This window comes from Bufo bufo, chromosome 8 (assembly GCF_905171765.1).
Source record: "Bufo bufo chromosome 8, aBufBuf1.1, whole genome shotgun sequence".
Taxonomy (NCBI): Eukaryota; Metazoa; Chordata; class Amphibia; order Anura; family Bufonidae; genus Bufo; species Bufo bufo.
Genome location: NC_053396.1, coordinates 20,853,668 through 21,086,544, shown reverse-complemented (window position 1 = coordinate 21,086,544; position 232,877 = coordinate 20,853,668). Strand labels below are relative to the sequence as shown.

General features: G+C 45.6%; 3 protein-coding genes across 7 annotated transcripts; 2 read left to right on the top strand and 1 right to left on the bottom strand.

Annotated features, from left to right (window-relative positions):
• The first annotated feature begins 27,517 nt into the window (after nucleotides 1–27,517).
• On the top strand, nucleotides 27,518–71,333 carry FOXP3 (forkhead box P3). 5 transcript variants are annotated; one of them, XM_040405914.1, is made up of 13 exons: nucleotides 27,518–27,614; nucleotides 28,002–28,097; nucleotides 49,760–49,904; nucleotides 50,619–50,717; nucleotides 54,765–54,936; nucleotides 56,112–56,250; nucleotides 59,904–59,993; nucleotides 60,387–60,474; nucleotides 63,936–64,010; nucleotides 64,100–64,256; nucleotides 69,042–69,118; nucleotides 69,401–69,502; nucleotides 71,106–71,333. In XM_040405914.1, the coding sequence occupies exons 3-13, from the start codon at nucleotides 49,779–49,781 to the stop codon at nucleotides 71,229–71,231; spliced, it is 1,251 nt and encodes a 416-aa protein (XP_040261848.1). In that variant the 5' UTR covers nucleotides 27,518–27,614; nucleotides 28,002–28,097; nucleotides 49,760–49,778; the 3' UTR covers nucleotides 71,232–71,333. The 5 variants fall into 5 exon arrangements, with proteins under 5 accessions (XP_040261848.1, XP_040261843.1, XP_040261845.1 ...); XM_040405909.1 differs by having other exon boundaries at nucleotides 50,616–50,717; XM_040405911.1 differs by lacking the exons at nucleotides 27,518–27,614; nucleotides 28,002–28,097 and adding an exon at nucleotides 29,094–29,181 and having other exon boundaries at nucleotides 50,616–50,717.
• Nucleotides 71,334–76,185: 4,852 nt separating this feature from the next.
• Nucleotides 76,186–105,779, bottom strand: CCDC22 (coiled-coil domain containing 22). Its single transcript, XM_040405262.1, has 17 exons — nucleotides 105,511–105,779; nucleotides 99,588–99,765; nucleotides 98,189–98,321; nucleotides 96,489–96,595; nucleotides 95,272–95,350; nucleotides 95,013–95,182; nucleotides 93,760–93,966; nucleotides 93,550–93,615; nucleotides 92,289–92,405; nucleotides 92,072–92,191; nucleotides 83,798–83,914; nucleotides 81,350–81,451; nucleotides 80,699–80,806; nucleotides 80,130–80,225; nucleotides 79,985–80,044; nucleotides 79,423–79,497; nucleotides 76,186–76,661 (listed from the first exon to the last, which is right to left on the bottom strand). The coding sequence occupies exons 1-17, from the start codon at nucleotides 105,558–105,560 to the stop codon at nucleotides 76,548–76,550; spliced, it is 1,899 nt and encodes a 632-aa protein (XP_040261196.1). The 5' UTR covers nucleotides 105,561–105,779; the 3' UTR covers nucleotides 76,186–76,547.
• Nucleotides 105,780–108,932: 3,153 nt separating this feature from the next.
• On the top strand, nucleotides 108,933–232,535 carry CACNA1F (calcium voltage-gated channel subunit alpha1 F). The gene is made up of 48 exons (XM_040405000.1): nucleotides 108,933–109,043; nucleotides 114,784–115,060; nucleotides 118,172–118,277; nucleotides 124,736–124,875; nucleotides 125,840–125,982; nucleotides 126,729–126,881; nucleotides 134,095–134,291; nucleotides 137,107–137,210; nucleotides 145,196–145,353; nucleotides 148,407–148,490; nucleotides 153,529–153,610; nucleotides 160,869–160,895; nucleotides 161,260–161,420; nucleotides 163,376–163,601; nucleotides 168,222–168,429; nucleotides 168,642–168,762; nucleotides 170,240–170,318; nucleotides 171,445–171,484; nucleotides 171,861–171,906; nucleotides 172,001–172,133; nucleotides 174,665–174,794; nucleotides 174,882–174,941; nucleotides 176,679–176,785; nucleotides 178,068–178,155; nucleotides 183,789–183,896; nucleotides 185,108–185,160; nucleotides 186,947–187,093; nucleotides 187,683–187,884; nucleotides 189,250–189,408; nucleotides 191,266–191,376; nucleotides 191,527–191,610; nucleotides 195,063–195,083; nucleotides 196,169–196,297; nucleotides 198,249–198,314; nucleotides 198,415–198,506; nucleotides 200,404–200,563; nucleotides 202,100–202,227; nucleotides 204,149–204,245; nucleotides 219,477–219,579; nucleotides 220,973–221,074; nucleotides 221,204–221,334; nucleotides 221,884–221,988; nucleotides 222,061–222,299; nucleotides 224,732–224,854; nucleotides 228,855–228,997; nucleotides 230,338–230,444; nucleotides 230,539–230,802; nucleotides 231,840–232,535. The coding sequence occupies exons 1-48, from the start codon at nucleotides 109,016–109,018 to the stop codon at nucleotides 232,125–232,127; spliced, it is 6,060 nt and encodes a 2,019-aa protein (XP_040260934.1). The 5' UTR covers nucleotides 108,933–109,015; the 3' UTR covers nucleotides 232,128–232,535.
• Nucleotides 232,536–232,877: the final 342 nt, after the last annotated feature.

Genomic DNA, 232,877 nt, shown 5'->3' with positions numbered 1-232,877 from the left:
TGCAGTTAGCATTTTACCAGTTATCGAAATACAATGATGACAAAGAAGCCTCATTTATGCTTGACTCATACGTACTGTTTGCTTCTTCCTTTAGCAGCAGTGTCATAACAAAGAGTGCAAGAACCAGGTTTGTTCACATATATTAGGTGGTAAAATGCTTAAAGGGGTGGTCCAGGGTAGGGTGGCACTCTTTAGAAATTGGTCAGAGTGGTATAAAAAAAAAAAAATCATACTTCACCAATCCTCTGTTGCCCATGCAGCCACCCGGGAAGAGCCAGAGTGGAGGATGGGAGTGGTAGTGGCTCTGGTTGTTACCATCATTTATAGTGGCTTTCCTCACACCTTTGCAGTGATAGGAGGGTGTACTGTTTCTTCTCCTGGGGCTCCTGCCTGATGGTAGTCGGGGTGCCCGTGATGTTAAGTGTTTGTATGGGTCCAAGGCAGGGCAAGTTAGTAACCAGGCCAGATGTGGCCGAATAGACATCTCTCTTTACTGAAGTGTAAAATAGGAGTTGTCGTACATCCAACAATAGCAAAATACAGTTCTTCCCAGAACTTCACAGCTTTTGGTAGAAGGTTACCTTACTGACTCCAGCCATGCAGACTCTCTAGTTCTCTGTTTCATTTTACTCCTTCTCTCCTTCTGTAGATCATGCAGAGATCGGTGAGCCTCTGTAGCTTTTTGGACCTAAGAAGAGGGAGCACAAGTCACAGCTTCATTTCTCTTCCAAACTCTCCCCATCACAACGTTACATCACAGTAATTACCTAACCGAAACGCTGTAGTGATGTCATAATAGTAACCTGATGGAAATACAGTAGTGATGTCGCAGTAGTTACCTGACGGAAACACAGTAATGATGTCACAGTAGTTACCTGACAGAAACACAGTAGTGTTGTCACAGTAGTTATCTGACGGAAACACAGTAGTGATGTCACAGTAGTTACCTGACAGAAACACAGTAGTGATGTCACAGTAGTTACCTGACGGAAACACAGTAGTGATGTCACAGTAGTTACCTGACAGAAACACAGTAGTGATGTCACAGTAGTTACCTGACAGAAACACAGTAGTGTTGTCAGAGTAGTTACCTGAAGGAAACACAGTAGTGATGTCACAGTAGTTACCTTATGGAGACACAGTAGCGATGTCACAGTAATTACCTGACAGAAACACAGTAGCGATGTCACAGTAGTTACCTGACGGAGACTCAGTAGTGATGTCACAGTAGTTACCAGACAGAAACATAGTAGTGATGTCACAGTAGTTAGGGTCTATTTCTGTGACTCAAAGCTCATTACATTTTCGTGATGATATAGGAGTTGGGCCTTGAGAATACCTTACTGACTCCAATGCTCAGCCATGCAGACTTTAAGTTCTCCAGTTCTCTGCTTAGTCTTACTCCTTCTCTCCTTCTGTATATCATGCAGAGATCGCTGAGTCTCTGTAGCTTTTTGGACCTAAGATGAGGGAGCACAAGTCAGCTTTCTTTCTCTTCCAAACTCTCCCTATCACGAGCCAGTCCACACCTAACCTCCTACAAGGAAGGTTGGCTCTACTACCTTAGTGGGCCCCAAAGATCCAGCAGAAAAAAAAAGCAATTTGAATGCCTTTGGAGCCAATCACTTGCCACAAGGGTCTATTTCTGTGATTCAACGCCATTTACATTTTCTTGATGATATAGGGGTTGGGCCTTGGCAATATTTTCCTCTGGTGGACCCTCGAAATTCCCAGTCAGACACTGACAAGGGGTATATATAGAGATGAGAGCCTAGTTCCTGTACACCCAAAGTTCCCATCTTCTGTAGATGTAAAGACCCTGGTTTGTGGAGCCCCTGCAAGACTCCACCACATGAGTAAACAGATCATGGGTCCAACTTGGGCCTTGGTGTCCCACCTTTATTTTTTCCATGCTTACTTGCTGATAATTTAAGCCACCTATATCGGTTTGGATCTGCTGTGAAGACGGCCAGGATATGCCGCCCCAATCTCCTAGGGGATTCTGGAGTTTGCAGCTGGAGTGTCCCAGGTTGCCCACATTCGCGATTAGCACATTTGCGTGGTGTAATCCCTTCAGTATGTGAGATGCTTGCAGGGTATTCCATTATCTGCTCTGCTTTGACACCTTCATGAATAAATCAGCGTTTAGCATATTCCTTACAAGTACTTGTAACCTTCACATCCCGGTGACGGTTTGCCCAAGACATTATCACATGATAAAGTGAGAATATCGTTACTAGCAAAAATGTGCGAGTCTGGTGCTTTCTGCAGCTTTAACTGGTAGCACTGGTGCGGTGTCCTTGTTTGATCTTTACAGTATGCTTAGCTGTGCTTGTCTTACCTGTTAATATCATTTTTAAAAGGAAATACACGTAATGTATAGTTAAAGGGGTTGGCTCATCTAGGACATTAACCAGCATCTTCCACTGCACAATGGATGGAGCTGCGCAGTTTATGCACTGACTTCCATCCTTGGGGGTGCAGGATTGGCCATCACTTGGAAAGTGATGGACAACCGCTTTAAGTTACTAGTCAGCTTACTTTACACCAGAGTATTGCGCCAAAATTCTGGTGCAATTTTGGCGCACAGTGCAGCATCTTAAAGTGGTTCTCCAGGAATGAAGAAAATAAAAATACTTAAATATGGCTTTATTATAAATAGATTCCTAAATACCTTTCATTAGTTATAATGGCTTGTTTTGTCTGGGAGCAATAATCAAAGGAAATAAAATGTCAGCCGTCCTATTAGTACACACAGAACCTGTCCTGATCACACAGGAGGACAAGTTACTTCACAACACTAAGGTAAAGGGCTGCCTCACCCTTCTCTCTGCTCTGCCTGTCAGGGATTATCATCCTGAATACAGATGATCTTAAGATGAATCTCTGTAGGAATGGAGGAGACATGAAGAACAGAGAGGAGGTGGGGGTGTGGATAATGAGCAGCAGCACTTGTATGAAGTCTCCATTACCACAGCCTGTCCTGTCCATCCTCTCTGTACTTCAGGTCTCTTCATGGACTCCATTCCCCAGAGATTCAGCTGAAGATCTTATCAACTGTGTTCAGGATCATAATCCATGACAAGCAGAGCAGAGAACAGGATGAGGCCACTCCCTAGCTCTCTGCTCTGAAGTAACTTGTCCTGCTGTGTGATTAGGACAGGTTTTGCGTGTACTAATAGGACGGTAGCCATTTTATTTCTCCTAATGATTTCTCCCCAGGCAAAAGGAGTCTGTCACGAGTTGGAGGTCCCAGGAGAGACCACCACGTCGTCAAGCAATAAACGGAAATCAGGTACAGAGACATAAGAGTTTATTGCACAAACAAAAATATGGAAGGCAGCACAGACAAAACATGAGCTCTATGTACCGTCAGCACAGTGGGAGAAAACCCCCACTGTGCCACTGTCTAGTAATACTCCAGAGGGGCGTGACTAAGCAACTCCTGGTTTTCACTAGGGCCTCAGAAGGTATGGTTAGGCTTTGCCGCAGGAAGTTGCCAGGGTCCACTCTGGAGCGTGAACTAGACAGTGACAGCAGGAGCGAATGGACAACAGGTACCAGAAGGTACCGACGGCACATAGGCATACATAACATACAGGCAAATACAAAACAGAGCAACTAATGATACAAGCAGGAGTTCACGCAAGGGAGCAGGAGTGGCAATGAGCAGAGAAGGACTTGCTCCACCAGTAGTAAACTGCATGGCCTTGTCATGCCACTCTGCTGCAAAGGCTTGCTGAACACAGACATCAGAATAAACACAAAGTAACTAAAACATAACTGGCAGAACAGATAACAGAAAGACAGGAAAGAAGACATCAAAGAGGACGGGAATGAACAAGTAGGGAAACCCACAGAGCACAGACAGACACGGATCCCATGGGTCAGCAGCATGGGAGAGAGAGTACAAACCAGGAGCAGGACAAGACAACACACACCAGGAGAGCTGACACAGAACTGAGGAAACCTCAGCCTTATATACAGGTTCCATGGGTGCAGCAGAGAGACCACACCCATGGAGCAGACAGAGGATTAACTCCTAATAGGAACACAGGGGAGTTAACACATACAGAACCACAAATGACACACAGGAACGGAGCTGCAGCGAGAGCAAAGACAGAAGGTCACAGCCAAAGGTAACGACTGTGACAGAGTCATTATAACTAATGAAAGATATTTGGGAATATACTGTATTTATAATAAAGTAATATTTAAGTATTTGCATTTTCTTAACTCCTGGAGAACCCCTTTAAGTCACGGCCCCATTCCAGCAGGCCACGCCTCTTGTCCGTTAAGCCACGCCCCTTGTCAGATAAGGCAAAAAAGTGTCTAGAACACTTAATAAATGTGGTGCAAGGCAGGTACCCCAGCTGTTGGCACACATTATGGTTCGCTTTGATTAGTAAATCTCCCCAGTGTCTCTCACCCTGGAGTACCCAGCACATTTGCAATGCTTCATTTGGCCTTTGGTGGCGCTGAAGATTTGCTGACATATTTCTCCACAGAAGTTCACAGTAATATGGTCCAAAATTTTATTCCATTGTCTCTTTTATCTATATGACCTTGGGTGGGAAATTTCTGAGGTAAAATAGATTGGTTTGGGTCAGCATTCCCCATGGTTTTCATGACAGATGTGACTTGAAGGTTTCTGACCACCATTCGCCCCTTTCTCTACTAAATACATTCATATAATAGTCCACCTGAGCTGAATGAGAGGTCATTTTTGCTGGTAACTGTCCTCCAAACATTGACAGACTTAATCTCTGTCTATGGCCGGTCATAAATATATTTCTGCTGGCTTTTCATTCTTAGTGGGGGGCTGAACGCTGAGCGACACATGTGTTTACCTAGTTTACACTTTTTTCCTTAGTGGCTATAATTATCTGCAAACACTGACATTTACCTAAGAAAATTCCTGGAATTCCCTGGATTCAAGGCCCCCAGCTGGTGTCTTAAAGGGAATGTGTCATCAGAAAATCATCTATTGTTTAAACCATGTGGGAGATTTATGAAACTGGTGTAAAGTAGAACTGGTTTAGTTGCCCGTAGCAACCAATCAGATTCCATCTTTCATTTTCCAAAGGGGCTGTCAAAAATGAAAGGTGGAATCTAATTGGTTGCAGCCAGCTCTGCTCTACGCCAGTTTGATAAATGACCCCACATAATTTTATGCTAAACATATTTCTTAAAGGGGTTTTCCAAGACTTTTTAACTGATGACCTAGCCTCTAGTCGGTGGGGGTCCAACATTCGGGACCTCTGCTGATCAGTTGTTTGAGAAGGCACCAGCGCTCGCAGTAGCACCACTGCCTTCTCACAGCTCACCAAGCACTGCGCCGTCCATTGTATAGTGGCCGTGTTTGGTATTGCAGCTCAGCCCCAATCACTTCAATCGGGCTGAGCCGCATCTAGGTCAGGTGACCGATGAACGTGATGTCACATGGCCTAGGGAAATCTGCGAGAAGGCCGCGGTACTACTGCGAGAGCTGCTTGCCTTTTCAACCATGGACCCCCACCATTCAGATACTGATGACCTATCCTGAGCATACGTCATCAGTATAAAAGTCTCAGAAAACCCCTTTAAAGGGGTTATCCCATGACTAATGTAAAAAATGAAAATTAGACATCATATAGTACATGACAACCTCTTTCTAACAAAGTTAGATTCAGCCCTGCACCTCACATGGATCCAGAGATCTCCCCATTCATTGCTCTGCTAGATTTATATCAAGCTGACAGCTCAAGGAGAGCATCTTTTCTGCTGCAGCTAAGGGGGCTTGTCTGTTCTCAACCTATCACAGCTCAGGAGGCAGGTGAAGGATGAAACTGAGCATGTGCGGCCATCTCAGTGAGCAGGACAAAGAAATAAGAACAAAACAAACTGCAGGTGGCACTATACAGATACATTTCATTGAATAACTCAGTGGCTATGCAAATTTTTTTATTACATGCAATTATAAAAGTGTTCAGATCGAATTGCTGGTGTCACGCTTCAGTGTGGGAGGGAAACACCACACTGAGCATAGGAAGGAAGGGGGGAACAGAGAATCAGGCCTGAGAACTAGGGAAGGAAAATGGACACCTCCTAGTGAAAACCATAACCAAAATCCTGACTGACTACCAGTACGAACAGACCCCAAAGGTAGGTGAGTTCATACCACAGGAATACCTATAGGACCCTGGTACTAATGGCAGGGACAAGACTACCTGTTCCTCCAAAAGGAAGGACAAACAGGAGTCTCCTTCAGGCCTAATACAAACAATAGGGAAATGCAACACACAGAATCCCAAAAAAATACAAAAGGGAAAGGAAAGACTTAACTTCAAAGGAGCAATGGAATCACCAGGAACTCAGCCAAGATCCAACCACAATCTATTCAACGGTCCAAACAGAAGCTATAAACCGCATAGCATTGTGGGAGAAGCAACTATAAATAGAGAAGGTTAAATGACCCTAATAGTCACACCTGGGGAAAGAAGGTGTGGCAAGCACCAGAAACAACACAAACGTCATTTGATCCAAACGGAAAACATGTCAGATCAAACCACGTGTTGCTAGTCTCGCCGATCTCCTGCTACCTGTCGTGGGAACGTCCGTGACAGCTGGTTTGAAAACTGTAGAATATTTTTTTTCGGGACAACCCCTTTAAAAAATTTGGTGACCTTTTTTTCATTTTCCACATTACTATCTATATTTAAAAGGACACCACCAAAATGCCCCTTAAAGGGCTTCTGTCACCCCACTAAAGTCTTTTTTTTTTTTGGGTTAGTTAAATTACTTATACTGCGATATATGAAAATATAATGCTCTTACTTACTTTGATTCAGCAGTTTCTTCTAAAAACGAACTTTTATAATATGTAAATTAGGTCTCTACCAGCAAGTAGGGCGGCTACTTGCTGGTAGCAGCTGCAGAAAACCGCCCCCTCGTCGTGTTGATTGACAGGGCCAGCCGGGATCTCCTCCTCCGGCCAGCCCTGTCAGCATTTCAAAAATCGCGCGCCTGTGTTCATTCGGCGCAGGCGCTCTGAGATGAGGAGGCTCGCCTCCTCAGCACTCCCTCAGTGCGCCTGCGCCGATGACGTCTTCTATTTCGGTGATGTCATCGGCGCAGGCGCACTGAGGGAGTTCTGAGGAGGCAAGCCTCCTCATCTCAGAGCGCCTGCGCCGAATGAACACAGGCGCGCGATTTTTGAAATGCCGACAGGGCTGGCCGGAGGAGGAGATCCCGGCTGGCCCTGTCAATCAACACGACGAGGGGGCGGTTTTCTGCAGCTGCTACCAGCAAGTAGCCGCCCTACTTGCTGGTAGAGACCTAATATACATATTATAAAAGTTCGTTTTTAGAAGAAACTGCTGAATCAAAGTAAGTAAGAGCATTATATTTTCATATATCACAGTATAAGTAATTTAACTAGCCCAAAAAAAATAATGACTTTAGTGGGGTGACAGAAGCCCTTTAAACCGCCCGCAGCACCTCGCAGCTAAAATCATCTGGTTTCTTATGATGTCTTTGGCTAAATCTTCGGATGGGCAAAATCGCAGGAAACCAACTTTTTTTCCGCTGCTGGCTGTATGCAATGGAGGAGGGTGAAATTAAGGGAGCAGAGGCCCTGACACTTGGAAGTCTAGCTTGCTGCGCCCCCTCCCTCCTGTTTGCGTTTGATTGACTACCTTTTTTTTCTTCATCCGAGACTCTTTAGAAGATCTCGTTTTCTGTGCCTCCGCAGTGAGATCTGTTGAAGCCAAGTAAATCACTGTGGGGCTCACTGCGCAGGTGCCGAAAACAAGATCGTGCAGCACAGGTGTGAGATCTCCTGGGGAGTCAAGCATGAAGGAAAAAAGACCATCAGTCAAACGCAAATTGGTGAGAAGGGGGCGCAGCAAGTTAGACTTCAAGCGTAAAGGACTAATTAACCAAATACATCATTAGAAGCCAGATGACTTCAGCTGTGAGGTACTGCGGGTAGTTTAGGGAGTATTTTGGTGGTGACAGGTTCCCTTTTTTAAAAAAAGAAAAAAAAGAAAACTGAAAATTCTTGTCATGCCCTGCTCAGGCAATGTGCGGAGGTCTGCCAGATTAGCAGCACGTGTCTAGCCTTTTGTTTTGTTTTGTTTTAGAGTCAAGCTAGATCTGCCTCCCTTCAGGTGCACTGGGTGGGGTCATTGGTTTCAGTTCAAATCACACCCACTCCCAGTGTTCCCTGCGGGTTATAGCTTCTGTCTGGCTCTGTGTTTGCAAGGAAGGAAGGATTGGCTTTTCCTGCTCAAAAGATACGTTGGTTTTTGTTCTCTTGTGGTTTGCTGTCCCTCCAGGTTCGGAGGGAGCAGGCTGCCTCTATTCCCCTTTCATCATCTTAGGGATTTTTAGGGTATTCTCAGCCCAGGCACGAGGACACGTTATTCCCACCTTAAGGGTCTGAACGTGGGCTTAGCAGTATAGGGAGAGCTGGTAGGGATTTATCAGGAGGTGACCTTGATCCCCAGCTTCTCGCCTAGAAACTTGTTTGTTTATTTATCTGTGTTTCTATATCCTGTCTGCTGTGACATTATAACCCGCCAATACTTTGACTGCCATTGCTCAGCGGTTTTGAGATGGAGTCACTTGATGCGCTAGTTGATCGCATGCAGGGATTATCCCTAGAGGTTGCGGGAGCCTAAAGTCGCGCTCCCTGATAGATTTGCAGGGGGTGTGGATGACTTTATCCGCTTTAAAGAATCATGCAAGTTGTATTTTCGGCTGCGTCCATCTTCATCTGGTGATGAAAGTCAGAGGGTTGGTATAATCATTTCTCTGCTAAAAGGGGACGCTCAATCCTGGGCCTTTTCTCTGCCGCCCGGTTCTCTGGCCCTCCGGTCGGTGGAAGAATTTTTTAAAGCCTTGGGATTAATATATGATGATCCAGATCGTGTCTCGATGGCGGAATCTAAATTGTGCAATTTATTACAAGGTAAACATACTGCAGAGGCTTATTGCGTTGAGTTTAGGAGATGGGCTACCGAGTCAGAGTGGAATGACCCCGTGTTACGTAGTCAGTTTTGTCAGGGGTTATCTTAGAGATTGAAAGATGCCCTTGCCTTTCATGAGTACCCAGATACATTGGAGAATGCAATGTCTTTTGCAGTATGGTTAGATAGACGTATTAGAGAGAGGTGTAAGGCTCCCTCCGCGCAAGGGATCCCTTCTGTGAGTGGTTTCGTCTCACCTGCTCCCCAGGGTGATATTACATGTAACTCTGGGGTAGGGGAGGAACCCATGCAGCTGGGTCAGGTATCTTTCCGTTCTGGTCGTAGAGACTTTAGGAGGCAGCATAAACTATGTTATTACTGTGGAAAAAGTGGTCATTTTATTTTTGCTTGTCCTTTCGTTAAACCGCATGTTGATGAGAAAGAATCACCAAGAGGTTTACTTAAAGAAAAAAAACATTCCTGACACTTGGTAGTGTGAATGGAGTGGTGGAGCAAGCAGGTATGCAAGCTATCTGTAGTACTCGTTTTCTCCTTCCAGCTATGGTGGCGCTAGACTCAAGAACATTTTTTGTTGAAGTATTCATTGACTGTGGTGCTGGGGTAAACCTTATTGATTTTCTTTTTCTTCAAAATCTGGGTCTAAGTACTTGCACTTTAGAAAGAGAGATTCCGGTTTTCGCAATTGATTCTTCCCCTCTTTCTCAAAGGAGTCTCACTCATATTGCTCATGGTATTCTGTTAAGGGTGGGTGATTCACATGTTGAGATTATGTCTTGTTTTGTCATGAAGGACTTACCCGCTCCTATAGTCTTAGGGTTACCGTGGTTGACAAAACATAACCCAATTATAGATTGGCAAGCAAGACAGATCATTGGTTGGAGTGAGTTTTGTTCAGATAATTGTCTTGGTACATCTATAGTAGTGTGTCTACTACGGCTCTACCTCTGTATCTCTCAGATTTTGCAGATGTCTTTTCGGAGGGTGGGGCTCAGAAATTGCCCCCTCATCGTGACTATGATTGTCCAGTTAATCTCATCCCAGGGGCTAAGTTGCCAAAGTCTCGGCTTTACAATCTTTCTCAACCTGAAAGAGAGGTCATGCGGAAGTATATTGCCGAGAGTTTGGCAAAAGGTCATATTAGGCCATCTAAGTCTCCAGTGGCAGTGGGTTTATTCTTTGTAAAGAAAAAGGATGGATCGCTGAGACCTTGTTTGGATTTCTGGGAATTGAACCGTATTACGGTTCGTGATCCGTATCCCCTTCCGTATCCCCTTCCCTTCCAGGTTTTGACTATCCTTCGGGAGAATAAATTATATGCCAAATTGGAGAAATGTGTGTTTTCTGTGCAGGAGCTTCCGTTTCTGGGATATCTGCTTTCTGACTCTGGTTTTCGTATGGACCCCGAAAAGGTCCGGGCGGTTCTGGAATGGGAGAATCAGAAAGCTCTGATGCAGTTTCTGGGGTTTACTAATTATTATAGAAAATTTATTTTGAACTATTCTACCATTGTAAAACCTCTGACCGATATGACTAAGAAGGGCGCCGACGTCTCTGTCTGGGCGGATGAGGCATTGCAGGCCTTTTGGACTATTAAAGAATGTCTTGCGGGGGGGGGGCGTGGCCAGCTGCCGTCATGGACGGTCGCATCTGAGAGCAGCTCCGTCTTCCACCAGCAATCCTGAGCCATCCTGAACCTACTGACTGTTGAATTTAACCTCAGTAAGAACATCTGAAGCCGCTGAAGAGACCTGACCTGGACCATGAGCCCCAGTAAAGCACAGATGGCGGTGGAGCGACTCAAGGAGTTCGCTAGGCAGGACTCCCAACATGGCGCTGCGGCCTCTTCACCATCCCGCGTGGCCAGCACAAGGAGTCAGTCCTCTCAGCAGCTCCCTTCTGACACAGAACCCGCACCGGAACTTACCCTGCAAGCCTCCCATCAACAACTGATGGCGGCCATTACTGGGTGCCAGGTCTCCCTGACCGGGAAGATAGAGGAGGTCAGGGTGGACTTGGGCCTACTACGGCATGACGTGCAACAGTTGCGGGAAAGGGTTAGACTTACCGAAACCAGAGTGTCTGACCTGGAGGATCTGACTACTCCCTTACCGGCGAGAATCGCCGCTGTGGAAGCCTCCGTGGAGCTGTACCGTCAGAAATGTGACGATTTGGAGAACCGTGCGCGCCGCAATAACGTGCGCATTATCGGCATGCTGGAGTGGGCGGAGGGTTCAGATCCAGCGGCCTTCCTGGAGGGGTGGTTCAAAGAGGTGTTCCCGAACGCTGTTTTCTCCTCTGCATACGCCGTTGAAAGAGCGCACCGCGTTCCGGCTAGGCCGCTTCCACCTGGTGCCCCACCGAGACCTCTGCTTGCCCGCATGCTAAATTGGCGCGACAGGGATCTTATCCTAGCGCAAGCCAGAATCGCACAGGCCATTTCGTTGGGCTCAGCGAATATATCTCTATACCCAGACTTTTCCGCTGACCTGCAGAAGAGGAGGGCCACCTTCGTCTCCATTAAAAGGCGCCTTCGCGAGATGAACCTCAAATACTCGATGGCGTATCCTGCGCGTCTGAGGATCGTAGATGGCAACAAATCGTTATTCTTCTCTACACCTGCTGAGGCGGAGAACTGGCTTTCCGGGAGACCCCGCCGCTCTCCTCCCAAGTGATTTTGAATGTGGACGAGGCTCTATTATTAACGGCAAGGGACTCAGGGTAGCCCCTGCAAGGTTTGCAATGTGACTGCCCTTTGCTCCCATTCCTCCATTTTATCTGTTTCCTAGCTTGGTAATGTATTACCTCATTTATATTTGGTCTCAGAGACGTTGAGGGTTAATCTCATATGCTGTTGATTAGATAGCGATCATACAGTCGGTAAGATATGATGCAAATGGTGGGAGCCCGCTACTCCACCTGCACTGGGTCTCCATCCCTATACACCGTGCAGGTCCCCCATTGCATGTGGCCACTTGCTACTATAGGCATATTTTATGTTTTACAGGTTCACCCGTTGTTTGGGTGGTTGAATATATGCCTTATGTTTTTCGCTTTTCCTGAAATGTATCACAGTTATTTTTTACGTGTTATAACCCATGTACATCATCTCTGCCATAGGGAGCCCCAGAAGCTGGGCTTTTATCCTCTTTTTATAACTGGTGCTCAATATGGCGGACATTAGAGTAATGTCTTGGAATGTCAGGGGGCTGGGCGGGCCTAGGAAGCGTATGGCTGTGTTTTCACATATCCGAAGCTATGCTCCCCATATCCTAGGGCTACAGGAAACGCATCTTACCACTGAAACCGGGGGGAGGGTAAAGAAACCCTGGGCTCAGTGGGTGGAGAGTGCGTATGGTAACTCTTATTCCAAAGGAGTGTCACTGTGGATTCATCGAGCGGTCAGATGGGAACCGCACCACACGAGTACTGACCCAGAGGGGAAATTTGTATTTGTCTATGCCCATCAGGACCTATATTGTTCCCATGCCGAGTATTCTCTTCAGTCATTCGAGTATTATCTGCAGGAAGTAACCTACCCACAGTTATCCGAGTCGGATAGGGAAATATTAGATGGGGAGATTACGCTGGAAGAAGTGAGTGAAGCGATCGCAGAGTTAAATATGGGAAAGGCCCCAGGGCCAGATGGGATACCATTGGAGGTATACTCTAAATACGTGGAGATTTTAGCACCGCAGCTCTTGAGCATGTACAAGGCGTCTCTAAATAGTGGTGCCCTTCTGGAGACACTGTATGAGGCTTCCATTGTAGTTTTATTGAAACCTGACAAAGATCCCTTAGAGTGCGGGTCATAACGGCCTATCTCGCTGTTAAACTTAGACTACAAAATTCTCACTAAATTGTTAGCAAATAGACTGAATAGGGTTATATCAACTATAATACATGACGACCAATCTGGGTTTATACCTGGCAGATCTACCTCTAGTAACATACGTAGGGCACAGGTTATTACCCAGTTGGGATGTGCGGACCGGAAATCGTGGGCTTTGGCTGCCTTAGACACCGCCAAGGCGTTTGATTCCGTTGAGTGGCCTTATTTAGTGCAGGTCCTGCAGTTTTTTGGCTTTGGTCCTGTGTTTATCAAATGGGTCAATATCCTATACAGATCCCCGACTGCGAACATAATGATGAATGGCTCCTTATCATCCACATTTAAACTGTACAAAGGTACCAGACAGGGGTGCCCCCTATCTCCCTTGCTGTTCGAAGTGGCCATTGAACATCTAGCATTGAGGATTCGCCAGGATGATGTTTATAAAGGTATTGCGTTGGGAAATAGAGAGGATAGGTTGGGACTATATGCTGATGACCTCATTTTGTACATGGATTCCGTGGAATGCACTTTACCTAGGGCGATAACCATTATTGAACAGTTTGGTGCGTTCTCCGGGCTATGTATAAATTGGGCCAAGTCGGCCATTATGCCTTTGTGGGCCTCGGACTGGCCATCGGTGTACCAGAATTTGCTGGTGGTGGACAGGTTTAAATATTTAGGAGTAATCATTACCAAAGTCCCAGGGTCCTCACACCTGCTGAACATTGATCCCCTGGTGTCATACTTTGTAGACAAGTTTAAATCTTGGAATACTTTACTGCTGTCCACCATGGGCCGCGTAAACTTAATCAAAATGGTTCTTCAGCCTAAAGCCTTGTACTTATTGGAACACGCTTGCGCACCTGTCCCACGCGCATTCTTTGATAGGTTACACTCCCTTATGGCAACATTTATATGGGGTAGGAATAGAAGGAAGTTGGCCATTAAATCTCTACAGAGGAGTTGGGATCAGGGTGGGGCGGCTCTGCCGGACTTACATTTATATTTTCTTGCTGGTCAGTTGCGGTATCTGGTGCCATGGGTGACCCGGGACGTGCTTCCTAACTCTGAATACTATCTGCGGGAATTTTTGCGGCTCCCCACCCTATGGCCTGTCCTCGAGGGCCGAACATCTGGCGCATCAGGTGTGGGGAGCTGCAAAGTTACAGCAATACAAAGATCTGCCGGAGGATATTCCATTGTGGAACAACCCATTGTTTCCGCATCTAATACAAAGTGATTGGGAGGTGGTATGGAAAGGATATGGTGTATGCTATCTGAGGGATCTGTATGAAAATGGTATTCTGTTCTCCTTCTCCCAACTGCAAACTAAAGTGGGTGTTCTGAGACCGCACTTTTTCAGGTACCTGCAATTGAGACATACCCTCCAAGCCCAGTTAAGGGATCTGAAAAGGCCTGTATCAGCTTATCCTCTGATAGGGGTCTTCAGGACACAAGGTCAGCGGGGATTGATATCCGCCATTTATACACATTTACTTAATCTTAAAATCTCAGCTTCTCTAATGGGTGCGGAACGTAAATGGAGAGGGAATATACCTACTTTGACGAATGAGGAATGGGGAGAAGCCCTGGAGGCTCCAGTGGCTGTATCTCCGTCTCTCAATAACAGATTGACACAGCTCTTCATTTTGAACAGGTGTTACTTAACCCCGACCAGGCTTTTCAAAATGGGTAGGAGGCCGCACACGGAGTGCCATAGGTGTTCACAATTAAATGCGGATTTTTGGCACTTAATGTGGGATTGTAGCTACATACAGTCGTTTTGGAGAGAGGTGGTGGCCGTAGTCTCCTCCCTGATTCCGGACTCACTGGCGGTTTGTCCCAAGTCTTGCCTTCTGGGTATTGTAGAAGACGAGTCACGCTCACGTTATACACTTACATTCATTAGGGAGGTTCTATTTATGGCCAGGAAAGCCATTGCCCTTAGATGGATGGCGGACAGACCTCCTACGGTTGGCCAGTGGAAAACCATGGTTAACAATATTATTCCCTTTGAGAGAATTATTTACTCTCGCAGGGGTTGTCCTCAGAAGTTCCAGAAGATATGGGGACCATGGTGTGCTTCTCCTATGACTGCTACGGCGGCCCACCTACACTCTGTGGCTTAATCAATATGCTCAGCCTGTTGCGCATTTTCAGAATCTATTGATGTGACTTAATTAATAAAGATAAATCACAATACACACTGTACTAAGTTGACTAAGGATGTTTATTAGCATGATGTACTAAGGATACTGGGTTTTGATTACTGCTTTCTGTAATGATACAGATTGTTCACTTTTTCATTACATTCTTTACAGTATTGTAAGATTTTGCATATTGTACTACCCTTTGAATGTACTGTTACATATCTTGCTTACTATTCTTCAATAAAGCGAGTTAAAAAAAAAAAAAGAATGTCTTGCGTCTGCTCCCATTCTGGTGCAGCCCGATGTGACTCAGCCATTCGTGGTGGAGGTTGATGCATCAGAGGTGGGGGTTGGAGCAGTGCTGTCTCAGGGTTCATCTCCTGGCAAATGGGTTCCGTGTGCTTTTTATTCCAAGAAGCTCTCGGTCGCCGAGAGGAATTATGATGTAGGAGATATAGAATTGCTGGCCATTAAATTGGCCTTTGAGGAATGGCATCACTGGTTGGAGGGGGCGTCTCACCCCGTTCCTGTATATACGGATCATAAGAATTTGGCTTACCTGCAATCTGCCAAGCGTCTGAACCCTAGACAGGCCAGATGGTCACTGTTTTTTACCAGGTTCAATTTTGTAGTTACTTTTCGCCCGGGGGTTAAAAACGTTAAGGCAGATGCGTTGTCTCGCAGTTTTCCTGGGGGATGTGATTCAGAGGATCCTGCTCCGATTTTGGCTGATGGGGTGGTGGTCTCCGCTCTGTATCCCGAATTGGAGATGGAGGTGTTGGGAGCCCAGGAGGGGGCTCCTCGTTCTTGTCCCCCAGGGAGGTTGTTTGTTCCTGACGGACTGAGATACAAGGTGTTCAAGGAACATCACGATACTGTCCTTGCTGGACATCCTGGTGGTAAGTCCACCTTAGATCTTGTGTCCCAGAGGTTCTGGTGGCCCGGGTTACGTAAGAGCGTTGAGGATTACGTGGCAGCCTGTGAAACCTGTGCACGGTCAAAGGTTGCTCATACTCGACCTGCTGGTTCACTTCTTCCTTTGTCTATTCCGTCTCGTCCTTGGACGCACTTGTCTATGGACTTTATTACGGATCTGCCGAGTTCCTCCGGGAAGACAGTAATTTTGGTGGTTGTTGACCGTTTTAGTAAAATGGCTCACTTTATATCGTTAGCTAGTTTGCCCAATGCCAAGACTCTTGCGCAGATTTTTGTGGATAATATCGTGAAATTGCATGGCATTCCTTCGGATGTGGTTTCTGATAGGGGCACACAGTTTATCTCCAGGTTTTGGAGGGCGTTCTGCTCTCGGCTTGGCATTCAACTTTCGTTCTCTTCGGCTTTTCATCCGCAGTCGAATGGGCAGACAGAGCGTACTAATCAAAACCTGGAGACCTACTTGAGGTGCTTTGTGGCTGAGAATCAGGAGGACTGGTCCTCATTCTTGTCCCTAGCAGAGTTTGCTTTGAATAACCGTAGGCAGGAGTCCACGAGTAAGTCGCCATTTTTTGGCACATACGGTTTTCATCCTCAGTTTGGTACCTTTTCTGGGACTAGTTCCTCTGGGATGCCAGAGGAGGAGAGATTTTCTTCTGCCTTGTCTTCTATCTGGCGGGGAATCTAAGTGATTTTGGAGAAGATGGGTGAGAGGTATAAGCGAATGGCTGTCAAGAGACGTATGACTGGTCCGGACCTGTGTGTGGGTGATATTAAACTGAGAGTACCAGTTTTCGCACTGGGCAGGAAGCTTTCAGCAGTCATCTCATTATCATCACAGACAGGATTACAATGACAAAGATCACCTACAGTGGGGAAAATAAGTATTTGAGACACTGGCGATTTTGCAAGTTTTCCCACCTACAAAGAATGGAGAGGTCTGTAATTTTTATTGTAGGTACACTTTAAGGCTACATGCACACGGCTGTTGTGTGTTTTGCGGTCCGCAAGTCGCGGATCCACAAAACACAGATGGCATCCATGTGCGTTCCACAATTTGCGGAACGGCACGGACAGCCTTTAATATAACTGCCTATTCTTGTCCGCAAAGTGCGGACAAGAATAGGACAGGTTATATTTTTTTGCGGACCACGGAACGGAGCAATGGATGCGGACAGCACAATGGCCGTGTGCATAAGGCCTAACTGTGAGAGACGGAATCTAAAAAAAATAATCCTGAAAATCACATTGTATGATTTTTAAATAATTAATTTGCATTTTATTGCATAAAATAAGTATTTGATCACCTACCAACCAGCAGGAATTCTGTCTCTCATAGACCTGTTAGGCCCCTTTCACACGAGCGAGTTTTCCGCGAGGGTGCAATGCGTGACGTTAACGCATAGCACCCGCACTGAATCCTGACCCATTCATTTCAATGGGTCTGTGTACATTAGTGTTGTTTTTCACGCATCAGTTCTGCGTTGCGTGAAAATCGCAGCATGTTCTATATTCTGCGTTTTTCACGCGGCCCTGGCCCCATAGAAGTGAATGGGGCTGCGTGAAAAACGCATTGCATCCGCAAGCAAGTGCGGGTGCGATGCGTTTTTCACTGATGGTTGCTAAGAGATGTTGTTTGTAAGGACCCTTTCAGACGGGCGAGATTTCTGCGCGGGTGCAATGCGTGAGGTGAACGCATTGCACCCGCACTGAATCCGGACCCATTCATTTCTATGGGGCTGTGCACATGAGCGGTGATTTTCACGCATCACTTGTGCGTTGCGTGTAAATCGCAGCATGCTCCTCTTTGTGCGTTTTTCATGTAACGCAGGCCCCATAGAAATGAATGAATTTTTACGCACGGTTGCTAGGTGATGATCGGGATGGGGACCCGATCATTATTATTTTCCCTTATAACATGGTTATAAGGGAAAATAATAGCATTCTGAATACAGAATGCATAGTAAAATAGGGCTGGAGGGGTTAAAAAAAAATAAAAAAAATATTTTAACTCCCCTTAATCCACTTGTTCGCGCAGCCGGCATCTCTTCTGTCTTCATCTGTGAGGAAAAGGAACTTTGATGACGTCACTATGCTCATCACATGGTCCATCACCATGCATGATGGGCTCCGATGTGTTCCTGACAAGAATATATTGGCAAAAGTCTCAGCTTTTAATATCTGCTTGTATGACTAGCTAGTATAGTCAGTGGCATATCCGTTTGGTGCATTTTTTTCAGTGATTTATATAATTATATTTTCATCCGCACAATGCTCCGTTTTGTGTAGGATGCCTTTGTGGTGCATGTGGACCGTGCCAGCATCCTCCATTGTAGCATTTTTTGCTGGGGATGGTCGTTTGCTGCGGTCCACATGCGGTGGGACTGCTCCCCCAATGAGAAACACGCTACAGTGTTTGGGGTTTGAGCAGCTCCCCCATATTTGCCACGATATTTCTGTGATTTTGTTTTATATGTATTAAATGTGCCTTTACCTGGCATTCAAACATTCTTTTGCACCTGTAACCTCCATCACACGGTCTGATATGGCTGTGGCTTAGTCACATTGCATTAGTTGTCCTGCTATGCGGTTGTGTGGAAGCTTGGCTGTGAGCTGGACTTCATCACCTTCAGACCTTGTTCACACCATGGTTAGCGTAGTGGTAGGACCCTTGCCATGCTGAGAGACCGTGACGTGGTACATGATGGGTTCCGATGTGTTCCTGACAGGAATATATTGGCAAAAGTCTCAGCTTTTAATATCTGCTTGTATGACTAGCTAGTATAGTCAGTGGCATATCCGTTTGGTGCATTTTTTTCAGTGATTTATACCATTGCTACTCTGCAGCTCCAGCTCGCTCGCCACTACGTCCTGATGCTCACAGTGTCAGAACGTAGTACGTGGAGACGCGCACTATGACCTGACGCTGTGCGCATCAGGTCACAGTGGAGAGCGTATCAGACCTGCAGAGTAGCAGGTGCCTGATCAGGAGCCCAGTGCCCAATCAGGAGAGGTAGGCGATTTCTTTAAATTATAGTACTGAGCATGGGGGTCTGATCTAAGCATGGGAGGTTCTGATCTGAGCATGGGGGTATCTTATCTGAGCAATGGGGGTCTGATCTGAGCATTGGGGGTCTGATCTGAGCATGGGAGTCTGGTCTGAGCATAGGGGGTCTAATCTGAGTATGGGGGGTCAGATTTGAGCCTGGGGGTTCAGATTTGAGCATAAGGGGGTCTGATCTGAGCATGGGAGTCTGGTCTGAGCACGGGGGGGGGTCTAATCTGAGTATGGGGGGTCAGATTTGAGCCTGGGGGTTCAGATTTGAGCATGGGGGGGCGATTATAGGATTCTGATCCGAGTTCCTCCATACGGATTAGGGTGTCCATGGCTGATATCCAGTGTATCCTCTGCAAGCTGTCTGTGGACCTCCATCTTCGTGGAATAATTTGTTGCATGGCTTGTACAAAAATTCGAAGGGCACCCCTCTTTACCATGAGGGGGCGTCCTGGATAGACAGATAGCAGGGCAACCAATGGCGAGGGCGACACATTAGAGTAGTATAGAGCATTGTGTAGGGCGAAGACATCTGCCCACAAAGAAGACACTCCTGGGCACTCCCACCATATGTGGAGCATAGTGCCCACTGCTGAGTTACACCGCCAGCATGTATCTGGGACGGATGGATAATAGCGGTGGACCCTCACTGGGGTTTTATACCATCTCAGAAGAATCTTGTAGTTAAGTTCCTGTAATCGACATGACACCGTGGATTTATGTGTGAACAGGAGTGCCCTGTTCCATTGATCATCGGATAGAGAAATGTTTAATTCCTTCTCCCATTCCGGTGCGAACTTAGCATTCGCAATTTGAGCCTTGAGAGGCCTGTCGCCAATCTCCCCAATGCCCAACAAGCCGTAGACTTAAGAGATGGCGTGTCCCGGGCCAGAGTCTGCAAGGCAGAGCTTCTCAAAGTCAGTCGGGGGGCCCGACAACTGTGATCCGGGGGCCAGAGTGCGGAGGAAATTGCGGAGCTGGAAGTAGAGAAACCACTGCCCTGGGGACCGTGGTATAATGTGCGGTAAATCAGCTACAGGATGTACACCAGAATCATTGAGGAGGTCTCGTATCTTAATCTGAGGCAAAGAAGTGGTGTGAAGGTGCGGGAGGCGTCTGACGGCCTCCGGAAGGGAGGGACAAGTGCTAAGGACCGTTAAAGGCCCATAAGCCGTGACTAATTTAAGTTTGGACGCAAATTTACCCCAGGAGTTAGCTAGCATATGGAGAAGGGACGGATTATTGGAATCTAGCATTTGTTTCTGGTGTGCTAGTGGCAACCAGAAGATCCCAGTCGCCAGGGAGGGATCCAAATCATGGACCATCTCCACCCATAACTTACTCTCCCGATGATGGAAAAGATCCAGGACGCAGTTTGCCATCGCTGCTCTATAGTAAGAATTAGAATTCGGTAAGCCCACTCCTCCCATGTTTTTGGGATGGGATAGGGTAGCATAACTAATCCTTGCTCGGAACCCAGCCCATATAAATTGTGAAGCCAGCCTGCAGAGCTGACCAAAAAATGTATGTGGGAGGGTACATGGAACCGTCTGGAACAAGTATAAGAGTTTAGGAAGGATATCCATTTTAAGGGCATTGATCCGTCCAAACCACGAGTTAGGGAGAGGGGACCACTTCTGTAGACTGGCTGTGAGAGAGCTGATGACGGGTTTGTAATTAAGTTTGTATAAGTGAGCTGGGTTGGCAGGAAGGCTAATTCCTAGGTGTTTTATGGAAAGAGTAGCCCATCGAAATGAGAACGCGTCTTTGATGCGGATGACCTCCCGCTGTGGAAGAGTAATATTCAGGATTTCAGACTTTTGCACATTCACCTTGAAGTTGCTAAGGCGGCCGAAGGTTTAAAATTCTCGAAGGACCGAGGGTAAGCCGACCCCTGGAGAGGACAAGTACAGGAGGGGGTCATCCGCAAACAAAGAGAGTTTATGTTCAGTTCGTCCTACTTGTATGCCTTTGATGGACTGGTTAGATCAGAGGGCGTTAGCCAAGGATTCCATACATAGGATGTACAGAAAGGGGGAGAGGGGACATCCCTGGCGGGTCCCATTTCGTATCTCAAACGGGCTAGAGAGCAATCCGTTAACCCGTTGTAATGACCGGCGTCACGCAAAGGGAGGGAAATGGGAAGGCCCTGTCCAAGGGAGAGGGAAAGGTGGTGACCCCTGACTCACCTTGAGGCTGGCACCTGACTGCCCTGACGTCCCTAGACGGGTTCCTCACCCGTACGCCGATCACGTGCCTAAACCCTGGCTTTCCCTAAGATGAGCCCTATGTAGTGAACCGGGCGGTGGGAACACTAGTCCGCACCACTAACACTAAAGGGAAACACCAAGGAGAGGACAGACAACACAGACAAAACATATAATCCCAGGTGGGCGACCACAGCAGACAACAAAAGCCCAACAGGGATCCGGAGGGTAACGTTCTGGAACAACAACCAGGGATCTCAGCTACACAGCTCCTGTGGGTCAGTATAGAAGTCCAGGCAGGAAGCTCTATATCTGGCAACCAGAGAAGTGAGAGATGGGAATATAAGGAGGTTGGGATTGCTGGACAAGAAACAGCTGAGGAGGAGAAGCTACGGATCCCTGAGTGAGCCAAAAAGGATTGCAAGGTAAACCCAGAAAGCTACCATTAAGAAACAGCACTGTCTATAGACATAGAGCGCGCAGCCACCCGCTGTGACTTCCTGACCCCGGGTATAATGGAGTCAGACGTGGCTCTTGACACCCTCGTGACACCCGTACCTGGTCTGAGGGGGAGGCATATAACGCCATAATCCTGCTTATCATTTTAGACCCCAGTCCTATGTGTCCCAACGTCCTGGACAGAAACTGCCAATTCACCCTATCAAATGCCTTCTCGGCATCGACTGAGAGAAGACACAGAGAGGTTCCAGACTGTCTTGCCTTGCTAATGATACCAATTGATTTCAAGGTGTTGTCCCGTGCCTCCCTACCGGGGACAAATCTAACCTGTTCCCTGTGTATACAGCCTCAGGGCTATCAATTTCGCGTACACCTTCAGATCTACGTTTAGCAAGGAGATCGGACGGTAATTGGCGCAGAGGGCGGGGTCCTTTCCTGGCTTAGAACCTAGAATATAGGAATTGCTATATATGTACAAACATAGGTTTTACTATGGGTCAGCTTTGGGATTGCTGAGAAGACAACTTGAGAGAGGACTCCTAATAAGTTATATACAAGGCCAAAAGGATAATATAAAACTAGAGCAAGAATACAGCACGCGAAGTTCATAGCAATAAAACACATAGCGGACACGACGAAAGCGCTCGTCAGGAAATATTTATTTATTTTACGTAAATGAAGCCTAAGATCAGGGCAAGTTCACTAGGAATTGTCATCTCAATAATTGGCACCTTTAGCCATTATTGACTTTGTGTATGTTTTTGACGGATTCATTGATATCATTAACCAGGCCACACTTGTGATACGTGAGGGTTAGGGTACTTTCACACTAGCGTTATTCTTTTCCGGCATTGATTTCCGTCCTAGGGGCTCAATACCGGAAAAGAACTGATCAGTTATATCCTAATGCATTCTGAATGAAGAGCAATCCGTTCAGGATGCATCAGGATGTCTTCAGTTCAGTCTTTTTGCCTTTTCAGGACGGAGATAATACCGCAGCATGCTGCAGTTTTATCTCCGTCCAAAATTCCGGAACACTTGACATTTTTGCCATTGAAATGCATTAAATGCCGGATCCTGCCCCAAATGTGTTCCGGCAAAACGGATCTGGCATTGCGGTCTGCTCATGCTCAGACCAAAAAAAATGGGAAAATAAATAAATGCCGGATCCGTTTTTCCGGATGACACCAGAGAGACGGATCCGGTATTTCAATGCATTTTTCATACGGACCAGGATCCTGATCCGTTTGACAAATGCCATCAGCTTGCATACGTTTTGACGGATTCGGAGACGGAACTGCCTGCCGGAATCCTCTGCCGCAAGTGTGAAAGTACCTTTATGCGTATTTTTAAAGGGGTTTTCCATTTTGTTTTGTAAATAATGAAGACAAAAAATGGAGACATTGAGGATCTTGATATTTCCCTGCACCTGTCCTGGAGGATGCGCTTAATTTATGACGAGGTGCACACCATCATCTTTTACGCCAATAAACTGGCATAAATGATGTCCGGCAGGTGACCCTACCCAGATCACACCCAAGAACAGTGTAAAAATGCAATTTGCGCAAAAAGTTTAAGAAGTCACATATCTGAGCCCCTTCCTTCCCTTCTTGATTGACAGGGCCAGGCACGATGACTATGCAGGAACCTTGTCCTGACAATCAAGAAAGAGATGGAGGGTCAGGCAGAAGAATCAAGAGAAAGAAGGGTGCACAGAGTGGCTTGGGCCCGCCCTTGGTGCACTTAACTGCTCATTTGCATATGGACTAAAAAGACTTTTTCTCCAGAATGAAGGAACAGATCGGATATAAATGAAAGATATCATTATATTCAGCTGAGCTAGCCCTACAAGGCGTTGCGCCTGGAGTAATAGTGGACCTCTTTAAAAGAAATTATTGGCTGGACAAACCCTTTAAAAATAAAATCATTGTCAGTATCTGCGATGCCAGGACTGTGAGTGACAGAAGCCCTAAAAGAGTATCGGCACTTCACAAAAAGCACTTAAAACGCTTCTTTTTTTGTGGAACCAGGGAGGGGGTACAGGTTCACCTCTCATGTCATGAAATGTCACAAGACTATGGTGGAATTCCCCTTTACCTTAGCTGATGGTACGTTTCACTGTATTTGTCTCGCTCTTGCTGATCCATATCATCTGACTAGCCACAAAAATACAAAAACAAAGTGTTGGGTGATGGGTAGGTGGTGGTTCAAGAACAACTCTCCAGACAACGGTTCCCACAAATGTTTGCAGGACCTCAGCGTTCACATAGAACTTCATCAAAAATGATGCCCCCAGCCAGAGTTTACAATGAAGACTTCTAATTTCTTAAATGTAGAAGTTTTTCCTCTTGGATGAGGATAATTGTAGACTAAAAAAATTGCATGTAAAGTCCACCCTTAGTTTTAGAAAACTTCATGTCATAGTAAGTGAGGGTCCAGGGATCGAGACCTCTAATAATTGGCAGAAGCTCTTAGCTCAGCCCTGTACCTTTTAATCTGTGATCGGGTCTATTCAGCTGATCCTAGGAGAGGTAGGGATAGCGGTATACGAGCTCCTTGAAAGTATATGTCTGTAGAATGCCCTGCTTGCATCTTCGAGGAGACCCATGCAAAGCAGATCACAACCGGAAAGGGCATCCAGGCAAGCACTTCCACTCTTTTGTTACAGTGATCTGTGGTGGTCTGGAAGACCTGAGAGTGGTGGTTGCAAATGCCAAGCTGCCATCTACAAAGATGTCTTAAAGATAGCAGTTGCCTACATTTGAAGCTGCAAGTCAGTTGCTGCAAGGCTGTGAACTATTAGGCCTCAAGCACATGACCGTATGTCTTTTGTGGCCCCCAAACTGTGCTTTGTGTGCATGTGCTTCCTGCACTTTCCCGTCCCGCACTGTTGTAAAAGTCCTCAAATTGGACAAGAATAGGACATGTTCTATTTTTTTTGGCGGGCCAGACATGCGGCAGATGGATGCGGACAGCACAAGGATAACATCCGTTGTGCTGTCTGTATTTTTTGCGGCTCCATGGAAATTAATGGGTCAAAAAATGCGGATCCGTCCTTGACTGAATATAGGGTCGTTTGCATGAGTCCTAAGTATCAGTCATGATATGATATATCAGGTCATGGTATAGCGGTAGTAATAAGTCAGAGCAAATGGACATGTTGTATTTTCTCTTGAAGACGTTTGCTCTAGTCATATAAATGGCTTTGCAACTGATAAGGCCACTTGGATGACTAGTAAAACATCTTCAAGAGAAAAGACAAGTCCAGGATGAACTAAGCAAAAAAAATTAAAAAAAAAGAATGCGGAGCCTCTGATGCCACCAGATGTAAGATAGCTAGCCTATATGTCAATGTTCGACCTTTTAAACAGGCCTTGAGGATACCTTAAATAATAGCTAATCCAGCATCTCATCTACAGACAGTATTATAGCTAAGCCAGCACCTCATCTGCAAACAGATGTTTCAGGGTGATTGCCCCTTATCAATGTACAGCAGGGAGAACTGCCATAACTGGTTATGACACAAGGCCTATTTAAAAGGTTATAAACCTACAAAACCTCTCTGTCTAAAGCCGAAAGTACTTCACTCCACCTGGGACAACACACAATGTCATAGCAAAAAAAACTGTGGGACCAATTATCAAAAAATGATACCAACTTTATTTCAATAGTATATATAAAATATGGAGAAAAAGGGCAAGATGGAAAAGGTTATACAGAGAAGCGAGGGGCAAAAACCTTATTGGACAGCCATGTTACTCCGCAGAACTGTGATAGCAGTCTCCGGATAAAAGGCTACACCCTGTGCCTCACAAAAAATGGTCAAAAAAATATTAAATAAATAAACAAGAGAAATTATAACAAAAGTAATAATAATATACACCACCCACCCCAATAAGGGATTATGGTGTAAAACTCTTGCTGCAAAATAAGCTATAGCCACCATTTCATATCAGGCACACAGTATAGGACCCAATATAACTATGTAAAAAATACGAAGTGGATGAGAAGTAACCAACGTCCAACCTCAGTATATAACATAGGTCTAGTATAGACAATGTGGCATATCGGTATAACCATGGACACATTATACAAGGGATGTACCTGAAGACATTGTCTGACCAAAAGGAGAAAAGCCCCAAGCGCAAGACCTCCATATACTATATACACACTATACACTATATATACACTATACTTTATATATACTATTGAAATAAAGTTGGCATAATTTTTGGATAATTGGTCCCACAGTTTTTTTTTTTGCTATGACTATTTGAAAGGTTAAGCATTGACTAGTGGGCTAGCTACCCTATATCTGGTGTCATCAGAGGCCCAGCTTTCTTTTCTTTTTGTAAAGAGAGTTAATTTGTATATTTTTTTACAAAGAGAAGCATTGCCTGGCTTATAAAAATTCTTACATCTACGGTCTCCATAAGGAGAAATAGTACCCCCATGAATACTAATGAACTGTTAATATTTACTGATGATATGACTTGTGTGTTCAAGACAGTGGACATTAAGTCGAAATCTTCTATTATAACAAAAGTGTGGGTCTTCAATAATTCACCCAGGTGGGCCCAAGCAATTTCATAAACTTATTAGCAAAGAGGTCTCTTTCAAGGAAGAGAACCATCTCACTAGGGCCACCTCTTAGAAGTGGCTCCCTAAGAGTCAAAATCCAACTTTCCAACAAGCCTTGGGATTTGACAAGGGAATATAACCAAGACAGATATCCAAGCTTGGCTTGGCGATATTCCCTTATCAAATCCCAAGGCTTGTTGGAAAGTCAGATTTTGCCTCATAGAAAGCCACGTCCAAGAGGTGGCCCTAGTGAGATGGTTCTCTTCCTTGGAGATACCTATTGGCATATTTGTTTCCCATAAGTCTCCATACCATGGAGAACATCCGGTAAGTCTTCATACAGGGCTGTTCTCTTTAAGGAGATTCAGCACCCTGCCTAATTCATAAGCCTATTAGGAAATACTGAGTTAATAGAAGGAGGTCCTCTATTAAAGGGAATCTGTCACCATGATCTTGGACTATTATCTACAGTAATACACGGAGTCCAGATTACTACTTTTTACTTTCCTACTGTCCCCCATTCCCCTGCTGTCAGTGTATAAAGCTGCACTGAATTACACTGTCGGGACTGCATGTGCGCATGAGTCCTTTCCATGTGCGCATGTGTATTTCAGCACAGCTTTGAGCACTGGCAGTAGGAGAACGGGGGGCAGTAGGAAAATAAAAAAGATGATCTGGCCGTATTACTAATGTATTACCTCGGGTAATAGTGCAGAATCATGGAGACAGATTCCCTTTAAGGATGGTCATCTCCTGGCCAGGATGAAGATCACTTGCAAAGAGTGTCTCTTATTATGGAGGACCTGTCCTGTCCTCTGTTACATACACAACCCATTGATCTTAATGGACATTGTGTAATGCTTAATTTCACCTGTGTGCCAGCTTTTCTCACAGATTAGAGCTGATTGATGGAGAACATTTTTTTTTAACCAACGTCTAGTCAAGGAACCCTTCAGACAGATAGGTATTGTCCAAAGTGGAGAACCCCATTACACAGTATGTAATTTTTTAAATCTTTGTAATATTCCATATAAGCTGGGATTGCATTCTAACTTTAACATGCAGTCGATAGAAATCACTTTTCGCAGAATCAGACTTTTTTTTAAACAAAAACACAGAAAAAAAAAAAGCAAATCTAGAGTTACGATTCTAGGTTCTCAGTGTGGATAAAGCAGAATCAGTGTCCCTCTGTCAGGCAGAATGGTTTGATATGACGTCAGTTCTTGGCTTCAAGATGAAAGGGCACTCTTGAGATAAAAGACCGAGCCTTTACCTGAAGGTCTGTAAGAGCCCAGATGAAGCCCAGAAGAAGCACCCTGTCCGCTTCAAGCAGCACACTCTCTACGAGCGAAGTCTCCGGCCAAGAAGCCAGGCACGGTGGACATTCAAGAATCGGAATGGGATTGCATGGCTCTAAATAAAGAGGTGAGGACACAGGAAGGAAAAGACAAAGCCGGGATTTAAGGAAATGTTTATTGTAAAGGAGACCTCTTCTGTCAGTGAGCTGCCTCAATAACATTCTTGTTGGTGGCTTAGAAGGACATCCGAAACAGGCCTGTGGGACAGCTGTGTCAGCCTTTTTAAAGCTCAGCACACAGTTGCTCTCGGAAGCCATCAGCATTGTGTATTTAACCTATTCATTGCCTAAAGGCCTAGAATTTTTGTGTCTATCCATCGAAATTTATGATTGAGAAGAGCCCAAAACTAGTTAATTCCAAAAACAATGAATATCCAACCAAACTAGCAATATCCTATCATATCTGTTGGATGTTTACTCCTATCCTTCCCATAATATCTCACTTTGTTTTCTAGAACAAGGATATTTTGGTGGTGAAAGAACCAACGCAATGCATATCAATGGTGGTCCATGCATCCAGACGGTGGTATGGTCCACCGAACTGGACATAAGTAAGTAGAACCACACATGACTTTATATTGTCCAGTACATGATACATTTCATAGTCCGGTCATAGAGTATGAGGCATCGTTCCGTTCTGTTCACCCTCAAAGAGACCCTCAAAAAGATTGGAAATTGACTTACTATACTCTTATATTACCATCGCTCATTTTTAGACTTTACTGTCTATAAATGAGTGGAGAACATTCCAGATACATCTCTCTTTGTACTCACTTTGTATTAACTTTTGGATTTTTTAAAATGACTAGGCTTGGGCTCCTTAGTGCTTGTTGAAGCCTGTCTGAAGTTCTAGCCCGGAAAGTTTAAAGAGATATTGAGAATAAATTATGTCTAATGAGTTATCACTCATCTTCATTTAACTTGCAAAGCATGCCACAAAGTTCTACCTCCCCCTGGTCCCCCAGGCTGGCACTGAGACAAAAACTATTTTTTGCTCTAAGAAGGATCTTGCCAAGATTGTCGTTCACATTCTGGATCACATTCTGTATGAAAATTTGAAGTTGTCTCCTCACCCAAGAACATAAAAGTTAATAAATCACCATAACAATAGTCTATCAATATCTTTAGGGACAGGTTAATGGACTTGATTTCTAACTCAACAATTTGCAGAAATCGTTACGGACCGGGGTCTACACACATGGAGTCTAAAGTTGACCTGGTGTTTGGCTAAAGCTGGATCAAGCTAACGTTCAAGTCTATAATGGGTTCTGAAAAGTGTAAAACCCAAAATAATCTAAGAAAAAAATAAAAATAATTAAGAGTATGTGAATAGACCCATCCATTGTAGGCTCTGCCTCGAAGTGATCATTCTCTTCCCTTGCGGTTACGTTGATATTTTTGTAACCTTTTCTTAACATGAACTATAGATTTCTTAAGAACATCAAGAAAAAAGAAAAAAAAACTCTCAAAATTGCAGTGAAGTCGGTTTTCATGTAAAATGCTAAAATGTCCAATTTCCGTGAGGTCAGAGGCACAGCCAATGATGGGGATGACACCGCGTTTCCTTGCGGTATAAGTAGGGACTGTTTTGGGCACTTTTTTCTAAATCATCTGACCGTCACCAGGAAGAAAGAGGTAAGGGATAAGGAGGGAGGGTGTGAATGTATACCGACTGATTGAGTTTTTATCTACCGTAAATATTTACATGATAATAATAATAATAAAATATGTTTAAATCTACCTTCAAAATGTTTATAATATTTTTTACAAGAAACACAGTATAGATAGTACGAATATTCCTCATAGTATTTTTAATATTATATTTTAAATGATTATTTATTTTTAATTATTTTATTTTTACTATAGCTTTGATTTTATTGTTCCTATAACTTGTACCCAGAGAGAGTTATGTGTAAAATATCCGCTTATGCTTTATTTTATTTTTAACTAATACATTTTCTTTTTTTCATCATTTTAAACTTTTGGATTAAAATAGACAGATGATAGATAGATAAATATGCATAGATAGATAGATAATGAGATCGATAGATAGATAGCTAGATAGATAGATAGATAATGAGATAGATAGATAGATAGATAGATAGATAGATAGATAATAGATAGATAGATAGATAGATAGATAGATAATAGATAGATAGATAGATAGATAGATAGATAGATAGATAATGAGATAGATAGATAGATAGATAGATAATGAGATAGATAGATAGATAGATAGATAGATAGATGGATAATGAGATAGATAGATAGATAGATAGATAGATAGAGGGATAGATAGATAGATAGATACGAGATAGATAGATAGATAGATAATGAGATAGATAGATAGATAGATAGATAATGAGATAGATAGATAGATAATGAGATAGATAGATAGATAGATAGATAGATAGATAGATAGATAGATAGATAGATAATGAGATAGATAGATAGATAATGAGATAGATAGATAGATAGATAGATAGATAAAAATAAACAATTCCTTGGGCCTCCTAAACAGTAAATCTGTCCTCTTACTGGGACTTTTCACTGCTTGAGAAAAGTCCCAGTAACACTATCTTTGATTTACTTTTCTGGAGGTACAAGGAATTTTTTATTTTTACTTTATTGGATGTTGGATCGCTTCCGCAGCCGCTGGCACACCACTACTATTCAACCGCTGTGCCGCTCACATCATTTGGAATTGTATAGATAGATAGATATAAACAGGGGCGTTGCTATAGCGGACCCCTCAGGAGGAATACTAAAAGATTTTATTGTCAGGGCCCCCTCAACAGTATTATACAATGACATTATATACAGTATATACGTGTAGACAACGGACAGAACGGCTGCCGGGTCTTGTCTGAGAGAGCAATCTTGACTGGAGTGGGGGTTGCACGTGAGTTGGGGGTTGTGAAGTAGTTGCTGGGAGGGGGGGAGGGGGCGTTCAAAACTTTTCTGTGGGGCCCAGTCAGTTGTAGTTACGCCACTGGATACAAATGTAGATAAATAGAATAATAAATAGATACAAATATAGATAGATAGATAATAGATATGAAAGAGATAGATAGATAGATAGATAGATAGATAGATAGATAGATAGATAGATAGATAGATGATAGATATAGATAGATAGATAGATAGATACGAGATATATAGATAGATAGATATGAGAGAGAGAGAGAGAGAGAGAGAGATAGATAGATAAATTGAAATGCTAAATGTTTTACTTGGACGTGCCAATAAAGCTTTATTGAATTGAATATAGATAGATAGAGATATGAGATAGATAGATAGATAGATAGATATGAGATAGATAGATAGATAGATAGATAGATAGATAGATATGAGATAGATATGAGATAGATAGATAGATAGATAGATAGATAATAGATAGATAGATAGATAGATAGATAGATAGATATGAGATAGATAGATATGAGATAGATAGATAGATAGATAGATAGATATGAGATAGATAGATAGATAGATAGATAGATAGATAGATAGATATGAGATAGATAGATAGATAGATAGATAGATAGATATGAGAGAGAGAGAGATAGATAATATATAGATATATAAATGGCAATGTTAAATGTTTTTCTTGGACGTGCCAATAAAGCTTTATTGAATTGAATTGAATATAGATAGAGATATGATAGATAAATATGAGATAGGTGATAGATAGATAGATAGATAGATAGATAGATAGATAGATAGATAGATAGATAGATAGAAGATAGATAGATAGAGATATGACATAGATAGATAGATAGATAGAGATATTCTAAAGGGAAAGTTTGTCACTTTTGCTCCGTTCTCAGCTCTTTTAACATCTCAGAAAGGCCGATGACACCATTAACCCCCCCGATCTAATAGCTTATGCGGGGGTCTCCCCCTTCACATGCCGGGCCTCCTCCATGGTAACCCCCCACCCCCACTTCATACAGAAAGACAAACACATCTGTCAGCCCATAAATTAGACTCAAATCAAAGAAATGCAGGAGAAGATTAATGGAGGCTTTCTTATTAATGGGCCTTAATCTAGTAAACATAGAGCGGCGATATTCAGGAGGGCGCAGGCGGTATGGAAATGAAGTCCCAATTCCCTTTCGGACGAATCAATCGGGGTCTCGGCCTCCCATCTTTGTCCAGGTTTGGTTTAATCTACTGGGGGTCCAGCTCCTTTATCCTGCAGCTGATCGGTATAATCTGGTGGGAGGCCGGATTCTTTCTTTTCATTCGGAGTCCCCCGGCCGTGCGGACAGATGACTCCTTTATTCTTCTTCGCCAAATCTGGTTAATCTTTAGGGAGGCGATTCATTATGGAGCTGATAATGCTGCACCTCCTGATGGGGTCCTGGTCGCCCTTCTCTTTCTCTCCCCGTCCATGTGACATGTTCTTTTTTTACTTGTGACATAAATGACTTGAATCGGGGATGAGTTAAATCCATTACAAATCGATGTTATGTAGCAGAGCCAAGTTTGTCTTATTGCATGATGATATACTAGAACATGAGCAGACTTGTCATCGTACCCATATGATGCAGTTTAATGTCAAATTCGGATCTGCTACATCTGAATGAGCCATATAATGAAGTGTAATGTCAAATTCAGCACTGCTACATCTGTATGACCCATATGATGCAGTTTAATGTCAAATTCGGATCTGCTACAGCTGTATGACCCATATGATGCGGTTTAATGTCAAATTTGGATCTGCTACCTCTGTATGATCGGCCTGGCGTTTGATAAAGTATTAGCACATGACTACAGTAGTACTTCTATAGTATAGTACATATTAAAATAGCTATAGGGATTGTCCTGTTACAGAGTGTCTGATCGGCAGCGGCCCCACTGCTGGGGCACCCACCAGACATGAAAATGGGGGCCGTGTTTCCCAGAATGAATGGACGCTCCATTCAGCTCTATGGGACTGCTACAGATAGCCAAGAGTTGAACGGACTGGCAGTGCACATGCGTGTCCGCCGCTCCATTCATACAGGGGAACACAGGCCCCATTCTCATAATCCGCTAGTACCCCTATTAATTTAATATTTACTGGTGTTTTTTTCCCCCAAAAATGTCCTTAAATTGCGCCGTTAAGTTAGACCATGAAAATCCAGTGTTGGACCCATCCGGTTGTGATATTCATTTTGCTACGAAAGCGCCTGTCGCTTTAAATGTGATTAATCCTTTGCGTTGGTTTGTTTCAAGATTGCGGGCAGTGACGTCTCCAGGAAAGTACCGTCTGCCGATTAATGCACATTGGCCTCCTTCGACGCAACCCGCAACTGGGTAAAAATGACCGCAGTGACGCCAGAGGCGGCAGCTAGGCAGATAAAGCTGCATTTGCTTTTCTAAGAAACAGACCCAAAACCACCTTTTTTTATTTTTTTATTGAGCCATATCCCGTAGATGGTCCACACCCATTACCAAGCAATGAGTGCTAACTACTCCGAAAATCTAAAACCGCAGACCTATCAGTCCCACATAGGTAATGGTGGTGGTGATACGGCGCCTGCTATCAGCTTCATGTACATTTATGTTCGATTTTTCTTCTTTTCGTTTACATTTATTTTATATTCTCAGTGTATTGTAGGCCTAATTTGTAGAAAAAACTTGTAAAGATATTTTTGATGACTTTTAGACCTGTCTAAAAACCTATAGTAAACAGTATATACACAGAATAGAAAAACAAATTCTAATGTGCTTACAGATACAGAAGAATAGCTTAAAAGGAATGCAGAAAAGGACCTGTTGTTTACATAATTTTTTTTTTAGTTAAACATATTTTTGGGTGATTTTTTTATGCTCAGTTTTTCTGTGTCACTATCTATATCTATAGGATAGGTCATCAATATTAAAAGCCTGGAAAACCCCTTTAAAATCTCTGTTGGACAGATTTCTATCCTAAAAAATTGAAAGTCAGGAAGCAGTGAGTTTGAAAATCATAATGATGTTATGGTAGCACTCTGGGGCTCACCCTTCTGTTGCTGCAAGGTTCCCGAGTCTTCTGCTGGGGTCTGTGGCTTCCTTTTCATGCAGGCCATGGCCTGAACCTGCTTACAATATGCCTCTGTGCTTAGGGGATGCATGGGTGTCCACGAGCATGCACACCCTGATCTGTTCCAGCCTATGGCTGTGGCTATTTAAAGCACCTTCCCCCATAGAAGGATGTCTGAGTTTTAGGTTATCTAGCTTTCTAGTTCCTAGTGAAGGTGCGTTGTTCAGTTTGTCTGCCCTTGTACCGATTTCTGCCTGTTTTCCGACTCTGACCCTCTGCTGCCTTACCTGACCTGTATTGACCCTTAGCTGCCTCTGACCTCGGACTAGTTTCACAGATTCGCACATACTCTGCCTGACCTGACCTGACCTCTGTCTGTATCCTGACTACAGGTATTGCCTAACTCCTCAGTGCTTCCCAGCCAACTACACTAGGGCTATTCCAAGAGGTGATGGTCTGGTGGCTCCCCTAGTCCAGATCCCTGTATATGGGTAAAAGGGTGAAAACCAAGGGATGGCCAAGATAACACCCTTAGGTCCAGCCCTAAGTCAGACCAGTTTCACACCCACTGCCCGTAACAAAAGACAGTCACACTGTATCTAGAAGCCTGGGGAGCACTATACACTATAAAGACACTGAACTAGTAGGGAATGCAGGGAAAGTAGAGCTCAGCTCTCAGCTTGCAGAATGGGAATGCAGCTCTGGATGAGAATGGGCTGTAATAAAAGCTGTAACTCTAAATGGTGCCTACAGGTAGATGCATCCCTTAGGCCAGATCATATTACAGGCTGGTAACACAGATGAGGGTCCCGGAATTCAGGAACTCACAGCATCATAAGTCCCTGTGATGTTGTGAATTCAGGTCAGTAGACCTGCGGACAATCCTCTGTAACATGGGATCACCAGTACTACCGTAATACAACCGTCCCTAAACTGGCCTCAGTAAGTAAAGCACTTAGCAGTATAGGATTTGATTGACTTATTAGTGGTAAATTGTTGTAGATTTATGGATTTCATTGGAAAACTGTATTAATTATTCATTCTTTTAATAAAGCCTGATGTTTGCACTGTGGCGAAGATCGCGGCTTTCATCTTGTAGGGCCTGGAAGACATCCTACTTCATAATAACCAGGCGGTAATAATACTAATTACTGATTGCACTGATAGGAGATGTTATTAGAGTGAGGGGATATTAGCAGAAAGCTCTTGTAATATTAATTTCAGGTAACTCTACAAATTGTCCTCAGCTGTTCTCTGCCGGCACAATTCCCTCATCACAGCTTTTTTCCATGTGTAATGAGACATATTTGCATTTTAATCTGTTAATGAACATACTTATTAATTAGGAGGCACCACACTCCAAATCTCACCCTGCTGACACTATGGGGGACTTCATGGAGTCACAGGCCCCCTGGTGTTAGAAGGGAAAACTGCTTCATGGTTCCTAACTGATTATCATCTATCTATCTCATATCTATCTCATATCTATCTATCTATCTATCTATCTATCTATCTATCTATCTATTATCTATCTATTATCTATTATCTATCTATTATCTATCTATTATCTATCTATTATCTATCTCATATCTATCTATTATCTATCTCATATCTATCATCTATCTATCTCATATCTATCTATCTATCTATCTATCTATTATCTATCTCATATCTATCTATTATCTATTATCTATCTCATATCTATCTATCTATTATCTATCTCATATCTATCTATCTATCTATTATCTATCTATCTATCTATTATCTATCTCATATCTGTCTATTATCTATCTCATATCTATCATCTATCTATCTCATATCTATCTATTATCTATCTATCTATTATCCATTATCTATCTATCTATCTATCTATCATCTATCTATCTATCTATTATCTATCTCATATCTATCTATTATCTATCTCATATCTATCATCTATCTATCTCATATCTATCTATTATCTATCTATCTATTATCCATTATCTATCTATCTATCTATCTATCTATTATCTATCTATCTATCTATTATCTATCTCATATCTATCTATTATCTATCTCATATCTATCATCTATCTATCTCATATCTATCTATTATCTATCTATCTATTATCCATTATCTATCTATCTATCTATCTATCTATCTATCTATCTATCTATCATCTATCTATCTATCTATCTATCTATCTATCTATCTATTATCTATCTCATATCTATCTATTATCTATTATCTATCTCATATCTATCATCTATCTATCTATCTATCTATCTATCTCATATTTATCTATCTATCTTATATCAATCTACCTATCGATCTATCTATTATCTATCTTTCTTACATCGATCTACCTATTATCTATCTATCTCTCTCATAACTATGTATTTATCTATCTAATATATATCTGTCTATATCTATCTATCTGTATCTATCTATGTTCTGTTTATCTATCTTAAATTTGTCTATTCATCTAATATCTATCTATCTATCTATCTATTTATTACATCTATCTCATATCTATCTATCTATCTATCTATCTATCTATCTATCTATCTATCTATCTATCTATCTATCTATCTATCTATCTTTCTATCTAATGTCTATTATCTATCTATCTAATGTCTATTATCTATCTATCTATCTATCTATCTATCTATCTATCTATCTATCTATCAGGTCCTGGTTCTTGACTGGGTACACTGTCCTTGGCTTCACTTGCACACTGCCCGCACCGTTCTCTCTTCCCTAGTAATTTACATACACATGGATGCTGTATTACATTGTCTTTTTATATATAATGCTAAAAAGGCAGTTTTAAGGGGAATCACCTATATATATATTTTTTTTATTTACAATTAAAGGGATCTTCCAGTGGTAGAAAATAGCTTTGCATGGGCTACAAATCGTTTTAAAAAAATAGCAGAGCTCACACTCACCTCTCTGATCCCTCTGACCTGTATAGAGGTCATTGTGCAGGGATGGGAAGAGGTAACATTGTGCAGGGATGGGAAGAGGTAAGCTCTGACATAATCTATAGCGAATGGCAGATCCTGTGTTACCTATATGTCTGCATGTTTGTCTGTCTGTCTATCTATCATCTTTCCTTGTTATCCTGCCAGTGATGATAATGAGATAACTGCTGAGAATGATCTCTACAGAACAGGAAGTGTCTTAAAATTACACTTGGTGCTGAGCATAAAAACTGCAGGATTTTAGGATTTTTTGTAAGTATAGATAGTGACGCAAATGTTTTTTTTTTTTTTTTTTTTAAAAGCATGAAAAATTATTAAAAATGTTTTACATAAAAAAACTATAGGTCATTTTCGGATGACACCTTCCTTTAACAGTGGTATGGTTCCCTTAAATTCCATGCTAGTTCCTCAGGATACAAAAAAAATCTAGTGACGGGTTTCCTTTAATATTATACATTCAATACATTTGCTACTCTTTTAGGGAATTGCACTATTAGCGACTTTCCCCAGAGTAATAATAATATATATATATATATATATATATATATATATATAAAAATTGAATAAAACTTCTTGGTTAAGACGTAAAAATGATCGAAAAACAGAAAAAAAAAAAACTGTTTTCAGGTAACTGAATAATGCAACAAGCTCAGATCTCATTAGAATAAAGAGCGAAAATCTTGCTTGGCAGAAGACGTGGTGATTTCCCAGGTACAGTCAGACGCTGGCAGGCTGGCGCACAGTGACATTGGGAGAGCAGGCTGGCTCGTCCCCGGCGTCTGACATATAACACGGGTATCTGATTTCGTGCTGTGTTTTGAAGTGCACTGCCTGTTGGTGGTTCGCCACAAGACCTGTACTCTCTGAGATGAGCAGCTTGGCACGCCATCAGTCGCACAGGGCAGAGGCAGACAACCCTTCGCTGCGTGCCTTGCTTTGAGCTGGTAATTCCATTCCAAAAAACAGGTGCAAACGCTGAACCCGCTCCAGACTGGCTTCAGCCAAAGGAAAACAAACAAGGCCCAGCAATACGGGACAGCTGTCCCTCTATCCTTTCCAACTAGAGGACACCACATAGACAAGAAGGTGGCAAAAAAATCCAAGGGTCTCGGCCTTCGTCCCTTCTTAGGGTCTCGTCACTTCCAAAATATTTTGAAGTCATAATATTAAAACTCAGAATAAGGGCTCATGCACACGACCATATGTATTTTGCGGTCCGCAAAAAACACGGATAATGTCCGTGTGCATTCCGTATTTTGCGGAACAGAACAGCCGGCCCCTGATAGAACAGTCCTATCCTTGTCCGTAATACGGACGATAATAGGACACATTCTTTTTTTTTTTCCGGAACATACGGAAACGGAATTCCCACGGAATAACTTCTGTTTTTTTTGCGGACCCATTGAAATGAATAGTTCCGCATACGGTCCGCCCAAAAAAAAACACAGAACGAACACGGAAAGAAAATACGTTCGTGTGCATGGGCCCTGGTCCATTCACACTTCTGCAAGTGTTTTGCGGGTTCGCAAATTGCGGATCTGCAAAACGCGGACACCGGCCATGTGATAGAAATGCCTATTCATGTCTTTTTTGTGGGGCCGCGGAACGGAACTACGGATGCGCACAGCGCACGTTGTGCTGTCCGCATCTTTTGCAGCCCCATTGAAATGAATGGGTTCCGCAAAATTGCGGAATGGATGCCGGCCCATTCATACGGACGTGTGAATGGACCCTAAGGGCTCATGCACACGACCGTATGTATTTTGTGGTCCGCAAAAAACACGGATTCACAAAAAAAAAAACGGATGACATCTGTGTGAGGTCTGTGTTGCATCCGTTTTTTCTGCGGATCCATTGCAACAATGCCTGTCCTTATCCGCAAAAAGGACAAGAATAGGACATACGGCACATTGACACGACCGTATGAATGGGTCTGCATCCGTTCCCCAATTTTGCGAAACGGTACGAACCCATTAATTTCAACGGGGCCACAAAAGATGCAAACGGCATACTTTTTTTTTGGGCGGAACGGACATACGGACACGTCATTTCCCTTTATTTTTTTTAAAAATGGCATGAAAATGTCACATTTTTGTGTGCCATTGCACAAAAATGTTGTGATTTTTTTTTTAATGCAGATTATGTTACTTTTTTACTTTTACGTTTTTTTGTTATCAGTGATTGGGGCACTGTGTCTTAAAGGGGTTATCCCATGACTAATGTAAAAAAATGAAAATCAGACATCATATAGAACATGACAATCTCTTTTTAACAAAGCTAGAACCAGCCCCGGACCTCACATGGATCCAGAGATCTCCCCATTCATTGCTCTGCTAGATATATATCAAGCCGACAGCTCAAGGGGAGTGTCTTTTCTGCTGCAGCTCAGGGGGTGTGTCCCCTCTCTCCCTATCACAGCTCAGGAGGCAGTTGAAGGATGGAACTGAGCATGTGCGGCCATCTCAGTGAGCCAAAGAAATGACATAAAAAAACAAACAATAGGTGGCGCTATACAGATACATTTCATTGAATAACTTAGTGGCTATGCTAAATTTTTAATTACATGCAATTACAAAAGTATTCAGATCCAGGTAATGGTTTGAAAACTGTAGAATATTTTTCATGGGACAACCCCTTTAATGATTGATCTTCCATAGAGGCAGACAGTACGGCCATTATGGGGCTTTAGCAGAAAGGGGGTCATCCCTGGTTGATTTTTATCCCATTTGATACTGATTGGAGAGAACCTGTGAAGCACTCAGACAGGAAGATGTGAGTGCCATAAAAGGAACATGGAAGCCCTTCTGTCCTGGGAGGCAAAACCTGACCTTATACTAGAGGCCATTTAAAAGGGAACCCGTGAGCAAAATTATCCTGCTCAAACCACATGCAACATGAAGCAGCAACAGGCTCCCTCATGATGAAGAACTATGAAGTCGGAGAAGCCGGAGAGGTGCCTTCCCTGGGCGGCATGAATCTGCCTTTTTTAATTTCTGCCTTGGAGCTGACACTCTTCTATTTGCTCCAATGCCTAAATGACGGTAAAGGTGGCCATACGTATTAGTCAACTGTCGGCTTCGTCTGCATGTTGATTTCACTTTTTGTTCTCAGGTGAGATAAGCCGCCTCTAGAGGACTTTGGCAGCCTGTTACTCCCCTCACCCCCTTGAAAACACTTGCATGCTTGGCCAAAACGAGTGTGCATGTGTATGGGGATTTTTATATGATCAACTAATAGGCCAACAGACCTGTCACCATAATAAATGTGTAAACAGTTTAAATGGGCTAAATAGTGCTGCTTCCCTGAGCAGGGCATAGTTTCTTTTATTTTTTATCTTGAGCTATGTCTCCCTAAACCTACGGTGCCTAATATGCAAATTTGAAGTGACCCACTTCACTTTTTTTTGCCTGGGGCAGTTTCTTCCCCAATCTGACGTTGTCCACTCATCACAGGCTGTGCCATAGTGGCTTGCTACAGCATGATCCCATGAGCCTCATCGCAGGCTGTGCCATAGTGGCCTGCTGCAGCATGATCCCATGAGCCTCATCGCAGGCAGTGCCAGAGTGGCCTGCTGTAGCATGATCCCATGAGCCTCATCACAGGCTGTGCCAGAGTGGCCTGCTGCAGCATGATCCCATGAGCCTCATCGCAGGCTGTGCCAGAGTGGCCTGCTGCAGCATGATCCCATGAGCCTCATCGCAGGCAGTGCCATAGTGGCCTGCTGTAGCATGATCCCATGAGCCTCATCGCAGGCAGTGCCATAGTGGCCTGCTGCAGCATGATCCCATGAGCCTCATCGCAGGCTGTGCCATAGTGGCCTGCTGCAGCATGATCCCAGGAGCCTCATCGCAGGCTGTGCCAGAGTGGCCTGCTGTAGCATGATCCCATGAGCCTCATCGCTGGCTGTGCCAGAGTGGCTTGCTGCAGCATGATCCCAGGAGCCTCATCGCAGGCTGTGCCAGAGTGGCCTGCTGTAGCATGATCCCATGAGCCTCATCACAGGCTGTGCCAGAGTGGCCTGCTGCAGCATGATCCCATGAGCCTCATCACAGGCTGTGCCAGAGTGGCCTGCTGCAGCATGATCCCATGAGCCTCATCGCAGGCAGTGCCATAGTGGCCTGCAGTAGCATGATCCCATGAGCCTCATCGCAGGCAGTGCCAGAGTGGCCTGCTGTAGCATGATCCCATGAGCCTCATCGCAGGCAGTGCCAGAGTGGCCTGCTATAGCATGATCCCATGAGCCTCATCGCAGGCTGTGCCAGAGTGGCCTGCTGCAGCATGATCCCATGAGCCTCATCGCAGGCAGTGCCATAGTGGCCTGCTGCAGCATATCCCATGAGCCTCATCGCAGGCAGTGCCATAGTGGCCTGCTGTAGCATGATCCCATGAGCCTCATCGCAGGCAGTGCCAGAGTGGCCTGCTGCAGCATGATCCCATGAGCCTCATCGCAGGCTGTGCCAGAGTGGCCTGCTGTAGCATGATCCCATGAGCCTCATCGCAGGCAGTGCCATAGTGGCCTGCTGCAGCATGATCCCATGAGCCTCATCGCAGGCTGTGCCAGAGTGGCCTGCTATAGCATGATCCCATGAGCCTCATCGCAGGCAGTGCCATAGTGGCCTGCTGCAGCATATCCCATGAGCCTCATCGCAGGCAGTGCCATAGTGGCCTGCTGCAGCATGATCCCATGAGCCTCATCGCAGGCTGTGCCAGAGTGGCCTGCTGTAGCATGATCCCATGAGCCTCATCGCAGGCTGTGCCATAGTGGCCTGCTGTAGCATGAACCCATGAGCCTCATCGCAGGCTGTGCCAGAGTGGCCTGCTGAAGCATGAACCCATGAGCCTCATCGCAGGCTGTGCCAGAGTGGCCTGCTGTAGCATGATCCCATGAGCCTCATCGCAGGCTGTGCCAGAGTGGCCTGCTGCAGCATGATCCCATGAGCCTCATCGCAGGCACTGCCATAGTGGCCTGCTGCAGCATGATCCCATGAGCCTCATCACAGGCACTGCCATAGTGGCCTGCTGCAGCATGATCCCATGAGCCTCATCGCAGGCTGTGCCAGAGTGGCCTGCTATAGCATGATCCCATGAGCCTCATCGCAGGCTGTGCCAGAGTGGCCTGCTGTAGCATGATCCCATGAGCCTCATCGCAGGCAGTGCCATAGTGGCCTGCTGCAGCATGATCCCATGAGCCTCATCGCAGGCTGTGCCAGAGTGGCCTGCTGTAGCATGATCCCATGAGCCTCATCGCAGGCTGTGCCATAGTGGCCTGCTGTAGCATGATCCCAAGAGCCTCATCGCAGGCTGTGCCAGAGTGGCCTGCTGCAGCATGAACCCATGAGCCTCATAGCAGGCTGTTCCAGAGTGGCCTGCTACAGCATGATCCCAGGAGCCTCATCGCAGGCTGTGCCAGAGTGGCCTGCTGTAGCATGAACCCATGAGCCTCATCGCAGGCTGTGCCAGAGTGGCCTGCTGTAGCATGATCCCATGAGCCTCATCGCAGGCTGTGCCAGTGTGGCCTGCTGCAGCATGATCCCATGAGCCTCATCGCAGGCTCTGCCAGAGTGGCCTGCTGTAGCATGATCCCATGAGCCTCATCGCAGGCTGTGCCATAGTGGCCTGCTGTAGCATGATCCCATGAGCCTCATCGCAGGCTGTGCCATAGTGGCCTGCTGTAGCATGATCCCATGAGCCTCATCGCAGGCTGTGCCATAGTGGCCTGCTGTAGCATGATCCCATGAGCCTCATCGCAGGCACTGCCATAGTGGCCTGCTGCAGCATGAACCCATGAGCCTCATCGCAGGCTGTGCCAGAGTGGCCTGCTGTAGCATGATCCCATGAGCCTCATCGCAGGCTGTGCCATAGTGGCCTGCTGTAGCATGATCCCATGAGCCTCATCGCAGGCTGTGCCATAGTGGCCTGCTGTAGCATGATCCCATGAGCCTCATCGCAGGCTGTGCCATAGTGGCCTGCTGTAGCATGATCCCATGAGCCTCATCGCAGGCTGTGCCAGAGTGGCCTGCTGTAGCATGATCCCAGGAGCCTCATCGCAGGCTGTGCCAGAGTGGCCTGCTGTAGCATGATCCCATGAGCCTCATCGCAGGCTGTGCCAGAGTGGCCTGCTGCAGCATGATCCCATGAGATATAGCAAATCTTCTGTGACCACGCTGTATACTAAATTCAACCAGGACATTTCTCAGTGGTAGCATCTCACTCCACTCTAAGTTAGAAAATGTACTGGCTGAAGACAGTATATAGCATATTGACACAAGATTTTCTACATCTTGCAAGATCATGCTGCAGCAGGCCATTTTCATGCTGTCCGCAATGATTTGGCCCTGTAAGTTTAGGAGGACATATCTCAAGAATGGCGGGTCACAGGCAGATAAATGAAACAATGCCATGTGCACAGAAGCCGCGCTATTTAGCCCATATGAGCCATTCACATTTTGTAATATGGTGACAGGTCCTTTTTAATAGCTAGTCAGCCAACCCTCCTATTTAGTGACCACATATGCGTATATGGTCCATTTCGAGGTCACTGCTTCTTTAAGAAACTTCGCCACCCAGATCCTATATACTTATGCACTAGACCCTTACTTGCAAACACACTCACACTTGTGTTATACAAGTGCTAGTGACTTCACAGCCAAGTCTTAAGCGCCTGGAACGAAGGAGAAGGCAGCACCCGGGGTCCTCAGAGTTAATTACCATTCCCTGTGTCATTGTTTTCTTTTGTACATATTTTCCATCTGCTTTGGAGCCTATAAATACGCGGTGCTTCAGATTTCTCTGGCTCGGAGGAGGTGGTTTGATATAATACACATTGTTTATTCAGTCAACATTGTGCAACCCATTGGTAGAGATTAAATAACCGAGGAATGATTGGAGAATGATGTAAACATGTATTTTTAGCCCCTTTTTTCATGCAGATCACAATACGCTGCATAACGAGGCTGAACCATTCCAAAAAGCTAATTACTGTTTGCAAGCTTCGCCGTAAAACGGGGTCAGGGAAATGAATGCAAAGCATTATGGCTAATGTCTGCCATCATAGTGTTGGCTGCTGTGTGATTTATGATGTTTTATGCTTTTGTATGTCGGCAAAGTGCGATTGGTTCGAAGCGCACAGTCTGACTTTGAAATCATTTTTTCCGAAAAAGGAATTGCTCAAATAGCAACTTCCTAACATACTGCACACCTGGCGGCCGGGAATATGTGATATAAAACGTACATATCACCATACATCAGGATATCCCCAGCCAGGGTCTGTCACCTCTTCGGACATATCTGTTTTAGTAAAGAATTGTATTCCAAATTAAATGACCATTCTGGAATGTCTATTCTTGTGGCTCTATGTTGTGCCATTCCTCTATTATTCCTACTAGAAAAGACTGTACAGGGACACCCCCCCCCCCCCCAAACTGGTAACACCCAGATGGACCTATATCCATAATTCCTACTAGAAGGTTATGCATAAAGGTCCATCTCGGTATTCACAGTTGGGGGAAGTGTCCCTGTGCAGTCTGACACTACCAGTGCTGCTAGTGGCAGGCTGTGCAGGGACACACCCCAACTGGTAACACCCAGATGGACCTTTATCCATAAAGTTCTAGTAGGAGTAATTCCTACTAGAAGGTTATGCATAAAGGTCCACCTGGGTGTTATTAGCTGGGGGGTGCCGCTGTACAGTCTGACACTACCAGTGCTGCTAGTGGCAGGCTGTGCAGGGACACACCCCAACTGGTAACACCCAGATGGACTGAACTCCCATAGAAATGAATAGAGCGGCCTCACTCATTTGCGACTGGCCGCTCTGTTCATTTCGGGGGCCAGAACAGGATACGTAGCCCCCATTCTCGTGATCGGTGGGGGTCAATAAATTGCACATCGGTGCACTAGGCAGCCAACTATTCCACCTACCCCCCCCCCCCCCCCCCCACCCAGCTATGATAATACTCAGATATAGGACTACTGATTGTAACATGGGGGAGATTTACTTAGGGTGCATTCGCACAACCCTATTTTCGGTCCGTATCTGATCCCCAATTTTTAGGGGATTGCACGCAGACCCATTCATTTCTATGGGAACACAAAAAGTGCAGACAGAACACAGATGTCACCCGTGTGCTCTTCGCATTTGTGTGGACTTTCTGTAAATTATAGAACATGCCCTATTCTTTTCCTTTTGCCGACCTGTCACCTCTCCTGACACGTCTGTTTTCGCAACTACTTGCATCCCCCATGTAATAAATCTGGAGCATCTATTCATATGATTCCACAATGTGCCATTCCTTTATTATTCCTGCTAGATGTTATGAATTAAACACTAGCAGTTCGCCATAAAGGTTGAGATGGGTGTTACCAGTTAGGGGGGGGGGGGGGTAGCAAGAATGCAGGATCACCCCTAACTGGTGACACCCATCTGGACCTTCATTGCAAACTGCTAGTTCATAAATTCTAGTAGGAATAATAAAGGAATGGCACAACATAGAATCATAAGAATAGATGTTCCAGAATTGTTATTCGATGGTTGATGCAAGTAGTTACTAAAACATATGTGTCAGGGGAGGCAACAGCAACTTTTTAATATTTTCCAGCTCCTATGTCACATCCTGGGGTCTATGTGGTCATGAAATCTTCTTCTTTTTGTATTGTTCTGTAGTTTATTCAGCGCAAAGTCTCGGCTATTATTATAATGTCTGGTCCACAGCTGCCATCTAGTGTCTGCATCGCACATTCTCCAAATCTCCTAGTGTCATTTATGGCTGACTACCTAGTCTCCGCGTATTAGGCGTACACGTTGTCAGGGTCCTTCTACATGGGCTGATATTCTGCCCGGTAATGAGTACCGATTGGCAATAATAGCATAAGGCTACATGCACACGACCGTATGTGTTTTGCGGTTCACAAATTGCAGATGCGGATCCATTGTAACAATGCCCAAAACGGACAAGAATAGGACATGTTCTATTTTTTTTGCGGGGCTACGGAAAGGACATACTGATGCGGACAGCACACAGTGCGCTGTCCGCATTTTTTGCGGAACCCATTGAAATGAATGGGTCCGCATCCTATCCGCAAAAAAAAAACGGAACTGACACGGAAACAAACAACGTTCGTGTGCATGTAGCCTAATGATAGATGTTCGTTACCAGCAATTAATGTTGGCACGAGGATGTATGATTGTTCATTCCCATACAGCTTTCATATATCAGCAGCACAAAGTTATGATGCCGCAACGCAAAGCTACGCCCCCTACAAATAAAGGGGCAGTAGTCAAGTAGAGGAGCTTCCAGAAAATAAAAGTAAGAAGAAATGTTTTCATATTTAACATTATCTTTTATTTTTATTGTAATAAATGACATTTTTAAATATTATTTTTTAATAAAAAAAATAATCTTACTCCATCAACTAATCGTACCTTCAGAAAATAAAAGTAAGAAGACACTTTTAATATCTAATATTTTTCAAATAATTTTTATTGTCATAAATTGCATTTTTTTATATTATTTTCTAATAAAATGCTTAGCAAAAAAAAAACTTACTCCAGCAAAATTAGTTTTTTCCAAAAATAAAAGTAAGAAGACATTTTTAATATCTAATATTTCTCAAATAATTTATTTTGTCATAAATTGCATTTTTTTTATATTATTTTCTAATAAAATGTTTAGCAGAAAAAAATAAAAATCTTACTCCAGCTAATAATGTTATTTCCGAAAATAAAAGTAAGAAGACATTTTTAATATCTAATATTTCTCAAATAATTTTTATTGTAATAAATTGCATTTTTTTATATTATTTTCTAATAAAATGTTTAGCAAAAAAAAATAAAAAATCTTATTCCAGCAAATAATCTTACCTGAAAATAAAAGTAAGAAGAAATTTTTAACAGCTAATATTTTTTTAAATATTTTTTTGCAATAAATTGCATAAAAAAAAAAAAAAATGTTTAGCAAAAAACAAACAAATTCTTACTCCAGCAAATCTGCCATTTTGCACTCCGCAGATCCGCAAAATACAGATACCGGCCGTGTGAATCCCACACTTTCCTAGGGCCCTATTCTAGAAATGCCTATTCTTGTCTGCAAAACGGCCCCTTAGAAATGAATGGGTCTGCGCGCGCAAAAAATGCGGACCAAAAATACGGTAGTGTGAATGAAGCCTAAGGGCTCATGCACACAAACATAGTTTTTTTTCCGTTTCCGTTCTGTTTTTTTACAGGTTCGTATGCGGAACCATTCACTTCAATGGGGCTTAAGAAAAAACTGAAATTTCTCTGTGTGCATTCCGTGTCCGTCTGTCCCTAAAAAAAATAGAACATGTCCTATTCTTGTCCATTTTGCGGACAAGGAGAGGCATGGTTACAATGGTTCCGAACAAAACGGACGTCACGTGGATCTCATCCGTTTTTTTTTTGCAGATCCGTGTTTTGCGGACCACAAAATACATACGGTCGTGTGCATGAGCCCTAACACTGAATATTCTCTGTCATTTCATATGGTTATAATCTGGATTTTCCAAGTATCTACATAAAATAAAAAATGTTTAAAAAAAAGTCCCGTCCAATGTCGGCAGTGACGTCCGACTACTCCTCCTTGTAAAGGTTACCGCGAGATGTAGAGAAGGGGCTTCTCATTCATGAAGAGCCGCAGGAGGGGAGGCCGCAGATGCAGACACTTCCCACGTTGGCTTCATTTCCTGTAAAAAACATCTCAGACGAGAGAAACCAACAGACGGCGTACTCAAAAACCAGGAGTACCCGTCACAACGGAAAACCGCTCTGTGGTGGGGGAGGGGAGTTTCCATTGGAAAGTGGCATGTTTAGATCTCTTTGTAGTAGAAGGCTCAGTTGTCTGGAGACAGGTGGCAATGTCCACAGCGGATGGGTAGGTCCTCCTGCCACACTGCAGTTGTGTGTCACATGGACTGAGAGGCATTCCTGTGTCAGTGAACTTCAAAACGCACCGTCCATGATAGGGGTGATAGTTCGTAAATTGAGCTGTGTCTGGTATTGCAGCTCAACCCCATGCATTTAAATGGAGATGAGCTGCAATACCAATAACTACCCATGGACAAGAGTGGCGCTCTTTCTAGAAAACAGAAAAGCAGACCGATCACAATTGTTTTGTTATGCTTTGTTAGACATAGTGCACATTGCGTCTGAGCTCTATATATATGGCGGGAAAGATCCCAGCCGGTATGTCAGAAGCGTCTACCGCCAACGGAAGGGTCAAACGCAGTGTACACAGCCGGTATGTCAGAAGCGCCTACCGCCAACGGAAGGGTCAAACGCAGTGTACACAGCCGCTATGTCAGAAGCGTCTACCACCGACGGAAGGGTCAAACACTGTGCGCACAGCCGGTATGTCAGAAGCGCCTACCACCGACGGAAGGGTCAAACGCAGTGTACACAGCCGGTATGTCAGAAGCGTCTACCGCCAACGGAAGGGTCAAACGCAGTGTACACAGCCGGTATGTCAGAAGCGCCTACCACCGACGGAAGGGTCAAACGCAGTGTACACAGCCGGTATGTCAGAAGCGCCTACCACCGACGGAAGGGTCAAACGCAGTGTACACAGCCGGTATGTCAGAAGCGTCTACCGCCAACGGAAGGGTCAAACGTTGTGTCCACAGCCGGTATGTCAGAAGCGTCTACCACCGACGGAAGGGTCAAACACTGTGTGCACAGCCGCTATGTCAGAAGTGTATACCTCCGACGGAAGAGACAACCGCTGTGTCCACAGCCTCTATGTCAGAAGCGTATACTTCCGACGGAAGGGTCAAACGTTATGTGCACAGCCGGTATGTCGGAAGTGTATACCCCTGACGGAGGGGTCCACCGCCTTGTGCACAGGCGGTATGTCAGAAGCGTATATCTCTCATGGAAGAGTCAAACACTGTGTGCACAGCCGCTATGTCAGAAGCGCCTACCTCTGACGGAAGGGTCAAACGTTATGTGCACAGCCGGTATGTCAGAAGCGCCTACCTCTGACGGAAGGGTCAAACGTTATGTGCACAGCCGGTATGTCACAAGTGTACACCTCCGACGGAAGAGTCAAATGCCTTGTGCACAGCCGGTATGTCAGAAGCGTCTACCACCGACGGAAGGGTCAAACACTGTGTCCACAGCCGGTATGTCAGAAGCGTATACCTCCGACGAAAGAGTCAACCGCCTTGTGCACAGACGGTATGTCAGAAGTGTATACCTCCGACGGAAGGGTCAACCGCTGTGTGCACAACCGGTATGTCAGAAGTGTATATCTCTGATGGAAGGGTCAAACGCTGTGTACACAGCCGGTATGTCAGAAGTGTATATCTCTGATGGAAGGGTCAAACGCTGTGTACATAGCCGGTATGTCAGAAGTGTATACCTCCAATGGAAGAGTCAAACGCAGTGTACACAGCCGGTATGTCAGAAGTGTATACCTCCGACGGAAGGGTCAAATGCCGTGTGCACAGCCTTTATGTCAGAAACGTATACCGCAGACGGAACGGTCAGATATGGTGTGCACTGAGCCTTACAAGCATTAGGCGTTTTATCTGCAGATTCTTCCAGTTGACGGGTTAAATTTGCACCTGACCAATCAGGTTTTCCTGCGAGTGTTTTTGCCAGCCACCTATTAGGACAGGGGTCAGCAGCAACCTTCTGTTGTGAAACTACAACTCCCAGCATGCTCCATTCATCTCTATGTGAGTTCTTAGATGAGCAGAGCAAGTGTGCATGCTGGGAGTTGTAGTTTCACAACAGCTGGCGTGCCGGAGGTTGCCCAAACCCTGTATTGGGGTCAGGAGTGGATCATAAAAGTATAAAGGACAGATACCACTTCCCTTTTTTGAATTCACTCCTGGTTTTGGCTTCCAAAACTGCATCCAAAAACCTGACCGTGTGACCGCGCCCATGTATACCATATCATACAACAGGCATACTAGGGCTACTATTCACACTTGCGGTAGCAGGGTCCGGAAGGCTGTCGTTTTTGTCCGTCCGCCTCTCTGCATTATAGTGAATGGGGCCGGAGCGGACTTCCGGCGGCATGGTGGGCTAGCGGACCCTGCTACCGCAAGTGTGAAAGTAGCCTTAGGTGGGAGTCTGGCAAGATCAATCAAGGCAATGTCCCCCCCCGGGTATAAAACCTCCAGAGCCACTTCCCTGGCACTCAGCACCCGACACTAATTTATTATGCCATATGCATATCATATCAGTAACTGGTTGTTGCATTAACCCTTTATTAGCAGCTAATTAAAGGCCCCGATGCCTAGCTCCCAAGACAAGACTGTGCAGACTTCATCTCTAGAGAGTGACCTTCAGCCTGATGGAAAAGGAAAGGGGCCGATCGGCCAATGGAATCGCAGGAACGCCGCCTCACAGCTACATCAGGTAACGACTTGTTAATAACAAAGCCTGTGATTAAGAGCTCATGCACACAAACGTATTTTGTTTCCGTCTCCGTTCCGTTTTTTTTTTTACGGCCCGTATTCAGTGGGTCCGCAAAAACAAAAAACGGAAATGACTCCGTGTGCATTCTGTATCCGTATATGTCCGCAAGTCGTTCCACAAATAAATAGAACATGTCCTATTGCAGTCCGTTTTGCCGACAAGGACAGACATTGTTACAATGGATCCACAAAAAACACGAATGCAATACGCGCTGTCCGTATTTTATGCGGATCCGTGTTTTGCAGACTGCAAAATACATACGGTCGTGTGCATGAGCCCTAAGGGCACGTGCACACGACCGTATGTATTTTGCGGTCCGCAAAAAACTGATCCGCAAAAATACGGATGACATCCGTGTGCATTCTGTATTTTGCGGAACAGAACAGCCGGCCCCTAATAGAACAGTACTATCCGTGTCCGTAATGCGGACAATAATAGGACATGTTCTACTTTTTTGTGGAGTGGACATACAGAAACGGAATGCACACGGAGTAACCTCCGTCTTTTTTTGCGGACCCATTGAAATGAATAGTTCCACAGATGGTCCACATTTTAAAAAACGGAACGGACACGTAAAGAAAATACATTTGTGTGCATGAGCCCTAAAGGCGAATAACCCTCAGCACTAATATAAATGTCTTCTGTTGGCAGCAGAGCCCTTATTTCATGGTGAGCCCTCCGGCCGCTCTCGGCTCCTCATCATACCTGCGGACTCTGCTACATGAAAACAAGCAAGCCGTGGTCATCCATCCGGTAAGTGCCAGAAAGGAAGCTAGAAAGCCACAAGGCCTGCGTCCACGTGTGCCAGAGCTGGAGAAGCTTCTCGTTCACTCTCATTTTTTTTGCCTGGCATAGGAGAATAATCACATGTATGATTTAAAGGGCAGCCCCAGCAGAACCAAATACCACAGTGCAGCACAAAATACCGCCCCAGCAGAACCAAATACCATAGACCAGCACAAAATACCGCCCCAGCAGAACCAAATACCATAGACCAGCACAAAATACTGCCCCAGCAGAACCAAATACCACAGTGCAGCACAAAATACCGCCCCAGCAGAACCAAATACCATAGACCAGCACAAAATACCGCCCCAGCAGAACCAAATACCATAGACCAGCACAAAATACTGCCCCAGCAGAACCAAATACCACAGTGCAGCACAAAATACCGCCCCAGCAGAACCAAATACCACAGTGCAGCACAAAATACCGCCCCAGCAGAACCAAATACCATAGACCAGCACAAAATACCGCCCCAGCAGAACCAAATACCATAGACCAGCACAATATACTGCCCCAGCAGAACCAAATACCACAGTGCAGCACAAAATACCGCCCCAGCAGAACCAAATACCATAGACCAGCACAAAATACCGCCCCAGCAGAACCAAATACCACAGTGCAGCACAAAATACCGCCCCAGCAGAACCAAATACCATAGACCAGCACAAAATACCGCCCCAGCAGAACCAAATACCATAGACCAGCACAAAATACCGCCCCAGCAGAACCAAATACCATAGACCAGCACAAAATACCGCCCCAGCAGAACCAAATACCACAGTGCAGCACAAAATACCGCCCCAGCAGAACCAAATACCACAGTGCAGCACAAAATACCGCCCCAGCAGAACCAAATACCACAGTGCAGCACAAAATACCACCCCAGCAGAAGCAAATACCACAGTGCAGCACAAAATACTGTCCCCGCAGAACCAAATACTACAGTGCAGCACAAAATACCCCCCCCCCCCCAGCAGAACCAAATACCATAGACCAGCACAAATTACTGCCCCAGCAGAACCAAATACCACAGGGCAGCACAAAATACCGCCACCCTGATGCAGTATTTAACTGTATCATCGTCCTGAGGATGGCAATACAGCAGAATTCAGCAGGCTTTATGTACCTGGGGTCCGAGAGGAGAGCTTGGATGTAGGGTCTATGGCCAGTTCTCTCCTGTATGAAGACGATGAGAGAGATAGTTGATGACTATTGAAGATGTATGGGCAGTAGGGCATCTTTAATGGGAGATTTTTGCACTTAACAGGGGCGTACATCATGATGAGGTTCCCAATTTGATGGGACACCTCACCATCTTAGTATGTTCCATAGTTTGAAGATTAGACACCCATAGTCATTCCTGACATTTTGCACCTCCTCTCCTGTTACTCAGCGGCCTCTCACCACTAAGAGGCCATGCTGGTTTCAGAAGATGAAATCTGAATCGTTTCTGCAGAATATCTACTGTAGATTTTACCATATGGATATGTTTAGTCTTATCATAGGTTTAGAGTTTAGACTGGCACTCTAATATCTGGGGTTCAGTTTATTCTTATCAGCAGTTCAGTATTTTAAAGGCTGAAAAAGGAAAGTTCCAATAGGATAATCCAGGTTTCATGGGTGTAGTACACCTTTAAAGATCAACAGCAATTAAAACATCAAATAAACATAAAATAATAAAACCCGTTCCCAACTTAAAAGGAAACGTTCAAGACAAACAGAGAAGTGGGTGGTATTCTCCCCTGATCATTATTATAACAATTATAGGATTGTGTCATGATTTGCTCGTCTTATTCCTGGAAAGAAATGATTGCCGTGTCTATAACTTCAAAGTCTTGGCTGTAACACCGTCGCTGAATCACGACCAACAAACACAGGAAGGTTCCTGATAATGGCCGTTTGGTGACCACAAACAGAGTCTATATATACCCAGAAACATCTGAAGCGTGGACAAACATTGAATAAACATAATCAAGACAGGAATAATGTAGAAGAGACAAGACGGCCGGAGGTTTCCATAGTCCTCACCACTTCTGGCCACCAGAACCAGCTAGAATGAGGTCCATTCTAGAGATAGGTGAAGAACCTTCTTCTACTGGTGGTCATAGGCAATCATCTGGTGAATAGTCGTTTTGCAGACACAGCCATGCACATTTTACTCCATATTGGTCATTACAGTTGTTCAGACTGGCCATATAGGTTCAATGAAACAGGGCAATGGGTGAAAGATCTTGTAAGATCTTGCATCCGACAAAAATATCAGACTTGGTCAACTTCTTTTCAGACAAGGGTGGTCTGTCATCGGTTGTTTCCAACTATCGTTCCTTGTTAAATTTTGTTATCCATATTATCAGAAATTGTCTGTTTTGGTGAACTTCAGACTAACGTGTATGGGTACATTATCAGACATTTTTGGTATTTTCTCAGAATTCCAACAACCATGCAATTGGAGCTCTATCTTTTTTTGTGGGGTGGACATAGGGAAGCGGACAACACACTTTGTGCTGTCCATGTCTTTTCTGGCCCCATTGAAAAGAATGGGTCTGCAGATGTGGACCGAAAATATGGTCGTGTGAATGGGCCCTAAGAGTCAATAGGTTATATAGCTCAGTCAAACATGGCTGAGATTAGAGTAACCTTCATATGCCATGATCGGGGGTGGGCGGAGTTCCAGAAACAGCCTAGTGGACTGTGCTTCCCGGGTTTTGTGGCTTCCATTCACTTCTGTGGGATTCACAGGAACAGCATACCACAGCTTGCTCGCCTGCTTCAGTTACTCTGCCCTGAGGATTAGCTAAGCCACGTTCAACTGAGATTGGAATAACCCTTTAATTTTCCTTTTGTTCTCGAATCTGTGCTTTGCAGTAGTTGCTAATTAGGGATTGTAGGCCGGGCTATATAACTTGGTTTCCCAGGATTTCCTTGCCAGTTATTGAGCTTTCAACATGGTTCCTGTGTTGTCCTAGTGTAAACTGGGAATTTCCTGTGATTTTTACCTTGGCTTTGCTAATGACCACTTCTTCTGGATATACACTCCACTGACTGATTCCTGGCACCCGACCCCTGGACTGTTTATTGGATTTGTCCTTTTGTACCTCTTGTCTCTGACTCCTGCATATGTCCTTTTACCTTCCGTACACCCTTCAGCTAATCCCTAAGTCGGTGATTACTTTGCAGACATATCCTTGGACTTAACAGCAGTTAAGTCCATCCTGCTTCGTGGTGGGAATCTAGTGAAAACCGGTTTAAAGGGGTATTCCAGGATTTTGATATTAATGCCAGGATAGGCCACCAATATCAGATCGGCTGGATCCAAAACCATGCACTCCCTGTTACCTTTTCAGTACTGCACTGGAAGTCCGCGCCTGAAAAACACAGCTCCATCCATTGTGCAATGACAGAGCTGTTAACTGCAGCATTGTTCCCCTGAAGTGAATGGGAACAGTGCTGCAGTAAAGCGCTCCATCCTATACACAATGGATGGAACTGTGTAGTTCTGCCACCAGAGCTACTTCTGAACAGCTGATCGGCAGGGTACAGGGTGTTGGACCACCACCAATCTGAGGATAGGCCATTGATACCATTGATATCAAAAACCTAGACAACCCCTTTAAGCCCTCGGACTCTACTAACTAGAGTTCCCTGTGTAAAGTATGATGACGGACTATTTAGTGGACAGGTATGATACACATGTTTTTGTGTTTGTATGTTACACATGTTGCCAGAAACCAGACTTCTCCTTGGATGCTTGGTGTGAATGGGGTGCACACAACCAGACATAGCCCATGAGCAAGAGTGTCGCTGTTTCTGAAAAAAAAAAAAACACCACCCGCCCCCTCACACACACCTTTGTACCACTGAAAGTGGTATCTTTACAAGATCAGCATACTATTTTTCATCCTATTGTTGCTTTAATCAAGACCTGATTTTACTAAACCTATAAAAGTCATAAAAACTTAAAAGCACAGGTTTTTGGAGGGTAGAACTACTGACTTACTGTAATTTTTCTCACAGATCACCAGAGACTCCTATTCTCAATCTCCAGCCCTACATCTGACATCATCTACTTCACCTTCATTACCGTCATCATCATTGCCATCACCATCATCATCATTACCAACCTCGCAGCCTTCAAGATATTTTCACGTAATGAACAAAGACAAACAGGTGCTCCCCGTGCCTCCAGGTAAATGTGGCATGGCTGGAACTATGATGTGAGGGGATGTACAACTCATAAAGTCAGGGGTTAGCCGGGTTAGGATCTGCGGGCAATAGCAGAATAACAGAAGCAGTAGAGATGAGATGCTGTAAGTGGAGCTCAACTTTGCTTCTCCAGTATCAAGGGGTGGACTGGCCACAGACACTACAGGGAAATTACCTGGTGGGACGAAACAAGCCCTCCTCACAGCCACTGGCTACTCGGCACACTAAACTGCACTGGCGGTGACAAGACAAGCCTATAAGCACTCCCTGGACTCCTAGAGAGCTACATCTTATATGCATATGCATCCTTAAGTTCTTGTGCTCCCACATGGTATGGCCGCTTTTGAGTCTCCACCACCATGGCGTCTGTGGCTAAACTCTCTCCTATGTTGGCCACAATCTTGGGCAATCTACATGGGTTGACACCTTCCCACTCTTACATATAATTTTCCACCTTACAAGGGACAGTGAAACCTGAAAACAAGAAGCTGCCAGGTAGACACGCAGGAAGAACATCTCCGATTGCTTACAATGTTATGGCCAATTTAACAAAATGAGAAGTAATAGGTCATCACCGGTGCACACTGAGATAAGATTAAATCGGTACAAATTCACATTCCAAGTTCCACATGGCACCATATTGTTTACATCAACTTTCCGTAGGGTGTTCGGTTTGGGTACCAGGTGAGTTCCTTGCTCTTGTGTAGTTCCATAAAGGTCTCGGAGCATCAAAATCAGTTGTCCTTTTCAGTCCACGTGGGGTTCTTTGGGGGAAAATCTCATGGTACCTATAGAAGCACACATGATTGTCAATGCCTGCTGGGAGTTGTAGTTTTGCAACATTTAGAAAGCCATGGGTTGGAGACCACTGAATTATAGGAATGGGTGGGATGTTCACTCTTCTGTAGATGAGGTCTGGGTTAGTTCCCCTTTAATGAACTTGAAGAATGATTTATGTGTAAAGCGGATTATACCCGAATGGCGGGGGTTTCATTAAGACAGAACATGATAAGCCCTCAGGTAAGTACGAATGGAATGGCAGATGAACTAAAATATGAAGAGGTACACACCTTAAATATGTGAATTCTTTGATCCTCCCTTGACTTTCACCAAGTCTAACCCTGACAACATGTACTCAATGTGATTATGCTGTCACAGGATTCAATCTTGCCAGTCTGGGCTGGGTCCAACATGAATCAGGTTTTGGAAAAGGCGAAGAAGATTCAGTTAACAAGAAAAGTAGAGCGTCCGCCTATGTCCAAAAGAAATCCTTCAATGATGGTCCGAACAAGGACAGGTCAGTAGTTGTATAAAAGAAAAGTGTGTATTTTCCTCTTATGGCTTGAACTATGATATGTTCTAGCAGTTTTCTGTCTCACATACATGAATTTAATAGCAACCCTAAAGCTGGCCGTACACATAAGTATCAGGTGGATTATGGGCAATCTGTGATCTATTGGATCTTTTCTGCAAATGATCTGATCATCAACCTTTTCGACAAGGCCCAAAAAATTCCAACCTGACGATTTCCTGTTCAGTAGACAACGGTGTGTCCATCACGAGTGATCATTCTCATATCATCTCCTTGTTGTCTGAAATAGTCAAAATCAGCCATTTTCATTTAGAGCTCTGAGGTTATGTTGGGGTTGTACTCTAATAGACTGTCCTACCATAAGGTAGTAGGAGTGCCTCCCACTTGTGTACTTGGGAGGCAAAAATTGACTGATTTTGAAAGCCAGACACTCCTGGGAACCATGGGTCAATCTATACCTCACTGCAGGCCAGCAGATGAGCAACCAAAGACAATTCTCTATACAGGGGTGCACCTAGCCTGAAACAGCGCCCTCCCCCCATGTCAATTTCCTAACCTAACCCTAGCCCTACTGTTAAAGACATACTTGGAAAACATTACATACAGAGCTACAAAACATACAGGGAAGTAACACAGCGCCACATACCTCTTACATCCAGTGACGTACCCTCTGATGTAGATGTTCTTTTTCTTTATCTTCTCCATTCAGACCAGACCACCATGATTATTTCTTTCAGCCTTGTGTCTGCAGAGTTTGACAACTACTTTTCCATCCTCCTCCCCACCTTCTGAACACCCCATCCTGACACCTCTAATATTGTGCCCATCGTGTTTCCCAATATTATACTGCAGATAATCCCCCTGAAAATACTATTACCACACAGATAGTTCCCCTTCAATAATTATTGGCACACAGTGCCCTAAAAAATAACTGTGCACAGAAAATAATGTTCCTCAAACTTATAGTGCCGTAAACAGTGTCCTCCAAAAATGATTGTGCTAAGCTGATACTGTGCCATGGTACCTGCCAAAAGACCCACCAATAGTAATAATTCTCTGCCAGAGTGGCAACAGTGCACCAAATAGTAGTAATGTCCCTCATTTTGCCCCAAGAATTAATAATGCCCCCATTAGTAATAATCCCCTATAATGTGTGCCTGTACAAACAATGAACCCTTATAAAGTTTGCCAGTAAAATAACCCCCCCTTGAAATGTGTGCCAGTACAAAAAATGCTCCCTTATGACGCGTGCCAGTATAAATAAAAAAAAAACTTTCAGTGCCCCATGTAGAACAAATGTCCCCATATTGGCCACCTTAGAATGTGCTCCCTTACAATGTATGCTAAGTACAAAAAAAGCCCCCTTATGTGCCAGTACAAAAAATCCCCCTTATAATGTGTGCCAATTGAAAAATGCTCCTTTTTACAGCCACAATGTCCCCATAGTGCTTTCTTCAATGGTCTTCAAGCAGTGAATAGACATTTAGAGAAGAGGAGGGGAAGCAGGAAAGGAGCCTGATAAGTGGAGAAGGAAGCATCTTCCTCTGATAAGATATATTACAATTTTTCTTGTGTTTGCTTATACTATTCATTGATGAAAAAATAAGAAACAGCATTTACTCTTTAATTCATCACCATTACTTGTACTGAAAAAAATGGAAAACCATCCTGCTGTCAGTGATGCAGTGCAAGACACAGACCTCTTCTAGTCTGTACCCTGAGCTCTATGCAGCCCGGCTCAGGAAGCGCGATGATGATGATGATACCAGCCTCTGATAGGCTACAGGAACTAGGACTAAAGCCTATTAGAGGAAATGGTGGGCCAGGGAGACACCGCTCCCGTGCCCCGTCACAGCATTCAACTGTATTGCTGTCCTGAGTACAGAGATGCCGTTGAATATGTAGTGCTCATTGCTCATGGCCCTTCCGCTGCCCCCCTTTTGCCCCTACCTAGTGCTGCCTGAGGCAATCGCCTCACCTCGCCTCATCAGCGGTGCACCCCTGTCTCCATAGCATCCAAAATGGCTAACTATTGAGTCCTGCCCCCAGTTCCAGAAATAAGAATGACTTTGGAGCAAAAACTGCTGCTCTATCAGGTGAAATATAAAAAGTGCACAGACTAAGGGTCCATTCAGACGTCTGTATGAATGGTCCGGATCCGTTCCACAATTATGTGGAACGGGTGTGGACCTATTCATTTTCAATAGGGCCGGAAAAGATGCATCCGCACTTCAGTTCCGCGTCCCCGAACTTCCGGTGCGCGGCTCCGCCAAAAAATAGAGCATGTCCTATTCTTGTCCACAGCTGCGGACAAGAATAGGAATTCTCTATATAGTGCTGGCGATGTGCGGTGTCCGTGTTTTGTGGACTGCAAAACACTACGGATGTCTGAATGGACCCTAAAGGTTTCTAAGGACTTCTGTTCACATTGAAATCCATATTGACATCCGCAATCATTCCACGTCCCATGAATGTTAGTGGGGTTTCCACAAAATGTTCTTGTTACTTGTTCCTGCAGATTCCACATGGGAAAGACACCAAACTAGCCCCTGACGGATTAGCCCCATTGAATGGGGGTAATCATCAAACCAATCCATTGCACATCAAATTGCATAGCCGTGGAATCTGAATGTCAGGCTCAGATTTCTGCCCCAAGTCCTGAAGTAAATACATGTCGGATTTGCAAATTGAGTGAGCATATCCTAAGAGAGCTGGAACACTTATAAGGACATGGAGATTTATTGACACTACTGGAAAGTTTAATGCGATTGAGATGAGATTCTGATGAGGCCATCAATGGCGAACAATAGCGTTATGTGATGAAAACAGGTTCTGCCCTGGTACTATTGATGACCACATCAGACTTGGAGAGCACCTACTGCCCTCATGCATAATGCGGAGACATACAGGACCAACACCAGGAGTTATGGTGTGGGGCTCCATTAGCTACCATGGTCATTCCCATCTGTATTAGCGGAGGGAACATTGACCAACCTTCAGTATGCCAAGGACATCATGGAACTGGTCCTACTGCCATTATGCATAGTTCGGAGATACACAGGACTAACACCAGTTGTCATGGTGTGGGGAGCCATTAGCCACCATGGTCGTTCCTATTTGTATTCATAGAGGGAACACGGACCAGCCTTTGGTATGTCCAGGACATTGTGGAACCAGTCCTACTGCCTTTTTTATTTTTTTTTATGTTAAGAGACATGGCTTTCCAACAAGATAACGTCTGTCCACGCACTGCCCCAGCTAAACAACTTACTCTCCAGGATCTCCAGCAGCTGCCCCGGCCAGCTCCATCACCAGATCTCTCCACCATGGAGAACATCTAGGACTGGATGGAGTGAAGGATCTCCCAGGCACCCTAAACCCAAAATAAAGGGGGCACCACCTTGGTTGTGTGATCATTGACCAGGCTCCACCAGCAATTTATACTTGAATCTTAGCTCAATCGCATGAAGGTTTCCAGGTATTGTTTTTTCACTCTCCGGTACTGTATTTTGCCACAGATTAAAATCTCATGCATGGATCTGTAGGATACTGGTGAAGAACTAGATGTGCTTGAAATTCTGTACCATGTTAACAAGCAGATAAGTTAGAAAGTCAACTATTTGTATTTTGCCTTAAAGCACTGAACTCCTCTATTCCATTCACTATGGTGGTGCCTGCAAGTTTCCACGGTGTGAGAAGACCTTCACAGATCACTGGCATTTTCTTAGGTACTGAAATTCGAAACCTATGTAAAGAGACTGCCATAGGCACCAGGACAAATTTACTATGTACATCTATTTACATCGTCTTAAACTATCTTTATTATTATCTTAAATTATCTAAATCATCACACACAGGTGTGGGGAAGTCATTGCCTTCATTAAAAGTCAACATACCGTGTATGTAGAGGATACCGCCATGCTGTTTGCATAATTAATGCCAATATAAAGTACACATCAATATAGCCATCACATAGTGCAAACAAATAATGCTTCTATATAGTGTACAAATAACAAGCTCATTTTAAAACAATCATATTAATAGCATTATTAGCCAGTGGGACCTGCAATTTAATGTGGGCTTTGTAGACCCCTTTACATTCTCTGCTAACATCTTCTCAGACATCTGTACAGTGACCATCACTTGGACAACACAAGCACAGTGCAATGCCTTCTCCAGGCGGAGGTGATTCACAGTCTACAGGAGCGGGTGAGATCCAATGTTTTCTATATTTCATGTGTACAGATAGCAACAATTACTTGATTTTTTTGCTTTATAAGATGCACCCGATGATAAGAAGCACCCCAGATTTTAGAGGAGGAAAAGAAGGAATTTTTTTTTTTCATCAGACCTCATATTAAATCCTAAGATCAGACCCCCATATCAAACCCTCAGATCAGACACCCATATCAGGACATGAGATCAGAACCCCATATTAGGACATCAGATTACACCCCCATCAAACCTCCATGTCAGACCCCCATCAGACCTCACATCAGACCCCCCATCAGATCTAAGATCAGACTTCCATTTCAGACCCCCATCATATCTCAGGTCAGACTTCCATGCCAGACCCCCACCAGACCTCAGATCAGAGATAAAATAAATACATTCACTTACCTCTCCTGCTCTGCCACTCCTCTCCAAGTCCAGAGGTCTCTGCAGCAGTCGTGCCCCCTTGTCTTCTCCAGGCAGCTTGATGCTGTACGAGGCCAGGACAGTGCAGCTCAGCCCCATGGAAGAAGATCAGGAAGGGTGAGTACTGGAAGCACTCCCTGCACCTACTTTATACTAGTGAACACTTCCATAATGGAAACGCTCAGTAGTATTGGCTTTATAAGACGCACTGCCATTCTTTCCCTTTTTGGGGGAAAAAAGTGTCTTATACAATGAAAAATACGATACCTGATACCTCTTCATGATGTTCATCTTCATTGCTGAAGATGATGGGAGTTGGAACTACAAACCGGATTCCAAAAAAGTTGGGACACTAAACAAATTGAGAATAAAAACTGAATGCAATGATGTGGAGATGGCAAATGTCAATATTTTATTTGTAATAGAACGTAGATGACAGATCAAACGTTTAATCCGAGTAAATGTATCATTTTAAAGGAAAAATACGTTGATTCCAATTTTCACGGTGTCAACAAACCCCAAAAAGTTGGAACAAGTAGCAATAAGAGGCTGGAAAAAGTAGATTTGAGCATAACGAAGAGCTGGAAGACCAATTAACACTAATTAGGTCAATTGGCAACATAATTGGGTATAAAAAGAGCTTCTCAGAGTGGCAGTGTCTCTCAGAAGCCAAGATGGGTAGAGGATCACCAATTCCCACAATGTTGCGCAGAAAGATAGTGGAGCAATATCAGAAAGGTGTTACCCAGCGAAAAATTGCAAAGACTTTGCATCTATCATCATCAACTGTGCATAACATCACCCGAAGATTCAGAGAATCTGGAACAATCTCTGTGCGTAAGGGTCAAGGCCGTAAAACCATACTGGATGCCCGTGATCTCCGGGCCCTTAAACGACACTGCACCACAAACAGGAATGCTACTGTAAAGGAAATCACAGAATGGGCTCAGGAATACTTCCAGAAACCATTGTCAGTGAACACAATCCACCGTGCCATCCGCCGCTGCCAGCTGAAACTCTACAGTGCAAAGAAGAAGCCATTTCTAAGCAAGATCCACAAGCTCAGGCGTTTTCACTGGGCCAGGGATCATTTAAAATGGAGTGTGGCAAAATGGAAGACTGTTCTGTGGTCAGACGAGTCACGATTCAAAGTTCTTTTTGGAAATCTGGGACGCCATGTCATCCGGACCAAAGAGGACAAGGACAACCCAAGTTGTTATCAATGCTCAGTTCAGAAGCCTGCATCTCTGATGGTATGGGGTTGCATGAGTCCGTGTGGCATGGGCAGCTTGCATGTCTGGAAAGGCACCATCAATGCAGAAAAATATATTCAGGTTCTAGAACAACATATGCTCCCATCCAGACGTCATCTCTTTCAGGGAAGACCCTGCATTTTTCAACAAGATAATGCCAGACCACATTCTGCATCAATCACAACATCATGGCTGCGTAGGAGAAGGATCCGGGCACTGAAATGGCCAGTCTGCAGTCCAGATCTTTCACCTATAGAGAACATTTGGCGCATCATAAAGAGGAAGGTGCAACAAAGAAGGCCCAAGACGAATGAACAGTTAGAGGCCTGTATTAGACAAGAATGGGAGAGCATTCCTATTTCTAAACTTGAGAAACTGGTCTCCTCGGTCCCCAGATGTCTGTTGAGTGTTGTAAGAAGAAGGGGAGATGCCACACAGTGGTGAAAATGGCCTTGTCCCAACTTTTTTGGGATTTGTTGACACCATGAAATTCTGATTCAACATATTTTTCCCTTAAAATGGTACATTTTCTCAGTTTAAACTTTTGTTCCGTGATTTATGTTCTATTCTGAATAAAATATTAGAAGTTGGCACCTCCACATCATTGCATTCAGTTTTTATTCACGATTTGTATAGTGTCCCAACTTTTTTGGAATCCGGTTTGTACATAGAAAAAGCTTATTATTCATTAAATGATTATTACCTATAGATATCAGTCATGTGAGGCCTCTGCATAATTTTTTACTGCATTTTATATTAAAAAAATGACAGGGAAAAAAATTACTTGGCCAGTATTTTTGTTGTTGGAAAGGATGGCAACCCTAGGACATGGTAAATCACATATCATCCCAACCAGGGGTGTAACTGTAATTCATGGGGCCCCATTGCAAAATAAGATGGGGACCCCACTACATAGTGTAAGAAAATTAAAACAGCAGCATAAGGTATGTATAATAGCACCCTATATTAGAAAACCCACATTATAGCAAAATGCCACCATAATGTTATTCCCAACTAAAAGGTACAATATTTTTGCACCTGACTGGGCCCCCCCAAGTTCTGGGCCCCATAGCAAGTGCTATGGCTATAGTTACACCCATGATAAGAACGTGGTATATCATCATGGGGTAAGTTACATGCAACATTTAAAGTAGCACTCCTGCAAAAAGGTTTATGCTCTGACCTGTTAGAAAGGTACACGATGTCAACTGCAGTGAATGTAATCTTCCTACCAGTGACTGTATTTGGGAGTTATAACCTCCCTTCAGATCCTCAGCTGTGTCATGTGACCAGCACTCTGATCTCCAACTGACACACAGCATAGGAAGTCAGTGACTTCTCTATTCATTCCTATGAGACGGACATTCAGGCTCCCATTGGAATAAATAGAGAAACTGGCATTCTGTGTTATTTGGAGATCAGTGCTGGTCACATGACACAGCTGAGGTTCAGAAGGGAGGTTATAACTCCCAAATACAGTCACTGGTAAGAAGATTACATTCACTAGAGTTTACATCATGTACCTTTCTAACAGGTCAGAGAATAAAAATGTGTCGGAGTGCTTCTTTAGGTGTTGGGAGATATAATAGCTTGCATAAACATAACAGTTCTGCTAGGTGGTACTGCCATTGCAACACTTACTATAAAGGATATGTTTTTTTGTGTAACAGCTTCAAGGCTGATTTCCACCCCTCTTACATGCCGTATATACGGTATAATATGGTGATACGATGTTTTTGAGTATCGTGTCAGGGGCTGACATCTTATGCTTCCTTACAGCTTGCCGTTGAGAAACAGAGACTTCTCGAGATGCAAAGCTTGATGACGGGAAAACTCAGCACAGTTCATGCGTCTGTAAGTGGACAAACTCCTTCCAGCGCCGCCTGATCTCTAGCGTCAGCGCTATGAAGTTTCACCGACAACTGTCCTGTAATCTTGTACAGAAGGCAAGAGAACGAGACCTACCCCTCCAACCATCCCAGCATGATGGCGTCTCCCCTGGGCCTGGAGTCTCTGTTCCACTGCAGAAGGATTTCTCTGACACCGTCCTGGCCTTAAGAAGACAGATCTGGGACGGCGCCAGCTTCAGTATATTCGAGAGTCGGTATTATTGTTTAGTATCTTTTTCTTTTTTTTTGCATTAATGCATTGTTTGTATTATGCCATAATGTTTTCTATTGGCATTTGCAGTGTTTGGTGAGCTTGCTTTTTAATAACAATTCTGGAGCATCTGTTCTTCTGACTCTATGATGTCCCATTCCTCAGTTATTTCTACTAGATGTTGTTGAATAAAGGTACACTTGGCTGTTACCAGTTGGGGGGGGGGGGGGGGGGGGGGGGGTGTCCCTGCACAGTCTGACACTATCCAACCAGTGCTATCAGAATCAGTCTGAGCAGGGACACAACTGGTAACACTGAGATGGACTTTCAGGTCAGTCATAAACTTCTAGTAAGAATAATAGAGGAATGGCAAAACATACAATTGATGTCTCAGAATTGTGATTACATGGGGAATGCAAGCAATAGCTCAAAGAGTCACATCAGGACAGGTGACAGGTCCTCTTTAGGTATCAGAGGTACAGTATAAGCCCATATAATTAACCAATAAAGCTGCCACATAGGGGTTGTCTCCTGTCATTCCAGAATATTACATTTGGCTAGTTATACTGCAATATGAGAGCATCATTATTCTGTTTTATTTATATTTTTATACAACTTTGGAATTTACATGTATTTTAAGTTCTTATCATATACCAGAGCAGCAGACCCCCTGTCTTCCCTGTAGAATGGTATGGTCCATTGATTAGTCCTAGACATGGCGTCAGTCATGTGACCCTCACACACATCATGTGAACCCTGTGAACAAGCTTATAGGACAGAAGACATGCGCCAGGTCACATGATTGACGCCATGTTTAGCCGTAGATTATTCGGGACACCATCCAGAAAAGTGACTAAAGTATTCCTACCTACATTCAGCAGCATCATGTCTGTCCGTCTGTATACAGGACACTGTCTTCTGTCTTCTCCCCACCTCCTTAGTGTGTGCATGTTTTTTTTTTTCCAACTAAACTTTACTGACATCATCTCCTAGAGACACACATTCTTGTGATAAATGCAAATGCAAAAAGACACAAAAACCCACCAAATAATAATCATTATTCCATCATTAGTCACTTAGCCCATAGACGTGTTGTGTATGTTGCCCCAGCACATGTCCTATGTTGTATAATTGAATACTAGCAGTCACATAGCTGACACCAGGTATAGTCAGCTAGTCCATAGACGTGTTGTGTATGTTGCCCCAGCACATGTCCTATGTTGTATAATTGAATACTAGCAGTCACATAGCTGACACCAGGTATAGTCAGCTAGTCCATAGACGTGTTGTGTATGTTGCCCCAGCACATGTCCTATGTTGTATAATTGAATACTAGCAGTCACATAGCTGACACCAGGTATAGTCAGCTAGTCCATAGACGTGTTGTGTATGTTGCCCCAGCACATGTCCTATGTTGTATAATTGAATACTAGCAGTCACATAGCTGACACCAGGTATAGTCAGCTAGCCCATAGACGTGTTATGTATGTTGCCCCAGCACATGTCCTATGTTGCATGCTGTCGGTCACATAACTGATGCCATGTTTAGTCAATTAGCCCACAGAAAGTTACCAACATGTGAAGACCAAATAGTGACGCATTTTCAGCTGCAGACTGTAATTCTCAAAACAAGCAGATACTTCCCCTTTAGAGCAAGTTAGCATAACCCCAACCCTCTTTTGGTCCAGTTTGTGATAGGGTCCCACAAAAAATAATCACTCATAGATGCACTGCACAGTACTAATAAGGTGTGTAACTATGGGGGTCAAGGGTGGTTGTAGCATCCAGGCCCTAGGTCCTTCTGTCCCCTGAGTGGAGATTAGTACTATTTAGACATATGATATTTGGGGCCCTGTTACAAATTTTGCATTGGGGGCCAAAGAGCTTCAAGTCACACCAACTGGCTTAGGTTTTTTCCCTTGTCACATCCTGAAGGCTTGTAACAGAGCTGGATCTTGACATAGGAAAGACCTTGACATCAGAAAGACCAGATCCCCTTACATCATGACAAATGGTCACATGATGCATGGGAATCCAGTCACAGTCGCGGCCAGTGATGGGCTGCGGCGATGTTAAACCGGATGTTTTCAGCAAGGGAGCTCAGCGGAGTGTCACAGGCCTGAAGTTGAAGGAGCGGGAAGTCGGAGACAGGAAGCAGGTAAGTAATCTTCTTTTCATAGGTCCGGCCAATTGCAGGATTTGCCAACCCCCCCCCCCCCCCCCCCCCCCCCCCTAATTCTTGCAAATAGGGATAGAGGAACTTAGGTGAAAAGTAGAAACTGTCCCTCCAAAATAGGGACACCTGAGAGGTCTTATACAGAAAATAGTGGTAGGCTATAGGCGGCTCATGTATACAACGTGCGGCAGAAAAAAATTAGGTCAGTATACCTTTAAAACCCATGAATCGGTCAATTAAAGAAGCCGACCATACTCTGTCTGACTAAAAGCTTAAGAGGGTTATCTGCTTGGAATGACAATGAGTTAACGCACTAATGGCGACGATCTATACTCAGCGTTACCCGGGCTCTGGCGAAGTAAACCGCGTGTGACTAACAAATAACAAGCCTTAGCTTCAGGGGCCTGAATGTAAATGGATTAGTCCTATGTAAGGCCCTTATTTGCATATGCTAATTGTAAGAGCGTTCACAAAACCTTTCGGACAAAAAGTGAATTTCTCTGCTCATAAAGACGGTCTATTATCAGGCGGAGATAGCTGCGCCAAGCGCTTGTTATCTGCATTTACATCATTATCGCTTTGTTTCCTCGGTAATTGGGAAGCGCGATAAGTTCCCGGATGTTATGGACCAAGAATACCTTATTATAAAGATGTGCCGGAATTGTTTGATTGGATTTGTGGATGTAATAGTGACTCTTATTAATCAGGAAATTTAATTAAGAAAAAAAAATACAACTACAGTACCTGTTTCTCTAAGAGAAGCCGAGGAACGTCCGGAGATCCTCAGGCTGGTAATTATAAGATAGAGCAAGTAACTGAAGACACCGAGATAAGAGACATAGGACAAGAGAAACTAGATATTGGGTTATAGTCCGACATTCGTAATCTTATCTTTGCTGGGTGTGATGAAGACCTGCATTCTTTGTATTGTTCGAAGATCTAAAAGTTGAGATAACGTCCGTAGGCTACAGTTGTCTTCTGTATTGAAGGAAGCGAAACATCCATTAAAAACTTCAACAGAGGAACAGCCTGCTGAAGTTCACTGTATCTGGCATTGCCGGGTAATGGCGTGCCCCACTGGATTCCCATTGACTACAAAGGGATGTGACGGGCTTTCGGCCGGACAAAAATTCCTGCATGCACAACTTTTTGTTCAGCCGAAAGCTGGTTTTCATGCCAGAAAGCAGCCAGATCACCTTTGGATCCCATTGTAGTCTGGTGGTGTGCAACCCTATCCGGCTATGAACTTCAGAAGGCTGTTCCTCTGCTGGAGTTCACAATGGATATTCCATTTCCTTCAATACAGAAGACAACTTTAGTATAAGAACGTTGTCTCAGCTTTTAGATCCTCCAACAATACATAGGATGCAGGTCCTTATCCCAAACGGAGGTGTGAACTTAGCCTAAAGGTGACACAGCTCTCGGATAAACGTTCATTAGGCTGACAGCTATCACTCCGAATTTCCTCATACATATGTCTGCTTGGCCAAGCAAGAATGTGTTCTCAGCAGAGAGAGGAGGAAGCCACCAGCAGAGAACACAATGATCGAAGCCCAACATGCCCAATCCTTGTCTCCTCTGACATCTGCTGTCCGAGGTAAGTAAGGAGGTCCCATTAGATGGTCTGCAGGTACAAATCGATGGGCATAGCCAATATATATCTAATGTATATGGCCAGCTTAACGTTGGCCATGGCTTGCCGGCTATCTGTTGTGTATGGGCTGTCCTAACTCTTCCCCGACATATGATCTTGGAGGAAAGAACGATTAGGGGAGTATCTAAAGGTGTTGGCCAACAGCTGTCCTCTTGATCACCCTCATACACACGCCTGCTCAGCCAAATAGAAAGAGGAGGTATCTGCTGCCAGAGAACATTTGGGAGGTCCCATCCCGTTAGATGGTCCACAGGTCCAAATTGCTGGGCTTGCTCAACATATATCTAATGTGTATGGCCAGCTTAACGTTGACCAAAACTCACCATCTGAATATCTGATGTGTCCCAACTCTCCCCCAACATATCATCTTGGTGGGGAAGAAGTATTGGACATGTTGAATTTTACATGTTCTTTTGGTCTCAGAGGAGATAAGCCACATTCAGAATACATATACCCTGTGAGAGGGTATATGGGGGGGGGGGGGGGGGTTGAGAGGAATATCTGTTGGCAGAACGATTAGGCTGAAAGCTATTCAAAGTGTATGGGCACCTTCAGGGACCATGCCAATGGCTGGTTAAAGGATCCGTGTGGTACAATTCTCTTCTTCCTCACTACTTCCTAGCTCCGTCGGTCTTGTGTATACCTTCATGTAGCCTCAGTAGCTGGATGAGAAGAGTGTTCCCAGATCCAGTAGGAAGAGGAGCTCTGAAGACTAAACTTTTGCTCTAACAGTTTTATTTTTAGGACAAATTCTTTACTGTAACTTTTTTACTAATGTTTTTGCCTATACAGTAAATTTTCTATAAGCCACTATCTGCCGGAGTCAGGGTTCCAAACCCATATTGACATCCCAAAGAGGGTCTACCCCCTTACCTTAACTGAACTGCCACTTCCCACCACTGACCTGACAATCTTGGTCTTGTCGGTCCACTCATTATTGTTACTATATTCACAGACATGACGACCTGCATTGAATATTACAAGACCAACAATGTGAGGCCGCCATTAACATACGCTTCCCTTATTCGATGGGTGAGTAAAGATATCTTTTTTACATTGTGCTTTAGAGCGACCCCAACATAGAGCACGGAGCTGTTGTGGGGCCCTTGGTGGGAGGGCACAACAAGGGGACTACTGTTCTGTATGGCATGACACCATCATAGCAGCTACCGGCAGTGATCGCTAGGGGCTCCACTGGGAAATTTAAAATACTGGGTTGTCAGTGTATGGATATGAGATCCCATGAGATATAAGGATCGGATTTGGTGACCTACTGGAGACAACTGCTAACAAAAAAAATATTGTGTCCTACAGGCAATTCTGGAGTCACCACAGAAGCAGCTGGCTTTAAATGAAATCTATCACTGGTTTACCAAAATGTTTGCTTTCTTCAGACTTAACAAGGTCACTTGGAAGGTAATGTAGCCCTAACATTGCTCTTATAACTGCCCTAGTAGGGTTTCGTGACATCATAGAAGAGGGCCACCACTGGAGAACCAAACCTTGGAGTGGAGAGGCAGCGATGTGCCGATTGACGATTACATGGTTGCCTATTGACATTTTGAAACATTTTCTATAAAAACCTTTAGAATATTTTTAAGACTAGATATTGGTGGACTGTTAGGCCAATGCCGGTGAGTCTGGCATACACATGCTCTTCACTTGGTAGGCTGAAGATGGGGTAAATAGCCACCTTGATGGGCATGGAGCTGGCCACACGTACACTATGCCATGACAGCCTCAATGTGGCCACCGACATCGGCCATCAGGTCACAGGCAACAAGGACGCACAATACCTATTGCTGTTCATACCAAAGGATTTTAGGTCGAGGGTCTTGTATGCTGCTTTGTCCAATGTAGGGAAGCAAGGGAGCAATAAAAATCTTAGGGCTGCCCATAAACGATGCGTCCAGGCAGAAGGGTCCACGTGTGCATCGCCGCCTTTGCCAGGCCATACCTGTATTTGCCGAGCTGAACCCAGCAATTAGTGGTGATCTAAATGCAGATCCTGCTGCTGGGGACGCATCATGTACAAGCAGCCTTAAAGGGGTTGTCTGAGATTTTAATATTGATGGTCTATTCCGGCTCCCGGAACCCCCACCGATCAGCTGTTTGAAAAGGTCAGAGCTCTCCAGTGAGTGTCAAGGCCTCTTCCTAGGCTAGTGGCATCACGTTCATTGTTTAAATGGTCCAGGCACAGCTCAGTCCCATTCAAGTGAATAGGGCTGACCTGCAATACCAAGCGCAGCCATTATCCAATTGAGGGCGATGTGCTTGGTTGGCAGGGTGTCAGACCCATGCCGATCTGAGGATAGTTCATCAATATTAAACACCTGGAAAACCCCTTTAAAGGGTTTGTCCGGGTTCAGAGCAGTGTGTTCGGTGACGTCACCGTCTCTGATGAGCGTGCTTTAGCGCTGCCCTAGCCGTTTTACTGGCTAGCGCAACGCTAAAGCCCGCCCATCAGTGCCGTGATGTCACCGGGCTTCCTGGCAGCCCCATGGAGAGCCCGGTACATCACCGGAACTCTTAAAAATGCCTTTGCCCTGCGCGATTTAGTGCAGAGCAAAGGAGAGCATCGGAGCATGAACTGCTCTGATGCTCAAGTCAGGGAGGCTGCCTGGGTGAATATGGAGGGATGTCTGGGTTCAGCTCTGAACCCGGACAACCCCTTTAATATGGGGATTAGATGGCACCGGGAATATGATCCCAAAAATGGCTGCTGTAACCAGAATGCCAACAAATGATTAGTAATGGGCAGCGACTTGCCAGCAGAGCGCGGGGCGTCATGTTCCTCATGTAAAGACACATTGCGGATGACATTCTGAGGATATATGGCTGCATCTCTGAGGTAAATGTGCCGGAATCTCTGACAGACATTTCACTGTGAAGACCTGACAAGAAATCTGTGGCTCGTCTGATGGGTCTACCAGAGCGGAGCCGTCAGACACTGCGGGGACAACATCAATTTGGCCATTAACTCAATTTCCATATTTTATGTATTTGTTTTTGCCCCCAGAATGCAGTGCGCCACAACCTGAGCCTCCACAAATGTTTTGTACGGGTGGAGAACATCAAGGGGGCCGTGTGGATGGTGGACGAGCTGGAGTTCCAGCGGAAGAAGGGAGTGCGGAGCTGTCGCTGACCGGTCCACCCTTCTAGGCCCGTACAGGGGACTCCTTGTATACAGGCAGTCCTCCCTCATATTAATTGTAACCCCCCCCCCCCCCCCGACAATAAAACCTGAATGCTCCTGTGTCGGCTCCCTTTAATTGCTTGTCTGTCCACATGATGTCGCTAATTATACGGCCTCCGTGTGAGATGACCGATGACATCACAATGAAATGATCACATGATGATGTCCTTTCAGTTGGAAAAATCAAGGCAAATAATCGCCGCCCCAGGAACACCCCGACATACCTACTTATGGGAGGGGTTTACACTAACCACCCCCATTTTCGGGCTGGGACAGTGCAAATTTGCAGTGACTGTGTCTGAAAATCAGGGACAGTCCCGGCAAATTCAGGACAGTCAACAAATATGTGCATTGTCCGATTTCATACCTCCCTCTTATTAAATGGGTTCTCCAAGAATGATTTAAAGGGGTTTTCTGTCAGGCTGCTCAGTCATGGTGGCATATCAGGCAGGCGGGACCTGTCCTAGAATGTGAGCAGGACTGGTTGCCACCATTTGAAGAGCTACCGAGGGGTGAGGAGGTCGCACTTCACATTACACTCTGGTATTTGCATATATTACACATTGGTGAGTGTTCCTGTCAGGCTGCTCAGCCATGATGGCATATCGTAGGCATGAGCCACCTGTCCAGGAATGTGAGCAGGACTGGTTCCTTCCACTTGCAGAGCTGCCAAGGGTGGGTGATTTGGCAGGGCCTCACTACACATTACACTCTGGCACTTGCATATACTGCACATTGGTGAGTGTTCCTGTCAGGCTGCCCAGGATCGCATCATTACCATCTAATATAGAGCAGTAGGTAATGAGGTCCCCTCACCCCCCTAGTCAGCTCTGCAAGTGGAGGCAACCAGTCCTGCTTGCATTCTAGGACAGGTAACCCCTTTAATAACCTTTTCTGGGCTTAAGCTGAAGTTTAAAGGGTACGGCCACAGGGGACAGCTGAGGATTTTCTGCAGCATTGACATGTCCCTTTTCCAAGGCCACGCTCCCTATATTATTGGGCACGACCCTCTCTCACGAGGCGTCACGTCCACTCCATGAAAGTTTAGATGGTGGGATCATGCCTTAGGCTCTATTAACATGGTCCGCATTAGTGCAAGAAAATAAAAAACTGCAGGTAGTTGCCCATTCCATATTAATTATTCCAATTTTTTATATTATAAAAAGCAGAAAGCTAAGTGGTTGCCAAGGGGAACCATTCAACTAATCCATTTGTGCTATTCCTAATGAGCTTCAGTTATCAACACATAAAAACTGTTGTTGACCATGGCAACCAATCAGAGCTTAGCTTTAATTTCTTAAACTGCTCTGGAAAAATAAAAGCTGCATTGTGATTGGTTGCTATGAGCTACACAGTCAGGATTTTCTATACTTTACACAATTTTGATAAATGAGGGCAAATGTAATCTTAAAGGGGTGTTTATAATTTGTGTAAGCTGCAACTTCCCTTTCAAAGGGGTTGTCCTACGAAAAATATTCTAATTTTTTTAAACCACTGCCTGGATCTGAAAACTTTTTTTAATCACATGTAATTAAAAATTTAGTATCGCCACTGAGTTATTTAACGAGATCCATTGGTATAGCGCCACCTGCTGTTTGTTCTTTTTCTAATTTCTCTTTCCACCTCAGTGAAGTGGACACACATGCTCAGTTCTATTCTTTAGGGACATACCACCTCAGAAAGGGCACGCCCCTTGAGCTGCCTGTTTGAAATAAAAACAGCAAAACGACTGGAGCAATGAATAGGGAGATCTCTGGATCCATGTGAGGTACAGGGCTGGTTCTAGCTTTGTTAGAAAAAGATGGTCATGTACTATATGATATCTGATTTTCCTTTTTTTTTTTTACCCCTTTAAGTAAAAATAAAATAAGCTAAGCGTGAGGTATGTGTACAGGTAGGTTGGATATGATGTGTTCACATCGCCACCTAGTGGTCATCACACCACAGTGACTGCACAGTGAATACACAGGTCTTTTGATTCTTTTATTAGGTCGGTTATTGACTTGCTGCTGTTTGCACAGTCGGGGTCCAATCTTTTTTTCTTTTTCTATAAGAAAAGGGAAGAATCACAAAAAAAAAACCAAAAACCACACACACCAAAAAAGAAAACCGCTGTCCAGTCAATAAAAAAAATTTTGCACTTGCGGAAATTTTTCTAAACCATAGATTCGAACTATTCGAACCCGAGAATGATTATTTATATGCATTCTCTGTTTTTCAAATTTTTGTATCATTTTTAGTTAGGGCTCTTTCACACTTGCGTTGTTTTCTTCCGGCATAGAGTTCCGACGTCGGGGCTCTATGCCGGAAGAATCCTGATTATCCCCATGCATTCTGAATGGAGAGAAATCCGTTCAGGATGCATCAGGATGAGTTCAGGACCGAAACGTTTTTTGGCCGGAGAAAATACCGCAGCATGCTGTGCTTTTTGCTCCGGCCAAAAATCCTGAACACTTGCCGCAAGGCCAGATCCGGAATTAATGTCCATTGAAAGGCATTGATCCGGATCCGGCCTTAAGCTAAACGTCGTTTCGGCGCATTACCGGATCCGACGTTTAGCTTTTTCTGAATGGTTACCATGGCTGCCGGGACGCTAAAGTCCTGTTTGCCATGGTAAAGTGTAGTGGGGAGCGGGGGAGCAGTATACTTACCGTCTGTGCGGCTCCCGGGCGCTTCAGAGTGACGTCAGGGCGCCCCACACGCATGGATCACGTCATCCATGCGCATGGGGCGCCCTGACGTCATTCTGGAGCGCCCCGGGAGCCGCACGGACTGTAAGTATACTGCTCCCCCGCTCCCCACTACTACTATGGCAACCAGGACTTTAATAGCGTCCTGGCTGCCATAGTAACACTGAACGCATTTTGAAGACGGATCCGTCTTCAAATGCTTTCAGTTCACTTGCGTTGTTACGGATCCGGCGGGCACCTTCCGGCAAATGGAGTACACGACGGATCCGGACAACGCAAGTGTGAAAGAGGCCTTACAAAAGGCCATATAAATATAAAAAAAATATATAAAAAATTAAAATTTGTAAAAAAAACAAAACAAAACATTAAAATATATTATATTATGGGATTTGATGTCAGTCCAGGTCCGTAATATTAAGAAGTTGTCTCATGAGGACCACCCCTGTCCATGTGTCAGAATGGAAAGCTGGGCAGTAAGAGCGGACACTGCACATCCATAAACCTACATTGTCCATGCAGCGGAAATTATATGCTTACATGGTAATAGCTCGGGGTTGGAGAAACTGTATCCGGTTTATTCTTGAAACAACCCCATAATATTTTTTCATGACATTTTTTTTTAAGTCTCTCTTATGGTTGTAGCACTAGGCAAGAGCTGGGAACAGCAGGTCAAACATACCTTTTCTAGAGCTTTTATTATCATGAGTAGTGAGAATATGAAGTTTTATTTTCCAGGTTCTGCTCCTCTGAAGTGCTCAATGAGGAGAGAACTTCACAGTGAAGCTCCGCCTCCTGGGCACTTGCAGGATCAAAACCTGTCAGAATAAAACTCCATCTGTGCACTACTCCTGATAATAAAAGCTCCACAAAACATTTGTCCTGTTCTCCCTAACTCCTTCCTAGTGCTGTCAATAGTTTAGCCTGGTCAAAACTGCTGACAGATTCCTTTTAACCCCTTAAGGACATCTGCTGTATATATGTATGGCGGATGACTGTATTTTAAAGATGGCACCTTGATCGGAGAGGGTGCCATAGCCGCTGAGTTTCTGCTATTTTACACACCATCCGTATTTTGCAGATCTGCGTTTTGCGAATTGCAAAGTACATATGATGGTGTGAATGTACCCTAAGGAAAGGGTTAAAGGTAACTCTGCTCTACATGAGGACACGGCTCGGAGAGGCATCATCATAGACATCTCTCTATATCCCTTCCCATAATAGCTTAGATCTACATGGAGTTATGATTTCATCTTCTATTTCTCGTTTCCCCCAGGCGAAAAAAGATGCCATTCCTACCCGACCAACACATTCTGCTGTCACCCTGGCATTCAGACATAAGGAGCAGCTGATCCCTATGATAAAATGGGTAAAGCAGCATTTACCATCAGCTGTTAAAGGGGTTATTCAAGACTAAAAATGCCCCCCATATGCCGGGCCCCTCACAATGAATATACTTACCTGGCCCCCCGCGCCGTTTCTGATTCCCGCACCGCCGCTGCTACTTCTCCGCGTGCGCGGATGAAAACATCCGGTGTCGGGGGGAGCAGCCAATGGCAAACAGGGATGGGAACGAGCCTCCCCAGCATCGCGGGTGACACTAGGGAGGCTCGTCCCTGTCCCCGTCTGCCATTGGCTGATTTCCCCTCCCCCGGATGTTTTTATCTGCGCACGGGGAGAAGCTGCAGCGGCGGTGCGGGGATCGGGAGCGGCGCTGGGAGCCAGGTAAGTATATTCACTTTGAGGGGACATTTTTATAGTCTTGGATAACCCCTTTAATCTCGCATGGCTGTCACTCACTATATGTTCTGTATCATATAGACCAGTTCTGCCTGACCTGTGGATCTCCAGCTGTTGTGAGACTACAACTCCCAGCATGCCCTGACAGCCTCAGTGTTTAGCTGTTATTATCAGGGGATGCTGGTGGTGCTATGCCCATATGGAGCACACTGTAAAAAAAAAAGAAAAAAAAAGTCAACAGTTTGCACAAGTCTACCGCACTGCTCAGTCTCAGAGGGGTGTTTCAGGCAGGGGCCCCGCTTTTTGACACCCCTATAACCTAAATGATAGGATACTTAGCCAGCAGGGATCTCCATACTCTTTTCAGGAGGTAAATGGTCAGGAGGTTCAAGTACTACTCCTCCAGCATCCATGCCTGATGCAACGTGGTCAATAATCTAGAATGCAAATTTAGAGAACGTGACGCCCACAAAATATCATCTTCAATTCGTCTTTATAGAAATGTTTTCATTTACAGATATGAATGTTACAAAATGAGGTTTCCTCCGTAAAAGAAAACTCATGTTTTACCTAGGATTCTCAAGAAAAATAAAATAAGGGAACGGATTAAGATCTCTCTGCATGTACGCGCCGCTTCAAGTTCTGCACACTTCACCGGGGAAGGGGGAAACTTCCAATAACTTGCTCGGGACTGCCCTCTGCAGACTCCGTTCTGAACAGCATTTCAAGCACAATAAAATGTGCAAAAATCGTTTAATAAGCTAGGTCCATTTTCATTACGGATGTGAATACGGTATTATGAGAAATGTGCAGGATCGTGAATAACCGTCAAGCTTCCCTAAGTCTCCCTCATGCGACCCAGCAGCAGGGCGTTCTCTTGTTTAATGGCCTTGTAATCTTCCAAAATCTTCTGCAGATTACTCAGAGTCTTCTTAGCCGCCTCCGTCTCTATCTGCAGAGAGAGAGGCAAGAAAGCAAGGTTATCTTATTATCTTATAGCCTAACCTATTAGTCAGGGCGGTCACCCAATATTACTGCACTGGTCTGGTAACTACAACTCACAGTATGCTCCCATCAAACATTGCACACACAAATAGGGCTCATTTCCAAATGGGGTGGAATTGGGAAAAAATGCAATTCCGTCAGTTTTATGGGTTTTGTTTTTTACTGCGCTTCCAATGTGGTGAAACTGACCTGTTACTCTCATCCATACCACATTTTATATCGTTTTTCTTGTGTTTTAACGGTTGAAAAAAATTTTTGGGGGGTTTTTCCATCGCCATATTCTGACCCCCATGACTTTTTTTTTTTTTATAGTTATGGCTACAGAGCTGTGTGGGGGCTTACTTTTTGCAGGGTGATCTGTAATTTTTATTGATACCATTTTGGGGTGTGTATGACTTTCTAATCACTTTTTATTACATTTTTGGGGGAAGTGAAGTGGCAAAAAAAAACGGTGAATCAGACATTGATTTTTTTTTTTTTACCAAATACGGGGGTTGTTACACAGCTACTGCATGTATATGAACATTAGCCAAAATTCTAAAAACACACATACAAAAGACACCCATAACAATCACCATGTTTGGAGGGAACTCTCAATGCAAGAGTGGCTTCCGAATATGCTTTATAAATTGTATTCTATATGTTGTATTTTTTGCTTTATAAGACGCACTTTTTTCCTCCAAAAGCGAATACTAATGGGCACTTTCACTAAGCAAGCACTCATTAGAATGCAGGAGGTGTGGGCAGCAGTGACTCACCGCTCCCTGGTCTTCATCTGGGCCCCACGCTGCAATGTATCCTGGCTGTGTACAGGGAGCGGTGAGTGCAGGAAGAGCGCAGCATCCAAAGCAGGAGAGGCAAGTTCAATTATTTATTTCCTGTCTGATCTGAGGTCTGATAAAGATTGGGGGTCTTATCTGAGGTCTGATAAAGATTGGGGGTCTTATCTGAGGTCTGATAAAGATTGGGGGTCTTATCTGAGGTCTGATAAAGATTGGGGGTCTTATCTGAGGTCTGATAAAGATTGGGGGTCTTATCTGAGGTCTGATAAAGATTGGGGGTCTTATCTGAGGTCTGATAAAGATTGGGGGTCTTATCTGAGGTCTGATAAAGATTGGGGGTCTTATCTGAGGTCTGATAAAGATTGGGGGTCTTATCTGAGGTCTGATAAAGATTGGGGGTCTTATCTGAGGTCTGATAAAGATTGGGGGTCTTATCTGAGGTCTGATAAAGATTGGGGGTCTTATCTGAGGTCTGATAAAGATTGGGGGTCTGATCTGAGGTCTGATAAAGATTGGGGGTCTGATCTGAGGTCTGATAAAGATTGGGGGTCTTATCTGAGGTCTGATAAAGATTGGGGGTCTTATCTGAGGTCTGATAAAGATTGGGGGTCTTATCTGAGGTCTGATAAAGATTGGGGGTCTTATCTGAGGTCTGATAAAGATTGGGGGGTCTTATCTGAGGTCTGATAAAGATTGGGGTTTTATCTGGGGTCTGATAAAGATTGGGGGTCTTATCTGAGGTCTGATAAAGATTGGGGGTCTTATCTGAGGTCTGATAAAGATTGGGGGTCTTATCTGAGGTCTGATAAAGATTGGGGGTCTTATCTGAGGTCTGATAAAGATTGGGGGTCTTATCTGAGGTCTGATAAAGATTGGGGGTCTTATCTGAGGTCTGATAAAGATTGGGGGTCTTATCTGAGGTCTGATAAAGATTGGGGGTCTTATCTGAGGTCTGATAAAGATTGGGGGTCTTATCTGAGGTCTGATAAAGATTGGGGGTCTTATCTGAGGTCTGATAAAGATTGGGGGTCTTATCTGAGGTCTGATAAAGATTGGGGGTCTTATCTGAGGTCTGATAAAGATTGGGGGGTCTTATCTGAGGTCTGATAAAGATTGGGGGTCTTATCTGAGGTCTGATAAAGATTGGGGGTCTTATCTGAGGTCTGATAAAGATTGGGGGTCTTATCTGAGGTCTGATAAAGATTGGGGGTCTTATCTGAGGTCTGATAAAGATTGGGGGTCTTATCTGAGGTCTGATAAAGATTGGGGGTCTTATCTGAGGTCTGATAAAGATTGGGGGTCTTATCTGAGGTCTGATAAAGATTGGGGGTCTTATCTGAGGTCTGATAAAGATTGGGGGTCTTATCTGAGGTCTGATAAAGATTGGGGGTCTTATCTGAGGTCTGATAAAGATTGGGGGTCTTATCTGAGGTCTGATAAAGATTGGGGGTCTTATCTGAGGTCTGATAAAGATTGGGGGTCTTATCTGAGGTCTGATAAAGATTGGGGGTCTTATCTGAGGTCTGATTCAGACTGGGGGGTCTGATCTGAGGTCTGATAAAGATTGAGGGTCTGATCTGAGGTCTGATTCAGATAGGGGGGGGTCTGATCTGAGGTCTGGTAAAGATTGGGGGTCTTATCTGAGGTCAGATTCAGACTAGGGGGTCTGATCTGAGGTCTGGTAAAGATTGAGGGTCTGATCTGGGGTCTGATCTGAGGTCTGGTAAAGACTGGGTGTCTGATGGAGATTGGTGGTCTGATCTGAGGTCTGATGAAAAAGATTTTTTCTGATTTTCCTCATCTAAAACTTTAGGTGCGTCTTATAAATCGATTGCATCTTATAAAGCAAAAAATACGATAAATGTGTGCTGTGCAGTAATGTGATATAATCCGCGTGGTCAAAATAGTAAATAGATTACAACTTACCTGCTCTTCTAAATCCCGGATCTCTCTCAGAATGGTCCCCGTGTCCTCGATGGTTTGTATTAGCTGACTACAATTCTAAAGATAATATGAAATAAAATATAAGAGCTAGATGCTGTATTTGTGGGGGGTTATCCGAATGGGACCCCCCCCCCCCGGTAGAGGACAAACACGGTAGAGGAGGGCTAACCAAAAACGTAGGAAATTCTGGAAAACCTTTTAGGCATCATCCCTTGAGTCACGGCATCAGCTTATATCCCTGTAACAGATTCTCTGCCATTATGCGCCATAATTCTGGCTTAATTTGCACAAAAAAAATTGAGTTTTTATTAATGTGTTTTAGACACTTTTTGCGCCTCGTCTGACAAAGGGACAGAGGCTTAGTGGGAAACAGCACAGTTTAAGATGCGCCAAACTCTTTGGCGCAAACTAAGCCAACAAATAAGTGGTAGAAAGACAAACAGGTGTCTATAGATACCCATCAAAGCAAATCTATTACCCATCATTAGCGCATCTAGGCTAAATATTAGACGGGTTTAGTCAATCTGCCCCATTTCGCTCATACCTCATGTAAGGCCGCCAGGTATTTGTAGACCTTTCTGACTGGTTCATCTTTCTTGGCATCCTGTGTGGGAAACATACAGAACAGGTCAGTGTGTGCGTCCCGATACACAGGGGCATGGACTGAAACGTGGGTAAGTGGGCTGCACCTTAAACACAAGCTCATCGGTCACCACAAACGTCCGGTCAACTTTTCCTGTCAGATTATTTATCTCCTTCTGCAGATCTTTAGTGTCTGAAAGGATCTGATTAAAGAAAAAAAAATAATATTATATATATATATATATATATATATATATATATATATATAAAAATTCCCCAAATAGCAACCAAAGTCAAGTTAAAGGGGCATTCCGGTTAGAGAAAGTAATCCAAAGTAACTATTAGATCGGTGGTGGTCCTACCACTATCCCCACCGATCATGGACCATAGAGCCCCTCTGAGATGGACGGAGCAGCTGGTCATTTCTATGGGAATGCTGGAGAAAGCCAAGCGCTGTACTCTGCTATTTCCAGTGCTCCCACAGAAATGGATGGAGCGGCGGCGCACACTTCCGAGGGGTACAGGGCCCTTGTGATTGGTGGGGGTCCCAGCAGTAGTTATCCCCGATCCTGTGGAGGTGGCCATCCAATGATGGCAGAAGTTTGTGATCAGTTATCAATGGCTGAATTAAGAATATTTCAAACGCTGAATATGTTGAGCCTTATTTTAACTTTACCTTGGTAATGTCTTCCTTTTGCTTCTTGATATTGCTTACAATCTCTAAGATTCGTTGGGTGTAGGCAGCTCGGGAGACATCCTTAGGCAGGGACTCGTACTCGGAAACCTACAAGGAATTACAGACAATAGACTTTATATAGAGAGACGTACAAGGTGTCAGTCATGACTGCTCCATGTCAGCAGTTTTGTCCCTATGACACTGGTTGACCTGTTACATGTGCTCTTGGCAGCTGAAGGCATCTGTGTTGGTCCCATGTTCATATGTGCCCGCATTGCTGAGAAACATGATGTTTTATTATATGCAAATGAGCCTCTAGGAGCAACGGGGGCGTCACCATTACACCTAGAGGTTCTGCTCTCTCTGCAACAGCAACGCCCCTGTTGCTCCTAGAGGCCGATTTGAATATATTAAAACATCATTTTTCTCAGCAATGCGGACACATAGGAACATGGGACCAACATAGATGCCTTTAGCTGCCAAGAGCACATGTCATAGGAACAAAACTGCAGACAGATGCCCATTAATGGTACTGCTAGGCATAGTTTGTGGCACTGATCAGAGCGGAATCTGCCTTTGTACAGTAAGTTCCAGTCGAGCAGCTGTTCATATACATCTACTGTATCACATCTCCAGATACATTCTCCTTACCAGCTGTTTGTATAGTTCCTCCTTGCGTCTGGCTTCGTCCGCTGCAGCTCGAATTTTGTCATACAAGTCTTTCACGTCTTTTGTCCAGCGCGAAGATTCATCCTTTTCGGAGAACAGAACATATAAAAAACATCAAATCAAACAAACTGAAGGAACATGGAATTCATGCTAATTGACATTGAGAACTCGCTTGAATATATCCCGCAGCAGCAGATCAGGGTACATAGGATAAAAGGAATATGCTGGAAACCCCTTTAAATTCATGAGAAACCCATTATACTGACTGTATACAAAACTAAACCTGAAGTGCAGAGTCATGTTCGTTAAAGAGGACCTTTCATCAGAATCAAGTATGTAAACTGAATATACATACATGGAGAGCGGCGCCCAGGGACCCCCCTGCACTTACTATTATCCCCGGGCGCCGCTCCGTTCTCCGGTGATAGCCTCCGGTAAAGTCATAGTTAGGCTCCACCCATTTGAGCCTGCAAGTGTCTCCTTCTCCTATGCTGTAGCGCTGACCAATCGCAGCGCTCAGCTCATAGCATTGCTAAGAGCTGAGCGCTGCGATTGGCCAGCGCTACAGCATAGGAGAAAGAGGCCGGCAGGCTCAAATGGGTGGAGCCTAACTATGACTTTACCGGAGGCTATCACCGGAGAACGGAGCGGCGCCCGGGGATAATAGTAAGTGCAGGGGGGTCCCTGGGCGCCGCTCTCCATGTATGTATATTCAGTTTACATACTTGATTCTGATGAAAGGTCCTCTTTAATGAATGTGGAGTGTCCAGATTATGCATGACCATTAAAGGGATTTTCTGAGAGTTAAATATTGGTAACATATCCTCAGGATAGGTCATCAATAGTGTTGAGCGAACTTCTGTTTTCAAGTTCGGCGTACAAGGTTCGGGTTATCTAAGAATTCCGTTAATGATTCCGCTACCATGGACTATAACTTATGGTCCGTGGTAGCAGAAGCCATAACGGAATTCTTAGATGGCCCGAACCTTGTACGCCGAACTTGAAAACAGAAGTTCGCTCATCCCTAACCATCAATATCTGGGGTCTGACTCTTGGCGCCCCAGATGATCAGCTGTTGGAAGAGGCTGCAGCACTTGGATGAGCACGGCAGCCTCCTCCTCGGCCTGTAACGTCACATCCATTGATCACATAACCTTTCTGCAGTTTGGTCTCATTCAAGTGATCGGCAAAGTACAGATGTCAGCCGTGTGCATCCCGCAACTTCTTTGTAGAAACGCCACCTTCTATATTATGCGGAACGGCCACACAGATGCAGACAGCTAGAGATGAGTGAAGTGAGCTTCGGATCCTAGATCTGTAGTCGCTTTGCTCAAAACTTCGCTTTAATGTTGTACGGATATCTGTCTCCATACAGCATTAAAATGTATGGGCTCAGGCGAGGCAAATTTTGCCTCGCGGGACTTAGGTGAACAACTTCGGGGTTTTATTTTTCAACGGGAAAACCATTTTGGATCCGAAGTCGGCTTCGGTACCAGTCGGTACCGAAGCCAACTTTGCATACCAGTTTTAAAATGGTTTTCCAGTTTTGGGTACTTTCACACTAGCGTTTTTCTTTTCCGGCACTTAGTTCAGTCCTAGGGGCTCAATACCGGAAAAGACCTGATCAGTTTTATCCCTATGCAATCTGAATGGAGAGTATTCCGTTCAGGATGTCTTCAGTTCAGTCACTGAACGGTGTTTTGGACGGAGGAAATACCGCAGCATGCTGCGGTATTATCTTCGTCCAAAATTCTGGATCAGTTGCCGGAATGCCGGATCTGGCATTAATTTACATTAAAAATATCGCATGCGCAGACCGGTAAAAATGTAAAAAAAATATATATAACAGATCCGTTTCTCCGGATGACGGATCCATTCTTGAAATGCATTTGTAAGACGGATCCGCATCCGTCTACAAATGCTGTCCGTTTGCATGAAGACTGCCGGATCCGGCTGGCAGTTCCGGCGACGGAACTGCTTGCCGGATCACTCTGCCGCAAGTGTGAAAGTAGTCTTAATAATCAAATGCCAAAGTTATTCACCTCGCCGAAGCCCATACATTTCAATGCTGTACGGAGACGAATCTCTGTACAACATTAAAACGAAGTCTTGACCAAAGTGACTTCGGATCCAGGATCCGAACCTCCAGGATCCGAACCTCGCTTCGCTCAACACTACAGACAGCACATGGAGGACATCAGTGTCTGCCCGAATTTTTCATGGCCCCGTAGAAAACGAATAGGTCTTTCTGCCATTCTCAAAAAATGCGGACTGGACGCGGATACAAATTACGGTCGGGTGCATATGGTGTTAAAGAGCTGGGAGTCAGAATCCCACTGATCAGATATTAATAATCTATCCTGAGGACAGGTCATCAATATTTCAATCTGGGAAATCTCCTTAAGTACCCACTACGCCAATGCCAAGTACCTCTTTTTCCTGCTGGAGTCTCCTCAACTCCCTGTATTCATCCAGCAGCCGAACACGATGAGACTCCCACTGTCCCACAAGGTTCTCCATCCGCTGGTTGCTGCTATCTACCATGGCCTGCAAATAGAAGAAGCCATTAGTGGTGTCATGGGTATCAGAGGAAGATATAATGTCGCACAGTAAGATAAATATCCAATACCTATTGCCGCTAATACACTTTGTACTTACATGGCATCCAAAATGTTCTACGGAGATGTGTAAGACAAGCATTCATCGACATAACCCATCTCCCGGTGGGCACGCATTAACACCATATTAACAGAATGCCTATTAACCTGCCCATATGTAGCATCCCTAGAGAAAACCTAAGCAAAGAAGGCCAAAAATACAGTAAAAAAATAAAAAATAAAAAAAAAATCCGACTCCGTACAGATCACAACCATCTGCATTCAAAAGAGAAGTGATTTAAGAGCGCCCATGGAGCGCCCGGGGGCTCATACATCTGGGGTTTATTCAGCGCCAGTCTGCTACTAATAAAACATGGGCAAGGGAGTCCATTGCCGCTGTCAATTACACAAGTCTCACAGGACTGGGCTGTATTCCTGTACAATACAATGTATGCTAAGAGGTTGGTGCTCTGGTTCAATGTATCAGCGACTGGTATGATATTAAAGCAGACCGTCGCCTTACAGTAAAAAAGGTGAATGGGGCGGGGCGTGCCCTGGTCGGGCATGTGAGCGGACGCAGCGCTGAGAGGCTCCCGTCCTGCTTCCCTATTATCCTACAGCATCCTAAGTCTGCAGCGTTACTATTCATCTATACGGACCCCGGGCGGCTTCCTCCGGTGCCAAAATGACACGTACAGACGAGAAGGAGAAAAAAAGAGAGGTCGGGCCTCCAGCAACTCCGAGGCAAGATGGCGCCGCGGCGGAGGTGCAGGCTGCAGAGGTCGTGGCCCGCCTGGGTAGATATGCACGTTCTTCATCTGTGCCCCCTCCGACCCCACCGGTCCACAATCCTATTCACCCCTTTAGGGGAGCCCACACCAGCCCCTACTGGAAGTGGTGTACAGGCCAACATGGCTTGCAAAATGGCGGCGCCGCAAGTAACGGGATATGCAGGGAGGCGCCCTACCATCTGAGGCACTAGCTACACACATGGAGTTGGAGAACGCTGCTGCTCCTGGAGATGAGCCCACTATCAAGGATATCCTTAACGCTGTGAAACATTGCAGCAGCTCACTACATAGTCTTAATGCCGATATGGGCAGCTTACAGGAAAATGTCTCCCTCATCAGACAAGACCTCAGGCAGGGAAGACAGAGTAAGCACTACTGAGGATCAGCTACCTCCAGTGAAGAGAGACCTCGGCAGAAATATTCATAATGTGTCTTTATTGATGTCCAAAACCGACGACCTAGAGAACGGGTCACGCGGAAATAATCTCGGGGTGATCGGGGTCCCTGAAAAGGCTGAGGGAACTGACCCAGTGGTGTTTTTTGAAGATTGTCTGACCCTTTAATTTGGCAAGGACTCTCTATCACGCGTGTTGGCCAATGAACAAGAACATAGGGTGCCATTCCGCGCGCCGCCGCCGCCGGGGGGCCCCCTCATCCAATTTTGATAAAGTTATTGCTCTTCAGGGACTGAGATAATATTCTCAAGAAAGCCAGAGATCACCCTGATCTCCTCATCAATGGAAATCAAATATGGATTTTTCTGCTGAGGTTCAGCGCAGAAGAGTGAAGTTTCAGGATGTGAAACGCCGTCTCCGGGACTTCAAAATATGTTTTTGATAGTTTTCTTTTACTATGCCGGCGCCTGGCTACGAGAAAGTTTTTTTCCCCTATGTGTATTTTTTAGGGTACATTTTATATGCAACGTATTTTTGGAAAAGGACTATGTTTATGATGTTTTTATGGGGTTGGGAATTGGGTGGGACGGGCACAGTAAGGTTTTGGGGGGGGGTTGGAGCACCAGAGTTCACAAGATATTTCTCCTGACATAACTTACTACCATGCAGACTATGGCTGATAAACTTAAAATAGTAGGATGTAATGTTAGAGGATTGGGAGAGGCAGCAGAACGTGCTGCGGTATTCTTGGCGCTGCAGCATTATCACCTGATCCTCATACTTCTTACGCAAACCATGGGTGGGCCACTCTTATCACGCTCTCCACCCATTCCAGGGGGGGCGAGTGATCTTGTGCGCAGATCTCTACCATTTCTATGTCCCTCGTCTTGTATAGATATGTGTGCCTGTTATTACTCCTCCTTTGTCCTAGTGGCGGTATATATCCCTCCCCCCCATAGTGGCGAAGTGCTGAAGGAGATCATGGCCTATGTTGAGGAGCTCCCTCCATGTCCCATTTTAATAGTAGGTGATTTTAATACTTGTCCATCTGCAAAGTTGGACAGGATAGGAGGGTCGGGGCGGATAGAGACACTAATTTTGCCAATGTACTACGAGAGCTGGATCTACATGACATCTGGCGAGTGAGGAATCCGGATAGACGCCGGTTCTCCTGTTTTTCTAGTTCTCACCATTCGCTTTCTAGAACCTGGCTATAGGATCCCCAGATATGTTATCTTTGGTGGTGGATGCTGCCGAGAAGTCTATCTGATCATTCCCCAACTGGGTGTAAGGAGACCTTTTGGAATGGGTACGTGCAGGCTTAAACCTTTTTGGCTGTAGCTGGTGGATTGGGGGGGGGGGGGGGGGGGGGGGGCCATCACGGAGGAGATCCGGGAATTCTTTATTAACAATACAGGATCGGCCCCTATGGGAGTAGCCGTCATGAAACAAGGTCCAGGGAAACTCAAAAACGGCTCCAGGATAAAGTCATGGAAACGGAAAGGAGATTTGTTGAACATGAGGCGTCGTTGGTGACGGCGCAGACAGACTTAAAGGAACATCTACTTCTTACCGCCGATAATAGACACTTTTTCCTTAAGCAAAAATACTTGGAGGCTGGGGAGAGATAGATACGGATATTCTGGCGGTACTCCATACATACTACAAAAATTTATATCAATCTAAGTCAGCAGCGGGCTCATAAAATATTGCAGACTACCTTGCCGGGATCAGTACCCCGCGGCTTTCAGTGGAACGTGCGGCCTACTTAGCTCAACCTATTTCATTGACCGAACTAGAGGTGGCACTTATATCATTCCCGGGTTGGATGGTTTACCGGCGGAGTTTTTTTTTAAACTATAGCACTGTATTACTGCCACAGTTGCTATCTGTATTTCATGACACCAATCAAAAAGGAGAACTACCCGCTTCTATGAAAGAGGCAATAATAGTTGTACTGCCAAAGCCTGGGAAGGACCCGACTCGCCCCAGAGTCGTATAGACCGATCTCCTTACTAACTTCTGATGTTAAGATACTGGCAATGGTCCTAGCGAATAGGTTACAAGCAGTCATCTCGACCATTATACATAGTGATCAAGCGGGTTTTATGCCTGATAAATCTACCTCGATTAACCTTAGACGGCGATTTCTTAATATTCAGAGGTGGTCGGAATCGGCAGGAGCTCGGGCCATATTATCCCTGGAGGCTGCCAAAGCCTTTGATAGTGTCGAATGGAAATATCTATGGGAGGTTCTGCGAGTCATGGGATTTGGGAACACCTATATATCTCGGGTCCAACTATTATATTGCGGTCCCAAAGCTAGGATCAGAGCTAATGGTGGTACATCAGAAGCCTTAGAGTTGGGAAGAGGTACACGTCAGGGATGCGGGCTGTCCCCCCCTTCTATTCGCCATTGCAATTGAGCCACTTGCATGCTTACTCCGATCTTCGGATAGAATTGTGGGATTCCCCATGGGAGCCAGAGAGGAACGCGTGTCCCTGTATGCAGACGACATGCTCATATATGTGGGAGATGTGGAAGGGTCGTTGGGCCCCATAATGTCCCTTATACAGGATTTTAGGGACAGGTCTGGTCTTCGTATAAATTGGGACAAGTCCGTTCTGTTTCCGTTAGACCCGGTCCCTGCTGGCCTCTCCCTCTCGTCCACCCAGCAGCAGGTTGCCCGCATAGCGGTCTCCTTGACAAGTTGATGGGACATCCTACACTTAGTTTGATACATAAGGTTTGGCATAGGTGTCGTGCCTTGCTGTCAATACGGGGCTTCACTCAGGTCACTCCTCAGTTATCTGAAATATTTCGCCTGGAAGGGTTCTCTCCTTGGGAACGGAAGGGTGTGAGGTTTTTGTATCAGCTGCAAAGAGATGGTGTGTAGTGTTGAGCAAACTTTGGGGTCTAAAGTTCGGGTTATCGAAGAATCATGTTATGGATTCTAAATTCCGTTACGGTCCGTGGTAGCAGAATCCATAACGCGATTCTTCGATAACCCGAACTTTAGACGCCGAACTTAAAACACAAGTTCGTTCAACACTAATGGTGTGTTTAAATCATTGCCCTCCCCGTAAAGCCTTTTTAAATTTTTGCCGTTACGACACGCATTCCATGCTCAGGCAAGGTCTGTGTCCCATTGTTACAACAGATTCTCACCAGCGACTCCTCGAGTGGACTAATATCATCCATATAGGAACTTGTTTGTGAAGTCCGTTAAACATGATTCCTTCGGCCTCTTTCACACGAGCGTGGTGTGTGAAGGCCCGATAAGATGCGGGTGCGTTGTGGTAAAATGCACGATTTTTCCACGCGAGTGCAAAGCGTTTTAATGCGTTTTGCACGCGCGTGAGAAAAATCGCCATGTTTGGTACCTAGACCCAAACCCGGACTTCATCACTGACGTTCAGGTTTGGGTTAGGTGTTGTGTAGATTTTATTATTTTCCCTTATAACATGGTTATAAGGGAAAATAATAGCATTCTTAATACAGAATGCAAAGTAAATTAGGGATGGAGGGGTTAAAAAAAAAAAAAAAAAATGTTAACTTACCTGCTCCATAGCTGCCGGTCTCTGTTCTATCTTCAGGACCTGGCAAAAGACCTGTGGTGACGTCACTGTGCTCATCACATGGTTCATCACCATGGTGAGGGACCATGTGATTGGACCATGTGATGTGACGTCACCACAGGTCCTTAGCCGGCAGCTCAACATTACAGAAGAAGACAGAGATCCACAACTACGCGATCAAGTGGACTCGGTGAGTTAATTTTTTTAATTTTTAACCCCTCCATCACTATTTTACTTTGCATTCTGTATTCAGAATGCTATTATTTTCCCTTATAACCATGTTATAAGAGAAAATAATACAGATCGGGTCCCCAGCCCGATCGTCACCTAGCAACCATGCGTGAAAATCGCACCGCATCCGCACTTGCATGCGATTTTCACGCGGCCCCATTCACTTCTATGGCGCCTGCGTTGCAAGAAAAACGCAGAATATAGAGCATGCTGCGATTTTCACGCAACGCACAAGTGATGCGTGAAAATCACAGCTCATGTGCACAGCCCCATAGAAATGAATGGGTCCGGATTCAGTGCGGGTGCAATGCGTTCACCTCACGTATTGCACCCGCGCGGAATACTCGCCCGTGTGAAAGGGGCCTTAGTGGTCAAACAAAAATGGGAAGGGGAGGTTGGTTCTATCTCAGATCGCAGTACTGGCACTGACACCTCAGTTATCACTGTGCGAGGGCCAGCGTATGTCCCAATTAGTTCTTATTCACCGGGTATATCGGACTCCATCCTTTCTGTTCAAGATCGGGGTTAGGAATGATGCCTCCTGCCCTGGATGTGGGGAGAGCCCTGCATCCCTGATACACATGTTCTGGGAGTGTACGGAGCTTAGGACTTTTTGGACAGGCGTGCTAACTTGTATTAAAGACGCATATCAAATTGTGGTCCCACCTGGTCCGAGGATGTTTGTGCTGGGAGTATTGGACATTAAAAACCGAAATTCACGCCTGGGGGTGCAGGGTCTGCTCTTCCAGGCCAGGAAATGAATAGCTAAATACTGTCTTAGACCCCAGCCCCCATCTAGGGCTGAATTTTTGAACAGAATGACCGAGATCCTTCGCTTGGAAAAAAAAAGTTCTACTAAAAGGCAGTGCTTAAGCCAAGTTTACCCAAATTCGGACAAATGGGTAGAGTATAGGACCATGGCGATATAGCTTGGCTTAGGGATCTTTTGGCTGTGTAGGAAGAAGTGGCCTCAAAGATATGTGAAATTTTGGAACAGGCATAGACGAGACCGGAAGTGGGATGGGGAATTGTGGTGGGCGACCCAGAGAGAAGGGGCTTAGTCAACAGTGTATCTTGGAAAGGATGGGTGTGGGGCTTATAGGGAGAGGTTGGCAGTATCTATCTCGGTGCTCTGACACATTATACCTATATTAGTGGTGCTGTGCCCGTCTCATCGCTGGGTGAGGGGTGGTTTATGTAATATTAATATGTACTACAGTTGAAGGGGTATTTCTCTGCATCATGTACTTTGCGTATTGAAAGTTGGATGCGATATATGTAGATGTCCTGATAATTTTCTAAATGTCCAATGGGAATGTATGTACCCGTTCATGTATCCTTTGATGTGCTGTTTTGTTTTTTCTTCTATATGTACATTGGGGAAAAACTGTCAAAAATTATCTGATTTAAAAAAAAAAAAAAAAGTGAATGGGACTGGACTTAAAGAGGACCTCTCACCGCTCCTGACATGTCTGTTTTAATAGCTTCATGTGTTCCCCATGTGACAATTCTGGAGCATCTATTCTTATGGTTCTATGTTGTGCCGTTCCTTTATTATTTCCACCAGATGTTATGAATGAATTGCTATTAGCCTTCAGTAAGGGTGCAGAGGGGAGGTAACCAGTTGGGGGGGGGGGGGGGGGGTGTCCCTGTACAATCTGACTTTATCCAATCAGTGCTGCCATTTTCAGTCTGTGCAGGTACAGAAGGTCTATATAGTATGGCTGCAGCAGTGGTGCCAGGGTATCAGTATACATGGGAGCAGTGGTAGTACCTGGATATCAGTATACATGAAGGAGGTAGTAGTGCCTGGATATCAGTACATATGGGTGCAACACGGTAGTGCCTGGGTAACAGTATACATGGGCACAACGGTAATACCTGGGTATCAGTAAACATGGGTGCACCAGTAGTGCCTGGGTATCAGTATACATGGGTGAAGTAGTAGTTCCTGTGTATCAGTATACATGGGTGAAGTAGTAGTGCCTGGGTATCAGTATACATGGGTGAAGTAGTAGTTCTTGGGTATCAGTATACATGGGTGAAGTAGTAGTGCCTGGGTATCAGTATACATGGGAGCAGTGGTAATACCTGGATATCAGTATACATGAAGGAGGTAGTAGTGCCTGGATATCAGTACATATGGGTGCAGCAATACCGCCTGGGTATCAGTATGCAGGGGCTCAGCAGTAGTGCCTGGATATCAGTACATATGGGTGCAGCGGTAGTACCCGAGTATCAGTATACATGGGTGCAGCGGTAGTACTCGAGTGTCAGTACACATGGGTGCAACTGTAGTGCCTGGGTAACAGTATACATGGATGCAGCAGTAGTGCCTGAGTATCGGTATACATGGGCGGAACGGTAGTACCTGGGTATCAGTATACATGGGCGCAACGGTAATACCTGGGTATCAGTATACATGGGCGCAACGGTAATACCTGGGTATCAGTAAACATGGGTGCACTAGTAGTGCCTGGGTATCAGTATACATGGGTGAAGTAGTAGTGCCTGGGTATCAGTATACATGGGTGAAGTAGTAGTGCCTGGGTATCAGTATACATGGGTGAAGTAGTAGTGCCTGGGTATCAGTATACATGGGTGAAGTAGTAGTGCCTGGGTATCAGTATACATGGGTGAAGTAGTAGTGCCTGGGTATCAGTATACATGGGTGAAGTAGTAGTGCCTGGGTATCAGTATACATGGGTGAAGTAGTAGTGCCTGGGTATCAGTATACATGGGTGAAGTAGTAGTGCCTGGGTATCAGTATACATGGGTGAAGTAGTAGTGCCTGGGTATCAGTATACATGGGTGAAGTAGTAGTGCCTGGGTATCAGTATACATGGGTGAAGTAGTAGTGCCTGGGTATCAGTATACATGGAGAAGGAGGTAGTAGTGCCTGGATATCAGTATACATGGAGGAGGTAGTAGTGCCTGGGTATCAGTAAACATGGAGGAGGTAGTACTTAGATATCAGTCAATACAAATGGTTGAAGGATAAACAAGGATAAATATGTTTTTCGGGTTCCGACAACAGATGAATTAGACTGCAGAGAGAACAGATCATTAGACTTTTCCATGCTTTTTTCGGATTATGCTCACTCATGTTACCTGTAACTTGGCGAGATTATTTTCCGCATCAGGCAGTAATTCTACGGCTTTCTTCTTCACTTTCATGGCGCTCTCTTGCTCATCACAGTGCTGCTGGAGTTTACCTGCCTCTTCCTCCACCTGCAAAGAACCTTGTTATTTCTTTGCTCAAGGCAAACGTTTTATTTCACGTGGCTTTAGGTCTCTTCTCTCAGTGAAGGGCGTACGCGATCCGTACCTGAGCGATGGTGAGATGAAGAAGCTTGGTGTTTTCAGCCAGGGCGTGGATATCCTGCTCTATCTGCTGTATCTGCTGCTGCAGAGAGGACAGTTCCTCCTGTTCTGCTTGTGCATCCTAGAACAGAAATAGGAGGAAAGTAAAGGAAACTGGAATATTGAAACGTCCCTAACCACCCATACCGCGGGTCTCTCTGTACTATTTGAACATCATTTTGCAGTAAATAGCAGTCTGCATGGTGGTTACAGAGCATTATGGAATTGCACTTTAAGCAACTGTCTATATTTGTGTTGGTTCAATAAAAGTGAATCTAATCTTTAAAACAAAAATTAAATATATCTGGAAGTAAATCATCGATGTCCTAACCTTAAGAGGGTTGGCCCATCTCATACATTAGGATATGCCCCCAGTATCTGATAGGTGGGAACAGAGCCTGCAAAGTGAAGGAGAGCCGACCGTGCGGCTTTTCTCCATTCATTCCTATGGGAATGCCGAAAATAGCTAAGAGCCGCGACGGGGACGAGCCTCCCTAGTGTCGCCCGCTAATTATCACAGGTGTTTCAGATTGATTTCAGTGATCCATAGAGCCCTGAGACACAAGACCATCCATGAGAGTAATTGAAAAACAAGAAGTTACATCTTTATGAAACTTAAAGGGGTCGTCTCATCATGGACAATGGGGGCATATCACTAGGATATGCCCCCATTGTCTTATAGGTGCGGGTCCCACCACTGGGACCCGCACCTATATCGAGAATGGAACCCCGCAAGGTGGTGGCTGGAGGACTTCAGTCCGGCCACCACCAAGCTGGCTCCCCATAGAAGTGAATGGGAGCGTACCGCGCTCCCATTCATTTCTATGGGGCCGACGGAGCGGCCCCGTAGAAAATGAATGGAGGGCGGCTGCGCATGCGCAGTGCGCCCTCCTTCACTTGCGGGGCTCCGTTCTCGATATGGGTGCACCCATAAGACAATGGGGGCATATCCTAGCGATATGCCCCCATTGTCCATGATGAGGCAACCCCTTTAAATCCAATTTGCAGAATAATTTGGAATGTGGTGTGTAGCTCATCCCAGCTCCGCCGTTGTACTGGTGGTATCATGGTGCTCCAGCATTTTGCTGGCTGGCAGGGTCCCAGGGGTCATACCCTCACTGATCACACATTGCTGGCCTATCCTAAAGATTGAGTATCAGTTTTTTTTCACGTAAACCCCTTCTAAAAGGTAGCTGATAAACCAAATAAACGTTATGGCTCCGTACCTGTGTGTCCTTCTTAGGAAGACTTTCTGCCGCTCTTTGCATCTGTTCTGTCAATACTTGAGGGTCCTGAAAAAAAAGTCAGGCACAAAATGGAATATTTACACTGTTTTCCCTAATAAAAGTACATTATCTTTGATTTGTCACTTGTCTTTTTTATTTTTTTCTGATGAAACAAATTTATGCAAGAAAAAAAGCCAAATAGCAGCTCACCTGTTGGTGCGTGAACTTTTGCGCATGAGTGAACCTGGAACCTTTGTTTTGATCCACTGGCCCTTCCACAGTGAAGGCTTTCAGCAGGTCCACAAGATCCTGTGTGGATGGTCCTGGAACGTGATTCTCTGCAAGCTGCTGGCTGCACTGGCGGAGCCGGTCCTGTATCCGTTTCTGCAAACGCTGGCGTTTCCTGCTGCGATACTCCTGGAAAAGTGAAGCAATGTGTACAGTATGTTAGTTGTCTGCATTTCTGAAAGAGGACAGCTCCAACACATTTTCCGCAGTGCTTTACAATCGGAAATCCACTTGGAGTTAAAGAATTTTTCCAATCCCTACAATGACCCCCCCCCCCCCCCTCCCTTTCCCCAATCTCCGGCAACCGCGTCGCTCCTGATTCCCGCACGGCCGCCGCTGCATCAAAACATCAGACGATGGGAGGAGCAGCCAAAAGAAGGCCACGACGGGGACGACACTCCCTAGCATTGCAGGTGATACTATTGGCTGCCCCTACTATTGGCTGCCCCTCTCCTGTTGCCAGATGTTTTGATCCGCGCAATGGGAAGATGCAGCGGCGGCCGTGCGGGGATCAAGAGCAACGCGGGTGCCGTTCACCAAAAAGGATAGCGCCTTTTCCTATAGCGTGCAAGCGCGACCACCGCTGCTGGATTGCACGGTGGTCGCAACTCCTGGAAATGAGCCGTATATAATGTGATGGAAAAATTAATCCAGCCAGCAAAGGAGGCAATATGGACAATCATAATACATTAGTATTTCTTTCCAGGATAAAAGCCACTTGCTGAAGTCACGACGACTTTTTTTTATTGATTAATCAATTAAATTATTTTGATTGGGGGGGGGGGGGGGGGTCATATTTTAAAATACAAACCACAACAATTATCAAGCCTGGCTTTGCTGAACGCCAGTCTTGATCCCCTATGAGCCTAATTTATTAAGCAGCATCTTTAGTCCTCCGTGTGCCAGAAACTCAAATGTACGCCAACTAGGTTCTGGTGTAGACCTGATCTATAACTTACCCAATTTCCGTCATAAATGATAGTAAATCTGAGGTTCCGTCCCTCCCACGTTGCAAATCATGGTGCAAATAGGGCAATCACCATAATGTGCCACTATTTAAGTGGTGTTAAAGCGATGATGGCTCTTTCGCCCCCAGGTTGTCACAGCTTTTTCTGCTGTTCAATTCCATTACACTCCCCCCTCCGACTGATCGAGACGTCCTTTTGCAAACTCACCTCAGGAGACAAACGAGAGGCCAGTCCTTGGCTTTTCCACTCGGCCTCCCACTCCTGCACGGCACTGAGGTCCGATGTGTTCCTCTCAAGTAGCGAGGCTGCTAAAGAGTAGGCGTGAGGCAGCTGTGTGCTAACAAAAGGCAGGTATTTCTCCCAGTACTCCTTCCGTTCTGCAAAGACAGGCGCAAGAAGGATCCGAGCAGGTCAAGAGCTTTCCTACAACCGTTGCAATACGCAAGATCTGTGCGTCATCTCTTACCGGGCGCTATGGATTTGGAGGAAGAATCTCCAGCAAGAGACAGAGGCTGCGCATGAAAACGATGCAAACGACACAAACTCTTAAAGGAAAGAAGAAAAGCACAAAATGATCCTCTGTAATCAACTTAAGGGGGCGGTGTTCTTATACGTTCGGTATCGCTTTCGGTATGCCCCATTAGTGTATAAGCACATCGTAATGGGGTGATCCTGAGCATGCAGCTTTAGGTAGGTGAGCCGTAGAAGCCTTAGGCCCCTTTCACACGGGCGAGAATTCTATGCGGGTGCAATGCGTGAGGTGAACGCATTGCACCCGCACTGAATCCGGACCCATTCACTCCAATGGGGCTGTGCACATGAGCGGTGATTTTCACGCATCACTTGTGCGTTGCGTGAAAATCGCAGCATGCTCTATATTGTGCATTTTTCACGCAACACAGGCCCCATAGAAGTGAATGGGACTGCGTGAAAATCGCAAGCATCCGCAAGCAAGTGCGGATGCGGTGCGATTTTTCACGCATGGTTGCTAGGTGACAATCGGGATGGGGACCCGATCTTTATTATTTTCCTTTATAAAATGGTTATAAGGGAAAATAATAGCATCCTTTATACAGAATGCTAAGTAAATTAGGGATGGAGGGGTTAAAAAAATAAAAAATAATTTGCGCAGCCCAGCTCGTCTTCTTTCTTCTTCTAAGAGGACCTTTGGTGATGTCACTGCGCTCATCACATGGTCCATCACCATGGTGATGGACCATGTGATGAGCGCAGTGACGTTTACCAAAGGTCCTTTTCCTCCCAGGTCCTCTTAGAAGAAAGAAGACGAGCCGGGCTGCGCGAACAAGTGGATGAGGTGAGTTTAATTTATTTATTTTTTTAACCCCTCCATCCCTAATTTACTTAGCATTCTGTATTCAGAATGCTATTATTTTCCCTTATAACCATGTTATAAAGGAAACTAATAAAATCTAAACAACACCGATCCCAAATCCAACCTTCTGTGAAGAAGTCCGGGTACCAAACATGCTGATTTTTCTTGCACGATTTCTTAAAACGCTTTGCACTCGTGCGGAAAAAAATGCGCATTTTCCCGCAACGTATAAAAGAGGCCTTAATCTTGCAGTTTATTCCAGTACACCATGAATTTTCTAAAATTCTATACTAAAAACGTAAAAAGAATTAAAAAAGAAAAGAAAAAACCGCACATTCTGTAAAACCTACCTGGGAGCGTTTTGCAGTTGCTGTCCGGCAAGAGGGTGGCAGCCAGGGAAGGGAGAGCTGCTGCTTTATCTTGGTCGCTATATCCCTTTGTAGCACCGCAGATTTCCCTGCAGGAATGAAATCAGATGTGATTGCCATTTACTTTCTCAACTACCTTGAGGCTGCTCGTACACGTCGTGGCATTGCCGCTAAACCCACAGAAATTCCAGGCAAAATCCGGCAATGGGTGGTAAGCCACGTGCACCTGTACGATGTCAGGCGAGTCATGTTCAATGGCTTCTCTCGGATTTTTGATGGCCTGGTAGCCCTGACTCCAGAATTAGGCGCTGGATCTACACAGCTATGTCCACTGAGTGTTGGATGAAGCTGGTGCAGCGCTATTCCCATTTAAGTGACTGGGAGCTGTGCTGTAATAACCAGCTCTGAACATAGCTGTGTAGTTCTGACACTGTGGCTACTTTCGAACAGCTGATCAGTAGGCGTGCAATCTAATATGGATTGCCTATCCTAAGGATAGGCCACCAATGGCGAAAATACGTGATGGAAGATTTAAAGAGGACCTGTCACCACAAAATGCAGTGCAATCTGCAGGCAGCATGTAATAGAGCAGGAGGAGCTGAGCAGATTAAAATATAGCAATGGATAGGGATGAGCAATCTTGTGTTTTCAAGTTCGGCATACAAGGTTCGGGTTATCTAAGAATTCTGTTTTGGATTGCGATACCACGGACCATAACTTATGGTCCGTGGTAGCAGAATCGGTAACGGAACTCTTAGATAACCCAAACCCGAAACCTTGTACGCTGAACTTGAAAACAGAAGTTTGCTCATCTCTAGTAATGGAGGAAAAGATTTGGTATAATTTGTAATTTAGAAACTAAAAGAGCCTCTGTCAGCATGATCAACCCTATTAATCCAGGCATGCTGTATGGTAGAGTTTTTTTATGCCGATTAAAACGACACCTTTGTTATGTCTGCAGGCGTTTTTAGTAATATGTAAAAGAGCTGATTCGAGCACCAAGGAGCCAGTCGGAGCCCTTGGAGCACTGCTTTTGTAACACCCCTCTGGCTTGGGCACTCCTCCTCACCCTTGATTGACAGGTCTAGACAATCAAGCAAGGGAAGGGGGGAGTGCCCAGATCAGAGGGGTGTTACAAAAGTAGTGCTCTAAGGACTCTGGCCAGCACCTTGATGCTTGAACCAGCTCATTTGCATATTACTAAAAAGATATCCCGGCAACGTTTCTACCTACAGGTATCATTTTAATCAACATGATCAATCCTACCAGGTTTAATAGGGTTAACCATGCTGACAGATGCTCTTTAAACCTTTGCTCTTTCTGAACTTAAGCCCACCACCGTGTACAACTATCAGTGACTGACACCTACCTCTGCATACACACTTATACACAGAATGCTATCAATCACTGATCAGATGGCCCCGTGTACAACTGAAGTCAGAAAGAGCAGAGATGTCAATGTATAAATTGCAAGTTTTACTGAATCTTTTCCCACGAACCAATGTATCAGTCTGCTCAGCTCCTCCTGCTCTATAACATGGTGCCTGCAGATTGCATTTTGGTTCTCTTTAGCCCATGTCAATTCTTTTTTTCTGCAATGTGGATTTCCATCTAAACCATTGGCAAGATAACCCAATGCATCATTATCTGTAGTCGGTTCTGTAGCTGTCCTCCTCTGGCACCTGCTGGTTGATGAGCATCTTCATGGGAGTGTCTTGGAAGTTTCTCGGCCAGAAAAATCAAAAGTGCTCGAATATCCGGCTCACTGCTGTATAGGAATGTCTGGTAACCAACTTCTCCAGTATATCCCAGGTCCTAAAAAAAAAAATGAAAAAAAATCTGTATATTAAATTGAATACACAGGACACAGCTAGTCAGTGTATGTATAGAACGTGCATTCCTTCATAATCCATTACTAGTTTGCTGTTTCATTCCTTATAGTTGGCACTAGGTGCTGCGACACACCATAGGTCAGCTCGTGCAGTTGGGTGTTTCACCATCACATTTTACCTACCAGGTGGTATAAACCAGAGTAGAATCATACCAGGAGATCTCCATAGACCCCACACACTATAGTGTCAATGTCCCGGTAGACCCCACACTGTAGTGTCAATGTCCCGGTAGACCCCACACTATAGTGTCAATGTCCCGGTAGACCCCACACTATAGTGTCAATGTCCCGGTAGACCCCACACTATAGTGTCAATGTCCCGGTAGACCCCACACTATAGTGTCAATGTCCCGGTAGACCCCACACTATAGTGTCAATGTCCCGGTAGACCCCACACTATAGTGTCAATGTCCCGGTAGACCCCACACTATAGTGTCAATGTCCCGGTAGACCCCACACTATAGTGTCAATGTCCCGGTAGACCCCACACTATAGTGTCAATGTCCCGGTAGACCCCACACTATAGTGTCAATGTCCCGGTAGACCCCACACTATAGTGTCAATGTCCCGGTAGACCACACACTATAGTGTCAATGTCCCGGTAGACCACACACTATAGTGTCAATGTCCCGGTAGACCACACACACTGCAGTGTAAATATCCCTGTAGACCACACACTATAGTGTCAATGTCCCGGTAGACCACACACACTATAGTGTCAATGTCCCGGTAGACCACACACACTATAGTGTCAATGTCCCGGTAGACCACACACACTATAGTGTCAATGTCCCGGTAGACCCCACACTATAGTGTCAATGTCCCGGTAGACCCCACACTATAGTGTCAATGTCCCGGTAGACCCCACACTATAGTGTCAATGTCCCGGTAGACCCCACACTATAGTGTCAATGTCCCGGTAGACCCCACACTATAGTGTCAATGTCCCGGTAGACCACACACTATAGTGTCAATGTCCCGGTAGACCACACACACACTATAGTGTCAATGTCCCGGTAGACCACACACACTATAGTGTCAATGTCCCGGTAGACCACACACACTATAGTGTCAATGTCCCGGTAGACCACACACACTATAGTGTCAATGTCCCGGTAGACCCCACACTATAGTGTCAATGTCCCGGTAGACCCCACACTATAGTGTCAATGCCCCTGCATTCAGCTCACCTGACAAGCCTGCGCCAGGCTGGTGCCAATACGGAAGCGGGCTGACATCCCAGGGGGCAGGACATGACTGAGGTTTGAGCCCACGGACGGGTTTATCACGCGTAGACATCTCACCACGGCTTCCACGATGAGCTCGGTGTTGAACTGGCGCACACTCTGCACTTCATCTGGGATTTCTCTGGAGAGAAGAAAAGTGAATCACACTCACGTACCAGACATGGCCGCCACCGAGGGCCGCTGAAAAACTACTCCTACTGTTCCCTTATGCAAAGTGACTGGGACCGTACTGCAGATCTATCACAGCGCTGGTTTTGGTGGCGGTGATATTTAGTAAAAGCAAAAGTGGCGCTCGGTGGGAATGGCTGGGGGACAGCAGCCCACAACCCGCCATTGATAACACATTGGGGGTCTTAATCCGTCTGCCACCTCCAAAATCTTTATAAGTTACGTTCCAAAAGGTAAAATTTGCATCATAAATTTACATTACTGTCCCCCCCCCCCCCCCCTTTTTATTTTATTTTAAAGTACACCCTTTAATTCTGGGTTATTCCAGTGTCCATCCATTTAAAGGAACCTGTCACCAAGCACATAGTGGAACAAGTGCAGTAATCAGCTGTATGTTGTTAAGTGTCCGAAATCGGTAGAAATCAGACCTTTATTAATAGGCGAATGAGACCCTAGGTGCAATGAGGGGGGTGCCGTTGCACCCAGAGGCTCCACTCACTCTCTTGTATGCCCCGTTCCTACTGCTTTAAATGCTCGGGCCAGGCATTGACAACGTAATTACGCTTGGCCCCCAAGTCTCGCGCCCACACGTTTGCTTCACTGGTCGGCGCAGTACGGTAAAGAAGCGCGCTGGCCGATGGATTCAGTACGGCGCCTGCGCCAAATACAGTGCAGGACTGAATCCATCACCCGGTGGGCTTCTTTACTGTACTGCGCCTCCGTCAACCAATGAAGCTAACGTCTAGGTGGAGTCCCACCCCATGGACTCACATATAGGTTGTCAATCATGCAGAAGGACCGGTGCAGCCTTACCACGGCAATGGGGATGACCAGCGTGGACAAGAGGACCCCCATTCAGGGTCCATTCACACGTCCGCAAAATGGGTGCTGAACGGGTGCAGACCCATTCATTTTCAATGGGGCCGGAATGTGCTGTCCGCATCCGCATTTGCGGATCTGCACTTCCGCTTCCGCAAAAAAATAGAACATGACCTATTCTTGTACGCAATTGCGGACAAGATTAGGCATTTTCTATTATAGTGCCAGCGATACGCGGTCCGCAAATTGCGGAATGCACATTGCCAGTGTCCATGTTTTGCGGATCCGCAAAACACTTACGGACGTGTGAATGGACCCTTAGGGTTGCACCGGATATCAAATTTTCAATACCCAATCAATACTTTTAGACCCGGATCGATACGATACTAGGATTTGCTATTTTTCAATACTACGCACGCCTTGAGTCTCTCCCTCCCCACTGGGACGTGGCTGCTGCTGCCACCAATGAAAAGGGATGGGAGGGGCTGTGACCACGGCGCTACCAATAAAGATAATTTACCCCTAAATAGAAATGTATGCTCGGGTGCCAGCTGTGTCACATACCTGGCCTCAATGACAGGGCACACCCGAGTGGTAATTACCGCGGATCGCCATGCCCCATCATTGAGGCCAGCACCCGACCAAGCAAACATTTAGGGGTAAATTATATTCATTGGTGGCGCAGTGGTCACAGCCACTTCCTCCTCCTCCTCAGTATTAGGCCTCATGCACACGAACCTATTTTCTTTCCGTGTCCGTTCTGTTTTTTTTTTGCGGACCGTATATGGAATCATTCATTTCAATTGGTCCGCAAAAAAAACGGAAGTTACTCCGTGTGCATTCCGTATGTCCGTATTTCCATTCCGCAAAAAAATAGAACATGTCCTATTATTGTCCACATTACGGACAAGGATAGTACTGTTCTATTAGGGGCCGGCTGTTCCGTAAAATACGAAATGCACACGGACGTCATCCGTATTTTTTGCAGATCCGTTTTTTGCGTACCGCAAAATATATACGGTCGGGTGCATGAGCCCTTATAATCATGATCCTTAGCACAGGGCAGCAGGAAGAGTGTGAAGTCACAAGGAGTGTGAAGGACAAGGGTTCTAGCCCCCTAAGGTGACTAAAGTAAAAAAATAAAAATAAAAAAAAATAATTTTTTAAAAACCCACCCCCACCAAAATATTACAAGTTTAAGTCACCCCCTTTCCCAATTTTACATATAAACAAACAATCAAAAAAAGGCCGAACTGTTAAAATATTAAAAAATATCTCCTATGTGGTGAACGCCGTAAAGGAAAAAAAAATAAAACTGTGCGATTCGCCATTTTATAGTCACCTTGCCCCCCCCAAAAATAGGATAGGACTGTTCTATTATGGGCCGCACGTTCCATAAAATGTGGAATGCATCCGGCTTTTTTGGTGTTTTATTTTTTTCGCGTGGCATCGAATGATATCGAGTATCGCAATACTTTTTTGATTCGATTTCTATACTATTAAATTTTGGTATTGTGACAACCCTACCCCCAGCCGTACCAAAGTGCTACTACCCGGCCTAGAGGACAGCAGGGGATGGTGGAGGATGGCTCTGCCACCTGTGACGACTTGCTGGTGATCAGCTGATCCAAAGTGCTACTCATATTAAAGGGGTTGTCACCAGTGAAGACCTGCTGGAGATCAGCTGATCCAAAGTGCTACTCATATTAAAGGGGTTGTCACCAGTGAAGACCTGCTGGAGATCAGCTGATCCAAAGTGCTACTCATATTAAAGGGGTTGTCACCAGTGAAGACCTGCTGGAGATCAGCTGATCCAAAGTGCTACTCATATTAAAGGGGTTGTCACCAGTGAAGACCTGCTGGAGATCAGCTGATCGAGGCCACGACTATAATATTAAAGGGGTTGTCACCAGTGAAGACCTCCTGGAGATCAGATGATGCAAAGTGCTACTCATATTAAAGGGGTTGTCACCAGTGAAGACCTGCTGGAGATCAGCTGATCCAAAGTGCTACTCATATTAAAGGGGTTGTCACCAGTGAAGACCTGCTGGAGGTCAGCTGATCGAGGCCACGACTCTCATATTAAAGGGGTTGTCACCAGTGAAGACCTCCTGGAGATCAGATGATCCAAAGTGCTACTCATATTAAAGGGGTTGTCACCAGTGAAGACCTGCTGGAGATCAGCTGATCCAAAGTGCTACTCATATTAAAGGGGTTGTCACCAGTGAAGACCTGCTGGAGATCAGCTGATCGAGGCCACGACTATAATATTAAAGGGGTTGTCACCAGTGAAGACCTCCTGGAGATCAGATGATGCAAAGTGCTACTCATATTAAAGGGGTTGTCACCAGTGAAGACCTGCTGGAGATCAGCTGATCGAGGCCACGACTCTCATATTAAAGGGGTTGTCACCAGTGAAGACATCCTGGGGATCAGCTGATCGAGGCCACGACTCTCATATTAAAGGGGTTGTCACCAAAGAAGACCTCCTGGAGATCAGCTGATTGAGGCCATGGATCTCATATTAAAGGGGTTGTCACCAGTGAAGACCTGCTGGAGATCAGCTGATCCAAAGTGCTACTCATATTAAAGGGGTTGTCACCAGTGAAGACCTGCTGGAGATCAGCTGATCGAGGCCACGACTCTCATATTAAAGGGGTTGTCACCAGTGAAGACCTCCTGGAGATCAGATGATCCAAAGTGCTACTCATATTAAAGGGGTTGTCACCAGTGAAGACCTGCTGGAGATCAGCTGATCGAGGCCACGACTCTCATATTAAAGGGGTTGTCACCAGTGAAGACCTCCTGGAGATCAGCTGATCGAGGCCACGACTATAATATTAAAGGGGTTGTCACCAGTGAAGACATCCTGGGGATCAGCTGATCGAGGCCACGACTCTCATATTAAAGGGGTTGTCACCAGTGAAGACCTCCTGGAGATCAGCTGATCGAGGCCATGGATCTCATATTAAAGGGGTTGTCACCAATGTAGACCTCCTGGAGATCAGCTGATTGAGGCCATGGATCTCATATTAAAGGGGTTGTCACCAGTGAAGACCTGCTGGTGATCAGCTGGTGGAGGCCACGGCTCTCATATTAAAGGGGTTGTCACGAGTGAAGACCTGCTGGAGATCAGCTGATCGAGTTCACGGGTCTCATATTAAAGGGGTTATCACCAGTGTAGATCTCCTGGAGATCAGCTGATCGAGGTCACAGGTCTCATATTAAAGGGGTTGTCACCAGTGAAGACCTCCTGGAGATCAGCTGATGGAGGCCATGGATCTCATATTAAAGGGGTTGTCACCAGTGAAGACCTCCTGGAGATCAGCTGATGGAGGCCATGGATCTCATATTAAAGGGGTTGTCACCAGTGAAGACCTGCTGGAGATCAGCTGATTGCCACTATGGCTCTCGTATTAAAGGGGTTGTCAGCAGTGCTACCTATGCAATCTATGACAACAGTGTCAGAATAGTACATGATCAGGTTGTCAGTTCATATAAAAAGTCACCCGACATCCATGACGAAGGTGCAGAAGGTCACATGACAGAAAGTACACACAAAAGTCACATGACAGTGACAGATAATACATCATAAGGCCTCATTCACACATCAGTGTTTGGTCAGTGATTTCCATCAGTGATTGTGATCTGCGATTGTTTTGGCTCAAAATCACGGATCAAAAACGGACTGTGTGAATGAGGCATAAGGGTGTGAGTACATACGGAAGGTCACATGACAATAATACTTTATAAAGGCTTATTCACACGCCTGTGACTCGCGCTGTCCGTGTGCTAGTGTTTATTCACGCCTTCATTCACAATGGAGACCGGCATGACTTCAGCCCGTGATGCGGAACAAACACGTCCTTTTGAAGGCTACAGGTCCGTGAAAAATCACTGACCGAACGCGGATGGCATTCGTATCTAGTCAGTGGTTTTGACCGACCGTTGGATGCTCTGGAAATCCTCTTTTCTGCCTAGGACGTGCACGTGGGAAACACACGGAGGGCAGAAAACGGACATGGGGACCAAACACGGATCCTTTTCATGGATGAAACACTGACCTTTAGTTTTTTATGGACATAAAAGAGACACAGAGGGTGTGAGCACATACGAAAGTCGCATGACATCCATGGCGAAGGTGCAAAAGATCACAGGGCTTTCACGGACTACACAGACTATAATGTGCGTGAGGGATCCGCGATTTACGGACACAAATAGGGCCGTGGAAGACCACTGACGTGTGAATACACGCATTAAAGTCAATGGATACGTGTCTGCGATTCCCCTGACGTGTGAAAGAGGCCTCATACGTGATAAGGGTGTGGGCACATATCCAAATCACATGACAATTCATGGTGAGGACTCAAAAGGTCATGTGACAGAATAATACATAGGCAAGTCACATGACAGACTACTACATGATATGGGTGGGAGGACATATGCAAATCTGTGACAGACTATCGCACTGTTAGGGTGTCAGTACATATGAAAGCCACATGGCAGTGACAGAAAAATGCATATAAGGGTGTGAGGACATATGCAAGTCACCTGACAGACTACTACATGATGAGGGTGTGAGGACATGCAAGTCACCTGACAGACTACTACATGATGAGGGTGTGAGGACATGCAAGTCACCTGACAGACTACCACATGATGAGGGTGTGAGGACATGCAAGTCACCTGACAGACTACCACATGATGAGGGTGTGAGGACATGCAAGTCACCTGACAGACTACTACATGATGAGGGTCACATAGCACTGCAGGGTGACAGGGTCACGTGACTTCTATGTGGTACCTGCTGAACGTAGAAGAGTCACATGACCTGCTGAGACACCATGAAGGCGCATCATCTTCCCTGATGGCTACTTACGTGCCGCAAGTCCGCAGAGTGTGAATGAGGATACGGTCCACCTCCTCCATGGCACGGTGGGCAGTGTCTGTGTCCTGGATAACGGCGTGCCCCCTGCTGCCTCTCCGTCTATATACATTGACCTATGTGTGAGCAGAGTCCTTTACACTGCCATGGCCGGGGTACGTGCCTCCCTGCTGCAGCTGACAGCGCCGCTTCCTATCCACTCTCCAGCCTCTGCCTTTCACACTTACTACAGCCCACAGGAAACAGCTCACCTCCGGACTACACGCCCCACAATGCAACGCGCTCGCCCTCCGCTCGGCTCCCCATTCAGAATACAGAACTGGCCCCATGACCGGAAGTTACTTTGCGGGAAGCTCTTGTCGCAGCGCATGATGGGATATGTAGTCCAGAACGTAATGCTGTACTGTTCGTGGGAACGTTATGTGCCAGCGGGTGTAATAACCTACATTGTCCTCACATTATCAGTCGGTTATTCAGGTCTGGATGTAAAATGACCGAATTCACCTTCATGTATAAGAACGAGTGTAGGCAAGAGGACAACCAATCACATGTCTTGTTTTATTTCTGGAACAGCAGTGGTAAAATGAAAGCTGGAAGCTGATTGGTTGCTATGGGTTATTGCTTTTCGTATGGCCTGGGCTAGTTTAAAAGGTGGCGCCCATTAGGTCAATGGGTAATTTTTTGTCTGAGGCGATGGTGACGCCAGATCACCTTATTTATAGAGCGACCGTTTGTTAACTCATCACTTTTAGAATGGTGCACATGTGACGGTCATGCATGCTCACCGCCGGCCAGATTATTATACACATTGTACCTAATAAAAAAAAAAATCGTACTATGTTCCGCAATATTCTGGTCGCCGACCTGTACATTTCTGGACGTGGTCATGTGTACAGCTGTAGCCAATGATGACATGTCCTCATGCGGCATGTCACTGCTGAGACCAAATACGATGAAGCTGATTTATACATTTGAGGCAAAAAGTTTCAAATTCTCCATTTATTTTTTTACTCCTAGTAAATGTGACCCATTGATCTGCAAGATGCGGCCAAAGAAAAGACATGTCCTATCTTTTGCAACACGGAAGCACATGGAAACACACGGTTTGCGGTCCGCAGAACAGACGAGGCCTAAATAATGGAAATCGCTAAAAATAAATAAAAGGCGTATTCCCATCACATACAATGGGGGCAGATCGCTAGAATATGCCCCCATTGTCTGATAGGTGCGGGTCCCACCTCTGAGACCCGCACCTACAATGAAAACGGAGCGGGGAGATCTGTGGCTGGAGGACCCCGGATTTCCCAGGGTCCGTCCACCACCAAGCACTGCTCCCATAGAAGTGAGTGGGAGCGCACCGTGCACGCGCGGCCCCTGCTCCCACTCATTTCTATGGGGCAGACAGAAATAGCCGAGCCAGCGCTCGGCTATTTTCGGCGGTCCCATAGAGATGAATAGAGGGCGCATGCGCAGTGCGCCCTCCGTTCATTTCCCCGCTCTGTTCTCATTGTAGCGTATCCTAGCGATATGCCCCCATTGTCTGTAATGGGACAACCCCTTTAACTAGGCCTTAGGCTACATTCACATGACAGTGAAAAATGGACGTGTGATGGACATTTTTTAACGACCATTTTAAGAACACAGCCTACAGGGTTATTCACACGCCTGTTTTTTTTGGAATGCCCGCGAATAACGTCCGTCAGAAAAAAGAAGGGGGGCGATTTATCAAAACTGGTGTAAAGGAAAAGTGGCTTAGTTGCCCCTAGCAACCAATCAGATGCCACCTCTCATTTTTCAGAGCTCCTTTGGAAAATGAATTTTCACGGACTGACAGCCCCCATACAACTGAACACCTCAGTAAAAAAAAAAAAAGGGTCAAAAATGGACCATTGCGTGAATGTAGCCTAAGGGTGGTGCCACACGTTACGGCTGTGCTGCTTTTATGGTGCGACAAAAAACGCGGAAAAAAAATACGAATGCGTTTTTTGCAAAAACATACCTTTGTTTATGGTACGTTTCCCAGCAAAGTGAAAACACACAGCAGACTTAAAGGGGTTGTGCAGCTTTGGGGGGTCTTTTGGACTCCCCTCCGGCACTTGCTCCACGCCCCTTCTCTCTCCAGCCTCAGCTGCCCCCATGTAAACTTCCCTGCAGCCAATCGGAGGCTTCAGAGGTGACCTGCTCCCCTTGCGTCCGTCCAGCAAAAACAGCACTAAAAAAACACAAAAGCTCAGAAACACTCCCCAAAATACCTAGGTGCCAATCCAGCCTAAAGGGACCTAAATATTGACGACCCATCCTCAGGATAGGTCATCAGAATTTGATCGACTCCCGATACCCCCCGCCGATCAGCCTGTGACATCACATGGCCTTTGCACAGCTCAGTCCCATTCAAGAGAATGGGATTAAGCTGCAATACCAAGAACAGCCACTATATAATGTACGGCGCTGTGCTTACACTATGTAGAGGCCTCAGCGCTTTGAGGGTGGGGGGCAGAAGACTCGGACCCCCACTGATCTAATATTGATGACCTATGCTCATCAGACAATCGCTTTCCCTATCAGTAGTCTTTTACCGTTGTAAGAGAGTGTCCTGCGTTCGGCACTGTCCACCGAGGTTTCGGTTGTTTTACTACGTGGTGTAGATCAGGCGTCTCTGCTACTGCGTACAGCGGCATAGAGTAAAGAACGTATGCAATGGGAGTCTAGGGGGCATATGGATATGTCAAGGGTAGGGTCACACGGGAAACGCTCAATTATTGAAGCCCCCCTGCCTCTTCTTCTCCACCATTGTTCATCCTGATCTAACTGATTCATGAATACAATGAAAGAAGTCCAGTGAAGACCGACACGCAGCCTGAACACAAGATCAGGAGTTATAGAAACACCGTAATCGGGGCGTTTTTCTTGGGGTGCTGTCTCCTTCCGTCTCACCCTGTGCATGATTCCACCCCGATACTTGTCTCTTTCTATAAATCTCCAAATCTCTATATAAATATAATGAGGCTTTGCATCCTCTACACATTCCCTATGTCAGTGCCACCCCGGGTCCCTGCCCCCACCTGTTTTAAAGGCTCAGCATTCAATCTGCGGTAATCCCCTGGCGGAGGGAGGGAGAAGACTCTGGGAGCCCAGCTGGAACTGGGCATTGCCGGGCATAGAAGAGCAATAAAATGGAGAAGAAACTGTCCCCCTTACTACCACCGGGTAAGTCAATCACGCCGGCTTAGATACACCCTACATCGCTCCGATGGAGTATCACACCCAGCGTCCGCATGACTCCTTCCCGTACCAGTCCTACATCTGTCCATCCGCTAATCTCCATCTATCCGTTTCCTCTGCAGCCTGATGAAGAGGACAGTCACACAGAATGCAGCGGATGCTATAGGATACGGTTCTGGGCTGCCGGCCTGTTCCTGAGATCGCCTCAATGCACCCATAAGAAACGGATGATTGGCTACAGGTCGCCGAATCCCCCGATTCCTTTCCTGTGAAGAAGATGTCAGAACCCGCGCAAAATGGGACGGGTGAGACGGGTTACCGAAAAAATGGGTCTGTTGAGTAGATAGTTGGTTTCTGGCTGCAGGAAAGGGGTAGTCCGGTTGGCATAGGATGGGGGATAACTATTAGATCGGTCGGGGTTCCAGCAGTACGGGAATGGGGGCCCCGCACCCCCTTCAGCCCCAGACATGCGTGCAGCCGCTTCATTCATTTCTATGGGAGATAGCCGAGTACAGCGCTCCACTATCTCCGGAATTCCCATAGAAATCAATGGAGCTGCCGCACGCATGTGCGACCGGGTATTCCGTTATTTTCAGGCGGTATAGGGCCCCCGTTTTTGTGATTTATAAAGGTCACAGCGGTAGGACCCCCCCCCCAATCTAATAGTTATCCTCTATCCTGTGGATAGGGGATAACTTCAACCAAACGGAATACCCCTTTAAGATATGTTGTAAAGTAATCGTCGCAGCTAAGAAGTACTTAGCTCAGCAGTAAGTGATTGATCGGCGAGCGTACAAAAAGATTAAGGGATAGGCCACTTGTAACACTCAGACTGACCGGTCTACGCAGCCGTCGTATAATATAGTATTGCTTGAAAAGTCATAAAAGCTATAAAAATAGTATTTTTCTTAGTTGTATTTGTTTCTAAGAAATCTGGTGACAACCTATATGGCCGTCAGTCAGGGTTGTCACCCGGCTTTCTTGAAGTGATGCACCAGCACTTACGTAATGACATATACATACATTACTAGGTGGGAAGGTGAGTAACATGTATGTATATGAGCTATTACTGAGGCCATGTTGGTTTCAACCATCTCTTTGAGAAGTCCACGTCCTATCCAGACCAAATTTTGGTCTAGATTTTCAGAGCCACCATTTACACTGTGGAGTCACATTATTATGACCACCTCCTATTTTCGATGAAGGCAGTCACAAGTGCTGGGGTGGCTCGGTGGGTATACAGTTTGTGCTGAGGTGGCTCGGTGGGTATATAGGGTGTGTGATAGGCTATCTGCACACACATCCCTCATTTCTGTGATGTGTAAAAGGGGCGATTTATCAGAGTTGTAAAAAGGGCCAAGGATGGCGGTATTTCTGACACTGCGTGAACTGTTCATGCGCTGATGTGGTGAAAGTGTATGGTGAGTGGACAGATGGCACCATTGTGAATAAGAGACGTGGAAACTGCGGCGCACCATTGATGTGAGAGGTGAACGTCGGCTATGAGGTTGCGCGAGGGTGGACTGACACGCTACAGTGGAGCAGTTCACCGCCAACATGAACCAGGGGCCACCAGACGTGTGTCTAACACAACAGTTCAGTGAACCCTATAGGGCTCCGGAGCAGACAGATGGTCTCTGCACTTCTGCTAAGGAAGCTGCATTGGCAGAAGACACTACAATTTTCATGCCAGTATCAGAATTGGACCTCCACTGATTGGTAGAGGGTTGTCTTCTCCGATGAGTCACATTTTCTGCTTCATGGAACGGATGGAGATTGGCGTGTCAGGAGAGAAACATCAGAGAGCAAACCCCCCGCAACCATTGCTGGAAGAACACAGGCTGGTGGGGGCAGCGTTAGGTCTGAAGAAGGTTTTCGTGGCATTCTCCAGGCCACTCATCTCTGTGGAAGGCACTCACAACCGATTTGGGTATGAATCCATCCTTGCAGATCACGTACACCCCTACATGATGATTGTCTTACCTGGGGTGGACGGGATCTTCCAGCAAGACAATGCGATATGTCACACAACTAGAAATGTCCGACATTGGTTGGAAGAGCAAGACCAAGACTTCAAAGTACCACCCTGGCCCCCTGATTCCTTAGACCTAAACCCAAATATGCATCTGCGGGACCACCTCGATGGTAATGTTCACTCTATGGATCCTCCCCCACGCCTCCTCCAGCAGCTGTGGGATGCACTGCAGTCAGGATGGCTCCAGATACCTGTGACAACCTACCCGGACCTTACTGACTCACCCCCATCCCGTCTAGCTGCTGTCCGTGCTGCACACGGCGGTGACTCTGGATATTAGCTGCTGGTCTAAATAGTGGAACTCGACTCGACTACTGGCCATCTTCTCTTTGAAGGCCACTACAATAGAAGACCATTTTTGAAGCCGTTTTGGGTGGTCCCAGCAATTACATCTTTTTTTTAAAGTTTTTCCGAGACTTTCTATCCTGGTACCCGTGCCGGTCAGCTGTTTGAAAAGGCACGGCTTTTACTAGGCCAGTGACCACATGTTTATCAGTCATGTGGTTGAAGTGAATGGGGCTGAACGCGATACCAAACACAGCCGTTATACTATGTACGGCGCTGTGCTTGGTGAGCTGCGAGAAGGCTGCGGCGCTCACAGTGCCCTCTTAAACAGCTGATCAGCGGGGGTCCTGGGTGTCGGATACTGATGACCTATATATTACTCCTGGGTACGTCTATCCGAGATGGAAACGTCCGTTGTGCATTTTGCTGGCAATTTCAAGGTGAATTCCTGCCAAAATCTGCATGTTTTACATGTGGATTTGGATGCGGATTTCACTGTTTGCATTGCAAAAGGTGAACATCCACAGAAAAAAAAAACGGCATGCATGGATATTCTTCTGCAGCGTTTGGATTCAATTTTTAAAATCTTATCCATATTACTGCTACTGCAATGTGTGGACACAACCTTAAAGGGGGTATTCCTATCTCAGACAATGGGGGCATATCCCTAGGATATGCCATTTTTTTCTGATAGGTGCAGGTCCCACCTCTGGGACCTGCACCTATCTCATAAACAGAGCTGGTAAAGTCCCGGAGGGACTCTACATGATACATGCCATTTTCTGAAGTGACAAAACCCCTTTAAGATCAGATGGTAGACATTGCCTAAACTTGACTCTATGTTTGGTTAGGGATGTCAAACTTGTGGCCCTCCAGATGTTGCAAAACTACAATTCCCAGCATGCCCCTATAGCTGTAGGCTGTCCAGGCATGATGGAAGTTGTAGTTTTGCAACAGCTGGAGGGCCACGAGTTTGACATCCCCGGGTTAGAGCGTTGCTTCAAATGTGACCTGGCAGGTGAAAAATGGTCTCTGTGTTGTTGTATGATCTCTCACGCCCATTCTTCTTCAGTTGCTGTCGGCCGACAGCTGTCTCTTCGACTTCTCTATTCGGCTGTGCTCTCGGTGAGGATAGAGGAGAAAGCTGCTACCAGACACCTTATCTCCACTCTCCATGGAGAACTTGAAGGGTACTATCATCTGGTGGCACCAGAGGCAGAGCTTGCTAGTTGAACTTGAACTTGAAGTTCTGTCCAGTTTGATGTGACCGTTGATGGACAGCATTTTCAGGTTTCTCCAGAGGTGCTTGATTGGGTTTAAGACTGGCTGGATCACTCTAGGACGGGGTAGACAACCTCCGGCACTCTACCTGTTGTGAAACTACAACTTCCAGCAAGCATACTTACTCTTCTCTTCTCTGAACTCCCATAGAAATGAATGGCACATGCTGGGAATTGTAGTGTCACAGCAGCTGGAGTGCTGAAGGTTGCTGACCCCCTATGGGACATTCACAGAGTTGTCCATAAAGCCTGATGTTTCGGCAGATAATCTCTAACGAGCGTTCATGCATTCAATGTAATACTGCCGCCGATTTCTTGATGAACGAGCTTGGTCATCGGGCAATTCAAATCTTTTGACATGTTATAAAATTATCGTTTGCAGGTGGCAGATCGTGCCGCCAGCGAACCACTATACAGCATGAGGACGAGCGATGGCATAGCAATTGCTCCTCGCCATGCTGCAGAGGAGATCGCTGCATGTAATAGCAGCGTTCTCCTCCGCTAGTGAGCAGTCCATTGCCAGGAGGGAACGTTTCCTTCCTGACAATCATCTGCCACATCGGGCTGTGTTATACAGCCTTAAGCCTCTCCTGTGTTGTCTTGGCTGTGTCCTTAGGGCCATTGTCTTGTTGGAAGGTGAACCTTGGGCCCAGTCTGAGGTCCACAGCACTCTGGGTCAGGTTTTCATACAAAAATATCTCTATACTTTGCTCCATTCAACTTTACTCAAGCCCTGACCAGTCTCCCTGTCCCAGCCCCTGAAAATCACCCCCTCAGCATGATGTTGCCATCACCATGCTTCACTGTAGGGATGGTGTTGGGCAGATGATGATCAGTGCCTGGTTTCCTCCAAACATGACACTTAGAATTGAGGATAAAAAGTTCAATCTTGGTGTCATCAGACCAAAGAGTCTTGTTTCTTACAGTCTGAGAGTCCTTTAGGTGCTTTTTGCAAACTATTATGTGTCTTGAACCGAGGAAAGGCTTCTTTCTGCCCACTCTGTCATAAAGCTCAGCTTGAGTAGTGCAGTGATGGTTGGCATTCTGGAAGTTTCTCCCATCTGCACACAAGATCTTTGAAGCTTTTCCAGAGTGACCATTGGGTTCTTGGTCACCTCTCTTACCAAGGTCCTTCTGTCTCAATTACTTAGTTTGGTGGGGCGGACAGCTCTAGGAAGAGTCCTAGCTGTTCTAAACTTCTTTCATTTAAGAATTATGGAGGACACTGTGCTCCTGGGAACTTTCAGGGCAGCAGACATTTTTTGTACCCTTCTCCAGATCTGTTCCCTCACACAATCCTGTCTCTGAGATCTACAGGAAGTTTTTTCCTTCTCATGGCTTGGTTTTTGCTCTGATAAGCATTGTCAGCTGTGAGATCTTATAGAGACAGGGGGTGTATCTCTCCAAATCAAGTCCAGTCAACTGAATTTACCACAGGTGAACTCCAATCAAGACGTAGAAACATCTATAAAACGATCAAGAGAAGTGCAGGATCCCTAGATCGAAAGTGTCATAGCAAAGGGTCAGAATGCTTATTTCCATGTGAAATACATTAGGAAAAATTTCTAAAATTCTGTTTTCATTTTCTCAGTATGGGGTACTGAGCTCAGAATGATAGGGAAACCTTGATTTTAATATTTTTTTTTAGCACAAGGCCGCAACATAAAATTTGAAAAAAAGTGAAAGGGTCTGAAGACTTTCTGAATGCACTGGAGTTAGAGGGCTGTGCCTCTTAAAAATTTTGGTGGCTATATTACATGTCACGGTAGGTGAGGGAAGGGAAGCAAACCAAATACAACAAAAGCAACAACACACCAGGCTAGGCCCCAAAGCTAGGGAACAGGGAAAGGTCACCACCTGACAATCCCTGAGTCTTTCCCTGACTGCTGACAACATGAGCAAATCCTAAAGGTGGAAGTGCTCATGCGCTGGAACTTAAGCCTAGCTGAAACTGTAACAAACCCTCAGCTAGGGAGCTGGGGATAAGACAACCAGTTCCTAGCGCTTGGTGCAGGAACCAGCGTCTTCCTGAGGCCTAGCCAGAACAAACAACAAAAGGGAAGGAATAGGACAGCTTAAGACGGACGGGGAGCAGGAGATCCACCAAACACCAGCTGAGAACTCCAGAAGCAAATATAAACCGCAAAGGCTATAGTGAGAGGAGGGTATAAATAGCACCACTAAATAGCTAATAAGCAGAACCTGTGGGGAGGTGGGACCCTGCCCAAAACCACAACAAAGAGAAACAGAACAATCTGTCAGATAGACTCATGTGTAGCAAGTCTGTCAGATCTTCTCAGGCCTTTCACAGGGCAGGGCGTGACATCACACCAGGGGACTTTCTACTAAGACCAGCATGTGTGGTAGTAGTCAACCGTGTAGGGACATGATAAGGAGGTCTTGATAGAATTCCACATACATTATTACCATGTCATTTTTCTGCAGGCCCGGCCCCTCCGTACTCCAGCAAGGAGGCGGAGCCCTTCATGGAGACCGCGGAGGCGGTGCTGACTTGTTGGCGTTACTCCGTGGACGGAGTGGTGATGAACGGGACTGATACACTCAACTCAACCGCCAGCTCTCAAGCCCAAAAGAAGAGGCAGCAGTACAGCAAGCACAAGAACCAAGGAGGCAGCGGGGTGCACCGAAGTCCAAGGGCTCTTTTTTGTTTGTACCTCAACAACCCAATCCGTAGAGCCTGCATCAGTATTGTAGAATGGAAGTATCCTTCAAAACGGTCTGCATTCAAAATCCATGAAAAATGGTCAAAGTTAGCCATAAATTTGGCTTTTATGCTGGAAAAAGGTCCCAGTGTATATGTCAAATGTATCTACAGAACTACATTCACCAGAGTGCCCTTTTGTCCTCTGGTGGGGTGGTACTTATCAGCTGACTTCTTTTTAACTGTATAAGAAAATGTAGCAGACTATGCTTTCGTATGCAGTAGGCCACCACAAAAAAAAAGTAAATTTTTTCTTAAAGGGCATCTGTCAGCAGTTTTGCTGAGAAAAATGATGTTTTATTATATGCAAATGAGCATCTAGGAGCAACGGGGGCGTTGCCATTACACCTAGAGGCTCTGTTCTCTCTGCAGCTGTTGTGCCTTCTGCACTTTGATTGACAGGGCCAGGCGTCATGACTTTTTCACTGCCCGGCCCTGTCAATTAAATAAGAGAGGAAGAGCAGAGCCTCTAGGTGTAACGGCCACGCCCCGTTGCTCCTCGGGGCTCATTTGCATATATTAAAACTTCATGTTTCTCAGCGATGCGGGCGCATATGAACATGGGACCAACACAGATGCCTTCAGCTGCAAAGCGCACATGCAACAGGTCAGCCAGTGTCATAGGTACAAAACTGCTGACAGATGCCCTTTAAGAAAAAATTGACTTTTTTGTGGTGGCCTACTGCATACGAAAACTGCTGACAGATGCACTTTAACAATTGGAGTCGCATCCCAGAGCATGACTCTGCAGCTGCATTTGTCAAAGCCTTCTGTGGGAGGAATGTGTAGTTATCCAATGAAAGGCTCAAATGCAGTGAACACAGAGTTCTATGGGCAAATAAGGTGACAACCAATATGGCTACTATCTTTACTTCCCAGATTCCAGAATAGTATGTACCGTCTGCTTTGTTATATTGCGATACGTCTTATCAGTATAACTAAGCAGATTTGTCATTCTTTACTCTAGGAAGCTGGGTGACAACCCCTGGCGGCCATACTGTTGTCACCCTGCTTTTTCAGAAACAGATGTAACTAAGAAATGTCAGAAGATGTTTCTGAAGCTAGCGGAATTTCTCTTTCATTATGATATACAAAGTTGCGCGGTAAGAAAGCGTAACTGCCTTTGAAATCACGCAGGACGCCTAGCAGTGATGGCTAACCTCCGGCACGCCAGCATGCTCCATTCATTTCTATGGAGTTCTGAGAACAGCCAAGCAAGTGTGCATCTTGGGAGTTGTAGTTTTACCAGAGCTGGAGTGCCGGAGGTTAGCCGTCACTGACCTAGGGGAACGTTCTTCGCCTCTAGTATGATCCTCGGCCTCTTAGCTTGCTTGGTTGTCTATCTTTTTGCGGTTCTGATACCTCCAGCATGACTCAGTGTAGAGAACGGCGGGACGCCATTACATAACAGAATTCCAGCATCTGCTTAGCATGTGTCAGACCTCCATAGGCTCGTCCAGATGGCCCCAGCTGTAATTCAGAACCCAGTCCATGGACATTTTCCTGCAGCAGAGTGACAGATAATAACATTTGGGTCTGGGTGTTCCCCTAATCGTCAGGTACCTTTGCGCTACTGTCAGATGGCCAGAGGTATGCCACGGCCAGAGCGGCTGCAGGCCATGTGTTGAGGCCCCCGTTGCAGATTCTGCTAAAAACCTAGATAAAGTAACGCAGCATACTGGGCTACTTTGTCCGGTAAAATGACGGACAGGCGACAAATCCTGTTTCGGCCAGTAGCGTCAAATGGGCAGAGTTGCTGTCTGCCACTTCCGACGTTTTTGTTGTCCTGTTCCTAAGGGTTCATTCACACGTCCGTAATTTGGGTCCGCATTCGTTCCACAATTTGCGGACCCATTCACTTTCAATGGGGCTGGAACGGATGCAAATTCGCATTTTCGGAATCCGCATCCGCATTTTCGGGATACGTTTTTTTGGGATCCCCAATTCCGTTCCAGAAAAAAATAGAACATGTCCTATTCTTGTCCGCAATTGCGGACCAGAAAAGGCATTTTCTATTATAGTGTCAGTGATATGCGGTCCGCAAATTGCAGATCGCACATTGCAGATGTCCATGTTTTGCAGATCCGTAAAACACTTACAGACTTGTGAATGGACCCTCAGGATACATTCACACGACTGTATTATTTTTTCCCTGTCCGATCCGCATCCGTTCCGCATTTTGCGGAATAGAAGCGGACCCATTCATTCCTATGGGTGAATAAAATGTGCGGACAACATTCAGTATGTTGTCCGCATCCGTGTGTCCGCACGTGACCCACACGTTTTTTGCAGGTCCGCAAACCACGGATCCGCAAAAAACGGAAGCCGCCCGTGTGCCTTCCGCCATTTGTGGAACAGAACGGGCGGCCCATTGTAGAAATGCCTATTCTTGTCCGCAAAACGGACAAGAATAGGACATGTTATATTTTTTTTGCGGGGGCCACGGAACAGAGCAAAGAATGCGGACAGCACACAGAGTGCTGTCCGCATCTTTTGCGGCCCCATTGAAGTGAATGGGTCCGCACCCGAGCCGCAAAAACTGCGGCTCGGATGCGGACCCGAAAAACGGTCTTGTGCAGACTTACCTGCCTGGCGGTAGCTTTATTCATGTTTACCTCAAGGCCTCATGCACACAACCACATCTCTTTTGCGGTCCAAAAACGACGAATCAGCAAAATACGGATACCGACCACGTGCATGCCGCAATTTCTCACTCCCATCAGTAGAAAAAAAATTCAATTTTTGTCCCCTAAATTGGACAAGTTCTATAATTTGAGGAGCGGCCACACGGATGCAGACAGCACGCAGATGGCAACTGTGTGCGCCGTGCGCAATTTTTTGCAGACCCAGTCCGTGTGCGATCCGCAAAAAAAATGCGAATCGGACGTGGATCAAAACTACATTGCGTTAGCCATCGTGCCTCCCACATTCAGTTCGCGTCGGCCTGTGTAATTAGACTGGTGCAAACGAGCGCGCGGATGGGCGTGTTATTATCCATCGCCGCTCGCACTCCGTGAATATCGAGCGGTGTAATACAGCCTGAACATGCCAGCTTCGGCTTTGTCTCTCTTTCAGCTCCATTCACATTTTCCTTAATACTGTTCCCCCCAGACCGTTTGATATCCTCATTCTCATGACCATTTTTGCAAACTGCGTGGCATTGGGCGTCTATATCCCTTTCCCTGAAGATGACTCCAATATAGCAAACCATAACCTGGTAAGGAGAATTATTCTTAGTACATATTATACCGAGGCGGGAAGGCAGGAACCTCCTCTCCTCCTACATGGTCCTCCTGCTGCCCTAGAACTAGAAATGGTCAGAATAAAATACTAACCATAGCAGAGGTTTCTATGCTTACCGTCAGTATAAAGACATGGGGGGGGGGGGGCATTTATCAAGACCAGAGTTTATACGCAGGTCTTGATATCCCCCTGCGGCTATGGCGGATGTGCCTAATTTATGACCTGTACCAGGCCTCGTCCTAAAGGAAGCGCATTCTCTGGGAGTCCGTGAAATCTGTGTCAGCTATGACTTAAAGGGGTTATCCAAGACTATTAAATATCCCCCATACGCCGGGCCCCTCACAATGAATATACTTACCTGACTCCCTGCGCCGCTCCTGGTCCCCGCACCGCCGCTGCTGCTTCTCCCCGTGCCCGAATGAAAACATCCGGTGTAGGGGGGGAGCAGCCAATGGCAGGCGGGGATGGGGACGAGCCTCCCTAGCGTCATCCGCGATGCCAGGGAGGCTCGTCCCCGTCCCCGCCTACCATTGGCTGCTCCCCCCCCGACACCTTATGTTTTCATCCGCGATGCCAGGGAGGCTCGTCCCCGTCCCCGCCTACCATTGGCTGCTCCCCCCCCCCCCTCGACACCTTATGTTTTCATCCGCGATGCCAGGGAGGCTCCCCCCCGTCCCCGCCTACCATTGGCTGCTTTTCCCCCCGACACCTTATGTTTTCATCCGCGATGCCAGGGAGGCTCGTCCCCGTCCCCGCCTACCATTGGCTGCTCCCCCCCCCCCCCCCGACACCTTATGTTTTCATCCGCGATGCCAGGGAGGTTCGTCCCCGTCCCCACCTACCATTGGCTGCTCCCCTTCCCCCCCGACACCTTATGTTTTCATCCGCGCATGGGAGAAGCAGCAGCAGCGGCTGTGCGGGGACCAGAAGCGGCGCGGGGGGACAGGTAAGTCTATTCATTGTGAGGGGCCCAGGCATATGGGGGACATTTAATAGTCTTGGATAACCCCTTTAAGTCATCATTTACGCCAACAAAACTGGTGTAGACGACTATGATAAATGTGTCTCGTCCACTCCCTGCCATGCCTCTTTTTTTTAGAAAGTGGCGAGAGTGGTGTAGAAAAACTACTTGCACCTAGATTTAGGCACAATCATGGTTAAAAAGTCGCAGATCCAGGGGGGTTTTATGCTGGAAATGTGGCATTGGGGGAATGGCTTCCGTACTGGTGACATGGAGCATTGTTCACGTTCATGGTACTGACAGCCCTTGGGGCCGGTTGTAGCTCGTGCTGCTTGCTGCAATCCCAGTTTATCGCGGGGAGCCGGGTAAGTATAACCTGTATGCGGTGCCCGGGCACTTTGGGGGGCATTATAGGGGTTGGAAAACAACTTTCTTTAACCTTTGCCGCAGGCCATGGGCCTAGTGCAAATTACAGTAGACTGGCAGAGTGAAGACTCCACCTATTTCTAGCCACAGATTTTTTTTTTAATTAAAGGGGTTCTCCACCTTAGATGATACCTACTTGTTAGTAGTCTGATCACAATCTGTTGAAACCTGGCAGTACCGGTAAGTGTTCGGTTTTTCTGCAGCGCCACCACAGGGAAAGTGAAGCATTACACAGTGTCCACTTACGTCATTGGATTGTCCATGTAATGGAGGACAGGACAGGTCCTCCAGAGCAGGAGACATGCTTTGTAACTGCTCTGAGGACCAGCATGCACAGCGCCAGAGTATGGGTCTGTTTACATGGGTCGATTATTGGTGATGAAGGTTCATAAGAACGCACCTTCTGGATAATTGCCCCGTGTAAATGTGCTGCCGATCACCCGACAAATGAGCAAAGCGCTTGTTCGTTGCGTGATTCGTCGTTTATGCGGGACATAAAATCATGTTTTATCGCCAAGTCGTCGTCCAGTGCAAACATGGACGTGCTGCTGACGAGCAATGAAACGGTATGGGGATGAATGGGACGAATGATCATAGTAATCAGCTCGGCTATTTTCAGCGGTGGCTGCGCATGCGCAGTGCGCCCTCCATAACTTTCAGGGCTCTGTTCTCGGTGTAGGTGCAGGTCCCAGAGGTGGGACCCGCACCTATCAGACAATAGGGGGGGCATAGCGATATGCCCCCCCCCCCCCATTGTCTGAGATGGGAAAACCCCTTTAATATGGTGACCTTATATTAGGGAATCACAGCCATGGCTGTAGGCGTACAGTTGTGTTCAAAATTATTCAACCCCCAATGCTGTAAAGGGTTTTAGGGAATTTAGTGTACATTTGTAATTGTGTTCAGAATGAAACCTTACAAGGACTTTTTAAAGAACCAAATGCAACTAAAAGGACATCAATTGTTTTTGTAATACAGTATTAAATGGTTTTTTTTTGTGATTTCTTCATTGACACAAATATTCAACCCCTTAAAGACTACCACTCTTAAGAACAGAGGTTCATTCAAGTGTTTTCGATCAGGTATTGAAAACACCTGTGGATGTCAAGGAGCAGCAATCAAGCATAATAAGCACCAATTAGGCAGATTTAAAAGGACTGTGATACTCAGCTCCTTCTAGACATTTACTGGTCGTGGCAGAAAGAAGATGCTGACTTCGACTGCTGTGCGCTACCTGAAGCGCAAAGTGGAGAAAAGTCCCCGTGTGACTGCTGAGGAAGTGAAAAAAGATTTGTCAGATGTGGGTACGGAAGTTTCAGCTCAGACAATAAGGCGCACACTGCGTAATGAAGGCCTCCATGCCAGAACTCCCAGGCGCACCCCCTTGCTGTCTCCAAAGAATAAGAAGAGTCGACTGCAGTATGCCAAAAGTCATGTGGACAAACCACAAAAGTGTTCTGTGGACTGATGAAACAAAATTAGAACTGTTTGGGCCCATGGATCAATGCTATGTTTGGAGGAGGAAGAACAAGGCCTATGAAGAAAAGAACACCTTGCCTACTGTGAAGCATGGCGGGGGGTCAATCATGCTTTGGGGCTGTTTTGCTTCTACAGGTACAGGGAAGCTTCAGCGTGTGCAAGGTACCATGAATTCTCTTCAGTACCAGGAGATATTGGATGAAAATGTGATGCAGTCCGTCACAAACCTGAGGCTTGGGAGACGTTGGAACTTTCAACAGGACAATGATCCCAAGCATACCTCCAAGTCCACTAGAGCATGGTTGCAGATTAAAGGCTGGAACATTTTGAAGTGGCCATCGCAGTCACCAGACTTAAATCCGATTGAGAACCTCTGGTGGGACTTAAAGAAAGCAGTTGCAGCGCGCAAGCCTAAGAATGTGACTGAACTGGAGGCTTTTGCCCATGAAGAATGGGCGAAGATACCCGTAGATCGCTGCAAGACACTTGTGTCAAGCTATGCTTCACGTTTAAAAGCTGTTCTAACTGGAAAAGGATGTTGTACTAAGTACTAAGATTGAATGTCACTTGGGGGTTGAATAAAACTGATAATGATGTGAGCACAGAAAAGACATTTGTGGTTATTTCATTATAAATGTTATGTTATATTTGTCTGACTTACAAGGGCCTCTTTGATTTAATTGTAAACAAGATGACTGAAATGATCAAAATCAATGTCAAACTGGCCAAAACACTCAATTTCAGTGGGGGTTGAATAATTTTGAACACAACTGTATATGTGTCCGCCGCATGTACAGCAAATCTCATCCACGCGGTGCGGATCTCTACCCGTTGTTATGATCGCCAGACTTCACCCCGTGCATTACAAAGGGTTAAATCCATGGCAAATATCCTCAACATAAATTGACACGCTGCCAATTTCAAATCTACACCACGTGTCAAATTATGTGCGGTTTCCTCTCCGCAGTGTGATACTGTACAACGCCACGTGCAAATCTGCAGCGTCCAATACCCGTCTATATTTCCTGCTGATTCTGTACCCGTCTGTGTATTACACAGTCCCTGCTATCAGCACAGCACAGAGGTGTCCATATCACACATGGAATTAGGGACTGCACAGAGGGCGATCTGAAGACAGCTGGATTTTCCCCCCTCCGCGTCTGATTTACGTATTAAGCTCCCAGTGGTTATGGCTAATTTTAGACCAGTCAACCAGTAATGAGTTTTAATCCAGAGCTATGGGCTTTTCCCTGAAGGAGGGGAGGGGATCCCCTTCTGTGAGGAGGAGGAGGGGGTCAGGGCTGTGACAGCGTTTTACTTTATGTATGGTTATGTAAGACTTGTAGGCATTACTGTTACCTATAGTTTTATTACTATAGCTTTATTTCTTTTTTTGCAGTATTTCAAAGCACCTATCAGCAGGATCAACCTTATCAAACCAGGCATGCTGTCTGGTAAGGTTGATCCTAACGATTAAAATGGCACCTTCTTCTTTTATTCTTCATGCAGTGGGAGCTTCAGTGCACCGAGAGGGCAGGGCTCTCACGCTCCTAAGTGGACTGAGATGCTTATTTGCATGAAGAATTAAAGGGCATCTGTCAGCAGTTTTGTACCTATGACACTGGCTGACCTGTTACATGTGCACTTGGCAGCTGAAGACATCTGTTTTGGTCCCATGTAATATGTGCCCGCATTGCTGAGAAAAAAAAGAAGTTTTAAAATATGCAAATGAGCCTCTAGGAGCAACGGGGGCGTTGCCGTTACACCTAGAGGCTGTGTGTGCCCTCTCTGCAACTGCCATGCCCTCTGCACTTTGATTGATAGAGCCAGGCGTAATGACGTTTTCACTGTCTTGCCCTGTCAATCAAAGTGCAGAGGGTGCGGCAGTTGCAGAGAGAGCAGAGCCTCTAGGTGCAACGGTAACGCCCCCGTTGCTCCTACAGGCTCATTTGCATATACTAAAACATCATTTTTCTCAGCAATGCGGGCACATATGAACATGGGACCGACACAGATGCCTTCAGCTGCCAAGCGCACACGTAACAGGTCAGCAAGTTTGATAGGTACAAAACTGCTGACAGATGCCCTTTAACCACAGGAGAGGATGAAACAGAGCTGGGGCCTGAGTGGACCCCAACCCACATAAAGTGTGTTCACAACTGCTGAGGTGCAGTACTACAACTGCAGAGGTAGAGCCTATAGTATGTGGAGGTGCAGGGACAGACCTCTCATTGTAGTGCCATGCCATGCCCAATGCATTAAGTCGATTTTGCAATTCTGTTCCAAACACAACAATCAGCACTTTTTGGAAAGTGTGAGGTTTGTATCCCCACCATGCAACTGGGCCTGGGGCCACAGCCCTCTCTCGCTGACCCGTCTCTGTAATAGTTGCATTGCTCACTATGATGATTAAATGAGTCCCATCCAGTGTTGTATTCCGCGCTATGGGATCACAACATATTTAATAATGGATGATATCAAAGTCATGTCTTGTGCCTACCCCACTACAGCTGGCTCCCTGGAGCAAGACCCCCATCACCTCCAGCTTTGCCCCACATGGCTCCCAGGAGCAAGACCCCCGTCACCTCCAGCTTTGCCCCATGTGGCTTCCAAGAGCAAGACCCCCATCACCTCCAGCTTTGCCCCACATGGCTCCCAGGAGCAAGACCCCATCACCTCCAGCTTTGCCCCATGTGGCTTCCAAGAGCAAGACCCCCATCACCTCCAGCTTTGCCCCACATGGCTCCCAGCAGCAAGACCCCATCATCTCCAGCTTTGCCCCACATGGCTCCCAGGAGCAAGAACCCCATCACCCCCAGCTTTGCCCCACATGGCTCCCAGGAGCAAGAACCCCATCACCCCCAGCTTTGCCCCACATGGCTCCCAGGAGCAAGACCCCCATCACCTCCAACTTTGCCCCACGTGGCTCCCAGGAGCATGACCCCCATAACCTCCAGTTTTGCTCCACATGGCTCCCAGGAGCAAGACCCCCATCACCCCCAACTTTGCCCCACGTAGCTCCCAGCAGCAAGACCCCATCACCTCCAGCTTTGCCCCACATGGCTCCCAGCAGCAAGACCCCATCATCTCCAGCTTTGGCCCACATGGCTCCCAGGAGCAAGACCCCCATCACCCCCAGCTTTGCCCCACATGGCTCCCAGGAGCAAGACCCCCATCACCTACAGTTTTGCCCCACATGGCTCCCAGCAGCAAGGCCTCCATCTCCTCCAGCTTGGACCCACATGGCTCCCAGGAGCAGGATCCCCATCACCTCCAGTTTTGCTCCACATGGCTCCCAGGAGCAAGACCCCCATCACCCCCAACTTTGCCCCACGTAGCTCCCAGCAGCAAGACCCCATCACCCCCAATTTTGCCCCACGTGGCTCCCAGGAGCAAGACCCCCATCACCTCCAGCTTTGCCCCATATGAAGAAGTAAAGCTCTCCCGATGAGGACGAGTTGATGGTGTCCTTAGTGAGGTTTGTTACCTAGCAGCATATAGCACATATATACGGTAGCAGCGTGAAGCCTATGTCCACTGCAATCATGGTGTTCATTGTTTTCCAGGAACAAGTGGAGTATATTTTCCTCATCATCTTCACGGTGGAGAGCTTCCTGAAGATCATTGCCTATGGACTGGTCTTGCACCCTAGTGCCTATATCAGAAACGGATGGAACCTGTTAGATTTTGTCATTGTAGTTATTGGGTAAGCAATCATTTCTGCAGACAGTTTCTAAGTTCTCGACTTGTGTGTGGTACTGCTGCCGAGGCAAGTAGACAACGTCTGAAGCTTCTCCTGCATTGAAGCTTTGCAGGAATGTCTTCTGGAGTCCTACAGATGCAGCACAGTCATACTATGTTAACTAGATGTGATAACTCGCCACGTGTGTGTGCTAACTCTGCTAATCTGTACAGTAGCCGTGGCACGAGCACCGCCCGATGCCAGTTGCATCTTCAATACCGCCGGCTGTGTCTCTGGTGGCCGAAGATAAGGGTGGGTTCACATCACGTTTTTGCCATCCATTTAACGTATATGTTGGAAAAAAGGATACAAAAGCGTAGCACACCATGCTTTTGTATCCTGCAGAGTCCGGTGAAAAAACATGTATGTCAATGTATACGTTTTTTGTAAAACGGAACTCTATGGTGACGGATGACACTGTATGGCATCAGTCTGAGGCATCCGTTAACGTATACGTTTTTGTTTTTTTACAATGGAACTCTATGGTGATCGGATACCACCGTCTGAGGCATCCGTTAACGTATATTTTTTATGTGTACGTTTAACGGATGGCAAAAACGCAATGTCAACCGACCCTAAGAACATTGGCGGTGCCATGTAAGATCAAGAATCTTGTATGTCTACTTTTTTAACTTAGGGCTGTATTACACTGGCTAACGAGCGTTCTGGCAGTGTAATACTGCCGCCGATTACCCGATGAATGAGCAAACGCTCAAAATCATCGTATGCGGCGACAGATCTAGACAGTATGGGGATGAGCGATGGCATTAGTGATCGCTCCTCCCCATGCTATGGAGGAGATCATTGCATGTAATAGCAGCGGTCCCCAGGCAATTGCTGGGAAGGAACGCTTCCCTCCGGACAATCGTCAGCCGCATCGCTAAATGTAATACTGCCCTTACATACCCTGCGTGATTTTCATCTACAGGCTTTTCAGTGTAATCCTGGAACAGTTTTCGCACAAGCAAGGAGATGCACATCACATGAGTGGAAAGCCTGGGGGTTTCGATGTGAAAGCCCTTAGAGCGTTTCGTGTACTGAGGCCTCTGCGACTTGTATCGGGTGTCCCAAGTAAGGATCAAATTGGCATTATAATTAAAGATGTCTCTTTTTTTTTGGTGGGGGCGCGGGTAATACTGCATCAAAGCCACATCAGAAACAACCCCATGTATTTTTGGCACTGTTAAACAGATTTTGCAGGTTAAACATGTTAAATAAATATATTTTACCTTTTTTAAAACCACGGTTGTCAGCAGCACAACTTTATGTGTCCAAATAATCTCCTTAAAGGGCATCTGTCAGCAGTTTTGTACCTATGACACCGGCTGACCTGTTACATGTGCACTTGGCAGCTGAAGGCATCTGTGTTGGTCCCATGTTCATATGTGCCCGCATTGCTGAGAAAAATATGCAAATGAGCCTCTAGGAGCAACAGGGGCATCACCGTTACACCTAAAAGCTCTGCTCTCTCTGCAAGGGCCAAGCCCTCTCCACTTTGATTGAATTTAGGAGAAGTCAGGGCCAGGCATGATGATGTTTTCACTGCCTGGCCCTGTTTATAAAAGTACAGAGCATGTGGCTGTTGCAGAGAGGGCAGAGCCTCTGGGAGTAACGGCAACTCCCCTGTTGCTCCTAGAGGCTCATTTGCATATATTAAAACACAGTTTTTCTCAGCAATGCGGACACATATGAACATGGGACCAACACTTTAATGCTGCAGCGTGTTTTATGTTGTTGGTCTCTGTAATCATGTTCTAGTAACTTTCTTTGGCAGAGCTTTAAATATATTATAATCACAATTTATTTTTTTCTTGCAGGTTTGCATATTGTATTAAACTCTATCATGAAAGCCATGGTGCCCCTGCTTCACATCGCATTGCTGGTATTGTTCGTCATTATCATTTACGCCATCATCGGGTTGGAGCTTTTCATTGGACGAATGCACAAGACTTGCTTTTACATTGGCTCAGGTATATTATGGCAACAGAAAACGGCTTTGATGATATGTAATGTAACATGAATTCAAAAGATTTAAGAATGAATAAGCTTACGCAGGCTAAGTGAATAAAAATATTTACTAAGTGTGATTAAATATACGATAACACAAACAAATCACATGCAGAATAATAAAAAGTAAATAAGCATCACTAGCCTAAATATGCAACATGCAATATAGCGTGGCATTCCGGTCGCCATGTCGTAGCACACGGACGACACCCCAGGGTGTACAAGAGATAGGGCTAATCAATACTTACATCCTACCTAGAATGAACCAGTTATATATGTACAGACAAGCGCAGGTGGAAAACAAGCACATCAAACCAGTATGTCCATCAAAAAATCCTCCGATTTCCTCTCTTCACATGCAGTTCTATAGAGTAACACTCCAATAGTGAAGAACCGTCGTTCACTTTAACATAAAACCCTTTAATTATACTCACATATGTACATTGCTATATAGGCACAAATAAAACAAATCACAGCCTAGTGCTCCTGCCCTGGAGTATTTACAGTACTTCACTATTGGTGCGCTTTTAATGTCCCGCAGGAGCTGTTGTGGAAGAGGGATATTTGGAGAATCCGGTGCTTTGTCTGTACATATATGACCGGATGGTTTGACCCAGAGAGGTTATTCTAACAACTAGTAGAATGTCGCGCGGTCCTGCAGAAAAGCAAATAGACATTGGGGACTGAGCCCGCTTCATTTTTGGGACCTGCAGCGGCATAACCATTGAGGCTACGCATTGGAGTTTTTTTTTATAAATTCTACCTAGAATGAAGTCTTCAATGGAGTGCCCTGAGTAAATGTGTGTCACAAAGTTGAAACCTGTTATCCAGGGGCGTAGCTAAAGGCTCATGGAACCTGGTCCAAGGGTTCAGCTTGGGCCCCCCTTCCCTCAGTGCTTTGTAGCTAGAAAAGCACATAGCCTTCATGCTGCCTGCGGCAGAAAATTGAAACAGTAGACCCATGCCAAATTCTTGACCTAACCCCTTCCCTCCAGCCAGAGCTTTAACTTGACCAGCATGCACTTTCTATAATACTGGTGTCTTCTTATGTGGCACAAGGGTCTTTGGGCCCCCTCAGGCTCCTGGGCCCGGTAGCGACTGCTACCTCTGCACCCCCTATAGCTACACCCCTGCTGTTATCCCCTCCTCCAGTGTGCCAGTGTGCATGTCTCTGAGATCACTCAGGAATGTGGTCTTATCAGCACAATGGGGGATGGGTACTAGATTACACCGAATGGTAATAATAAAAGGGAACAGAATTAATAATTTTTTGTGTAATCGTATATTTAACCCCTTAAAGGGAGTCTGTCACCAGATTGTGACCTTATAGACCGCTTACATAGCGCTCTAGCATAGCAGTCTATGATTCTAATGGTACCTTTGATGTTTTTTGTGAAGTTCCCCCAAGGCAAAAACTGACTTTTTGGGGGACGTTACAAGGCTTAGAAGTTTAGAAGTAAATCTTGAAATTTCTCAGAAATTTTCAAAAACCAACTTTTTAAGAACCAGTTCAGGTCTGAAGTCACTTTGTGAAGCTTACATGATATAAACCACCCAAAAATGACCCCATTCTAGAAACTACACCCCTCAAGGTATTCAAAACTGATTTTACAAACGTTGTTAACCCTTTAGGTGTTCTACAAGAATTAATGGAAAATAGAGATACAATTTCAAAATTTCACTTTTTTGGCAGATTTTCCATTTTAATATTTTTTTCCAGTTACAAAGCAAGGGTTAACAGCCAAACAAAACTCATTATTTATGGCCCTGATTCTGTAGTTTACAGAAACACCCCATATGTGGTCGTAAACTGCTGTACGGGCACACGGCAGGGCGCAGAAGGAAAGGAATGCCATACGGTTTCTGGAAGGCAGATTTTGCTAGACTGTTTTTTTTTACACCATGTCCCATTTGAAGCCCCCCTGATGCACCCCTAGAGTAGAAACTCCAAAAAAGTGACCCCATCTAAGAAACTGCACCCCTCAAGGTATTCAAAACTGATTTTACAAACGTCATTAACCCTTTAGGTGTTCCACAAGAATTAATGGAAAATAGAGATACAATTTCAAAATTTCACTTTTTTGGCAGATTTTCCATTTTAATATTTTTTTTCCAGTTACAAAGCAAGGGTTAACAGCCCAACAAAATTCATTATTTATGGCCCTGATTCTGTAGTTTACAGAAACACCCCATATGTGGTCGTAAACTGCTGTACGGGCACACGGCAGGGCGCAGAAGGAAAGGAATACCATAGGGTTTTTGGAAGGCAGATTTTGCTAGACTGTTTTTTTGGACACCATGTCCCATTTGAAGCCCCCCGATGCACCCCCAGAGTAGAAACTCCATAAAAGTGACCCCATCTAAGAAACTACACCCCTCAAGGTATTCAAAACTGATTTTACAAACGTCGTTAACCCTTTAGGTGTTCCACAAGAGTTATTGGCAAATAGAGATGAAATTTCAGAATTTAAATTTTTTGCCAAATTTTCCATTTTAATCCATTTTTTCCAGTAACAAAGCAAGGGTTAACAGCCAAACAAAACTCAATATTTATGGCCCTGATTCTGTAGTTTACAGAAACACCCGATATGTGGTCGTAAACTGCTGTACGGGCACACGGTAGGGCGCAGAAGGAAAGGAATGCCATACGGTTTTTGGAAGGCAGATTTTGCTGGACTGTTTTTTTGGACACCATGTCCCATTTGAAGCCCCCCTGATGCACCTCTAGAGTAGAAACTCCAAAAAAGTGACCCCATTTTAGAAACTATGGGATAGGGTGGAAGTTTTGTTGGTACTAATTTAGGGTACATATGATTTTTGGTTGCTCTATATTACACTTTTTGTGAGGCAAGGTAACAAAAAATTGCTTTTTTGGCACCGTTTTTCTTTTGTTATTTACAAAATTCATCTGACAGGTTATATCATGTGGTATTTTTATAGAGCAGGTTGTCACAGACGCGGGGATACCTAATATGTATACAATTTTTTTATTTATGTAAGTTTTACACAATGATTTCATTTTTGAAACAAAAAAATAATGTTTTAGTGTCTCCATAGTCTGAGAGCCATAGTTTTTTCAGTTTTTGGGCGATTATCTTAGGTAGGGTCTCATTTGTTGCGATGACGGTTTGATTGGCACTATTTTGGGGTGCATATGACTTTTTGATCGCTTGCTATTACACTTTTTGTAATGTAAGATGACAAAAAATGGCTTTTTTTACACTGTTTTTATTTTTATTTTTTTACGGTGTTCATCTGAGGGGTTAGGTCATGTGATATTTCTATGGAGCCGGTCGATACGGACGCGGCGATACCTAATATGTATACTTTTTTTTTATTTATGTAAGTTTTACACAATGATTTAATTTTTGAAACAAAAAAAATCATGTTTTAGTGTTTCCATAGTCATAAATATCTGATCGGTGGGGGTCCGACTTCTGGCACCCCCGATGATTAGTTATTTGAATCTGCCTCGCAGCCTCTTTCTTGGTCAATGATGTCATGTTCATCGTTCACATGACCTAGGTGCCTGAGCTGCAATACCAAGCCCAGCCACTATACGATGGACAGCGCTGTGCTTAGTAAGCTGCGAGGAGGTCTCAGCGATTATTGGAGAAACACAGCCTCTTCAAACCACTGATTGGCAGGGGTGCCGGGTGTTGGACTCTCACCGATCACATACTGATGACCTATCCTGAGGATAGGTCATCAATATTAAACACCCGGAGAACCCCTTTAATCCAAAGTTTTTTGAAGGGTTAGGTACGCTTTAAAGGGGTTATCCTTGAGGCTAGTAACCGTCGCGACCTGCTATTGGCTGCTCCCCCGTCGCCTGCCGTGGCGGCCATGCAGGAATCTGGAACGACACAGGTGCCAGGGAGCAGGTAAGTATAATCCATACAAGGGGCCTGGGTATTAGGGGGATATTTTAGATATCGGATAACCGTCCAGGAAAACCCTGGTAAGTGTATGGGGGTTCTACTGTACCTAAGTATGAATCCAAAACCATGGTGGTACGCTCCATTGGATGCCATATAACAGAGATATTCTGGCCTACAAACATTGCCTCTAAATGATACTATCTTCACAGTACGGTGAGGTATGGAGGTACAATAGGAGAGCACACAGAGCGCTTATGGCTCCGTAATCTTGAACTGCAATGTAATTAAGCTTAGCAGGACAGGTCTAGGAACTCATTTAGTCATATTTCAAGGCCGGCAGCTCTGTAAAGATTAGTATATCGGAGTTCACAGAAAACCGAAGGAACGTTTTCATTCTGCTTGTGACCACCATATGTTTCCCTCCACAGCAGGCGTCCAAGCCCAAGGCCGGCTAGAGATCTCATTATATACTAGAGTCTCTGTGCTATCAGCCTCGGTGCGATGTCCCCGTCCTCCGTGCCGCACTTTGCAGAATGAAATAGACAGTGATAAGTATGGCCGGGATCATTATGTGCAGTCATGTTCTGCAGATTTTGACTTCCCAGCTGCTAGGATTCACAAGGGGCAAATGTGCTACAGATTTTTTTCTTAGCCTTAGGCCTCATGCACACGACCGTAATTATGGTCCGCATCCGAGCCGCGGCTCGGATGCGGACCCATTCACTTCAATGGGGCCGAAAAAGATGCGGACAGTAGACCTCACTTGCTCCGTTCCGAGGCCCCGCAAAAAAAAATATAGCATGTCCTATTCTTGTCCGTTTTGCGTGTGTCTACCATGGGCCGCCCGTTCCGTTACGCAAAAAATGGCACGGTCATATGCATGATGCCTTATGCACGGACTTGTCAGTCAGGGGTCATGGTTGTAGAACAGCAGATGAGGCGCAGGTCATCGATCACTGACTTCTGCGTAACATTTAGCAAGGATACATCCACATGTTTTTGCAACAGTTTTTAAAATCGCGGCCAAGTTTTTGCAGCAGTTGATGCGGCCATTTTTTTATATGTTCTCTTTTTAAGGCTAGGGCAACACGGCGGTATTTGTGGCCAAAAAGTTGGGAGACATTTTTTATACTGATAGTCAATGGTGTCGCGCTGCGACTGCGACACGACAGCTGCAAAAAAATCCATCCAAGTTGGATTTTTGTGCATGGCCCCATAAAAAAGAATAAGTCAAAAAATGATGATAGCCCACAAAAAAAAAATACGGTCAAGTGCATGACCCTTTAAAGGGGTTATCCAACCCCCATAATGCCTCCCACAATGCCCAGACACTTCATACTGGTATTACTTACGCCGCTCCCCAGGACCCGTGATGTTTTTGATGCCCGCACGGCCGCTGCTGCATCTCCCCAACACGCGGATCAAAACATCCGGCGACGGGGGTGGGAGGGGATGCCAATAGCAGGCTGCATCGGGGACGAGCCTCCCTAGTGTCACCTGCGATACAGCGACAGCTGTGCGGGCATCAGGAGCGACGTGGGTGCCGGGGAGGTAAGTATAACCTGTATGAGGGGCCTGGGCATTGGGGGGGATCATTATAGGGGTTGGCATGACAGACAATGGGGGCATATCGCTGTCTTATAGATGCGGGTCCCGCTGGGACTCGCACCTATAACGAGAACAAAGCCCCGAAAGTGAAGGAGGGTGCATACGCAACTGCCCTCCATTCATTTTCTATAGGGCCGACGAAAATAGCCGAGCGCTGGCTCGCTATTTCCGTCGAGCCCATACAAGTGAATGGGCGCGGTAGCCAGTCGCGCGCGGTACGCTCCGATTCACTTCTATGGGGAGCCGGCTTGGTGGTGGCCGGACCGGAGTCCTCCAGCCACCACCTTGCGGGGCTCCATAGGCGCGTTTCCCATACTAGCGATATGCCCCCATTGTCTATGAGGAGACAACCCCTTTAAGGGGAACTGTACGTTGGACAATAAGGCCCACCCCCGCCGATCAGCCAAGTTCTGCATTGGGCCACCCAACTCCACCGCCATGACACCCTGAAATGACCAGGAAACTCATATAGGATGCTGCCACACAACTTTTTTTCATGGCTTTATTTTGGGCTTTCAAAAAATCCCATGAAATGAATGCTTTTTTACAAGCTCTTTTAGGTGCCATATTTGAGTCGCACCTCTTTCTTGTGTTTTTTCTTTTCTTCAGGTTTTTAGTTTTTTTCAATAATGCCATAAACGTCCGATAGGTGCAGGTCCCACCTCTGGTATACCCACTCCTATCTAAAAAAAAACGGGGACCCTGCCCTAAACGGAGAGCACACCGCAAATGCGCCTCTAACAGGAGGTGCCATAGCGAGTGGAGGGGAGAGCAGAGGCTATGCATTCCATGAAGGCTGTGACAAAGTGAATACCTCAATAACCTTTACAAATGGCTACTGTAAGTCAAAGGCACTGCATTGTTTTTAGGCGAGGCGCTGTATGTAAAGTTTAGAACTGTTATGTTACGTGGTATAGCGCTGCATTTAAAACTTAAAAAAAAAAAAACGTTGAATCTTCTCCGCTTTTGGGTGGCAAAGGAAAATGACTGAGTGGGTGCACTTGAAAAGCCCATCATCACGGAGAGTGTCCCAAATTTCATTGTCTTAGGCCGCATGCCGTTGTGCGGCCGTTCTGTGCTTTGGGGACCGCAGCGGGCCGGACCCATTCAACTTGAATATGGGTCCCCATCCGTGATGCGTGGTGCACGCGGCCGCGGATTACCCACCCGCCGTTTGCGGGCCGCAATACGGCCACGGCCGCCCAACGGTCGTGTGCATGAGGCCTTATACGGGAGTTTAAAGTTTTGAGGATTTTGAACTCAGCTCAGGGAGCGCCAGTTCTTATTGAAGAGACCCGTCAGATGTATAGAAACCTTTTTTTTCAAGGCAGTGCAAAAAAATCGGCAAATCAGCTTATGTCAGCCCTAAGCCAGAGAGTTCTCCAAAAAGAAGCAGCATAAAGAGGTGTTTCAGGGATTTTGGACTAAAAGATAATCTTTGTAGTATAAACTTTCACAAGATATTGAGATAAAGATGATCCCTTTAATGTTAGAAGTCCGATCATCATCTTTTCTTCAGATATCATCATCTAGACGTCTTGGCGAGTTTCCTGAAGTTGTCTCTGGAGTCCGAGTTCTTAGGCATCTTCCATTATGTTATAGCGCCATCTGTAGGTGACAGCGCAAACAGCCATGACTGTTTCCTGGATGATTATAATGAAAGTCTTCTTCTTTCCATGTGTCTTAGATCTTGTCGCGGAGGAAGAACCTGCCCCTTGCGCTTTTTCTGGCCATGGTAGAGAATGTCACCTGAACAGCACAGAGTGTCGGGGCAAATGGGAAGGGCCCAATGGGGGAATCACAAACTTCGATAATTTCTTTTTTGCTATGCTGACCGTGTTCCAGTGCATCACTATGGAAGGCTGGACTGATGTTCTTTACTGGGTGAGTGAGAGGAATCAGATCTGGACCTATGACACTGTCTGACCTGCGTTGGTCCCATGTTCATGTGCTCACCGTGCTGAGAAAAATTAAGTTGTAATATATGCAAATGAGCCTCTAGGAGCAACGGGGGCGTCGCCGTTACACCTAGAGACTCTGCTCTCTCTGCAACTGCTGCGCCCTCTGCACTTTGATTGACAGGGCCAGACAGTGAAGACATCATCATGTCTGGCCCTGTCCATCAAAGCGGAGAGGATGTGGAAGTTGCAGAGAGAGCAGAGCCTCTAGGATTAATGGCAACTAGGGATGAGTGAACTTCAGGTTTTGAAGTTCGCGTTCAGGTACAGTACAGACCAAAAGTTTGGACACACCTTCTCATTCAAAGAGTTTTCTTTATTTTCATGACTATGAAGGCATCAAAACTATGAATTAACACATGTGGAATTATATACATAACAAACAAGTGTGAAACAACTGAAAATATGTCATATTCTAGGTTCTTCAAAGTAGCCACCTTTTGCTTTGATTACTGCTTTGCACACTCTTGGCATTCTCTTGATGAGCTTCAAGAGGTAGTCCCCTGAAATGGTCTTCCAACAGTCTTGAAGGAGTTCCCAGAGATGCTTAGCACTTGTTGGCCCTTTTGCCTTCACTCTGCGGTCCAGCTCACCCCAAACCATCTCGATTGGGTTCAGGTCCGGTGACTGTGGAGGCCAGGTCATCTGGCGCAGCACCCCATCACTCTCCTTCATGGTCAAATAGCCCTTACTTTCAACGTTTTCCCAATTTTTCGGCTGACTGACTGACCTTCATTTCTTAAAGTAATGATGGCCACTCGTTTTTCTTTACTTAGCTGCTTTTTTCTTGCCATAATACAAATTCTAACAGTCTATTCAGTAGGACTATCAGCTGTGTATCCACCTGACTTCTCCTCAACGCCACTGATGGTCCCAACCCCATTTATAAGGCAAGAAATCCCACTTATTAAACCTGACAGAGCACACCTGTGAAGTGAAAACCATTTCAGGGGACTACCTCTTGAAGCTCATCAAGAGAATGCCAAGAGTGTGCAAAGCAGTAATCAAAGCAAAAGGTGGCTACTTTGAAGAACCTAGAATATGACATATTTTCAGTTGTTTCACACTTGTTTGTTATGTATACAATTCCACATGTGTTAATTCATAGTTTTGATGCCTTCATAGTCATGAAAATAAAGAAAACTCTTTGAATGAGAAGGTGTGTCCAAACTTTTGGTCTGTACTGTATATGCTGAACTGCGTCATGGATTCCGTTACCACGGACCATTACGCAACTCAATGCCTTTAGAGGCATTCCATTATGCATTACGTCATAATAGAAGTCTATGGCCTGCATAACGGATCTGTCCAGTTTCCGTTATGCCGGTGAGGACTTTACTTCCATTCATTTCTGTGGGGCCGACGGATATAGCTCAGCTATTTTCGGCGGCCTGATAGAAATGAATGGAGGGCGGCTGGGCTTGCAAAGTGCGCCCTCCACCACCTTTCCCCGCTCCACCTCTGGGACCCGCACCTGTCAGACAATGGGGGCATATCCTAGCGATATGCCCCCATTGTCTATCATGGGAATACCCCTTTAAGTCTATAGTCTATATAGTCTGATCCCTGGTTTAGATGATCAAAGGGTTCAAGAAAACTGAGTTTGGATGCAGTATGGGCTCAGTTTTGGCCAGAAATATAGCCATAGGAAAGGTATACATGCCACAGAGGTACCACCAGTTGCTGCCTTGAGGCTACAGGGAGGGGGCACAGCTCAGGTTGGCTCCATTCATCGTTGATGCCCATGGGTACATTTATATGGGCTGATAAACAGGGCAATGATCAGGAACAATCTATTGTTTAAAGGGGTTGTGCACTAATTTCCAGACCTCTCAGACCTGGCAGGACCCCACGTTGGTGATCATACATCATACTTACCTGATCTCCGGCAGCGGTTCCTGGCTCGTTCGCTCCCCAGCCTCCGCTTTTCGTCTCGGGTCCCTCCATGTAAACTTCCTGCTTGATGCCGCTGAAGCCGATCACTGGCTGCTGCTCCCCTTGTGTCCTGTCATATGCTCACGTGGGTAGCCGATCAAACCAGAAGGATCCGAGTCAAGCAGCAGAGGCCAGGGAGCGAACGAGCCCAGACCCAGCGCCGGGGATCAGGCAAGTGTGAGCATTAATGTGGGTGCCGCCAGTCTGAGAGGTGTAAAAACTTGTGCGCAGCCCCTTTAAGCTGCATTCGCATGCAGCAATCATCCCTTCTGTATGGGGATGAATGATCGTTACTGATCGTTCATCCCCATATTGATTCGTTATTTGTCGGAAGCGATGTGCTGCCAACCAACAAGAATTTTACGTGCCGTAAAAACATCCAGCTCACCCTACGAATAAGCGTTTGCTCATTTGTTGGGTGGTCGGCGGCACATTTACAATGCCTAGTTATGGTAACGAGTATTCCTGGGAATATTTTTTTTTCAAATAATTGGCCCTATGTAAATAGGCCTTATGGGTCTGAACTTTCTTGGCATCTCCCCTTCCACAAGTACGACAAGATCAGAAACAAAAAGGAAGAATTAGCCCAATCGCCTTATGAAGATGAACAACCTCTGGATCCTTCAACCCACCAGAGTTGGGATGCAGTGGCATAAACCAGGACCGCAAAATATCATTGAGCTAAAATTCTGTGATATTTTTTACATATATTTTTTTTATCTTCAGCTCACTTCCATCATGTTTCTGAATCAGTAATTAGAGCCATCTCCTTTATCCAATCTCCTCCTTCATATCTGTCTCTACAGATGCAGGACGCCATGGGCCACGAGCTCCCCTGGGTATACTTCGTCAGCCTGGTTATCTTCGGATCATTCTTCGTCTTAAACCTTGTCTTGGGTGTGTTGAGTGGGTAAGTGCACACTACCGATGAGTCCGGAAGGTTTCTAAAAGCAAAATTTGGATTAAAACTTGCATTTTTCAACAAGAAATGTATTTTACGGCGTTCATCAGATGGTCATTTTCATTCTGAAGATACATATACAATAGGTGCCAATGTGTTATCCACGGTGTCGAACTTCATTTAATGCCCCTTTACACAGGCCAAGAATCGGCCAGACAATCGCTAACTAGCTTGTTAAGGATTATCTGGCGGTGTAAGGCCCCTTTTCACACAGGGGCGAGTATTCCGCGCGGATGCGATGCGTGAGTTGAACGCATTGCACCCGCACTGAATCATGACCCATTCATTTCTATGGGGTTGTGCACACGAGCGGTGATTTTCACGCATCACTTGTGCGTTGCGTGAAAATCGCAGCATGCTCCTCTTTGTGCGTTTTTCACGTAACGCAGGCCCCATAGAAATGAATGGGGTTGCGTGAAAATCGGAAGCATCCACAAGCGCGGATGCTGTGCGATTTTCACGCACGGTTGCTAGGAGACGATCGGGATGGGGACCCGATCATTATTATTTTCCCTTATAACATGGTTATAAGGGAAAATAATAGCATTCTGAATACAGATTGCTAAGTACAATAGCGCTGGAGGGGTTAAAAATAAAAAATAAAATTAAACTCACCTTAATCCACTTGATCACGCAGCCGGCTTCTCTTCTGTCTTCTTTGCTGTGTGCAGGAAAAGGACCTGTGGTGACGTCACTCCGGTCATCACATGATCTTTTACCATGGTGATGGATCATGTGATGGACCATGTGATGACCGGAGTGACGTCACCACAGGTCCTTTTCCTGCACACAGCAAAGAAGGAGACAGAAGAGAAGCCGGGCTGTGCGAGCAAGTGGACTAAGGTGAGTTTAATAATTTTTTTATTTTTTTTTAACCCCTCCAGCGCTATTTTACTATGCATTTCTGTATTCAGAATGCTATTATTTTCCCTTATAACCATGTTATAAGGGAAAATAATACAATCTACAGAACACCGATCTGGGTACCAAACATGCGCGATTTTTCTCACGCGAGTGCAAAACGCATTAAAATGTTTTGCACTCGCGCGGAAAAATCGCGCATGTTCCCGCAATTCACCCGCACGTTTTCCCGCAACGCCCGTGTGAAAGAGGCCTAAAGGTGCCGCCGATTACCCAATCAACAAGTGAACCACTTGAGTAATATGCTCGTTTGTGCATACACCTAAATTATCGTTTGCGAGCAGCAGGTCGTGCCGTCTAGACAGCCTCTGCTGCTGGCAAACAATAATTATGTATGGGGACGAGCAATCGCAATAGTGACTATGGAGAAGTTCGCTGCATGTAAATGCAGAGGTCTCCTTCCCAACAATCTCCTGCTAAATTGTCCCGTGTAAAGGGACCTTTACAGAGAACTTGTCTTGGGTTAATTGAGCTTTTAGACACTATTGGGGTCTTTATTTCTGGAGCATGATGCGCCTGTTATGTAGAGGCATCGTCCTCTACATAACGTAGGCGCATCCACAGCCAAAATCAAGCAAGGGACCTGGCGTAGATTTAGGCCCCTTGCAGACGAGCGTGTCCGGATTAGGTCTGGATGCGTTCAGTGATAACTGCGCGATTTCGCAAGCAAGTCCATTCGGTTTTGTTTGCGATCGCTTTCAGTTGATTAGTTTTTATTGCGCGGGAGCAAAGCGATTTAATGCGTTTTGCACGCCCGTGATAAAAAAACCTGAATGTTTACAAACAACATCTCTTAGCAACCATCCGTGAAAAAACGCTTGCTTGCGAATGCGATGCAATTTTAACGCACCCACATTCACTTCTATGGGGCCAGCGTTGCGTGAAAATCGCAGAATATAGAACGTGCTGCGATTTTCACACAACGCACAAGTGATGCGTGAAAACCAACGCTCGTGTACACAGACCCATTGAAATGAATGGGTCCGGATTCGCATCACGCATTGCACCCGCTCTGAATACTCGCTCGTGTGAAAGGGGCCTTAGATCATTTTCTACACTTAAAAGAGGCATAGAAAATTGTAGCTGAGACAGGCTGCCCCCCCCCCCCCCCGCCCCCTTCCCACCAACACCACGTACCTTTTTTTTGGACCTGACGCGAGTAGGAATAGTCGCAGATTCAGCCGCAAATATCTAATAATAAATGACCCCCTAACTTCTCCACTGGTAGTTACCTGGTGCTAAGGCATGTATCATGTAGACAAAGTTAATACAAGGCACTTAGTAAGGTATTGTGATTGTCCATATTGCCTCCTTTGCTGACTCACTTCAGATTCATTTTCCCATCACATTATACACTGCTTGTTTTCAGGGGTTGCGACCACCCTGCAATCCCACGGTGGTGGTCGTGCTTGCTGTACTCTCTTTGCAGCTGCCTCACCCTCTGCACTTTTATTGAGAGGTCCAGGCAGTGTAAGGCCTCTTTCAGACGGGCGTTGCGGGAAAAGGTGCGGGTGCTTTACGGGAACACCCGCGATTTTTCCGCACGAGTGCAAAAGATTGTAATGCATTTTGCACTCGCGTGAGAAAAATCGCGCATGTTTGGTACCCAAACCCGAACTTCTTCACAGAAGTTCGGGCTTGGGATCGGGGTTGTGTAGATTGTATTATTTTCCCTTATAACATGGTTATAAGGGAAAATAATAGCATTCTGAATACAGAATGCTTAGTAAAATAGCGCTGGAGGGGTTAATTTAAAAAAAAAAAAAATTTAACTCATCTTAGTCCACTTGCTCGCGCAGCCGGCATCTCCTTCTGTCTCCTTTGCTGAACAGGACCTGTGGTGACGTCACTCCGGTCATCACATGATCCATCACCATGGTAAAAGATCATGTGATGACCGGAGTGACGTCACCACAGGTCCTGTTCAGCAAAGAAGACAGAAGAGATGCCGGCTGCGTGAGCAAGTGGACTAAGGTGAGTTAAATTATTTTAAAAAAAATAATAACTCTCCAGCGCTATTTTACTATGAATTCTGTATTCAGAATGCTATTATTTTCCCTTATAACCATGTTATAAGGGAAAATAATAATAATCAGGTCTCCATCCCAATCGTCTCCTACCAACTGTGCGTGAAAATCGCACCGCATCCGCACTTGCTTGATGATGCTTGCGATTTTCACGCAGCCCCATTCACTTCTATGGGGCCTGCGTTGCGTGAAAAACGCAGAATATAGAGCATGCTGCGATTTTCATGCAACGCACAAGTGATGCGTGAAAATCACCGCTCATGTGAACAGCCCCATAGAAATGAATGGGTCGGTATTCAGTGCGGGTGCAATGCGTTCAACTCCCGCATCGCATCCGCGCGGAATACTCGCCCGTGTGAAAGGGGCCTAAATGTGATCACGCCTGGCTCTATCAATCAAGGCGCGGCAGTTGCAAAGAGAGCTAAACCTTTAGGAGTAAGGGCAACGCCCCCGTTGCTCCTAGAGGCTCATTTGTATATATTAAAAGTTCAATTTCCTCAGCAATGCGGGCACATAGGAACATGGGACCAACACAGGTGCCTTCAGCTGCCAAGTGCACATGTAACAGGTCAGCCAGTGTCATAGGTACAAAACTGCTGACAGATGCTATTTAAGACTGGAAACTGTTGGTCATCATAAGTTAACAAAAAAGTGATGGCATTAAGGATCTCACATAGCGATGACTGCTGAGAGGGATTATATCAGGCAGGTTTTACAACAGAAGAGGGTAGCTGATAAGAGGCAGCTTCTTATGGCTTACTATAAAAATATGAGGGTGTCCATGCACTGTGTAAGAAATCTGGTGCCAAACGTTGCGAGCAGCTAAGACTTTATATCTGAGCTGGCTGCAATATTGATGGAGGGAATCATTGCTCCTGTATCATATCGTCTGTGTAGTCTCTCATTAGTCATCATACAGTGCATTCAGATAGTCCTCAGAGCCTTTCACTTTTTTCACATTTTGTTATGTTGCGGCCTTGTGCTAAAAATTTAAAAAAAATTTCCCCCATCATTCTGCACTCAACACCCCATAATGAGAAAATTAGAAAAGAATGTTAGAAATTTTTGTAGATTTATTAAAAAAGAAAAACTAAAATTTGGCATGGACATAACCATTCAGACCCTATGTTACGACAATTGACATTTAGCTCTGGGGCCTCCCATTTCTCTTGATCATCTTTGAGATGTTTCTGCATCTTGATTGGAGTCATCTGTGTTAAATTCAGTCGATTGGACATGATTTGGAAAGACACAGACCTGTCTATATAAGGTCTCACAGCTAACAATTCATTGAGCAAAAACCAAGCCATAAGGAGGAAAGAACTGCCTGTAGAGCTCAGAGACTGGATTGCGTGGAGGCACAGGTCTGGAGAAGGGTACAAAAAATTGTCTGCTGGCCTGAAAGTTCCCAAGAGCACAGTGGCCTCCATAATTCTTAAATGGAAGAAATTTTGAACAACCAAGACTCTTCCTAGAGCTGGTCGCCCCACCAAACTAAGTAATCGGGACAGAGGTAAGAGAGGTGACCAAGAATCCAATGGTCTCTCTGGATGAGCTCCAAAGATCCTGTGTCCAAATGGGAGAAACTTCCAGAAGTTCAACCATAAACTGCAGCTTTCCACCATCTGGGCTTTATGGCAAAGTGGCCAGAAAGAAGCTTCTCCTCGAAAGACACATGAAAGCCTCCTGAAGTTTACACAAAAGCTCCTAAAGGACTCTCGGACCGTGAGAAGATTCTCTGGTCTGATGAAATCAAGATGGAACTTTTTGTCCTCAATTCTAAGCGTCATGTCTGGAGGAAACCAGGCACTGCTCAGCACCTGCCCAATAACTTCTCTACAGAGAACTAGTCAGAGTTGAGGGAAAGCTGAATGGAGAAAAGTACAGAGGTTTTCTTAATGGAAATCTGATCCAGAGTGCACTGGACGTCAGACTGGTCCAAAGGTTCACCTTTCAACAAGACAATAAATCTAAGCAGAGGCGGCTCTAGACTTTGTGAGGCCTTAGGCCTCTTTCACACGGGCGTCGCGTGTGAGGGCCGGATAAGATGCGGGTGCGTCGCGGGAAAATGCGCAATTTTTCAACGCGAGTGCAAAGCGTGTTAATGCATTTTGCACGCGCGTGAGAAAAATTGGAATGTTTGATACCCAGACCCGAACCCGGACTTCTTCACAGAAGTTCGGGTTCGGGTTTGGGATCAGTGTGGTGTAGATTTTATTATTTTCCCTTATAACATGGTCATAAGGGAAAATATGAGCATTCTTAAAACAGAATGCTAAATAAATTAGGGATGAAGGGGTTAAAAAAATTAAATTAAATTAAACTCACCTCATCCACTTGTTCGCGCAGCCCGGCTTGTCTTCTTTCTTCTTCTATGATGACCTGGGAGAGAAGGACCTTTGGTGACGTCACTGCGCTCATCACATGGTCCATCACATGGTGATCAGACACTTATCTCCTATCATTTGGATAGGGGATTTATTTTCCTATCCCGGAGTACCCCTTTAATATGCAGTGACATCACAGTAAAGGGTTAATATATATTCACAGTGCATATTAACACTTTGCATTAACCCTGGCCCAGGTCTCTAAATCAACCCCCCCCCCCCCCCCCACACACACCGCATTTTGCTGTACTTGCTATACAGCAGCACATACCTGTCACATCCAGGGCCTCCAGGTGACGTCTCCTCTTCTCTGTCATCATCTTCTCCATTCGGTCTGTACAACTTCTCTCAGCCGCCTCGTCTCTGCAGAGTGTGACACACGGACATCTTAGTGTCCTCACATTTCTGTCATTATCCCCCAACCTGGAGTCCCCACAGTGTTATCCTGCTGCTCGCTGTGCCCCCCAATGCCCCCAAATACTATCCTGAAGAAATAATCTTCTAGAATGCCCTCATTAGTAATACTGCCCTCCACACTGCCCCACATTATGTAATTTGCCCCCCCACACTGCCCCATTAAGTAATTTGCCCCCACACTGCCCCACATGATGTAATTTGCCCCCCCACACTGCCCCATTAAGTAATTTGTCCACCACACTGCCCCCATTAAGTAATTTGCCCCACATTATGTAATTTGCCCACACACTGCCTCACATTATGTAATTTGCCCCCCACACTAAATAATTTGCCCCCCACCTTGTACTTGTTCTTTTGTTCCGCTGATCTGCTAGTTGCATGAGTTCAGTCTCTTCAGAGCCCAATCGTGTCCTGCGGTGTGTAATCCCGCGAGACCTGTGACCTCCCGCGGCGGGTCTCGCGGGATCACGCATCGCAGGACAGGATTGCGCTCAAAGTGACTGAATTCATGACCGCGCAGCATCCTAGCAGATCAGCGGAATAAGTACAAGGGGGGTGGTGAATAGCATTTGGGGCACTGGCTAAAGCCCCGAATATTTTGACCTAACGACGCCCCTGATTGTACTTGCGGCGGTGTCGGGTGGGAGCCAGAGCGAGGCCCCCACCAGTGCGAGGCCTTAGGCGGCAACCTAAGTGGTCTAATGCAAGGGCCGCCTCTGAATCTAAGCACACGGCCAAGACAACACAGTTGTGGCTTAAATATCCTTGAGTGGCCCAGCCAGAGCCTAGAACCCAATGGAACATCTCTGGAGAGACCTGAAAATGTCTGTCCACCAGACAGTTCCCATCCAACCTGAGAGAACTTTAGAGGATCTGCAGAGAAGAATGGCAGAAAATCACGAAAATCCCCAAAATCCAGGTGTACAAACCTTGTGGCATCATCCCCAAGAAGACTGGAGGCTGTAGTCGTTGCCAAACGGGCTTCAATTAAGGACTAAGGGTCTGAAGACTTATGTCAGGGCAAGATTTTAGTTTTCTTTTCAATACATTTGCAAAGATTTTGAACATTCTGTTCTCACTTTCTCATTATGGGGGACTGAGAGCAGAATGAGGGGGGAAAAAACGTGATTTTTTTTTTCTTTTAGTACAAAATGTGAAAAAAACTAAAGGGTCTGAAGACCTTACGAATGCTTTGTAACTGACATCTAAATGTCCATGACATCCCTCAATGACCGCCCACCATTTTTTGACATCGGACTTGTGCAGGTGCCAAGTCTGCAGCGTCATTAACACTCCTGCTCCTGCAATCTGGCAGGAACAGGTCGGCCACTCGGGCACTTGAACTTAACGCGCGTTAAGTTCAAAGGATTATTCTGTTTAACCAGAGACCCAGAGGAGAAGACAGAAGTGGCTAAAGGGAATCTGTCAGCAGTTTTGACAGTGCTACTTGATAGAGGCTGGGGAGAGCACCACAAACATACTTTTTGTGAAGCTTTTATCATCAAGAGTAGTGAGAACATGAAGTTTTATTCTGCCAGATTCCTCTCCAGCAAGGGCCCAGGGCAGCGCTTCACTGTGAAGTGCTCCCTGCATTCAGATGTTTCACAACCCCTCCCCTGACTGAGTGACAGCTGTAGTAGTCTTCTGGTTTAATGATACCGCTGTCACTCAAAGCAAAGTGGAGGGGCTGTGAAGCACTTTACGGTGAAGCTCCTCCTCCATTGCACTTAAGAGGAAGAACCTGGCAGAATAAAAGTTCATATTTACACTACTCCTGATGTAAGCTCCACAAAATGTATGTTTGTACTGTTCTCCCCAGCCTCTACCTAGTGCTGTCATCAGTTAAGCATGGTAAAAACTGCTGACAGACTCGCTTTGTGAGGTTGTCTGGTATAGAGAACCCATCTTCAAATGTCTTATTTAGGGAGTTAATACAGGGGTTACCTCATTGTGCAGTCTAATCACATAGAGTAGCTAAATCGAGTGTCTCTCTCGAGGACCCTACATTTCGGTGCATTAAGTGGACGGCCCGCTGGTTTCAATGGGAGCTGTGTAATGGTTTATTTACCCCGTGGACATATTTCTGCCCAGCTTAATATTGACCATTAGTAGATTTCATGCTGCTTTGTGTCCTGGACTTCTTTGTGCTCGCGCCATTCTTCATTTATCTGCTCCGTCTCAGGGAGTTCTCAAAGGAAAGAGAAAAAGCCAAAGCCAGGGGAGACTTCCAGAAAATGAGGGAGAAGCAGCAAATGGAGGAAGATATGAAAGGGTATCTGGATTGGATCACGCAGGCTGAAGATATTGAACCAGAAGGGGATGAGAGAGATGAACGACACCGTGAGTATCCGATATATAACTCAGCATTATTTGTCCTCCTTCGGGTTCAAGTGATTATTCCACGACATTTATCACCTAGTCACAGGATAACTGATAAACGTATGATCGGCGAGGGTCGAAACGCAGTGACCTATCACTAGAATACCCCGCTCAAGAGGTATCTGAATAGAGCAAAGGTCACACATAGTCCTTATAGACTATGCATGGATCGGCAAGGCACATGTGTGAGCACCACTCCATCCAGACAACTCCTAACATCAACTAAACTTTTTTTTAATGCCCTAAAAATCATTTTTTACAATATATTTTATTTATTGGTTTTATTATTTTACTAGCTTGGGCCGGTCTGTAGCACTTTTCACGGCAGCACAGACAGAATCTGCACACCATTGCCATATATGAGGTGTACGGATTAGGATTTCTACAATATTTGCTGCAGTGAGTGCTGTACTGGCAGACAGCAGCGCGCACATCGCTGCTCCTGCCTGCGCCCGCTCCGCTGAGACCTCTGCGTAGCACATCGCTGCTCCTGCCTGCGCCCGCTCCGCTGAGACCTCTGCGTAGCACATCGCTGCTCCTGCCAATCCTCGCTCCACTCAACCCTGGTACAGCGTATCGGTGCAGGGCGGGCATCCTGCACTGATTTGCCACGCAGAGGTTTCATTGGAGCAGGCACAGGCAGGGGCAGGGATGATGTGCGCTCCTGCCAGTACAGCACTCGCTGCAACACCTGTTGTAGAAATCCTAATCTGCACACTGCATATATGGCTACTAGAGATGAGCGCATTTCATATTTTGAAATTCGTTCACGCTTCGTTTGGAGGTAAAAGCAGAATTGCGTTATGGATTCCGTTACCCCAGGACCATAACGCAATTCTATGACGGAATACATGACGGAATGCCTTTATAGGCATTCCGTTATTCATTCCGTCATAATAGAAGTCTATGGGCTGAAAAATGGATCCGTCCCGTTTCCGTTATGCAGGGGAGTCCTCTCCTGCATAACGGAAACGGGACGGATTCGTTATGCAGGCCATAGACTTCTATTATGACGGAATGAATAACTTTAGAGGCATTCCGTTATGCATTCCGTCATAGAATTGCGTTATGTTCCGGGGGTAACGGAATCCATAACGCAATTCTGCTTTTACCACCAAACGCAGCGTGAACGAATTTCCTAACATGAAATTCGCTCATCTCTAATGGCTACTGTATACAGCTTCTGTATGCGCTGCAGGGAAATGCGCCACAGACGGACCCAAAATAATAAAACAACAAAATCAATAAATAAAATATATTGCAAAATTTTTTTTTTTTGGGGCAATAGTAACAGTTTAAAAAAATGTTTAACCCTTTCCAGACCTCCGCCAATACATGTAGTTTGGTTTAAGCCCGGACTTTAAAAAGACGCAGACACCCATGCCTAACGTCTGCGATCGGCAATAATGCTGATCACAGATATTTAACCCCTCAGATGTCGTGGTCAGTTGTGACCACAGTATCTGAGGTGGCTTTCCCTGAGAGTGCTGGTTACTGCCGCGCTGCACCCATTCGCCTCAGTGGGAGGAGCTCTGCTACCCCGAAACAGCTGATCTGCCCGGTGGCAGGCCCCACTGATCAGATGTTAAAAATCCCGGACAATCCCTTTAATCCCTTCACTGCCCTGGACCACCAGTTCCGCTTTCATTAATTACCTCACTTTCCTATACCTCCAGGGATTGTTTACATTGGCCATTTCATTACCCCAAGCTGCTAAGTATGCTGCCCCCACGAATGCCTAGAGCAGTTGAGCATTAACCCCTTAAATACCCCTAGTCTACAAGTGAGGGTCGCATTAGGCTGAGTTCACGCTTTAGTTATTTGGTCAGTTAGGGCTCACGCACACGAACATGGTTTGGTTCCGCCTCCGAGATGCATTTTTTGCAGCTCGGATGCAGACCCGTTCACTTCAAAGAGGCCGAAAAAGACGCGGACAGCACTCCATCCGCAAAAAATAAAAAAATAAAAATATCGAACATGTCCTATTCTTGTCCGTTTTGCAGACAAGAATAGGCATTTCTATAATGGGCCTCCCGTTCGTTCCGTTCCGCAAATTTTCAGAATGCGCACGGGCTGCATCAGTGTTTTGCAGATCCGCAATTTGCAGACCGCAAGACACGGCGCGTTCGTGTGCATGAGCCCTTATTGTGAAGCCCACTCACAGATCAGGTGCAATGATTTGGTTTGCACCTGTTCTGTGTTTTTGACCCTGACCTGGTTTTGGCTCATGCACATGACCGTGCCGTTTTTTGCGGTCCGCAAACCGCGGATCCGCAATAAACGGAAGCCGCCCGTGTGCCTTCCGCAATTTGCGGAACAGAACGGGCGGCCCATTGTAGAAATGCCTATTCTTGTCCGCAAAATGGACCTGCTCCACGGAACGGAGCAACGGATGCGGACAGCAGGCGGAGTGCTGTCCGAATCTTTTGCGGCCCCATTGAAGTGAATGGGTCCGCATCCGAGCCGCAAAAAACGGCGGCCCGAATGCGGACCCAAACAACGGCCGTGTGCACGCGGCCTAACTGATTGAAATAACCGACCAAATAACTGAAGTGTGAACTCGGCCTAAACCCAGAACCTCATAAATATTAAATAATAACTTTTTGCGAAGCCGCACTCCCAGGATCAAACTGTCTTAATTCCGGTTGCTTTTTTTTTGTATTTTTTTGGGTGAAAAAGTGGCAATCCTATTATTAGGGGGTTGCAGATTACATCCCATGTGAACAAACACAGAGATATCTGTATCTACGTTTAGGCACATAGGGCAAAAATGTGCTAAATTCAGTCCTCCCTATTTAGCAAGTAAAACCCTCCTTTCTGCAAAAAACTCCCCGAGGACCACAGTCTCCTTCTTCTAGAAGACATCTACGCGGGCGTCCTCCTGATACGTCTGTTTCGCACGCGTATTGCTTCAGTCGCTGACATGTCATGTTCTGCGCCTCTGTCTATGTATCTCTTGTGGACAATGTCTATCTGTCTGTCTTGTGCAACGTCCGTCTGTCTCTCACATACAGGCGTCTCTCTGGCCGACTTGACGGGCAGGAGGAAGGGGAGACTTCAATGGTTAATGCATCCTAACCATTCCTCAGAAACCCACAGTAACTTTCTGGCTTGTGTACCCAGTGATTTGTGGCTTACTTGTGACTAGACCCCCCCCTTCATATTGTACCCCACGGGCTGCGGTGTAAAGCTGCACAGTCCTGTTCCCTTACCGGTGTCCCGTGGTCGTGCCACTGATTTGTGCTGTGACGTGTTGGTGAATAGTTTATATCTAGTGATATATTATAGCTAGCCATTTTGTGGATAATTATATATTCAAGGGGATTTTTAGGGTCCATTCACACGTCCCTATGTGTCTAGCAGATCCGTAAATTGCAGATCCGCAAAACACGGACACCGGCAATGGGCGTTCCGCATTTTGCGAAATCGCACATCGCCGGCACTCTCATAGAAAATGCCTTTTCTTGTCCGCAATTGCGGACAAGAACAGAACATGTTCTATTTTTTTGCGGAACGGAAGTGCGGATCCGCAAATGCAGATGCGGACAGCACATTCCGGCCCCATTGAAAATGAATGGGTCCGCACCAGTGCCGCAAAATTGCGGAACAGATGCGGACCCATTTTGCGGACGTGTGAATGGACCCTTAATTGCAATTGACTGGGTAGGTTGGGTCGTGAACATTATGTCCTATGGATATGGGACATGGAAGGATGTGCCCCAGCGCTGGGTCCCGGCCGCCATCTTGCTCTCTTAGTCAGCTGAGACTGAGGGTCCGTTCAGACATCCGTATGAATGGGTCCGCATCCGTTCCGCAACGTTGCGGAACGGGTGCGGACCCATTCATCTCAATGAACTGTGTGCTGTCCGCATCCGTAGTTCCGTTACGCGGCCCCGCAAAGAAAATAGAGCATGTCCTATTCTTATCCGCAGCCACGGACAAGAATAGGCATTTCTATCACAGGGCTGGCCATGTGCGGTCCGCAAAATGCGGACGGCGTCTGTGTTTTGCTGATCCGCAATTTGCGGATGTGTTAATGAGACCCGCATGGTCACTTTCTTCCTCCGTTACGGCTCATGCACGCGACCGTTGTTTTTGTCAGCATTTTTGCCAGATGGGATGCAGATCCATTCACTTCACTGGGGACGCAAAAGACGTGGACAGCACACGTCTGTCCGTTCCGCGCCCTCGCAAAAGAATAGAACTTATACTATACTTGTCCGTTTTACGGACAAGGATAGGACAGTTCTATAGAGGGCAGGACAAAACGTGGAACGCACACGGCTGGATCCGAAAAAACGGCAATGGCCGTGTCCATGAGCCCTTACTCAGCAGCTAAGGGAAAGGACGAGAGATTATTGACTAGGAAGTCATTTATCAGGTGTCTCCCTTTAATTCAGAACACATTTTCGAGACTAATAGATGCTCCCAGGTCTCATGCAGCATCATACTTTAGGCCTCATGCACACGACCGTTTTTCGGGTCCGCTCGGGTGCGGACCCATTCACTTTAATGGCGCCGCAAAAGATGCGGACAGCACTCCGTGTGCTGTCCGCATCCGTTGCTCCGTTCCGTGGCTCCGCAAAAAAAATATAGCATGTCCTATTCTTGTCCTTTTTGCGGACAACAATAGGCATGTCTACAATGGGCCGCCCGTTCCGTTCCGCAAATTGCGGAAGGCACACTGACGGCTTCCGTTTTTTTGCGGATCCGCGGTTTGCGGACCGCAAAAAAAAGGAACGGTCGTGTGCATGAGGCCTTCTAAGGCATGCAAGTGATCCTGAGATTGGACTATTTTTGATGCCAGACCATCAGGAAGTTGTATGTTCACCTTTGAACGCCATTTTACAGTTTATATATACACTTGATATTGGAAACAATCAGCAAGCTTGTCAACAGTTTGGCCTCTTAGCTCTACCACTACAGAGAACAATGCTACATTACGAGGCATACGACTGAAGCAGGTTCTAGGCAGACTTTGAGCTAGCAAGGAATTCTGGGAGATTTCAGCACCAAAGCCTGCAGTGTTGTGAATGCAGCTCTAAAGTAAAACACCAAGTGTAATGTCTTCCATACACATAGATAAATGTTATCCAAACGTTTGGTGGGAGAAACCAACCATTTAATGTGTATTGAGGCCTCCTGACTTTCCCGATGACAGAACATCGAGCCAGGAAGGAATGCTGGGAAATTTCAGCATCAAAGTCTGCAGTGTTGTGAATGCAGCCCTAAGTTAAAACACTGAGGGGGTCATTTATTATGGCTGGATTTTAGACGCCAGTCTTAATAAAGCCCCTGCGCTGGCGGTGGATCGCCTAAGTTATTCACAGTTTCTAAATGTAAACCAGCTTCCTTGCTGGTTTACATTTAGACCATTTTCTCTGCCTAAACCAGGCATAGAAAATGATGAAGGAGGCGGGCCTGCCGGTCTGTCCCCACCCGCACCACGCCCACTTTTTAAGACATATTTCAGTATAATAAATGACCCCCCCCCCCCAAGTGTAACGCCTGCCATAAATGTCATACAAAGTCGAGAAGGCCTGTGTATGGGGGATCAGGAGAGAGCTGTAAGCAGACTGATATCTTGTGTATAGTCCACCTAAGGGCTCATGCACACGAACATATTTTCTTTCCGTTTTTTTTTTTTGCAGACCGTATGCAGAACCATTCATTTCAATGGGTCCGTAGAAAAATGGAAGTTATTCCGTGTGCATTCCGTTTCCGTATGTTAGTTTCGCAAAAAAAAAATAGAGCATGTCCTATTGTCCGCATTACGGACAAGGATAGGACTGTTCTATTAGGGTAAATAATTACAAGAATAGGTGCAATACTGTGGTGGATGCAAACAGTAATATCTGACTAAACCCTCACACTGATGTTAGAAATGAGACTTTAGCCAGTATAGCCTTATATTAAGGACATGCCTGAGCCCGCGCACCACGCCAAGGTTTCTCAAGTGGCACAGGACCTAACGCTAAACCTACCTGTACCGTATGGGTAGTACCAGGAGCCAGTGGGCGAATTACAGCAGCGTAAGGTCTGACTCACAGCAAACAGCTCCCAGTTCCCTCCAGTGTGACTAACCACACATACAATGGGAGGAGGCTCAGAGTCCCACCCATGGCTGGCTGATATGTTGCAGGCCTCACAGGTGCACCTAAATGAGAAACCTTGGCGTGGTGCGCGGGCTCAGGTATGTCCTTAATATAAGGATATACTGGCTAAAGTCTCATTTTTAACATCAGTGTGAGGGTTTAGTCAGATGTTGCTGTTTGCATCCACCACAGTAGTGCATCTATTCTTGTAATTATTTATTCTATATATCATTTCACATCCACACATTTTACCATCTGGTGTAGGATGTCTCTGTGGCACTTGTGGTCTGTTGCGGGCATCCTCCACTGTATGCATTTTCTGCTGGGGATCGCCCTTAGCAACAGACCACTAGCGCAGTATCTGCTCCCCCGAGTATAAATGCACAGCTGCGTTTGGGGTTAAGCATTTCCTGCCTTTTGAGACCACGTATTTTTGTCATTTAAATTGTACTGTTCTATTTGGGGCCAACTATTCCGTTCCGCAAAATATGGAATGCACACGGGCGTCATCCGTATTTTTTGCAGATCTGGTTTTTGCGGACCGTAAAATATATACAGTCGTGCGTGTGCATGAGCCCTAGAGTGGCTTATCTCCCTTTAGAACAAAAGGATTGGGCATATTGAAATCCAACAGCCTGATCCCTCTATACGCATTTGAAGGTCATCTAGACCTGCTGAAAAGGGCATGTTCAGCCGTCATTTATCTTGTGTATGGCCAACTCAGGATGAGTATGATATCCTTTATGTATTTAAAAAAGCACTCTGGGATTATTATTTTGTTTGCCAATATAGTGCGGTACAAGCCATTATTATTATTATTATTATTGGGTATGCCCTGTATATACCTGTTTGATATGCCATTTTGATTCCTTGTTCCTATGGGTTTCCTAATGAATCCTACATTTCTCATCATGCTTGGCTTTTCATAGACAAATGGCCCAGAGTCTCACCACACTGCACTGCTCTATGTAATGGCAGCCATGACAGATTAGTGACACAGCTGCTGTCCCCTCACACCGCAGGGTCTCCATGTTTTTCTATGTGATGCAGCCTCAGCCTGTCATCTCTCGCTCCCCTGTCAGTTCTTCCATGCAGGGAGACCAGTGTAAAGCTACATCCCATAGAACTACACTGGAGAGTCAACACACACAGATACTACAGGCAGGCAGTGTGAGTCAGGAGGTTTATATAACTGCAGCTAATCACTGTATACACTCACCTACTCATATAGGGGAGACATTATATCTTTAACAGATTACAGGGATATACAGAAGAACATGGAGGGTGAACTACACTGGAGAGTCAACACACACAGATAGTACAGGCAGGCAGTGTGAGTCAGGAGGTTTATATAACTGCAGCTAATCACTGTATACACTCACCTACTCATATAGGGGAGACATTATATCTTTAACAGATTACAGGGATATACAGAAGAACATGGAGGGTGGAGAGGAGCCTGAGAGCTGCCAGGAGTGATTTGATAGGTGACCAAGTTCCTGTTTACACATTAGAGCATGGAGTCAGACCTGAGATCACATGACCATAATATCAAAGGTTCAAAATCTATGGATGCAACGGAGTCAGGGGTGAGACAAATTACACTGGTAGAATTCTGGTGGTTGGTTAGTAATATATGTGAAAAAAAAATGCTTTGTTAATGTTTTATGTAGGTTACTTCGATATGTAAACTGTAAAGTGGTGTTACAAGTGGTGGACATGCCCTCTAAATGTGTCAGATTACATATATTAAGAACTGAAGTCAGTATCTAATAAAACAGTACAACCAAGTACAACCGCATTTCACCGTATTTGGCGATCTGATTCACATTTCTATTCCACTGTGATGTTTTATACGTCCGAGTGTACATTTATTTATATGTCTCCCCAATCCGTACCAGGGTTCATTGATATCATTTCAGAAAAGAAGAGAATATATGCGGCCTATAAGAAGAGACTGACACGTAAAAAGATGTAGTGAGTAGGTAATAGATATAACAAAGAAGTCCCAATAACATGTATGTTCTGCATTTTTCTGCAGCCAGCCTTCCTGCAAGCGAGACGACATCACTGAATACAGAGAATATAGACGATGAACATACAAACTGCTGCTCCCTGTGCATGTAAGTCATGATCTATCATTGAAGAGGTTCTTTCAGGAGATATCTATGCTGGAGGGCTCTGAGGACTGGGCGAGGAAAGGAATTAAGTATGTTTCTCAGAGATTTGATGAAGGGGTCCTCAAATCCTTCCAGCAACTTCAGCAGGAATTTGGCCTGCACAGGCCTATGTTCTATGCGTTCTTACAGTTGAGGCACGCGGCACAAGTTATTTCCCATGACTATTGCCAAAACAGTTTTATTTGACCACGTGGTGCGGGCCTCGGCGTCTTATAAGCTCATTTCTTTTGCATACAGCTTTCTCAAGGGAAAATGCCTGGAAGACCCGATAAACGGTCTTAAAGAAAAATGGGGAAAAAGACATAGGAGTTCTCAATGATGCCAAGTGGCAAGACATCCTTGGGAACACACCAAAACCGTCCATCAGCGAGGCTCAGCGACGCCCGCAGCTTTTCTCATTGCACAGGGTGTATAGAACACCCTCAGTGTTATGTAGAATGGGCGTTCGTCCTGGCGCGAAATGCCCTAGATCAGGCATGCTCAACCTGCGGCCCTCCAGCTGTTGTAAAACTACAACTCCCACAATGCCCTTCTGTAGGCTGTTCGGGCATACTGGGAGTTGTAGTTTTGCAACAGCTGGAGGGCCGCAGGTTGAGCATGACTGCCCTAGATGCATAGAGGAGGACGCAGATCTTATTCACATGATGTGGCTCTGTAGGGAGCTAAGTGTATTTTGGACGGATGTCTTTGATACCATAGATAATACATATAGTGTTATTACCCCAAGGGAACCGGTGATCAGTGTATTAGGATATGTTCAGGAGCTAGGAATAAATGAGGGGTGCAAGCTAGCAATTGCTAAGACACTTTATTGTGCAAGACGTTTGATTGCAAAACATTGGATCCAGCCCATCGGCCCGAATAAACAAGAATGGGTGGGGTACGTTAACGCTTTGGTTGGGTTGGAAAGGGGTATATACAAAAAGAGAGGGGCTATCAAGAAATTTAGGAAACATTGGGAGTGCTGGGTTACGCAATCTGGTCTGGCTTCACAAGATTTGATGAGGCTCTGGGTGCGAGATAGTCTGCCAATGTTGGGCCTGATTTAGGGTTACATAGGTAGGTTGATGTCAACTATAGTTATATTGACCAACAGGGAGGACACTGCACAGAGGGGGGGAGGGGGAGGGGGAGGGGGTAGTTGTCTGTTTGCTCCTTGTGCCAAGTTGGTGCGCATGCGCAGCAGGTTTAATTTTAAATTAAAATTAATTAAAGCAAGAAATAAGAGCATAAGCTTACAGCCATACTTTCTCTGACAAGCAGGTGGATTTCACTATCTACTATGTATAATGAAACTAATGTTTTATTGCACGTTGTAGTACTTATACTTTATTGTACCTCGATGTATGTATTTTTGCTGTATGCTTACAGTTGCTCTGTCAATAAAAATTATCTGATATTAAAAAAAATATTTCAGCATGATCAACCCTATTAAACAAGGCATGCTGGCTGGTAGGGCTCACCATGCTGATTAAAACGATACCCTTCTTTTGTCTATGCTAAACAGCTGCAGAGAAATCTGTGTTGTATTCAGATGAGCAATTGAAGCACCAGGAGGAGGGGCTGAACTGTTTGAGCACTGCTTTGTAAAGCACCCTGTGCTCTGCACACTCCGCCCTCCCCTTAATTGACAGGCCTAGACATCAGTATGCTGAAGGCAGAACTGTGTCCTAGCATGTACATATCATATGCACTACCTACTGTAGCCTTACCACATTGAGATATGCTTAGAAAGCTAATATACATGTAATTGCTTTATACACAGGCACAATATTTGATTATAAAGACACCAGTAATATGTATTAGCTTTCTAAGTATAGAAAAACATTATTTTCTATGTGGTAATGCTATGTCTTAGTGTTAAGTGGCCATAATACCGGTATACACGTGTATTCACACCCGTATTTTCTGTCCTTGTGCGATCCGCAACATTTTTTTGCAGACCCATTCATTTCTATCGGGCCGCAGAAAAATTCGGATACGGATGAGCCGCAAATGATAGAACACGTCCTATTCTTCAATGTTTTGCAGACAAAAATGAGCATTTTTTCAGTGGGGTTCGTGAAAAGTGCAGGTCGCACACAGACCACATCCGTATTTTGTAGAACCGCAGTTTGCAGACGGTCGTGTGAAAGCACCCTTATGCACGTGTGAAATTGTCCCAACACTGACCCATTACTTGTAGAAGACAAGCCCCCCCCAAACAATGGAGAGGCGGGTCTATAATTGGACATATTCAGTCTAGTGTGAATGCACCCTTACACTTGTGTTAAACTGGCCCAACACTGACCAATTACTAGTAGAAGACAAGCCCCTTCCCCCAACACTGCCGAGGCGGGACTATGATTAGACATGTTCAATCTTTGGTACTTGCAGATAGGCCTTGTTTATATTTCTGTGTCCATTTCACGTACGTGAAAAAATCGGTACATGTTTCATCCATGAAGATACCCATGTTTGGTCCATGTGTCCATTTTTTGTCCTCCATTATATTCCACGGACATTGCTCGTTAAAGGGGTGGTCCGGGTTCAGAGCTGAACCCGGACATACCCATAATTTCACCCAGGCAGCCCCCCTGATGTTAACATCGGACTATTTCATGCTCCGATGCTCTCCCTTGCCCTGAGCAGGATCCCACAGGGCAAGGGCTCTTTTATTTACCATTACACACTGCCGGGCGGAGGCTTCCGCCCAGCCTGCCCATCAGTGCTGGTGATGTCACCGGGCCCACTGCTGGGCGGAAGCCTCCGCCTGACAGCCCAAAGGAGAGCCCGGTACATCACCGGAACTCCAGAAAATGCTGCAGGGCAAAGGAGAGCATTGGAGAAGTTCATGCTCCGATGCTCAAGTCAGGGGGGGCTGTCTGGGTGAAAATATGGGTATGTCCGGGTTCAGCTTTAATTTCCAGATCATCTCCTATTAGTAGTCAGTGACAAACGGACTAAACAGGCACGCAACACGGATGTTGCGTCCGTGTTTTTTCACAGACCCATAGACAATAATGGGCATGTTTGGTCCGCACCACAAAACAAAGTAGTTCATGTCTCGCTCACCCACGGTCGGTAAAAAAGTATCGATGTGTGAACAAACACATAGAAATCAATGGGTACATTTGCTGTCTGTGGAAAATGCGGACATCACAAGTCAGTAAAAAATGGAAATGTGATCGAGGCCATATTTAGTAACATAGTAACATAACAGAAAAAAGACATTTGTCCATCCAGTTCGGCCTGTTATCCTGCAAGTTGATCCAGAGGAAGACAAAAAAAACCCCTGTGAGGTAGAAGCCAACCTTCCCCACTTTAGGGGAACAAAAAATTCCTTCCCGACTCTAATCAGACATCAGAATAACTCCCTGGATCCCCGACCCCTCTCTAGTAGCTATAGCCTGTAATATTATTACACTCCAGAAATACATCCAGGCCCCTCTTGAATTCCTTTATTGTACTCCCCATCACCACCTCCTCAGGCAGAGAGCTCCATAGTCTCACTGCTCTTACCGTAAAGAATCCTCTTCTATGTTTGTGTACAAACCTTCTTTCCTCCAGACGCAGAGGATGTCCCCTCATCACAGTCCTGGGGATAAATAGATGATGGGAAAGATCTCTGTACTGACCCCTGATATATTTATACATAGTTATTAGATCTCCCCTCAGTCGTCTTTTTTCTAAAGTGAATAACCCTAATTTTGATAATCTTTCAGGGTACTGTAGTTGCCCCATTCCAGTTATTACTTTAGTTGCCCTCCTCTGGACCCTCTCCAGCTCTGCTATGTCTGCCTTATTCACAGGAGCCCAGAACTGTACACAGTCCTCCATGTGTGGTCTGACCAGTGATTTGTAAAGTGGTAGGACTATATTCTTATCACGGGCATCTATGCCCCTTTTGATGCAACCCATTATCTTTTTGGCCTTGGCAGCAGCTGCCTGACACTGGTTTTTGCAGCTTAGTTTGCTGTTTATTAAAATTCCTAGATCCTTTTCCATGTCAGTGTTACCCAGTGTTTTATCATTTAGTATGTACGGGTGACTTGCATTATTCCTTCCCATGTGCATAACCTTACATTTGTCAGTGTTAAACCTCATCTGCCACTTATCTGCCCAAGCCTGCAATCTATCCAGATCCCTCTGTAGCCGTATACTGTCCTCTGTAGTGTATATACAGTATACTGTCCTCTGTAGTATATATACAGTATACTGTCCTCTGTAGTGTATATATACAGTATACTGTCCTCTGTAGTATATATACAGTATACTGTCCTCTGTAGTGTATATACAGTATACTGTCCTCTGTAGTGTATATATAGTATACTGTCCTCTGTAGTATATATACAGTATACTGTCCTCTGTAGTGTATATATACAGTATACTGTCCTCTGTAGTGTATATATACAGTATACTGTCCTCTGTAGTGTATATATAGTATACTGTCCTCTGTAGTATATATACAGTATACTGTCCTCTGTAGTGTATATATACAGTATACTGTCCTCTGTAGTATATATACAGTATACTGTCCTCTGTAGTATATATATACAGTATACTGTCCTCTGTAGTATATATACAGTATACTGTCCTCTGTAGTGTATATACAGTATACTGTCCTCTGTAGTGTATATATACAGTATACTGTCCTCTGTAGTATATATACAGTATACTGTCCTCTGTAGTATATATACAGTATACTGTCCTCTGTAGTGTATATATACAGTATACTGTCCTCTGTAGTGTATATATACAGTATACTGTCCTCTGTAGTATATATATACAGTATACTGTCCTCTGTAGTATATATACAGTATACTGTCCTCTGTAGTGTATATATACAGTATACTGTCCTCTGTAGTATATATACAGTATACTGTCCTCTGTAGTGTATATATACAGTATACTGTCCTCTGTAGTGTATATATACAGTATACTGTCCTCTGTAGTATATATACAGTATACTGTCCTCTGTAGTGTATATACAGTATACTGTCCTCTGTAGTATATATATACAGTATACTGTCCTCTGTAGTATATATACAGTATACTGTCCTCTGTAGTGTATATATACAGTATACTGTCCTCTGTAGTATATATACAGTATACTGTCCTCTGTAGTATATATACAGTATACTGTCCTCTGTAGTGTATATATACAGTATACTGTCCTCTGTAGTGTATATATACAGTATACTGTCCTCTGTAGTGTATATATACAGTATACTGTCCTCTGTAGTATATATACAGTATACTGTCCTCTGTAGTATATATATAGTATACTGTCCTCTGTAGTATATATACAGTATACTGTCCTCTGTAGAGTATATATACTGTCCTCTGTAGTATATATACAGTATACTGTCCTCTGTAGTGTATATATACAGTATACTGTCCTCTGTAGTATATATACAGTATACTGTCCTCTGTAGTATATATACAGTATACTGTCCTCTGTAGTATATATACAGTATACTGTCCTCTGTAGTGTATATACAGTATACTGTCCTCTGTAGTATATATACAGTATACTGTCCTCTGTAGTATATATACAGTATACTGTCCTCTGTAGTATATATACAGTATACTGTCCTCTGTAGTGTATATATACAGTATACTGTCCTCTGTAGTATATATACAGTATACTGTCCTCTGTAGTAGTGTACTGTCTTCTGTAGTATATATACAGTATACTGTCCTCTGTAGTATATATACAGTATACTGTCCTCTGTAGTATATATACAGTATACTGTCCTCTGTAGTATATATACAGTATACTGTCCTCTGTAGTATATATACAGTATATACTGTCCTCTGTAGTGTATATACAGTATACTGTCCTCTGTAGTATATATACAGTATATACTGTCCTCTTTAGTATATATACAGTATACTGTCCTCTGTAGTATATATACAGTATACTGTCCTCTGTAGTATATATACAGTATACTGTCCTCTGTAGTATATATACAGTATACTGTCCTCTGTAGTATATATACAGTATATACTGTCCTCTGTAGTGTATATACAGTATACTGTCCTCTGTAGTATATATACAGTATATACTGTCCTCTGTAGTATATATACAGTATACTGTCCTCTGTAGAGTATATATACTGTCCTCTGTAGTATATATACAGTATACTGTCCTCTGTAGTGTATATATACAGTATACTGTCCTCTGTAGTATATATACAGTATACTGTCCTCTGTAGTATATATACAGTATACTGTCCTCTGTAGTATATATACAGTATACTGTCCTCTGTAGTGTATATACAGTATACTGTCCTCTGTAGTATATATACAGTATACTGTCCTCTGTAGTATATATACAGTATACTGTCCTCTGTAGTATATATACAGTATACTGTCCTCTGTAGTATATATACAGTATACTGTCCTCTGTAGTATATATACAGTATACTGTCCTCTGTAGTATATATACAGTATACTGTCCTCTGTAGTATATATACAGTATACTGTCCTCTGTAGTGTATATACAGTATACTGTCCTCTGTAGTATATATACAGTATACTGTCCTCTGTAGTATATATACAGTATACTGTCCTCTGTAGTATATATACAGTATACTGTCCTCTGTAGTATATATACAGTATACTGTCCTCTGTAGTGTATATATACAGTATACTGTCCTCTGTAGTATATATACAGTATACTGTCCTCTGTAGTATATATACAGTATACTGTCCTCTGTAGTGTATATATACAGTATACTGTCCTCTGTAGTATATATACAGTATACTGTCCTCTGTAGTATATATACAGTATACTGTCCTCTGTAGTATATATACAGTATACTGTCCTCTGTAGTATATATACAGTATATACTGTCCTCTGTAGTATATATACAGTATACTGTCCTCTTCAGTGTAAATTACTTTACTCAGTTCAGTGTCATCTGCGAAAATTGATACTTTACTATGCAAGCCTTCTACGAGATCATTAATAAATATATTGAAGAGAATAGGGCCCAATACTGACCCCTGAGGTACCCCACTAGTGACAGTGACCCAATCTGAGTGTGTACCGTTAATAACCACCCTCTGTTTTCTATCCCTCAGCCAGTTACTTACCCACACACAGACATTTTCTCCCAGTCCGAGCTTTCTCTATTTAGTCAAATTAATCATCTGTCTGGATATCAAATACATTTGCAACTAATTCTTCTGTTTCTATTATTTGCTTATGCAGGAGCAAGCTGGGTCAGACAGGTTGCTGGTAAGTAATGACAATGCTATTACACCCTTTTTGGCTTAAACCTTGTTCACACATTGCTGTTTTGATGCAGCAACCATTGTGTGACCTCAGTGTTTCCCTATGGCGGAAAGGCAACAAGCAGAAGAATTCCAGCCATGAGAGATTTCTTGTAATTGTCAGGGAACATTTTCGATGAGACCACGCAGAGATTTCAGCTGGTAGTTGACTTAGATTTAAATTGTAATTTATGCCACTTTTCGGGCGCAGCTTTTACCTCTATTTTTGCCACTTTTGCAATGAAAATACTCGAGGCATCTGCTAGAAAATAGATGCTTCTAAATTCATATATGTCAGTTTTTAATAAACAATATGTGTTCTCCGACAGTCGAAAGCTGAGACGATGGAACAGAGCTTTAAGGAGGAGATGTCGTCTGGCGGTAAAATCTGTCACTTTCTATTGGATGGTTCTGATCCTGGTTTTTCTGAACACGCTGACCATAGCATCTGAGCACTACCGGCAGCCGGAATGGCTGACTCAGATACAAGGTAGGAGGCTTGATGTATAGATCAGATTTGGATAGTTTAAAGAGGTTTTCCTATCACAGACAATGCGGGCATATTGCTAGGATATGCCTCCATTGTTTGATGGGTGCGGGTCCCACCTCTGGAACCCACACCTACACCGAGAACGGAGCCCCGAAAGTTCTGGAGAGCGCACTGCGCATGCGCAGCCGCCCTCCATTCATTTCTATGGGGCTGTCGAAAATAGCCGAGCACTGGCTCGGATAATTCTGTCGGCCCCATAGAAATGAATGGGAGAGGTGATCGCGCAAGCGCTGTGTGCTCTCATTCACTTGTATGGGGAGAGCGCTTGGCGGTGGCCGGACCCCGCTCCATTCTCGGCGTAGATGCCGGTCCCAGAGGTGCCCCCTAGCAATATGCCCCCATTGCCTGTGATGGTAATACCCCTTTAAAGGGGTTGGCCCATCTCATATATTGGTGGCATAGCGCTAGGATATGCCACCAATCTCAGAGACCTCAGGGACCCACACCTATCTCTAGAACGTGGCCGCCAAAGTGAAAAAGTGCACAGGATGCTCTCGATTCACTTCTATGGAAGTTATGAAAAGAGCAGAGTGAGCGCGCTTGGCTATTTCTAGAGCTCCCAGTGAAGTGAATGGAGACAGCACTCTACAAGAGCCACCATCTCTCCTTTCACCTCTATGGGAGTTACGTAAACAGCTGAGCCGGTGCTCAACTATTTTCAGCACTCCTCTATAAATCAGTGGAGGGCGGCCGCGCTTTCGTGGTGCGCCCTCTTTCACTTTGATGGCCCCATTCTAGAGATAGCTACAGGTCCCAGAGGTGGTACCTGCACCTATTTGACATAGCGATATGCCACCAATGTATGAAATGGGCCAACCCCTTTAAGACCCTTTTACACAGGTTGAGGATTGGGCCAGTTATGGGGAACGAGAGCTCCTACGAAAGCTCGTTTCCTATAACTGCCCCATGTAAATGTGCCGAAAAAAGGGCAAAACTCTTGTTTGTCAGGTCACCCAATTGTTTATTCGTTATAAAAAATCCTTGTTCGTCAGCATCACATCCCTGTTAACACACAGTAATGAGCTGCCATCAAACAATGAATCTGTGTGAGGATGAACGATCCTAGTAGTGATCGTTCATCCCCATGCAGAGCGTATCATTGCTGCATGTAAATGCAGCGCACACGAGGGAGCAATGATCGGTAGCGAATGGTTTATTCCTGATCATTGCCCTGTGTACTGGCTCATGTAAATGGACCCTTATAACTCATTATATTGAGTTCAGACTGCTCAATGCAGGTTTCATTGTTTTCTTAACTATTAAGTTGTAGGGAACATTTTCACTTGATGTATTGACCTTCACTTTGCCCAATTCCTATGACCACTGTAAGGATCTGTCCTTGAGGGCGGGTTAGGCAGTGACACATAAAATGGACATCAAAGGTTAAAAGTCCAAATAGGGTTTATTTCCTTCCTAAACACCACAGGCATCCAATTTCTGCATCCACATGGGTGAAACCACGGCACAAAATAATACATGAATAAAATACCTGCCCGTCTGGGCACTAACTAACTAAACAGAAGGTTACCTCACCTAGGTACTTCAGAACAAACAGGGGGATCAGGCTTTGTACAGCCTCCAAGCTCTGACCCAGACTGACAATTTGATTCCCATTAACTATCTGAGAACAACTTAGGCTAGGGGGAATAGCGGTACTGGAGTGGGGTGGAATGGTAGGTCCCTCTACCAATTTTACCTACCATTCCCCAAAAAAATCTAGCCCATAAATAAAGTCTGAATAAACCAGTTCCAGCAAACTATACTTTGTTGAAATCATACAGCCATTTGGATTCCTATTATCTCACCCATCTGAGCAATCTTGGATAGATCTAATCCTTCCCCCCCCCCCAGAACTTTACCAAGGACATTGTTACACCACCCTTCTTATTTTTCAGGCTATGCTAATAAGGTGCTGCTTTCTCTCTTCACTCTGGAAATGCTCCTGAAATTGTACAGTCTGGGTTTCCAGGCCTATTTTGTGTCATTCTTCAATCGATTTGACTGCTTTGTCGTATGCGGTGGCATCCTGGAGACCGTTCTTGTTGAGTTCCATATCATGTCCCCGCTGGGAATATCTGTCCTTCGCTGTGTGCGGCTGCTAAGGATCTTCAAGGTCACAAGGTCAGCAGGACGAGGTGTGCTGTCACACGAGTCTGAGTGTCTTTGCGGACTGTAATTCAATTAAAGGGATTGCACTTTGCAGCTAGCGTTAGGAAGGCATCTTTTCTTAAAAGATTCTGGGGGTCATTTATTATCCAGAAATACCCCTCGGTTAGTTGCGCCGCAATCTGCAACTTTTCTCCACTCACGCCAGGTCGAAAATAGTGGGCGGGGAAGGGGACGGGCAGCAGGCCTATCATATTCATCTATTTCTATGTGTGTTTTAGGCGTAGAAAATGGTCTAAATGTAAGCCAGTTAGGAAACCGTCTTACATTTAGACTGGAGGTGGATGTGCCGAAGTTATGTAGAGGCCGGCGCCAGATATAGGGTTTATTAAGACCAGCGTTTGTTTTCATAAATGATCATTAGGAGTCTGACTGCAGGGACCCCCCCACACACACACACACAATCCTTAAAGGGGTTATCCAACCCATATGCCCGGGCCCCAATGTAAGTACACAATGTACTTACCTGGCTCCCTGGCACCCATGCTGCTGAAGACTGCATGGCCAACGCTGCTTCTCCCTGAAAACATCCGGTGTTGGGGGGGGGCAGCCAATGGCAGGTGGTGACGGGGACGAGCTTCCCTAGCATCGCGGGTGACGCTAGGGAGGCTCGTCCCCGTCATTGGCTGCACCCCCCCATGCCTGATGTTTTCATCCTGGCACTGGGAGAAGCAGCGGGGACCAGGAGCGACACAGCTGCTGCGGAGCCAGGTAAGTACATTGTGTGTGAGTGGCCCAAGCATATGGAGGGGCATTTTAGAGCATGGATAACCCCTTTAAAAGAAACCAAAGAGGTATCATCCCAAGAAAAGAGAACCATCTCGCTAGCATCACCTTGTGGAAGTGGCTCCAACTTTTTAACTACAGTCCTCTTGGGACAAACCTCTTTTGAATATTATTTTCCCATTGAGCATTGCCAATACGTCTCCATACATAGCTGGTCTCTTTAAGGAGAACAGCACCCTGCCTAAAAGAAACCAGTCTTGTTCATAATGCAGTCCAATCTGAGAGCTGCATATCATAGAGCAGGAGGAGCTGAGCAGACTGATATATACTGTAGTTTATCGGAAAATATTCTGTATAACTTGTCATTTATTGCTCTAAAACTCTGCAGTTTTTGGCGTAGGAGTCCAGTGGGCGGTCCTACTCAGTGATTGACAGCCTTTCATGCATGATTTTTGCACAGAGATATCTGTCAGTCACTGATGGGACTTCCCATTGGATGTCTAATCATAGAAAGAGCAGAGGGATTTCAATCTGGCAGAGGCTTTCTTCCCTCTCTCCGCTAAGGATGCATATGCATGCTCGGCCGGGTGTTTGTGGGTGTGCGGAGGGCCAGGACAGACAGCCATTGCCCGAAGAACACTGTGTAATGTGCATAGCCGAGCTTAGCTTAGATCAATAAATATCAAGTTATACTGAACTCGTTTCCCACAAAGCTATCAATCTGCTCGGCTCCCACTGGTTTGTAACACGCTCCCAGCTGCATTTTCAACATGGCAGGTTCCCTTTAAGATGATGCGACACACATGAGATGTGTATCTGTAGACCACGGGCATGTCAAGCTAAGCTCGGCTATGCACATTACACAGTGTTCTTCGGGCAATGCCTGTCTGTCCTGGCCCTCCGCACACCCACAAACACCTGGCCAAGCATGCATATGCATCCTGAGCGGAGAGAGGGAAGAAAGCCTCTGCCAGATTGAAATCCAACTCCCCTGATATCTGTCGTTGGAGGAGAGTCGGGAGTCCCCCATACACAGCAGATGGTTGGGCCAATCTCACCGAAATTGGCAGGTTCTGCCAACATTTATCCAATGTGAATGGCCATGTGTAGTGAGACCTGCTGACAATTTGATGTCTATAGTAGTACATAAATAAAATAAGTTAGATCTATCAGTAAAGTTCTTATGTCTCTGGGCAGCTTAAAGGGGTTGTCTCACTTCAGCAAATCGCGTATATATTATATAGAAAAACTTAAAGGGGTTTTCCCAGACTTTAATACTGATTGAGAAGGCATCAGCGTTTGCAGTAGCGCCGTGACCTCCTCTCAGCTCACCAGGCACAGCGCCAATCAGCAGGGATCCCAGGTGTCGGACCCCCACCAATCAGATACAGATGACCTATCCAGAGGACAGTAAGTCTCAGAAAAAAACGCTTTAATACAAGGCACTTACTAATGTATTGTGATTGTCCATATTGCCTTCTTTGCTGGCTGGATTCATTTTTCCATCACATTATACACTGTTCGTTTCCAGGGGTTATGACCACCCTGCAATCCATCAGCAGTGGTCGTACCTCTCTGGTGGCCTGGACCGTGGGAGTGCACATAGGCACGTATGCGCAGCAGCTCCCGTCCCAGCCATCTCAAATCTGCGCCACAGCAGTGGCCATAACCCCTGGATATGAGCAGTGTATAATGTGATGGAAAAACGAATCCAGCCAGCAAAGGAGGCAATATGGACAATCACAATACATTAGTAAGTGTCTTGTATTAACTCTGCCTACATGATAAATGCCATTACAGTTGGATAATGTACCCCACTGTATGCCTATATGGAGCAGCCTTCCGGCGGAGGTATATGTCGGGATATTCTTGCAATGTATACCTCCAGTGTAGGTGAACAGAGCCTTAGCTGTGACATAAATATCTATAATAGGAGAGACTCTGAATATTAGTATAACTGTGATTAAACAATCTTTAAAACCACCATCCAAAATTATAATATAAGTGATGCACAAGACGTGCAAGAGTGAATCATTAAACATGCTGAGTTCATCCAGAGATTCATATCGCACCCGCTGTCTTCCTTAAATAGCAACTTTCACAGTTTTCATTGTGTCATGTCCGCCTGAAGAGAACAGTGGGTGCCGTACATCAGGACACTTTCATCCTGAGATCATCTCTCTCGTTCCTTTATGCGGTCTGGTTCTATGAAGCATTAATTGAGAGGCTTATACCATTCAGAGGTGCATCTTTAAATTGTGCTTCACAGAAATCCTGCAGATACATTTGTAGAGAGAGACCTATTGTACATTATTGGCGAGCCTGTCAGAGGTTTGATCATGTCCCCAAGCTTCTCGTCCTAGTCTCATTTCTTCTTCTTCTCTTTCAGTGTAATAGCAATAATGTAGAGATTACAGGAATTGCAGAAGGCAGCTTTCCAGTCTTCTGAATGGTGCCTAGTTTTGCTGTAATTCATGCTCCTGCATTGGTATATAATTAAGGTATTCAAGGAGTCTGGAAATAGGACAGACAAGCAGGACACAGAGAGGAGGAAGCCAGATGTTGAGTCAGCAAAAGGAACCAGGCAGACAGTCCAAAGGACATGGCAGTGGCATAGCCAGAGACAAGGCCAGGGTCAGGAACAAATTTAGAAGGCAATCAGCAGTAGAACAAAAGGAACCAGGCAGACAGTCTAAAGGACATGGCAGGGGCATAGCCAGTGACAAAGCCAGGGTCAGGAACAAGTTCAGAAGGCAATCAGCAGTAGAACAAAAGGAACCAGGCAGACAGTCTAAAGGACATGGCTGTGGTGTAGCCAGGGACAAGAACAGGGTCAGGAACAAATTCAGAAGGCAATCAGCAGTAGAACAAAAGGAACCAGGCAGACAGTCTAAAGGACATGGCAGTGGTGTAGCCAGTGACAAGGCCAGGGTCAGGAACAAGTTCAGAAGGCAATCAGCAGTAGAACAAAAGAAACCAGGCAGACAGTCTAAAGGACATGGCTGTGGTGTAGCCAGTGACAAGGCCAGGGTCAGGAACAAGTTCAGAAGGCAATCAGCAGTAGAACAAAAGAAACCAGGCAGACAGTCTAAAGGACATGGCAGTGGTGTAGCCAGTGACAAGGCCAGGGTCAGGAACAAGTTCACAAGGCAATCAGCAGTAGAACAAAAGAAACCAGGCAGACAGTCTAAAGGACATGGCAGTGGCGTAGCCGGTGACAAGGCCAGGGTCAGGAACAAGTTCAGCAGAAATGACATACTCCTTGAGCTGTGATAGAGAAAGAGAGCTACAGCAGAAAGGACATACCCCCTGAGCTGTGATAGGGAAAGAGCTACAGAAGAAAGGACATACCCCCTAAGCTGTGATAGTCATTGCATCCTACTAATAAAACGGGTTGCATGCTGCTCCATGTCTCAGTGTTTGTCTTAGGGTCATTCACACGACTGTATCCGTTTTGCGATCCGCATTTTGCGGTCCCACGCATTCCTCCCTGTGCTAGGGAAATGCCTATTCTTGTCTGCATAACAGGCAGGAATAGGACATGTTCTATCTTTTTCACATGGTGCTCTGTCCGCATCTTTTGTGGCCCCCTTGAAATTAATGGGTCCGCATCTGATCCGCAAAATATGTAGTTCGGATGCAGACCGAAAATACGGCTGTGTGAATGGGCCCTTATGTGCAGGTGATAGGTATTGTACCTTGTGTCCCGCAAACATTCATATTGTGGAAGATTCATATTTTTTCATCTCTTCTGTGACTCCATGGATGATGATGATGATAGTGATGTTATGCTATATGATGCCCTGTCATTCATCGTGTCCCCTCTCTCTCTTCCTCCACGACCTCCAGACACTGGGCATCGTTAAGTAACCTGGTCGCCTCACTGCTGAACTCCATGAAATCCATTGCTTCTTTACTGCTGCTCCTCTTCCTCTTCATCATCATCTTCTCCTTGCTTGGGATGCAACTTTTTGGTGGAAAGTTTAACTTTGATGAGACCCAGACCAAAAGAAGTACTTTTGATACCTTCCCACAGGCACTGCTCACTGTATTCCAGGTGAGGGCTATTCTGGGATGGCGATATTGATATCTTTCCCAGGATGGGTCCAACATATCAGATCATTGGAGGTCCTGCTCCCAACATACCCACTGATCAGCTGACCCTCCTAAGTATAGGGCTCCGAAATCCCAGCCAGAAAACCCTATTTTTGTGGTGCAAATGTTTAGGTTGATGTCTAATCAGTTGTCTTCATCATTTTCTCGCTTTAGATCCTGACCGGTGAAGACTGGAACGCAGTGATGTATGATGGGATCATGGCGTACGGTGGCCCATTCTTTCCAGGGATGCTGGTCTGCGTGTATTTTATCATCCTCTTTATATGTGGAAATTGTATCCTATAATTTCTCACCTTCATATAGCATTTAAATTATGGGCACAGTCATCACCCTCCTGGTATTTATTTTCGGCGATTTCTAGAAAAAGTTATATACTATGATCTGTTCACTTTGCCCCAAAAGCCTCCATTATGGAGGTGGTCTACTCATGTAGGGCTTAGGTTTGGGGGCCTTGATGCAACACGGAGCCCTGGACTACTGTATGTACATTACAAGCACCAAAAAACTGAGCCACGTGTATTCGGTTCCGTCCAATTGACTGAATCGGCCAAATTAGGACCAGTGGAAGAAAAGTGCTGGTAGCCAGTGAAGGTGTTTACATGAAAGGAAATTACTTGCTGGTAATTAAGAGAAAGCAGTCTAAATCATCCATGATGGTGGACATTGGCCAAACAATCCTGTATAGTGCAAATTGGTCTCGAATCTATCAAGTACCATAGTGGGGAACCAATTATCAAATACCAGGCGCTACAGGGAAAGGTCTACCTACCAACTGGCTTTAGAGGTGTCATTTTAAGGGGGTTGTCCAAGTGTCAGATTCCCGGTGCCCCATCTGTTTGCGTCCCAGTGATCCTCTTCACAGCTTGCCCCGCACCTCAGTCATCGCCATGGCCTCCTTGCAGCTTGCCTAGGCCAGTTATGTCAAGTTCATCAGTCACGTGTCCTAGGCGCAGCGCAGTCCCATTCAAGTTAATGGGGCTGAGCAACAATACCAAGCTTAGCCACTATACAATGGATGGCGCTATACAAAGGACGGCCTCTTCAAACTGCTGATCCACAGAGGGTCCTGGGTGTCGGACTCCCACTGCCTAGATACAGAGGACCTATCCTGAAGGTAGGTCATCAATCAGTATAAAACACTCGGGCACCAGTGCAAAATCCGTAACAGGGCCCCCACTTTTCTATATGTCATTTATAATACTGGTGTCTTTACATGTGGCAGCGAGGCTTATGGGCGCCTTTCAACACAGAACGAAGCCGCAGTTTCAGGATGCTTTTATTCAAGTTGGTGTCTTTAAAGATTTAGACTAAAGGGGTTGTCCAAGTTGGTGGGGGTACAAGAGCCGATACTCACCTCACCAATCCCCTGCTTCTCCTGTTCTGTAGCTGCTCGGGTCTCTGCACGTCTCTACTTCCTGGTCCCGTCTCAACACACAGGAAATTATGGCTCAGCCAATCACTGGATGCAGCAGTGACCCGCCTCAGCCAGTGATTGGCTGAGTGGTCATTTCCTGTGTGTCGAGGCAGGAGCAGGAAGTAGAGACGTGCAGAGACCCGAGCAGCATCAGAACGGGAGCTGCTGGAGATCTATGAGGTGAGAATTATGGTCAGTGAGCCCGCTGCCACTGTTTTTTTTCCCAGTGGAAAACCCCTTTAAAGCATAATATTATGCGAGGATGTGGGGGAATACCTGGTGTTAGGAGAGGATTTCTTGTAGACCATATAGATACATCCTTGACATTTCTGCACAGATATATTACTGAATGTCTTCTTAGCTATCGCTGTGGACAATCTGGCTGATGGAGACAATATTAACAGCAAAGATAAGAAGTGAGAATAACATCAAACGACTAGACCTCCAAACAGAGTCCGGTCGGCTTACGAGCACTGGTGTAGTAAATTGTAGTGTTACCATAAGCAGCCTATGCAATGACAGTTTCTATTCTTTCAGTGCATGTTAGAATAAAGGGAATAATTTCATTGGCTGTTACTGGAGATCTCGCTATATATATGCACGATGCATATAGGACCACATTTATTAAGACCGACGTTGTAGACGCCGGTCTTTAGAAGCCCCTGCCCAGGCGGTGGATTTCCGAAGTTATGAAGAGGCGCCAGCCTCTAAATAACTTCGGCATGTCCACTGCCGATTTTAAATGTAGGACAGCTTCCTTGCTGTCTTACATGTAGACCATTTTCTACGCCTAAACCAGGCGTAGAAAATGATAAATGAGACGGGCCTGCTGGCCCATCCCCGCCCATGTCACACACCCTTTTTTTAGACCTGGCATGAGCAGGAAAGTCGCAGATTCTGCCGCAACAGAATCTGCGGCAGATATACGCCAGAAAAGTGGCGTATATCTGTTCATGAATGACACCCCATAGTTTTTAGATGCCATAGTATTCATATCACTTAGAGAGGTTCTCCAGGGGTTATTTAAAAAATGTCCCGCCAGCAACCTGTCCTAGAATGTGGGCAATATTGTTTGCCACTACTTACTGAGCTGCCTAGGGGGGGGGGTTTAGGGGCCTCGCTACACACTACACTCCGGCACTTGCATATACTACATATTGGTGAGTGTTCCTGTCAGGCTGCTCAGCCATGACAGCATATCGTAGGCAGGATCACATCATTACCATCTATTGTAGAGCAGTGCATTGTGTACTGAGGCCTGCTCACAGTCTAGGACAGGCTGCTGACGTCCATTTTAAATAATTTCCGGAGAACCCCTTTAAGCTAGCCATACAATTCTGACATCCCCCCCCCCATGCATATGCATATTCTTTTGAGCGTGTATACGTTTTCAACGGTGACGGATTATCGTTCCTGATCACAAAAGAATCAAGCATGTTGAACTTCAGAATGTCCGACCTTTGCCCCGGTAGGCCCATATACATGAGATATTCGGCCGGTCAGTAGATTTTTAACAACCCCTCCATTTGTAATTACTTCCAGGGGAGGCAAGTCAGGGAAGAAAGAAGATAGCTCAGCCAAGGTAAGGCTTGCATTTACATCTTATATAAAAATGATACTATATATATTCTACATTATATTATAAAAATAATACAATAATTTAGGTGCATTAAAGGTTTGCAAACCATATAGAAATATACCTTATATTATTGTACAGATCACTGGTAATTTAGTAAATTCTATGGGATTAAAAAAAACATGGCTGCTTCCTTACAAAACATGTGGCGGTTTTGCCCATAGGCGGTGCTTGATATTGCAGCTCAGACGCCATTTGCATAGGACCGAGCTGCAGTACCAGACCCAGCCCATGGACAAGAGAGGCGCTGTTTCTAAATCCCAAACAACCCTTCTGAAGAGAACCTTTCCTCTTCCTGAATGCACACGTGTCTGTCCTGCAGGTCCCAGCTGAAGAAGATCACGAGGAAGAAGAGGGAAGTGAAGAATGTAAGTAGATGTCGCCACGCTGTCATTTATAGGACGGTTACATTTTTGTCATTCGTCGCTGCAGTTGCACCACTTCTCTTTGTGTCCTCAGCAGCTGAAGATGAGGAAGATGAAGAGGGAAGTCTACCGGATTCTCACCTGGATAAACTGGCTGAGTTTGCACCAAAGGAGAAAGTCCTTCCAATCCCAGAGGGCAGCGCCTTCTTCATTCTGAGCAACACCAACCCGTGAGAGGCTTTATCACACTGTTTGCGTTCTAGTTGTGTGCAGTTTGCATCTTTTGCCTATAAATGGCATGACTGCAGGATGGGGTTAGGAGCGCCTGATCGACTGATTTGGGTTTTTAGGACCACATCTTCAGTGGGTCCAGGGAATGATGTCTAGAGAGACACCTGTGGAAGTTGCATATCCCAACAAAAAGATTGGGCATGTTGAAATCCAACTGTTTCCCCTACATCTGTCTCTGAGGAGAGTCAGGACACCTCCATACACATTAGATGATGGACCGGTCCCACCAAAATTGTCAAAATTGTTCATCTAATTTGCATGGCCACCTTAAAGGGGTTGTGCACTAATTTCCAGACCTCTCAGACTGGCGGTGATCATACTTACCTGATCCTCAGCGCTAGGTCCCAGCTCATCTGCTTGTCACAGGTCACTCCGTGTAAAATTCCTGTTTGACACCGCGGCAGCCAATTCCTGAGCGCTGCTCCCCTTGCGTCATGTCAAATAGTCACGTGATGCAAGGGGAGCAAATCACCGCTGCAGCCAGTGATTAGTGCACAACCCCTTTAAATGCTATCTCTAGACTCAGTAGCTGGTCCCAGATATTGTATAGGTGGTAGTGGCTAGGACTGGGGCCACTGGTGGCATTTTACTTTCCCAAATGGCAATGTCACCACTGAGGCCAGTCATTGGCTGCAGCGGCGCATGTGACCCCCATCTGTGCAGAAGTTGATGATCGAAAAATCAGTGAAGAGAGGCAGGGAGCAGGAACAAAATGGCAGGGAGCAAGTGTATATGGATTTCACCACAGGTATTCAGGCTGGGGTGCAAAAAGAGAATTAAAATGAGCTTTAAGCTCTATTTAAAGGGGTTGTCTAGGAATATATTTCATCTTAAATTACCTGCTAACCCTAAAGGTTCACATGCTTTTGCCACTCACAGATATGTGATATTGGATGGTTTTCCTCAATAAATAAATGACCAAGTCTAATATTTTTGACTCATTTGTTTGATTTGATTATCTTTAGCTACTTTTAGGACTCTGATGTAGTTTTAGTTCAAATTTATGTAGAAATATAGAAATTTCTGAAGGTTTCATGAACCTTCAAGCACCACTATAGGTGTATCCATGGCCTCCTGTAGTGCTGTATCACAAACCAATCCCAATTTGTATTGGCAACCATGTAATTAAATATTACATTTCCCCCTTTCACATTTCTATTTAAAGGGGTTGTACATAATTTCTAACATGTGCCCGCAGCCTGCCTCCCCTACTGAAAGGATCATACTTACCTGCTCCCCGCCACTCCGGTCCTATGTTCTTGCTGCTGTCTCTCCATCTTCTGGTCCAGGGTTTATTTTCTTTCTCTCAGGCGTGGACATGGTCACCTGATCCTCTTCAGCAAACCGCTGGCTTCAGAGGTGATGTGTCCACATGAGACATATCACGCTGAAGCCTTTGTGACCCCCTTGTGCAGCAACTATTGCAACTTAATGTTTCCGGTAATCGGTTATTAGTCCTGCATGTTGGTTTGGAGGAATTTTATCCCATTCCTCTGTACAAAACATCTTCAGCTCTGTTCTGCTGGTGGGTTTCCTCTTATGAACTGCTCGCTTCGGGTCCTTCCACATCATTTCTATTGGATTAAGGTCAGGACTTTGTCTTGGCCATTCCAAAACTTTCATTTTATTCTTCTTTCATTACCATTCTTATTCTTAACTGCAAACGGGCAGCAATGTTGTTTTTGGAGAGCAGCAGCTTTTTCCTTGCAATCCTGCCAGACACACCGTTGTTTTTCAGTGTCCTCCTGATGGTGGACTCTTGATCATTAACATTAGCTAATATGAGAAAGGCATTTAGTTGCTTAGATGCTACCTTCGCTTCTTTTGTAACCCCATTTACTATAACATGCATTGCATGTGGCATGATCTCTTGAATTTCTTCTATTTGTACGCAATCTGTTGATTGGTGGAGTCCAAACTATTTAGTGATAGTTTTGTAACCTTTTCCAGCCTGATGAGCATCAACAACTCCTCTTTTGAGGTCCTCAGAATTCTCCTTAGTTCATGCCATCATACCCTTCCACAAACATGTATTATAAAAATGAGACTTTTGATAGATCCCTGTTCTTTAAGTAAAACAGATCACCCCCTCATACATGATTGTCATCCCATTGCTTGAAAACACCTGACTCTAATTTAATCTTAAATTACCTGCTAACCCTAAAGGTTCACATACTTTTGCCACTCACAGACATGTGATATTGGATGATTTTCCTCAATAAATAAATGACCAAGTCTAATATTTTTGACTCATTTGTTTAATTTGGTTATCTTTATCTACTTTAGGGATGTCGTTTTAGTTTAAATTTATGTAGAAATATAGACATTTCATGTGTATCCATGGCCTCCTGTAGTGCTGCATCACAAACCAATCCCAATTTGTATTGGCAACCATGTGTTAACAATATTAAATATTAAATTTCCTCTTTTTTACATTGGATTCCCATTCATCATTTCCCTCCTTTTTCAGACTCAGGGTTGGTTGTCATCGATTGATTCACCACCATATTTTCACCAATCTCATCCTCGTCTTCATCATTCTAAGCAGCATCTCCCTGGCAGCAGAAGACCCAATACGGGCCCACTCTTTCCGTAATCATGTGAGTATCATGATGATGTATATGAGGATGGCATTCTCAAAATCTTATCCCTGTGTGTCATCACTGATGTCTTGGTTGTTTTTGCAGATTTTGGGCTACTTTGACTATGCTTTCACCTCCATCTTCACAGTAGAGATCTTACTGAAGGTGGGTGCGTCTTCTTTCTTGTGTTCTGCCCTTTCCTCCATTACCTCCTCTTTTCTTTTTGGGTATGTCTTAAGTTGGCCATTGAATTTCACCACCTGATTATTTTGTCCACCACGGAGATGTCTGGAAGAAATCTTCTGCTCTTTTCCCCATTCAAAACACATCCATGCTTGGCCAACAGCTATTGAAGGTGTAGGTGATTCTGGCATTAGGTTATCTTCTGTGAGAACGGAGGTTTGTTGAGGACGCCTGTTGAAATCCAACTGCCATGCTATAACGGGAGAGTCAGGAGGCCCCCCATAGACATTAGATGGTCAGCTAGTCTCACCACAATCAGCAAGTTCAGCTAACATTAATGTAATTTGTATGGACAGCTTTATTTCTGCTTAAATGGGTTGTCCAGGTTTTATTTTTGTCAATTACCCTCTACCTAGTGATACATGTAAAGAGGAACATGGCCTTCTTACAACTACTCCACTCACAGGATATCTTCACTGAACTTCCCGTCCCTGCTTGTTAAGTTATGCATGAATGGAGTCATATGCACTGCTGCAGCCAATGGCTGGCCTCAGCAGTGACGTATCCCCAAGTGGCAGGTCACTGCTGGGTCACGTGCCGCTTGGGGGCCCTTCACCTCAGAGGCTAGTCATTGGCAGCAGCAGTACACATGACCCTGTCCATGTGAAAATTGACAGCCAGTGAAGACATCTCGGGAGCCACAGAGCCGGAGTGGTGGGGAGAGAGTGAGTTTAGATCTCTTCACAGGTACCGCTCAGTTTTGGAAAAAGATGGGGGGGGTTTAAAAGAAAATATTCTGGAAACCCTACTGTATATATAATGATGGTTGCTGCATGTTTCAGTACAGCTGGGAATTTCAGGATAGGCCATTAATATTTGATCATCCGGGTCGAACACACTGCACCCCCATTGATTGTTGTTCGGGAGAAGCTCCAGAGCTGGAACTGCACATCCCCACCCAATATGCAGTGGACACAGTGAATGTGAATGGGACATGCATTGCAGTAACCAGCTTCCTCCACTGCACCATGGATGGAGCTGTGAAGATCTGACGCTGGGGCTACTCCTGAACAGCTGAGCAACAGGAGTGCTGGGGTGTTAGCCCCTGCGGATCAGATATTGATGGCCTGTCCCGAAGATAGGCCATCAATATAAAAGGAGTGGACAACCCCTTTAGGGTCCATTCACACGTCCGTAACGTGTTTCGCGGTTCCACGGATCCGCCAAAAAACACGGACAGCGGCAATGTGCGTTCCGCATTTTGCGGACCGCACATTTCCGGCAATTGCGGACAAGAATAGGACATGTTCTATTTTTTCCGGGAACGGAAATGCGGACCCGGAAGTGCGGGTGCGCATTTCCGGAGCCGGGCCGCACATCTCGCGGCCCCATCGAAATGAATGGGGTGGAACAAAATTGCGGACGTGTGAATGGCCCCATAAGGTGCAAAGGAACCTTTTGGCGTCAGATTGGCCCTGCTGGAAAATTGATGTCACAGAACCTTGGCTTAATGGAGGCTGCTCGTGTGAACGGTCATTTATATGAATTACCATAATACTAATATAATCAAGGGAATGAAAAGCAGGAAGGTTCTGTTCACGCTTCTCTTTGTGCTGCGTCCACGCACAGTGTGATCCTTGCTCCCCCTCATTATTATATTGAATTTTGATGTCGGCGGTGTAATGTGCCCTCTCTTCTCACCCCTTGTGTCTCCTCCAGATGACAGCATACGGTGCCTTCCTGCACAAAGGCTCTTTCTGCAGAAACTGGTTCAACCTCCTGGATCTGCTTGTTGTTAGCGTGTCTCTCATCTCCTTTGGGATCCAGTGAGTCAGGATCACTTGTTTCTTTTCTCCTTCATTCTCCAGAGGACGGAATCGAACGCCAGCAAAAAGGCCACAAAGCAGAAATGTCATTTTAGGACTCAGTCGGTCACCATATAAAAAAAAGTGAACAATTTATATGGGCTAAATAGCCCTGCTTGCCTGGGCATGGCATTGATGATTTTATCTGCCTGCACCCCTGCTGCCCCCTATTTGAGATATTTCCACCCTTACTTTGCCCGATATGCAAATTTGAAGTGGTTAAAGGGCATCTCTCAGCGTTGGTCCCATGTTCATATGTGCCTACATTGCTGAGAAAAATAATGTTTTAACATATGCAAATGAGCCTCTAGGAGCAATGGGGGCGTTAACGTTACACCTAGAGGCTCTACTCTCTCTGCATCTGCCGCACCCTTTGCACTTGGATTGACAGGGTCAGGTAGTGAAAATATCATCACACCCGCCTGGTCCTGTCACTCAAAGTGCAGAAGGTGCCACAGCTGCAGAGAGAGCAGAGCCTCTAAGTGTAATGGCAACGCCCCCGTTGCTCCTAGAGACTCATTTGCATATATTAAAACCTCATTTTTCTCAGCAATGCGGGCACATATGAACATGGGACCAACACAGATGCCTTCATCTGCCAAGCGCACATGCAACAGGTCAGCCGGTGTCATAGGGACAAAACTGCTGACAGATGCCCTTTAACCAGAGAGGTGGCAACCCGTTGGGTTCTCTGCAGAGGGACAGCATCAGAATGGCCCGCCGCAGCGTAATCTCACGAGATATAGCAATTCTCACCAGACCACTTTGTATACTAACTTCTCAAGATGTCCTAGCGACGGTGTCTCATTCCAGTCTGAGTGAGAAGATGTCCTTTGAACAGTGAATTGCTTCTATTAAAAATTGCATTTTTTATTGTTTTATTACGGCACCAGTTTCGGGTGTCTAAAAACACAGGAAGCACAAAGACCCTCTTTAACGTGAACCCCCAGTTTTCATATTAGATTTCGTACAGAGGTGTGCCGGCCAGTCAAAGAACAAAGTCTATTGTTAAGAAGGCTGATGACACCTTTAGGGCCATGGTTCGCAGTTTATTTTTGGAATGTCCCCCGCTGGTAAAGGGAACAATAGCAAGAATGACGTTATTTAAGGGAATTCATAGGAAAATCCAATGCAGAATGTTTTCACGTTGCTGCAAAATGTGACCTCTGTTCTTAAAGGATTTTTAGTATTGTAGATCTATTATGTCCGTGCTTTACTTAACTCTATGTAATGATCTCTGCAGCTCAAGTGCCATCTCTGTGGTAAAGATTCTCCGTGTACTGAGAGTGTTACGTCCACTGAGAGCCATTAACCGAGCCAAGGGGCTAAAGGTAAAAATCTTTTAAAAAAAAAGGAAAAACATGTACAAATATCCACAGTTATTTATTAAATTCTGCATCATTAAAGGTACACTAAACATAAAAAATTCACACGAAACAATATATCCCAGCCCTTTGCCTTTGATCTTATTATGTCTCATCAGAAATCTTGTTTATGTGGCTCAGGGGCTCAGCCATGTCCCTCCTGCTCCTCCTCACTGGCCGGTGTCTGACTGTAAGACAACTGGCGGCAGCAGGAGCCTCTTCCCTGTGCCCTGCTGCAGGACAAAAAGAATTGGGGCATATATTTCTACTTTTAGTGTTTCTTTAAAGAGGTTGCCCAGGATTTTGATATTGATGGCCTATCCTCAGATAACCCCTCAATATCAAATCGGTGGGGGTCCGACACCCTGCACCCCCACTGATCAGCTGTTACTTTGTAGCTCTGGCACAGGAACTGTACTGCTCCATCTATTGTGAACTGGATAATAATGGTAAAAGCTGATCGGTGGAGGTGCAGTGTCGGACCCCCACCGATCTGATATTGATGGTTCGTCCTGAGCCTAGACCATCAATACAAAAATCCTGGACCACCCCTTTAAAAGGGTTGTCTCACCTCAGTCATTGGTGGCATATTGCTCGGATATGCCACCAATGTCAGATAGGTATGGGTCCCACCTCTGGGTCCCGCACCTATCTGTAGAACGGAGCGGCCCAAAAAAATGAGAGCGTACCGGACATGCGCAGCATGCTCTCCATTCACTTCTATGGTGCTCCACTATTCTTTGAAGTCCCACAGAAATGAATGGAGAGTGCACAGCGCAAGAGTGGTCACCGCTTTATTCACCTCTGTAGCCAAGCCAGTGCTCCGCTATTCTGAAAACTCCCACAGAAAGTATCAGAGGACAGCCACGCATGCGCAGGACCCGCACCTATCTGTAGAACGGGCCCCCAGAGTGAATGAGAGCGTATCGGGTATGCGCAGCATGCTCTCCATTCACTTCTATGGTGCTCCACTATTCTTTGAAGTCCCACAGAAATGAATGGAGAGTGCACAGCGCAAGAGTGGTCACCGCTTTATTCACCTCTGTAGCCAAGCCAGTGCTCCGCTATTCTCAAAACTAATGGAGGGCAGCCACGCATATGCTGGACCCTCACCTAGCTGACATTGGGGGCATATCCTAGCAATATGCCACCAATCTCTGAGGTGAGACAACCCTTTTAAAGGGGTGGTCCAGGATTTTTGTATTAATGGTCTATCCTTAGGACAGAACATCAATATCAGATTGGTGGGGGTCCGACACTCTGCACCTCCGCCGATCAGCTGTTTCCATTATCATTACCTCTGGGACCCATGCCTATCTCTAGAACGGAGCGCCCAAAGTGAACGAGAGCGCACTGCGCATGCGTGGCCGCCCTCTGTTAGGTTTTGTGGGAGTTTCGAAAATAGCGGAGCACTGGCTTGGCTATTTCCAGTATTCCCATAGAAGTGAATAAAGCGGTGACCACTCTTGCGCTGTGTGCTCTCCATTCATTTCTATGGGACTTCCGAAAATAGTGGAGCACCATAGAAGGGAATGGAGAGCACACTGCGCCTGTCCGGTACGCTCTCATTTTAGGGGCCTGTTCTACAGATAGGTGCGGGACCCGCTCCTATCTGACATTGGTGACATATCTTAGCTATATCCTAGCCAGGATTTTTATATTGATGGTCTATCCTCAGAATAGGCCATCAATATCAGATTGGCAAGAGTCTGACACAACCCCTTTAAAACGAACCTGTCAGGTGATTTCCGCTGCCTTATCTGAGAGTAGGATATGATAGAGAGCTGTGTAATACAGTCCTGATCAAAAGTTTAAGACCACTTGAAAAATGGCAAAAAATCCTATTTAGCATGGCTGGATCTTAACGAGGTTCCAAGTAGAGCTTCAACATGCAACAAGAAGAGATGAAAATTGAAAATAACGATTAAACTGAAACAGGCTGTTTTTCAGCTGATCCGAAGTTTAGGACAGGGGTGTCAAATTCAAATTCATCGGGGGCCGCATCAGCAGTTTGGTCACCCTCAAAGGGCCGGAAAACTTACAATTACTTGGCTTGGCCCTTGGGGATCTCGGACGCCACTTCCACACTTTGGCCGGGGGCTCGGCGGAGCTGATGTGCTTTATCCTAATGAGAAAGATTTCATAATAAGTATTTGGAGAAGGGGCAGAGGGATAGCAGAGCAGGGAGAGGCTGGTGCTGCTACTAGGGGGTAATACCATGGGGGAGTAATAAAGCCCACCATAATGCCCCCCCAGTAGAAATAATTCTCCTTATAATGTGACAGTGCAAAAAATACCCCCTTGTAATGCCCCCATTTGAGCTAATGTCCTCATAGTGCCCCCATAATGTGCCAGTATAAAATACCCCTATATAGTGCCCCTAGTAAATGACCCCAAAGTGCTCCACACCCTCCTTCCTCCTAGTGCCCCCCATAATGTACCAGTATAAAATGCTCCAGTAGATGCCCTCAGTGTCCCCCATAATTTGCAAGTATAAAATACCCCTTCTTAATGTCCCCCGTAGATGACCCCATAGTACTCCTCTCCCCCCTTCCCCATAGTACCCACCATGTGTCCCAGTATAAAATTGTACTGTACAGAGCGCCCCATATAAAATACCCCTTCTTTGTGGCCTCAATAGATGCCCCTATAGTGCCCCCAATCATGTGCCAGTATTAACAGCCCCCCCCTGTGCCAGTAATAATAGCCCCCTATGCCAGTAATAGCAGCCCCCCTGTGCCAGTAATAGCAGCCCCCAGTAATAACAGCCCCCAGTAATAACAGCCCCCAGTAATAAGAGCCCCTCTGTGCCAGTAATAACAGCCCCCAGTAATAAGAGCCCCTCTGTGTCAGTAATAACAGCCCCCAGTAATAACAGCCCCTAGTAATAACAGCCCCCAGTAATAAGAGCCCCTCTGTGTCAGTAATAACAGCCCCCAGTAATAACAGCCCCTAGTAATAACAGCCCCCAGTAATAAGAGCCCCTCTGTGTCAGTAATAACAGCCCCCAGTAATAAGAGCCCCTCTGTGCCAGAAATAGCGGCCCCCAGTAATAACAGCCCCCAGTAATAACAGCCCCCAGTAATAAGAGCCCCTCTGTGTCAGTAATAACAGCCCCCAGTAATAACAGCCCCTCTGTGCCAGTAATAACAGCCCCCAGTAATAAGAGCCCCTCTGTGCCAGTAATAACAGCCCCCAGTAATAAGAGCCCCTCTGTGTCAGTAATAACAGCCCCTCTGTGCCAGTAATAACAGCCCCCAGTAATAAGAGCCCCTCTGTGTCAGTAATAACAGCCCCTCTGTGCCAGTAATAACAGCCCCCGCCAGTAATAACAGCCCCCCCTTTGCCAGTAATAACAGCCCCCGCCAGTAATAACAGCCCCCCCTTTGCCAGTAATAACAAACAACCCCCCCTTTGCCAGTAATAACACCCCCCGCCAGTAAAAGTATTGTACACAATAAAAAAAAAAAAAAAAAACACATACTTACCTCCATGTCAGTGATGCGATGCAGGCCTCTTCTGGCCTGTGTCCCACGCTGTATGGCTCAGGCAGCGCGATGACGTCATCGCGCCGCCTGCGCCGGCCTCTGATAGGCTGCAGGCACTAGGCCGGCAGCCTATCAGAGGAAGGGAAAGGGACACGCCTCTCCCTCCCCTACCGCAGCACAGGCAGGCATCTGTATCGCTGTCCTGAGGACGGCGATACAGATGACTGGAGATGAGTGCTTCCACAATGGAAGCGCTCATCTCCCTGTGCCCAGCCGCCGCCGCCAGCTCGCTCGCTGCGCGGGCCACATGACGAGGTCTGGCGGGCCGGATTCGGCCCGCGGGCCTTGTGTTTGACACCCGTGGTTTATGACCACATGCCTTTAAAAGGCCAAATCTGTGCAAAGATGTGGATTCATTGTCATTTTCTGTCAGGTAGTCCCACGTTGTGATGGCAAAGGCAAAAAATCTCTCCCTTTTTGAACGTGGTCGGGTTGTTGAACTGCATGAGCAGGGTCTCTCACAGCGCGCCATCGCTGCTGAAGTGGGACGCAGTAAGACAGTCATTTGGAATTTCTTAAAGGATCCTGAGGGTTATGGAACAAAAAAGTCAAGTGGAAGACCCCAAAAAATGTCCTCAGCACTGAGCCGGAGGATCCAATTGGCTGTCCCTCAAGACACTGGACGATCCTCGACCCAAATTAAGGCCCTTACTGGTGCTGACTGCAGCCCCATAACCATCAGACGGCATCTGAGACTGAAGGGCTTCAAAAACAAAAAACGTCTTCAAAGACCTCGTCTCCTTGAACGCCACAGAACTGCTCGTTTGGAGAGCAAGAGAGCACCAAACATGGGACATTCAAAGGTGGGAGAAAGTTTTATTCTCTAATGAGAAAAAATGTAACCTTGATGGTCCTGATGGTTTCCAACGTTACTGCCATGACAAGCAGATCCCACCTGAGATGTTTCCTACGCGCCACAGTGGAGGGGGCGCCATAATGGTCTGGGGGGCTTTTTCCTTCAGTGGAACAATGGAGCTTCAGGAAGTGCAGGGGCGTCAAACGGCCGCTGGCTATGTCCAGATGTTGCAGAGAGCGTTCCTCATGACTGAGGGCCCTCGTCTGTGTGGTAACGACTGGGTTTTCCAACAGGACAACGCTACAGTACACAATGCCCGCAGGACAAGGGACTTCTTCCAGGAGAAGAACATCACTCTTTTGGCCCATCCTGCGTGTTCCCCTGATCTAAATCCAATTGAGAACCTTTGGGGATGGATGGCGAGGGAAGTTTACAAAAATGGACAACAGTTCCAGACAGTAGATGGCCTTCGTGCGGCCGTCTTCACCACTTGGAGAAATGTTCCTACTCACCTCATGGAAACGCTTGCATCCAGCATGCCGAAACAATAACGGCGGAGCTACTCATTACTGAGTCCATGTTTGGAAGTTGGATTTCTGTTTTAGCGGGGTTTAGTTTTTTTTTGGAGGTGTGGTCCGAAACTTTTGATCAGCTGAAAAACAGCCTGTTTCAGTTTATTCGTTGTTTTCATTAAATTGAATGCTCAAAAAATATTTTGTCTCACTCCCATTTCTTCTTGTTTTCAAGTGGTCTTAAACTTTTGATCAGGACTGTATGTAGGTTTATATGGGTTCACTTTAGGCCTCATGCCCACGAACATGTGTGCCCCATGCCCGATGCATGGGCACCATCCGCGTGCACGCTATTTGTGGATGCAGACCCGTTGACTTGAATAAGTCCGTAATCCGCAATGGACAGTTCGCACCGCAAAAAAATAGGACATGTCCTATGTTTTTGCGGTTCAGAGGCACGGACCACGAAATCCTACAAAGTAGTGCTTCCGATCCGTGCTCGGCTCCGTGTCTTGTGGAGTGCGGACCCATTCAAGTCAATGGGTCCACATCTGTAATACGGAGTGCACACGGTCAGTGGCCATATATTGCGGACCGGCCTCTTGCGTCTGCAATACGGGCACGGATGGCCTACGGTCGTGTGCATGAGGCCTTATGCAAGATGTTAGGTAATCTGCAGACTGTAGACTATTAACTCTTTCAGGGAGTTTGCACTGCTCATGGATGGTACCTCTGTTTTCCCAGCATGTCGTCCAGTGTGTGTTTGTTGCTATCCGCACTATCGGTAACATCATGATAGTCACCACCCTCCTCCAGTTCATGTTCGCCTGCATCGGGGTTCAACTGTTTAAGGTAAAACAACATAAATCAGTCTATTTGTGCATATGCAACATATCGGCAGTATGATGTTCACTTTCTAACTTCCGTCAAGAGCATATGTACCAATAGGGTTATGGAGAGAGCTCAGGATGGACTCCTCTCCCTCCATAGGCCCTGCAGTGGTGGGAGGAGGGTCCTGAGGGTCTCACTGCCCTTCCTCCATACAAAAGATAGAAAACGGGAGATGGAGATGTGCATTGAACATACATTGGAAGGGGCTTTGGCTTTTAGAACACCTCAATCTTCTTGACCTCTCAGAAGACTACATTGTCTGATGAACAGTCCATTAATGGTCTGGTCTTTTGGGTAGAATGCTTGGCGTGCTATGAAGTAAATAGGATGGCCATACTGATAGCATCAGGGGCATGTGCCACCACTTAAAGGGGTTGTCTCATTTTTCCCATCACATTATACACTGCTTGTTTTCCAGGGGTTGCGACCACCCTGCAATCCAGCAGCAGTGGTCGTGCTTGCACACTATAGGAAAAAACTGCTGTAGGGTTGAACAAAGGTGGGACATGATAATTTTTTTAGCGTTTTTGCATGAGCTTTGCATTCTTAAGGCTGGGTTCAGACCTGAGCGTATTTGATATGCGCGTTTAATGCGCGTTTTTGTCGCACGTTTTTGTCGCGCATTTTTGTCGCGCATTTTTGTCCATAGTCAACGCGCGTATTAACAGCAGTGTCCTATGGCTGCAAACGCGCGACAAAACGCCCCAAAGAAGCTCAAGAACTTTTTTGAGCGTAGGGCGTTTTTCAGCGCGTTCAAACGCGCTGTAAAACGCTCAAGTGAGAACTAGGGCCATAGGGAAGCATTGGTTTTCACGTGTTGAGCGTTTTACAGCGCGTTTGAACGCGCTGTAAAACGCTCAAGTGTGAACCCAGCCTTAGAGCTTGCCAGATTCAACTCCAGTTAACAATATGTATGGGGTCAGCCAGACTGCTCCCTACAATCCGCACACAAGGACAGGAGACAAGCACTTCCAGAAATGTCTGAGCGTGGCCTATCTTTTTCCCGCTATGCCAGTTTACACGCTTGCCTAATTTGAGCATGCATATTTTTGGGAAGATTTGCAAAAATTTACCATTTTTGAATCATTACTTGTGTGTTTTTTCTCCTTTTACCTCTTCCCATTGTCACCCATGAGCTGTAAGTAACATGTCACTTCTTTCTTTGTCCACAGGGCAAGTTCTTCAGCTGCACTGATGAGGCCAAGCATAGTCCAGAGGAGTGCAAGTAAGTGCCCTGCCAGTAAAAACAGGGGCCTAGTAGATACTGACATAAACATAGACCAATTCAGCAAGGCTCCATTCACACATCTGCAATTCCATTCCGCATTTTGCGGAACGGAATTGCGGACCCACACATTTCTATATGTGCGGCCCCGATCCGGAATTGCGGACTTCCGGGTCCGCAATTCCGATCCTGAAAAAAATAGAACATGTCCTATTCTTGTCCGCAATAGCGGACAAGAATAGGCATATTCTCTTAGTGCCGGCAATGTGAGGTCCGCAAAGTGCGGAACGCACATTGCCGCTGTCCGTGTTTTGCGGATCCGCAAAACACACACTGATGTGTGAATGGAGCCTAAGGCTACTTTCACACTTGCGGAAGCTAGTAGTTTTATTCCGGCCGCCTCTCGGCATGTTTGCCGTGCTGCAGCCGGACCTCCGGCCCGCCACCATTATAGTGAATGGGGCCGGAGCGGACTTCCGGCGGCACGGTGCACTAGCAGCAGCACGGATCTGGCAGGCTGTTCCCCCGCCGAAACAGCCTGCCGGAGAAGGTTGCCGCTAGTGTGAAACTAGCCTTAGTTCCTTTTACTTTTTTGGACAGAATAGTGTAACTGCTGCACTAGTCAAAACTTATAATCCTGTAGAAAAAGTAGAAGCCATGACACTAGTGTGAACAGAGCCCAAGTGATACTCTGCTGTATTCAAAATTAATAAATACTGTACACTTCCAGATTTGTTCTGGAACAAATTTTATATATATTTTATGTATATTATATATTTTATATTTTTATATATTATATTTTACATTATTTTTATATTATTATACGTATTATTAGATTTAATTTTTTATTTTACTCACTTATATAGCACTGACAAATTCCGCAGTGCTTTACAGACATTGGGGGTCATTTACTTTTTTTTTTATAATTGTATTTTTATTGAAATACTACAGTACTGTTTCAACTGCATGCACACTTGTAAGGGGGGGTCATTTACCAAGCGTACCGCACTACTCTTCGTCAAGTTGCAAAATCTCATTTTGTGAATTTTTACGCCATCATTCGCCCCCCCCCCCGACACATTTTGCCATCTTTTACGCCTGGAAAGACGAGTGAAAACTACCCCAGTCAGGGGCTGGAGTAGTATTCACTCCAGGTGGACGGAATGCCAGCGGTGCGCCTAATTTATGATGTGGCGCATGCCTCGTCGTAACTTACCCGAATCCTCTGGCAGCGGCCGGCATAAGTGACCCCTCGCGTCCTCATGGAGATCACACTCTATGTTCCCTATGAGTATGTCTTTGGAGGAAACCCACACAAGCATGGGGAGAACATACCGACTTCATGTAGATATTGTCCAGCGGCGCATGGCACCAGTGCTGACCACTGAGACACCGTGCTGCCCAATACACATCTATAAAGAATAGTTGGGGAAGGGGGGGGGGGTACCGTTTTTCACTGCAGAGACACAGAAGTGTATATAGACTTCGTTTTCAGAACAGATGGGTGTCTTTGATTTGGCAAGTACGAGCAACTATGCATATTTTTTTTTCTCTTGGAGCATTGCCGGAAAAATAAGTCTCTATACATGGCAGTGTCTTTTCAATGAGAAACAGTAACCCCCTAAACTGCATCCAAGGCATCTCATCCAGATACCCAATATCCTACCCTGCCCTGATAAGGGGTAACAACCCCAAAACATTGCTCCCTACAGATGGGTGTTTCTGATCTGGTTGGTATGATATCATTTGCCTATAAGGAACACAATTATTGAACGTCTTTCCACAGGGGCACATTCATTGTGTACAAGGATGGAGATGTCACCCACCCAATGGTGCGGGAGAGAATCTGGCACAACAGTGACTTCAAGTTTGACAATGTCCTGTCTGGAATGATGGCACTTTTCACCGTGTCCACCTTTGAGGGCTGGCCAGCGTAAGACAATATGGGAAGGACTGTCTCCCACACGCGTAAATTACAGGGGTGGAATTCTTTTTGCTTCATGATCCCACAGCATCACATTTAATATAGTTGATTTGAAAGCTGTGTCTTTAAAGGGCATCTGTCAGCAGTTTTGTACCTATGAGAAAAATTGAGTTTTGATATATGCAAATGAGCCTCTAGGAGCAACGGGGGCGTTGCCGTTACTCCTAGAGGCTCAGCTCTCTCTGAAACGGCCACGCCCTCTGCACTTTGACTTTAGGAGAAGTCAGGGCCAGGTAGTGATCATGTTTTCACTGCCTGGCCCTGTCAATCAAAGTGCCGAGGGTGCAGATAGAGCTGAGCATCCAGGTGTAACGGCAACGCCCTCGTTGCTCCTAGAGGCTCATTTGCATATATTAAAACATCATTTTTCTTAGTAATGCGGGCACACGTGAACATTGGACCAACACAAATGCCTTTAGCTAACAAGTGCACATGTAACAGGTCAGCCAGTTTCATAGGTACAAAACTGCTGACAGATGCCCTTTAAATTCTCAACAGAGCAGCCATCAGTCTCACTCTGTCTTGCTCTTCCTTTTAGGCTGTTGTATAAGGCAATCGATGCTAATGGGGAAAATGTTGGACCGATTTACAATTACCGCGTAGAAATTTCCATCTTTTTCATCGTCTACATCATCATTATTGCATTCTTCATGATGAACATTTTTGTGGGTTTTGTGATCATTACGTTTCGAGCACAAGGAGAGCAGGAGTACAAGAACTGTGAGCTGGACAAGAACCAGGTAATCGGACAACACAAGATAATTATTCATTCGCCTGAGTATTGTTTTTTTTTTGACCACCAGGCAATGAACTCTTAAAGGGGTTGTCTCACTTCAGGAAATGGCATTTATCCTGTAGAGAAATTAATACAAGGCTCTTACTAATGTATTGTGATTGTCCATATTGACTCCTTTGCTGGCTGGATTCATTTTTCCATTACATTTTCCATTTCTTGTCTCCAGGGGTTACCATCACCCTACAATCCAGCAGAGGTGGTCGTGCTTGTACACTATAGGAAAAAGTGCTGGCCTACGCACACTCCCTCAATCCCAGCCATCAGAAAGGCCAATACTTTTTCCTATATTGTGTAAGCTCGGCCACCAATGCTGGATTGTAGGGTGGTCGTAACCCCTGGAAACAAGCCGTGTATAATGTGATTAAAAGAATTATCAAGCCAGCAAAGGAGGCAATATGGACAATCACAATACATTAGTAAGTGCCTTGTATTAACTTTGTCTACATGATAAATGCCATTTACTGAAGTGATACAACCCCTTTAAGTCTCATTTACGTGGACTGATACAAAGGGCGATCATCAGGAATCAACCTAATGATTGTGTTCTCTTTCCGTGGTTAGATGCAACAATGATAACTGCTATATAGGAATGAACAATCGTTACTACGATCATTGATTCCCCTACAGTAGCATTATTTTTTGGCAGCACATCCCTGATTACGCCTCATTTGCTGCATAAAGAATTGCATCACCCGACAAAGGAGCATTTGCTCGTTTGTCCGGTGATCAGTGGCAAACTTACATGGAGCAATTATTGGAAACAAGCGTTTATACAAATGTATGTGCCCGATAATGTGCCAATGTCAATGGACCTTTACAGTGTCACATAGGAGGTCATAAAAGTGGCCATACACATTAGGCCAGGGATCAGCAACTTCCGGCGCTCCAGCTGTTCTGAAACTACAACTCCCAGAATCCTCCTTTCACGTCTATGGGAGTTACAAGAACAGCTGAGTAAGTGGGCATGCTGGGAGTTGTAGTTTCACGGCAGCTGGAGTGCCGAAGGTTGCTGATCCCTGCATTAGGCTAATGTTAGCCAAGCCCGCCAACTATCCTATGTGTACGGCGATGTGCCCATGCTTCCTCAGGAGAAAGAAGGATCGTACATGTTGGAATTCAACATGCCGATCCATGGTTCTCAGGGAGATGAGCAAAGTGTCTGGCAGCAACTTCTTCCCTCTCCCCATTGAGAACACATGCACACTTGGCCGAGCTGTTGGAGGTCTAATCCTTCTCGCCAAATATTATTTTCCTTAATAAGCTGCCCACAGTAATAGATTTTTCTTAACGAACCGTTTTATCTCTTTAGAGACAATGTGTGGAATATGCTCTGAAGGCTCAGCCTCTGCGCCGCTATATCCCCAAGCAAAAGTATCAGTACAAAGTCTGGTTCATGGTCAACTCCACTGGGTTTGAGTACATTATGTTCGTACTTATCCTTCTCAACACCATCGCCCTGGCAATGCAGGTAAATTACCGGTCCAGTAACTACATCTATATCCTGCACACATCTACGATGATACATCACAGTAGTTTGGTTTTGTTCTTAGGAACTGATCAGATACTTGCTTAGCAATGTGCATTAAAGGGGATGTCTTACTTCAGCAAATGGTATTTATCATGTAGAGGAAGTGAATACAAGGCACTTACTAATGTATTGTGATTGTCCATATTGCCTCCTTTGCCGGCTGGATTCACTTTTCCATCACATTATACACTTCTTTTTTCCAGGGGTTACAGCCACTGCTGCAGCACAGATACAAGGTGGCAGGGATGGGAGCTGCTGTGCAGAGGCCGGCTCTTTGCAAGCACAACCACCGCTGCTGGATTACAGGGTGGTTGTAACCCCTTGATACGACCACCACATTACCAACGAGTATCTGATCAGTTTCTATGGATGAAACCAAACATTGTAACTCACTACTGTGATGTATCACACAACGAACGATCCATCGACCAAGTGCTATCCCTTCTTGACTCCCTCCCGACTCCCCTGTAGACATAAACGTCCGGTTCAGCCAAATGGGTATGTGCATTGAACGGGGAGAGACACTTCTGGCAGCGTTCTCGCAGGACATGCCAGAAGAGAGACAATTCTGGCATGTCCTGGGAGAACAAAAGGATCGGGAGACAATATTCACTTCTCCCGTTCCTTCTCTTCCTTGACTTCATCTGTTGGGATCTCCCATACACATTAGACTATTGGCTGTACACAGGGGCGTAGCTAAAAGCTCATGGGCCCTGCTTCAAGAGTTCATCTTGGGCCCCCTTCCCTCAGTGCTTTGTGGCAAGGGGCAGGGAAACACGTAGCCTTTTGTCTCGAAAATTGAAAGGGCACCCTCTTCCCCCAAATTCTTGACCTAACCCCTTCCCTCCAGCCAGAGGTGCAACTTGACCAGCTGTCCCAGTCTCTCCCGTGACAGGGGTCAGAAGATCTAAGAGACTGGCTGCATGTGATGTGATCTGACAGCCTCTTTGGTTTCACTTGTTTCTGTGTTATGACCACACCTCATGTCTCAGGTGTAGCTTAAGTGGTCATTCCAACTCCTCTATTTAGTCTGGTCTCACCCATCATGCTATGCGGTTGATAGCTCCTTTTTGGTTGTGGAAATGCTGTGTTTAGTTCTCCTTTGAGTTCCTGCTCGTCCACGTACTTCGGATTTAAGTGTTTCTTTCCTATTTCTTGTTTGTTGTATTCCCCTATCTTTTGGTATTAAGCCTGAGGGAGTCTCCTGATCCTTCAGCTGGGAAGGAACAGGTCATCTTTTGTCCTGACACTATTTCCAGGGCACTTTAGGGTCAGATAGGGCTCTAGGTTCCTGCGTATGAACATTCCTACCATCGAGGTCTGTTCATACTGATAGTAGTCAGGGCTCGGTTTAGGGATTCTCTAAGTGGTGACCTTTCCCTTGTTTCCAGGCTTAGTACCTTTTCCCTTCGCCCCTGTGTTTGGTGTGGAGTTTACTACCCACACCACGCTGTGACACCAGCATGCACTTTCTATAATACCAGCGTCTTGTTATGTGGCACAAGGGTCTTTGGGCCCCCTCAGGTTCCTGGGCCTGGTAGCCACTGCTAGCTCTGCACCCCCTATAGCTACTCCCCTGGCTGAACACGCCATTCTCTGCAGGTTCAGCTCACAATCCACTACAATGTATGGAAGCTTTAGTCCTAAGAAGGGTTAAATGTACATTGGCTTTTGTGTTCTGGTGTCCAAGTGGGATAGTCGGTAATACTGGAGTATTACCAGTATTCACTTTTATCTGTAGACGGAATAAGTTCACCAGTACGGCTAATACATCATTTTTTTCTGTTTTCTATAAAGCATTATGAACAGTCGAAGCCATTTAATTATGCCATGGACATCCTAAACATGGTTTTTACTGGTCTCTTCACTGTGGAGATGGTGCTGAAACTCATCGCTTTCCGACCTAAGGTCAGTCCCCTGTGTTTGACTATCCTGCTTTTCTCTATGTATATAGTCATGATATCTACGTAGAACGCCCTTTGACTGTCTATGTGCCCAGTATGTAATATATATATACGTTTCCGCTACAAAACACTTCTTTCTGTTCTGCCCCAATAGCATTATTTCTGTGATGCCTGGAACACATTTGACGCTTTAATCGTGGTGGGCAGCCTTGTCGACATTGCTGTGACAGAAGTCAATGTAAGTACTGGACTGATAAAGTATAAGCTTACGTGGTTAGTGGGTTAAAAAGGACCTAAATCCATCAAGTTCTATATTACAAACATTAAGGGGGTAATTTACCAACAGATAGATGACACTTTTTGGTGTATGTCTGTTGCAGATTGCAGCGCAAAAGCTATTAGCGCCCCAATCTGCGACTTTTTCCCCTTTTCCTCCCCTCACGCCAGGTCTAAAAAACAGGGCGTGGCGTGGAAAAGGCCCATCTCTCTTATCATTTTCTACGCCTGTTTTATGCATAGAAAATGGTATAAATCTACGCCACTTTGCAAGTGTAAAGTCCGCCTAAGTTATGTAGAGACCGGCGCCTCTACATAACTTAGGCGGATGAACCGCCAGCGCAAGAGGGACGAAGACCTGCGTCTAAATCGCCGGTCTCCATAAATTTCTCCCTAAGTTTGAAATAGTCTGGGAATCTAATATTGATGGCCTATCCTCAGGATCAGATTGGCCAGGTCCGACTCCCGGCCCCCCTACCAATCAGCTGTGCTCTGCGTTCTCCTCACAGCCGCCATCCAGTGTGCTTCACTTGAATGAGACTGAGCTGCACCTAGGTCATGTGACTAACGTTCGGTGATGTCACTGGCCTAAGAAGAGGCCTAAGCGTTCATGGAGAACCATAGCCTCTGTGAACAGCTAATCTGCAGGGGTCGGACCCCCGCCGACCTCATATTGATGACTTATCTTGAGGATAGGTCATCCCTGGATAACCCCTTTTAAAGGGATATCACTTATATATTTTTTTGCAATTAAAACCAGATACCGTTACATATTTTTCATAAATGTTTTTTATTTTCGGATTTTTTTATTAATTTTTTTTTCCTGTGCATGATTATGGGGATCAGCTGTCTTGCTGCTGTTAACAGTATTCAGGAATATGCTTTACAGCATCCACATGGACCATAAAAACCTGTAGCGTGGAGATGTTTTATGAGAGAGTGTTGTGCGCATGTTCTGTGACCGGTGCACAGGTCATTGTGCAGGGAGGGGGAGGAGGTGAGCTGTGCCGACCACCCATTGTGAATGCTGGATCCTGTGTCATTTGTATATTGGTGTTTTCTGCCACTGTAATCTTGCCTGTGATGATATTGAGATGACTGCTGAGAGGTGAGTTTTACGGTACAGGAAGTGTTGGAAACTGCAAGATTTCATAAAAAATAAAAAAAATGAGAGATTGACATGGGAAATTTAAAAAACACTAAAAAATTCTTAAATATATGTTTACCACCTAGATCACGGTGGTTGCCTCCTATATAAAACCACTATCCACGTGAAGACTTCCTGTTGTGTCTGGGGGTCAGGATATTGGTCTGTACTACAGATTATAAATACCTGGGTATTAGGGTTTCCAGGAATGCGAATTTAGATCAAAGGCGTGGGGGATTTAGATACGGCTTTGAGTGAAAGACAAGCATTGCTTAAAGGAAACCTGTCATCTTGGAAATGCAGTGCGCTCTGCAGGCAGCAGGTTATAGAGCAGGAGGAGCTGAGCAGATTGATATCTAGTTTTCTGGGAAATGATAAATAAAAAAGATTTTATTCATATAAATCCCTGCTCTTTCTATACTTAGGAGTCCAGTAGGCGGACTGGACTCCTAGGCATACAAAGGGCATGGATTTACATGAATAGAATACAAGTTAGAGTGAATAATCTTCTATAAAACTATATATCAATCTGCTCAGCTTCTTCTGCTCTATAACCTGCTGCCTACCGATCGGACACCACGTTCAATGTAATAGGTTGCTTTTAGGTCTACAGTATATGATCTAATCTTTTTTATATAATCCAAAACAGTCCAGTTTGGATTAAACTAAAAATGTCTGCAACTATAGGTCCCGTATTAGGAAAAATAATCTGGATTGGAAATAAAGTAAGGAGCCACTAATATGGGATCCCTGGTGATAGAGGACCTGGAACTCAATTTCTTCTGCTTCTAGACAAAGATTCATTGCATTTTTCTTCAGCCACCACTCGTGGAAGCTCATTGCAAAAAGATTTTACAGCATCCATTGAGTTCAGTAATGTATAAATTCCTATGCAGAGAGCTCCCTCTAGGGGTGGTTGCAGGCAGCCAGTTTTATCATGTACTGAAGAGAAGCAGGATATATGGAATTGTATGGGGGGTGGGGGGGTATTTTTACCAGTAGTGTTAGGTCAGCTGCCTATGTCCACCCCTGCCCTATGCTCCCCTGCTGGCATGATACCAGCGCTACTCACCAAGCTGCTGCTTCGATGCTTCTGCCTTGTGCTCCAGCCTCTATCTCCATAGGGCATGCGCTCACCTCCGGCCTCTTAACGGGTCAGTGCACGCACGTCTTCCTTCATCAGGATTCGGGGGTACTATTTCTCCATGTTGAGAGCGCCTAATAGGTGCAAGAAGTCTTATAAGGAGAGAAAAGAGTCCATAAGGAGAAATAGTACCCCCTGAATACTGATGAAGGCCTCTCACCCAGTTAAGCCAGTTCTCTCTGCTCTGTACTGATGAGGGGCAATCATCCCAAAACAGCTGTCTGCAGATGAGGTACTGGCTTAGCTGTTATCCAAATTATGCCTCAAGATCTGTTTAAAAAGGATGAACATTGACTTATAGGTTAGCTGCCTTACATCTGGTGGCATAAGAGTCACAGCGTTCTTCTCTTTTTGGAAAGAGAGCTAATCTTTATCCTAGAGGAGCATTTCCCGGCCTATAACAATCCTTATTCCTACTAGGCGCTCTCCATAATATTAACCCCCATATATATATATATATATATATATATATATATATATATATATATATCACCTGTTTCACTTTTTTTGACATGGAAGTCAGGTGGAGCTGTTTTACAGTGGATTCAAAGGTACGGGAATAAATAGGCTTAAACAGCAGCTCATTGAATAAGAAGTTTACTTTTTAGTGAGAAAGACAAGACATATACAGAAATGACAAATAGTAAGATCACATACAGCGTAAGATACAGCACCAGTAACCAATCCTGGTAACTGTAGAACAATAGTATCCTGTATCTGCTCCCTACACTAACACGTAATAATTAAAGGGGGAAAAAACACAAAAGGGAAACTTTACAACACAGGAGTGCTACTTTATTTTATAGGTGTATGCTGGCAGTGTTTTTCCCCTGTAAAAATCGAAAAATATTTACAGTGGTCAAAAACCTAAAAAGTGTTGGGGCCATGCTAAGTTTTGCTATGGGGCCCTGTCATATCTGTGTATTTGTGATCACATGCTTGGTTCCTTATCATAGTAACTTTGTAAGCTGCTGATAACATATGGACTGTGTGTTAACTGATGTCATCTGCTTATACATTGTCACATGCACCCATGGATTCATCATCCTGACCTCCATTTTCATCATCTCCATCATTGGTATCCTTCATCACTCTCGTCTCCTGTCATACATGTGTCATGCAGAATGGATGGCATGTCGGGGAGGTAGGTGGTTAAGGATTGAAGCTAACTGTACCGTTAATCCTATAATGCACGTGATATTCCCGTCTTGTTGATGTCCATACTTTTTTGTATAATCTGTAAAGACACTTCAATAAGAGGCTTTCTTTTTCTCCTATGTTTAATCTCTCCAACCTCTCAAAACCTTCCCCCTTCTCCTCCTATTACTGAAAGCTCCTTAATAGCAGGAGACAACTGCAGAGAGTCACGGATGTCAGAGATGGATTAGAAAAATATGGCTGCCTTCTTCCAAAAACAGCGCCACATCGGTCCATGGGTTGTGTCTGGTATTGCAGCTCATCTACATTTAAAGGGCATCTGTCAGCAGTTTTGTACCTATGAAACTGACTAACCTGTTACATGTGTGCTTGGCAGTTGAAGGCATCTGTGTTGGTCCCATGTTCATATGTGCCCGCATTGCTGAGAAATATGATGTTTTATTATATGCAAATGAGCCTCTAGGAGCAACGGGGCATTGCCATTGCACCTAGAGGCTCTGCAACTGCTACGCCCTCTCCATTTTGATTGACAGGGCCAGGCAGTGAAACATTATAATGCTTCGAGCTGTCAAGCAAAGTGCAGAGGGGGCAGCAGTTGCAGAGAGAGCAGAGCCCCTAGGTGTAATGGCAACGCCCCCGTTGCTCCTAGTGGCTTATTTGCATATATTAAAACATCATTTCTCTTAGCAATGCGGGCACATATGAAGATGGGACCAACACAGATGCCTTCAGCTGCCATGCGCACGTGTAACAGGTCAGCCAGTGTCATAGGTACAAAACTGCTGACAGATGCACTTTAAGTGAGCTGCAATACCACACGCAACCAGTGGATAGCTATGGCACTGTTTTCGGAAGAAAACGGCCATGCTTTTCTAATCCCGGACAACCCCTGAGCTCCCACGATGCACCGCATGATAACCGGACATCGGTAGGATTCTGAATTAAGCTTCCTACCTGAACAAAGAATAAAACATCATAGCGAGATAATTACAGTAAAGTTGTAGCAAAGATATTCAAAATCTGTTGTGCAAAAGCGGAGTCCTCCTTTAACCTGTCTCTTCTCTTTCCCAGAGCTCAGAGGACAGCTCCCGAATATCCATCACGTTCTTTCGTCTCTTCCGTGTGATGCGTTTAGTGAAGCTGCTAAGTAAGGGAGAAGGTATAAGGACATTGCTGTGGACATTTATCAAATCTTTCCAGGTAAGTGCAAGCAACATGAGAGGTCCTGAGACAATGGCTTTAAAGAGGACCCGTCACTTCTCCTGACATGTCTTCCCACATGTAATAACAATTCTGGAGCATCTCTTCTTGTGAATCTTTGTTGTGCCATTCCTTTAATATTCCTTCTAGAAGTTATGAATGAATTACCAGCAGTCTGCAACGAAGGTCCAGATGGGTGTTACCTATCATGGTGTGCCCCTGTACAGTCTGACACTATTCAATCAGTGCTGCCAGTGTCAAACTGAGCAGGGACACCCCCCCCCAACTTAATAACACCCATCTGGACCTTCATTGCAAACTGCTAGCAATTTATGCTTAACTTCTAGCAGGAATAATGAAGGAATGGCACAGCATAGAGTCATAAGAATAGAGGCTACAGATTTGTAATGCAAGTTACTAAGACATCTCAGGAGAGGTGAGAGCTCCTCTTTAAAGTGAGTGATTACTGCTGTATACTGCCTCTAGGAGTCCCCCTTTTAGGATCCAGCCCATCCATCTATTACAGGGCTGGCCAACCTGCGGCTCTCCAGCTGTTGCAAAACTACAACTCCCAGCATGCCCAGACAGCCTACAACTATCCGCCTACAGCAGTACATGGTGGGAGTTGTAGTTTTACAACAGCTGGAGGGCCGCAGGTTGGCCAGCCCTGATCCATTACATGGACAGCACTTGGTTGTCATCTGTGTGCCAGCCGCATCCATGTGGCAGAGCTGCAAATTGTAGAACATGTCCTATTCTTGTCCGTTTTGCGGACAATAGGCGTTTTTGCAATGGTGGGATGCACAGGGACCACATCCGTATTTTGCGGATCTATGATTTGCAGACTCCAAAACGGATACAGTCATGTGAATGCCGCCTAATACTGCATTTCCCCTGTAGAGAGACTGTAAAGGAACACTTGCTGCTTGTTTGCCCCATATATTACAGTTGATTATGGAGGGTCCCAGCAGCAGGACACCCTGTGACCATTTGGGGGGGAACCCTTGCTATCCACAGCAGACACCCACATGCATTATCCTGCTGAAAAGTCGGAAGTCCTGCCATGAGAAAAACCCATGTGGCGGCAGGATGTCCTGCACATATCACCGAGCTGTCGGAGTCCCTGGTATCACTACTAGGGGTGACCGACTGTCGTATGTGATGGCTCCGCAGATCATCACACCAGCAGCTGGGGCAGTGTGTCGCTCCATAGCTATGGCAGGATTGAAGCAATGACCACGAGGCCTCCATACTCCAACCCTGTTCGCCATGTGTATGTGCCCTCACGTAACCACTGCTCCCAACACCCCCCTAACAGCTAGATCAGAAAGACGTAGATAGCGGTCCATCCTTCTTTTCTTAGTTCAGTAATGCGCCCCCTCTCAAAGTCTCTCAACTGGGCAAAAAGCCTTCGAGCACACTGTAGAGGTACACTATCCAAAAGTCGCCCCTGATAACCTTATTATATGGCAGCGGAGGAAGCACTGTTGTGACAAGTCTATTCAGACCACTCCCATAATCATTTATATATCTGACGGAGACATAACTGGTGCAGCAATGCGACACTTCTATCTGGGGGCGGTATTTTTTTATATCAATGAGTGTAGATATGGCCGACGGGGGGGGGGGGGGGGGAGGCGAAATGAGAAAACCACTTGAAGCACAGGAAATGAATCCATAATGACGTTATGTCAAGATTGGGCTGGTGGGGATCCATGGTGGCGGTGGGACGTGGATTTTAAAGGTAGGTATATTATGTGTTTCTACCTTGGTACCTTCTGTATAGAATAAAACTGGGATAGATTTCTTGTCTGTTCCATGGATTATGGATCCTAATGGAAGATTCGTCCTTGACCCTGTATAGCAGCAGCAGTCGCAGTTCAGCTTTTGGCTAGATAAGCTCTTTTATGGGACTTTTCTCATCTCTCCCCGTGATCTTGTTCTCCTCTAGGCTTTGCCATATGTTGCTCTTCTGATAGCAATGATATTTTTCATCTACGCTGTCATTGGCATGCAGGTGAGTCAGACATGCACCGCACGTGACTTACAACTCCTTTTGCAGCCGCAGTGTGAGCCAGGTTTGACGGGCTTAACCTCTGCTATGTTCTCATCTGTAGACATTTGGAAAAATCGCCATGCAGGATGGGACTCAGATTAACCGGAATAACAACTTTCAGACCTTCCCTCAGGCTGTGCTGCTGCTCTTCAGGTACGAGCATCACCAGCTGCGTGATGATGATGATGATGACAATCGGTAGCCCATCGGAAACACAGCATTAAAAGGAATCGGTCAGGATAATTTAGGACACTGACCTGTTATCCAGGACGTAATACTTTAAGAATGCTACCCTTGAATATTAGTAGCAGCAAAAGGTATAAAACGAACTTAAAGGGCATCTGTCAGCAGTTTTGTACCTATGACACTGGCTGACCTGTTACATGTGCGCTTGGCAGCTGAAGGCATCTGTGTTGGTCCCATGTTCATGTGTGCCCGCATTGCTGAGAAACATGATGTTTTATTATATGCAAATGAGCCTCTAGGAGCAACGGGGGCGTTGCCGTTACACCTAGAGGCTCTGCTCTCTCTGCAACTGCTGCGCCCTCTGCACTTTGAATGACAGGGCCAGACATTATGATGTCTTCACTGCCTGGCCCTGTCATAGTGCAGAGGGCGCAGCAGTTGCCAAAAGAGCAAAGCCTCTAAGTGTAACGGGGGCGTTACCATTACACCTAGAGTTTCTGGTCTCTCTGCAACTGCTGCGCCCTCTCCACTTTGATTGACAGAGCCAGGCAGTGTAAACGTCATCAGCCATGGCCCTGTCATTCAAAGTTCAGAGGGTACAGTAGCAGTTGCAGAGAGAGCAGAGCCTCTAGGTGTAACAGCAACACCCCCGTTGCTCCTAGAGGCTCATTTACATATATTAAAACATCATTTTTCTCAGCAGTGCGGACACATATGAACATAGGACTAACACAGATGCCTCCAGCACATGTAACAGGTCAGCCAGTGGCATAGGTACAAAACTGCTGACAGATGCCCTTTAAAGGGAATCTGTCGCCAGCGACCTCCCTATCTAACTGTCTGCATAGACACATAGCTGTGGTTCACTCGATTAAAACGCTGTTTTTCCTTTGTTGTTCTGAGGCTACGTTCCCGAGTTATGATACTTTTTCTTATTGTGCAAATTAGGTCTTGGGTGCACTCAGGGTGCCACCATTGCTCTTGTTGAATCCAAGCTTCACTCCTTTCTTTGTCCAGCCCATCCCTCGCTGCTTTGATTGACAGGGCCAGGCAGTGGCAAGGCAGCAAGGGAGGGGCTGGCCACAGAAAGGAGTGGAGCTTGGGCGCCACAAGAGCAATGATGATGCCCCCATTGCACCGAATGAAATGCTATGAAACGTCCTGCATTCTGTAGTATGAACCAATGTAAACAGTGAAGAGGTTGCAGCCAGGGGTGTATCTACCATAGTGGCAGACCATGCGACTGCTATGGGGCCCAGGGCAAGAGGGGGCCCAGTCTTAGTTGGCATTATCTTCTCTTCTACTGAAAACTTGGTCAGGACTCTACCCTCTAAAGCAGGGATGGGCAAACTGCGGCTCTCCAGCTGTTGTAAAACTACAAATCCCATCATGCCCTGCTGTAGGCTGATAGCTGTAGGCAGACTGGGCATACTGGGAGTTGTAGTTTTACAACAGCTGGAGGGCCGCAGATTGCCCATCCCTGCTCTAAAGGAACAACTTTTAGCAAATGAAGCAGTGGAAAAATGGCCCCAGGGTCATTGAAGAAGATTTAAGCAGAAACCCTTCTGCCCTGTGTGGGGGGCCTGGTTTGATCCTTGCTATGGGGCCCTTACTTCTCTATGTACGCCACTGGCTGCAGCACTTGCCCTAGAGCTGTGGCACTTTGACATGATCGATGGGGTTTGTCAATATTGATGGCGGCGCTGGATAACCCCTCTAACTTCAAAGTCTTTGAGGAGATAGGGATGGGTGAGGGGTGGAAGGTCTTCTACGATATCGTACAGGTAGACATTGGACAGGATCCATACTCAGAACCGATGTGCAATCTTTAGACCCGAGCTACACTGGTCCTATTTCTCCTTAGATGTGCCACAGGCGAGGCCTGGCAGGAGATCATGTTGGCCAGTTTACCAGGCAAGAGATGCGACATTGAATCTGACTTCGCTCCGGAGGAAGAGTTTACCTGCGGAAGCAACTTCGCCATTGTGTATTTCATCAGCTTCTTCATGCTTTGTGCTTTCTTGGTAAGTAGAAGACAAGTCACTTATCGGGCATGCTGCGGTAGTGGACAGGCCACGTCTTCCTAGGACTGGTCCTTGCCTCAGTTTCCCTGTCCGAGCCATAAAGAACACGGAAAGACCACGCAAACACCAGGGTGCCAGTGTCAGGTTCAATCCCTGCATCCAGCATTGCTAAAGAGCCTCAGATGCAAAAAAACATGTAAAGGTGCATTCACACAACCGCATGTATTTCGCGGTCTGCAAAAAATACGGATGACGTCCGTGTTGCATCCTTTTTTATCTTTTGCGGATCCATTGCAAAACGGACAAGAATAGGACATGTTCTATCTTTTTTTGTGGGACTGTGGAATGGACATACGGATGGGGACAGCACGTGGAGTGTTGTCCGCATTTTTTGTGGACCCATTGACCTACGGGCCAAAAATACGGATACAGTGGTGTAAATGGGGCCCTAAGATACATTTCAAAAATACCACCTTAAAGGGGTTGTGCAAGAACACACTCACTTTATTGGACTTGTAAAGGGAGGCGTACTTACCTGCTTCCCGGTGCTGGCTCCCCGCTCCTTCTCCTTCCAACCTCAGCTGCTCCGCTGGGCTCCCTCGAGGTCAACATCCGATTTGACATCTCTGCAGCCAGTCACTTTCTGCGGCGGAGACCACTTTACCTTACGTCATGACAAATGGTCCCATGATGCAAGGGGATCTGGTCTCTGCCGCAGCCAGCGATTGGTTGTGGCAGCGTCAAACCGGATGTTGCCAGGAAGGGAGCCCAGGAGAAGAATGAGCTCCAGGAATGGTCCGGTTTGCTATGGTATTCTAGTATAGCACAGCAACGCAACTGCATCATGTGACCAACGCCATAGACCAAGGTAACTCAGGAACAGATGAATAGAGTGTTAACTCAAGAGGACGACTCAAGAACTTCTTGTATTTTCAGGTATTTCTTGTAGGTTTAGGGGGGGAGAACTCTTTTTGGCTTTCCGTGCTGAGGCTTCAGATCCATATTTTGAAGGCAACATTATCATATATAAAGCCTAATAATTCATCGTAAAATGATGCCAAAGTGACTGTCCTCAATTCTGAGCCCTTCTTGTATCCAATTGCGATTGAACGCCGGAGATGTGAGGTCTTCTGAGGTAAACTCATGCAAATGCCTCATTATCATCCTTTTGGCTTTATTTCTGAGACCTCATATTTCCCCGTCATATAATGCACTCCAGCTCCCGAGATGTATTAGGTGACTCAATTTCCATCTAATACAAGCTGGACCCTGCCTGGAGCATGCAAGGTCCTGCTTTGTATTCAGGCCACAAAACATGGGCGAAATCTCGACGGATTTACCTCAGAAATCAATTTTAATACGTTTCATAGAGGTTAGCACAATGCTGCCAAGCCGCCACTGGTCCATCTTATAACACAGAGGCAGAAATCATTTCCAACAGTTTATTAGCTCTATTACCTCTCTTTTAATTGACTTTTTGGTTGTTTTTTTACGTTTAACGAAGCGGCGATTCACTGTTTTGTTCTTTTATTTCAGATCATCAACCTGTTTGTTGCCGTCATCATGGACAATTTTGATTATCTCACAAGAGATTGGTCAATTCTTGGGCCCCATCATTTGGATGAGTTTAAGAGGATCTGGTCTGAATATGACCCTGAAGCAAAGTAAGTTCTTAAAGGGTCATCAGCTGTATACTTTAATTTTTTAGCTTTTTATGACAGAGTGCTCAGTACGTGCTGGTTATTTTGTCCTATTACTTACATTGTGAGCAGGGGTGGACTGGTCATAGACCCTACAGGGAAACTTCCCGGTGGGCCGATGCTCGGGGGGGCACCTCGGCCCTACTCACGGCTGCCAGCCAAGTAAGTAATGATCGGACACTCCTAGATCTGGGAGCATCAAGCACTTATGTACCTGGCTGGCGGCTCTAGGTGCCCTCTTGACTCCTGAATTCAACTGCGTTGCCATCTTAAGGCAAGTGGAGTAGGAGGACAGAGCGTGGTGCTGGGCACTAGAGAGGGGCATCTTCTGGGGAGGTATTTTGTGCCACTGGAGCTTTATTTTGTAGTGCACTGTAGTACTTGGTTCTGCTGGAGCAGTATATTGTGCGCTGGCCCTACCCACTTTAGTTGGCTTTGCCTTCTATCAATTTGGACCCATCCACAACATTGGGCAACTTAAAAACATTTTTCTAGGGTCACTTTAAAGGGAACCTGTCATGAACTTTATGCTGATCTCACTGAGGGCAGCATAAAGTAGTGACAGAAATGCTGATGTCAGCGGTGTGTCACTGATGAGCGGAAAGTAAGTGGTTGCTGAGAACCAGCATCATAACCATTGCAGCCCAGGCCTTGAAAAGAGTCACATCTACCTGAGAAGAGTCCTGGTTATCCATAATCTCCTGCTCTCTCACCCATCTGCTGACGATTGTCAGTTCTCTCCTAGAGAGAAAGGGAGGAAACTAGGTAGAAGACGGTCAGTCATCAGCAGGAATTCATGGATAACCAGGACTCTTCTCAGGTGGCCGTGACTCTTCTCCAGGCCCAGTCTGCAATGATTGTGATGTTCTCGGCAACCACTTACTTTCAACTTATAAATGACAGAACCGCTGAAATCAACTCACCTGTCTCTGCTTTATTCTGCCGTTACTATGGGTAGCATAAAGTTGATGACAGGTTCCCTTTAAGTTTCCAGTCCACCCATGTTTATGAGTCTCCTAAATATCGTCTTAAAGGGGTTTAAACTGATGACCTCTCCTCTGGATAGGTCATCAATATCTAATCGGTGTGGGTCCGACAACCAGTTCTCCCGTCGATCAGCTGTTTGAGAGGGCACTGGTGCTCACAGTAGCGCTGCGGCCTTCTCCCAGTTTTGCCTAGGCCATGTGACGCCACATTCATCGGTCACAAGGCCTAGGCACTACTGCATAACACAGATACAGACCTTGAGCATGCCGCCATTTTTTTTCTTTCACTTTTGTAGAAATGTCCTATCCTTGTCCTCAAAATAGCCAAGTATAGGACATGTTCTATCTTTTTTGCGGGCCGGCGGAACAGTCATACTGATAGGGATAACTCACAGTATGCTGTCCACATTTTTTACGGCCCCCTTGAAACAATAGGGTCCGCATCCGATCCACAAAAAATGCGGATCGGATGCGGAAAAAATATACGGTCTTCTGCATGGGGCCATAGACTTATTTAAACCTAATTAGACTTTCCTGAATAAGGGTGCGGCCACATGGGGTGGATTTTTTGCTTCGGATATTGCTGCGGTTTGTCGCTGATTTTGCTGCCGATTTACCTAGCATTTCATTCTGTGTATTGCAAAAGGTGAAATCCACACTGGAAATCCAGAGCAGCAGTTGACATGCTGCAGATTTAAGGTCCGCACTGCAGATTTTTTATATTATATTATTATATTATATTAGATTCCCCACTAATTATGACTCATAAACAGATGTCCTTACAATGGCCCATTCGAATGAAGGGACGAGTCCGTAATTCTCTATAGGCGGTGACATCTCTTCACCAGTACACGCACATCAAGAAATAAATGGATCTTTTGCCTTTTTTTATTTTGCAGGGGCCGTATTAAACACTTGGATGTTGTAACTTTATTACGCCGTATCCAACCTCCCCTGGGATTTGGAAAGCTGTGCCCACACCGTGTGGCATGCAAGGTAAACGCATATCGAAAGTATTACAGCCGGGAATGGCAAATGGCCAGAGGTCAAATAGCGTCTCAAAATTGTACTGGAAATAACGGTTTTCCTGTTTTTTTTTTCAGTCGGTATGATTTTAAAAGAAAAAGTAAACCAGGTGCAATGAGAGAATGATAACTTATAAACAGTTAACCGGTTGAGCGGGCCGGAAACATATCAAGTATAGATGGTGTAGACAAATAGTCCCCTGGTGGGCTGTAAACCTGCATCCATTGCCACTGAAGCCCCGATTTGAAGCATAGAAGTACAACCTCTTACAGAGAAGGTTTTACAGGGAGGTCAATCGGGATAAACCAAGATAGAAAAGAATAAAGGCAGGCTCTCCATGTTATATAGTGACTGAACCCATCCAAAAGAGAACATCCACCTGTGGATGCTTTGATACGTTGTGTTAGAACCTTTATTTGTCTGCTTAATATATTTTTTTCATCACATTTAGTAAATATATTTATTTACTTAGCCTGTTTAAGCTTATTCTATTCTCGAATCTTTGAATTCATGTTAAAGGGATTCTGTCATGAGATTTTAGCCCTATAAGCTAAACATATGCCCATGTCCGTACTAATAACATGAATCCTAAACTGGCCTTATTAGCCCAAAAAACTGGTTTTTATAACCTGTCAATCACCTACCTCAGGTGCCTGTGGCGAAACCAACCTCGCCACTGGGTTTCGGAGGGGCCTGGCTACCAGCCTCTTGCCTCAGGATTATGGCCCATACTAACTTTAAAGGAGAAGACAGACCAGCCGCACAGCTTAAATCTGTCTTTGGAATTGTATTTTATGTTATGTGAGGGTACCCAGATAGTTAATTTATTGTATTCGTGTAGTCTGAGTGCCATTCACCTAATAATATGCACTCAGACTTGAGCTATCTGGGGATATGTTAAATGTCTGTGTTTACTGTAAGGGTTGTGACATTGCATGTTTAAATAGTGATTTCTGTCCTGTTGTCCCCACATGTGTATTGGCAATTTCCCTTTGTCTTGAGAGATAATTGAATTACTCCTCGGGTGTCTCCAGGGCAGAGAGGAGGAAACCATGATGCATTGTGGGGATGTATTGTGTCTGTGTATCCTGAATTGCTGCATATCTGTCCTGTGTCACAGTTTTCCTTCTGGTCCCCTAGGGGCGTGTCCACCAGATGGGGACCTGCATAAATACGGGCGGGTAGCCTTTAATAAAGAGTTCCTGTTTTATCCTTCATCATGTTGAGGCTGGTGTTTGGGTAACTGATCAACACTGGGGGATTGCTATACGCTGAAGATTTGCTATACTCCCCTGGCTTTACTACTAGCTCTTGTAAGAGCTGTTCCTGCTCTCTGGTTTTAGGAGAGGTTCACCCACTGGAGCCTGGAGCCTTGTCGTAGGTCCAGGGTGGGTAGGAGACAGTGAGACCTCAACCAAGCTTCGGCGGTTCGTGGGGTCTGCAGTGCGTACGGTGTCAAGTGGAGTGCTTGGAGTCCTCGGAAAGCACTAGGAGCATCTATCAACGGAGGTACCCAGTCGGGGTGCCAGGAGATCCGTTACAGTGCCCAAGGGGTTTTCCATTAATACCGGGTGCCTAGCCGCACCCATCGCCGTCTGGTGCCCAGCGCCGCCTTCCCAGTCTTAATCGCCGTCCTCCTGATGCACCGCGGACTCCTGGCAGCAGCTTCGTTGAGCGAAGTGCGCATGCGCCCGATCTGGCAGAGGGACGGGAGGATTGCGGAGGCGGCGCTGAGGTGAGGAAGGCGGCACTGTAGACAGGGAGGACGGCGATTAAGACTGGGAAGGAGGCGCTGGGCACCAGACGGCCGGGCACCCTGTATTAACGGACGTCCCCTTGGGAACCTTAGGTAGGTGATTGACAGGTTATAAACATATGTTTAGTTTACCGGTAAACTGCTTTCCAGGAGTCCGGAATGACAGCACCCATGGAGGATGTCCTTACTGGCTTCTGTTGGGACAGGAAGAGAGACAGTTTAAAGGGCCCCTCCCCACCCCCTTGCTCCAGTGTTTATAACTTACTACACCGGATAGGCTGCCACATCTTTATTTCAAGAACAAGTGTTAATTCACACTGTATACAGTAGCAGTATAAATATACAAACCAAAATAGTGTACCGGAAGGAACAAAAAATGGGGGGGTAGTATTGGGTGCTGTCATTCCGGACTCCTGGAAAGCAGTTTACCGGTAAACTAAACATATGTTTCCAGGACGTCCTCCATGACAGCACCCATGGAGAACTAACAACTTAGAACGCCATACTAGGGGGGGACCACTGCTTGTAGGACCTTACGGCCAAAAGCTAAGTCATGATTGGCCATAGAGTCCAGCCTGTAGTGTCTGACAAAGGTAGTGGAGGAAGACCAGGTTGCTGCCCTGCAGATCTGGTCGATGGAAGCTCCGGCTTTCTCCGTCCAGGTTGTAGACATGGCTCTGGTAGAATGAGCCCTCAACGTTATGGGGCAGGATGAATTCTGCAGTCTATAACATTCCCTGATGGTCTCCTTGATCCAGCGGGCTAAAGAGGTTTTAGAGGCTTTGCATCCCTTGTTTCTACCACCGAATTGGATGAAGAGATTCGCTGACTTTCTCCAGGGTTTTGTCCGCTTGATGTAGGCGAGGACTGTTCTTCTCACATCTAGACAGTGGAACCGCTCCTCCTGTATGTTTTTGGGGGAGGTACAAAACGAAGGGAGAATTATCTCCTGTCTCTGTGAAACATTGAGACAACCTTGGGAAGAAAGGAATGATCCAACTTAAGAACTATCCTATCGTCTAGGACCTTCAAAAAGGGTTCCCTAACTGACAGGGCCTGAATCTCGCCTATCCTATGAGCAGTAGTGATGGCTAGTAAAAACACCGCCTTGAGGGATAGAAGTTTGACGGGAATATCCTCAATAGGTTCGAAGGGAGCATCACATAAGCTGTTTAGAACTATATTTAGGTCCCACGTGGGAACTGTTTTTTGTTAGGGTGGGGCGCATTCTGGAGACTGCTCTGACAAATCTCTTGACCCACCTGTGTTCTGCTAAAGGGACGTCTAAGCAGCAACTTAAGGCTGAGATCTGTACCTTGAGGGTGCTTGGTTTTAGACCTATATCAAACCCTTTCTGGAGAAAATCTAGTATATTACCTATGGATGGATTTCTAGACTCTGGATGATTTTGAACTAGCCAAGATGAGAATTTCTTTCATATTTTGAGATATATGGCTGAAGTCACAGGTTTACGGCCTTGTTGCAGTGTTGATATTACCTGATCGGAGAGACCCTTCTTCCTCAGGGTTTGCCTCTCAGGATCCAAGCAGTCAGTCTCAACTTGTTGAGATTGGGATGCTCCAGAGGTCCCTGCGTCAACAGATCTTTCCTGTCTGGAAGGGGGTACGGGTCTTTGACCGACATCTCCTTCAAGATGGGGTACCAGGCTCTCTTGGGCCAGTCTGGCGCGACCAGGATCAGAGTGGTGGCACTGGTCCTCATCTTCTTTAGGACTGCCGGGATTAGGGGAAAGGGAGGAAAGGCGTAGGCCAGTTTCATGTCCCAAGTCTGGGCTAAGGCGTCTACTGCCACTGGGTTTTCGCTGGGGTTTAGTGAGTAAAAACAGTCCAGCTGGGAATTTCCCCTGGACGTGAAGAGGTCTATCTCTGGTTGACCCCATAGCTGGCAGATCTGTCTGAAAACCAGTTTGCTCAGATTCCATTCTCCTGCGTCGATCCTGTGACGGCTTAGGAAGTCGGCTCTCGAGTTCTGAGACCCCTTTAAATGGGTTGCTGAAATGGACCGAACTTCCCTCTCTGCCCATATGAAGATCTGATCTGCTAGATCCTGAAGGAGCGGGCATCTGGTACCGCCCTGTCTTTTAGATAACATACCGTGGTAAGGTTGTCGGATAGGATCCTGACGTGCTGATCTTTGAGAAGATGTTTGGCTGCTCTCAGAGTCTTCAGCACTGCCTTCAGTTCCCGGTAGTTTGAGGATTTTATTTTGTCCTGAAGCACCCAGGAACCCTGGAAGAGATGCTGGTCCACATGCCCCCCCCCCCCAGCCATTCAGACTTGCGTCCGTGGTGACGGTTATGGCTGGAGTCAAATTCCACGGGACTCCTTTCTCCAGATTCCCTGGTTCTATCCAGCAGGACAGGGATTTTACCACTTTTTCCGATATTTTCATCCTGGAGTTCAGAGAGCGGTGGTCTCTGTTCCAGGCTGTCAAAACTGCCTTCTGGAGGGTCCTGGAGTGGAATTGGGCCCAGGGTACTATTGAGATGCAGGAGGTCATCAGTCCCAGGATCTGCATGGCTTCTCTGATTGAGTGGGTTCTCTTCTTTTTGAACAGCTCTATCTTTTGTCTTAGATTGATCTGTTTTCTCTCTGGAAGAAAGGAGTGTTGTATCCTTGTATCTAAGAGAGTGCCCAGGAATTCCTTCCTCGTGTCTGGTACCAGGTCCGATTTTGGGTAGTTCACGATCCACCCCAAGTCCTTGAATAGGGCTAAGGTCTGATGGATGTCCCCCAGTAATTTTTTAACTGAGTCTGCTATCAGTAAGAAGTCGTCCAGGTAGGGCACGATTGTAATTGAATTCTGGCGAAGGTAGGCCATCATTTCTGATACTTCTTTTGTGAATAGACGGGGGGCAGATGAGATCCCGAACGGCAGGCACTGAAACTGGTAGTGAAAGGTCTCCTCCCTGTACTTGACCGCAAACCTTAAATACTGTTGGTGTTGAAGATGTATGGGGATGTGGTAGTACGCATCCTTGAGGTCCAGTGTGCAAAGATGAGCACCTGGAGGGATCAGGGATCTTATTGACTCCATCTTGAACCTGTAGTACGTCACCCACCTGTTCAGAAATTTTAAATTGATGATTGTCCTCACCGACCCGTCTGGCTTCTTCACAAAGAAAAGTCTCGAGTAGTGGCCTGTGAACTGCTGGGGAGGAGGAACCTGGGTGATAGCTCCCAGAACCAGAAGGCTTTGAATATGTGACCGTAGTTGCTGTTGAAGGAGAGGAGATTCGAAATAGGTCACCTGGAACGTTTGTGGAGGAGGAGTTCTGAAATCTATCCTGAAGCCGTCCCTGATGGAGTCCAGGATCCATTGATTGCAAGTAACTCTCTTCCATCTTTCCCAAAAGTGACGAAGTCTCCCTCCCACTGGTCTGGCGTCATGGTTTCCCTGTATTGGTGTTGGGGTTGAAGAGGAAACCCCTACCTCTACCCTTGGGGTAGCTCCAACGGCCCGATTTTCCTTTCCCTCTATAGGCCTTGGCCTGATTTTGGCCCGAGGGTCTACGAAAGGGCTGGGGCTTTTTAGGCTTCTCTTCAGGGAACCCTTTCTTGTTATCTGCCGCATTCTGGAGGATAGAGTCCAAAACTGGGCCGAACATAAAAGAGCCAGAGAACGGAATGGAGCAGAGTCTGTTCTTTGACGCTAGTCCCCAGACCAGGACTTGAGCCAGAGGGCCCGTCTAGCAGCGTTAGTCTGAGACTGGGACTTGGCTGCGAATCTAATAGTTTCCGCTGAGGCATCCGCCAGGAAACTAGAGGCCATTTTTAGAAGCGGGAGGGACTCTAGGATTTCTTCCCTGGATGTTTTTGCCCTGAGGTGATTCTCCAGTTGATTAATCCATAAGATTAAGGCTCTGGAAACCGAAGTGGCTGCAATGTTGGTATTAATTGCGGTCGCTCCTGACTCCCAGGATTTTTTCAACAGGCCATCCAACTTTCTATCCATGGGGTCCCTCAGCTGCGACGAATCCTCAAATGGTATTGAGGTCTTTTTCACGACCTTGGCCACCTGGATATCTACTTTGGGAACTTCGTCCCAGAGGTTAGTGTCCTTTGGGTCAAATCGCAGTCGATTTTTAAAATCCCTGGGAATGAAGAGCTTCTTTTCGCCGTCAGCCCATTCCTCTGTGATGAGATCCTTAAGATTTTCATTTACTGGGAAGACCTTCTTTCTCCTGACTTTAAGACCCCCGAACATCTCGTCTTCAACCGAGCGAGTCTGTTCCTCCTCCTCAATAGCCATGGTCTGTCTAATGGCGGTGAGCAGGGAATCTAAGTCCTCGGACGAAAAGAAGTATCTCCTTTGCTCATTCTGATAGAGGGACTCTATGTCATCGTTGTCTGAGACACATAACCCCTCTTCCTCCGAGTCAGAGCCTGACTGGATCCTGGCTTTTTTGGAGGGGGGGGGGGGATGGAGGGTGTGGTGTCTGGTTAGAGGTTGCCGCCTGCACCTCCTCTCTTACAATATCCCTTAAATCTGAAAGTAGGGATGCCCGTTCGTCTTTCATAATTTTGGAAAAACATTCTGGGCATAGCTGTTTTTTCTATGACTCTAGCAGCTTTATTTGGTAGGTCGGGCATTTCCTGCCCTTCTTTTTAGGGTCCCCATGAGGCCTGTGCCCTGGTTCCTTAGAAGTCTAAGAGAAAGGGGGAATAAGGCCAATTAGGGAACTGCTGAGCCAAAAAATTTATCCCTGTTCAAAGTACGCAAGGTGACTACTTACAGGGGCCTGGACGGGGGAGTCTGAACAAGTTTCAAGCTTACTGGATGCCTGGACCTCCATGATGCAACCTACCAGGCTGCCATCTGGCGTCTTAAATAAGTTTCAGCTGACTTACCGGTCCGCCCGTCGCCGCCTGGCTCCGCCTCCGCTTGCTCTTTCCCAGGGGGACTCATTCCAGGGAAGAGTCAACCCCCAGGACATGCGAGACCACCGGTTCGGCATGTCTCCAGCATGCTGATGCGCGTCGCCATACACTTCCGGTGACGCGTACTGGCTTCTGGTCACTTGAGCGCGGACGGGATTCTGACGTCAGAGGAGCGCAGGAGCCGTAGCCGAGCCCAGAGCTCCGATGGGGAGAAGCGGCTACAGCGTCCCCGATTCGTGCGGCCGGCCAGAGAGGGAATCAGGGACTTAACCAGGGGACCGCTTCCCAGAGTGGTGCTGGTTCGGGGGCCTGCCGGAGTCTGAAGAGGAGAGGTAAGCACCCCCTGACCAGACTCGCCCCGTTCCCTACCTATCTTGCTAGGAGAGAGCTGTCTAACTCCTCCTATCCCTGTTGGGACAGGAAGAACACTGGAGCAAGGGGGTGGGGAGGGGCCCTTTAAACTGTCTCTCTTCCTATCCCAACAGAAGCCAGTAAGGACATCCTCCATGGGTGCTGTCATGGAGGACGTCCTGGAAAAATCTGTTTTTTGGGCTAATAGAGCCACAAGCAGGTTTAATAAGGCCAGTTTAGGATTCATGTTATTAGTACGGACATGGGCATATGTTTAGGTTATAGGGGTAAAATCTCATGACAGAATCCCTTTAAAACAGTCAGTAAGGGTCAATGCCTACAGATTACATATCACATCCTTTTGTCATCATTTTTCTCTGAGAAGGTAGACAAAACATCACTCATCGTGTTGTGACATTATGACTGGAGGAAGGGTGCAATAAGCTTCCAGGGGCTTGCCCCAGAATGACAACATATCAACTATCCATAGATGATGGGGGTCTGCTCGGTGGTCCACTGGGACCTTCACGATCCCAACAACAGAGGGTCCCATGTCCCATGGCCCTGTTTTCGAGATCGATGGACAGCCAACCACTGAAAACTCACAATTAAATACTTATCACCTATTCTGTGGATAGGTGGTAAGTTGTCATCCTGGAACAACTCCTTTAAGCAGTCCCAAAGGGCAAGATGAAGGACTGCCCAAAAGCGCATTCAATACTTAGTTAAAGGAGTGGGACTATATTCTTGATAACCTATCCAAAGAATAGACCACCAGTGTCATTAGCTCTCCTGTGAGGACCACATCCCCTTCATTGTTTGCATAGGCACATCTGTACGAGTAGCTGTGCTCGATACTCCAGATTGTCTCCTTCAATTATAGCCCCTTTAAACTGCTGATCAGCTGGGATCCCAAAAGTTAATACCCCTCACAATCAAACTTTGATGGCCTATTCTAAGGATAGACCATCAATAGTCCCGAAGAACCCATTTAAGATTGAACTCCATGGGTTGGATTTTAAGGTTAACCCCTTTAAAAGGGTTGGCTCCTCTTATACATTGGGGGCACATTGCCCCAATATCTGATAGGTGCAAGTCTCTAGAGCTAAGCCGACAAAGTGAAGGAGAGTGGATTTTGCATGCGCCGCTGCCCTCCATTAATTTCTATGGGACTGCTGAAAATAGCCGAGCTGGCTCGCCTATTTCCGTCAGTCCCATAGTAAGCTTCCCAGTCATTTCTATGAGACGTCCGTAAATAGTTGAGTCCCAGAGCTGGGACCCACAGTTATCAGACATTGGGGGCATATCCTAGCGATATGCCCCCAATGTATGAGATTGGCCCTTTAAGGTTGAACTCCATCTGATCCCTTGAACCTATTAATTCAGCACCAGCCTTTGTTCTAATGTCACCCATAGCTTGTTCCAGAGGCATCTCTCAACCTTATAATATAATGGGTTGTTGACTTTATTGGGGAATTACGAGAAGGTCGGAAAGCTGTGTAATGATAGAAATTACAAGTTGATGTGATAATTACCCTGCAGGGTTTTTATAGCAGCCTGTATTCTGTCGGGGCGTTGCTGACTGAGGCTGTTGTGATATATATTACTGGGTTGAGTAATATGTCATCATCCAGCAGTGAGGTGACTATAGCAGGGATGGCCAACCTTACTGACACAAAGAGCCAGAATAAAAAAAACGTATGACTACCAGGAGCCACAAGCTATACATTTACACAGGAGTCACCGTATTTTTCGCCCTATTAGATGCACCTAGGTTTTAGGGGAGAAAAATAAGAAAAAATAAATAAATAATTTCATCTGATCTGAGGTTTTTTTCTTATTTTTCATTAGCAGAGAAGAAAAGAAAAAAATTATTTTTCATCAGACCCCCAATGCTCATCTGACCTAAGATAAGATCCCCAATCCTCATCATACCTCCAAATCAGACCCCCAATGCTCAGATCAGACAACATAAATCAGACTCCCAGTGTCAGACCCCCCCGTGCTCAGATCAGACCCCCCCGTGCTCAGATCAGACCCCCCTGTGCTCAGATAAGACCCCCCTGTGCTCAGATCAGACCCCCCTGTGCTCAGATCAGACCCCCCCATGCTTAGATCAGACCCCCATGCTAAGATCAGACCCCCATGCTCAGATCTGACCACCCCATGCTCAGATCTGACCCCCCCATGCTCAGATCTGACCCCCCATGCTCAAATCTGACCCCCCATGCTCAAATCTGACCCCCTCCCATACTCAGATTAGACCCCCCATGCTCAGACCAGACTCCCATGCTCAGATCAGACCCCCAATTTTCAGATCAGACCCCCATTGCTCAGATAAGATCCCCCCATGCTCAGATAAGACACCTCCGGGCTCAGATCAGACCCTCCATGCTGAGATCAGGACCCCCCCCCCCCCCCATGCTCAGATCAGAACCTCCCATGCTGAGATCAGACCCCCATGCTCAGTACTATAAAGAAATCGCCTACCTCTCCTGATCAGGCACCTGCTACTCTGCAGGTCTGACACGGTCTCCACTGTGACCTGGTGCGCACAGCGTCAGTTCATAGCGCGCATCTCCACCTACTACGTTCTGACACTGTGCGCATCAGGACGTAGTGGCGAGCGAGCTGGAGCTGCAGAGTAGCAACGGAGCCCGATCAGGAAAGGAGATCTGAGCATGGGGTGGAGAGTGAGCCGGCCTGACTGCTTCCCAGCTCCACCGCTAGAGCCGCACTTGAAGAGGCAACTAGCTGCATGCGGCTCGAGAGCCGTGGGTTGGCCACCCCTGGACTATAGTCTTATCACTGTAGCTTCCATTTTTAATTCTGTTTCATCATTTGTTGCTGTTTCCCGGTCAGGTCTGCCCAGCAGGTTTCAGATTCCCGGTGCTCTGCCGGCGGCATCCTTGGTAAAATGAAATCATACACTGTTTGCATGTGCACATCTGCTTCTTGCTGCTTGTGACTCACAAGTTTGGGGGTGGGGGCAAGGATTTTCTTCCATGTGTCCCAGCGGCGTTACATTGTGAAGTCTCTTTCATTCTTTTCAAAGATTCTCTCCTTGGATGTCTGTGGCTTGGCGGCATGCAGAATGGACATTTACTTCCTAGCTTGGTGCATGTACATGTCATGAAGATGGTGCCAGTCTGGTTCTCCATTTGCAAAAATCAACAGCTACCATCCTGTTTGCACCTTATGCTGCCTCATTTTGTGCTATAACAGAAACCTAGATTACAATATAATTATTATTATTACTATCAATACTCTGCGTCTTTGCCAGCAGACATAGATGTTTACAGCGGCCTGTATTCCGCCTGTGATGCAGCCGCTGTGCCTCCTGGTGGGCCTACAGGAACACTGGGATTAATTTGATTCCCACTTTTACTTCTCCAGTGCACCTTCTCTTAAAGGGGTTGTGCCATAAATCACTTTTCACTCTAAAGTGTATTTTCATCAATTACTGTAGCTCCCATTCCTCGTTGGATATTTTTTTTTAAAACTTACCTAATTTGGAGTTTTTTCTTATCCCCCATCCTACTTTTTTCACTCTTAAGTGTATTTTATTTATTACTCGGGGTCTCATTCCTCCTTGGATAGTTTTGTTTTAATTTACCTCATTTGGAGTTTTCTCTTACCCCCCATGCTTCAGTCCTACAAAGTGTATTTTCATCAATTGCTCTAGCTTCCATTCTTCCTTAGATATACAGTACAGACCAAAAGTTTGGACACACCTTCTCATTCAAAGAGTTTTCTTTATTTTCATGACTATGAAGGCATCAAAACTATGAATTAACACATGTGGAATTATATACATAACAAACAAGTGTGAAACAGCTGAAAATATGTCATATTCTAGGTTCTTCAAAGTAGCCACCTTTTGCTTTGATTACTGCTTTGCACACTCTTGGCATTCTCTTGATGAGCTTCAAGAGGTAGTCCCCTGAAATGGTCTTCCAACAGTCTTGAAGGAGTTCCCAGAGATGCTTAGCACTTGTTGGCCCTTTTTGCCTTCAATCTGCGGTCCAGCTCACCCCAAACCATCTCGATTGGGTTCAGGTCCGGTGACTGTGGAGGCCAGGTCATCTGGCGCAGCACCCCATCACTCTCCTTCATGGTCAAATAGCCCTTACTTTCAAAGTTTTCCCAATTTTTCGGCTGACTGACTGACCTTCATTTCTTAAAGTAATGATGGCCACTCATTTTTCTTTACTTAGCTGCTTTTTTCTTGCCATAATACAAATTCTAACAGTCTATTCAGTAGGACTATCAGCTGTGTATCCACCCGACTTCTCCTCAACGCCACTGATGGTCCCAACCCCATTTATAAGGCAAGAAATCCCACTTATTAAACCTGACAGAGCACACCTGTGAAGTGAAAACCATTTCAGGGGACTACCTCTTGAAGCTCATCAAGAGAATGCCAAGAGTGTGCAAAGCAGTAATCAAAGCAAAAGGTGGCTACTTTGAAGAACCTAGAATATGAGATATTTTCAGTTGTTTCACACTTGTTTGTTATGTATATAATTCCACATGTGTTAATTCATAGTTTTGATGCCTTCATAGTCATGAAAATAAAGAAAACTCTTTGAATGAGAAGGTGTGTCCAAACTTTTGGTCTGTACTGTATATCTAAGGAAGAATGGAAGCTAGAGCAATTGATGAAAATACACTTTGTAGGACTGAAGCATGGGGGGTAAGAGAAAACTCCAAATGAGGTAAATTAAAACAAAACTATCCAAGGAGGAATGAGAGCCCGAGTAATAAATAAAATACACTTAAGAGGGAAAAAAGTAGGATGGGGGATAAGAAAACTCTTTGAATGAGAAGGTGTGTCCAAACTTTTGGTCTGTACTGTATATTTTTTTCAAATTGACCTCATATGGAGTTTTCTCTTATCCCCCATCCTACTTTTTTTCACTCTTAAAGTGTATCTTATTATTACTCGGGCTCTCATTCCTCCTTGGATAGTTTTGTTTTAATTTACCTCATTTGGAGTTTTCTCTTACCCCCCATGCTTCAGTCCTACAAAGTGTATTTTCATCAATTGCTCTAGCTTCCATTCTTCCTTAGATATACAGTACAGACCAAAAGTTTGGACACACCTTCTCATCCAAAGAGTTTTCTTTATTTTCATGACTATGAAGGCATCAAAACTATGAATTAACACATGTGGAATTATATACATAACAAACAAGTGTGAAACAGCTGAAAATATGTCATATTCTAGGTTCTTCAAAGTAGCCACCTTTTGCTTTGATTACTGCTTTGCACACTCTTGGCATTCTCTTGATGAGCTTCAAGAGGTAGTCCCCTGAAATGGTCTTCCAACAGTCTTGAAGGAGTTCCCAGAGATGCTTAGCACTTGTTGGCCCTTTTTGCCTTCAATCTGCGGTCCAGCTCACCCCAAACCATCTCGATTGGGTTCAGGTCCGGTGACTGTGGAGGCCAGGTCATCTGGCGCAGCACCCCATCACTCTCCTTCATGGTCAAATAGCCCTTACTTTCAAAGTTTTCCCAATTTTTCGGCTGACTGACTGACCTTCATTTCTTAAAGTAATGATGGCCACTCATTTTTCTTTACTTAGCTGCTTTTTTCTTGCCATAATACAAATTCTAACAGTCTATTCAGTAGGACTATCAGCTGTGTATCCACCCGACTTCTCCTCAACGCCACTGATGGTCCCAACCCCATTTATAAGGCAAGAAATCCCACTTATTAAACCTGACAGAGCACACCTGTGAAGTGAAAACCATTTCAGGGGACTACCTCTTGAAGCTCATCAAGAGAATGCCAAGAGTGTGCAAAGCAGTAATCAAAGCAAAAGGTGGCTACTTTGAAGAACCTAGAATATGAGATATTTTCAGTTGTTTCACACTTGTTTGTTATGTATATAATTCCACATGTGTTAATTCATAGTTTTGATGCCTTCATAGTCATGAAAATAAAGAAAACTCTTTGAATGAGAAGGTGTGTCCAAACTTTTGGTCTGTACTGTATATCTAAGGAAGAATGGAAGCTAGAGCAATTGATGAAAATACACTTTGTAGGACTGAAGCATGGGGGGTAAGAGAAAACTCCAAATGAGGTAAATTAAAACAAAACTATCCAAGGAGGAATGAGAGCCCGAGTAATAAATAAAATACACTTAAGAGGGAAAAAAGTAGGATGGGGGATAAGAAAACTCTTTGAATGAGAAGGTGTGTCCAAACTTTTGGTCTGTACTGTATATTTTTTTCAAATTGACCTCATATGGAGTTTTCTCTTATCCCCCATCCTACTTTTTTTCACTCTTAAAGTGTATCTTATTATTACTCGGGCTCTCATTCCTCCTTGGATAGTTTTGTTTTAATTTACCTCATTTGGAGTTTTCTCTTACCCCCCATGCTTCAGTCCTACAAAGTGTATTTTCATCAATTGCTCTAGCTTCCATTCTTCCTTAGATATACAGTACAGACCAAAAGTTTGGACACACCTTCTCATCCAAAGAGTTTTCTTTATTTTCATGACTATGAAGGCATCAAAACTATGAATTAACACATGTGGAATTATATACATAACAAACAAGTGTGAAACAGCTGAAAATATGTCATATTCTAGGTTCTTCAAAGTAGCCACCTTTTGCTTTGATTACTGCTTTGCACACTCTTGGCATTCTCTTGATGAGCTTCAAGAGGTAGTCCCCTGAAATGGTCTTCCAACAGTCTTGAAGGAGTTCCCAGAGATGCTTAGCACTTGTTGGCCCTTTTGCCTTCAATCTGCGGTCCAGCTCACCCCAAACTATCTCGATTGGGTTCAGGTCCGGTGACTGTGGAGGCCAGGTCATCTGGCGCAGCACCCCATCACTCTCCTTCATGGTCAAATAGCCCTTACTTTCAAAGTTTTCCCAATTTTTCGGCTGACTGACTGACCTTCATTTCTTAAAGTAATGATGGCCACTCATTTTTCTTTACTTAGCTGCTTTTTTCTTGCCATAATACAAATTCTAACAGTCTATTCAGTAGGACTATCAGCTGTGTATCCACCTGACTTCTCCTCAACGCCACTGATGGTCCCAACCCCATTTATAAGGCAAGAAATTCCACTTATTAAACCTGACAGAGCACACCTGTGAAGTGAAAACCATTTCAGGGGACTACCTCTTGAAGCTCATCAAGAGAATGCCAAGAGTGTGCAAAGCAGTAATCAAAGCAAAAGGTGGCTACTTTGAAGAACCTAGAATATGAGATATTTTAAGTTGTTTCACACTTGTTTGTTATGTATATAATTCCACATGTGTTAATTCATAGTTTTGATGCCTTCATAGTCATGAAAATAAAGAAAACTCTTTGAATGAGAAGGTGTGTCCAAACTTTTGGTCTGTACTGTATATCTAAGGAAGAATGGAAGCTAGAGCAATTGATGAAAATACACTTTGTAGGACTGAAGCATGGGGGGTAAGAGAAAACTCCAAATGAGGTAAATTAAAACAAAACTATCCAAGGAGGAATGAGACCCCGAGTAATAAATAAAATACACTTAAGAGTGAAAAAAGTAGGATGGGGGATAAGAAAACTCTTTGAATGAGAAGGTGTGTCCAAACTTTTGGTCTGTACTGTATATTTTTTTCAAATTGACCTCATATGGAGTTTTCTCTTATCCCCCATCCTACTTTCTTTCACTCTTAAAGTGTATCTTATTATTACTCGGGCTCTCATTCCTCCTTGGATAGTTTTGTTTTAATTTACCTCATTTGGAGTTTTCTCTTACCCCCCATGCTTCAGTCCTACAAAGTGTATTTTCATCAATTGCTCTAGCTTACATTCTTCCTTAGATATATATTTTTTTCAAATTGACCTCATATGGAGTTTTCTCTTATCCCCCATGTTTGATTCCTACTTTCTGGTTTGTCATTTGTCTGCTATCCTGTCATGCCTCAGGGCAATGAGATGTGTCCTGACATGAGATCACGTGACACTAACCACGTCCCTTGTTCATACAAATTACGCTTTCTACATCCTACATTACAAGGCCTCAATGCAGGACGTAACCTACAGCAACTGAGTATCAAAACATTTGCCAAAAGGCACAATAGTAGGGTAATAATTGAAAAGGGTGGTATTTGGGAAAAGTGATATAACATGATTTGCTTCACTTTCTTGCTGGCCGCTGTTCAATGGTTCATTGTAAATCTTGCATAAATGTCTCCGCAGAGATTGGTCGCCATGAATATGCCCCTAAATGCAGACGGTACTGTGACATTCAATGCTACTCTTTTTGCCCTGGTACGGACCTCACTAAAAATAAAAACTGAAGGTAAAGTGGTCCTTTGTACATATGGAGGGAGTGGAGTATCAGGGTGAATTCACATGCGGCAGATTTTTTGCAGAAACGTCTGCAACTGATAATCTGCTCCATCCACCTAAATGGAATAGATTTGGCGGGAAGCTTCAGATAATTGTGAAACTCGCAGAGAGATCTACAACATATCTGCTATTGTCAAATGACTGATTTAAAGGGGTTTTCCTGGAATTAAAGGGGTTGCCTCACCTTGAGCAATTGGTGGCATATCACTAGGATATGCCACCATTGTCAGATAGGTGGCACTTATCTCTAGAATTAAGCTCCCAAAGAGAAGAAGAGCACATACACGGCTGCCCTCCATTCATTTCTATAGGGGTGCCGAAAACAGCCGAGTGCTGGTTCTGGTTATTCCGGCAGCCCTATAGAAGGGAACGGAGCGGTGGCCGTGCTTGCGATGTGCACTCTCCATTCATTTCCATGGGACTTCCGAAAAAAGTCACTCACATAAAAATTAATGTAGGGCAGGGCCGCACATGCATAGTGCACTCTCTCGATCTTTGGGTGCTCCGTTCTCGAAAAAGGTTCAGGTCCCATTTCTGACAATGATAGCATTTCCTAGCGATATGCCACCAATGTTCGAGGTGAGACAACCCCTTTAAACATTGATGGCCTGTCCTCAGGATAGGTCACCAGTATCAGATTGGTGGAGGTCCAACGCCTGTCACCTCAACTGCTTGAAGGGCTCGCGTTGCTCAGAAAAGTGCCACTGTCCCTTCATAGTATACCAATAGCCTCCCTAGTGGCCGTGCTCGGTATTGCTGCTCACTGCTATTCACTTGAATATGACGGAGCAGCACAACGGACAGGTGACACATGAACATGAAGTCACAACCCGAGGAGGAGGACAAGCTTTGCGGCCCTTTCCAGCTGCTGATTGAGGGTGTGCTGGGAGGGGCCCCAAACCAAACGGATATTGATGACCTATCGCCTTCACAACCCCTTTAAATCTAACATGGATTTTTTTCAAGGCTGATGGATATGCCACAGATCCACATGAGGGTTAGACCCATTGCTATTCATTTTTTGCCTAAAATAAGAAACGGAACACGTTTTTTCTGCTCTAGTACCTAAAATCCACAGTCAGAAAATTTCCAATGTGAGAGAACGGGGTTATGGAAACCCCACTCACATGCATTGGATGCGGATTCCATGCAGATTTTGGCGCAGAATACGTGCCAACATTTTGGTCCAAGCTGCAGAAATCCTTGTTGCTATGGCAGATGTGAATGGCAGAAATGAAATTCCGTGTGAAATTCGCTTCGCGGCTTGAAGCGCTGCACAGTGCTTGGCCTAGTTATATTTTTAGCAGGCCTCCTATGATAATTATTCTTCCATGTCTTTTTAGGGAATCTGGAAGCTGCTAACGAGGAGCTGAGAGCTGTCATTAAGAAAATCTGGAAAAGAACCAAACAGAATATACTCGATGAAGTCATCCCTCCCCCGGAAGGTCAGTCCTGTGTATATTATATACAGTATACAGGGTCACTGAGAAAGGGTTGTATGTCGCCCATGTTTGTGTCGCCAGGATCTATGGGTCGTACAGAAAAATGCTCACTTAGTACGTTTTATCTTTCAGAGGAGGAAGTAACAGTGGGGAAATTTTACGCCACTTTCCTGATCCAAGATTACTTCCGGAAATTTCGTCGCAGGAAGGAAAAGGGTCTTCTCGGAACAGAAAACCTGCCAAACAATTCTACCACGTTGCAGGTCGATAACCATTTTGCAATAGGCGCATTGTAACACAATTCATTAAAGTAGGATAAAAAAAACGAAGTGAATGTCCACCCTAGATCACCATTTTGTCCTATATTCTTTGCTGATTCGCTTCTTAATATACCTTCATTGCGATCAAAGCTCCATTTTGACTGATACATAGCTGCAAATCTCCTACAGAGATAGATTTTTAAAAAATATAAAAAAATCCGGCTTTCTCCAGCCACCACTAGAGGGAGCACACTGCGTACTGTCACACATTAAACTGAATATTAACACAGTATGCTGCGCTCCTTCTTGGTCCTTCATCAGGCCACGCAAGAGGACCTCTGGGTATCAAGAATGAACTAGGGTAACTAATTTTGGACAGAGACAGACATGCCATGGGATGTTAAAGACACATACCAAGATTTGGACGCAAAAAAAAGGAGATCATCAGTATAAAACACTCGGAAAACCCCTTTAATGCCATCTTTGATTTCTAACGCTTGTATTTTAATTGCTAATTTCTGTTCTATATATCATGCCCTTCCTCTTCTCCAGGCTGGACTACGGAGCCTACAGGATCTGGGATCTGAGATTCGAAGAGCGTTGTCCTGTGATCTTGAAGAAGAAGACCTGTCTGCATTTAGAGGTTTGGGGCTTCAGGTATGGAATCCGTTATATGTGACTGAAATATGTGTCCTCCTGAACGACATACCAATGTTATCTTGGTTTCAGGTGGTAGAGGAGACGGCGTTATGTGAAGGTGACCCAGATTTGGTCAAGGAACGTCAGCTTTCTTCATCTGTACTCTCCCTCACCAACTCTATTGGAGGGCGCGAGGAGCCACCTTCTGCCCCCCGCAGATCTTCTCTCGTCAACCGATCTGGTGGAGGATCCAAAGACAGCCTTTTGACCCCTCCTCCAGCACCGACCAGTGGGACCAGTGTGAAGAAGAGGCAGCTCAGCACACGCAGGTAAACTGGGTGCAGTTAACAGGACTGAAAGGTTCATAGTCTTCGAAGATCATATGGTATCAGAGGAGTCAACTGCGTCTCCTGATAGCAGCAAGTCTCAGTTACCGCCACCTGCCCACAACAGAGACAATCAGCGATGCTTGTACAGTTACGGGAGTAATTTGCCAACTGCTGCTCATATAGATCACCCCACTATATCTATCATACCTCCCTATGAACCTCAAGGGGGGGATTTATGCAAATGTGACAAAGGGGTATAAGCTGCTGCCGGACGCCTCTGGCGGCGACGTATCTCTCTAGAGAAGAAAAAATCAGGTGTGTTGGAATCCAACATGCCTAATCCTTCATTACCCCCACATATGCCATTAGGGGAGAGTCCATACACCTTCATACCCATAAGATCAGGGGAGTAGCTACCATGGAAGCAGGGGAACCGGCTTCTACGGGGCCCGGACCAGGAAGGAGCCCAGGAGGAGGACAAATAGATTTATTTTCAGGGCCCAAGGACTTGTGAGTATGGTTCTCCTAGTCCTAGTGCTGGTATTACTCACCGCTCCCTGGTTCTCCTCTCCGGGCATCTGCGCTGCACTAAGTCCTGGCAGCGCACAGCTTTAGGACGGGACGTAGTTCCGTAACACTGTGTCATGTCAGATCACAGTGTAGTGCTTGCCTAGACATAGTGCTTCGCAAACAGCGGAGGTGCCCGTAGGAGGAAAAGAGAGGTGAGTATTTTTTTTTGGTCTAGTGTGGGGTCTGCATTAAGGGGACTGAGAGGGGCCCCGGTTCAAAAATTTGCTGTGGAGCCCAGTCAGTTCTATCTACACCACTGCATAAGATAGTCAGCTGGTCCCATTAGAAATGGCAATTTTGGATAACTTTGGCCTTACAAGTATGGCACCCAAGGAATAAGGTGGTTTAGCATCCGACTCCCACTAAGATGGGATTTAGTGTAGCATCAAGTTCAAGTCAAAAACGTATTACCTCACTTCAGGACATAGGGCCACAAGATATTTCACTTTGTCCCCTCTCCAGACATGTCTGTTTTAGTAACTACTTACCCCCCAATGTAATAACAATTCTAGGGCTTCTATTCTTATGACTCTATGTTGTCCCATTCCTATATTATTCCTTCTAGAATTTATAAATGAATCTGCAGCAGTTTGTAATGAAGGTTCAGACGGGTGTTACCTGTTGGGGGTGTATCCCTCCACAGTCTGACATTGGCAGCACTGATTGGATAATGTCAGACTGTTCAGGGACACGCCCCCACTGGTAACAACCATCTGGATATTCACTGCAAACTGCTATTAAAGGGAACCTGTCACCAGGATTTTGTGCATAGAGCTGAGGACATGGGTTGCTAGATGGCCGCTAGCACATCTGCAATACCCAGTCCCCATAGCTCTGTATGCTTTTATTGTGTTAAAAACCCGTTTTGTTCCATATGCAAATGAACCTGATATGAGTCCTGTGTCCGGAGATGAGTCAAATTTTCTGAGCCCAGCACCGCCCCGCGTCCTCCGAATCTCCTCCTTGCTGGCTGACGTCACAGAGCTGGAGAGCCGAAATCTCGCGATGCGCGAGCTAGCGCATGCGCAGTGTCGGCATCATGTTCATTCCCTGTGCTGGCATCAACACAGGGAACGAAATACGCATGCGCTAGCTCGCGCATCGCGAGATTTCGGCGCTCCAGCTCTGTGACGTCAGCCAGCAAGGAGGAGATTCGGAGGACGCGGGGCGGTGCTGGGCTCCTTTCCGCTGGACTCATCTCCGGACACAGGACTCATATCAGGTTCATTTGCATATGGATCAAAACGGTTTTTTAACACAATAAAAGCGCAGAGAGCTGTGGGGACTGGGTATTGCGGATGTGCTAGCGGCCATCTAGCAGCCCATGTCCCCAGCTCTGTGCACAAAATCCCGGTGACAGGTTCCCTTTAATTCATTCATAATGTCAAGTAGGAATAATAAAGAAATGTCACAACATAGAGCAGGGATCAGCAACATTCGGCACTCCAGCTGTTGTGAAACTACAACTACTCCCAGCATGCAAACTTCCTCAGCTGTTCTTGTAACTCATATAAACATGAAAGGAGCATTCTGGGAGTTGTAGTTTCAGAACAACTGGAGTACTGGAGGTTGCTGATCCCTGACATAGGGTCATAAGAATAGATGCTCCTCGATTGTTATTACAAGGGGAATGAAATTCAGGAGGGGTGACGGACACCGGCGGACCTCACATGCCAGGCAGTTTTATTAGAAATGCCTTTTCTTGTCCGTGTCTGCGGACAAGAATAGGACATGTTCTATTTTTTTGCGGAACGGAAATGCGGAAGTGTGCTGTCTGCATCTTTTCCGGCCCCATTGAAAATGAATCGGTCCGCAAAATTGTGTGAATGGACCCTAAATCTGTGCATCTTTTTTTTATCTAGAAGAAGCTCAGATGCAACCTTTATACCACCCACCGTGCACGAGCAAGAGGAAACCGCTACTGAAGATGAACAGAGGTCGAAGACATCCTCCCCTGTCTACCCCCTGAACAATGAGACGGAGAGGTATACTAGAGTATATATCAGCAGTGGGAGCGTATAATGCTAAGGAGGTGTTCAGTCAGCGCGTTTCGGCAGTGCACATCGGTAGGAAATACTAAATATCCAGGGGCGGACTTGGAGCTTAAAGTTGGCCTGGAAAAAAATTAAATAAAAGAGGCACCATGTTGTAGGTGGGCCCAAATACCATAGTGCAGCACAGAATACCGCCCCAGCAGAACCAAATACCACAGTGCAGCACAGAATACCGCCCCAGCAGAACCAAATACCACAGTGCAGCACAGAATACCGCCCCAGCAGAACCAAATACCACAGTGCAGCACAGAATACCGCCCCAGCAGAACCAAATACCACAGTGTAGCACAGAATACCGCCCCAGCAAGACCAAATACCACAGTGCAGCACAGAATACCGCCCCAGCAGAACCAAATACCACAGTGTAGCACAGAATAATGCCGCCTCCTGCAGTATTCAACTGTATCACCGTCCTGAGGATGGCGCTACAGTTGAATTCAAGATGGCACCTATGGCCAGTGGCCAGGTGCATAAGTACCTAATGCTTCTAGCATTAATTATTACTGAGAGCATTAGATCATTATGTATCCAGCCAGCAGCCATGAGAAGTGCTTAGGTGGCCATCCTGGGCATCGGCCCACCTGGAAATCTCCCTGTACAGTCTATGGCCAGTCCGCCCCTTGCAGTGAAGCAGACAGCCGCTCACCAATGCCTTTAGTAGGGCATCAGTACTGACGTGTTTTGGCTTACTAAGAGCTTTTCCGAATCAATGATGCCAAGTTCACTATTGTGTTCATGTCAGGGTGACCACACATGGTGGCTGCTGGATCTACATGCAGATTACCGGGCTGCACTTTCTGTTGTTTCCGATGGCAAGTACAGGTGCGGCTCAGCAATTAGGGGCGATCCTGTCTTCAGGCTCCCTCGACAGGGTTGTTTGGTTTAGAAACCGCCGTTTTGAAATGAATAAAGGATCCTCATGTATTATCTCTTTCCGGAGGACCCATCAGATCTAATTATTACTGTGATTTCACTAAGAACTAAGTAATGCCTTATTTCCCCTGTGGTGGCGCTGTAGGGAGTTAACGACTTGCTGCTTGTGTACCTTACAGACGATTGTTAGGGGTCTTAAAGGGGTGTTCCCATCTCAGACTATGAGGATATGCCCCCCCATTGTATGATAGGTGCGGGACCCACACCTACATCGAGAACGGATCCCTGAGAGTTGTGGAGAACACACTGCACATGCGCGGCCGCCCTGCATTTATTTCTATGGGGCTGCCGAAAATTTCCGTCGGCCCCAAAGAAATGAATAGGAGAAATTGCCGTGCAAGCGAGGTGCTCTCCCATTCACTTCTATGGGGAGAGCGCTTGGCGGTGGCCGGTCCTCCAGCCACAACCTTCCCCGCTCCGTTTTCTCCTAACGATATGCCCCCATTGTCTGAGATGGGAATACCCCTTTAAGCTGGCCATACACATTATACTTTTGTGAGTCAAACCCACCGAGAACAGTGGGTTCGGCTGACACACTAATGTGTGTGAGGGGCTTCCAACTCTCCCCCGACAGATGATGTTGAGGGACAAAAGGATCGGGCAAAATGAATATTTTCACCCAATCCAGAACTGTCTGGCCGCAGCAGCCCTCTCCGCATAGCATACGCCAAGCGGAACCTGTACGTGTATGGGGAAGCCGGGAAGGAGACGGACGGGAGAGTTTTCAGGCAAACCATTAAATGAGCACGGCCAGCTTATCATCGTGGGACCTTTTTAGCAAAAAGAGATTGTCCAAAGCATAACGCCTGGATAAGGACTAGAAACTAGATCTGTCTCTAGCGACATTGATCCATCAGCACGCGGCCTGAGGTCCCCTTGTTTTCCCGGCATTGTTAAGCAAGATCCCCAGCAATGCTTTTCTTGGAAAGATCGATTCATCAACCGAGTCTAAGAGTTAAACCCCCGGGGTTTACTTATGCAGTTAACCCACACCCCTGAGACTCAGCAGAGCGGATCATGTCACATGGACAATCCTCCATCCGGTATATCACATCTGCTAAAGGAACGGCTTCCCCCATTGCAGATTGTCCACATACAGTGTGCAGGTTTATGTGATGCAGAGGTACATATTTATTAGGCACGGTGCCAAAAAACCATTGATATCGACAGTTTTCTTCGACAGCGGGTTGTGTACCTTGTGACAGCAATTGCAGCGTTGCCACCATCCTTTACTGCATAGGAAATCATCAGCCAGTTCTTCTTCCAGGAGCAGATAGGTGGCTGCCAAACACGGTTTGCTGCCGGAAATTGAGGATATGTTCACACGTGATGTATACGCTGCAGATTTTCCATGGCGGATTACAGTACCGACAAAGGAAGGGCGTGAGGTTTTACAAAATCTCATCCGCATGCTGCGGAAAAATAAAGTCCACAACTTGACCTGCAGAAGTTAAGTCCGGAAGATGTCATTTGATGCTGCGGATTTCGGACACGGATTAAAATCTGCAGCATACTATGCATTCCGCGACAAAATCCAAAGCAGGAATTCTGGCAGATATTCCATTGCAGAAAATCCTCTGCGGACCTGTCCCATGTGGACGTACCCCAAGGATCAGATCTGTCCCTGTATTGCCTGTCCCATGTGGACGTACCCCAAGGATCAGATCTGTCCCTGTATTGCCTGTCCCATGTGGTCGTACCCCAAGGATCAGATCTGTCCCTGTATTGCCTGTCCCATGTGGACGTACCCCAAGGATCAGATCTGTCCCTGTATTGCCTGTCCCATGTGGACGTACCCCAAGGATCAGATCTGTCCCTGTATTGCCTGTCCCATGTGGACGTACCCCAAGGATCAGATCTGTCCCTGTATTGCCTGTCCCATGTGGACGTACCCCAAGAATCAGATCTGTCCCTGTATTGCCTGTCCCATGTGGACGTACCCCAAGGATCAGATCTGTCCCTGTATTGCCTGTCCCATGTGGACGTACCCCAAGAATCAGATCTGTTCCTGTATTGCCTGTCCCATGTGGACGTACCCCAAGGATCAGATCTGTCCCTGTATTGCCTGTCCCATGTGGACGTACCCCAAGGATCAGATCTGTCCCTGTATTGCCTGTCCCATGTGGACGTACCCCAAGGATCAGATCTGTCCCTGTATTGCCTGTCCCATGTGGACGTACCCCAAGGATCAGATCTGTCCCTGTATTGCCTGTCCCATGTGGACGTACCCCAAGGATCAGATCTGTCCCTGTATTGCCTGTCCCATGTGGACGTACCCCAAGGATCAGATCTGTCCCTGTATTGCCTGTCCCATGTGGACGTACCCCAAGGATCAGATCTGTCCCTGTATTGCCTGTCCCATGTGGACGTACCCCAAGGATCAGATCTGTCCCTGTATTGACTGTCCAATGTGGACGTACCCCAAGGATCAGATCTGTCCCTGTATTGACTGTCCAATGTGGACGTACCCCAAGGATCAGATCTGTCCCTGTATTGCCTGTCCCATGTGGACGTACCCCAAGGATCAGATCTGTCCCTGTATTGCCTGTCCCATGTGGACGTACCCCAAGGTTCAGATCTGTCCCTGTATTGCCTGTCCCATGTGGACGTACCCCAAGGATCAGATCTGTCCCTGTATTGCCTGTCCCATGTGGACGTACCCCAAGGATCAGATCTGTCCCTGTATTGCCTGTCCCATGTGGACGTACCCCAAGGATCAGATCTGTCCCTGTATTGCCTGTCCCATGTGGACGTACCCCAAGGATCAGATCTGTCCCTGTATTGCCTGTCCCATGTGGACGTACCCCAAGGATCAGATCTGTCCCTGTATTGCCTGTCCCATGTGGACGTACCCCAAGGTTCAGATCTGTCCCTGTATTGCCTGTCCCATGTGGACGTACCCCAAGGTTCAGATCTGTCCCTGTATTGCCTGTCCCATTTCCAGTTCAGCTCATTCATTGCATAATTTTATTCCCTTTTTTGTTTTCTCTTCCCATAGGAAGCAAAATCTGGAGGACTCTTTGAAGCGCCCCGTGTCTCCAGAAGAAAGAAAACACTTTCCATCCACACCCGCAGCACCTGCTAATGGCACTGTAGATGGCAGAGGACCACCTCGACGGCGACTTCTACCCCCTACTCCAGGTTTGGAAGCTCCTTTAATTCATACAGAACCAGAACAGCTTTTTTTTAAGGGGTAGCAGTGGCCCCGGCCGGTCTTTGTTTTTTACCTAAATAATAGCATCATATCCATGTGACCACTGCAGCCAATCAGTAGCGATGCTACTATATATAGCACAAGACTGCTGAGGCCATAGATTGTCTGCAGTGGTCATGTGCTGCTGCGGCACGTCATGGCAGCAGTGGTCACAGCAGCAGCTTTGGATTGAAATGTTGTAATATTTCTTGCAGCTAGTTTTATTTCTTTAAAGGGGTTATCCAGGAATTTGATATATTGATGGCCTCTTCTCAGGATAGTTCATCACTATCATATCAGTGGGGGTTCTGGTAGCTGTTTGAAGGGGCTGCTGCAGTCACCTGAGCTCCGGTGAGCGCTGAGGTCTCTTCACAGCTAACCAACCACAGCGCTGTCCATTGTGTAGTGGCTGTGCTTGGTATTACAGCTCAGCCCCATTCACTTGAATGGGACTGGCTGTGCCTAGGCCACGTGACCGATGTACAGTGATGACACTGGCCTTAGAAGAAGCATAAGCGCTCAGGAAGCACCACAGCCTCTTCGAACTGATCGGCGGGGTCCGGTCCTCTGCCGATCTGATATTGATGACCAGTGATGAGCAAATCGACTTCGGATTCGCAAAAAAACATCGTTGTAATACTGTATGGAGTTCCGGCTCCGTACATAATTAGAATGTCTTGGCTTCGATGAGCCAAAGTTAGTACTTTGCGAAAGTCGCGTGAGACTTTGTGTAATAACTTTGGGAATTAATTATACTGTAAAAAAACCTTGGTACCGAACTCGGGTTCGGTTCCTAGTGGTACCTTGGAACCAAACCCGAGTTCGGTACCAAGGTTTTTTTACAGTATAATTAATTCCCAAAGTTATTACACAAAGTCTCGCGCGACTTCCGAAGTCGATTCACTCATCCCTATTGATGACCTGTCCTGTCATCAATATCAACAACCCCTTTAAATAATTGGCAGCGGATCCTATTGGTTTTGATTAGAGCATCTGATAGCGGGCAAACCCCTAACCTTTCCTAATGGGAGAGACAGGGATTGAACAATTGGGTCTTGTACAATATTGGTTAGTTTCTCCAGGAGATAAGCTGCCTTACAACTATTTATCTCCCTCCCACTAGAACGATATTTCAGCTAATGCTAAATTATTCTTCATGCAATGGGATTTCTAGCTGTGAATCTCTAAGCCTATGCTCTACAGACAATCTCTAGTAACGCCGTGACACAACTAATATCACCTATGTCAGATCCATACTCAACACGGTGATACTTTCTTTGGATCATAGGAAGCAAATCCGCATTCAGTATCCAGTGCCTGAAAAGACAGGGAAGTTGTGATGATATCCCTATCCCAGGAACATACCATCAAAACGCGCCGCCCTGCCGAACCAGAGTGAGTAGCGCTTGTTTCCTTCACTCTTGGACCCTCCATTTGTATTTTCATACTTTCTTAAATGTTCACTTCAATCCTATTGCATCGTCTACAGGTTTACGGAAGCTCAGACTCCTGGCAAAGAAACGATTATCCAGCAAGCGGTCCACACTCCTGGGCCAATCCCCCAAAACGTGGTCGTCTACTCTATGCCCCTCTTATTTTGGTGGAGGAAGACAGCAGCCTGCCCACTATCCCTTGCTCTCACTGGTATAGAGAAGAAGAGGACAAGGCACCTTACTGCACTTATACCCAGCTTCATGTGCCTGGGCAGAGGCTGAAGGAAAAGAGAGGGAGCGCAGATAGCCTAGTGGAGGCGGTAAGTAGTCATGGAACTACTCTTCCTCCTGGTCTGACATCAAGTGTGGAGAGACACGACCACAGCCGTCCAATGCCTAGCAAGTATTGTGCATGGGTCCAATTCTAATCATTAGAATGCATGTATGATACACACTGAGCCTTGGATGGTTGCTTTGATAATTGTCCCATGCAGCGTACAGTCACATCTTTCCATGTCTGATGCCAGATGAGGTGGGAGAGTACACCTGCGCAACCCCTTTAATGGGGAACCGGTCACCTGCTTTGGGACCACTAAACCACCAACAAGCTGAGGTTTAGGGTCCCGAACTTGCTCATACCATACCTATTTGTCTCCACCAAAGAAAGTAAATGAAATTCAAACTTACTGGAGAAGAGTCCGGGACTCTTCTCCAGTGGCTTCGGGCACGTGTGCAATGTGCTGATGAAGCTTCACTGGATATGCACTGCACGGCGGGATAGTGGAAGTAAGATGTACTCCTCTCCTCAGCTTCATCACAGTACATGTGCCAGATGCTGCTGAGGAAGAGTCCTGGACTCTTCTCCTGGTAAGTTTGAATTTCATTTTACAGGGATGGATAGTTATGTTATGGGCGGGTTTGAGATCCTAAACCCTAGCTGCATAATGGCATGTTGGTGGTTTAGTAGCCCCAAACCAGATGACAGGTTCCCATTAAGGGTTAGTGCAGGAAGACATGGAAGTTGTGACTATATGCTAGATGGGACAGTTACCGAAGCAAATGTCCAAGGCATGGTTTCCATTCATTAGAATTGGACCCTTGCACAATGCTTGGTTGGCGTCGGACGATTGTCTCCCAACCAGCGTGCGGTTGAGTCTCTGCACACTTGACCTGGAGGGAGAGTACTTGACCACTAAATCTAAAGCTGTCGGCCAAACACTCTCCGTTTCTGCAGGACGAGCCATTAGACATATGATTGGGAGACCATTGACTGAAAAGGTGCCTTCTGACTGTCACGTACACAGAGGAATCATTATTTGCACAACCAAAAGATATTTCCTTTTTCTTTCTCCCATAGGTTTTGATATCTGAGGGTCTGGGCCTCTACGCACGGGACCCAAAGTTTGTTGCTTTCGCTAAACGCGAGATTGCAGATGCCTGTCACATGACCATTGATGAGATGGAGAGTGCCGCCAGCGACCTTCTAAGCCAGAGCCGAAAAAGTAGTTGGAGCGGAAGCACCGGAGGGAGACCTAATGGAGATGACATGATGGGACAAGGACCTGTTTACAGCGACGAAGAATCGGTGCACTGCAGAGATGAGGAGGAGCTGAGGGATGAAATGGCGTGCGTATCCTCATTCTGAGACTCTATTTCCTTCTGAGAGGGAGACTAGCCAAAGCACCTTTATTGTGAGCAGATACTACACCAATATGGACGCTTGTCAGTTCTCGTCATTCTACATGCTCATAGAATAAGGCAATAACCCCAATAACCTGCATGGTCCGAGGCTAGTATAATACTGTCTTCTTCCCATTTTGTGCAAGAATCTCCTGAATGCGTAGATGGATTTAGCGCAGGAAGATGATGGCCTCGTATGAGCCGTGCACCTGCCTCGGTCATCCTATGACAACTCTTTGTGCTCGGTGCTTAAAGGAGTTGTCCAGGTTAAAGTCAGGCTCAGAATGGTATGCAATAATAAAAGAAGTCATACTCACCATATCGATCCTCTGTTCAGAGGCTTTCCGGTCCCCCGCCAGTCTCTACTGGGGGGATCGATAAGGTGTGTACGACTTATTTTTATTACTTTGCATCAGTCCTCAACTTTTTTTTTATTCAATCATCAGGACAACTCCTCTAAAGGGGTTGGCCCATTATAGACAAGGGGGGGGGGGGCATTTTGCTAGGATATGCCCCCATTGTCTGATAGGGGCGGGTCCCAACTCTGGGACCTGCACCTATTTGGAAAACGGAGCAGGGAGAGCGCTGGCTGGAGGACCCCAGGTTTCCCAGGTTCCGGCCACCGCCAAGCGCTCTCCCCGTACAAGTGAATGGGAGCGAACAGCGATTGCGCGGCCACCGCTCCTATTGATTTCTATGGGGCCGACGGAAATAG

Coding starts and splice junctions, on each gene's coding strand:
- CCDC22 (XM_040405262.1), bottom strand. CDS start 105,560: ATGGAGGAGGTGGACCGTATCCTCATTCACACTCTGCGGACTTGCGGC. Junction 96,596..98,188: donor AGATGCTCATCAACCAGCAG/GTGCCAGAGGAG, acceptor TCATTCCTGCAG/GGAAATCTGCGGTGCTACAA. Junction 95,351..96,488: donor CAACTGCAAAACGCTCCCAG/GTAGGTTTTACA, acceptor CTTTCCTTTAAG/AGTTTGTGTCGTTTGCATCG.
- FOXP3 (XM_040405909.1), top strand. CDS start 49,779: ATGCCTAGCTCCCAAGACAAGACTGTGCAGACTTCATCTCTAGAGAGT. Junction 59,994..60,386: donor GATCACTGGCATTTTCTTAG/GTACTGAAATTC, acceptor ACATCTTCTCAG/ACATCTGTACAGTGACCATC. Junction 60,475..63,935: donor TTCACAGTCTACAGGAGCGG/GTGAGATCCAAT, acceptor GCTTCCTTACAG/CTTGCCGTTGAGAAACAGAG.
- CACNA1F (XM_040405000.1), top strand. CDS start 109,016: ATGTCAGAACCCGCGCAAAATGGGACGG. Junction 137,211..145,195: donor GTCTTGGGTGTGTTGAGTGG/GTAAGTGCACAC, acceptor GCTCCGTCTCAG/GGAGTTCTCAAAGGAAAGAG. Junction 195,084..196,168: donor ATGGATGGCATGTCGGGGAG/GTAGGTGGTTAA, acceptor TCTCTTTCCCAG/AGCTCAGAGGACAGCTCCCG.